Source organism: Gymnoscopelus braueri, assembly GCF_963280865.1.
Source record: "Gymnoscopelus braueri genome assembly, chromosome: 3".
Classification (NCBI taxonomy): Eukaryota; Metazoa; Chordata; class Actinopteri; order Myctophiformes; family Myctophidae; genus Gymnoscopelus; species Gymnoscopelus braueri.
In genome coordinates, this window is record NC_137612.1 from 24283458 (window position 1) to 24571815 (window position 288358).

The 288358-nt window shown below is 41.6% G+C and overlaps 10 protein-coding genes and 1 long non-coding RNA gene across 22 annotated transcripts; 4 read left to right on the forward strand and 7 right to left on the reverse strand.

Annotated features, from left to right (window-relative positions):
• The first annotated feature begins 2575 nt into the window (after nucleotides 1-2575).
• On the forward strand, nucleotides 2576-7470 carry yod1 (YOD1 deubiquitinase). Its single transcript, XM_080425121.1, has 3 exons — nucleotides 2576-2622; nucleotides 5122-5334; nucleotides 5693-7470. Exons 2-3 carry the CDS (start codon nucleotides 5127-5129, stop codon nucleotides 6391-6393), a joined length of 909 nt encoding a protein of 302 aa, XP_080281247.1. The 5' UTR covers nucleotides 2576-2622; nucleotides 5122-5126; the 3' UTR covers nucleotides 6394-7470.
• Nucleotides 7471-10514: 3044 nt separating this feature from the next.
• Nucleotides 10515-17496, forward strand: LOC308082364 (specifically androgen-regulated gene protein). Its single transcript, XM_080424089.1, has 4 exons — nucleotides 10515-10567; nucleotides 13807-13968; nucleotides 14460-14655; nucleotides 14838-17496. Exons 2-4 carry the CDS (start codon nucleotides 13864-13866, stop codon nucleotides 16052-16054), a joined length of 1518 nt encoding a protein of 505 aa, XP_080280215.1. The 5' UTR covers nucleotides 10515-10567; nucleotides 13807-13863; the 3' UTR covers nucleotides 16055-17496.
• Nucleotides 17497-19558: 2062 nt separating this feature from the next.
• Nucleotides 19559-29613, reverse strand: kif17 (kinesin family member 17). Its single transcript, XM_080424074.1, has 14 exons — nucleotides 29295-29613; nucleotides 28758-28904; nucleotides 28452-28553; nucleotides 27954-28143; nucleotides 26487-26939; nucleotides 25942-26024; nucleotides 25045-25210; nucleotides 23637-23725; nucleotides 22940-23064; nucleotides 22154-22382; nucleotides 21279-21537; nucleotides 20699-20769; nucleotides 20380-20500; nucleotides 19559-20039 (listed from the first exon to the last, which is right to left on the reverse strand). The coding sequence occupies exons 1-14, from the start codon at nucleotides 29523-29525 to the stop codon at nucleotides 19867-19869; spliced, it is 2439 nt and encodes an 812-aa protein (XP_080280200.1). The 5' UTR covers nucleotides 29526-29613; the 3' UTR covers nucleotides 19559-19866.
• A 709-nt stretch (nucleotides 29614-30322) lies between these two features.
• On the reverse strand, nucleotides 30323-37743 carry sh2d5 (SH2 domain containing 5). Of its 3 annotated transcripts, none has more exons than XM_080424436.1 (10): nucleotides 37522-37743; nucleotides 36372-36443; nucleotides 36184-36264; nucleotides 36016-36090; nucleotides 35726-35872; nucleotides 33957-34157; nucleotides 33543-33720; nucleotides 32917-33022; nucleotides 32216-32375; nucleotides 30323-31218 (listed from the first exon to the last, which is right to left on the reverse strand). In XM_080424436.1, the coding sequence occupies exons 2-10, from the start codon at nucleotides 36423-36425 to the stop codon at nucleotides 31006-31008; spliced, it is 1215 nt and encodes a 404-aa protein (XP_080280562.1). In that variant the 5' UTR covers nucleotides 36426-36443; nucleotides 37522-37743; the 3' UTR covers nucleotides 30323-31005. The 3 variants fall into 3 exon arrangements, with proteins under 3 accessions (XP_080280562.1, XP_080280561.1, XP_080280563.1); XM_080424435.1 differs by having other exon boundaries at nucleotides 37482-37743; XM_080424437.1 differs by lacking the exon at nucleotides 35726-35872 and having other exon boundaries at nucleotides 37482-37743.
• Nucleotides 37744-38341: 598 nt separating this feature from the next.
• hp1bp3 (heterochromatin protein 1, binding protein 3) lies at nucleotides 38342-53014 on the reverse strand. 3 transcript variants are annotated; one of them, XM_080424751.1, is made up of 13 exons: nucleotides 52953-53014; nucleotides 51808-51886; nucleotides 47365-47548; nucleotides 46210-46305; nucleotides 45953-46103; nucleotides 45512-45655; nucleotides 44493-44567; nucleotides 43983-44134; nucleotides 42993-43083; nucleotides 42265-42424; nucleotides 41036-41147; nucleotides 40150-40305; nucleotides 38342-39820 (listed from the first exon to the last, which is right to left on the reverse strand). In XM_080424751.1, exons 1-13 carry the CDS (start codon nucleotides 52965-52967, stop codon nucleotides 39274-39276), a joined length of 1962 nt encoding a protein of 653 aa, XP_080280877.1. In that variant the 5' UTR covers nucleotides 52968-53014; the 3' UTR covers nucleotides 38342-39273. The 3 variants fall into 3 exon arrangements, with proteins under 3 accessions (XP_080280877.1, XP_080280878.1, XP_080280879.1); XM_080424752.1 differs by lacking the exon at nucleotides 52953-53014 and adding an exon at nucleotides 52410-52560; XM_080424753.1 differs by lacking the exon at nucleotides 46210-46305.
• A 1446-nt stretch (nucleotides 53015-54460) lies between these two features.
• On the reverse strand, nucleotides 54461-143461 carry LOC308082604 (eukaryotic translation initiation factor 4 gamma 3-like). Of its 6 annotated transcripts, none has more exons than XM_080424456.1 (36): nucleotides 142790-143461; nucleotides 128166-128238; nucleotides 122980-123066; nucleotides 121177-121344; nucleotides 119958-120050; nucleotides 119212-119244; nucleotides 112446-112466; nucleotides 107329-107505; nucleotides 105627-105738; nucleotides 104822-104988; nucleotides 103662-103787; nucleotides 100799-100997; nucleotides 96575-97372; nucleotides 94572-94660; nucleotides 91331-91658; nucleotides 90083-90207; nucleotides 88101-88226; nucleotides 81812-81982; nucleotides 80372-80569; nucleotides 79349-79495; nucleotides 78565-78801; nucleotides 75338-75442; nucleotides 74759-74897; nucleotides 73398-73537; nucleotides 69057-69153; nucleotides 68264-68387; nucleotides 67536-67756; nucleotides 65658-65770; nucleotides 64307-64473; nucleotides 63006-63131; nucleotides 62698-62779; nucleotides 61871-61969; nucleotides 60623-60769; nucleotides 60003-60084; nucleotides 59706-59852; nucleotides 54461-56622 (listed from the first exon to the last, which is right to left on the reverse strand). In XM_080424456.1, the coding sequence occupies exons 1-36, from the start codon at nucleotides 142996-142998 to the stop codon at nucleotides 56441-56443; spliced, it is 5655 nt and encodes a 1884-aa protein (XP_080280582.1). In that variant the 5' UTR covers nucleotides 142999-143461; the 3' UTR covers nucleotides 54461-56440. The 6 variants fall into 6 exon arrangements, with proteins under 6 accessions (XP_080280582.1, XP_080280581.1, XP_080280580.1 ...); XM_080424451.1 differs by having other exon boundaries at nucleotides 54462-56622; nucleotides 81812-81970; XM_080424455.1 differs by lacking the exon at nucleotides 122980-123066 and having other exon boundaries at nucleotides 81812-81970; nucleotides 121237-121344.
• Nucleotides 143462-144948: 1487 nt separating this feature from the next.
• On the reverse strand, nucleotides 144949-184189 carry ece1 (endothelin converting enzyme 1). Of its 2 annotated transcripts, XM_080423959.1 has the most exons (19): nucleotides 184046-184189; nucleotides 174179-174265; nucleotides 168996-169134; nucleotides 164478-164690; nucleotides 164232-164356; nucleotides 163902-164048; nucleotides 161054-161119; nucleotides 160197-160385; nucleotides 158020-158162; nucleotides 156340-156454; nucleotides 151922-152032; nucleotides 151729-151827; nucleotides 151434-151511; nucleotides 151198-151301; nucleotides 150712-150822; nucleotides 149240-149307; nucleotides 148666-148856; nucleotides 147138-147233; nucleotides 144949-146593 (listed from the first exon to the last, which is right to left on the reverse strand). In XM_080423959.1, the coding sequence occupies exons 1-19, from the start codon at nucleotides 184046-184048 to the stop codon at nucleotides 146417-146419; spliced, it is 2262 nt and encodes a 753-aa protein (XP_080280085.1). In that variant the 5' UTR covers nucleotides 184049-184189; the 3' UTR covers nucleotides 144949-146416. The 2 variants fall into 2 exon arrangements, with proteins under 2 accessions (XP_080280085.1, XP_080280084.1); XM_080423958.1 differs by lacking the exon at nucleotides 184046-184189 and having other exon boundaries at nucleotides 174179-174808.
• A 3030-nt stretch (nucleotides 184190-187219) lies between these two features.
• Nucleotides 187220-209673, forward strand: alpl (alkaline phosphatase, biomineralization associated). Of its 2 annotated transcripts, none has more exons than XM_080421105.1 (12): nucleotides 187220-187326; nucleotides 191134-191312; nucleotides 192675-192794; nucleotides 194850-194965; nucleotides 195777-195951; nucleotides 197067-197242; nucleotides 198467-198607; nucleotides 198778-198847; nucleotides 199085-199219; nucleotides 200231-200422; nucleotides 201453-201572; nucleotides 206348-209673. In XM_080421105.1, the coding sequence occupies exons 2-12, from the start codon at nucleotides 191234-191236 to the stop codon at nucleotides 206617-206619; spliced, it is 1596 nt and encodes a 531-aa protein (XP_080277231.1). In that variant the 5' UTR covers nucleotides 187220-187326; nucleotides 191134-191233; the 3' UTR covers nucleotides 206620-209673. The 2 variants fall into 2 exon arrangements, with proteins under 2 accessions (XP_080277231.1, XP_080277232.1); XM_080421106.1 differs by having other exon boundaries at nucleotides 187230-187349; nucleotides 191158-191312.
• On the reverse strand, nucleotides 207121-210068 carry LOC308079576. Its single transcript, XR_013932617.1, has 2 exons — nucleotides 208624-210068; nucleotides 207121-207373 (listed from the first exon to the last, which is right to left on the reverse strand). It is a non-coding gene; the product is annotated as an uncharacterized lncRNA (long non-coding RNA).
• Nucleotides 210069-260461: 50393 nt separating this feature from the next.
• On the forward strand, nucleotides 260462-262264 carry nmur3 (neuromedin U receptor 3; the record flags this gene model as incomplete). The annotated part of the gene is made up of 2 exons (XM_080423484.1): nucleotides 260462-261251; nucleotides 261834-262264. The coding sequence occupies 2 exons, from the start codon at nucleotides 260462-260464 to the stop codon at nucleotides 262262-262264; spliced, it is 1221 nt and encodes a 406-aa protein (XP_080279610.1).
• Nucleotides 262265-266206: 3942 nt separating this feature from the next.
• lactbl1b (lactamase, beta-like 1b) lies at nucleotides 266207-283109 on the reverse strand (the record flags this gene model as incomplete). The annotated part of the gene is made up of 7 exons (XM_080424162.1): nucleotides 266207-267185; nucleotides 267822-267927; nucleotides 270112-270359; nucleotides 271823-271980; nucleotides 272776-272882; nucleotides 279532-279694; nucleotides 283050-283109. 7 exons carry the CDS (start codon nucleotides 283107-283109, stop codon nucleotides 266207-266209), a joined length of 1821 nt encoding a protein of 606 aa, XP_080280288.1.
• Between the last annotated feature and the right edge of the window lie 5249 nt (nucleotides 283110-288358).

Here is a 288358-nt window from a genome sequence, read left to right on the forward strand (position 1 = left end):
ACGCTAAAAGTCAAATTAGCACATGAATGGCCAGTCGGCTGACAGACTTAAATGGTAACTTTTGCCAACCGAATACCAGTCTGTTGCAGTCTGGAGTAGTCTGCAATAGTCTGGACGAGTCTGTTTGGTGCGGAGTTGCCTTAAAGGCAACTCCGCAGACGCTTTAGACGCTTGTGTACCACTGGATGTAATGCCATCAATTATGTTTGATGTTGATGTTATAATAAAGATATGTTTTGCTCTAAAGAATGTTAATACTGCTTTGGAGGTGTGCATGTTAGATTTAACGATATCTGATCTGATTGTGTTGCTGTCAGGGAGAAGGGGGTACGTAAGTTGAGCCAAGTGAGTAAGATGAGCCACCCCATGTTCAGATGTGATATTTGGTCGGTCCTGCTCTGTACCATTTATTTGTTCAGATTGTGTCTATGTAAAAATGATTGTACACCACATGGCTTCCTTATTTAACACATACAGCATATGAAGATAGAAATAGGTTGTGTTTTTCATTAATTATGTCTACATTTTATTCAATGAACATTATAGAATGGGAACATGAGCTCTTTCAGTGATCAATAGTTAACTACATTATCTACGCAAAAGCTTGTTTTAAGCGTGCACAAGAACCTGAAGTATGTATTGTTTCATTGTTGTAATGGAAATTGTATTTATCTGGGTGTGACCATAAAAAAGTGGATCATCTTACCTCATTCTCCCTCATACATTGTATACCAAAAATCAGGCAAAGAAACTCACAAGTTCACAACTTTTATGTTTATGTTTCATCTTCCCTTCTACCACAACCTGCTGTGCAGCTTGTGAGATAAACTGAGATACTGAATTCCTAGCCTGTAGCCCAATGTTTCCCAAACACTGGGTCGAGACCCATTTGTGGGTCCCAGACCCATTTTTATGGGTTGCGAGTATACAGCATGTCCCTTTGCTACATTTTGTTTTTAATTATTATTATTGCAAAAGATTTCAAAAACTCCCACGAAAAACATCCTTTTTTGTTTTTTATAATTGAAAAACAAATTCAAACATTTTCCAAAGAAATGTCATAAATAAATACAAACTCAAAGAAATTCCATAAATAAAAAAGTAGTAGTGAAAATAGCCGATCTACAAGGCCTCAATGCTTCACATTGCAATGTGTTGTGAGCTTGTAGATCGGCTATTTTCACCAAACTGCCGTGAAAAATCTAATTCCTCTTTTGGGTCTCGAGCTAAAAAGTTTGGGAACCACTGCTGTAGCCTATATTCATGTTAGAGATTTAACTGCAGCTAAAGCAGTATGATTTTGACATTGCAATCATGTTTGTATGGCCTACACATTTTAATATCTGGTCTTCTAGTCAGTATGAACGTAATGATGGTATGCAGTACGCACAATTTCACTGATTTATTTATATCAGCTTAAAGGTTTTTGTCAATTGTAAAGCCACTAATGCACAACATGTTTTGAATGAATGATATAAATTAAATGTAAATACAAATGAAGGCTGTTGAAGTTTGTCCTACTTCAGGCAGTTTACTTGTGCCTTTATAGCAGACATTGACATGATATAAGTTTGTATGTAACAAAGCAAAGATGGATTTGTTTCTTTTCCACAATGTGAATAAATTAGTATTTGATGTTGTCTATATGGATAGCTATGTTTTATCCAACTCTGTTATCAGTTAACTACAAACATTGTCAGTCATGTTAATTTAGCTGTCTCTTATTCCATTACAAACCATCTAAATGACTATAAAACAATAAAGTAACATTGAAATGGGGTAAAGGGGGGGAATAGATGAGTACTAGACCAACTGGATCAAGTAATTCCATTCCACTAGTGATACTGACCAGTCAGCCAACAGTTGTCAGCATCCTGGTGTCAGTATCATGGTCAGTGGCCATGATACTGACACCAGGATACTGACCAGGATACTGACACCATGACACTAACCATGATACTGACACCAGGATACTGACCATGATACTGACACCAGGATACTGACCATGACACTAACCATGATACTGACACCAGCATACTGACCATGATACTGACCATGACACTAACCATGATACTGACACCACTGCACACCAGGATACTGACCATGATACTGACACCAGGATACTGACAGCCTGATACTGACCATGATACTGATAGCCTAATACTGACCAGGATACTGACACCAGGATACTGACCATGATACTGATAGCCTGATACTGACCATGATACTGACCAGGATACTGACCATGATACTGACACCAGGATACTGACCATGATACTGACCATGATACTGACACCAGGATTTTAGTCAGTAACTCAGTATCATGTAGGCCTTTTTTTTCCTTCTTTTTTTGCATCACTGACAATAATGTAAAGCTTCAGTGTGATTCACTAGACAGGCAATATGTTTTATTGCAAGCTACATCATATAGTAACATTTCATGTTTGTTGAAATGTTCAGATATGTAGTATATTCAATTCAACCCATCAACCTCTTCTGCTATAAGCGTCGCATGCGTACGTGTGTACGTCACACAGGAACTTCATGACGCTTTGCGACGCTGTATACGTCACAGCCTGTCAGTGGATGTTTATTGTTTGAGGCTGGGGCTGCAGTTAACAGGTAATCAAATAACTTTCGTTAACTCGACACAATAGTTAGTTTAAGCACGAAATAGAACAGTGCCGAAACAAAGCTAGCATCGTGAACAAAGAACTCCTGAGCGGGTGGGCGAGCCGACCGGCTAACTAACTTTAGCTGCTGTAGTAGGCTAGCCTAGCAAGCTAACGTTTTAAAGGGTGATTTATACTTGGTCGCGCGCCGAAAATAGGAGATCAACAAGCTCACAACGCGTCGCGCTGTGACGCGTTGTGAGCTTATAGATCTCCTGTTTTCGGCGCGCGACCGAAGCACAGCTGTCTGTTGTGGCCATAGGAGGCTAACCGGCTACTCTGGTTTGTTGTGACATTTCACTTCACATTTTAACCCAACAAGTGTGTTTCTGCTGGTATTTGAGGTGATCTTGTGGAGGATGATTTGGTGCCAAGTTTAACAGGCGGAGGGTAGCATATATGAGATATTGGATGGCAATTGACGCTATGCTGATGGCTGGCCGACTGGCTAAGCTAACTGCCAGTGTTGCCAGATGTTGTGAAAGAAACAAGCAGCCAGGTCTATGAAAACAAGCCCAAAAGAAGCGAGCCCACTTCGCCCTTTAAACAATACATTGGCTATTTGAAAATAGCCGATCTACTGAGCTTGTTGATCTGCTCTTTAAAAAGATTCTTGAAGAAAATTTGAATAAATGTGGAATATTTTTAAACAACCTAACAACACAAATCTTGAGTCCCTGGTATAAAATATTTTCAGGTGGGGGTCCACAGACAAATACATATTATTTTGGGGTCCTTGACATGAACATGTTTGAGAACCACTGCTATAAACAACATTAGGAAACAAGCCCAAATAAGCAACTTTAGAAAAAAGCCCCCAAAACGCAACTACCAATATTTACAAGCAAATTTACAGAAAAACAAGGCAGAATACGCTTATAATAAGCGGACATGGCAACGCTGCTAACTGCTAAGCTCGTTCATGTTAAGTGACAGAACAAAGAAATGATCCCTGTCAGGTCTTTTCCACTGACTACTGCTGTGATCAGCGGTTTGATTGTTTTGCTTGAACAACAACGTGTTAAGCTCACATTTGAAACAACCAGTGGTGGAAAAAGTACTCAAATATTTAGTAATAATAATCAAAATCTACAAAGTAACTAGTAACTAAAGTTTTCAAATAATTGTAGTGGAGTAAAAGTACAATATTTGCATCCGAGGTGTAGTGGAGTAGAAGTAAAAGTACTGAAAATTGGAAATACTCCAGTAAAGTAAAACAAAATACCTCAAAATTGTACTTCAGTACAGTACTTGAGTAAATGATAACCAGTATGGGATATTCAGTATTACAAGTTCCCCCACTACCCAAAACCTTTACTCTGCTGCTCAAATGTCAATTTTTGGTCAAAGCTGTACTGTATCTTCTTTTTTCTGTCTTTTCCTGTATTTGTCTGTCCTCTTGTGTCTCCTTTACTGCTGTAACTGCCATTGATAAATGAATGCCCCCTGCAGTATCACTAGCCTCTGTCTGTCTGTCTGTCTGTCTGTCTGTCTGTCTGTCTATTCTATCTATCTTACTATTATAAGCTAACTAGCTGGTGTTTGTGGTGAGATTGGTAGCTGGTACTACAATTGGACGACACAAGAAATGGAACATACAGGGCTATCATCATCAGCCTTATGTTTAGTTATACCAATGGTGTTGGGCTGTGAAATTGAACATGAACATCTTTTCCTTGAAGCCTTGCTGCCTATCACATTGGGAGCAGCACACCCAAGTGTATTATGTAATATGGTGCTGGATAATGCAATCCTGAGAATAAGTCTGTAAGTTATGAGAAAATAACAGCATGACGGGGGTGAAGAAGTGGAACTGTTTCATGTTGTTGAACCTCATTTCGTTAATGTCAGAAGATTCCTCGGGTTATTCTCACTGTGTTATCACAAAGTTAACATCAGTGAGAATATACCTTGTCCACAAACAGTTTTTCTCTGTAAACCTCAATAAATATTTTTGCCTCAAGTCAGTCACCTCGGGCCAGGCCAAAGGAATGGGGTGGAGATGATCATTTCACCTCTGTTTGTCTGTCTGTCCCTCCGAGGCTACTCTAACAAACCACTTGGCTGATTAGCACCACACTTCCTGTGCACGCTGCCAGTAGGCGAAGGAAGTACCTCTGCACATTTTTCCCTTTTTTCAAATATATTTTAGATTTTAGTTTTTATATTTAACTTTAATGGAAGTCAATGGAAGCACCCGGCCTGGTGGAGATACAATATGCGCTCCAATATGTTCTAGGTTTTTTCGGAGGGTATACGATATTATTCCCTCCCACACGCACGACATGCGAGTGTATATACGCTCGTGCGTGGTCAACGAATGAAATGATTAGTAGAAAAAAAATCTTGGACGGCATACTACGTATATAGCGTAACACGGTAGAACACACCACTGCACTCCACTATGTTTGAATACATTTTAAAGCCCTTTGTCAAATATCCTTTCCAGGCAGGATGTTGCGGCTTCGTTGTAAGACCAAAAACGGGAGCCACATAATGCAGGGCCTGACCCACCAGTCCTGCGTTCAGGAGCTGAAGAGAAAGGTGGAGGAGCTCACTGGCATCCCCTGCGATGTTCAGAAAATCATGGTCGGTTACCCTCCTTCCAGCCTTGACCTCAGAAACGGTGACGCCCACCTCAAAGACTACCCCATCAAATCAGGTACGTCTCTAGTCCTGCTAGCAAAATGATTCCGTCGGGACGGGTTGAGTTAACCTTACATTTAGTAATAATGTAATAATGCTCCTATTCAGAGCATCTACAATAAGTAAGTTTAGTAAAAATAGAATAAAAGATGCAATTCCTATAACACGCCCATCGAATGTTCAGCAGTGTAATTCTCCACAAGTTCCACATTATAAAACACGTCCAATATGAAGTTGGAAAGGGTACACGATTTGACCTTTTTTTTCTTCTTAAATCACAAGTAACCATGCATATATTTTAGCTTACAAGAATTAAGCTTGGTAATCTTAAGCTTGGTAATCTCAAGGCACACAATCACCTTTTTTGTTTACAGGAGACACACTCATCGTTGAGGAAGAAAAGAACAAACCAAAGCCTCCTCAGGACAATTCTACAGTGACCAAGGCACCGCGACTAGAAGCTTTCCCGATACTGGCACGCCGTGTTGTTCCCGCCGACAACTCTTGCCTCTTCACCAGTGTCAGCTACGTGGTGGAGGGTGGCGTCTACGACCCGGCATGCGCCCCCGAGATGCGAGGTCTCATTGCCCAGATTGTCTCCAGTGACCCGGCAGCGTACTCGGAGGCGGTGCTCGGGAAGACCAACGAGGAGTACTGCACCTGGATACAACGCGATGACACGTGGGGCGGTGCCATCGAGGTGTCCATCCTCTCCAAGTTCTACCGTTGTGAGATCTGTGTGGTAGACACGCAGACGGTGCGTGTGGACCGCTTCGGCGAGGACGCTGGCTACCACAAGCGCGTGCTGCTCATCTATGACGGCATCCATTATGACCCCCTGCAGAAAGAGACGCCCGGTTCAGACGTCCCACCCCAGACGATCTTCACCACCGTGGACGACGTGATCCTGGCCCAGGCCCTGGAGCTGGCGGATGAGGCGCGGCGCAAGCGGCAGTTCACGGACGTCAACCGTTTTGCGCTGCGCTGCATGGTGTGCCAGACAGGCCTGGTGGGACAGAAAGAGGCACGGGAGCACGCCAAGGAAACGGGCCACACCAACTTTGGAGAGGTGTGAACTCTCTTTTAAATTGCCTTTTGTCTTCCCTCCCTCACAACTACAACCACCACTGAAGACCACAAGCCTCCCATGTATGGCTACTCTGTCCATCTCTCTCAGTTGGTCTCTGTCTGTCTGTCTGTCTGCTTGTGTGATTCTCTACCTCACATCCAGCGACTTCTAGGGAGAATCTGTGGACACCATGTTCAGCAATCTAACCTGTCCAGTATTACTCCTAATGGCTATCAGTTCTCAACTTAATGAAAGCTACTGCTACTGCCCCAGCCTCATTACACCATAATTTCAGATTGTTTGGAGAAGTTCTCAGATCTGTTGTCCAGACCTGTGTCAAATGATATTTTCTGAAAATGCTTGGGGTTCATTTTAAACAAGTTGGAATACTAGATGGATGAGGTTTTACCACATCAATTCAGAGTTTGCCAGATATATTGTGAAAACTACTAAATTGAGTGTAACATATTTTAGTCATTTATTTGTGCATTTGGGTCTTTGTATTATACTACGTGGCAAATCTGACCTTTCTGTATTCCAACTAGTTCCATTGAAAAGCAGAGATATTTTTTTGCTACTACTCGTTTGATTCAGGTCTATTGTTGTCTTAAGCTCAACTCACCAAGGTTGAGTACTACATTTTGTCATTCATGTAGCATGTATTTATTCTCCTTGTTGTCAGCAATATATGTTATTTTTACCAAAAGCAAAGCCAATTGCATTTGGTACTGAGCACGATTGGGCTACTTGGGCTTATTTTTATTTTTTGGTATTTTGTTTTCATTTACATTGTGGTTTGATATGTAGGCTAGTATTTCTTAAATAATCTGCAAGCTGCAAATTATTTAAGATACTTTTTCTCCATTTTTGTTATGGTATCATGGCACACCAAGAACATTAGCCTACTTAAAAGTCTTACAAGACTTACTTAAAACTTACAAGAATAATGGTGCTGTACTGAACACATTTACATAGTTAGGTTAATGCTTTTTTCACAGGTATGACTTTCCGAAGTGTGATTTTAAAGCTGGAGTGTGATATTGTCTTATCATGCTGCAATCATGTTTTTATATTGCAACATCATCAAGAAAATAGAAAAATCTGTTATTTTATCAATCTGATTTCAATGTCAGTTATGATAACAGACAGTTTGTGCTCAAAAAAAGATTCGCTGCCAACACAGATGAGAAAGGTCATTATCTCACAACGAAAGATTATCACATTAAAACAAGAACATTAGAAATCTCAATATGGAAAAGTTCACACTAGCCTTCCTTACATTTGTGCATACTGCATAGACATACAGTATCGACACTTTCACACTATTGCATGTGTGCACAGATGTACAAAAAGACACTTGCATAAACACTTGGACACAGCATGTATACACACATTTCTCCCACAGAAAAACAAAAGTGTCCACCCACACATTGCTCCACAAACTGAAACTGATCTCTGTTCTCACAGTAATCTGATGATGATGATAAAATATTATCTGTTGGCCGGTGTGTACTGTATGTAGTTGTCATACTGACTCAGTCGGTACACACAGTAAAATGTATGTTTATTTATTTTTCTGTGTAGAAAGCTGAATAGAATGAGTGGTGTGGATTCTATTCACAGGTATGTCCCACACTATGTACTTAGCTCCAAACCGTTTTTCCTTTATACAGCCAAGTACTAACTCCAAAAGTGTTGCTAAAGAGAACTGTGATCAAAGGGTAAAGCCCTTACACTTAGTTGCATGGTGAAAATAGCCTACAAGCAATGCATTGTAAGCTTGTAGATCTGCTATTTTCAGGTGGAGTTTAAATTAAGCATCAATGGCCTATGTTTGTTTGTAATGTGCTCATCAAGAGAAACTGCCACTCTGTTGTACTGCACAATGCTTCCCATGATGTCCTCATATATTTCACTGAATTCAGGTGTCACCACATTGCTTACTTCTTTTGATATACACAGTCTCTAGGAAACGAGCATGCACTTATTCAATTATGTCAGACTTAAGCTCAAAGATGCCTGGTGCCAGGAAACCATGGGGATCAGTGTGCAATTTTTATAAGCTGTTACAGTCGATACTGTTTTGCTTCCCACTTAAACCGTATATTCTATGTTGGATGTCAAATAGTGGAAATGGCAGCCCTGTGAGCGCTCAACACATTACGTGTTGTGAGCTTGTAGATGTGCTACAGTATGTATGCCGAATGTTAGCCTATTTTCATGAATTTCAGCCTGGAGGGCAAGCACTCATCATCCATCTTACACAAATTGAGAAGGCGTTTAACCTGTCTTTAAAATGTTACTCATTGGGACATTTTGGTACCGGTACTTTGTTTTTAATTTGGAAAATATCTATAGAATGTTGTACTTAGTTTGATAGTGAAGGAGGTGATCAGAGCCTTACAAGGTCACAGAAAAAGCGTGTGAGGAACTGAGGAAAAATAAATGTCCATTTATTTCTTTGACATTTTAAACAAATTGCTGTCACTGTTTTTCTCTTTTTTTGCCATGCGTTTAATAATATTTTTTTTAACTGATTATTAAATAAGCCTATATAAAAGTGAAACTATAGATATGGCTTTATTGTACTACAGTATGTATTGCCCTCTATATTTGCTGGGACAGTGGCTTCTCAAGCCCATTGTGGTATATACAGAATCCAATATGGGACTGCTGGCATGGCTCCTGTGGGTGGCGTGACTGTCACACAATCCATTTTTTCCCACATTCTCATGAATTTTCAAGGACACTTAACAATGAATGTTGCACACAAAGCACTACACCTACAGGATAACTGGATTTACTTGATTCCCTCCCCCCATGTGTCACAATAAAAAATATGTAATTAAAGGTCTCTTGTCTTTGTGCAGGTCTGTTCAACTATTTACAAGTTTTGCTGTTTTGTTTACAGTTTAGGCATTTAGCAGACACTCTTAATCCAGAGCGAATTACAGTAAGCAAGGACACAAGATAATACACAGAATTTCTGTTTCACAGTAATATTTATTTTCCAGTATTGTCTGATTTGTAGGCCACCTGTGGCCTAATGCATATCAAACTGGGGGTTCTTGAAATTAAAACGTTTGAGAATCGCTGGAATCTTTAATAACAATCAAATATCGGTCCAGTTAGTCCCAGTCTTCAAAGTATCCAATGCAATGCTCAGTAGGATTAGACTTCTATGTATGTTATTTTAAGAATGGCATTAGGTCTACCTGACGGTTGGGCTTCCTTCAATGTCTTAAGAATGAGCTTCTCTGATTGGCTGAAGAAGGATTAACACGCAAAGTCCTTTGCAGGTGAGCCTGGCTGCTACTATGGAGTTATGATACCATAGCCCCGAGGGACGGTCTGTCGGTCAGCATTGCCATTGGCTAATTGGTTGTCTGGCAACAGCTGATTTTTACACCATAGTTAGTTCACACCCTATGGTTCACACAGTAGCGTCCACTGTTGCATAGCTACTATAAATGTGCCTGAATTTAGAATGTATTTTATGTGTAGCTAAGCTTTCAGACATAATAAAAAGTAATTTAGCATACCAAATAGTATGTTACAGACTGGTAGCTGGGGGCACTGGCCCAAAAAAGGTTGAGAAACATTGAACTAGATGAAGTACTGGAAATAGTACTTTTCCCAATGTTTGCTATGTGTGTACAAAACTGTATATCATGTAATGCCTTTCATTTGTTTCATTGTTAACTATTCACTAAAGTAGTAACTATTGCCTAATTATTACCCCTCGACCGTCGTACAACGGTGTTGTGTGTGCCGCCCGAACCTCATCTAAAAGCTTGGCTAAAAGGGAAGAGTGGGCAGTGGCACCAGGAAAAGTGGGCACGATATGAACCCTAAGACTTAAAATTATTCCCGTTTTGGTGCCCAGATTTCCCTAGTGCGAACACTTCTCACCCCAAAGTGCCCACTCTTCCGGGTCACAGGGTGCCCACTCTTCCTAGGTGCCCAGTTTTCCCTAGTGCCCAGAATGTTTTTGTGTCCACCTTTCCTGTTACCTCCCTGCGAACCAGCTAGCGGCTAGCCAATCGCAGGGAACCCATCCGTCCGGGCTATGGGATGTACACTCAACCGCTTAAACCGTGTCGACTGTGCTTTAAATTCAGACAGGCGCCCAATGCGTTTGAGAATGGGATCATAGAGACGGTTCATTGCCAGTTCACAGGTATGTACCAACTATAACACTGTGATTAAGTTAAGATTAGATTAGTCTATGTTATTTATATATTATACGAGTAAAAGTAGATGTAAAAAGTTGCTATCGACATTTAGTCTATGTTTAGGGGAAGGGAATCCCTAAAAGTAAACTAGAGATGATCAATTGACTATCATTGTATTTTATGTAGACATGACAGACTACATTTACCTCAAGAGTGTCCTGAAAGATAAAAGCACGAGGCAGACAGCTTTCATTGACAATATGGATTAATGTGGATGAACGGTGAAAGTAAACGCACAGTTTATAATCCTGATTCCTGCTTAATATGACAAGCGCACCCAATTGTCGCATAATCCAACCTGTTTTATGTTCAGCAGAGACTGGACTAACATAATACAACTGTATAATAATGATTTAAAAAAATAATAATAATACTGGATAGTAAAAATAATGAAACAAGAAAAATATAGAAAAGAGAAAGTTGTAGAATGGTAGGTATAGGCTATGGCAAATCTAGGAATGTATGATATCTTTAGCTGCAGTGTCAAATGTGCAAGAAGCAGAATACATAGGCTACATAATATACATAAAATGTACATTCTGTTTCACACATCTATTGGCCAGATGAGATGGTCAGTTGAGTAAACAATCATTATTAACCATTATTGTTGATAGTCAGAAATTATCTTACCTTTATCTGACCGTCATATAAAATTACTGACTCATTCCTTGTTTTTATGATGAAATGATTGACTTATTCTATGCATATATTATTATTTTTCGAATAATATGGCAAATCGGCAATGATGGTTTTCACTGTCTGGCATTGGGAAAATGCCTTGGAAAACGGCTATAGTGATCAGGCCCAAAAAGGTTGCTCACCCCTGTTATTGTCTAACAACTTAATTATGACATTTACTGCAATTCTAATGATTCTGTGGAACAGATGTTCCAGTTCCACCATATAGTTAATCAACAACTAGCCTGCATTGTGTGATGTCTGACGTATTATACTGGAAGGAACTGGTCACTAGGTCTATACCATAAAACCATGCATCAAAGCAGGTAATATAGATAACATATATAGGCTAGACTAGACAACAATACTCCTCTGTCTCAAGTCTATCAAATAACCAATATTTGTGTAACTCCAGGTGTAGGACCACCATACAGCAGGCCTTCTCAACAGATGTTGAAGTTTAGTTCATTATTGTCACTATAGGCCACTGCAGCTGCTCTTCTATTTGCATGAGATCAGTGCAGATTGTCTCAGGTTAGAGAACAGTAAACCTTATCATGAACTTTACACTATTCAAATTCACATCTGAAATCATTCTCATGCATGAGGGATGGCTGTCGACTTTTTACATATTTGCCCGCCTGGGGATAGTGGCTTTTACTACAGGTGTGTGTGTGTGTGTGTGTGTGTGTGTGTGTGTGTGTGTGTGTGTGTGTGTGTGTGTGTGTGTGTGTGTGTGTGTGTGTGTGTGTGTGTGTGTGTGTGTGTGTGTGTGTGTGTGTGTGTGTGTGTGTGTGTGTGTGTGTGTGTGTGTGTGTGTGTGTGTGTGTGTGCGCGCGCGCGCGCGCGTGTGTGTGTGGATTGACCAAGCATCAACAATGAACAAGAGTGCTATTGTGTATTCCCTGACCTACTTCAGAACCCCTCTCAGGTGTGCAGTTCTTTTCACTGGCCCCAGACAGGGATTTCTTTATGCCGTATTCCCAACTCTTATTTCTGCATTTCCAGAAAACGCCTGGCCCATCCCTCCAGGGCTCTGAGTTCATAAAAGACTCATACATTTGTTTGCACTTCTAGTCATAAAGCAATTGTAAACCTGATGATGCACACAATAAAGTACACACAAAGTGTACGGAGTGTTCTCACAGTTAAATGGAACATTCTGGATTTTGCGTAGGCGGTTCTATTATTGTCATTATGCGTATGTGTTGTGTTGTTATCTGAAGCACCATACAGTACAGTGAGTTTTTTTATTTGTTTTTTATTTTTTAACTTCATGACCATGGGTCCTTAGAGAGGATATGAGAGAGCGATTCTCAACCTGTGGGTCGGGGCCCACTGGTGGGCCGTGAGGATATTGCAAGTGGGTCCCTGAATAATTGGCAAAATGATGATATAATTCATATTAAAACCAATAATGTAAAAGTTTCTTTCAAACCTTGAAAAATGTGTTTTCATTGTGATACCGATAAATAGGAAATTAACCTACGTTAGTTCCATTTATCCAAGCCAGAACACAATCGGGTGATTCATTAAAATAAACATGCTCTGAAAATGCATGCGGCCGCCAACTCTTTTCAAGATGTTCAAGTGAGCCCTGATCCAGAAAAGGTTGAGAACCACTGATGTAAGGCACCAACGGTTTCAACTGTTACAGTAAGACGGCAGGTTTTAAATTGGATATCATGTAGCCTCAGGTAGATCATTTGTGCTGTCCTCCGCCTCCACACATGTGGAAATTGATCCCATGGAAGGAGCTTAGGAGTGGCATGAGCAGTAATCTGAGAGTCACATGTAGTAAGAGGGACCAGATATCTCTCTGAAATACACTGGGTATAGCCTGCCACCACCATAGCCTGTCAGTCTGCACTGGGCAGTAAAATCCTCAGTGTTAAATTACGAGTCCATTTGGTTCCCTTTGTACTAGGGGTGCAAGAGTTAAAAAATAATACATTTGAATAAAATAATAGATAGAAATACAGAAAATAGCTGATCTACAGTACAAGCTCACAACGCGTTGCGACGCGACGCTTGAGCTTGTAGATTGGCTATGCTTTGCATGATACATTTGTACAAAATAGAGCTTAAGTGGTTAATCAGATTAATCAATGAAATCTTTCACAATCATATATAAACATAAAAAAGGTATCCCCAAAAAAGTGCTTCTCAATTGTAAGATTAATCAAAAAAAGTAATCGATAGAATAGTCGCTAAGAAGATAATCGATAGGCCCAGACTGCTGGCCTAGCGGTCCAGGGACCTAGGCTCTAATGTAGCCTGAGTTCGAGTCCCGTTCCCGACGATCTTTACTGCATGTCTCTCCCCATCTCTCTCTCCCTGTTTCCTGTCCATCTCCATTTTCCACTATAAATAAAGGCAGAAAAGCCCCCAAAATATATATTTAAAAAAAAAGAGAATAATCGATAGTTGTAGCTCTAATTTGTACATCCTCAGAGCTAAATTAACACTTGGGATTTACAGTGTCTTCTTTTTTAACCCTTGACAGAAGAGCGTCAGAAGACTGGTTCCACTCATCTTGGCTCCGCTGGGCACCTTTCCTAACATGCCTAAAAGTGACACATGGCCAGGTGGCACTGGCTTGGAGATGATGACTGGCATGGACAGTGCGGGCAGCTGTGACAGTGTTGTCAGTGTAAATTCAGGATTCGTAAGTAGCTCTAAAATCCCCACACATCCAATAGAAAACAAGAAAAACATTTGTGAATAATTCCGTTATAGGTGAACACTGATTATCACATATCGTTGTCGGCAGAAACCTTGTATCTCCATATTTAAACTCTTTATCTTTTTTTAATGAATTTATGCCCTACGTTGTCGTACAAGAGTGTCACACAAAAGTAGCGAGAAAAAAAGCTGATCTACAAGCTCACAACCCGAGTATAGAGGGTTTAAGTGGTTAACAGTGTGTTCAAGTGTCCATGTGCTATATTGAGTGTTTAAATAGCATGTTAGCGTTCATTGTGGGGCATTGACCATGTTGTCCATTGACCTCAGTCAGTCACTGCAGGAGGCATTGTAGGTGCTTGTACAAAGAAACACACTGTGAATCATTTTGTAATAGTAAGTGGTGCTTTTTGAAGATGCCACATCTGTCATTTTGGAATGAAACAAATGTTTATCACATGCAATATCTTGCAGAGTGATGATAGCCTGGACCACCTGTCTGCTGAAGAGAAGGCATGCCTCATGTTTCTGGAGGAGACCATAGAGTCTTTGGACACCGAGGAAGATAGCGGAATGTCCAATGACGAACCTGACCAACTGCCTGCCCATGGCAACCTGGCCACCAAAATGGCTAACCTCTCAGCCTCAATGGAGAACAGCAAGCGCAACAGTGAGTTCAAATCTAGCTTAGGACACCAAAGATGGTGGTCCACTAGTCATTCAACCAGCTATATACTATGGTGTATCTATTAACACATACAGTGTGTGTGTGTGTGTGTGTGTGTGTGTGTGTGTGTGTGTGTGTGTGTGTGTGTGTGTGTGTGTGTGTGTGTGTGTGTGTGTGTTTTTCAGGTCCATCAAAACATCACTATGAGGAATCTCCCACGGAAACTTCTAAAACTTCCAAACACCACAGCCCCAAGCATAAGTACATGGTTCCAACACCTTTTGCCGTAGCTAACGGCTCTCAGTGTTTCCTACCGAAGCCTAAGCCAAGCCTCCCTCCAGACAAAAAGACCACCCACACAAAGCCACAGGCTGCTACTTCAAACGACAAACCTGGCCCTCAGCACGACCGACAACACAATGCTCCCCGTGTACCAACAGAAGTCAACGTCGTGGTGATACCACCTCCCAAGGAACATGGAGGTCGGACTCCCGAAGGTCCGTCACCAAGAGGGCCTCTTTCCTACGAGGCCCTCGTTCATCTACGGAGGAGCGCCTCTGAGAAGAAGTCCCCCTTATGTCCCACTCTAGACCACACTATAGAGTTGGACAAACCTCCTGTCATAAGGGTGGCCAGGTATCCAAACCATGGTGACCTCCGCAGAGCCCCGTCAGGGGCTGCACAAGAGTCCCACAGGCCCAAAACCAGACCTCCAGCTGTGGCCCCCAAACCCAAAAGTATTCCTGCCCATGTAGTCATTAAGACACAAACTGAAACAGCCGTCCCAAACCCAGACTCTTCACATAATGGCGGACACAATCCAGATGCTCAGAGGGTGAGACTAGAGGCCTTGCAGAAGCTTGGGCTCCTGCAAGACAGAGAATCACAAGATGAGAACATCGCTCCACGTTCCCCATCAAAAAACCCCTCTTGGGACCTGAATTCGTATAGATTTATTAGAGATCCAATCTATTCTAACCCATCGAGAAGCCCTTCTTTTTCTTGCTCTCAAACACCCACAGAGCCCAGGGCCAGGCCGGTGCAGAGCAGTGCCAGTTTCCACCACTACTCCAGGGTGGAGCCACGCTCTGTGTCCCCTTCGCGCCCCATCCGGCCCAGTGGAGGAAGGGTGCCCACCCGGGAGCGCTCGGGGGCAGGAAACCAGGTACCTTTTCACCCAAACCCACAACTACATTCGGCTACCATGGGTGGCCAGCAAAGTAGTGAGTACTGTCCTAAAAGTTTGATTCCCGAGGAACCAGAGCTGGCAAAAACTGCCATGGTGCCCCAGACTGCGCCCCTCAAGCCCCCAACACCCCAGGGGTACAGTGTGAAGATGGTGTCAGGCATGGGGGCTGACCGCAAAGAAGCACTGAGAAAACTGGGGCTGCTCAAAGAATGAAGCACTCTTAAGAATGTACGTTTAGCTGCTTTGTGTGTGTAGAGAGGAGTTCCATCAGATTAAAGAGGATTAAACCATTCAGTGAGAGGTTGGCACTTGGCACTTTTAGCGCTGTCCTGTAAAGAAGACTAATTTCAAGGGGTGTGGTGTCCGTCTTTATCATTATCACCGCCTTCCTATGTAACTGAAAATGGGCTTAAACACCTCAACATTCCATGAACACAGTTTGCAGCGCTGCAGTAGGCGGTGTGCAGGAGACACAGAGCACAACACAATCGTTGGGTGTTCAGGAAGAACCTGCCTATGAACGTACAAAAAGGAACAGAAAGAATATAAACTGCTGTCAGACAACGTAGAGGGCAGCACATATGCATTCATTTACTGAGCTGGTTGAATATTAAAGAATGCTCTCTCTTTCTGAGAACAATCTCAAGGTATTTGAAGTGTTCAAAACACATTTAAAGACACTGGTAGGTAGTCTATACCTGTGAGAAATAAGAACAAAACACCTAACATATACATCAGCAATCGGAAACGATGCTGGAAGGCGATATTTATTCTGATCGAGGAAAAGATAAAAGAGATCCCATATAAGTAGCAAATGGTGATGTTGACACACTGACACTGACATTCTATTTTATTAATGATGAACATGCTCTGTGATTCATTATTTTCTGTACATAATATGTACATCCAGGAAAAGATTAACCCCAAAATCAACTTTGGACTGTACACTCCTGGCTATTTTATGATTGACAGATGTGCCTCATGGATTGTAGAGTGCATAACATACAGCGCTTTATCTGTGCTATCATGGTTTAAATGGAGTTAATTGCTGTTTTTTGGGGACTTGAGATTAGTGAATAATATTCCAAAGCCGAAATAGAATGTACCAAAATTTTCCTAATTCTTTTGTAAAATTCTGTTTTGGAGTCTGCACGCTGCTTTATACTCTGGGCCCTATTTTGCATAGAGTCTTATGCCTTATGACTAATCTTATTAGGCAATTTTTTATTATTTTGAAAAACATTTTAAAAGAGTGAAAATCTACAGCGACACATGAGTTTGTAGATTGGCTATTTTCAAATGTTTTTCAAAATAATAAAAAATACCTAATAAGATTAGTCATAAGGTATACAATAGGACCCTCTGTCTCTATTCTGTTTTGTCTTGTTTAGTCTATTTTTGTCTGTGTCATTTGTCTAATATCACAATTTCTGGATTTATGCAATGTTTTATAACAATGCAATATAATTGATCAAGGCCGATGCAATAATAGATGATCTGCTGTTTTATTAGCTGTTTAGATGGGTACATACAGTAGAACATTTCTCTGCCTTTACTGTCTTAACACTGAAGATGTTCACCTACAGTAGGAATGTAAAATGCAATAATGTGATGATTTTTACAGTATTTGTGTAAGTCCATAAATATCAGAAAAAGGTTTATAAGTTGTCTATTGCTCATTTGTCATGTTCCAGTTCTATGCTTAGGAAATGGGCTCATGTTCAGTGTCTAAAGACGTAGACGTTTTGCCTTTTAGCAATTAACATGAGCTCTTGAGTGGGTTGCTTTTGCAGACTGGGTGTTCTAAGCTTATTGCCAGATTAAATCTCTCACAAGGCAATTAATTAATTAGTCGGTAACAAAGCTAACAAGGTCTTAACTCAGACAAACATTTATTCCTGCAACCCTGGACACCGGCTTTACCCCTTCCCTACATCATACACGCCCACTTCACTTAGAAAATGACTATCAGGCATAGGCCTACTACTCATCTTACATGCCTGCTCGGTCCACCAGCAAGTCTACTCAGCTATCCTCTGTATTATCCGATTATCTACAGCCTCACCTCCTTGTGAACCTGTCCAACTAATGGTGCTTCCATTTACTCTCAGTCATTCTTGATGCCCAAGACATGCAAGAACTCATTTCTTTCCATTGAATACTTGGGGTTAGCTGACGTAATAACCTTAGACCTCTTCAATTAGCCTGTGCAGCCGAGTACTGCATTAGCTACAGATAGGCTACTACTCTATGCAGTTCTTAAGCAATGGGTACTAATGACTGTATTAGGCGTCGCCTGTGCTTTCCCACTGAAGTAATGTGCCTGTATAATGAGACGGTATCCATGTCTGAGCAGAGCTGTGTGCAAATAAAGGGTGTCACATTTTGAAACCGACACGGCTCTCAAGCTTGGTCAAGTAATATTGGACAATGGATGGACCGTAGCCCACATTAGAAACAAGATACAGGGAGAAAATAGTGAATGGGCAAAAGCGGAAAGATTGGATTGATCAGGAAAGAGGGAGATGCAAGATAGCTTTGTGATTTCTTGCTGTGTGAAAGAAAGAGGCGTTATTCTTCCGATTAGCAGATTGAATGTCATATCTGATCTCTTCCAATACTTCATGATGTATCCGATAACTGTGCAGCTATTGTATTCATCCATTGCCTCATTCAAAGAAAAGAAAAAACGTCAAATTAATCCTCAAATTCTAAGAACACTTTAAATAGCGTAGGTAGGTAATGAATAATGATACAGAGCATTACATAAGCACTGACGAGGAGGATCATGCATATCCATATCCAAATTAGGCAGGTACTGAGCAGAAAACACAATGACTTATAAAAGAAAACAGCTCAGACACAGTTGGGCCACAGTTTAACGCAGTTGTAGATGTAGTCTTTTTGCATGCGTGACGTTTTGAGCTGTTTTCTGTCTTTTGTAAATGCTCTGTTTCTGTCCAGATTGCTAGAGAGGCTATGTAAGGTAAGGTCATGTCTATTCTCACCTTAGGCTCCCAATTAAATGGTTCACACACATTTGTATCAGATAAGGCACTAAGGTCACGCGTGACAAGTGAGTGATTGTTAACTGTCAACACCATGCTGCCATGACAGCAGTCTCACTGTCCCCCCGTGTGACAGAGGAGTCATCTCTGATACGGCACTAAAAGCTGGTCTGTTGGCTATGTTTGCTGCTCAGATCTTATTTCATTCCATGCTGACGAGGCACTACTCATGAGCCTAACGAAAAACGAAAGGTTTGACAAATAAAATATTTATTCTTCTCCAAAAAGTGATACCTGCGGAATCTGAAAAACTGCAACACTCTCTTACAAAATAATTGATAAAGTGAAACTACAATAAGTTGGTAAGGGATAATACTTTTTTTCCCTCCTCTTACTAGATCTTTTTATGGTATGGTACATTTAAGTGTTTTCAGATCATATTTTACAGACAGGCCTAATACAATTCAGGTTATGGCATTTTCCTCCAAATTAATAAGAGAAATAATTTGGGAACATATATGTTTATTTAACCATTAGTATGTCAGTAACATACAAATACCTGCAGTACCTTAGCAGCAGACATGTTTTAGACTCAGTTATACATTACATGAAAACTTAACAGCTTAACGTAAAAACTAACAGATTTTCAACAACAACTAAAAGCATGGGTCATGCTTTTAGTCAAAAATCTGTTATTTTTGGATGCAGTACGATAAAGTATAAATTAGCCATTATTAGTAACATAGGTAGCATCATATTAAAAAAGTAACATTCAAAGTTTACCACACACATAACACATACAGACTCAAAATGTCCCTGTAAAGTGCCTATACAGTATTATACTGCTGGTGTGTAGTGGTTATAAAAAACAAATTTAACAGTATCAGTCACAGCATGTAGGCTGAATATACAATATACATACATCTGATGGTCAGAAAATAAGATAAAGTGTCAGGTAGGAGGGCAGGTAGGAGGGCAGGTAGGAGGATAGGTAGAACATCAGAAGAGCCTCAGACCTCAGGGCCATTTGCTTTTCTTCCGCTTCACCTTACCATTGGATGTGGGGACATCCAGCGACTCCAGCCGGAAGGGGCGTGGCAGGACAGACTCTGTGCTGACGGAGGGGTTGATGTTGGAGCTACTGGTGGTCGGGTGGGCCGTTCCGTTCACCGGGGGAGGAGAGTGGACCCCTGCAAAAGAAGAGCTCTGTCAGTGGGGACAGCACCAACACCAGAATGTGAAAATGTGGAAATGTGGAAATGTCAACCATCTCATCACGGTTGTGATTGTTGTCACAGCTTAATTACAGTAGTTTATTAGGCCACGTACCCCCATAACTAATAAGAGTTACTGAGTCCATTTGGTTCACAACATAATTTTGCTAGGGACCCCCTGGAACCCCCTTAAGGACCCCTGAAAAATGTGATTACTTTCAAAATGTGATTTCTTTTTTATTTATTATAATTTTTAATTTGTGTGGTTATTTTTGGTTAAGTGGTTCAATCAACAGTCAGTTGAAAGTGGTCCTACCGAGGCCCTTGGATATTTCACCACCCAGAAGTTGACTGGCTCTCTTTGACTTGAAGTAGTTGCTAGCGATATTTTCACTGTTGCTTCGGTCCAACATTTCCTTGTATCTGTCCTCCTCCACCTGACAAATAGAGATATGAAGGATCCATTGACCATACTCACACAGCGTCCATTTTTCTCAATGTCATCCTCGTGAGTAGGAAACCCCACTGAGAATGAATTAAGAGAAAAATAGCCGCCCAAATCATTTGTATTTAAGTACTTTGAGTGTGAGTGTTCTGGATTGGTGCATGGATAAGGTATACACACACACACACACCATGTTAAACTCTCCAGTTTCAACACCTGACCCTCCACGTGCTGGAAGTCTAGGAGTGATGGAGGCCACGGCTAAGACAGAAACAGACAGAAAGTGAAAGTGTAAACGACGAAAACAGCATCTGAAATCCACACATTGTTGAAGCCGGGCAGATTCTTCGTAACTCTTTGTAAATCTATGCCCTACTTTGTCATACTACAGTGTACACAAAAGTAGCAAAAACAGCTAAACTACAAGCTCACAACGCAATCAGCAAAAAAAAAATGGGGGGGGGGGGGTTAAAGTGGTTAAGTGTGTTAAGTATTGAACCAATGAAAATGATTTAAAAGAGCTTGTGACCAAATAAAAACTGTACTGGATCTTTTGTTACACAGGTACTGTTTTCAATTTCCTTAAAGCGGGCTGCAAACCAAACTTTGTTGTCCAAACTATTACAGACTGTAAAAGTAACGTTTTATGGAATTTCTGCCCGACAGCGATGACATGACATTTACATTCAGATTTATTTTGCATCACAACAGACCTTGGGGCAAGGTAGCCTCCCATTCAGAATAATTCATCTCCTTCTGAAATGCCACACCTGAGGGGAGTGAGGTTTTCTGCACCACCACGTCAGGCAGCCTCCAGGTGGCACCGTCCTCGTCCCAGGTGGCCTCTTTCCTCAGCCGGTCCAGGTTGCTGTAGTTGCAGTCGCGGCGCACCAGGGGCACCATGCGTTCCAGCAGGCCCTGCAGGAGCTGGCCTTCCTTCTCCAGCCGGCGAATGGTCGCGAGGTAGTCGTTCCTCTCTTCCTCGAACTCAGCCTGCAGGTCACGGATCTCCAGCTCGGCCCCTTTCAGCTGTCATTTGAGATTGAGTTTGTTGCTGGTTTCATATGGTGTCAAAATCAAAGTCACATAGTAAAAGACCTTTGTGTTGACAACAAGGGCAAAACGCAAAGAGATTCGGCACTGTCCATTCCAAGACTTCCTATGTCAGTTCATGATATTTCGACTGTATATGAAGAACACAGCTGGAGAGCAAATGAACATCATTGTGAAAGACTTGAAGACATTAAAGCCTTGAAGTTAAAAGAGTTTAAAGCTACAAGCTGGGACTTATTTTAATGAATACAATGTTATTGTAACCTATCTGTATGGTAGAATACAAAATAACTAGCACTGCGGTGGTTGGAGGTGGTCTCCCTACTCCCTACTCCGCACCAAATTTCGACCCAGCTGTCAGGAAGGACACCTGGGTGACAATGTCAATAAAGCAGACTGGACTGGACAATAGATGCTCTGCAATCTTATTTGTAGTTTAGACCCTTTTTTAGACCCCTAAGCTGTAATATATTACCACGGCTACCAGTGTTATAATATACGACATATAAAACTAATTGTAGGGAAACAATACTGCTCTTGCGCTAAGAGCCCTTGATAACACAGCTATTAATGTACTTTACCGTTCACTCACCTTTCCTTGGATCTTGCCAAGCATCTGGTTTTTGGCGTGGACCTCCTCCTGGATGGAGTCATAGACATTGAGGAGCACGTTGTCGCTCTCCTCGCTGTCCTCTGTCAAGGCCTGGATGAGGTGCATCTTCCTCTGGTCGGCCAGGGTCTTCCTCTGTTGATTTCTCAGCTGAAGCTCCTTGTTCCTGGCCTGCTCGCCTCCGACCACCTCCTTCTCCAGCTGCTGCAGCCTGGGGAGAAGATGGAGAGAAAAACAAAACTCTTGCAGAATAAACTTGTGGGAAAAAAGTCTCACGAGGAAACTTTAGGCTGGAATGGAATGCAGGTCAAATAAACAAGAACTCCAAACTATTAGGCTGATGGGTTTCAAAATGGTGGCCACAGCAACCAGGGGGTACCAGGAGGGGAATTTCAAGGAATATGAAAACAATATAAAAATCATTATACAAATATTATATATTTCAAATTCAAATAATTCAAATAATTCAGAATATTATTGTGTTTTTGAAAAAAGCAAAAATAATCCATCGACAAGCTCACAACGTGTTACATTGTGACGCATTGTGAGCTTGTAGATCAGCACATTTCTTTGAAGCGGTTTTGCAATAGGGGGCCCACAGCCAGAGGCCATGGCTATTTGGCAGTCCTTGGCATGGGAAAGTATGGTAATCCCTGTATTAGGCAATTTGGGAAATTGTCTCACCTTGCATATTTCATTTCACAAAGTTTTCATTAAAGATTGATTGTGGATATCTGTGTGCATGTAAATGTTGGTCATCATAAATACCTCTGTAGGACATGTTTTTGGTCCAGCGGTGCTGGTGTGGTGATGAAAGATGAGTCCCTGTGTCCCTCTCCCTCTGGCTGTCTCTGGACACTGACCGTTGGGCATGTTGCAAGGGTCTCACTGGCCTACAGGAGGAGGACATTTGAACCAACTAGACCAGTAGCTCTAAAACGGTTTAATTTCAAGGACCCCCATAACTCTGAGAGTGTACAAATGGTCCATTTGCTTCCATCTGTACCCCCTCTCAACCCCACTTCAAGAACCACTGAACTAGACTAACATGTTTATTCCTCCTCCAGTTTCAGCTCATGACATTGCTTCCAACCTGCATATTAGAGTGTCTGCGAAATTGACACTTGTGGTTTCCTTAAAATGGCTTGTTAGCATTCTGCTACGTGTCTTGGTTTTGATACGGAATGTTAATGATGCCAACAAACAACTTGAAGGAAATTGAAGGACAAATATAAATCAATAAAATGTCTTACAATGAAAGTGTCTGGTGGGGCCAAATAAAATGCATTACAATTACAGTTTTTTTTTAAAGCACTACAGTGGTGGGGGTTAGCAGGTCATTCTTAGGCAGTTAATAATAACAGCTTTTTACATCACATTTTCCACTTGAAAATCTGTTATTTTTGGCAATGGCAAGTGACATGGTGGTGATGATGATGTATGTATCAGGCTTCAGGTGTATTACCTTGGCCTGGAGCAGCTCTTCAGCAGGGCTTTGGCACGTAGCATCAGTGCTGTGGGAAGGGTCTTCCTCATGGATATGACTGGAGCCCCCTGACATCAGGAAGCAAGAATCACATAAATCATGGGTCTTCCACAGGGGGTCCACGGCTCCAAAGAGTTAAAACAGGAGGATGCCACATTTTTATGTGATGGGAATGTTTTTGCTTTGTTTAGATTTTTTCCAGAAATGTAAATGTCTATAAAAAACTAATTAAAATGAATCCAAAATTGTATTATCAAAGATAATTGGTAAACAAACAAAAAAACAAAAAACATGTAGGCCTAATTTACATAACACTGATGATAGTGCTATCAAACAAATCTATGAAGCCATCAAAGCTGCAGCATCACTTGGAGGAAACCTGTAAAATACTTTAAAAAGACAAAAAACTAAAAGACAAAATAGTGCTGCTTTGTCTTTCTCAGCAAAGGGGTCCTAGGCCATAAATAAACGTTGAAGACCCCTAAAATAAATAAAACACCTCATCAACACCTCCATGTAAGGTCATTGATAATGATGAAGAAGTAAGTGCGGTGTACCCTTTCCTGACGTTTTTATATCTCACTGTTATAAACTAATAAACTATGATCTCTTGCTCCAGATGCCTTCAAATGGCTTTATAAGTGCAAAATTGGCTGCTCAATTGAAAACAGACATGTGGTTCTTGATCTGAGTGTCTCAATAACATGATCAGTGGTCTGTTGTAGATCTATTAATAAAGCATGGAACTTATACTGCCAGGGATGAAGGTTACAGTTCAAACGCATTCATCATTTTAGTGTATCGCCGCTGTCAGGTGCCAAAATGGTACATTTTCAGGAACTGGAAAGAAGAAGCAGTATTCCAATGGATCCAATGTAGTTATTGTTGAGGCACAAGCTCTTGTTAATACATTTCATTGGTTCAACATTTATAAAATCCACAGACAGACTTAAAGGACAACTTCACCCACCCAACTCTTCACATAATTGGTCCTCACTAGGTCTCATAGGGCTCATGATAAAATGGTGATAAAAAAAAAAGAAATCAACTCTGTCTGTGTCTCATAGGAGGGCTGTGGACAGTTCAGAAACCTGCCTACGAGTGACTTTTTTTCCTTTTTTACATTAACACGAGAACAATAGCTTCCATATAGCATGCTTTCCAGGAATAGAAAACCTGCCGTTTCTATTAGCTTGGATTCCCCATCTATGATGACGACGCATTGCGGGCTTGTAGGTTGTTCTATTTTTCCTACTTTTGTGTGATACTCTTGTACGACCAAGTAGGGTTGAATTATGGAGATACAAGGTTTCTGCCTGACAGAGATAATATATGATGTTATGGTGTGTTATCCTGAGACAGGGCTTATGGCACGTGTGTCTAATACCATTAGTGGAGGCAGAGCTCCCTCTGCTGGCTGAGGCCTTCTCCAGATCAGACAGCTTGATCTCATAGGAACATCTGATGGCAGCGATGTCTTCCTGAAGCTTTGCCTTGGATTCCTGTTCTGCATTGTACTCTGCCTGCAGTTTGGCCAGCTTCTCCTCATACGCCTGGAAGAGGGAGTTCAATAAAGACATCAATAGCACAGGAAATTTACTTCTATGACCATAGGCCCAGTGGATAAATTCACCAGCCATTTCTATATGTTACCAGCCAACTACATTTTCCAAATAGATTAGGATAGGGTGACCATATTTTCAAAAACCCAAACTTGTAGATCGACTATTTTTGCTACTTTTGAAAAGGAAAATGGAATGTTTGTTTTTATTTTCACCTGGTGTTTGCATCAGGATAGGGGTAAATTATTTTAGCACACTGAACTCACTTTTCAACAGAACAGAACAGAACAGAACAGAACAGAACAGAACAGAACAGAACAGAACAGAACAGAACAGAACAGAACAGAACAGAACAGAACAGAACAGAACATGATAAACATACGTAAGCAGCACTCAAAACAAGTATTATCATTTTAATTGTGATGAAAACCGGGACAATGCGGTAGTGAATGTTGACAACCGGGACATTCGAGCGTTTTAGAGATATTTGTCAGGACTCGGGACACCCCAGCTTGAAACCGGGACAGTCCCCAGATAATGGCCATCCACAAAATTAGTTGCTGTAGCAGACCAACTTGCTGGTCGTAAGAAAAGAAATGCCATCACCTGGATGGTGATTGGGATTCATTTCAACACCGTTATAAATAATGAGGTTCCTAAATGTGTATGCTGTATGTCATAAAATTAGGCAAGTTACTGGTTTAGGAAAGGCCAGTGAATACCTCTTTAATCGTCTCCTTCTCTTCCTCTGTGTAGCTCGCCCGAGGCACTGAGGAAACTTCAGACATCTGACGGGCCAGCAGAGCTACATACAGAATACATGGTAGAAAAAGATGAGTTGGTTTGACAAAGACTACATGATCTAAAACAAATCCCAATAACCATTCCACCATTTCTTATAACTTCTTTAGTTAACACTTATACTATAGTGTTAACCTTAAATAGTGTTAACCTTCTTTAGTTAACACTATTTTTAGTCATGAGTGTCTGACGCTCGCACCAAAATGGCTCAGGCCTTGGAATGTACAGGTAAAGTATTTATTTTATATGTATGTATGCATTTCAAAGTTAATACACACGGTTTCTGAAAACGTAACTGTTTCCAAAATAACCTTGACGCTAGGACGCTGAATTCTGGGAATCGCAGATCTAATACCAACAAGACTACTAACACAGTTTGACTTTAAAAACAACATTGGGGGTCCCCGAGTATGAAATATGAGCAAAATGACCACGGTGTGAACATGGTGAATGACACGACACTCACCCGACAGGTCAGTGGTGCCTAGCTGGCCAGAGACGAGGGCGCGCAACTGCTTGATCTCCTCCTGGTACTCTCGGAGCAGGGCGTCCTTGGGGTCCTCATTGATGCGGGGTCTGTTCTGGATGCTCTTGGCCCGGTTGGCGTAGCGCAGCGTGCTCAGGCTCTCCTCGTAGTTGTTGTCGGCCGGCGACAGACAGGCCACCATCAGTGTGCGCGTGTTCCCCCCGAGGGAGTCCTGCAGCAGCCTGGTGAGCTTGGAGTCGCGGTAGGGGATGTACTTGGAGCGTCCGTCCACCAGGGCCGAGATGACGTTGCCAAGGGCCGAGAGGGACAAGTTGATCTTGGTGGCCTCGCGGAGACGCTCTCCTGTAGCACCGGTTTTGGACTGGCGTTCGCTGCCCGCCAGGTCCACCAGGTTGAGTTTACCAGCTCGGAGGTGGTTCTCGCCTTCAGCATCTAAGGGTGGATAGAATTGGGTTTTTTAACCACCCCAGCATCCATATTCTGGGGGGAACGTTAGCCAAAAAAGCCGATCTACAAGCTCACAACGTGGTGTATTGCGCCGCGTTGTGAGCTTGTAGCTCGGCTATATTTGACGAAGATATTTTGTGTAGACGGAAGATAGGAATTCTAGGGTTCTTGTGGTTAAGCTTACCAGCACCATTCTTCCTGTATTTTAGCTACCACTCTAAATGTCTGTCAATTGAGGATAAACATACACCCACTGTCTTAAAAAAAAGGCAACTGAAGATAACACATACCTTACAAGCACACACACAAGTTTGTGCTTGCAGGTTGTCAACTCGCTACATGATAGTTGAATGCAATTGCCATTTATGTTTCCTCCCAAAGGGGATTTGGGAACATAGGTCAATGTAGCCAGTCTATTATGTCAGTCATTCATCTATGATGCATGTATAACCTATGACTCCATATTTGGGCAAGAGTCTCGTCGGTTTGTGACATTAGCCCAGGACAAACACACAGACTCACTGACAGGACCTTTTCTAGAAGGCTCTACCTTTCCTACAGAACCATCCCGTAAGAATTATGTTGTAGTTAACAGGCCATCAGTGGCAGATTGTGAGAGACCGCGTGTCCATTCATTGAAATGCATTTGAAACTAAAACAAGCGTAAAAGAAAAATACACAGATAAAAGAGTGAGAGACAGTCTGGCAAACAGACGCAAAAACACTGACATTTTCCCTCTGATGTATTGTGTGACAATTTCAGATGATAAGACAGGTTCCATGCAACTGCCAAAGAAGCTGACTCAGAGAATGTGGGCGTGTGTGAGACTGACTGTGTTTGTGAGGTTATGGAATGTGTGTATAAACAAGATGCATGAGGTACTTAGAGTAGTTAGTTATATTAGAGAGAGAGGAGGGGGGGATGTACAGTACATGTTGCAGATACAGAATAGTTATGCAGATATGTGGGGGACAGATAGAGAGAGAGAGAGTGTGTACCAGTGTTGCAGATCTCTAGGTGGATGGTGAAGATGGAGTGAGAACGAGAGGAGTCCTTGTTCATCAGGGTGTAGCCCACCGACCGGTTCTTCGAGCCTTGCTCCATGATTCTCTCACACTCCCCCACACTGTGTACTGTGTGCATGGAGAGGTCTCGCACATACACACCGTGCTCTGGGTGCTCCTTGAGCTGTCATTCATCGCGCGCGCGCACACACACACACACACACACACACACACACACACACACACACACACACACACACACACACACACACACACACACACACACACACACACACACACACACACACACACACACACACAAATCTTCACCTTGAAGGACTCACAATACTAGTTTGCTCTTTAAGTCACCTAGGTAATAACTATTGTGCAGGAAGCACATTATGTTTACATGGTAACATGGTCTGAGAAGTAACAGGTTTCATAATCCCAGTGTTTTATCAAGAGACAACTGATTGTGCAATGGATTCTTACCTCCAATCTTTGTTTGGTGTCACTTCCTAAAAGATCTCTGATCTCTTCATTGTAAATCTCTAAGTAGGAGGCCCTCACCAGGAATTTTGTATTCTCTGCACACTATCTTGCAAAAAACAAACAAAAAAACACACACACTTGAATGTTAGATCTTAGATCAACTAAAACTGAACTACTAAACATAGTTTTACAAGTAGCAATAGTTGGAAGACTGCTTCACACCAGAATATTATTACTCACATGGGGTCATAAACTGAAAACAGAATTCCAGGTGTCCCATTTCATGTCTACCTTCCTTTTACCTACCTGGATACTTTCAAAGATGTGCTCAAAGCCCCTTGGTATGATCCCTCTCTGGGCCACAGGGTCAGACACCCCTTGCATGGTAAAAGACTTACCACTCCCCGTCTGTCCATAGGCAAATATTGTTCCATTGTACCCCTCGGTCACACCCTGTGGACAAAGAAAATAGTGTCTTAAGACATTTTTATTATGAGACTTTACAGATATTTCACCCACTGTATTGCAGTCCACCCTGCTGACCTGGGGCCTGCTGACCTTTGCTAAAGAATAACAGGGCCATTGGTAAATAATTAAGTCTGGATAATTTGCAATGGGATAGTCTCTAGGTTACATGTGGCATAGACCTAGATGGTTTAGCCTATAGTGTCTTGCAACATGCCACTGTATTGTGTTTCAGATTGTGAACTAAAGGTGTCCAATGACCTGTGAGCCAATTGTTATACTGCCAGGCTCTCTATATCAAGACAGATATGAAAATAAAAATGTATCAAGATATATTACGGACAATCAAAAGCTAAAAACAATGGTCAACGATCCTACCTCAACCAGAGGATATGCAATCTCATTGTACATCTGCTCTGTGGTTTGCTCAATGAAGTAGGTCCCATCAAAGGTGAACTGTTTGGGGGGCTCATCCGTGACCCCAGGTTTCTCAATGAAACACTGACAGTGGCTCACATCCACAGTCACCACCATCTTACAGTTGAGAGCTTTCTCCCGATCATTCATTGGCCTGCATCTGACCACCACCTTCACTGACTCTGAGCCCATCCTTCAAAGTCCAGTTATGTCCAGTTGTTCACTCCACCAGGGGTTTTGTACCAAAACAGATGGATTAAGATAAAACTGCTGAATAGGCTTACCAGCTACATCTCTACATATAGCCTAAAATGCAAACTAATTTTTTTTAACACATGATCCACACTTTGGCCAAACATTTGTCTGTATAATAAAATGAGATGACGCTTTAATAGGCTACAAATATTTCTAACGTAAAGTAGTAATACAACCAAATGGAAATTTAATTGTCAATTAAATTAAAATATCGGTCATTATAACCTGTTCTCCCGTTACGGTCTGAAGGCGTCTTCTCAGCTTCAGTTGATTAACCGACGCTATGATTAATAGGTCAGTCACATTAGTGACAATTCATTAGATTCACAACTCCGTAGGATTCCAATTAGAAAAGCTAATGATCACTGAATGACACATCGCGGATAAATGGACAGGCTACTAGCAACTATGTGACACCATGACCGAAGCGGGCAGAGGGAAACAAACAAGCCCACACTCGTCCGATCCCTGCAGCCATTACTCGCTTTCCCACAGCGTCTGAGGTTGCTCGGCAACGGTAAACATTCATTAACGATTCGCATCTAGAAAAATCAAAAATGACAGCTCGAAGACGACAACACATTAAGGGCCAAGTAAACAAGGCACAAGTCAAATTAAACACGGGCTGCAATTAGAGGCTGCAGTTATTATAGGCTGTTCATATCATTCGCTGTCACGCGCGCGCGCGCACACACACACACACACACACACACACAATTTTGTAGGTGCAATGAACCTTTTCACAAAGCAGATGGGCCTTTATTTAAAAACACTGGCATAGCCAACACCACCAGAACAACTGGGCAGATGGGAAATAAAGGCCAATACAGAATACATTTTCATGGCAATGCAATTCTCTGCAATACAAGTATGTTTACCACAACTGATTTACATTTAGAAATATAAAAACAAGTTTGTATTTAAAAAGAGGGAAAAAAAGTGGTACAAAAAAATGTAGTAGGCTAAGACAGGCATACTTTTGGACGCAAACAACCCTGGTATGTTAAGAGTCAACATGTACAAGTATTAGAATATGTATCGTGTTTCATAAAGTTTGGAAAGACAACAAATCCAAAGACAACAAATCCAAACCAAATAACATGGGATTTAACCACAAACCCTAGCATCCCTAACATTTGACGAAAATAGCAGATCTACAAGCTCACAATGCACTGTGTTGTGATGCATTGTTTGCTTGTAGATCAGCTATTTTTGGCTAAGATATTAGGTGTAAAGGCGAAAAAGATTGGACAGAGTACATAGCCAATTTATGTCCAGTTTACAAAAAAAGTATAGAGGGTTTGAGTGGTTAAAAGAAAGTGAAAACATTTGTGCAAAATAATAAGTATAATTATAGGCAGTCACTTATGTTGCATTTTCCAGGGGTATACACACACTGATTCCAATGTTGAGGGTTTTAAACCCATTGTTTTCTCTGGTTGGGTTTGGTGTTGCCTCTTCTCATGCTCTTGCGTAACCCTGGGGCCAGTGGCCTGGCAGAGGCAGGGCTCTCCTCCCACTCATAGCAATGGTTGACACGGGCACAGCTCAGTGGAGATGCCAGCTCATCCTGCGATTCCGTGTAGTGTTCTATTAAGGCAGCTATTGAACCGAATTCTGTCTTGAATTTCTGGCACAGGAATAAAGTGAATGACAATTAGAGACAGTACTGTGAGGACTCTTGTTGAAATAAGTACTTGTGTGTAATGTGCTTAAACAATGAAACGTTACTCCAAAGTTACCGTATCCCTGAATAAAAATACAGTATTAACAATTCAGAATAGCCTGCAATATATTTCACCATTGGTACTTTTGACTCGATGGAACTTTTTGCTTTCCTTACCTTCAACAATCCTCTTTAAATATGACCTGTGTTCAGCTGCAGCTACCCAAAAGCTATTCTTATTCTAATGCATTTCAGAGTAGGAAAAACTGTTTGACACAAACTTCAATCATCTCTAAATGGTGGTTGGTCTGTTACTCACAGAGGCAGGGCATTTAAATAGAGTGCCGAAACACAGTCAAACACAAATTGTAATCCGAGTAGTCGGCATTGTGACGGAAAGCTCAACAGTAAAATCACCCTGCTGATATTCTTTCATGTGACTGAGTAAACTGAACCGACTGAAATATTAGCGAACCAAATGACTGGCTCATGCATTTAAGCAGTAACTTACTGCAGGATACAGATAAACATAAAATACAAATATTTAGTTGAAAGATAAAAACCTGTATGAACAAGCAAAGAGTCATATTTGGCCTGTAAGCCTTCTTAGAAAGAGCAATGGGCCAGATTTTGAAAGCATGCTTTAGAAAGGAGGCAAATAAACCATAAATGTACAGGTCGGTATGTCTCAATGAAACTATATTATTTAAAGGCCTTGTGACGATCAAATCAAATAATATAGTAAAATGCAGCTTTACGGTAAAAAAGGCATGGATGAATAAATTGAACTTTAGATTTCTGTTATGGGGAAAACAGTCCAGTCTGTATAAAATATTTTGCCTCGAGTACAAAAGGCAACATTTTATGGACTTGCATTACAAATGTTCATCTGATAATCCTAGTCTAGATGAAGTTTGGTAAATTAATAATTTACAACATTCACTCAGCTGTAACAAGTTACCTCTAGCAGGAACTTTCCCTTGCGGGTGTTTTCTACAAGGTGGGTGACGACGCCTGAGGGGAGGCGAATGGTGAGAGAGCCACAACTTTTTTTTTTGGGATGTGGACACAGCAGATAGGATCCCAAGACGTCATCCACAAGCAGGGATGAGCTGCTATCACTGTAATAGAGGACATAAGATTTATAGACACACATGGAGCATGAGCAAAACTAAATTTTAAAATATGGATGGATTAAACATGTTTAATTGCAACGCTGATCGACGCCGGGACCCTACTGCAGTTATGAGTATCCTTGAAATCTCTCTGCAAACACTCTGCAACGTTATATTTGTTAAAGACCAGAGAGTGGTACCAAGCGCTGAATGGGAGAATGGATTGTTGAGTTTCAAGGGACCCAGTTTACCTCATCCCTTATTCACCTGTTTCCTAGGCTGTGTGTTTTCCACTTCCTGTCGATTTGATCCAATGAAATCCAATGAAACTGGTCGATGACAGGAAGTGGAAAACACGCAGCCTAGGAAACAGGTGATATTCACTGGGTTCCGAAAAGGGGCAGGCACATTGAATGACATACATCTATTTGGGGTATTTGGCGTTGCCAAGAAAATGCTTGCGAACCACTGACATAAATCGTCCTGGAAGTAATATGGACTATGGAGTGCCACTAAGATGGGCACAACAAAAAGGTGCACCACTCACGTTGCGATACCAGTCCAACACCAGACCGCCTCTGCAAGTGCTTCTTCTGTCTCTGCCAAGCTGGGAGTGTGGGCCTGCCGGACTGGTGTCCCCGCCCCCTCCTTTCCTGTTTACACACACAAACACACAAAGTTCATGAGATACAGTGATTTCTTGGGAATTCAGATGATCATATTCCAAGAAGTGCCCCAGGGGAAATATTCTGGCAAGTTTGTTTGCTTTGGATTATATATCCAATGTAATTCCACCTTTAAGTGGAGTGAGTGAATGGAATGCTCAGTTAAAACATAGGGATGAGATACTACACAAAGGCAAACGTTGGTGAAACAGCCCATAAAAATGAAACTCAAGCTCAAACGTGTCAAAGATTAACAGATGAGGTGCAACAGTGAGAATATCCGAAGCAAGTTGCTTTTATTAGCTATCAATTCTTTCAGAACCGTGTGAGACAAGAACCTTATTACCTTCACCTTGTGAGGACAATGCACAAATCCACTTAACATTACTATTACAAACCAACACCACAACAGGCAGTGAGAGTGAGAGCCCATCACATAACATTGAGGTTTTGCATTACCTAATCAACTCTTTCACTCTTGAAAGCGCTCTTTGAACAGTTGGCCCACCTTGTGGCGAGTTCAGTCGCTCCTGAACATTGCGCTGTTTGAGGGGGGTGAAAGTGAAAGAGCGATAGGCCCCTGAGCGTATGTCTTTATTGCGGATGGCTTTCTTGCGCACTAGGGAGGGAGAGGAAGTGAAGGATTCTTCTTCTCTTCCTTCATCAGAGGACTTATTTGATTTTTTCTATGGAGAAGAAACATGAAATAACAATAAATGCTACGCAGTTTTGGATTTGCATTGGTCACAATTTACAAACTCACGACGTGTCACAATGCATTGTGAACTTGTAGATTATCTATTTTCACTAATTGACATACAAAGACGTATACAGGGTTTGAGTGGTTAACAGCAGTAGTGCCACCCCAGATCCTCAAAGCAGACAACAGAGCTAGATGACAGATGGGCTTTCAGGTCCCAACCTTGATCCCTGGTAGTAACCCTCTAAATGGGGCTCTTCTGAAGGACACCAGAGCGCTGACACTGAGAGGAAAGCCGTGGTTGAGGAGCGAGGGGGTACGACTGGGCAGGGAGCCAACAGACTCCTGCATGGCCTCTTCTGGGTGTTTCTCCAGGTAGGAGAGTTGAAAACAGCGGCAAAGCAGCAGGTTCAGGAACTGGGCCTGAAGGAGGAAGGAAAAAACTAAAGCATAAAAGACTATTCAAGAATTGTATTCCCAAAACACTATGAATCTGCCTAAATAAACAATCAACTATGAATCTGCTCACATAAACATTCAGGCAACACTTCTATTGGTGTTGCAGTGCATTGGCGATCATTTTATTGATTTCTTGAGGAAGCCACTGGATTAGATTTGTTTCTGCATGCTATGAATATCAAATTACAGAGACAGGGAACTTGCTTGAGATAGGTAATCAAACACTTAATCATTGTGTGTTCATTATTTGGGTCACATTTTGTGTTATAGTTGTGTTTCCAAGTTTAGTCAAAAATAGTCCCTGGAGCGAAGATTGATTTACTACCTAAATTAAAATGACTGACTTATTAACCATACACCGATATTCAGTGAACATTGACTCAATTACTCAGGTAACTTTGGTCATGTTTCAATGACTTCCTGTAAAATCTAATAATAAAGCCATTAATGGAAAACAGTTAATGGAATCAGATATGTATGATATTGGACAAAGAACTAGGAAAATAGAACATATTTCTCCCATATTAGCTTCTCTACACTAGCTCCCCATAAAACCCAGAATAATTTAAAAGCCCTTAAAAAGGTCACGCACCATCGTGTACCCCATCACCCCAATAGACCTCCACACTCCCAGAATGCAGGCCGACTTCTGGTTCACAAAATCGCCACAAGTCTGTGGGAGGTAGAGCTTTCAACTATCAGGCTCCTCTCTTGTGGCATCATCTTCTAGTTTCAGTCCGGGGAGGGGGACATTAAAGAGTAGACTTAAACGTCCCTTTTTGACAGTTTATAGTTCAGGCTTTTCTTGGCCTAGGCTTAGACTGCCGGGGAATTCACATGATTTCCCTTATTTTCCTTGCTGCTGTCACCAACTGCTTGCTCATGGGGGAATTGCTGGGTCTCTGTAAACAAATAGTATGGTCTTGATCTGAAGCACAGTAAAGATGGCGGCGCATTTAGTGTCCAATCTGTTGTCGGCTTCAAATAACTTTACTGAAAACCTCTGGGGTAGGACACTGACTGGTTGACTGTGGGTCATGACCCATAAGTGGGGAATAAAATGCATGCATAGCTATTGACAGAGTAGGCCTATTGTTTTATGCTTTACACAAGTAAGGCAGGTTATGCTTTATTTATTTTAAATACAAATTCCATGCACTATTTGTGATATTATCAGTACTTTATTTTTAATGTAAAATAATTTATATGCAAGATCACATATCTGTAAACTGCATGGGGGGGGGGGGGGGGCTCACACACAAAAATCTTGACATGCCTTGTCTGTGTAATTGGATGATTTTTATGTTTGAAGGCAATACTGACTGAAAGGGGCAATACTGTATAAAGAAAGTTAAGTGTCATGTGTCATCATAAACATTCAAATGGTGAATCCTTCATGTTGTAACAAAACTTAAGTTGAAGACTAAAACGCAAACAGTGGGGGACATAAGGCTTATACCCATGAATGATTATAATTACAGCTAACCAAGGACACAGCAGAGACAAAGGTGAGTGTGTTGTGGAGTTCTTACTGCTCTGGCATGCCTGGCCTTGAAGAGGTGGCAGTATAGCTGGGCATCAGGGCTGCCTGGGTTGTGGGAGACGAAGGCAAACTGGGCAGCGCAGGGACGGGCAGTGGTCAGAGACACTCTACGCAGAGCGTGGGCCATGAGAAGGGTCTGAGTGAAAACAGATGGAGGAATGTGAAAACGGAGTCGGAGATGCATAAAAGGTTCAGATTGTTGTTGACTAAAGCCTACAAATAATTTAGATTTTGTTGTAGGAATAACACATAGGCTACATAAATATATCAGTAACTTACCATCTCATCTTCATCATACATTTTCACTCCTTTGATTGAGAATTTCAGGGATACAGGCCTCCGTCTCTTGCATGTCTGATTACAACCAAATTGTTATCATACAACTTATTATGACAAGTGTCATCATCACATAATAGCCTGTTAAAGTTGGCTAGGTTTACATCTTACTCTGAGGGCCTTCAGGTGAGTGTGCAGGTGATCCATTTGCTCATCCAGACAGCAGTCATCCACAGGGAAGGAGCCCACATACTGTGCAACAAAGCAAGAAACAGAAAATATCAAACCCCACCAAAGTAAAATAAAAAAATATATAAAAAGCTTATAGGAGTAAATAATCGTAGCGATGAAAAACATACCTCTGCTGATCGTGTGACGGTACCATGTTCGCTGATGGGTGCCTCCTCACCCATGGTGCTTATTTAGGCTGCCTGTAAGAAGGTATGTTTATTAAGACTACACCTGTGCATAAATAAAGATCCAACAAAGCTGCCCCTGTGCCCCGTGGCTTTTTCTGACGTAGTTCTTCAGCTGCCAGCCCCTAGTCGTAAGCCTTCATATTTGACATTATTGTAACAAACGAGTGTTTCCAATGTAGGCCTACAGTACAGTGCATGCGTAGCCTTGAAAAAAATAAAAATAATAATAGATTTTTACATTTGCATATCTACGATAGTCTTGGACTGCACCCCCCAGAGCGTACTGGACTTCACCAGTAAATCCCATATGTATCTGAATATGTACAAATGCAAAATATAAGGTGCTTACCCGGTTGCCCCAAATGTTAACTCGGCATTGGGAATCTTTGTACAGTGTATTAGTCTGTATTTTTCAATAGATATGCGTTTTAATCCCGTCTGTGCCTGAACGCCATTTCCCCCCTAGTTTAATTCCTGTTTACATTGAGTGCAATACCGGCTTTCACCGGATACGCCCCGTCACTACCGCCCATTGAGGAATATAGAGATCTTCCGACAGAATCCAACATAGACGGGATTAAAACACATATCTATTGAAATACGGGCTAATACAGTGCACACTGGTTCCGAATGTAGAGTTAACATCCGGGGCTACACGGTCAGCACTTAATGATTTTATTTGTACATGTAAGGAGAAGTACGGACTTTCCGCGCGGATGTCCAGTGACAATTGGGGGATGAAGCCCAAGACTATCATAGATACGAACGTAAAACTCAAGACTCGATCGAATACATCTATGATTGTCTTGATCCAAGGCCAAGTGCATGCGTAGAATCACAGGCAGCATACGTAGGTTTCTCATGACAACATCGGCCTGGTAAATGTCCCGACTTGAGTCGACTAATAAACTAGATTACCGCTTAGTAAAACAGCTGCTTAGTGCTTAGTAATAGATCCCGAACAGAGGAAGGACAAAAACACACACACACACACGTCGCCACACGCGGGTTACACCAGTAAACCAGCCAAACAGTTTGATTTTAACTTACTCAACCAATGACAGAAAACTTTGTTAGCGAATCTCCTTACCACCGCCGCACGTTCCCTTACAATCTGACACCACAACCAGTCAACCACACTCTGATTTCTGCAAATAACTCCAAGCTGACGCGCCCAGAGAAGCGACGCCCACACGGTGAGACCTGATCTATAATGTGTATGGTCCAGGTGTGCAGGGGCGGGTCTTGCTGTGCGTAAAAGGAAAACGCAGAACGTGATTGCGAGTGATGAGATTGATTTCAAGTTCCCCACACACCAGTCGCCAGTCTAACAGTACGTTTTAACAGCGGGCGACTCTCGGGCGATCACCGGCGACATCGTCCAAAAGATAAAGAAAATCCATCTTTTCATCGCCCATCGCCCTATCGCCAGTAGTCGCCGGCTCTCATAGACTTTCTTTATCTTTTGGACGATGTCGCCGGTGATCGCCCGAGAGTCGCCCGCTGTTAAAACGTACCGTCACTAACAAATGAAGCCAGTCAAGGATACATCATACATTGAGTCACCCATCCCGTCTGCGCTCCCCCAGCTCTACATTCCTGGACATTGCGCAACTCAAAGACAACCGCTCTGACGTGCATCATATCCCAATCCCACACAAATTGTCATTTTGAAATAGGCCTACTCATAGCCTGAAGTAAAACACCTTTAACATAGCTTATCCCATCAAGGTGTCAGCTTTTTGACTTTTGTCTGCCTCACAATTAGTTTTTCCTTTTTTGGGTTTTATTGTGATTTATGTAAATGTATAGCGTATAGCCTAAACCAAACATGATCATGCACCATGTTTGTGCACAAGGCTCTGTAGGCATCACAAAACTAGTCCCAACACAATAAAAAGTGACCCGAGTACAAATTGTCATTTTATTAACGACTTCAAAAAATCCGAACACAAAAGAGTACAATGCATGCAGGGTATGAATTATCCTTTAAAACAATATTTCTCATTCACAATACAGACCATTCTTACAGCTACTCCTGTAATTGCCTGTTTACACAAGTCCGGATAGACATTTCCCTGAATGCAACCTAACTGTTGTTTTGAACTTTGTACTGCACTGTATGTGCTCTTATTCTTGATCCCATTAGGTCTCCAAACTGTCAGCAACAGGTCCAAGATTCCATATGACATTGTATTTGAAATTCCATAGATTCCACATTTTATCTGATGCCGACATATCGCCAAATAAAACTGTATTGTTCACTCCAAAATGCAGGAATTGGGATTCAAAGTTTTTGTTTTTACAGACATTTATATCTATATCATATTTTACAGTATAATTTTTTTGGGACAGTAGCCTATTATAAATTTAAAGGAGTGTTTATGACGTCTTACTGAATTTGACATTAGGAATGTGTTGCCACCATCTAAAACAGCAGATTAAAAAAATAATTAAAAAATAATAATAAGTTGCAACATCACTGGCTCTAGTTAGGATATGCTGCTATGCTTTACCAGGAGGAAGAAAGGAAATAAAGAGTTGTAATAAAATAAAAACATTTCTTAATCCAGGCAATTTTTGAAAAACATTTTCTTCTTAACCACAATAACTGAGCTTTTTCTACACATGTTTTTTTTTAGTTAAAATGAAGTACAGATATTTGCAATGTACAGTAAACTGAATTCATAGGAAACACATCTATCCTACAAAAAAGGGGGAAATAAAATAGTACAGACCCTCTCAAAAAGGGGGAGAAAACGGATACAAAAGAAAGCACTGACAAACAAGTGGCAGAACGCCGGTTCATCCTGTGACAGAGATGGCCCGGTTCATGGTGGTCTCACTTTTTCCCCCTTCCGGACTTGCGGACAGACTTGGTCTTTGCCCCCCTTTTGGCTGCGGGTTTCTTGACTTCTTCCTCTTCCTCCTCTTCTTCCTCCTCCTCTTCTGATTCTGCCTCCTTTACTGGAGCAGAGCGTTTTCCGCCCCTGCGGGGCAGCATTTTGACCGCGGGTGTTTTGTTCTTTTTGGCAGGAGCTGCCTTTTTGACGGGTGTGGCCTTCTTAGCGGGTGGTGGAGCTACCTCCTTAGGAGCGGCGGCTTTCTTTGCCGGCACGGCGGATTTCTTTACCGGGGACGCGGCAGCTTTCTTTGCTGGGGATGCAGCGGTTTTCTTTGCTGGGGATGCAGCGGTTTTCTTTGCTGCAGCGGCTTTCTTTGCTGGGGATGCAGTGGGTTTCTTCTTGGATACTGCTGCGGTTTTCTTGGCTGCTGGCTTAGGTTTCTTGGCAGGAGTGGCTATCTTGCCCTTAGCTTTTGACTTACTGGCGGAATTCTTGGCTGGTAGAGGTTTGCGTACCTTGGGTGGACCCCTTTTCACCGCTCTCCTAAGAATCAGAGTTAAATGGTTAATGGTCTATACATTTATAATGTTTGCATTACAGCTGCCCTGCCCATTTTAACAGTACCGTGTCAAACAGACTTAGTCTAAGACTGAATGCAAAAAAAACCTGCCCTGAAGAATGGTTATTGGTAACGAGTGCTAGGGATCCATCTCAGTATGGATAAGATAAACAAGACAGAGCATTAGGTAGACGTACCATCTGCAAATGATCAATTATTATAAACGGTAAGAAACACCCATAGGCTTGTTAATAAAGATTTGGGTATTTATGAGAATATCCAGTGCAGATTCAACTGGTACTCTGGAACCCACCTCTTTGCGGGAGGTTCATCATCTGACTCGTCAGCCTCCTCTTCACTCTCTTCCTCTTCACTCTCCTCCTCATCAGAAGAATCAGCGGTTCGCCTCCGCGTGGGCACTTTCTTCTTCGGTGGTGCTATGACCATGTCAGGGTACAAGATGGCCGGGCTATGGGAAAATAACAGCAAGGAAAGATATGAGTAAGCATACTGTACATTATCAGCCCATCAGGCATCAACAGATTAAGCATACTGTACATTACCAGTCCATTAGGCATTAGGCAGAAATGCTTTTGTGGTCATTTTGTTTGGAAAAGTTTTACTCAAAATGGTGGCAGGCCACCTGCTTGTCTTTTGGCTAAACAACCTGCACATTTTTGGTGTACTGCATTCTTGTAAGTGCTGTTAATATTGTGCTATAGTTAATGACAGATCTTTCCGGTGAATTACAGTCGGGAATTACAGTGAAATTACAGAAAGAGAGGCAGTTCAGAAGGGAAATTTAAACCTTTAAAACAACTCAGACATGGATTGTGCATAGAAAGGATATTCTTAAATGTTTAAGTATTTTGTGCTTTACATGAGGGATAACTAATGACAAGCCATGCGGCGATTTTCCTCTGTACTGTCCACACTTGTAGATCGGCAATTTCCACTATTTGTAAACAAAATTAGTTTATTTTGATTATTATATCATCATCATTGTAAGTCAAGTTGTTTGTCATATCTGCCCGTGCAATTTACAAAGCCTAAAAGCCAAACAGAAATATAAGTTTTACCGTATGTTCCAATGTTCAATGGAAAAACACAATTAAGTCGTTAATCGCAATTATTTGTATGACAATTAATCGTCAAGTAAAATGTCATGATCGTGACAGCCCTAGTTAATGTAGGCCTACCTGGGGTAGAAGGGGAATGAGAGTTGGTAGGTTCCACTGAACCCTTTCCCCGTGATCTGATCCATCCAACCCTTCACTTTACACTTGGTCAAAGTCTTCCTCAGAGTGGTGACTGAAAAGGGAAAAAAACAAAACAAAAGATTTGAAGCCGCTGGGTTGTGGTTAAGGTGTCAAGCTTGAGGCAGACAGCCAGGGGTGGTTTTTCCATAGAAATTAGTTTAAGACTGAATACAGAAAACAACCCTGCTCTAAAGAATGAAAAGCTTATTGGCAACAGGTGCCAGGGATCCATCTCAGTGTGCTTAAGATAAACACAACGGAGCACTAAGTACACATAAACCCCACAAATTACCCGTTATTATAAAGAGTGAGAAACACTCAAAGGTTTGTTAATAAAGATGTGGGTATTGATGAGAATATTAAATGCAGATTAAGATGAAGTTAGCAAATAACACGCAGCACAAACAAACAAAGTTAACACGAAAGTTAAAATATAAACAGAGGCAAGAGACGGACTGCTCTGGTTAAATCGCATCCGCCCTCGCATTGACAGTGACGGATCAGGTAGGCATGTGATTGGTGGATGGGACCTGTGATGAATACAGGGAGGAGACGGGAGAAAACTGGTACACAGGTCCAGGTGGGCGGTCCGGAAACGTTAACCTAAAGGAATTCTCTTTAATGTAGCAGATGACGTCTTGCTAATTGACACTGAAATGGATTACACCATATAACAGTGTTTCTCACCATCTGGTCCAGGGCCCACCAGGGGTCCAAATGGACCTTTAAGGGTCTGTAAATCTGAGAGGTCTGTAAATCTGAGAGGTTACAAATGGAATCTAAAAAAAAAATCTAAGGGAACCTCAATCTACACAGTACTTAAACTTACACAAACAAATGTGTACAAATGGACCAGTATTTGGACCCTCTGGTAGTCCCTGGTCCTGATGTTGAGAGAACCAGTGTCATAACACAGAGATAACGTAACAATCCACAAGGTTGGTGTCGACCAATAAAACCTCAGCGGAAGACCACCTGGTTGAGGTCAACCTCAGAAGAAGACCAGCGTGGAATCTTTTATGTTTTAATGCGAATTATTTTAATATGCAATTAATTGTTGATGTGGCTTCCATACCCTCTTTCTATTGTTATGTTTACATTTTGACTGACAATTCTCTCTGCGACCATTTTGGTCTTGCCTTGGAAAAGGAGTAGGATTGGGGTCTTACCCAGGCGGGAGCCGTTGGCTTCCTTGTTGCTGTCAATGAGGAATCTGCGGAGTATGGTGGTGCTGCAGGTTTTGGGTTCATTCATAGCTGTGATGGCTGCGGTGATGGCGTCCTCCAAGCTTCCACCTTTCGGCAGTACCTTGTCACCAGTACGCTTCAGCTGTAACAGAGATAAAGAACCCAAACTTCATCAAGGGATGCAGAAACATTTCACATGTCTATATTGTTCAGCTGCAGGTTGGCTGTGACCCTTGCATTATACACTGTTGGATGCTAATAATGTTGAAAACCTAAAAAACATTTAACCCATTAACAGTTTTCTGAAAAACATAAGTTGCTATATCAGTGGTGCTCAAACCTTTTCATATCAAGGAGCCTAAACATTATGTATTTGGCCGCGGACCCCCATCTCAAAATATGTTGTTCCAAGGACCCAGGAAGAAAAGATTTGAGTTAAAAATGTTGTTTAAAAAAAACAACACAGGCCTCTAACCAGAATTGAACCTTGAGATGTTGGAATTATTCTATGCAGCATGTGACCAGTGCAGCCCTATGCTTAATCGTCACTGATTGTACTTACTTTAATTTGGCCTGCATACAAAAAGTACTGTAACAGACAGAAATCTGTTGCTATCTATCACCGTTTCAAGATTATGTGTCCCTAACGCCATCCAAATAGAGCTTATCTAATTTAGTACAATAGTTCTGTTTACAGGAGGGTACTTTACCTGGAAGGTACCACCGGCTCCTTTCCCTGTGAGGCGCTCTATCTGGCCTTTCTCCACAGCCTTCACCAAGGCGGACTTGAGCAGATCTGGTCTGAGGATAAATCAGAGACAGGGTCAATAACCTTGGCTAATAAATAAACTCACTTCTTTTCAACCCAACTTTCTCCAAGAGAACAATTACGACATGGCACTGTAGGGGCTGAGCCATCTTGTAGAGGGTCTGTGTGTCTGTGATCCAGGTCTAATAAACTGGACTGATCAGGGCCAAATTTCCTTTGCATGCCGCAAGTAGGCCAAGGAAGTGGCTGACCAGCATTTTTCACATATTGTGAATATCTTTTAGCACTAATGTTATAGTGGAAGTCAGCGGAGGTTGGATTAGGCTGAAACATTGCTCAAATATGGGCAATGACTGAGTAATGACATAGACATAAAGGGGTTGACACTAACTGTTATTTTAGCAATAATTCAACTGCCAAGTCAATGTTTGGGACATATTGCCTTTTATGTGTTGACTACGGCGTATTAAATCGGCTAATTATTATTCTTTAGCTTGTTAATAGTGTTTGACTTGACAGTCCTTGAGCGGCCTCTAGAGGCCATTTTGGGGTTTATCATCGTTTCCACAATGCTGTTCAGAATAGTCACTTTTATTGCTAAACAATAAATAGTAAATAAATACTTGTATAACCACACGAGCGTGATCGTGCCGGTCCGCACCGAAAATCCTGTTCAGAGCATTGGTGAGACTACAAGTGGGCGGTCCGGTCAGAATTCTAAATGAGCTTGAGCTATTGGGTGTGTTCACCGAAACATCATTTTCATTTATTTTTTTTACATGAAAAGACAACGGAAATTAAATCAAGATAAACAGGATATATGACAATAATACCCAATGATCATTATCTAGGGGACAAAAGGCCTGTAGCACTGCATCACACAATGTTGATGGTATTTATAGGGTGCCTCTGCACCAGTGTAGCCACATACTTATTTTCAATCTTGAGATGAGGGAAATGCTGCACCACATATTTTTTTATCAATATGTAGGAGGCCTCTTTGGGCTCGCAGAGCCTGGTGATGATCAGGGGAAGAGCATCTCCCAAGGTCTCACTCCTCACGCTAGACGATACCACACCTTTCTGCAACACAACAAGACGGGGAGCATTTCATTTCAACTGGTTACAACTGTTCCAGTCTAGGGAATACACAAACTGCCAAACATAATTATGACCGTATTGAATGCAACAGTGGACAACAATCATTCTAAATTGAAAGTGGCTCCATTTCCCCCCTCAGAGAAATAGCTACTAATTGAAGCTGTTCAACGCAATTGACCCAAAGTAAACGTTAATCAGCTCAGCCTACTGATCATTCCCACCACGTTTTGTGAAAATAAGGCCCTCTGTTAAGGTTATTTTGATAACAGACAGATGTAGTGGGGTGAAAACATAATACCATCAATACAGTAAAATCATAAAAGATATTTCAGTAATGTACCTTAGTTGAAGTTGAAGGTTTGTCAGCTATCTGCTTCCCAATGACAAAACTGCCTGAAAGGCCTTTTCCCTTGAGCTATGTGACAATGAGCAGAGAGGAAGCAGACTGGTGATTAGCGGCAAACAAAAAGTGACATGCTGTACAGGTTTCCATTGTTCCTCCATTTGTAAACTGATCCCAAGAATAATTTCAATGAGTTGTCAACACCTTTATTCTACTTGTGCAAAATAAATGAGTAATGCAATCTGACAGCAGTTGTCAGTGAATACAAAAATGCCTATATGTATTTTTTTGTGTGGAAAATATTTTTATACTTGACAAGTCTAGTTTTGTTTTAAAAAGCTTATGTTGGGAACCACCTAATGTTTGTCATTACAAAACAAGCCTGGTAGTTCCATCACTGACGTAAAGTAGAATGTGGTTAAGTCAATCAAAACTCACCACAGAATTCAGAGTAACTTTATTACCAGTATATTGGACATACTGGAATCGATTCTGATTCATAAAATTACATCAGAAATCCTAAGTCTGGGGTGCCTGGTGGCTCAGCAACTGGCTGTACAGACCATATGATCACTGTGGGCGCAACGATCCGGGTTTGAATATGACCCCCGTCTTGTCTCGCATGTCTCCCCTTGGTTTCTTTTCTCTCTAAACTAAATAAAGCATTGGTTGTATCTTTGTGTTGCAATCAGCTGCAGCTGTTTATGAAGTGCTCATATATACATACAGACAGACAAACACGCATGGTCAAATGTAGAACGGCTGGCACCGCTAAAAACTAAGCGTTTCTATAGCTTTGCAACCTCCCCGGATATCCTCTATTTATTTTGTACGCCCATGAGAGCCAATCTCAGGCATATTCGTACGGTTTTATCTGTAATGTCTGTAGCATAATGAATCTGGGTAGAAGATTGATTACGGTCATATTATTATTGTTTGTCTCTGAAAACAAGACTTTTATAAATGACCTTTCCTCTCGGTCAGTCATGTGTATATTGTCCCGTCCCTCCCTTTACCTGTTTAATGGTGCCTTTCTCCAGCTGTTTTTTCAGGGATTTCTTGAGGAGGAATTTTCTCTTGTCCAAATCCAGACCTGGGTAGTTCTTCACAATGTACTTCATGAGAGACTGCATAGAAATCCCGGACTTGTCTTCAGAGGACTGTGAAACGACAGACTGGGAATTAACTACAAGTGCTACAGACATGTTACATCACTCTACCTGGAAGCAGTGATTCGGATAGAATGATATTAGATGGTGACTCTTACATGTAGGCTTACATTGTGACCTAACCTTCATATATTGTCCATTGTAGTAGGTTGACTATATTCACAAGACGGCTATGTTGCTCTTACTTATCCCGGAGTATCAAGTAAGAGAAAACTTGTGCAAATATGGTGAATGGGACTGTAAACAGGCCAGGACAAATGCAGTAATCCACTGCAAGTTTATGCATACCTTAACAGCCTCTACAAGGATGGTATCCACCTTCGGCTGAGAGCCGGCAAAATTTGAAACGGGGAACTTTTTGCTTGCAGTAACAGAGGCCCATGCGGGAATGGTCTTCTTCTTCTTGATTTTGGCTTTCTGCAGCTTTCCGTCCTTCAACCTGTCACCAAAATGAAGCAAGAGGGGGAAGTAAATAACCGGGGTTGCTCTGTTTGAGGCGATATTTCACTGTGATTATCACACCTTTATCTACGTCATATCCTCACCTTATCAAGAGGACATAGCAGTGTGTTGTACACTGTCCGGCTTCGCAGTCCTTGCATTTTTCAATAGGTCCCTTTGTCACCGCAGGCAAAGCCAAACTGAAATTTCAAAACATCTGTCTTTACGCAACCATAGCAGTTTGGTCTCACTCCCACCCCTAAGCTACTGATTGTTTTGATAGACTGTGCGGGCTGTTATCAGTGCTTGGCTGCTTGCTCATATTTAGTCTTGGTCAAGTCAGATTTTAGTAAATCGAGCTCTGCGTTATGGTTTTGGAGGAGAAGAGAAAAACAAAATTATTGGTGGATATCGCCGGTGTCATTTCATGTTTGTTTCCACCGTTAGTACATGTTACATGAAATATACAAAACAATATCAAGTGACTTCTTTAATGCAGTAAACTATTAGAGGCATACGTATTTTAGCCATTAAAAAGTATTGTTTTGTGTATGTTTTCTGTGACCACATTTGGACTATGATGGATTGCATTGGTGGAACCAAAAGTGTAAACACACTGGTGGTATCCTCTACAACAATTTGGAGCTTGTCTACAGACCCTATACTCATCCTTAGTTAAGTTTCTTTTGAACAGAACGTGTTCTACCAAATCACAATTTATTTTATTTTATCATACACAATTTTCCTGAACATCAGAATACCTGAAATATAATAACATGATGCTTATTTCCACATGTGAATGTGGAATATTGTGACGTTTAAAATGGAAACCAATTTGATCTGAAATTGTATGCTGAATGTCGTCTTTAGCCCATAAGTAAGTGGTACTATATTCGACACAGCAAGTCTTAAAAGTATTATTTCCAGGGCAAGCAAAAAAACACAATGTCTGCCAATGAGTTGTCCTTCTCTAGATCCTACAACAGTGTGGATACAGAGAAGGGTACATTTACTTGATAAATGGAGAAGACAAAATAGGATATATGCGTGTGACAGGTCTCCGGGAACTGCAGCACTGGCCATTTTGGTCTTACCTCAATCCCGCACCCCACCCACCCCAAGTATGAAACCAAAATGGTCGCCGCGTGAATAAATTGTTATCCACTGGAGGCAAGGATAATAAAACAGATAAAAGTGCTTTCCCAAGTGAAATATCGCAATTTTCATTTGTAGAGCTTATGTGGCTTCATCAAACTCACTCTTCCCCCTCAGCCTCATCTCCTTTCTTTCCTGCAGCTGCTTCGTCAGCTTCCTCTCCATTCTCTTTTGGTTCTGGGTCACTGGCCTCTTCACCATCTCCTGTGTCCTTGGCTGCTGGAGATGAGGGAGCAGCGTCCTCCTCCTCCTCAGCTGAAGGTGGCTCCTCAGATACTGCATCAGGCTCTGTGTATTAGGAGAGAAGCACAACATATGAGGTTTATGGCAAATTCTGTTTAAATTTCACTTTTATTTTCAATTCTGTATCTTGCGTTTTGTGTTTTGTCTATGTGAGCTACGGTCTAGATTAAGGTCATACAACTGCAACAAAGAAAAGTCTAGCTTTGTTTACTCAATTCTGTGAGTGTACTGCACTCTAAAAAGGTTAAAACATGCCAGGCTGACCTTAGTCTACTGTGCTGCAAGCAACACTTAGGCATTTAGGCTAGGTGTGCCTAAATTTTCCATGCTTAAATATTGGCATTAGGCCTAGCTGTTTCATAAGATTTGGGAGTCCCGTCTTCTAAGGCTGCACAATATATTAAAAAAATGTACCTTCATCGAGGTATCATCATGCGCGATATACCTATCGCAGTAAGTTAATGATGGCTCGTTTAGTGCCTTTTTAGAGCATTTTCACTTCACAGACAATCTGCTGAAATGAACGGCAGCTGTAAAGGTGTAGCGTGTTTGTTTGTGTGTGTGCGCGTCCAGCTGAACGCTTTCTGTTGACTTTCCAGTAGCCCCTCATGAAACAGACTTCTACTTCACTCCAAAAGCAAAAGGACAATTTTATTTTCCATCTTGAATGGAAGCAGTCCTAATATTGTTATTGCATTTATGTGCAATAATGCAGCTGAAAGTCAAAGTTTAGAGGCATTATATTGCCTTTTGTTGGGCCAGATATTTGTTTAAATTTCTTGAATTAATACGTCTTTAGTTTGCAAAACTTAACCTAAGCAAAAAGCCATTAAAACCATGTACTGCATTTTTTTTTACATATCGTTATCGAGGTTTTCAACAACGTTATCGAATATCGCATGCTTTCCTAATATCGTGCAGGCTTACCGTCTTAACTTTTCATAAGTGGTTGTTGCAGTTCTCTGCATTGTCTACAATACTGAATGGTTTTGCACTAGGACAGCTACATTTAACAACTAGGACAGAATAAAGCAGCTAAATTTAACGGTTGTATATGTTCCGTCTTGCAATCCCAAAGATGGTAGTTAGGGTTGTCCCGATCACATGATTTTCAAAAGATCGGGAGAAAAAGATTGGGGGTCGGGATTTAATGTTTTTTTTTCTTTTAATAAAATCTTTTATTATTTTATAAAAACGTTGTCTTTAACACATTGACTGCCAATCACGTAGATCTACGCGAACCGATTTAAAGCCGCCACGTGCCAATCGCGTAGATCTACGTGAAGTGAAAAAAAAGACCAAGGAGATATGATTAGTTGAAGATCTAGACTCCTATCCACTTCCTTGTTAACTTAAAACTTAAAAAGTCTGTATTTCGGCTCCTGAGTACTTTTTTTTTCCAATGAAAAACTCTGGCACTGGCTAAAAAAATATGAAAATACCTCTAGCAGTTAATGGGTTAAGTCACCCTGGGGCCTTAGTTTTGGTTTTAAATTACACAACATCATGTATGTGTTGCTTCTTTTGGGCTTGTTTTCTCAGACCTGGTTGCTAATTTCTCTCACAAAATCTGCAACACTGGTAGACGATGAGAACAAGCAACGAAGCAAAGACGCATGTAGGGAGCATGTTGTCAAACACAACAGCAGCATGTGTGAATAACGTGTAGAATAAGATAATATATTTTAGGAAGGCTGGAAGAGACGTTAAAGGGCCACACCATGAATTTCATTTTTTTTTGGGGGGGGGGTATTTTTTGGGCTCCCCAGTGTCTCTTGTACCCCAAAAAATATTTTTTTTTAACATTCAGTCATTCATTCTCATTTCAGAGATTTTCAGAATGGGCGTGTCTGAACAGGCCATTTCAGAATGGCAATGCAAGTGACATCACTTGCATTGCCATTGCATTGATGCTGGCCAGACAGAATTGCTCAGTAGCCCCCCCCCTGCCCAAGAGGACGTTTTGGTATTGCAGCTGAAAGTGCCGTATAAGCCAGAGACAATTGACTTGGGATGAGTATATCTGAGTGATGATTTAGGCTCAAACCTTTTGAAAAAGGTTTGAGGGACATACACCATATGATATTAAATATCAAATATATTTTTTTAATTCATGGTGTAGATCCTTTAAGGTAACTTTAATAGAAGAGTGGGCAGGGCACGGTAGCTAATAAATTAAGCTTTATTTTTATTTTGTTTTGATCCAATGCTGTACTAACTTGTGTTAAAAGTGCCCATATATGGAGATCTCTACCTGTGTCCCTTTTATGCCCATATGAGATCTCTTTATCTGTCAGTCATTGTCTCTTTTATGCATATATGGAGATCTCTGATGTCATCAGTATATGCCCATATAAGCATATCGGTTGGATCGGTGGTTCTGGACAACTGGATACCCATATATGGACATATCGGTCGGTTTGGCGGTTTTAGACAACCACATATCCTAGCGCCTTTGAGTCCTTTCCGATGCATGCGCCGAGTTTGAAGTCGGTTCAGTCCCATAAATGCACATGACAATATATGGGCATAGCGGTAGGATCTGTGGCTCTGAACAACCGGATCTACACCATATGCCTATATATGGGTATCGGGCTTGTTTATGGTTATGTCTGAGTCATAGTGACGTGGCCGTGATCCTGCCTATATATGGGCGTATCGGGTTTGTTTATCGTTGTCTGAATCATAGTGACATGGCCGTGGTCCACCCGAACTCCCATTAGCCAATTTTAACTCTTTGACTGCCAATGACGAGATTGCTCGTCATATTTTGCAATGGCTCACACCGCCAATGACAATGACTGAATGATCCCAGGATCACCCAAGAAGAGTACACCCAGAAATCATGTGATCACAATAAAAAATTAAGCTGGTTTCGTGTTATAGGATTTATAAAAGTATTTTTTTCTCTGCTTTCTGTTTTTGGCAAAAACAAGCCACATTCAACTGCCCATAACTATGGAATGGATTATCCCGACTGTACGCTTCCCCCCCCCGATTCTCCGAGACCCCCGTACGTGTAATCAGACTATGAAAAATAATATTCTATGATTTTTGGCTTGACACTTGGCAGGCAATGTGTTTAAGAGTTAATATATAGGATATGTCCATAATTCATACATTTCACACCCGATTCTTACTTCGTCACACGACTGTGTTGCGCACTACAACAAGCACACAACGCTTCACGAATGCGATGCAGGCTTGTGGGTCACTATTTTCAACAGACTGACAACACCGTTGTGTGAGTGTAATTTAGGCTTTACCGTGCTTCTAGCGCCCCTGGCAAATCTACAGTTGTAACACCCTTCAAAATGGCTGACACCCCTCAAGTGCCCCAGTAACAATTGGCGACGCCCCCTTCTGTGACACACGCGGAACTGCCTCTCACACGGGCGGACCGCTTTAAGTAACTCCCAAAACCCCCGAAATACCAAACGGCACCGTGGCGTCAACATTAAGCGTAAGTCTATTAATCCCTGCGCCTCGGGATCGAATCCTTCTCATTGCACTGTTTATTTATCATACAATAATTATTTTATTAGGATTAAGGTTAGGTTTAGGTAACGTTTTTGTCGCCCCCAGCAAGGCTGACCACTCAGCCCCAGCGACTCGTTTGGTGAAAACAGACTACAGCCCCTAATATTAAATTAGGAAGTAGTTGGCCAAACCCCCCCCCCCCCCCCCCCAAAAAGACAGCGCGCCGTTTCTGGCGGACTTGAGCAACGAGAGGCAGCGAGTCGCCGTGCCGAACGTTGCGAAGTCCGCCAGAACCGACTTAGCGCTGTTTGAGTTACTGTATGTACAGAATCGTAAATTATCCCCCCCCTTGGCAATGCCAGTGCCGAGCAGTGCCGTCCTCTGGAATTTCAAGCATGACTAGGGGCGAAGCAGTTCCGCGTGCGTCACAGAAGGGGGCGTAACACAGAAGTTACGGAGACCGGGTGGGATAACGCTGATCGCCTACAGGAGTCAGCAATTTGGAACACTTGCATACAGCACTATTGAGTATTGTTGGCTAATAGGTCAGTCATAGTGTATAGCTGGTTGGGAGGGGGGTGGGGTAATGTGGATGCATTGTGTGCAGAGGTTAATCACTTAAACCCCAGTATCAGTGTTGTGGGGAAAGCTTTTGCTGGAAATACCTGATCGACAAGCTCACAACGCATCTTGTTGATCTGCTATTTTCTAATAATAATTAAAATAATAATAATTATTATTTTAGTATTGAGCCCTGAGGGACCCTGGTTACCCATATGGGGTTTAAGTGGTTAACATGGATGATGCACAACAGTGATGCTCACCTTGCTCTGCTGCAGTAGAGGGGGCCGACTCCTTGGGTGGAGTTCCTGCTGCACGACGGATAGGCATCACACTAGTGACCTAAACGGATGTGTGTGTGTGAACATACATTTAAACGTTAGGGTTTGCTGCTCAGTGTCCAAAGGGCATTGCTAAGAGATATGGCTGACAACACCTCTCTCTCAACTTGAGGGATACGGATATCTTTCGCCAACCAAATAATATCGTGTTATTCATCATGGAGGCCTTTACATTGCATTTTCCCCAAATGGGTGCATGAAAATGTCCAGTGCCAGCCGAATAAACGTATAGTAACGTCGCTGTGCAACTGCAGCGCACTATTACAATGCACTGCGGGCTCATACGTAACAGAAAAGAACAGTTGTTTATATTTAGAATCAATGAAATAGTCTCCACGAATTACAATTTCGCCATTTTGTAACGTTAGATCCGTTCATACATACAGTAATGGCGTCGCACGGAGCTCATCAAATTCATTGTTGCATTGATTTTAAGGGGGAAAAATACACTTTGCAGACGATTATTTTTCCTTAAGCGAATGCAAAAAAAAAACACCAAGTTTATAAAGTTATGCACAACTTACCGTCTCAATGTCGTAGGATAACTAATAGATATAATTCTGCAGGGTCCTTTATTTAGAATTGTCTCTATTTACGTGCCCCTCCCCCTGTGTTGAGTGTGTGCACGTAGCGGCGTGGCGGCGGCCAATAGAGAGTTCGGCCGAATTTAGGCTTCGTCGGCGCGGCGGTGTCGCTCGGCAAAAATAGCAGACCTGCAAGCTCACAGCGCGTCGCGTCCGCCAAGTTTTGTGGGCTTGCAGATCTGCTATATTCACGGCACAACCATCCTATAGGCCGGAGGTGCGACCCCATAGGCCGGAGGGACGACCGCGCAGCCATTGGCCAGTGGTCGCGAGACCGATATGATGAACATTGACCGCAGTTCGAGTGCGATCAAACTTTTAGTTAAAGTTAATTTAACCCTCTATTATAGATAAAAGCTACAAGTACAATGGCAGAGATTGTTTAGGCAGATGTTATAGCTCAGAAACATGCATGCTATGGCTAATTATTTAGCAGTTATCCGTAGTAGTTAGAGTTTAAAGTATATCTGTTACATTGCATACCTGTTCGGAGCTCATGGTGGAGTTGTGTCAGTGTTGCCAGGTTTTGAGAGACAGAGCGCACCGCGAGCCCTTCGCCCTTTATACATGGGCCATATGGAAATAGCCGTTCTACAAGTGCACAACGCTTGTAGATCTATTTCAAACGAACAATCTAGAAGACATTTAAAAACTAATTGGAGTATTTTTGAAACATTTTAACAACACAAATCTAGTATGGGGGTCCCTGGCATAACATTCTCAGATGGGGGTCCCTGGCATAACATATTTTCAGATGGGGGTCCCCGACTCCCTGGCATAACATATTTTCAAATGGGGGTCCGCAGACAAACACATATGAATTTGGGGGTCCTGGACTTGAAAATGTTTGAGAAGCACTGGTTTAAACAACATTAGGAAGCAAGCCCAAAATAAGCAACTTCCCCTTGGAAACAAGCCCAAGCAACTTTACAGAAAAACAAGCCCAAAGTTGCTTATAATAAAAGACATGGCAACCCTTGACTAGAGCCTCTTTGTCCCGGCCCTAGAGGATGATTCATCACACTGCATGCGATTTTGAATTTCAAACAAATCCTGAAACCAATGAAATGCGTTGCATTCAAGCCTCGTCATCATGAAACCAAAACCCCGACAGCCTATACAAGATAACCCAGTAATTTGATTAAAATAACAAAGGTCTAGCAGGCAGTTGTACCAGTTAACCAACATTACCATAAAGTGGTGGTGGGCTCATTTGCAAACCTTTTCATCGATGTGACAAGATTACCTTTGAGCAACATATCTCTCCAGGGCGTTGCATTACAGTTGGAGTGCAAAAAAAAACAAGTGATTTAAAATGAATCTAAAATGCTAACACTTTTTTTTTTTAACATATTTTGTAAACATAGAGCCTACATCAAGCTGGGATAGTATTTCACAGTTTTCTGGTAGATTTCTGTCTTTTCCTTTGATCTCCATCAAAATTGTCCTTATTGGTAACATTCTATATTTTGGTTTGTAGGCCTACATTCTAATATATTTTCAACACTATTAACGCTGCCTTGTGCAATATGGGACCTCTCCTAACAAACAAGGGGAATAATAGTAACCATTTATAAAACAAGGAAGGTTACAAGTGCTGTACATAGTTTCATTTCTTCAGTTTACATATAGCCTAAAACTGAATAAAATAAATGATGAAACAGAATAAAACAAAACCGAAAAAAATATTAAGTGCAGTGAGAACTTAACTATTTATAGAATCAAATAATGTTAAGAAAAAATATGGAAAGGTTTTTCGATAATATAAACCACTGATTTAGCAAGCCTGAGACCCTTGGGCAGGTCATTCCAGAGACAAAGAGCACTGACAGCAAAGGGACGGTAGAGAGATTCACCACAGGTTACCGCACAAGGACCTCAGGCACAGGCTCATAAGGGGTTATTAACACAATTTTTTAGGGGCCAGGCCATGATGAAGAGCCTTAAATGTAATCAGTAAAATCGTAAACAATACATCCATAAACAGGGAGGTAACCAGAGTAGGGATGTGAAATAGAAGTAAACCTTTCTCCTGGTTTGTTAAAAGCCTAGTCAACAGCGGTGGGTCATCATGGTGGCAAATGTTGGCAGCGACACCTTCAAAATTATTTCTCAACCGAGTGTCACCTGTGGCTGTGACAATGAATGACAACAAGTTGCCTCATTTGCACCATAACCAGATGGTCTTTCTTGTGGAAAATAACACTACCCCACATACCTTCTCCTACTTTGACTGACAACAGGCGACAGCCAATTCACCATTTTAATCAGGCTCCAATCTCTTCTATGAGGTCCGACAACAGCAAAAAATATGCACACACCAAGCAGACTGCCCTCAATGCTCAGAACCACACGTTTTTGGTAACCCCGGCTTGGTGTTGGAAGAGCTTGACATCAGGCTGGATTTGAATGCTTTAAAAAGGAGGGGGAAACGACATCGGAAGGCAAGGTGCAGATACAGGCCGGTAGTGTTATGTCTCAATGATATTTTCAGGCCATGTGACTCTTAGGTGTTGCATGAAAAAAATATTATCATCACGGTCATTCCAGCAGTCACGTGTTCCCAGTAAAATATTTGGTTGGTGGTGACAATATAAATTGCTATATTCAAGAATACATCATGTATGTTACAATTAGGATTCAATATTACCTGCCATTTTGTACAACAGAGCAGAGTCACAGAATTCATTAGATCACCAATTATTGTGAGACAGCACAAGTCAATAGCAAAGCCAGTTTCCGGCTAAGCCTGATGATTGTTAAAGTTTGGTTTGTATTTTTGTTGCCAAAGAACAGAAACACTCTGCATCATTACCCCCAATTTTAACAGTGATGAACAGTAGCAGATCTTCATTCCATTTTGAATGTGGACCCCATCTGCCCGAAAAAGAAACCTTTAAACCCAATTTATTTGATCTACATGAACTCTCCATGAGGGAATCCCTAAACCCATGAGTTAAAAACTACAAGAAATATTTCATGTGATCAACCATCATGTCCTTGAAATAATCATGGAGATTTATTTTTTTAAATACCTTTTTTGTCTTTAATGTATTTACAAGCATTTAATCTGCTCTGTAGGTTTGAAGTATTACAAGCACTTCCATGTTCAGCAACTCATTTTGCTTTTTAAACTTGCATTTTGCTCATCTCGATTGAACGTTACCTATTTTTGTTCATTGGTGTCATTTTATATCAAGTTCATGATCTGAGAGTTCTCTGGTGTGGATCATTTGCATTGCTAGTCGAATGCATACGTCTAACCTCTCGCGAGGCTGTATGTACATATAACATGGAGCAAGCCAAAGCAGAGGGAACACTTCTTGGTTATTTGGTGATAACCTGTAACTTCAAACGTCATACAAGGACAACGTTAATAAAGTTCTTGTGCGCCCAGTCTCTGCTTCCCCTTCATCCCAAAATAGCTTTGTTTTTTTTTCTTACCCTGTTTTCAACCAAACATTTTGGAATTCAGGGTGGCTATTTTATTTCACAATTATTATTTTGTTATTATAATTAATAATATTGTTATTTCTATTGTTGTCAACGTTCTTCTCATTGTGAGCATCTGCAAATGTTAAATAAACTTCCATATTTGCAGTCCTTTAAAAAAATAATAAATTAAAGAGTCCGGAACCTATGTATCTTTTAAGTCTCTTCTTAAAAAGTAACAAAAGAAAAAGTAAGTTAAAATTTAAAACAAAAATATTTTCTATGTATAATACAGGTATATCTTTTTTTGTTTAGTGCTTCCGCCGTTGGAATCCAAACTCAAAATGGCGGCGTGTTTTCAGAACCGTACCGCAGAAAAAAAAAGATTTCCAGCCGTAAACGTGTCGTTCCTGCCCGCTCGCATTTTGAAAGTTTGTTTTGTTCTGCTCTGCTGCGATAATGCAGTTCTTTCATGTAGCAACAGCTGGCCTTGTGTCCCGTAATTGGGGGGTGGGTCACCGTCGCCACTATCTCCCTCGTCAATTATCCTCTGACTCCTCCTCAGCCTCCCTCAGCCAGGTGAAGAACGCTGTGACAGACTTGAGAGCCACACCCTTGCCCTGCTGCTCGGCAGGGTCTTTGCTCGTCTCCCACTTGTAGAACGCGTCCTCCGAGATGACATCCTCGTCATACAGACAGTCAAAGAACATCCGCAGGAGGTCTGGGCAGAGAGAGAAAGCGGTAGAATGCGTGTGAAAAGAGGCTTCGCATGTAGCTTGTAATGGCATCATTTAATAACATATAACATGTCTGCCCCAAAGCCACATGTTAATGGGAAGAGTTCAAATGTGTGTAGCATGGTATTGAGAGCATGGTATTGAGAGGTACTGAGAGAGACTTGGGACAAATAAATAAAATATCTAAATGGTGCCAATTGAGTGCGGTTTGCCACATGGATAAAAAGGTTTACACAAAGTTATACAAACAGTTTGTTCCATTCAAGGAATTTGATCATTTAAATTGACCAACATTAGCTAATTATTATCTAAATTCAGTTAATGCTATATTCTTTCCTATGACCTCGGTGTAGGTAGCACAATCCAAGGAAAACATGACATGCAGTGCGGACTATTGACTGTGGAGGGCAGCAATACACCTTGCAGTTTCTATTTGCTGCTATTATACACTGGCTGCAACTGTATTATAAATGTTGCTTGTTTTTTTAACTCCATATTATTATTGCTTATCACCGTTACTATTCAGCGATGTTTGAGGAGCCAATTTTCTTTGTTACTTTTTATGTTCCTGTAGTCCTGTACACAAGCCGTAACAATAAACAATGACCATAATCCATTGCACGCACACAATCCTCCCCCTCAACGTTTAAAGATCAAAGGAAAAACAGCCAACAGCATGAAGGTAAGCACTCTTCTCTTATCTACAACATATAAAGCCAACAGCAATGAATCAGCATATTTGCTCAATAGAGCTTTTTTTTCTCAAGAAAATGTTGGTTTACAGCCCACCGTTAACTGCTGCAGCAGGTACTTCAAGTGCAACAAGTCACAAATGTAACTTTGTACATAACACTAAAACAGTTAACATGGTACATATAGACATAATTCCTTGAATAAGTTTGGTTTATTGAGAAAATAAGCCGATTTCTTCATGTTTTGCTGCTGCATTGCTGCTGGCTTTATACATAGTGTGCTTTTAGAAAACGTGTAGGGCAGCGATTATTAACCTATGGGCCGGGGCCCACTGGTGGGCTGCGAGGGAATTACAAGTGGTTTTACAAGAGGTCTCTCTTGTAAAAGCGATTTCTGATCTCCTGATATAACATTAATATAAAATAAATATGTAAAAAAAAAAGAGACATACGTTTTCTTTAAAACCTTGAAAAATGAGTTTTCATTGTGATACCGATAAATATCATCTTAACACATTGGGTGCCAAAACCGTATATATACGGTTTTGCGCATACTAACGTTGAGTGCCAAAACCGTATATACGGCTTCACAGCAACAGGAAATATCACTCCTACAAGATTTAGACTCCAATCCACCTCCTGGTTAACTTATGACTTCAAAAACCTGTATCTCGGCTCCTGTGCACTTTTTTTTTTTACAATGTTAATTTAACTATTTTGAACTGGCTGCAACTATGGAATGGATTTCCGAATGTTTTAAATTTTTTCCCCCCGATTGTACGAGACCTGTATGTGTGTAATGAGGGGATCACCGTGAGGACGGTGATCACTGAAAATATTTTGTGACTACTTGAAAAAGGTTCAAAATGTTTAAAAAGTCCTGGCACTCAAAGTATAATATTTTAATAAACCTCTGGCACCCAATGTGTTAACGTATACTGTGTTAGTTCCATTGATCCAAGCCAGAACACAATCGATTGAATGATCGTTAAAATAAACATGCTCTGAAAATGCACAGCTGCCATGTTAAGTGGTCAGATGGGTGGGCCGCTAACGCTTCGACATTTTTAAGTGGGCCCTGATCCAGAAAACATTGGGAATCACTGCTGTGGGAAAACCTGTGTTGCCTGCCTCCTGACTTACAGTAAGTATCATGCCAGATTATAGACACTAAAGTCTGCCTGGACTATGTCTCCCTGTGTCTATTCTGGTCTGTCTCTCTCCATTTCCTCAGTTCTCTGTGTCTCCCTTTATATTCTCTAGAAACAACAGGAACAAAACTATACATTCACATGAATGACCACACAGCCATGATTAAAAAAAAAAAAAAAATTAAATTTTTATCCCACGATTTTGTAACCCTATTTTTTACACCCAGTACCAATTGTCTATGTAATCCTGGGCACTACCTTCCCTCTGCCAACCTAGGGAGGCCAGGGCCGAGCTCATGCCTCCTTCAATGCATGAGAGCCAACTGACCTTCTTGTCACCTGACAGGGGGGAGTTTCCCTGGTTGGACGTAGCGCGTGGAAGGAACACGTTATTCCAACCAGTTCCCTTCCCCTCCATCAGACGCCCCGGCTGACCAGGTGGACGCAGTATAGTGACCAGGATTACTACATGTTTTTGTGAGAGTCCCTATGAGACACAGGGAGAACATGCAAACTCCACACAGAAAGGCCCTTTCGCCAACCCCACCTAGGGTATGGGCACTGATGACGCGGAGGAGAGAACACACCCCCAGCGCCCACAGCGTCCCCTGCGGGAATCGAACCCAGGACCTTCTAGCTGTGAGGCGACAGCACTACCGACTGTGCCACCGTGCCCCCACACAGCCATGATGATATACAATATAACATCACTCCCTCTTGTGTGATATTACTTAACCCATTCAATCCGGGGACGCATCTGTCATTTTAGATTTCTTTGACTATTCAAAAATAGCAGATATACTATGAGCTTGTAGATCTGCTATTTTGAAAAATCTTGAAAGTTTGTGCAAATCTGGGGGGTCCCTGAAACAAAATATTTTACAAATGTATATAATAAATATTCAAATATTTGGATGCATTTTTAAGATTTTTCAAAAATAGCTGATCTACAAGCTCATAGTGCGGCACTTGATGCTATGAGCTTGTATATCTGCTATTACTGAATAACCTAAATAAATCTAAAATGACAGAGATGCGTTCCCGGATTGAATGGGTTAATTATTTGAAAGTCGATTCTCTTCTGGTGTCCCAGAGAAGATTAAAACAAGAGCTCAGAATTACTTTGCACTTCTATTTGACACAAAACCCTGACTGCCGGAAATGCATCTTGCACATTGCAGGGTGGGGCGGCTGAACATTTAAACACTGTGGCGAGGCACTCACTTGGAGGCTGATCCAAGGTGACGATCAGAGCCTGAAGTGCATAAAGTGCTTGCAGCTGTCGCTCAGTGTCTGAGTTAAGGTACTTGAGTAAAACGGGCAATCTTCTCTGGATGATGGCCGTGTCGACTCGACAGGTGCTGTTCTCATCTGCAAGTGGAAACGAAAAGATGGGGGTGGGGGGTTAGAATATGCCTGGTGAGCTGCTTTGAGTCTGACAGGGTTTGAAATGATGCAATCAACACAGTGATTCTGGTATAATAGTCTCTCTTTCCCCTCCTCGGCGGGTGGAGTCTTCACCTTTCACTGCTGCCTTACAGACGGCCGTCATCAAAGCCCTCAGGAATGGAGATGAGCTCATCTGAGATTCATCTAGAGTGGCCTGTGGGAGTGGAAGAGAACATGGAAGAGGACGAAACATTATGTCAATTTCACAGGCAAGGGAGGAGCTGTCACCACTCTTAACTACTTAAACTCGATATAATTCATTGTCCGGGGTCTCTCAGGGGTCTACATACTTTTTTCTCTCTATACCAAATCTCTTCGCCGTTGTGAGCATGTAGATCTGCATTGTTTTGCCAAATGTTCATCTATTTTCGCGCGATGTTTGCCTATTATGACATGCCCAGAATGAGGATGCTGGGGTTCATGTTAGGGATGTGAGATTAACGATTAGTGTTCTAATTATGGATTTTTAAAATACCAATACAAGAAAACCCCTTTTTAAATAATCAGTGTCCATTAGGATTACTTTTGTCCCAAAGCCCTAGCCCAAATACTTGATAACACAACTAACCCAAGCAAGTGAGACATGGAGATGATTTTTCTTTGCAAACTATTTTCCCTGTACACACACGGATATCATGAAAAACAACTACCATTTCAATGTATTGATATGAATTACTTTCCATTATCCGTACCTCTACCCAGTCAAAGATCTGCTCGTCGGTGGCCATGTCCTCAAGCAGGAGTCTCTCCAGCTGTTTGCTCATCTCCTCAGGAGACAGGATCTGTTTAGACAGATCTTTCTCAGGACTGGAGCACTCTGACAGAGTGAACTGAAGCTCCTGTCAGGACAAACAAGAGAGGATGGGAGGGGGTGGACATCATTATTCAATTTAAAAGTTATTTAATCATAATTACTGTTGATGATCTCACTTGTTACAGTGTCTCTGAGGGGTTAAATTCAAGTAGTACTAGGAGGATAACATGAAGAGAGAGAGAGAGACACAGAGAGAGAGACCAAACTTCAAACTAGAGAGAAAGGGGTCCAAGAAATGTAGGTATATGTAAAAAAAAATCACACCCAGTGTGAAGTGGGCGGTGTGGTCATCACAGTGGTCATCATAGTGATGGAAGCTCACTTAAAAAAAAAAAAGATTTTTGGAAGTGCATAATCCTATTTATAGGTTATTAACACATTCCATGCCAGAGGTTAATCTCATAATGTACTCACCAGTGCCAACGTTTTATTGTTGTTTTTTTCACGTCGCCATAGACCTTGTTAAAATCCTTAAGATTGAGCTCTGCACTGTTTGTAAACATCGCGGAGATCTCCCTGCTTCTACCACGTGTCAAACGGAGCTCCATTGTTGTAGTTAGAACGGTTTATGTTAAACAGTGATCAGCGAGGAGAAAAACTACAAACGAGAAAATGGCGTTTTAGTGTGCGCTTTAGAATGGAGGCCGACGGGATCGGCAAAACGGGATCCCGAATAATTCCGCTTCCGGTGGTGTTACAATGAGATGTGCCAATAGAGTCAGCCAATCACAGTACAGGAAAGTGGGCCAAGTGGGCCAATCACAGTGCAGGAAACTAATACTAATGAGGTGTCCCAACCCCAAAAAGAAAGGGAAAAAAAGAGCACCTAAGGCTGCATTTATATCATAGGATGTGAATTTACACTTAAGACACCATAGGCTACTAATTTGGTTGTTCCACGAGCAGCAGCAGAATGACGATGCACAACTCAGAAAAGTTGGGCACTTCAAATCAATAATTCTAAGATCTTTCCAGTAACAAATCCTGTAAACAGAAAATGCTTTGCGCTATTTACTCTGTGGACAGTTAACTTGATAGACCTTTCTCGAGACAAAGTTTAAGGCAATTATTAAACGGTATAAGCATGGTGAAGTGCATGCCGAACAGAGGCCTCTGATCACGGTACCTGTTGTGAGATGAATGCCTGGACGTCTTCTCCCTCTGGTAGGAAGTCACTCCAGCTGAGGCCAGATTCCCTCCACAAAACACCTACTTTCCTATGGCTCTGTGGAGCGGAGAACAAGGGCCACGTCAGAAACGGTAGGGCTAAAAAAAGCTTAGCGGACAGCAGTCAAGCTAAATTTATAAAAGGGCTTATGACAATGACGTTTAATACACCCCGTTTGTCAGAAAGTCGTCACAAAGCGAAGCATTGTGAGCCTGTAGATTTGGCTAGCTTTACTATTTTTGAATTTTGTTTTACGTTTTTTGAAACATTCCGCCTATAATGACATGCTCAAAATAGGGATAGATTCATCATTGATTATTCTGTATTAGAATTGGCTAATGGGAGGACCGGCGGGCCGGCGGGTGGGCGGACCACGTCATCACGCTCATGTCACTATGACTCAGCCATAGTGTTGAGTGTCAGAGTGTTGTCTAACCTCAATGTTTCATAATGGCATCAGGCGCAAACAAATCAGTCAGCTCCAAATATGGGCACAAGAGGGGGCCTGGGCATATACTGATGATTTATCGATTTTTTTCTAATTGTTTATAATCGATTAAATCAATTACAGTAACTCGATTAACTGTTGCACGCACGTACGACCACACAAATAACAATGCTTACATGAATATGAGAGTAACAGGACTCTTTTATTCAATGTTAATACAGTATATTCTTTTCAAGTACTCTCTATAAGTACTCTCCACTGCTTCATAATGAGCACATGCAAATGGCTGAACACCGTGAAAATCTGTGGGATTCTTCAAAAGAAAAGTTTTCCTTACCATTTGTTTGCATAGTATGTGCAGTATTTCAGAAAATAAGATCCCAGCTCTTCCCACAGGAAGCAAAGGTTTGCTTAATTCACTGTGAACAAACAACAGAGGTGTAGATGAGAATCTGGGGGGGTTGCCAAAACAAACGGCTTGTTAAGAAGGGGTCACAATGAGATTGAGGCTCCTGGCTATTTTGTTCAAAACTGTCAGGAAAATACTGGAAGTAACCTTGTGTTCCATCCAAGTAAGATGCACCAAGTAACCTCAACCCCTACTGCTGTACAGAAAGATAATCCTTTCCAAAAACATTCCAGTACCTAAAGAGCTCTCTCATAGAGAAGCCCCCCTCCCTCAGCACAGGGCTGAGCAGCTCAGCCAGGTACAGCCAGATATGGGGAATGTCGATGGCCATGTCGTCTGCTAGCTCCAGGGTGTCTGCAAACCTGGAGGAAAACACCAACGCACACACACACACACACACACACACACACACAGTTCTTACATATCTTTTTGTTATAACCAAATTGTACTACCAATTATTGAGTACCATTCTAAAAAATATTTAATTACTATTGCGATGCCCATGTATTTAAGTATTTGATCAACTGCCTTGTGAGTATTAATAAACAAATAGTATATACATATGTATGTAAAGACAAAATCTCTGTTTATAATTATTTATTATTATAGTGACAACTGATGCCTGGTACACATACAATTTGAAGTGACTTTTAGTCAGAGCAAGTAAACTTCACAGACCTGCTTTTTTTCTGTCATAAAGGTTGTCCAACCAGGCAACTACGCATTGAATAGGAATCTCAGGCAGTGACTTATTTCAGGATTGACTTTTCGCCCGATTCCATCATTTCGTATTGAGCCACGAGACCCTTGAGGTCGTCTCATTTTGGCAGCCAGTCGATATGAAGCACACTGGAATAGCACCGCTAAAGTAAACAACGAAAAGCTACTTTTCACCGTCGTTTCATGTGCCCTCCTTAAAATAGGCACATGTTTGTGGACAATATGGGCTGACTGTTGTGGGATAACTCATTAGATGTCGGCTATCCTTAAGACTTGCTTGAAAATCAAGCCGGTTTGTAATTTATTTTACAAGTTATATTTACATACTGTACATAATGTATGAGTTTGAGTTAATAAAAAAATATAGGTTTGTTTTACTCAAACATTACAGATGTAAACAAATATGTTACAGCATGGAAAAAAAACAAAATGTAGTTGTTTTATCATGTTAGTCCTTGTGTTAAGAGACTTTTTTGGGAGTGATAGCAGGTTCCAATAATGTGTTTTGACTTTTGGAAGTGGGGTTAACCTTTTATTTACATTTGGATTACATATTGTGCCTTTAAGAGATTTAGGGGCTGTTAACAGCGTTATGACTCTCCAAGTTGTTGGGGATGTCACTTTAAATGACTGATGGTCAAGGTGCTCTCTATGATGTGCCTGTACATGCAGACTTTCTTTTAGTACGTATGTAGTAAGAGGCCTTCTTACACTCGCTGTAAATGTTTCCCAACATGATCTACTTTGGAGCACCTCCAGGTTTCAAACAATTCACTGACATGACATTTCTCAACCGCATGCATTAGGGGGGACTGACCCTTGATAGAACAGGGGTTTAGGCAGAACGTCAAGCTGCACCAACTGGAAGAGCAGCTGGCCCATGTGTTCCCGTGTGATCTGACTGCGCTCCAGAGTGGACTCCACTCCCACGCGCACAAACACATGGAGCGGAGACGCCAGGTCGTCTACACACTGCACAGCCTCCTGTAGACAGAGAGAGAAGACCATGTCCATGCCCAGTGTCAGCGAGTTACATTCAAGACACAAGACCCATTTCGCCACTGAAATGAACATGAATGGAAAAAGAGATATATAAAATACAAGTCTGTATTATCTGGTGGATATCCTCATTAGGAATTCAGTGCATTACAAAAGCAAGACGTCTGAGGCTTAACCACATGAATGGAGAAGGGAAGTCTGCACGCTGTTCTGTAGCTTCCAGTAGAAAACGTTTTTAAAGAGCCACACGGGTCGAAATGTTGTCGCTTTAAATAAATAAAATACAGTTTCTACTTTGAGCTACAGAAGTGTACAGTGTGCAGACCCTTCCTACCCTTCTTCTCCATTGTACACATTTTTGTTCAGCACCTGTGGAAGTTTTTTTGAGATGTGCGCGTTTCCCTTTTGGACTCACATGAACCCTAGCATCCTTATTCTGGGGGCAAACACTCCGCGAAAACAGCAGAACTACAAGCTATTTGTGGTGAAGAGATTTGGTGTGGACTAAAGGAGCGCATGTCTGACGGGACCAAACAAGCGAGTCACCACAACACGTCCATTAACGACAGAGAGAGATACATTCAATACTCCACAATGGAAACAAGTCCTCAGGACTTTTTTTGTGTTATCCTTTTAGACCAAGTGTTCTACTGTACCTGCATGTTGTTTAAATTTTTGACTAATAAAGTAATCAATCAATCAATCAAAACGTCTTACATCATAATTATAAGATGTTAAATGTTAGGCAATTCTCCCAAACCCGCACATTTCCTGTCTGTGTGTGTCGATCATAGAATGATAATATGATAGTAGCTACAATGACCAAATGTAACAGATGTAAAGTGAGATTCCATATTCATTTCCAAGTTTGGGGGAGATTAGCTGGCTATGGATTTGAGTTACGTGAACCGCTTGGCAGCACATTTCAATGACGAGGAATGGGTTGCAAACCTAGACTGGTGGTTTATAGTAATGAAATATAAAAGAATAAGGCATGTGAACATGACCTTTGGGCAAGTAGAACATGACCTGTACTTTCCCCAGGTTCAACTGATTTTGAGACCTTAGCACCAACCCCTGCATTGACAACTAGGTGCCTAAGAACACTGAAAGGACATCACAGTGTGGTGAGTTTCATCACATTAGCAGATTAATTGGGGTCCCTGTACCTTGATATCATTGATGTGCAGGAACTCGTCAATAATAGACTTGCACTTCCTCTCCATCTCCTCCTCTGACAAGGCTGGTCCGTCAGGGGTCTGGGCCACTGGCTCAGCTTTCACTGTCAGGGACGAATCAGAGTCACAACACAACGCGGAAAGAATGCTTATAGGGCAGTGGTTTCCAAACAATGGGCACATTCTTGGGTCACAGAACAATTTTATGGGTTGTGAGTAAATATCCTATCCTAATGTCATATCTGTTCAAACATTTTTCAAAAAGGAGTTTTCAAAAAATTCATACATTTCAAACGAAATAGTGAAAATTGCAGATCTACAAGCGACGAATTGTGAGCTTCTAGATCGGCAATTTTCAATGTTTTTTTACATGTCATCTTTTGGAAATGCATCTTTTGGGCCTAGAACTGAAGGTTTGGGAACCTCTGTTGTAAGGTGTGTGACCTGGCCTGCAGATAGATGATAGATCTATTTGACTGTGACATTCTCTTACTGAGAACTGATCTCTGTGTCGATTCCAAGACTGCACAATATTGGCAAAAGATGGACCGGACCGCTGGCCTAGCGGTCTGGGCTCATAAGTAGCCTGACAGCGCACCGCGGGTTCAAGTCCCGTTCCTGACATTCTTTGCTGCATGTTTCTCCCCATCTCTTTCCCCCCGTTTCCTGTCCGTCTCTACTAGAAACTATAAATAAAGGCAGAAAAATGTATATACTGGCAAAAGATTTCTGGGATATGAGAAACAAATACTCAAAACCAATACCAAAGCTTAAAATTTACTCAGTTTACATGACATGTAATGCAACTGAATTTCCAAACCAGAGATTATGTTCCAGAACACATTCTTATCTCTATAACACTACAGCTTACAGTATATGCCTTTGCCAACATTGTGATTTCAACATTCAACATGTTGTGTTGTGAGCCTGCAAGCTAATGATTGTCAATTTGTAATAAAAAAGAAGATATTTATTACTCATTACTCTTATCAAGAGTTAGAGGTATATTATTAATTGACTTAATACTCCCTATGCACCAGTAGCAGTTTTGTTTTTCTTCAGTAGCCTTCACTGTGAACAAAAGAAGGCAGCAAACCGCACACTCGAAACACTGTGCAAGTACCCAATTAATTGCGAGCTTTCGGTCGTTTGACCTTATTCAGGTCCTTTCCTTTTGTTCACTCTACTTTTATTCAGCTCCAGCTCTTCACTTAAGTAGTTTTTTTTGTTGTTAAATGGATGAGCGGTGATTTAGTTCTTTTCTCAGCAGCCTGCACTGTAAAATCCTCAGTGCCGATTTAAATCTGAAGAGTATCAATCTACAAATGGAACAAATCCATTTTGGTTCCAATTGTACACTCATCTGAGAAAAACCAAAAAAATAAATAGCATTCAATTTATGAAAGAGCACAAAAAGGTTTCTGCCTACACCTTCAGGAATGTAATTACTTTACTTAACCCATTAAGACCGGGGACGCGTCTGTGTCATTTTTTCTTTGGCGATTCAAAAATAGCAGATATACAAGCTCATAGCGCGGCACCGAGTGCCGCGCTATGAGCTTGTAGATCTGCTATTTTTGAAAAATCGTGAAAAAATATTTTTTATATATTTTTTCAAAAAACGTTTTGGATTTAGAAATCGGAATTGGCCTCAGGTCTTAATGGATTAAAGCACCCAATGATCACTTTGTGATTGTGTGTTTGGTTGTCAGGGGTCCCACAGCAGACCAGTAGTCCAACTGCCTCCGAACTTGGCACAAATACTGTATCATGGGCCAGGATATTGGGTAGTAGTAAATCATTATTAATTTCGTGTGGTCTTTGCATATATTCTGTTTGCGTGTTTGTACACGGTATAGTGTCCCTCACCTGGGTCTCTGGCTCTGTTACGCTCCGGTTCCGTCTTGTCCTCAGTGACACTGGGTCTCCTAGGCTCGGGTGTGTCTCTGTCTCGGTCTCTGCGGGGCTCCTCTGGGGAAGGGCTCTCCAGCAGCTCTTTGGAGCTGCCTCCCCTGACAAAAGGCCCGGGACGCGACGATGGGGACGAGCTCAGTGGCTTCTCACTGCGTTCTCTCCCTACACTGCCGCGACTTGGGTGAAGAAAGCGAGAAAGACATTAAGTCAGATCGTATATCAGAGAGAGAGCGAAAGAAAAAACAGAATATGTATACTATAATGAGCAAAATATCCTGTCCCCTTTTTCTCCCAATTTAGTCATTATGCCAATTAATTCCTCCCACTGCTGTTGCATCCTACTAGGTCACCTGCCAGCGAGGAGCCCTCACCACGAGGACAGAGCCTACGTCCTGCTCCTCCTACTCAACATTCCTCGCTGACAGGCACTGCCCCAGTCCGTAGAAGTACGCGCATGAACAAATATCACACTTCCCGTCCGCCGTCCTTCCCCCTGAACACTGGCCAATTGTGTTTGTATAGACGCTTGGCCAAGCCAGATGCGCCACAGTGGATTTGAACCCCTAGACTCAGCGGTGGTGGGCAGGTACTTTTCTCCTGCGCCACCCGAGCACAAAAGCTCAGTTCAAGCTCTTGCTTCTATTTTTTTTCCTAAGAAATGGCATGATAAAAATGTCCCTTACCTTCCCAGAGTTCTCCTGGAGTCGTAGTCTGGGGTGTGTGTGTTTGGGGTGGAAGTCTGGGGTGGAGGGGTGGACTGAAGTGCAGAATAGCGATTCAGACTGCTGCCGGCAGACCTTGATAGTTCTGATAGGGGCGGGAAAGAATTATGGCCATTATGAAACACACAAAATACTCATTGTAATATAGTCATTAAAAACTTTCAGAGGCAACTCCTGGGAGGAGAAAAACACACAGTCTACCGCATACTACATTTTGTGAACACCATGGAGACTTGATTTCATGGATATTTTTTTGTTTTGATGAGCAATAATTTGATGACCAGCGGAACCGCTGCCGGTCATCAAAGTATTGGCTTAAGAATGCGACAAAAACTAAAAAATATCCATGAATTCAAGTCTCCATGGTGTGACTAATCAATAGAAAAAAAGTCATTTTGGGGGTGAACTATCTCTTTAATGTTGAGCCAATATTAAGTTAGCAGCAAGAGGTGAGCTGTGATTGGTGTAGCAGTGGCAGTTGAGCTGAGTGGTTCACTGTGATTGATTGGTATACTTTTGTGGGGACTGTGATTGGTATAGCAGGGTCAGCTGAGCTATAGAGTTTACTGTGATTGGTCTACTTTAGAGGGGACATACATACAGACCAACGCTGTTCCAGAGCAGACGGCTGGCCCATTCGGGACTAAAATGATGTTGTGACTGGAAACGTAGCAACTGGGAATACTGTTAATGGCAACAAGATGTTCCTCATCTATGAGTCTATGTCAGGTAAATATTCATACTGCTGGCTGACCTGAATCACTGGCCTTGGCTCCGCCACTGCTTCCCTTCATCCAGTTGAGTGTTGATCCAGCACGTGGGCCGAGCTGGATCTTCTCGTCCATCTGAGGCTGAAAGTTTACATGTTTATTTATATCATTGAATTTCTGTTTTATTTAGACAGTAAACAGGAGCCCGTCTATGAGCCAAAGACAAATAAAAAGGTATGTAAACAAAAATGGTCAGCGCAGCTTTTTGAATTGTTCATGGCAGAGGCTCAGGAGGTATAAGCTCCTAACTGCTGGTTGGTGCCATGCCTCTGCCGTCGGTGTGTGAATGAATGAATGAACGAACGTAATGCACAATGCAAAGCCCCTCGGATTAAGGTGCTATAGAAATGTAAACCACATACTACAGTGTGTGTGTGTGTGTGTGTGTGTGTGTGTGTGTGTGTGTGTGTGTGTGTGTGTGTGTGTGTGTGTGTGTGTGTGTGTGTGTATATATAGTAAGGACATACCACGTTTCACTGTACTACAAAATATGCATACGCAAGTACTAAGCACTGAGCGTAAGATGTGCTGACAAAGGGCTGCTTATATCCTGCCCTCAATTGCTCTTTAACCAAGTCCATTATCTTTTCTCTCAGGCTATCCAAAAAGGTAATTGAGAGTAAGTATTAGGTAAGATAAAGTTTCTAGATAAACGCTGTATTACATGAGGCTGGGCTAATGAACAATGCTGAACTCTTGATGCCCTCTCCCATCTCCCACTTAAATACTGGAAACGGAGTATATACCAGCCGCACAGATCAACCAATCAAAATGCCTCCTCAACTGCCAAACCACCCTCCGTGTTGAGATCTGCACAGATGATAGCTGGAGCTTTGTCCTATGAATTAAATGTGTTTGCATTTGTTTTGGACTTCATTGGCCCCAGATAAGGTAGCAAAAGTACCTTTTGTATTTTAAAGATCAATTGATGTGACTAGAATTTAGATCTTATATGAATGCCAAAAGTACCTCCAAAAGTACAAACACGCAATTACTTCCACTTCCAAACAATACCGTACGCAGGTCAGGAGATGAACAGCAGTTTCACCTCTTAGACCTGTACATCTCTTTGGCACATTGCCGTCAGAAAAACACAGGAACAAAGAGCAAAGGTGTCCCCTGTTTGTGCATTTCCATAGTATAGAACCGGCTCAACTCGACTCTAGCAATGCAGACTACTGACTGGTAAAAGAGAATTGTCACTTGCATCAGTGCATAACTACACCTGGACAGACTCCCCTGTAATATATCGAAGCTCCAGAATACTGTTAACACATTCTTAAATTAACTATTTTAAAAACGTTTTAGTTTAACTGTACAGGTTAAATAATAGAGATCATCACTTCCATTACAGCATTCATTTTAACTTTAGAATTGTTTAGCATTCTCCTACACAGAGGGATGGGCAATGCTATGATGACCAGCTTTATTGAAGGGAACCTATCAAAAGTGTTCCTATGACATTTACTAGGTTATTGTGTCATGAAACTACACTAAGGAAAAGCCCATTTATTCACTTACATATTTATAGAAAGTGCCTCTCAAATTATATAAAATGCTTCTCTATATAAAATGCCCATCTAAAATGCTACAGTCCTATAGTGCGGTCCATGCTGAGAACGTGGCCAGCTCCCTCCAGCAGGGGGAGCCAGGAGGAAACACTGCAGTGCTTTATGTGACAGAGCCTCATCTGTCCAGCAGGCGGACCATGTTCTACTGAACTAGAAAACCAGGAACCCAGAGCAGATGAGGACAGGGGGATGGCTGTCATGAACATATCCCAGTTACAGGGATACGTACCAAGGGATTCATCTAAGGACTCACGCAAAGCTCAAATTTGTCAACAGCCAACTTTCTGCGTGCAACAAAAACATCACAGCTAATAGGGGGTACAAGTAGTTGACGGAGGGAATGAAAACTGAAAGAACAAAGAACACCCCCAGAATGATCCTGAGAGGAAGGAGCATTCTAACACGTCAAGACTTGTCATCTCCGCAGGGTGAACAAACGTCCCTATTTACAGTACATGACAACAAAGAATTGTTATTGTAATTATTCAACCTCAACTGCATGAGACAAGAAACCTGCATACAGAGTCTACAGACAAATCCAAGCTTTCCAGACCCAGAATACAGAGTGACGCAAGTCAAGCTTTTTGACTCTTTGTTGAATTAGAGGCCCGCATTAAGGTCTGAGAAGCCCTGACAGATCTCTCTCTCCTGACAGATAGAGGTAATGGCAATGATGTCCGAACTACAATAAAAATGTCCACTAGGTACAGGGTCCCCACACATTTTTAGCAATGAATTTCCAAAACTTTTCCAAAACTTTTCCAGAATATTTAGCCCAATTTCCAGGCCTATATAACAACCATTCAGCGCAATAATGTGTCTCTTACTCCTATGTACAATGCCCAAAAATAGGCAGTGTAGCAAAAATAAAGCATAGAATGGTACAATTCCATAAAAAATTTCGTGCAAAATTAGGGCATAGCTCACTGGAATACAAGACTCATTATGGCATCCTTATGACTTATTTTTTTTAAATAATATTGCCTTGCATTTGCCCCATTTATGAATTTAAAAGTAATGAAGGATGCAAGGATGTTTTAAATTACACTTTTGTTGTAGGTTTTCCTATGTTTTTCCTATTAAGTTTTCAACAAGAGGATACTGTCAGACACGAGGAGGGATGAACATAATTATGTAAAACAAATCAAGAGTGGTAAACTTAAAGTGCCATTTATTTTAGGATCAGTACAGTATCCGGCTAAGATTTGTGGCATAACTTGCAGCCAGCTCTATTCGGGTCCTCTTCTCGCTTTACCCAGTCTTTAAACTTTTCATTTGTAAGCCACAAATTATTAAACAAACATTTCCCTGGCATTGTGGATCATACTACTAGTTCATCCGATATATTTTAACTGCGTTCGTTTACGCTTCACCGACTATTCACATGTTGCTCGCAATTGTTTGTTGGGACAGCAAACACACAACCTGCACAAGTTGCCAGGTTGGTGTCACGTGACAAACAAACAGCTCTACAAGCTAACTACTCATCACGCTGCAGCACGTTGTGAGCTTGTAGCTCTGTTATTTTTATCACGTGACCAACCTGGCACCCTATGCAGTGCAACCTAACAATTGAGACATACATTAGGCTGCAATCACACAGCCCGTTCGGCGAAAAACTACTTATGTTACATATTTTATGTAATGTTATATATGTTTATGAAAATGTTTTGTGTTAACAAAATCAATAGCCAAAAACAATGCATAGCCAAATATTTTTCCAGGACCCTTGATAAATTCCAGGACCTTTGATCAATTCCAAACCTTTTCCAGTACTGGATTTTTTAAATTTTTATTTCAAAATATTTCCAGGAATTTCATGACCGTGGGGACCCTGTAGGTACCACCAGGTAGGGAGAACACCTCCAACCACTGCAGATGTGCTGGTTATATTGTATTAACACACCCTACCATAAAGATTGGTAAGAACAACATTTTACCCATTAAAGTAAGTCCCAGATTATAGGTTTAAAATATAGGACAAAAATGTAACGGTGAATGGTATATGCAGTTTACAAACATATGAGATTATCAGCAGCACATGGTCAGAATATGCCTCACTTAGTGGAAACTACTTCATGATTGTACCTCTTTGGCAGGCTGGTGTAATAATGTGTAGTAATGTTCACTACATTTTCAGGGCCAAGTCTTGATAAAAAACAAAAAAAGTATATACTTTTCAGGGAAAGGCACTTCAGGGAGGTGTATATAGTATCTGCAGGGTCCCCACACATTTTTAGCAATGAATTTCCAAAACTTTTCCAAAACTTTTCCAGAATATTTAGCCCAATTTCCAGGGCTATATAACAATCATTCAGCGCAATAATGTGTCTCTTACTCCTATGTAGAATGCCCAAAGATAGGCAGTGTAGCAAAAATAAAGCATAGAATATAGAATAGTACAATTTCATTCAAAATTTCGTGCAAAATCAGGGCATAGCTCACTGGAAGACTCATTATGGCATCCGTATGACTTATTTTATTTAAATAATATATGCCATCACACAGCCCGTTCGGCGAAAAACTACTTATGTTACATATTTCGTGTAATGTTATACATGTTTATGAAAATGTTTTGTATTAACAAAATCAATAGCCAAAAACAATGCATAGCCAAATATTTTTCCAGGACCCTTGATAAATTCCAGGACCTTTGATCAATTCCCAAACTTTTCCAGTACTGGATTATTTTTTTTTCAATTTCAAAATATTTCCAGGAATTTCATGACCGTGGGGACCCTGTATCTGACTGACCTTGGAGATCTTGGGGATCTTGGAGGGGTCGATGGTCCTGCTGTTCTTGGTCACAGGCACAGTGTTCCAGGTCTCATCTCTCTGTACGCGTTGCTCTACGCGCTGCTCTCTCTGCTGCTCTGCTCTGTCTGCTCTAGGGTCTGAAACAAACAAACAAAACACAAACAATGAAAACATGCATTAGAGCAAGGGTTCCCAAACTTTTCAGGCCATGACCCCCCCCCAAATAATCATATTTGAACTGGGGACCCCCCCCCCCACCCTGACAAGCACTTGTGAAATGTAGGAGTTAAGGCATTCCACAGATAAATATTGTGGAAGTAGCCAAACTACAAGCTCAGAGCTTGTAGATCGGCTATTTTCACAATGTTTTCCTCTTTAAGGTCATAAAAGTCCTTAAAATGTTACTTTAGAAATGTGCAGATAACCTACACACTTACTTATATGTTGGTTTGTTTACTGTTGAGAGAGAAAACAATGTTGCACATTAAGCTAATCTGGGGATCCCCCAAAATAAGACCCCCAGTTTGGGAACCACTTCATTAGAGACAACCACTGCTGGCAATTGACCCTTCCGATTGGTCCCAGTCCGTCCGACTAACCAGCATGCTCCTTCCATAACCATGGTAGTTTATGCAGAGTTTGATAAATATGAGAAAAACATCCAGTTTTGGGAGAAAAAAAAACATTATGCCCGGTCACTATACTGCAACCGAGATGTTCCTTTTTTACTAAGACCAAGTTTTAAATAATAATTGAATACATTAAATATCAATACGAGGCAACTGAAAAAAAAAACTGCAAATGAAGCCAGTATTAGTAGTAGACAGTAATGAAAACGCTGCAGTTGAAGCTTAAGTAAAAAAAGTACTTTTTCCACCACTGCTTTCTGGCCACTACAGGGATCTACAGTAGAGGGTAGGACGGGTCCGCCCGGAACCGAAGATCCAAGCCCTGAACCGGGGACAAAATATTGACTTGTCCCTCGGGCACAGGTCTGATCAGTTCCAATTGCCACGGGTCTCGGTTGGATCCATTTGAAATGGATGGACCCATATGGACCCGACGACCAGCTCGTTTCGGACCGGGTCCAGTTTGCCTCGGTCTCATTTCGGGCCGGGTCCACTTATCCACGGGTCCGCCTCGGACCGGGTCCAGTCATTTAGAATGTTTTCTCGGGTCCGTTCGGACCGGTCCAATTATCCACGGGTCCGTTTCGGTTCCCATTGTTTGGACCCGGTGCTACCCCTCTAATCTACAGCCTTGATCTCTGCAGGCTGTGGGAAGAGCATGCTCTCTGACTGGGTTACCATTGCTGTGCCTATGGTGCTAAGCCTTAAAGAGGATTTGTGGGGTCTGACCTGGCCTTCTCTTGCTGTCCTTGGAGAGCATCTGCTGGTGCACCTTCCTCTGTTCCTCCTCCGCCTCGATCTTGGCCTCCTTATGGATCTGCTCAATGGTTTTAGGGCCCTGGTCGGCTCTCCTCGACACCCAGTTGTGCTGCAGGGAAAGAAGGGCAAAAGTCTTGGTTGAGAACACAGGCCTGGACTAAATTGGTTGTTTCACGGTTCCTAAAGTTTAATGTTTTTCTCCCTCCCCCTCTGCCACTCAGGTAGAAGAGCGCATTGCTGACATCTTACAGTGGATGTCGTCCCACTACCTCAAGCTCACCGCAGATATCTCACTATTTCAACATTCATTCACCTGATATCTTTGATAAGTTTCTTCAAGGCATTACTTTGTTCTCTATACATTCAATGTGACTATGTACCTTGTTTACTGACTAGAGTTCATGCTACTCTGCTTATTCTAATTTTGCACTTGTAAGTCGCAAGATTTTAGAAAAAAGTTAAGAAAACAAAGATATATATATATATTTATATATTATCCAATAAACTAAAAGCACACTTACACACAAACCAACAAACACGTTCACTTACCAATCGTAAGTCTACGATGTCTTGTAACATAAACCGTATACGAGACGATGTCTTCCGCTCTTTGACGATTTTTTCCATTTGATTGAAATACTGATCCATGCGAGGCTGCAGAGAGAGAGAGAGAGAGGGGAGGTTTTTTATAAAGCATGGAGGTACTTTAATGTCCTCTATGTCTCCCTATTCACTCTAGTGGACAACACGTTGCTTTGATTTCACATTATCTCACTCAATTTAGCAATTTTTCATTTTATGACTCTCTTACTGACACACCAGCCTAACTGAAAGTAAATGAGGTTAGAACAAAAAAAGTAATTGCCCGCAAAAACAGAACCCAAATAGAACGGAATGGGCCGGCGCTGTAACTGCCAAAAAATTACCACACTGCTGGGGAAGAGAAGCATGGGTGAAGAAAGCCAGAGCACCCATAACCATGGTCAAATCAGCACGCTCCTAAAACATTTGCTTTCATTGAAGCAGTGTTTTAATGTTTGAAACAAACCTGGATAATATATTAGTAGCACTTCCCAGGTACTGCCAGGAGTTGTCACTGCACTTGATTACTAGTGGGTTAGATTAGAGACAGACAACACCTGACATTACAGTGCACACACACAGCACAGGGGGTGAGGGGGTAGCAGAAGCACCACACAGACTTTCATATAGAAATCCCTGTTTTGAATAACACACCACTGCAACACTTGTCTTGAATAGAGCTCTGGAGCCACAACTGACACACTGGACGAGAGCTAGCTTGAATCAGAATGTGAAACCTGTTTCCAATCTGATCACTGCAGAAAGAGGTCTGGTCAGTTTTGTTCCTTTTACTTAATTAACCTCGTGACATTCTGGCCAATGATCAGTAAAATGTTACATAACACAAGAAAAATAGCAAAGATAGCTAATGCTCACGATGTGGCGCGTTGTGAGCTTGTGGATTGGCTATTTTCGCAATTGATCGTACAGCAAAGTATATAGGGCTTAATTGGTTAAATAACGCGTTCTCTTGCTGCGAGGTCTGGAAGCAGACACCAGCAGCATGGTTGAAGTTATTTTCTGTACTGGTAGCAGACAAGCCATAGTATATCATCTCCTCCTGTGTGTGCATGTGAGTGTTCCTGCTGCTATTAGGATGGATCCCCAATAGGCGGCCCAACTGTGTGGCCCGTACCTACCCGTCATAACATAAATTGTGCAAAGCCCGCCCCCCCCCCCCCCCCCCTAAAAAATAACATACGTCAATGTCAAGTGCGCGCTGTGCTATTTTGAACACATACCACACTGTACCTCCACTTATCAGATCCTGAAGAAGAATGGGTTAGTCTGTGAAACTACAGTCACATCTTCCTTTGCACGTGTTTAGCTGCACGGCAGTGCTTTAAACAGCTAAAATATGGAGATTAAAAGGATGTAAAAGCATGTTCATGTTTCAAGTTCAAGAGCTCAGTGCCAGGGTCAGAGTGTATGCAGAACGGAGAGAGAGACGGTGGTATGTATAAATGTACTCAACAGTTCCAGCATGCGTACGTGTGCGCTTGCGTCGGGTCAGTTCAAATATTAGCCGTGTAATAGTAATTAATTACTAAGATGTACACTTTGAATTGTTAGCTTCAGTGCCATTTGGTTTTGTGTCTGCTGTATGTCTGTTGCCAGCTGCAGCGATTTAAGTAGCGTTCACATTATAAGCCAGGACAGGGATACAACAAATCAAGGGTTTATTTGTCACTCACTCATACAGGTACAGTATAAGCAGCGAAATGTTAACTTCCAGCAAGTCTCACAGGGCAGTGTGGGTGCTTATCAAGTTCCGGTTTCATGAAAGTAATAAAAATAATAATAACATAGTCTGCACACCGTTGCGACATTTGTCACTGAATTTTTGCATATACACATTTCACAGTATATTTGCATATACAGTGAAATGTGTCATCTGCATTTAACCCATCCTAAGTATCAGGAGCAGCGGGTTAAGTGTCTTGCTCGGGACACTTCGACACATAGAACAAGGGACCTTCTGACTCCCAGGCGGCCTCTCTACCCACTCAGCTACAGCCACCTCTCATGTAGCACTACTTTTGCTGTACTTTTGAAATACAGACAAACCCTGTCCTATATGAGTTGGCCGTGGTCCAAAAATAATGAAATGTAGGTAACGGTCCAACTCTACTCTGTAAAGTACTACTGGGACTCATCTCACAACTTAGTTCCTGACACCAGCTCAGTAATGACTAATTTCTCTTCTTTTTCTAACTTGAAAAATGTGTTGGAGAAACAAGATTTTTTTTGTTTAGATTTTACATTCTACACAGCCTCAAAACACCTTTATTTAGAAGGCCATTTGCACCGCCACTCCTGCTAAGAAATAACTAGCCTGGTGCTATTCAGAATATTGGGGTTTCCATTACTCCCAAAACACTTGATCCAGGATCTGGAAACTAAAGCCACTCAAAGAGAATTCAATTGACTACTGAGAGAAGGGATCAGTCCAATGACCCAGAGCCTGTCTACAAACACAAATCTCTACAAACTAAGAAATGGGAGGACACTCACACAAGTGAGTCACACAAAAAGGCACCAGATGTTCTTCTTCCCAAGAGCATATACAAGCCTTACCAGAAGTAATAGAATCGTTTTACTGTCTGATGTGTTTTGATGATTTGTTTTTTTTAATGTTATCTTAGAGCGGTCCTCTTGAATCTGTAAGAAACATCATAATTCATACTGTTATGCAATGATGTTTGAAATTGCAAATCCAGTACTCTGTGATTAGGTATAATTGTATGATCATACCGCCTGCTGTCACTCAAATTAGCCTGGCGTGTGTTGCCTGTTTTCTCAGGCAACATTAATGCCGCGTTCACACTAGCAACGACAAAAGTGACAGGCTACAAGTCAATGTAAGCCAGCAACACACAAAGTGGCGGCCGACACTTGTCGCTGCATCATGTGTGTGTGACAAGCTACAAATCTCTAAAAACAATCATGTTGCTGTTTCACCATTTCCACTCCCCCTCTTTCTCCCTACAATTCCTGCTCCATTCTGTAAATGAAAGAAAAACTCATAACTGCCATTAACCAGTACCCTGTGCTGTACCTACCCTATTCATTTATGCAGTGTGGCTTGAGCAACACTTCAATGGTGACTCCGCAACACTGTAGCTGGCCACACTTGGCCTTTTTGCAGCTTTGTCGCCGCTAGTGTGAACAGAGCATGTGTCACCGGTTCTCACCTTGGCTTTCTCAAAGTCCAAGTCCTTGCCAATGGTTGTGAGCAGCCTGCAGAGGCACTCCAGTGACTCTTCGTCGTGGTTCTTGAGCAGCTTCACCACACAATCGTGCATGATGGCCTCCGTCAGCATCTTGAGCTTGAAGAGCTCACCAATGAACCTGATGTTGCCGATGGAGCGCTTCCTGGCCTGGACCTTGCCGTCCTCCAGCTCCTCCCGTAGTTTCTCGCGCTCCGTCGCCTGTGGGAGGGTGTGATGGGGGTGTGGGGACAAGCAGAATACCGTTAGGCCTATTCACGCTGTGAACATATGGAAGTGACCCGCCTAGGCCTGTCACAATTATTACATAATCGCCTAATCCCAATTACTTTAGATAGTCGCTATTATTTTGCAAGTACTTTTTTTTTATTTCAAGTTCATCCCATTGAACTCCTTGTTCTTGTAATTTCCATGGTTTAGAGACAGGTTATCAGTATCAATGGGTCCATTTCATGACACTTTCAAGATTTCCTGCGATTGTGAAGAATGGTATAAATTAGGAAGTACAAAGTTATGATTTTTGTCTTCAACCCCAGCATCCATATTCTGGGGGGAACTTTAGCCATAAATAGCAGAACTACAAGCTCAATACGCACCGCGTTGCAAAGCGCTTTGAGCTTGTAGATTGGCTATTTTTGGTGAGATTTGGAGTAGATGGAAAAAAAGAGGTCAGAGTAGTTGTAACTCTCTTGGTTGTTTCTCTAAGACTAGACGGTTTAAGTCTTTAACAACTGATAATTGTACAAACCGTAGCAGCAGAGTCCAGCTCTTTCTGCTTCCTCTCAAACACCACATCGTCCACCTTGTCCCTCTCAAACTCCTTCTGGCAGCGGTTGAGCAGCAGCTTGCGGAAGTTCACTGTGGTGGCCGGCTTGTCAGTCATGGGCACTTTGAGCTGGACGACAAGCAAAGTGTAGAGAGTCTAGTTTAGCATAGCGTCTCTGTCGTTATCTCCATATTCCAACTTTTAATGTTTTCTTGTCAATGCCCTATTTCCTTGTACAAGAATGACGTGTAAAAGTAGCAAAAATAGCCGATCTATAAGCTCACAACGAGTCGCATCGTGACACATTGTGAGCTTGTATTTCTGTTATTTTTGCTATTTTTGAAAAGTTTGGAAAGAGCTTGTGCCATTAACCTCTTTCAACCTGGCATCCCTAGTTCGGTCATATCATTATAGGCAAAAATGTGCAAACATTTGAAAAAGAACAATTCAAAAATATATAATTATTGACAGATGACAGTACACATAGGCCATAAGTATTTCTGAAGTGATTAATCCTAATAATCATCCCAGAATGCAACGGTTATCTAAGCCTTATCTAACAAGGCAAGCTGACTAAGATGCCTTGGGGAGACCAAGCAGGTGGGAGGGAAGATTACAAACATTGCACTCTTACACCTGGAAGCTGCCTAGAATTGCTATTCTTGTACATCTACCCATTGAACAGCAGGCACAATGTGAAGGATTTGGGGTCCAGTGCCTTGACTCATGGGTACTTTAAAAGTAGCTGCTGTTGGAGGGGAAAACGTTACTTGGGTTATCCTTTTAGCCTTCATGTCTGACTGTACACCTTGTGCTGCTTACATTTCTGACTAATACGGTATTCAACCAATAACTTCATTTACCACCCTTGACCAGATGTTCCCACTCAGTCTGTAGGTATAGTTTCCATGGTTGCAAGTCACAAGCCTACTTCTTGGACCTTCAGGCTACCAGCGCCCACCCTTCAGAATGAACATTCATCCGAGAATGAAATGTGTTACTTACTGTGGCGAGGCAGCGGCACATGTTCCCGTAGGCCACAGAGAAGCTGGGCTCGTCGATGGCCTTCTCGAAGACGAGGTCGATGACTCCCTTCAACCTCTCCTCTGTGTCGATGGTCAGGTCGGTCACCTGCTTCATCAGCTGGTTGAACATCTGAGGCGTCAGCTTGTTCAGGATGCTGCGCACCTTCCGGAACAACTCCTGCAGGGGTGGTGGTAGCGGTTGTGAAACAATCATAGAGTGAAGCCGATCACCGTGGGAGGCATTCATGCAACAGCCCATTAAACACTTAGCCACTCGGTTGCAGGCTATTTCTCGGCAACATACTGTGATTACTTTTGCATGGGAATTGATGGAAATCCTTACCATGACGATACTTCATATTTGACATTTCTTTGCCAAGTATGCAAGGCCATTTCATTTCACTGATAGCATGAGTAATTGTAATCTGTAAAACATTTATAGATGCCATGATATAGAATTGATCTTTGAACTGTTACGGTAACTTTGGGTAATTGATGCATTGATATTAATACCATCAACAAAAAGTGGTGCAACAGCGACCTGCCCTACTGCTTTGTGAGTGTTATGCATTTCATGTGTCATGTGGTTAAACTGGCTCTACTGGAATTACGTTTTTGTGTTCCGTTGTATTTGCCACAACATTTTCCTAAAATATAGTTTTACACTATTTTATGCATTATCTTATTTAGGTACAAGGAAAAGTAATAGGCAGAGAGTTGGGATGACTCAGGTCCCAAGTCATTAGTATTGTGAGATTTTCATGCGATTCGTTCGAAGTGATTCGTTCAAAGTGATTTGTTATTTTTGGTGAACGAACTCTGGGAACGAACTCTGTCACTTGCTAAAAAGCGCCTGGTGACACGAGGTTCAGTCATTCAGTTGCAAAATTCAACATTTTGACTGGCTGAAGAGAGACGTTTCCTCTTTCGGCATTGGACTAAACTACGCGAGGAGGGCGGAACCGGAGGTGCTGAACGAATCATTGGAACAAATCTTTTTAGTGAACAGAAACAAATGCCTCGGGTCACTAGAAACAAACGATAATTCCCACCACTACAAGTCATAATCGAAGCAGGGATGCAGCAGCGATGTTGCTCACAGACTAATGTGATATGGATCTGTTTTCAACGTGACCACAGGGCAAGGATGAGTTATAGAGTACCTTTCATGTACTTTCACTGCTTCGCAACATCGGGTCACGGAACCAACAGGGGTCTAAATACTAAAGTGAAGGACTAAAGCCCCAAGCTAAGCATGTTCAACTGCCAGAAGTTTAAAGGAATGACGAGTGCAGACTCATAGCTTAGGACATGCAGATTGTGGAAAATGGGGGGTACATGGCTTTAATGCAAATATATAAAGGTGGGGGTCCTTGAAATGGAAAAATGGTCGAGAATCATTGACCTATTTTAAGTTTACCTGTGTACTCAGGGTCTCTGGATCCTCTGCGACTGCAGGGCCTTCCCTCTTCAAGCCAGGCTTCCAGGCATTCTCAGCTTTTTTCAGCTGGACGTCGTCCACAGACACGTTCATGATGATCTTCCTGGGTGGCGGCCTCCGCTGGCCCATGTTGGCATGCTGGCCCATCAGCTGGCAGAGAGGAGAGACAATGAGAACACAAAGCCATCACACAAGGGAAAAGGCGTTAATCCATTAACTGATTCACTGCCAATCACGTAGATCTACGCGAACCGATTTAAAGCCGCCACGTGCCAATCGCGTAGATCTACGTGAAGTGAAAAAAACCCAAAGACCAAGGAGATATGATTGTTCAAAGATCTAGACTCCTATCCACTTCCTTGTTAACACATCGGGTGCCGAACACGGTCTGGACCGTGTTTTCACAGAGTAGCGCATTGGTGCCGAACACGGTCCAGACCGTGAAATATGTATTTTTGTTTTTTTCGTTTTTCTCCACACGGGCGGGGCTAGAGCAGCTCTGGGAGTACCCATTGTGATCTTGAGAAGGATAGGCCAGATAGATCACCGGAAACAAAAACATGGCTCCCATCCACTTCCTGTCTATTTCCTTCTTTAAAACACCTATATCTCCGAATCTGTTTCCGGTGGGGAAAACCGGTCATGCGCGATGCGCGATCCCCCCCCATTGTAACTCGCGAGTGAAATGTTATCGTTCCAGGCTGTAGCCAGGGTCATCGCGCAACATGAATGGATGTTTTTTTTTACATGGATTTGCTCCTCGTGGAGTCTAGAGCTTTAAACAGCAAAGCGCAGTCAATGGGGAGAATGCTGGCACCCAACGTAAGTTGTTATGAAAAAATGCTGGCACCCAATGTGTTAACTTAAAACTTTAAAATTATTTATCTCGGCTCCTGAGTACTTTTTTTTTTTCAATGAAAAATCTCTGGCACTGGCTAAAAAAATATGAAAATACCTCTGGCAGTTAATGGGTTAAGACCGGGAAAGCATCTGTATCATTTTAAGATGTTTTTCTGCTATTTTTTAAAAATCGTGCAATTTTTAACATTTTTAACTCCAATCTTTGCTTCTGGGGGGTCCCTGGAACAAATGTTTTGAGATGGGGGTCTGCAGCCAAATACATGTCATTCTGGGGGTTCCTTGACATGAAAAAGTTGGAGCACCACTGATATAGCAACATACTGTTAGGATTTAGAAAACATGTTTAGACATGCATTTGGCAGCGGACCCCCATCTCAAAATGTTTTGTTCCAGGGACCCCCAGAAGCAAAGATTTGAGTTCGCTTAAAAATATGTATGTTCAAAGATTCGCACAAACATTTTTGAATAGCCAAATAAATCTAAAATGTCACAGATGCGTTCCCGGATTGAATGGGTTAAAGGAGTACTTCACCCCAAAATTACTTTTTTTCCCCCTCGGAGCTACTCACCCCTAGCCTGACACTCAGCCTGAATTTTCATTTCGTTTCACTCCATTATTCAGTCTGAAAGCCCTCTCAATGCAGCAGAGTTCTGAGATGGGGGCGTGGCCAAAGTGGGACTCCACTATGAACCAACGCGATTGGTTCATACTGGATTGTCCCGATCCCGATTCGTCGTACAGATTTTCAACCGAGAAACACCCGCCTTCGAAAGCGTCACCAGACCCTGAATGCTAGGCAAAGGATTCAGGGGGTGGAGCCAGGCTAACTCACCCCATGAAGCCTTGAATACATAGATTTTTTTTGTATTCATTTTTTGTCGCATTCCTTTACGGCAGTGGTGTCCAAACTTTTTTCAAAGGGGGCCAAATTAGAAAATATGAAAACACCCAAGGGCCAGGCGCGATTTTTTTTGGTTATAGGCGGATTTTGGGCGAAAATGTGCGGTTTTCAGGCGAATTTTGGGCGTTTTTGGGCGTTTTATTGTTACTTTATTTCTGTTTTAGGGTTACATTTTTTTGAAGGTGCAGGCGGGCCGTTCATAACACAATTTAGGAATGAAGCCAAGGGCCGTATAAAATTTGACCTCAGGCCGCAAATGGCCCGCGGGCCGGACTTTGGACACCACTGCTTTGCGGTGAATGAAGACTCCCAAAACTAATAAAGTACTTGATGAATTGAAGTTATTATGCGGGGAAGCTTACCCAACAGACAAACTATATAAAAAATCTATTTATAAACTCCAACACAGCTCTCCGAGTATAATCAAAGTGTCTTGTATACGGTCGTATCCTCATGAGTTAAAAAAAGCGGCATAATTATGTGTTTTTTGAGCAAGGTGTGAAAGCAAGAACAGAAATGTTAAAATATTGGTTCAGCTTGTAACAGAAAAATACTGTAAATAAATGTGTTTGCAGCCCTTGCTGCCATGCTCCACCACAGCTTGTGTGAACAGGTCATTAAACTACTGATGTTTAAGCTGTTTGTTTAGGTAGATTCATACAATATTGGTGCAGGTTCAATACATTAATTGTCTATATGATTTGACTGGCTGGCATAATTGTTCCCCCCTATTTTACCCCTCACCTGGTTCATCTCTCCCTGAAATCTAGATTCAATGAAAAAAAATCCCACATCGTTGGGTTTTTTCTTTTTTTCCCCAAACAAGTACAATTCTTGACCAGGACAGGATTTCCATATTAAAATCCCCACAATGACGCTTAGCTGAGATAGTCCTCTATTGCCCTGCTCTACAGCTTAGAAACGATCTCGCTTCTCGGCTAAATACTTAACAATATTCATAATCTGAAAAGCCTTTATCACTATACAATGCACGACAGTTCACACTTTGCACTCAGTTAAGAAAAGCCCATCAAGTATTAAGTAGCAAACGCAAATAACGAGATCTTGCCAGCAACGCCAGTGGCTATATCAAATTATGGGATCTAAGGCACCATTTCATGGCAAAACAAGTTTGAACTAAACCCAAGTGATGAGTGCTTGTGGGCAGCCAGAGACTTAAATTCCTGGATTTGGATGGAACCATCTGAATGCTGTAATTTGTCATTGATTTGCTCCTAATAGATAGACATGTTATGGATTTAAATTATTGACAATGGATTGACGCAAGCACTTAAAACAATATTAAGACATCATTTATTTAGTTAGTGGGTTTAACTTGACATTCCAAACCTTAGATACTTGCTCCCCTGTCTTTTGTTTAATGGAGATGCAAAGCAGACTGTCACTGAACACTACGGGTCAGATCAGATGCTTGCCGTCCGTACCGTAACATGTGGGTAATGTGTCGAAGCACCATTTCACTGTGTGCATGTCTGCGACCTACTGAGTGTGAGACTGGGAGCAAGGGGCTGCTGTTTCTTTTGCGAGGCAAAGGTGTGTGTCGGGTCGGTCGCAAGCAGAGAGCAGTGAGATGAGCCTGTTCTAAACACCTAACCACGCACACAACCGTTGTAACTGTCATCACGCAGTAACGCAGTAGGGTTTTTGAGATGTTCTGGACACTCTTTGTACAGATGTGCCTTATCACCACGCTAAAATCAGCCTTTAAACAAGCGCTGAACAGTGGCCGCGTTTACAAACAACGCCTGAATGTTTATGACCCGAGTTCACCACTACCTGTGTGTGTGTGTGAGTGAGTGTGAGTGTGAGTGTGAGTGTGACTGTGACTGTGAGTGTGAGTGTGAGTGTGAGTGTGTGTGTGTGTGTGTGTGTGTGTGCGTGCGTGCGTGCGTGCGTGCGTGCGTGCGTGCGTGCGTGCGTGCATTACCTAAAAATAAAAATTGAATAGTTGGCTAATTGAGGAAAAGGAAGCACTCTTTACAGGCGTACAAACTATTACATTCTTATTACATTCTAAGAGCCACTTAGAGGTGCACCTATAGAAGAACAGCAGCAGTAACTAATACGTTCTCTACAGCAGGGGTTCTCAACCTGTGGGTTGGGACCCCCCAGGGGTCCCCACATGATTTTTTTGGGGGGGGGGGGTGACAGTGAAGTGACAATATATATTTTTTTTTTAAAGAAAGAAAGAAAAAATACCATTACTGCATCAAAACTAAGTAATCGACAAACTATAGTAAAGAAATTGGTCAAACATTGGCCAAATTGTCAGTATAATAATTGTCAAATAATATAAGAAAGTTATATAAGAACATTTTGAAAATAGCCAATCTAAGACTTGTAGATCCACTATTTTCACAATATTTATCTGTGGAACCGAGTCAAACTGAACTCCTACATTCCAAGTGCTTGTCAGGGTGGGGTGGTCCCGGGTGGGGGGTCCCCAGTTCAAACATGATTATTTTGGGGGGTCCCCAGTTCAAATATGATTATTTTGGGGGGTCCCCAGTTCAAATATGATTATTTTGGGGGGGTCACGGCCTGAAAAGGTTGAGAACCACTGCTCTACAGTGTAAGGTGGGGGAACATGGGATTGCTGATGTAGGATCACTGATCTGGTCACATGGTCAAGTTCTCAATTACCTCCGAGTGCCTCTAGTACGAGAGGCTTAAAAGTGCTTCGTCACAGACCTTCTACAATAATATAAAACAAGGCTCTTGGATTGTGCAGTGATGGCTGATTTGTCTAGATAAGGTATAAAGTACACATTTGGGATGGTAGTTAGTCAAAAATAGCTGCCGGCATAAATGTTTTAGTGGGACACGTCAAGCCTACAGAGTAGTTTAGAAGAATTGCTGAGTCGGCACAATTATTTTGACAAGAAAGTGAGCTGTATTTCTAATAACTTGCTGGCTAGTCAATATTCAATGAGGGTTAAGTAGAACCAAAACAAATAACAGAGCCACGGAATGTAATTTGGTACCAAATTTAATTTGGTACTACTAACTTGGTTGTAAAAATGTGCTGGTTTAAAGGACAATTTAAGGTGCTGTAAGTGATATTCCTTGGTTAAAACAAGTGTTAAAGGAGTAGTGCACCCTTTAAAGAAAGAAAATGTTCTATCAATTACACACCCCATGAAACCTTGAATTCATGGAGATTCTTTAGTTTTTGTCTCATTCCTTAGCCAATAATTTGATGACCGGTGGAGTGTCCGGTAGGAGCCTCAAAGAGTCTCCTACTGACCAAATAATTGTCATCAAATTATTGGCTAAGGAATGAGACAAAAACAATAAAAACTCCATGAATTCAAGGCGTCATGGGGTTTGTAATTGATAGAAAATAAGTACACTATTTGGGTGAACTATTCCTTTAAATAGCAAACAAACAAACAAATCAGATTCTGCGCAATGTAGTTTAATTGTGCTTCAAACAGATAATGGCTAAATGAGAGAAACCTAACATTAGTTAGTTTTAATGGTGCTTCTTGGCATCAGCAAAAGAAAATAAGGTCCACACACTGGTGAAATAAGCTCTACTGTTTTATTGCGTGTCAACGTTTCAACCAAGAGATCTTCGTCAGGAATTTGACAAAATTCCTGACAAAACCTTGACACGCAATAAAACTGTGGACTTTATTTTCTTTTATGTGAACTGCTGTTTGTGCTGCACCTGGACACTTGGATGTGCGTGCACTACCCTTTTCACGCTTCTTGGCATCAGCCCTCATTTTCTCTCTTCAAACTAATATGATTTTACACATTACTCACAAATGAAATAAATCTAAAGAAACAATGAGGAAATGTCAAAATTTCGGTCATATATTTGTCAGGCTATGTGAGACACATCTGTTAACTTCTTGTCGCATTTTTTTTTCATATTCTCTTGAATTTTATGGTTCTTTAAAGCAGCTTGAGTTTATGAAAGGACTGAAAACCACGAGGCTTTACAACTACTCTACCTACACCTAAAATTATACTACAACAACACCACTTCACAAATTACAAGGACAAGTTTGGATGATGTGCTTTGACCGGGCGCCCCACCCCCCCATACGACAAACAAGGGCTATAAATGATCATGTTTGAGTCATCCACCTTGCTTTAGCCACAAAGCTTTTCATTATCCCTTTAACAGGGCGAAATATATAGGATGCTGAGACATGGCAGAGTGTGTGGGTGTGCGTCAGTGTGCGTGACTGACTTGAGTGCAAGTCCAACCAAGATTGTGCCATGACGTGCCAGTAAACCAGCTGAGAAGGTGTGTGTGCGTGGAATCAACATCACAATTATTTCAATCACAATTATTTCAAACGAATCAACGCACTCGAGTTGATTCGTTGATATATAAGAAGAAAAAAAAGAAGTGTTCTCAATTATTTGATTAACCTAGGCTACGTGAGCAAGATTAAGTCGGTCAATGGTTGTAAATGTTGGTTTCGCTATATTTTGTACTATAGGTGTTTTACGTGTGTGAGACTCACCACAGCACCTCGTCCACCGGCCATCATCATCTGCCTGCCAAAGTCAGCGAAGGCGGGTGTAAAATCTGGCCCTCTGGATATTACCCGGGGTTCTGAGCTTCGCGACGGCAGTTTGTTCTGGTTGACCTGCAAAACGCACCAGACAACAGGTTGTTGTTAAGCCACACACACACACACACACACACACACACACACACACACACACACACACACACACACACACACACACACACACACACACACACACACACACACACACACACACACACACACACACACACACACACACACACACACACACACACACACACACACACACACACAACGAACAGCAGGGGGAGCAGTGATCTTGTAACAACACTGGAATGGGGCAATAGGAGGCTAATCCAATACTGACATTCTGATACTGTGTTATGTGTGAGTGTGTGCCTTTGACTTGAGTGTGTGCAAGCGTGAATGCATCCTTGAGTACACTTCAAGCCCAGCGGTCCTGTAAAGGTGGCCCACAGTAAATCACCGTGCTACAGCCGTACATGACCACTCCGATGTTCCATGTGTTTTGACTGTACCAGTGATAAATTATACTGAGCTGATTCAGTGAGGGGGGAATCAGGGTGGGGGGAGGGGGAGAGAAGTCAGAACCAGATGTGGAGGGAGAGGAAGGGAGAAATAGAGAGAGGAGAGAGAGACAGAGAGAGAGAGAGACAGAGAGAGAGAGAGAGAAAGAGAGAGAAAGTGCTGTGGGGGAGGAGAAGAGAACAAATCCAGCTCTTTTGTCTTTCAAGCTGTCCTTGACTTCCTCTCTGCTCTCTTCCAGCAGGAGTTTTCTCTCTAGGAAAAAAAATAAAAGGCTCTGGGATTTGTTCTTCAACCGTTCACAGGCCGGGTTCTCTTTTTTCTTGGGGTGGTGGGGTGGGGAGTGTACCATCAACACTGCCAAGTGTGACATAATAGAGATGCGATTTTAATCAAAGCAGCATTTCTGCAAACTATAGACGCTCCACCCGTACGTATGTGTGCATCTGAGGAGCGAACGAAACTCTCCTCAGTACATTTCTGCATGCAACCTGCCAGAGCTAAGTAGGGCAAAGTCAAGAAAACCAGACTTTATTTGCCCTGAGCAAATAAATAATTCCCCCATTTCATAGAAAGGCCCTATTCAAAATCTTCAACGTGTATTTCCGTTCATAGAAAGCAATATTTATGGGAACTTTGTGGAGTTCACTCTAGTAGACTTTTATGTCTACTGGTCAGATAACTGATGCTGATAGATTCCCTGAATCACCTGCCTTTTCAGCAAAATAGGACGCCAGAATTACGTCTCTGAAATGACTGAAATGTAATGGCCCAAAATGTACCTAATTGGTGGTGCGGAAGTTAAGGTCAAGAATGAAAATCCTTTATGCTGAATTCACACCAGCAATGGTATCCCGCTTCTACATTTGGAGAAAGCGGCCACAACCTCCAGTTTCACCGCTGAGGCAGGAGGCAGAGCCAGCAAAAAGCAGAGCGGCAAAGTTGAAAAACTTTGAACTTTGCCATCTTTGGCAAGACAACAGCATGCTGTGGTCTGAATAGGCGTAGACAAGGTATACACACCAAACGGACTACTGTATTGACAATAACGTTTTAAACTAGCAGTTGTAGATGTGAAATTAACCAATACTGAGCAACTGCATGGCCTCTTCCTAAAATGTATAGAATGTTTACAAACAAGCTGCCAGACAGTGTTTGTACTTCTCCTCGCCTGTGAGCTCTCCTGCTGGGCGCAACTGCTGGCTTGACCCGCCCGGAGCAGCGGCGCTCTCACTGGACCACAACCTGTTTATTTTTACGAGGGTGTCACTCAGAGCTGGGACACGCTCATTTAGCGGAATCCTGCACTGTGGAAATTCACTATCTGCTATTTTTGAATGTGGTTAATATTATTCAGTGGCGGATGCCTTCCAAAGAAGTCACATGGGTCGGCGAAACACACTCACCTTGTCCAGCACTACGTCACTGATGGGAGGGAGGCCCTCCGGCTTCTGTACACAAGCGGGCATGAACTGGAAGCCCAGGAGGAAGTCCCTGTTATACTGGCGCTTCCCGTTGGACTCGGCCAGGTCTGGACCATCCAGCGAGGGGGGTAGAGATAGAGGGAGGGAGGCAGAGGGCACAGGGAGTCATTTTGTAGAAGGTTATTAGGCGTAGTTCAGATCAAAGATTTGCAACAAGACAAAATCGTTTTAAGCCTGATTTGATTTATACTTTGTCGTACGACAGTGTTGCCCGCGCTGATCTACAGGGTCACAACTAGCCCTTGGAATGAGAAATCTGCAGAGAGAACAATCCAGCCATTCCACCACAGGGTGTTCCTTAAGTGTATACAATGTGACCAGCTGGGAGGAAATAGTAGAAAGCCGGAATCCAACGAGGTCACAGGGGCAATATAAAAGGTGGTTTATTACACACTTTAGGACTGTAATGAAATTTGCAGGCAATGAGTTACGGAGTGAATTTCTAGTGTGATTAACTAACAGTGTGTTGTTATTAAGATAGGTTGCATGTTGCACCTGCTCACACTGATACATATTTGACACTGGGGCAAAGCACACACGAAGAAGAAGTGAGTACAGTTGATCTTTCATTTTTGAGAAGTAGGCTCTGCTCTGTTGGATGCAATGCTCATAAAGCCCGATTCATACTTTGTTGCGCAGCGGTATCACGCATCGAAAATAGCCGAATACAAGCTTGAATACAAGCTCACAACGCATCGTGAGCTTGTAGGTTGGCATTTGTGACGCGCAACACTGTTAGAATGAACATAAATTAGGCTTCAGGATGATCAGGTGGCGCAGCACACAAAAACGGCAGTTAAAAAGTAGCCAGCTGGCACCTTTGGAACTACATCTGTTCATTGTTGTATGCATTATAATGTGTCCAAAGTCTGCATTTTAAGCGTCTATGTTTGTAGCAGGGCCAATCCATTCAATTATGCCATACGGAAAGCAATTGCCTCAGTTTCTGTAGAAACAATTATTCTAATTCATCTCACCATTAACTTTTCCTCCTCCAGAAGTCAAACCATACAGTTTATTTTTCTTTATTTATTTTCTACCCTGCTCTGACTCTACCTCTATCCTCTCACGGAAACTACCAAATGATGGAGCGCACACACCAAAAAAGATTCACCCACTTCCTTACGCCTGTAATGTGACAATAGAGCTGATTCTGGTGTGTCCCTCTACCTTCTATATCCTGGCTTGGCCCAGTGGAATTCTCCTTGTCCCCAGGGGTGACCCCGCTGTCGCTGCTCTCCGTCTCAGAGGTGTGGCCGGCTCCGTTCCTCATGGGCTCCAGCTCAGTCTCGCCATTCTCCTCTGGGGTGGCAGGTTTCTCCTCAGCCTCCGGTCCAGGAGCTGGAGCTGGAGCTGGAGATGGAGCAGCAGGTACGGCTACCGGGACCGGGGCCGGGGCCGGACTGGAAGCTGAAGTTAGAGGTGTGGGACTGCTACTCAGGGGAGCAGAGTGCAAGATCTGGTCTCGAACAGCCGGCTCCACTGGCCTGGGCTCCTCCTGTTGGAGGCCAAGCTGCATGTTTAGATTATAATCATTCACTGTGAATGTACAAAACACACTTAACCCATTAAGACCTGAGGCGGCTTCTAAACATTTTCAAAATCCTAAAAAAAATAATCGGAAAAAAATATTTTTAAAATAATTTTCACGATTTTTCAAAAATAGCAGATATACAAGCTCGTAGCGCGGCACTCGGTGCCGCGCTATGAGCTTGTATATCTGCTATTTTTGAATAGCCTAAAGAAATCTAAAAGTGACACAGATGCGTCCCAGGTATCAATGGGTTAACATGAAATCCTATATGCAATACAAAAAGTAAGTAAATATATCCAAATGTAACACGACAGAGTCGCTGCGTTTATGATTTGAGGCATTTTGTTCAAAGCGAACCACCCCTGCAAACTTTAGAAGGCAATCTTGGCCAATCAGGATGGAACATGAAAAATCGGACAGATCCGTATTGCTCACATGACTATAGAGATAATGTGTAACGATTTGCACGATGTTTGGTCAAAATCTGTAGGAGCAATATATAAATACATTGTTTTGCAAAAATCTGCCTCCTGGTGGCGCTATAACAGGCCGATGTGAACAAATTGGGGCAGAGGTTCTGCTCTGGCATCCAGGGAGTGTGTGTGCACAGTTTCACGTCGATCGGTGCCGGAGATTAGCTGCTAACGGACGGACACACGGACGAACAGACAGTGTGCAAAACATAGTCTACTCTCGGCCACGCCTTCGGCCTGGCAGAGACAATTAGTGTCTGTGGCAAATGCTCAATGTTTCATCATAATGTCAATTCAACTAAAGCAGCGCATGCAGACAGTCGGACAAAAGAGGCCGGGGATGAAGTGGTTAAGGGCTCCACGAGTCTGGAACACTTCTGCATGACGTGACATCACTGACCTCTGTATTTTTATTCCAGCTTTTTGCCAACCAGCCCGGAGGCACGTCAATGTTCAAGCGAACTGTATGTTTGATGCTCATGCTGCTGAAACACTAGCACGATTAATATACTGGTCAGGTAGACTACATGAGTCATTATTTCTTGTTTGACTACATTCAAGTAGAACTATCAGAAGGTGTAACCCAGGTAAATAATGGGTCACTCTACAATAGGTCGCCGACCTGTCCAAAATCAGTTAAACCTATTATGACTTGCCCAGCACAGGGATGGTTCATTTGGTTATATACAAGAGTGCTTCACACTTTTTTACATTTTAGAACGATCAAATACGACCCAACTTGACATTCTTCATGAGTTTCACTTTCACATTCGACCACAGCATGAAAGTTCAACCCAAGCACCAGCATAGTCATGACATCATCTAGAGACCACACTATAAACAAATGTTAAAGTGGTATGTCTATAGTATATATTTAGAGCAGAGACATTCTAAGAGGAGGATGGGATTGGGATGGGGTTTGGGGGGAAGAATAGGTGCGGAGTGAGTGAAAGAAGATGACAGAAGGGACCAAGCTGAAGTGGGGAACAGTAAACACGGGCACGGATGAAACAGAGGGCGGAGAAAGTGCAGGAGATGGGATGTAAAAGAGTAGTAAAAGTACACAGTAAGATCCTCAGTGTTCATTTATCCAGTGCACAAATGTAAACAAATGGACCCATAAAGGGAAACGTAGCTGATTTTCAACCAAATCTTATTGTTCGGATGCGAGATCAATAATATAGTGCGGCAAAATTGCCTTCTGTATATTTCTGTGAAATATTGACGTAGTGAAGCGTGTACATCAAACAAGCCGTTTCACATCATCGACATAATATGTACGCCCGTTGACATGAAAACGATCTCAAATCAGAACAATGGGACGCAGGTTGAAAATCAGTTTTCCTTTAACACCAAGTATTTTACCGTGTAAGGAGGACAAGAGAGTGAGATATATGGATTCCCTTTCAAAAGTGGCCTCTGTAAAGTTAGAGTGAAAATGATGGATAACTCTAATGTAGATGAGGCTGAATGCGTCGGGGAGAGGCAGTCAACAACAAGTAGGATTAAGGACAGATGATGAAAAAAGCAGGAAAGAGGGTGAAAAGGGAGAGTGAGATAGACGGAAGAAAAAAAGCAGGAGGGTGAAAGAGAGAGCAAAGAGTGAGATAGGGGGACGGAGGTGCTTTCACACGGAGTGGGGCTTCAACAAGATGGATGGGCTAACTCCTGCTTGACGTCCGCAGACCATAACAAAAGCCTGCAGTCATATGCCTGCGCTCCACTCACTGCCACACATGTGGAAACATTTTCCATTTGAACTGTTGCCCACATAGTGCCTTTCACAGTTCCTCGCCGTTCTCAGCGTCTCACTCCCGCCCTCTCTTTTCCGGGCGTCTCACTTTTTGAATGTTTTGCCTTCCAAAATAAGATATTCACCATCTGAGAAGTATGCTTACAAAACGCTGTTGTCAAAGCAAATCTAATGTATTATATCTAAGTTCTTGTTATTTTTAAGATATTTGCAGACAATATTTTTTGCATTTTAGAGGATGCAATTATTTATACTTTACTGAGCAACGGCTCTTGTTACTAGGCCCTAATTGTCTCTTATTCTACAATGCATGAATAACACAGGATTACTGTAAAAAAAAAAAAGAAGAAGGAACAGACAGTGTGCAAAACATAGTCTACTCTCGGCCACGCCTTCGGCCTGGCAGAGACAGTTAGGAGGGAGAACGAATGAAAGTGAGCATTAGAGGTGAATCTACAATGGCCTCATCATTCGATTATGATTGACCTATTAACGTTGATTCTACGAGGCATCAGGATGCATCTCAATCTTCTATTACTGCACATGGTGATTTTTGTGTAAAAATCAATACAAACAAATGGAACCATGAATCCTTGTCGTACGACAGTGTCGCTCACGGGACATCGTGACGCATCACCCCCCTGCACTTACCTCATTCTCCTTCTGAAGAGCGTCATCGGCAGGGCCCACTTCATTTGGTTTCTTCCAGGTCTTTGGTGAAGCAGGAGCAGCTTGACATACTGTGGGGGGTGGATTATGGTGAATCACACATAATTATGACAGCCATTTTTGACCACTTGAAGCCCTATTCTGGGGCTTAAAATAATGAGTGAGCCAAGTAGTTTGGCTATTTTTGGCCAAGATATTTAGTGTAGAGCCCTGGGGAGTACCTTACCTACCTTCCTACGTCAATCGCCAAGATTCTTTCCCATTAAAAATCCAATAGAATATTTTTGTAATCACGTAATATATAATACCAAAAAAGAGTCTGGTGATTCTGTCTGGGAGGTGGTTCTGTATGGTTTGATATTTAGTTATATTTTGTAACATCCATGTTTAGAGAAAAATACATGAATTCCCGGAAGTAGAAAATCACGTGATTCACTGTCCCCACTGTAGCACGTCATGCTCTGTCAAAACATTCTTGAGATTCTTTGACATTTGTTATCAGTGCCTTATTATATAGTTTGTTTGATGAAACAACCTAGAACTGACAACGCTGCTCTCCTTCATAAAGAAAAAAATCCAATGCAACACCATGTGCCAGTGATTATGTGCGCCGTGGTGCCGGGCAGTGAACGCATGTGTAATGGGAGATGTAGTCGTTAGTTTCTAAGCCTGAAATGTGTAGTTGATTTGTAGGCACCGTTTATTTGTTTACTCTTTGGATACATTTGTACTTTTTCACCGTCAGTTGATGCTTCAATATCATATCATATGAGTAAAACCGCCTGACTGTATGCATGTTCTTATTATTACATGATTTTTTAAATGTCTATGGGATTTTGAATGGGGTCCAGGGACCCTCAGGGTTCCTTGAGGGTGTCCCAAATGGACCCTAGCAGGTCTGTAACTGAGTGTGTACAAATGGAAACAAAAAGACCCGTAAGGGTCCATTTGGTTCCATTCGTACACTCTCCGTGTTACAGGGGTCTTTGAAATTAAAACGTTTTGAGAACCACTGGGTTACACAATGAGCACTCAAATTAAAATAAATAAACAATAATAATAATATTTTTGGGGTGATAAGAAGTTACCCGTCATCGTAAATTCTATTTGACACCGTTCTGACAGTGAGCACTATGCTGAGATCAGCATTGAGTTCCATCTGGGTGTGCCGGTATGGAAAAGACCTGCTGAGTCACAATGCTCTTTACTGAAGAGCTTGGTTGCCATACATTCACTCAGGAAACAGCCTGGATCATGAGTGAGTGAGGTCACTTGATTAAGCTACATACAGTAGGCAGAATACTGTAAAAGTAAGACTGGTCACAAAATAATGGTCCATCTGTCATAGTAGACTGGAAGATCTTCCTAGTATAACAAATAAGGGCCTGTTTCTAATAATCACCTATTAAAAAACATAAATATATATATATAATATATATATAATTATTATATGAAATAAAAGTCATGCTGATGATAAAAAGTCATCAAAACATGTACAACAGCACCATTGTAATTCTAGCAGATATGCATTTAGTGAAGGTCTTAACCACTTAAACCCCATACATTGTGGAGCGGAGTCTCTCAGGGCTCTATACTAGTGTATTTTATTTTTTAGCTTTACATTAAATATCTTCGCTGAAAATACCCGATCTACAAGCTTCTGCTATTTTCAGCGAAGGTTTTCCCCAGAAAGGATTGCTAGGGTTTAAATGGTTAATGGTTTATATATGCAACTTTGCATTTTGATACACCATTTCTGAAACAATATAGAATGAAAACCTTACCAATTGTACCTAATACCTAATATTTGTGTTTGTTTTTCTAGCACTGCTTGCAGATGGAAAACAAATGACAAATAAAGCAATCTTGAATCTTAATAGTCTCTAATAAATATCTATTAAAAATGTACAGGTTACATTTTCTTTCTCATTACTATTACAGTCAAAGCATTTGTGTTCCTATGTGTGACAGTGAGTAGTGGATACCTGTAGTGGGACTCTTCCTGGCGAGTGCTTGATGCTGGGGCTCGGTCTTGCACTCAGTCTCTACCCCTGCTGTGAGGGGGAGCTCTTTAGTGTCTAAGGGCTTGCTGGGCTCACTGGCCTCCGCTGTGGCCTCCGCTGTGGCCTGCACTAGGGGCGGAAGGCCGGGAGGAGGCGCCGGCATGGCCGGGGCAGGGCCAGGCGTCAGGGCGACTGGCACCACAGCCACAGGCGCTACGGGGGCGAGGGGGGTAGCAGCAATGGGCACCTCCGGCCTCACGTCCGAGGGCAAAGTCTCAGGGAGGGCCTCTCTAGGAGCGGGAGCAGCCGAGGCCTGGGATTGGTGGAGCACAGCTGGGACCAGAGGAGGAGACGGTTCCTTCGCTGGGGTGTCCGGCTCAGACGCCACCGCGTCCGCCAGGCCGTTCAAGGCCTTGGGTGGAGGCGGGGCTGGAGGAGACGCGGTCGGTGTGCACGGGGCTTCTGGAAGAGGCTTGTCCATGTTGAGGGTCTGAGGCGGCACCGGAGGTGGCGTGGCCTCCCCGGCTGAAGAAGACAAGGGGGCAGCCGCCGACGTGGCGGGCTCCCCCGCTGACGGCCGCCGCTCGCTGGCGTTGGCTGCGGGAAGCGGGTGGGCAACAGGGGCTGCCACTGGGTCCGGACAGGGAAGCTCTGGTTCGACAGGAGGAGAGGGGTCAACTACGGGGACGCTGGCCTCTCGTCTCTCCACTGGGGGTTCTGGCTGTACGAGCCCAGGTGAGGAAGACTTGGGGGCAGCTGGCTCAGATTTTGGTGTAGTGTCTACAAGAACAAAGCATACGGATATGCAAATACCTTTAGAATTCAATTAGAACCAATAGATCATTCAATAGAAGGCATATCATTTTTCTGCAAATACAATCTCTATCTTAATATATGAAACGCAACATAACAATTGAATTAAGAAGTTCAGTTTGACGATTGGGCAACAATTATTTTGTTCAAATGCAAGTGTATTGTAGTGTGTCTGGCTGCCTGACCATTGTTGGCAAAACAGACAGGCGCAGACCATGTTGTCAGAGGTCCAACACTGATATATCCGGTGTTGATCTGCAGTCTGCAGTCTACATATCCGCAACTCCAGAAAAGTGTAAATCTTCCAAAAACTCCTGAACAAGGATGACTAAATATACGGCTTAATTATGGGAAAGGCAGACTGCTTGACGTCGCATCATGATTTATAGTTTAAATTAAAGTTGAAGCTTTTATTTCAGCAATGCACTTATCAGACTTATCACAGCAGTACAGCATGTACAGTACTAGAGAGCAGATGTGAAAGCAGATTTCTTGAGAAATACTGGATTAATCAGTTGGCATCACAAAAATAGAATTGCAACTAGAAAAGAGCACTCAGTGGAGCCCAAATCTCTGCCAGGAGGCACGCCCCTACTTCCCTCCATCGTTGTGGTGTACATTATGACATCGTTTTGTGGTTGGGCTTGCTTATTAAAAAGGCACAGAACAATGTAGGTAGGCTATGACAAAGGATGCTGATCATTATTGACTTGTTTGTACAGGGCCAGACTGGGAATTCAAGTCGCGTAATGCAAATGAAAGCGTGTTTGTGTGAGTGTTTGTGTACTGCAGGGTAAATAAGACTACAAATAGTAGTAGCTAATAAATAGACAAACAAAAAAGAAAAAAGAAAAGAGGGGAAAAGGTCATTTTCAGTCTACGTCCTATGGTTTTAGACTTAAGGGCCAAAACGTGAAGTCAGCTGTTATAGCATCACCATTAGGCCGAATCGCTTAACCTATGAGCAGCATGCACAAGAAATGTGACACTTATCGTGTAGTTGATTGTATTAGGCATGACAGTCAGACAGACACACATGGGGGCAAAGCATAATCTCCAGCCCTGCCTGAAGCATGGCTGAAGTGTCAACAACTAAAAGATCAGGGTGAATTTGAGCAGGGGCTTAATTTATCGACATCTGTTTTTTATATAAATCTTGTGCCTTGATGATACAAGTTTTGAAAATCAATAATGTTGTTAAATTCAGTGATTTACATCGACTTGAGCAACATGGTATATTACCTAAGCCTTAACACATTGAATGCCAATCGCGTAGATCTACGCGAACCTATTTAAAGCCGCAGCGTGCCAGTCGCGTAGATCTACGCGAACCGCCGATTCCCATGTTAATCGCCCAAGGTGCACTTTCCGATTTTTTTTGATCCATTTCCGTTTCCGGTTTTCGGTCGGAAACGGAATTATTCGGGTTCCGGTTTTTTCGATCGTATCCGCTTCCTGTCTGGGATCCTGTTTAAAACTCGATTTTCTCTGGTTGTTGTTTTTCTCCTCGCTGATCACTGTTTAGCGTGTATCGGCTGTAGCTTCAAGATGGCGGCTCGCATTTGGAAACTGTTTTCGCTGGACGTTTCTCACGGATCCGCTGTGTGTTTAGAACCAAATGAACGCGCACTTTTAACTTATTTAGCGAGGTCTGTGGCGACATGATAAAAACAAAAAAACAACAATAAAACGCTGGCACTGGTGAGTACATTATGAGATTAAACTCTGGCATGGAATGTGTTAAGGCATAAATTATAGACATTTTCATGTGTTCTTATTCTTTGAAACGTTCAAAGAATAAAATATAAGAGGCTGTCAAAGAGCATTCTCAGAAGCTGGGCTGCTGTTGCGCAAGTGATTTCAAGACAGTGCCAATGATGGGAGGACAGAAAAATGTAAAATATTGAATTCTCTTCAAAAACAAACTTCTGTTCTGTGGGAGACTTCTGTGATGACCAAACCCACATCATTTCACAAGGGCTTTTGCCAGCTGAGGGTGTTTTCTGATTATTTGAGGGAAAACTGAGGATCGGAAATAGCAAGGACCAAACTGATTATCTGCTTGTTTTTACTTGATGTTGTCACATACAGCAGCCTCTTATTCTAAAATGATGTGTGTTTGTCTTTTTTACAAGCAAAGATGACAAAGTATGTTACTTGGACAAAAATCTAAGACCTTAAACAACAGTCTTCTTTTTCCTCCAAACTAGGCTGTGTATTCTTGTTGCCGCAATCATTTTTCAGACATTCCAAATTCCTGAATGCTCTATATCTTGATCTAGTTGAAGTGTTCTGCTGCATTCAGGCCTTGTCAACTTGGAAAATTAACGTGCCCAAGTTGTTATATAGGTGTTGGCATTCAGACCCGTAAGAAAGGATCCATTGGGTCCCCAGACCACACATTGAGAGTCAGTGATTTATCACATGAACAATCCACTGTTACAACCCTTTACACACATAATGATAGACGAATGGAAGTTATATGGAAATATTGACCATTAACTTACGGTTGGCACTTGTTTACCAGTTTTCCACCTAGTGATGAATTGATACCTTACAACTAAACTTGGGTATCGTGGACCTTGCCCGAGTTTACCACTGGTATTTAAAACGATGTCGCTCGTTCATGTTAAACCCTCTGGGAGTAAATTTAAATACAACTCTACAATTCGACGAGGACCCAGAGAGAGAGTTATGACATTCCCATAGACTTCCATTGCAAAGAAAGAATATTCATATATTATTCAATATTCAATCGGTTATTGCTAAAACCAACTTACAGTTCATTTCGAATTTGTTTAGGTGTGCCCAGATATGTGTTATTGTGTTAAAAAGGACTTGTTTAGGACGTGCTCCCACTTGACTCTATTTCGTCAAATAAATGTAATGCAAAGTGGATTAAAGGTTATCGGCGGATTTGACTCAAGGACTAATTAAGTTAAAAACATGAAGTGTATTTTCATGATAAATATGTTGATAAATATGAAAATAAATATATTTTTATGTATATCCCATAAAGTTGATTGTTCTTTTTTTTACATATAAGGTTTTGCATGACAACATGCAAAACAAGAGATTAACAGACATTTCGCGACTAGGTTTTCACCACCTTACTTTTTCTTTTGCATCACATGACCAATGCAAGGTGCACACGTCCAGAGACTAGGCCCCAGTCTAGGCACACTAGACTAGGCGAAGTTCCATCATATCGGGGGGAAACTATGGTAAATTCTATCCCTTCTGAATGGTAACATGAAACGACAACCATCCTATGTTAGTAATTTGGTCTCAGATGTTTCTCGACAAACTAATCCCATCCAAATAGGGCTTATGTCATGAGTGGTAGAAGGGGGGAGGGGGGGATGGGGGTAGGGGTGGGGGATGTGGGCAGACCTGGCCCAGGCTTGCTGTCTGCAGCCACAGCTGTGTTGGGGGGCTGCTGGGACTGTAGCGGTGGCTGGGGCTGTGGCTGCGGAGGCTCCAGGGCGTAGGATCCAGAATGGAACTGCTGAGGCTGAGACTGAGGCTGTGACTGAGGCCGAGACGGAGGTTGGGGTTGCTGCTCTGGAGTCTGGCTGCGGCCCGGCTGCTGCTGCGATTTGAGGTAGAAAATGTGAGGATAATGAGGGTGCGGCCATAAAAACTAGCAACACAGAAAGACACGGACAAACAGTCGCAGAGATGCAGGCAAGAAAAATGCACACACGCACACAAGCAAAAAAACAAGCCCAACGCAGAGGAAAGCAGGAAAACAAGAGCAGATCGGTGGGGTATGGGGGTTGATTTTTGGCAGGAGCAAAACGTAAGGACAAGATGATAAAAATGAGAGAAAGTGCGAAGATCAATTTGCAGTAAAGATTGGTGGGGAAGAAAAAGGAGAAAGGAGGAAGAGGAAAGAGTTGGAGGATGCACAATGAGGGACAGAGGAAAGGAAATAAAAGATTTGTAAAAAAAAAGGACAAAAAAGAGAGAAAGAGAGGAAAGACACCGTTAACATCCAAGGAGGACACAGGGAGAAGAGATCACAACAACAACATCCCTCTTCAGAATCCACAGTTGCCAGCTCATTTTTTCCAGATGACATTTATTACATATTAGGAGAAAAAAAAGTGTTTCTGCCAATCCAAGCAGAGACAATTACACTTGTACTTTCTGGGACATATGGTACCACAGAGAACAAATTATGATCCATCATATATTTTTGTGTAGTACTTATAATATTTTTTAGTCATCAGCATTTCTGAATAGGCAGATTAGGAGAGGATTTGGCGTGGATTCCGTAGAAGGAGAATGGGAGTATTCAGCGGACAATAACGTACACAATCTACCGTACAAGATAGTGGGAGGATAGACACAGTGGTAGAAGCGGGCGAGATAAGAGAGATACAAGTGGAAGATATATAAAAAATAAAAATAAAAAGCTGCACGGCAAGTTCATCATGTAAGATAAATACAACAGAAGAGTTGTGACAGGGCAGTGCCTCATTTAAATATCTTAATATGCATCTTCTCTCTTCCCTGATGTGACCTAACACGATGAGACAAGTGACAACACAACACAGCTCTGTGCAGATGCTCCCCGATTAGGAAACCCTGCTCTATGCAGTGTGTTTGTCTGAGAATTAGCAACAACGCTTTACCCCCGACTGACCCTGGCTCAGAGAACAAAATGTTGGCTGCTTGTGCGTGCATGCATATACTGTGTGTGTGTGTGTGTGTGTGTGTGTGTGTGTGTGTGTGTGTGTGTGTGTGTGTGTGTGTGTGTGTGTGTGTGCACACACACACACGTTTGCATGCGTGCATGCATTAGGGATGTCATATACATGCATTTATATTGTGCCACAAAATATTGCAATATTAAAATGACAATAGGTATCGTTGAGATGAAAGACTGTATATGTAAATCTTTGGGGCTGTGGAAGTTACAGGAGTGCATATGGTGTGTGATATCAAATGGAAGCTTAGGAGAGTAATCGTGAAGTTATCATCACTTGGCTGTCTTGTCTGTCCATCTTATTCAAAGGCTTTTGTGGAGAAAGGTAACTAACCAGTCACAGCTGATGCTTGTTCAATGAGCCTTGCTGACCTACTTTAATGTTATGTGGCATCAAGGCAATAATGCATTTCTGCATGATCAACTAGGCCTACGAAATAAGTCTAATGTAAGATTGCATCACATGTTTACAAGTGACCCTCTCTGGTATCATGGATTTTCTAGCAGTTGTGTACTCGTACACTTTTGGTTGGTAAAGTTGAGATGACATCAGCAAGACTAAGAGGTTATTTATTATTACAGTGTCTATATTATAGACAGATTAGATTATACAGTGTACTGTATTCTATTAACCATGGATGTGTATCTGTTCCTCTGTTTGGCTGTCCTTTTTGTAAGTAAAGCACTTTGTAACTTTGTTTTTGAAAAGTGCTATGCAGCACTTGACACAGTTGAGTTGTGTGCATCCATTGCCATTATATCATATTGTGAGCCCAATATCGTGTATTCCCTTGACTACCATATATACAGTATATATATTTCCATTTTTCAGGTAGCATTTCCTTTCCAAAAGAGAAATTCTGGATAAAGGCAACGCTGCATTGTGTACTTGAAACCCTTCTTATATATTCATCTGTATACATGTGTCAGGAAGGGCAGAGGAGGGGTAGACAGAGTGGAGATAGTGACTAGAAGGTGACCTGTCCTGTCTGTCTGTCTGTCTGTCTGTCTGTCTGTCTGTCTGTCTGTCTGGCTGTCACATGCATGGCAGAGGGCAGAAGGGATTAAAGCAACAAAGACCTCTGCACTGCTGGCCTGTTCTCCTCTTCTCTTTCCTCCCTACAGCTATACATCCACTCTAATTAGCTGCTACTAAAACTAAATAAGCTGCATGTAAGCATATGAAAGAAAGCGTGTGTGTACTGTATGTGAGTGAGTGAGTGAGTGAGTGAGTACGTGCATGCATGCGTGACTATATACTGTATGTATGAGTGAGTGAGTGAGTGAGTTGAGTGACCGGGAGAGTGCATGTATGTGTGAATGAAGCAGTGTGTGTGTTTCAGTTTCCTGTGTGTGTCTGTGTGTGTGTGTGTGTGTGCACGCAGCTAGCTAGCTGGACTATGACAGTATATTTAATATTTGCAAGTGTTGTGAATGAGTGTGTGACTGTACACAGGCAGCCTGCCCAAATATTTGACATTCATGTAATTATAGGATTTTAATAAAACACGCAGTGTGAAACACAGCGGGCTGCAGGTGTACCTGTGGTGGAGTTGGGGTGGAGGAGGGGCGTTGGGCGGGGGGCGTTGGATTCCGGCTCCCCGTGCCCCCCGACATGATCTCCTCTGTGATGTCCCTGCCGCCCTGGTTGGGGTCACGGATACGGATCTGGGAGGACAATGTCGCGAAAGAGAAACACACCTCACTAAAGCGCCACAGTGCCGGTGCGACCCTGTCCCAAGCATCTATACACATAGCGAGTGTTGTGTGTGGTGTGTGTTGAGTAGGTTTTGTACAAGGTGGTGTAGAGGCTGTGCAACAGATTCAGAATCCATGAAAAATATGTATCGTCAGTGTCAGGAGGAAAACTGTGTTCCAATGGATCCAATATAGTTATCTTTAGTCACAAGCTCTTGTTAATACTTTTCATTTGTTCTATATTTATGAAACCCAAATACAAACTTTTATAATGACTTTTTGTTTTTATCAGTTCCGGGCCTACTGGCAGCGTGCACAGGAATTGGTGTAGCAGTTTGCAAGATTGGCCGTGGACAGATAGAAACACAACACACACAGACAGGGGCAAATGCAAGATCTACGGCCCCGGCCTGGCTGAGATAATAAAGCATAAATGCCAATAAGAAATGGTCTGACATGGGAGAATTAAAAAGGTAGATTAACACCTGTCTCTCTATTGTGAGTAATTATTAATCACAGAACAGTATTCATCATTCAGAGAAAGGGATAAAAAAACAAAACAATTTCTAATCCCTAAAACTGTAATTAATTCATCCAAAACAACAAATGAAGACCTGGTGAAATTTGTTACCAATTCAAGTTGCAACTGGTTGGTTATAGGATAATTATTCTTAAGGTCCACACATAGAGGGTGATAGAATTTCTTAGAGGGTGAATTTCTTCGGAACAAGGTTGTTTTTCTGAGCTTCTGCACGGGGAATAAAGGTTTTCGTATCGCTAACCTAACCTTTGTCTAATTAGGATTGTGTAATGTGTGATGTAAAATAGTATAGAATAAATCAACTGAAAATTGAGGGCAGGGACATTTGCTGGATATTTTGAGATTTGAGGGGGAATATTTTTTTCTCAGGGACATTTCTATGAACTTTATGATGGCCTTGTGGTATTCTAGTCGCATCATGCCTTCCACACGGAGTGACAAACGAAACTACTAAGGTACTCACTGTCTTCTTCTCGCGCTTCATGGCCGGCGGAGGTTGCTGTGGTGTAGGCACTATGATGGGAGGTGAAGGTGGGTACACAGTCTGTGTTGGCTGGTAGTATTGGGGACCAGCTTGCTGAACGGGAGCAGGGACAGAGGGTGACACAGGTGCGTGGTACCTGAGGGGATCTGGGGTAAGAAAATACAGGGAGGAGGAGAGAGAAGGGAAAAACAAACAAACCACATTTTAGCATTGTCAAGCTCCCCTTTCAGGAGCCAGACAAGGTCACATGCAAATTGGTTGTGTTTATATATGCCGTTGTGTATGGAATTAATATTTCAATGTGTCATGGGTGTAGGGATACTATGTGAGCCAGGCCCGGAGGCAACCCACAGTGCCTAGAGCCTCCTAGTGTCACCAAAACATGCTGCAACATCTCACCTAACCTGGCCTGGCATTGGCCAGACTGATAGCGTGGATTCACTCACATACGTTCCAACTTCCAAGTGTGAGTGGATCCGCGTTGTCGGTCAGGCTAGTGTCAGGCTAACCCTAACCCCTAATTAGCCCTGTCTCTAACCCCCAAGAGACAGTGGGGGCAGTAGTAGCATGCCACTTGGACACAGGCCGGGGTCTGATCAACCTCGGTCGGGTCGCCTGGAGGAGGGTGTCTGTTGCAAGACCCGAAACACCCAGTGACTCCAAGAAAAAACATTGATGATGTGTCCAAGTTTGTGTGTGTGTGTGTGTGTGTGTGTGTGTGTGTGTGTGTGTGTGTGTGTGTGTGTGTGTGTGTGTGTGTGTGTGTGGGGGACAGATAACTCACGATATGGGGCAGGGTACTCCCCTGGCCCTGGTCCAGGGTAGAATGCTTGGGACCCAGGGGGCTGTACTGAATACTGCTGTGGAGGGCCCACATAGGGAGTGCTGTGCCGATACTGTAAGGAGAGAGGACAAATATTTCACTAAGTACATATGACTGGTGAGCACTACAGTTGCCAGATATTTCACATTTGAAATTCCGCTCATGCCCTGGTGGGAATCCTATGCGTAGTATTTTTCATCTTAGATTCCATCATAGTGATTTGTAGATTCTGACACTCTTTTGTCTCTTTTTAAACTTTCACCTTAATTTGTGGCATTCTACAAATTGATATTTGTCCTGCTCATATCACCGGATACTCCAAATGTTATCTCATATAGAACATTTTTGGACTATAATGCAAAGTACCGTGGTGTAACACCCAACACAAACCTTAACCAATTTGTTGGAGGAGGCCTCCTCTTTCTAAGAAAGACTGGCTCAGTGTATGTCTAGTAAATCGGCTGAATCTGAGCCCTGCCAGCTGTAACCAAACCCCAGTGTTTCTTCTGTATTCATTCCACAATGGGGTGGAACCACAGCAAGCTAATTACCACAGCTAAAGAAAGATAATGGATTAAAGTGTAATTTAGACTAATTTCCCACTACAACACAAAGAAGTACAGTTTTAATGTTGGAAATGGATGTGTAAGCAATGCTTAAGTAACCAAATAAAGATGCTTGTAGAAATGCAACGTGTGTGCAGAACCACAACTGGGAATTAAATAAAATTAAATAGAATTACCCCTCGGGCACTTGCACATTAAATTACAGAGGAAAAACTAGAAAGTGAGTCTTAAAGCTGCAATGCATGATTTTTAAGTCTCTCCCAAAGGAGAGAGGTGTTTGCAATGATGTCCGAACTACAATGAAGATGGCAACACTTCTAGTGTCCAAACAACCAAACAATTTATAATAAAAGATGGTAAAATATGGTAATAAAGTACAATACGCTGCACATTATTATACACAAGCTATCTGAACCCAAACATGTTGAAATTACTTAACACATTGGGTGCCAAAACCGTATATATACGGTTTTGCGCATACTAACGTTGAGTGCCAAAACCGTATATATACGTTTTTTGAAAAAAAAAAAAAAAATTACTTTTTTTTTTTTCTTCTTTTTTTTCCCTTCACAGCAACAGGAAATATCACTCCTACAAGATTTAGACTCCAATCCACCTCCTGGTTAACTTATGACTTCAAAAACCTGTATCTCGGCTCCTGTGCACTTTTTTTTTTTACAATGTTAATTTAACTATTTTCAACTGGCTGCAACTATGGAATGGATTTCCGAATGTTTTAAATTTTTTCCCCCCGATTGTACGAGACCTGTATGTGTGTAATGAGGGGATCACCGTGAGGACGGTGATCACTGAAAATATTTTGTGACTACTTGAAAAAGGTTCAAAATGTTTAAAAAGTCCTGGCACTCAAAGTATAATATTTTAATAAACCTCTGGCACCCAATGTGTTAATAAGTTTACACAGCAATCAAAACCGTACTTTTTCATTTTATGGAATCTTGCAAAGTTGTAAACATTTTTAAAGACGCATCGTTAAACCAATTGTTTTACTGGTAAAACGTAAATCTGATTTTGTTGATCAATTTATTGATCATTCAATTAATCGTTTCGTTTCATACGCAACACCTTGGTCTCACCTGTTGGATGTAGTACTGTGGAGCCTGTGGGGAAGGGAAAGGCATGGGGGCCATGGTCATCATAATGGGTTGATTAGGGGGATAGACAGCCGTGGGGGTCTGTGAACCAGGCCGTAAGGATTGCGTGTTGGTCTGGAGAGTAGGCCGTGCAGTCTGCATCTGGGCCCTCTGGAAAAACTGAGAATGTGAGAGGGAGAGAGAAAGACAGAGCGAAAAAATTTGACAATTGTGAAAAACGCTCAGCACAGAGGTTAGAGAACAGACAAAAAAATAATACTATTACACTTAGAACAGTCTTCTCTCAGCATGCATGTCTTAAACCCTCTATACTTAGCAAACTGGACCCGAGTTGGCTCTGTACTTGGTCCACTTTGCAGTCCACACCGAGTGACAAAAGGCACTAAGGCACTCACTTTCTTCTACGCAGTGGGCCCTATCTTGTGTACTGCCTTGCCCCTTATGCCCTAAACCTTTTTGGCATTTTTTACTATTTTGAAAAACATTTTTAAATAGTGCAAATAGACTATCTACAAGCTCACAACGTGTTGATGTAGATTGGCTATTTGAACTATTTTATTTTATTTTTCCAAAATAATAAAACATGCCTAAAAGGTTTAGGCATAAGGGGTAAGGCAGCGCGCAAGACAGGGCCATCATCTCTTCGCCAAAAATAGCCGATCTACAAGCTCACAATGCATTGTGCTACGTTGTGAGCTTATAGATCGGCCATTTTAGCAAATATTCCCCCCAGAATAAGGATGCCAGGGTTGAAGTGGTTAAGGAGTCTGTCTGTGTACAATGACGTGTTATCTTAACCACTTACACCCTATATACACTTGGTTGACCGGGGTCCCCCAGGAGTCTCATCCTTTTTTCCCCCTCTACAACAATTCACTTCTCAAAAAAATTGCCAATCTACAAACTCACAACATGTCACAGCTTGCAGATCTGCAATTCTCCCGGAAAAGCGATGCTAAAGTTAATGTGGTTAAAAGTGTGCGATGCCTACGCTGTATTGTGAAAATTCAATGAATGCTACACCAACAAACCCCCAACGCATGAGAGGTTCAAAAGTTAGGTGACTTCACTATGGGGCCTAATACACTTTGTCAGCGGCTCAGGATTCAAACCTAGACAATCGTTTTAGCTGTGGTGGTCAGTCTGCTCACAGTTCCAGGGAAGTATTTGAAGGCTCACCCATGTCACCCAAATGCATGTTGCTTCATCATGCAAACAATGCAGACGCAGTAATACATGTTAAGGCCAAAACGTATTGCATCCAAACTCACAAATGTACACTTTCTCCAAATGTCCTCTTGTGTGCAGTGCAAAGCACTTATTAAGATACTATGGTAATGTCTGATGACTCTGATCGTAATGGCTCTCATTAACACATTAGCTTAAGGTCCAACACCCTCCCACTGGTCTCCTGTTTGACCCTGTACCATCAGGTCAGAGGAAGGGGACAATTAGCACTGTGAAATACAAGCGCATACAGAAAGATTCCATTGCCAAAATTAATGCTGTGTAATGATTGATTCAACCGGGTGGATGAGTTCAATTCAGGTTTGGGCTTTTATGTTATTCTGAGCCACCGATCTTATCTGAAACTCGCTACAGATCCAGAGACAAAACCAGGAAAAACCACACCGACTACTGAAACACTAGGCTATTCTCTCTTGAAAGGAATTCATGGGAAGTGGGCAACTGCAAACTCCCGACCTTTAAACTTTTAGTCAGAGGGTTTGTTCCTGTAGCTTTTGTGTTAATAGAGCTACAGGCTCCAGGAGGGCACAGGCGGTGTGTCTAACCAGTCTACCGTGTCCGAACAGAGGAGGTGCCACAGTACCCGTACATCAACGTATCCTGATTCCTCCCCCATTACATGCCACACTACTGTAACTCACCACATGGCTGGTAAAAAATACAGCATCTTCACAACTGCCAGCTAAAACAGACATAGGCTCACCAATATGAATGGAAGCCAGGCTCCACTTTATTTTACGGTGCCATTTACATTTAGGCATGTAGCTCTTCAGACAGACTGTCAATGGGTGAGCAGGTGGGGCTTTTACATCTCGCTCAAAGACACTTTGGCAGATCTCATTCCGGCAGCAGTACTTAATCCATTCAGACCGGGAACGCATCTGTGTGTGTCATTTTAAGATTTATTTGGCTATTCAATAGCAGATATACAAGCTCATAGCGCGGCACCGAGTGCTATGAGCTTGTAGATCTGCTATTTTTTGGAAAAATCGTGGGTCTTTGAAAATATATATTTTTCAAAGCGAACGTTTGTAACTCAAATCTTTACTTCTGGGGATTCTACAAATGTCTTCTAAATCGTAACAGTTTGGGAAAAAAAACGTATGTTGCTGTAATATCAGTGGTTCTCAAATTGTATGTATTTGGCCGTGGACCCCCATCTCAATTTTTTTTTTCAAGGGACCCCCCCAGAAGTTGTAACAGAGTGAAAAATGTTCGCTTGAAATATATATATATATTCAAAGATTTGCACAAAAAAAACATGACGATTTTTCAAAAATAGCAGATCTACAAGCTCACATCTACGGCACTCAGTGCCGCGCTATGAGCTTGTAGATCTGCTATTTTTTAATAGCCATAGAAATCTAAAAATGACACAGATTCTTTCCCGGTCTTAATGGGTTAAGCAGGCAGAGCCTGAACTAAAAGACGATTCTGTTATACGATGGTCACTAATTAACATTAGGCTATTGGAAGGCTCAAGACTGTGACCTTTTGGTTACAAGACAGCCCACCTGCATCCTGCTGCTAGCAGTAATCAGAAAATGCAGCTGCCACCGCTGTGGGTTTCTGAAGGGGTGGAATTGTAATGGAACGGAATTGAAGAACATGACTCTGTTCTGTGTTGAATGTGTGTTCTATGTCAAACAAGGTGAGGCCGGTGTTTATCAGGTGGTAACAACACATTTTTTCACGCATCGTAGAGTACGGGGTCATGGAAAATATCCCCATGATGATGTGACTACATTGGCTGCTGGAAACTAAACGTTTTTTTTTGCTCGCCTCTGCGTGGGGAAGAAGCATACATTTCAGTTTGTCATTTATTTCTGTCAAAGAGAACACATCCCAAAACAAGAAAGGTGCTTTAAGTAGAGCGCCAATCTCCGGGTAAATGTCTACCTAGAGCCATGAAAGTAGTAGTCTTGCGAGTAGTCTTACATAGTCTCTCTCATGCACATCATTGTAAACCACTCTCCATCATTTTCTCTGACTTGCGACTCGGACGGAGTCGCACCGGTGTGGACATTAAGAGACTTGTAATTTGGGGGTTTTGGGGTATGTTGTCACATTTATAATGTATATTTTGGTTTTAATCTAATGTCGGCTTGGACCGGCACACTTGCACGTCTGATTGGCTAGTTCCGGTACATCCCATAAGCCAGAGGGACGCTGTAATTGGCTAGTTAGTAGTGGGATGCTTAACCCATAGCCTGGAGGAATGATTGCTCCGAGATTATTGATAATAAAGTAAAGACATAGTTGTCATTGATCAATGTGAAGAAAAAAAAAAGAGAAATTAGGTTGTGTGTGCCTGCTGGCAGTGTGCACAAGAAATATGATGCTGATCAACCCAATGGAACCTAATTAGCTGCGGACAGACACACACACACACACGGGCGAATGCATGATATCCTGGCAGATAGAAAAAGCAAAACAAAAATGTTTATCCATTATGACCATAGCTGAATGGGTCGAGACTAGAGAGGCCATCTGGGAAACACAAGGTTTCCCAGAGGTTACCCCTGTTCCCTGGGCGCTGTCCCTCGTAGCCCAATGCTCCTAATAGCTAGAAAGGGTAATTGCAGAGGACAAATTTGACGACACACATGTGCAAATGTACAGTGACAAAAAAAATAACCCCACAGGAGTGGTGTCCAAATTATTAATATTAAGCCATGTGAGTATAGTGCATTCTATATCATTTCTTTGTCGGTACTTTAATCCATTAAGAACGGGAAAGCATCTGTGTGTCATTTTTAGATTTCTTTGGCAACATTTTTGAAATGTTTTGCTTCTGGGAATTCTACAAATGTCTTCTAAATCCTAACATTTTTTTTTTTTTTTACGTATGTTGTTATATATCAGTGGTGCTCAAACTTTTTCATGGCAAGGACCCCCAAAATGATATGCATTTGTTCACGGAGACTTGATGGGGAGACTTGCAAAGATTTGAGTTAAAAATGTAGATATATTCAAAGATTTGCACAAATTCTCACTATTTTTCAAAAATAGCAGATCTACAAGCTCATAGCCAAAGAAATCTTAAAATGACACTGATGCGTTTCCGGATTGAATGGGTGAATCAATGTGTGCACTACGGAGATGAATGACCATGTCCGACAGCTGTGACTGAGATCCAAACAGTGAGGGCTTGAGCTGGAGACACCCAGCCACGGTCACAGTATACTGAAGTATAGTCAAGGAGGACAGAACAAACAATGCTGTAAAACAGCCTGTAATAGAGCCCTGTGGAACCCGGGAAATAGCCAGGAAGCAGTTCATTACCATCAATCCACAAAAAAAACATGTGGTGTGAGGAAGTCTCAGTAATAATAACAAACAAATAAAAACAGAAATATGAGGCACGAGACGGAGAATTTTGGTGACCAGTAAGTTAGGCTTACATAATCTAGACAAGGTAATACTGACCTCTTCAACAAAGAAAGCACATCTAATAAAGGACTTCTCAATCAAGAAAAGAGGTGTTCTAGGAACAGAAATGTCATCTACCCCCCAAAAATAACAAAAAGAAATAGGTACAGTAATTATCCGTCATTCTGCATGCTGTTCATTCAAATTAAACAAATACATTCACATTGAATCGGGGAAAGAATGGATGAAAGGAAATTAAGCGGTACAGGTACAGGTTGAAAAGAGGGTTAGACTGATGACAAAGTGCGTCCTTTCTACTGGACATACGCAGTAGTAGTGCATGGGTAATCCCAGGTAGGGTCTTTAGAGGGTAAAGGGTTAAAAGCAGGGGGGTTAGGACCAGTGTCGGGGTGGTGGGGGTGGGTCTTCATCATGCCATGCAGATCTGCAGAGATTTCTGATGTAGAGTCAAATATTACCTGAATGGGCCTGAATCCTCCCTTGAGTGTTGAAAGCAGGAAAAAGAGAAAAGCCATTGGGAAACTGCACCCATTACATCACAACAGGCAATCATTCACAAACACATCAGGGTGGGAAACTACCATGGGTTATTAGCTACATCACACAGTGGCTGGTTGTTTCCGACATTCGCAAGGCACTTTATCTCTCGAGCCAAATACTGTATGATCACTGGCTGCATAGGAGAGGAGAATCTCACACAATAGTTGGTTACCTTCCAGTGGCAGGGAGAGATGAAAAAAAGCTTACCAGCGCCAGTCACATTTTACTAGCATTTGGCTGCACGCTGGTGGTTATTTCCCACCCTAACATATGAGCTTACTATTTCACTCATTCACTTACGTCCACACGCGCACACACACACATTTTTCTCATGCACACTATGTCCCAAGGGGTAACGCCTTGTGCTGCTATTTGTGCAGGCTGAGCCTGCATGCCTGTCTGCCCCTGGCTTTGACAACGTGTTGTTTTCCAGGCCCAGTGTGGACCGGCCTGTCTCCCACAACGATGACTTAGCAACACAGAGAGGGTGTAGAGAAGGACTGGACCCCACCATCCATGACCTGGGACTTGCCGGGTGTCGTTACATTGCTCTGGTAGCGATTGACAAGACTACATTCAGGGAATAATAGAATTGCTGCTATCGATGAAAACCTTAAATCGCCAAAAGAATCACATTTTCAGGTTTTAGGAAAAACAAACTCTGTGTTCAGTGTCAGCCATGCATTTCTTAAGATTCGATTCACTGCCTCTGCCCACGCATACTGTACTCTCCCCAAGGTCATAGAAGGTTACCCTGCTAATCAACAACCGTTTAAATGTTCTATTCAAAGAGAGAGGGAGACATTTTACCCGACAGCAATGAAATAATCAGGTGGTACCTTGAGATTTGTCCCGACATGAACCATTTCCTACTTTCTGAATTGGCCCATGTTTGTTTTACCCTGGCATCATGCAGAAGCACAGCAAACACATTAAGCAGAGCTATACTGTAGACCGCTGACTCTGCCAGCTGTATAAGCTAGGCACCGGGAATAAGTAGTTATCATTTTCTATGCCAGGGTGACTTGAGCACGCCAGCTCTACTGATCTCGAAAAAGGCCAGCATGACGTCGTCATCCTAACCCATATTCTGTGCAAGTGATACAGTTAACACAGCAAAAAGAATTATGCTGATATATTGCTGTGACCTTTCTGCTTTTGAGCCCAGCAAATTACCACAGATTTGGGGAAAAAAGGGGCCTAGTAGAGAGTAAACGTGTGTGTGTGTGGTGGGGATTTACACTCTGAGGAGGCATTCGTCTCTCTAGAGCATACAACAAATTGTTCAAGCGGTGAGTGGTGACTGTGATTTCCGTTGGTTTTGACCTTTTGGACAACAGACACACAAACACTCAAACACTAAATCTGACTCCAGAGATGGTAGTTTAAGTTACAGTGGCGAGTGGATAGTAAAGTGTGAAAGAGCAGTTTAGTTTCATTCAGGGAAAGACGGCGACGCAGATGAATGAATTTCCAGATCTCTGTATGCAACTGCTCATTGTACATTTGAGTGTCTTTCTGTGTGCGTGTTGGTGGGTGGGTGGGGGGGACAAGGCCAGTTTTCTCTAACAGCATAATAGGCCATTGTTTGGCTTCATCTGCTTTCCGACTCCACTTCCGTGGCGGCACAAGAGAGCCCAGCGCCAGTTTGTGACAGCCAGGGCATGCACTGTGTGTGTGTGTGTGTGTGTGTGTGTGTGTGTGTGTGTGTGTGTGTGTGTGTGTGTGTGTGTGTGTGTGTGTGTGTGTGTGTGTGTGTGTGTGTGTGTGTGTGTGTGTGTGTGTGTGTGTGTGTGTGCGCGCACACACACACACACACACACACACACACACTGGTGCCAGCAAAGGGACTGGACATACTGAGGCACCACACTATTTATAGTCTGTCCAAAAGATGAAGAGAAAAAAGGACCAACTCTGACCCATCCAGAAGGTGAAAATGGTGGGACATATCAAGGGCCACCCACACCGAGAATGATAACTATAAAGATAACTATTATAACGATAATGATGTGAGCATCCACACTGATGAATGATAATAGGGTACCGAAGTTCTGACTTCACTCCCACTACCCCTGGGGTCACAGTTATTTTTTGTTTTGGAAATCCCATACGCAAAATCTCAGATAACGTGACGTCATATAAGAACTGTGTTCCAAAAAATAAACATATCAGCCCGGGATTTTGTCAGGTATGTGACTCTGTGTCGTTTATGATATTGAATTACATTTGTCAACGTAAGAAGAGTAACAGTTCCTACGATTCTTTTAAATCTTCCCCAAAGGGATGTTTAAGGCGAAGAGTCTGGGTCTAGTCATGGTCTAAATGTATTGAAATGCATGGTTTCTTTGACTTGTGATTTGTTTATTTATGGAACACAGTAGAGCTCTTTACGGGTCCAGAGAAATTTGGTCTGATTCCGAGCCGTTCCGACTCTTTTGTTTTCTTCCAGAACCTGAACCTAATTGGCCCCGTGAAATGTGTTCAGAGATCCGATTAGTTCAGAGATTCCGAGACAGACCCGACCCCAGACACCCCTTCAAAAAAGCGCATATGAAACTAAATGAATAAATATGCACAGAGGTATTAATTTAATATGCGTGACAAAAGGGTTTCTTTGTAAATAAATGTGGACTTTATGAAATAATAGCAGACCTATTGACCAATGACCATTTTATGATCAAAGCTTTGCACACCAGTGTTTTGAAATCAGCCTGGCTCAACTTTTTTTTGTTGCGCTGCAGTAATCTGAACCTAAACCAGCATAATCATCACACAAGATGCACAGCCATTCATGTCGCCGCTTCACTAACCTGATCCTGGGTCAGTCTAACTTAACTCATTGAGTGCCCAAATTATTATTATCTATTTCTGGCCATTACCATTTATATATTTTTTTTTTTCAAAGTAAAAAAAAAGTGCTTAGGAAGCGAGATACAGCCTTTTTCAGTTATAAGTTAAACAAGGAGTGGATGGAGCTGCAAATCTTCAGATAATGATATCTTGGGTTCTTTTTTTTTTTTTTTTAAACACGTGAAACACGTTAATGGCACGTTGCACCATATCGCTAAAACACATGAAACACGTTAATGGCACTCAATGAGTTAACTTGTTAAACAGCACTTCATTGCAGTCAGCCGCGCACACACACAGTAGGCATACTACGGGTCTTCTCGGATCCACTCAGGTATTACACATAATGATAGACAGACCAGAGTTCCGAGGTAATAGCGTCGATTCCGACCCGGCCCGAGTGATTATGATAAAACACGGATCCGTCTCGGGTCCTGTCAGGTATTTTCGGAATCGGGGGACCCGTGAAGAGCTCTAGAACACAGTTCTTATTTGACGCCATCTAAGATTTGCCTATGGGATTTTCAATACAGAAAATAACTCTAGTGTGTCCGTGTGTGTGTAGCCGATGTTCACTACAAACACACCAAAAAGCACCACCAGCACGTAGCATACCACCTGTCATGAACTCCCTCACATGCTCTTTATAGCTTAATATTGTTAGTTGACAAAGTGTCAACTGTTCTAGAGAAAGTGTGAATGCCCAAATCGCATCAACGTAAGCCTTGGAGAAATTTGGATAGGCACTAGAGTTCTAGTGACAGTCTCTAGAGAAATAGGACGGATAGCCTATCTGCCCCAAGGCAACTAATAGGCTTTACGGTCTTTCCCACAGGAAATATTATGGTTAACCAAATCCTATAACTACCCACTCCCTTAAGTAATAAAACTGGATTTAAAAGAAAAGCTCGTCTCCACCTACCCCCAAAAATGAAACAGCTCACACCTTGATTATATTACGTACAGTAAAGCAAAGCAAAATTGAGTTAGAAAGAACTGAAACTGTTTAGTTGTGCTTTCTGTCTGAAAAGAAAAGGCTTTTTTAGCCAGAAAGTATGGCCAAGTCAAACTCTTGTGTTTGAGCAATGAGCACCACTTTTGAACTGAAATCAATGGAAACTGCAAAGCGTAAAAGCTGAAACAAATCTTTAAATCAAAGCAATAAAACTCGACCATACACCTGAGACGCGTGGTAAATGACAGCAAGTTCAACTGTTAAAGACTACACTCCCTTTCAGCAATATAATCGTACATAAACACTAGATTTTTGCACTCTTACATTTTCTCCATAGTCGTTAAAACATTACTTTTATTATATTATTTGAATACCATTGGCTAAAATTGTGTTGTTTATGAATCATTTGAATCTCATATTTTCGGCTAGACTTTGAAACCAATCTGCGCTTCATAAAATGCATTAAAACGCAATGATACATACTTTGACAAAAGAAATAACAAAGCAATGTAACTGAATGCATTACCTATGTCAAACAAGTTTCAAGTCTCTGCAAGTTGATTTTCATACCATGCTGATTTCAACTGAATCCAATTCTTGTCAAACTTCAATTTGTAGTCAATTGGCTAGTAAACATGCCCGACCACCGGTATGGTCCTCTAACATTCCATGCAATGTTGTACTCCCTGATACAACGACAGGAGAGATCAGCATATACTATAAGAGAAAGATACGTTCTCCGCTACAAAGACGTAAGGAGAGAGACGCATACACTAATAGAGAAAGATACACTTTCTGACAAAGACAGGAGAGAGCAGCATAAAATACACTACAGGAGAAACATACACTCTCTGATTCAAAGACAGGAGAGAGCAGCATAAAATACACTACAGGAGAAACACACACTCTCTGATTCAAAGACAGGAGAGAGCAGCATAAAATACACTACAGGAGAAACACACACTCTCTGATTCAAAGACAGGAGAGACCAGCATACACTATAAGAGAAAAGCACACTCTCAAATAGAAAGACAGGAGAGAGGAGCATACCCTGCACTTTAAATGTGCTTGTACAGGCCATAGCATTCGCATGCCCAACCCAATGGCAGGTCTCCTATAGCTGCTGCTGCAATATGCTATATGTAAATAGGCTACAGCATTACGTGAAAGTAATAAAGAATACAGATTAGCTCTGGGGGTATAGTACTAATCAGATACTGGTAGCAACACTGGTAATACCATTATTGGTGTATCGTGAAATAGTACAGTACAGCCTCACTCACTCTCCTTATCTCACCCACGTTCCCTTTCCTACTTCAAATGCAATGAATGAGAGGACTACAGGGTAAAAAAGAAATCCTAACTAACAGCGTATCTCAGAAACATACAGTCCGCTCTGAGAGGGAGACTGGGGGGAGAGTATGCCAAGGATAGATAGATAGGCTAGAAATTCAATCCATCTATCGTCATAGTGGGACACATCCTGTGTGAACCTAACAACTTGTTACACTGAGGCCACTGACTGCAGGTTTTACCAAGTTAAACGTTTAGAATGTTTTAAGTCTATTAATGCTATTAAGAATAACCCTTATAACAGCACAGACACTAAAGTAAAATGTGCGTGGGCAGCACAGCGAGGTTTGCATCAACAGGCAGCGATAAGACACAAGCAATTTAAGACGCCTGCAGTAGTATTAAAGACATAAAGGATATATTCAACTACACATAAAACCTTACAAAGGCCTTAAAGGTTTAATGACATTCACTTTTACACCACATTCAAAGTCTTTGTCCTGGTCCTTCAAAAGTGTACAAACAGTTTGAAGTGAAAATTCCATTCCAGTGATCCATGGCAGGTGTTTTTCTCTCACATTTCTAAAGCCTTTTCAACTGCAATGAAAAAAGAAATCTTTGCCTGCGGGTGTCGCTGGTGAGGGATTTTGCCTGTCAATCATCGCCTCTGCTCCGCCCCCCCCAAAGGAAAGGATAGGGGAGGGGAGGGGCGAGGAGGAGAGTGGGCGGGATTAATCGACTGTGACCTCACTGTCGAAGGGCCAAGCTCAGATTACTTTTCAGCCTAATTATTCAGAAAACCCCAGACCACAGAAAATCCACTGAATGTTCTAAGTTCAGGTTTTTTGGGTGTAATTGAGGTCATAAAACCCCAAATAAAACATTGAAAATAAAAAAAGTGAAAATGAATGTCATGATACCTTTAAACATCACCAACTCAATCTATGGCAGTCTAACCACTTAAAGGAGTAGTTCAACCAAATAAATCACTTATTTTCTATCAATTACGCACTTCATGAAGCCTTGAATTCATGGAGATTTTTTTGTTTTTGTCACATTCCTAAGCCAATAATTTGCTGACTGGCGGGAGACTCAAATCCAGGTCAATTGAGTCTCCGCCAGACATCAAATTATTGGCTTAGGAATGCGACAAAAACAAAAAAATCTCCATGAATTCAAGGCTTCATGGGGTGTGTAATTGATAGATAATAAGTCTTTTTTTTGGGTGAACTACTCCTTTAAACCCTGTATACTTAGTTGACCGGAGTCCCCCAAAGGTATATGCTAGACAACCTCTTTTTTCCCCTCTACACAAAATATTTTCACCGAAAATGGCAAATCTTAATCTACAAACTCAAAACATGTCGCAACGTGACGCGTTGTGAGCTTGTGAATCTGCTGTTTTTGCACAATGTTCGTCCCAGAGTACGGACGCTAGGGTTCAAGTGGTAAAGGGCCAGCAGACACCATCTTCCAGCAGGTGTTTGCGAACCGCTGCCAGTCAAATAGCTTTGATGATTGATGGAGATGGTGATGTAAGAGAAAGGAGCAGGAGGGAGGTGTTCAGTAGGGGGGTAAATTACCTGATGGTGGGTTGGTCGAGGGCCCGTGGCAAACTGGTGAAGGGAGGAAGGTTGGGTCCAGTGAGAAGATTGCACAGGAATGGGTGAAGCAGAGAGAGAGAGGAAGAGGAGAAGACAGAGCACGAGAGGGGAGACACAAATACAAAGATGAGACAATGATGGGCAGAAGTTTGGCAATATAAAACATGAACAGCACAGAGCCACAAAGCGTTGTGTTGACGTAAAGACAACATGGCCCTCAAAGTCTACATTCAAGCAAAAATTCTAATAACTATGCTATACTTAAAAGAATCCTTTGATTGTTGTCCAGACCATGCCAATGTGGTGATGGTTGAGTGGTTACAATTATGGAATCATTTTGGAATTATTTCCAAAATGCTATTTGACCTACAAGTAGGTCTGACAGCCCTTAAGAGGTCTGGAGAAAGAACCAAGCAAACCAAACAGAAAATGCTTACTGGTCCTTACATGTAGAGACATGTCTGCTAACTAAAGCGTACAGTCAATATCATTAGCATCTTTCTTGGAGAGGGAATGAGGGCAAAACCACATGAAACAGATGAGATGCATCTCTGCTAAAGCCACATTGAAGTCGGTCCACTGTCCGATGGGCTCTAGGGTGCTTATTCGAAAACATGAGCCGTCCTCCATCGCGAAACCCAATGCCGTTTGGGTTCTCTGACCTCGACAATGTAACGAAGTCGATGCTAGCGGGACAGACACAGAGGAAGAGGAGGGGTACTTACCGGGCGACTCTGTGGCTGTGCATTCATTGGCTGCGCTTGGGGGGAATACACTAGAGGGGCAGAGACAGCATTCTGTCCAGGGTTGTACGGAGACTGTCAAAAAGGAAGGAAGGACAAAGACGCAAGTACAGGAGAGAGAAAAAAATATAAAGACAGAAGGAGAGAGACAAAAAGAGAGAGACAGACAAAGTGCAGAGAGTCAGATGATGTACAGCCCAAAGACTGTAGTTATTTCAAAAGACATTTCACACATTCACAGTACCACTTTAAGCACTCAACACAACGGGTCATGTCGGATGTCATAAAAAAATAAATAAACATAAGCAGATACAAGTTATGTGGCGAGTGAGGGCAAATCGTTGTACTTGAGGACTACAACAGACAAAAGCCTTTGTGACTCCATGTGTGAGAACTACACCATCCAAGAGCCTGTGTGGCTCCATGTGTGTGCAACAGAAAAGAACAAGAGGGGTGGGGAACATCTCTGCTTGCTGTTCTGTGAACCATTGCTGGCATGGCTGAGAGAATTTAAGTTTGTGCATGCTGATAGTACTATTTATAGGAAGCTGGGGAGAGAGTAGTGCTGGCTTAGAGTGCTGTGGGGTGGGAGAGGTGAGGCAGAACATGATACAGAGAAGAGGAACGACCGAGTTATCCGCCGCAGCACCAGCTCACACTTCCAAAAAGGCTGAGTCACAGAGGCTCTAGCTTGCGAGGCAGCCAGGGGGAAATGCAGCTGGCATAACAGCGGCAATGTAATTGACTTGCTGTCTTTGTGACTAATTGATTAACCCTTTATATGGAGGATTTCCTCAAGAGAGGGGACGGGCGAGTGGAGGCACAGCGGCTGATTGTACGCTGCTGATGTCTTTGCAGACTATCCATCATCAAGAGCAATGGGTTTTTAACTTCAACTAAGGCCAGTGGCACACAGGATGTAGGTTTATTACAGTGCAGTCCAGAGTTGACCATCAGCTATTCTTTCAAATACCATTAACATAATGTCAGTAATGCACACGTGGTTTGCCGTTATATTTCAAAACGGTAAAAAAATACATGAAATGGAGAATGAACATATCCAAAAAACAGGGTGTGAAGAAAAAGACAAAACGATACAGGTCAATGCTAAAAAAGGCAGGCAGGTGGACAGATCGATTGATCTGAGAGACAGAGACAGATGCTAGAGAGGATGACGGCAGACACAAGGTTACGAACTCACCACTCCGCCTGTCTCCCAGCCCTTAGGGTAGCGATATGGGGAAGCCGTGGGTATTGATACCTGAGAGAGCGCCGGGGAGTGGGCATGGCCGGGCGGGGTGCCCGCCAAATTAGGGTGTCCCTTTGTGATGTCGTGAGCAGTGTAAGGCGGGCCAGCGTGCCTGGGTACCTGTGCAGGAGAGGTCACACAAGATGGTCAGTTAGAGACATGTTGAAACTCTGTAGCCACGAGAAGGTACCAGCCACATTTCTCCACTTTGGCTACCACGGCACATCCAGGGCAATGCAATACAAACAATGTCTAGATAATATATACACAAATCTCTTGATCAAAATGCACAGTCATGCAGAGAGTGCAAAGCAGATGGACACTGTGAAACACCACAACACGTGCACGCACACATACAATACAAGACACACACGAGCAGGAAGGATGGAGCGGTGGCTGGATTCCACAGGTCATTAGCCCTCGCTTCCTACTGAGGAATGTAAATTAAGCGCTCAGGCTGTGGGGGATTATCTCCAGTATGTGTGCAGAGGTGAGGACCTGCACTGTGCTGTGTGCTGTAGCCTGCTGGGCAGTCGCTCACTCAGATTGGGGGCCCTGGCCCTTCTCCTGCAGCCTGCTGTTCTCTGAGCCATACTGCTGTGAGATGTGGCATGTCTGCAGGGACTACATGGGCCTCAAACTAAATCTGGGTCAGAGAAAAACCCATATTAAAATCACCACCCATCTGCGGTAGATTGAGTATGCCTGTCACAATGGAATCGACCGGGCCTGAAAAAGCCTCGGCGATTGATGCCGATGGGAGGACTTGGGGGTGATGGAGAAGCCATGCCACCGCAAACGGACTTGGGTCTGTATGATCATGGTTAAAGAAAAGAGATCTACTGTAGTCCCAGGTATTAGGGCTAGGCAATATATTATAGCGATATTGTGATATGAGACTAGGTATTGCCTGGGATTTTAACGTCTGCGTTCTCACTTGGATCAACAGGGTCGCATTGTGCTTCTCATGTGAATACACCCACAGACAATCACTCCGTAAGTAAACGGCAGGCGATTTACACCTGCTTCAGCTGTGTCAAACCACAGAGCGTCGCATGGAAAAAGGTTGACCACAATCCAGCTCTTGTCACGGGCGTGCATGTCCGTGAAACGAGCACGGAACGCGACAGATTCACGCCCGCTTGTCGCTCCGACTGTCAAGATTGCCCGTGCCTCCCCATCTGCCCGCTCGCCTCTCATTGAAAATGCATTACTATGCACATCAGTCACTTCCGTCTGAAAAGCCCTTTAAAGTAAAGTGATGACATTTTCTTAACATGCGTGTCTTTTCTATGTGTCTTTTTGACCTTTACCCAATTACGGTAGTTATTATATTGACAGTAGCCTACTGATGATTGCTTATCAAAAAGATCAAAAAAAGCACACAAGCATATTGGGACATTTGACTCAATACTTTGATCACGTTTTCTTTTTTCCATGGTAGCTTTTTTACAACTTTGTCTTATCATACATGTCGGACTATGTTGAAAATAAATGTTTTAATGTGTTTTCACATGTGGAGTGGACTACATCTTGTAGGGGTAGACATTAAGAGGGAGGGGGGGGGGGATTTCACTGGCCCCACCATTATAAACACTCAAACACCCCGTATTAATCATATATATTAAAACAACATCACATTCGGTCCTGATCCATATCATTTGAAAATAAGTGAATGTACAGTATAATTAGCTACCATACATTTAAATATGGCAATTATTCATTATAATGGTGTAAAATAAAGAAAACAAATACCCCATTCTGATTGCAAGAGGTTACAATAGAGTACCGAAGTCCTGGCGTCACTCGTTCATCCCCTCCTGGGTCACGGAAGTAATTTCTCTATGGAAAATAACATTGGGTCATCTTAGAATCGTCTCATATAAGAATTGTGGTGCAAAAATAAACACATTGTCCCAGCACCATTGTCAGGGCTCTGTATCGCTTATGATAGTCAGTCACTCATATTTGATACAGTCCGTTTCTGGCGAAATTTTTATTAATTTGGCAGTGGCAACGTTAGCGTTTTCTCGCCGTTAGTTTTTCTCGCCGTGCTCATTTGTTCTTTTTTGGAACACAGTTCTTATACGACACGATATTAAACACATCTACGGGAATTCAGAATGGGGGGAACAAAAACGTGACCCAGGTAGGATGCGTAAACTACGGTGCTCTATGGTTAGGTATTGGCTACCGTTAGCCCTGCATTGGGATTATGCTGTCATATTCAATACACAGCATTCATGCTGCAGCTAATCAGTTATACTGTACGATGATTTAGCGGAACTCATGACTTATGTACATATCAGAATATATTAAAGCCTGAGTTATACTTTGACGTACGCTGGTGTTGCTCTAAAACTGCCGATGTACAAATTCACAGTGCGTTGCATCGTGATGTGTTGTGAGCTTGTAGACCTGTGTGACAGGCACCTGAGCATGGGTCCTGCAACTTTGTTGAGTTTGTGTACCAGGGCCGACACCAAATAATGCTGCCACTCTGCGTAATGGCACACTAGCTTCCACTTGCCCCATTATCCTGAAGGGACAAACGTGGCATCTTTCCATGGGGCAGTGTTGTTGCTTGGAGCATACAAACTCAACAAAGTTGCAGGACCCATGGAAGAAAGGGAGTCTACTGCGCGCCTCAGCCAAACGAGGAAGGCCCGGTGCGTCACAGGAGTAGGACAACAGCAATTGTAGAAGAGAACACACTGGAGCAGTGCGGACAATTAAATTACCTTTAATTATAGTAATTAAAGGTGCTAATACAAATAGATAATGACTGACGTTTCGATGATACTGCATCTTCCTCAGAGTCGGAACATGACTCTGAAGAAGATGCAGTAGCATCGAAACGTCAGTCATTATCTATTTGTATTAGCACTTTAATGAAAGAGGCTTTAATTGTCCGAGCTGCTGCTCCAGCGTGTTGTCTTCTACAATTGCAGGATCCATGCTCATGGTGCCAGTCACACACCTGGTGACAGGTTGCTCAAAACGAGAGCAATTACCAACAGAAGGATATTGGGGGATTTTGGCAATTGTTTGGGGGTGGCGCTACCTACACGTTCAGCTGTTTTGCTCATTCTGATTGCACGATCCTTACAAGTTATACCTTGTTGTAAAGGTGACTAATCAACGATAAAAAATGTATAAAATACAATACCAATTGGTATTATTGAAGGGGAGAAATAATCAACCTTGTTTTTTGTGAGGAACTTCCAGGCCAGCAAGCCATTTATCATGTCGATCCCCGTATTGCAATGACATGCTATTGATTGGCCTAATAAAACCCACACCATATCATTTAAATACAGTCATTTCTGGCATTTGGGGAGAACATAATATCAACATATTTATTATTAGACTGCATAAAATGTCTATTGACATTACCACCCACACACACCCCCCCCCACACACACACACACCCCCCCACACACACCCCCCCACACACACACACACACACACACACACACACACACACACACACACACACACACACACACACACACACACACACACACACACACACACACACACACACACACACACACACACACACACACACACACACACACACACACACACACACACACACACACACACACACACACACACCTACAGTGTGGACTGCTTTAACTGCTGTATTTCCCATTCGTTCTCTCGCTCTCCCTCTCCCTCTAGTCTGTGTGGCCTACTTCCCTCAGCTGACCTGGGATAAAGCAGCTAATCTAGCTGCTGTTGCCAGGGGAGGAGTGAGTGACTGATGCCGAGGATGTACAGAGAGCTGCATTGGGGGAGGGGTGGCGAGCGGCCATATAGGGGCCATACATGACAGGATATAGGGATGGTGCATAAAGCCCGGCCAGCTATCTTTTTCTTTACACAGCAGACTCAAGCCTTCTACTGGCACTGTTGGTTTCCACTGATGTCATCATTATTTCACCGAAAGTCCCCCACTAATAAACCAAACTGTAGATGAGAAAGGCTCATCTACAGAAAGCTGACATTTTTTAAAGGCAAGATCGCTGCAGTCTATGCCAGCCAAACCGGGTGCTCCCGCATTTAAGATGCATGTCATCTACCATCTATCGACTGTCAACCCATTGGGAAGTGGTTGCTTTGCTTTTCAAAGGCTTAGATAACAGGGCAAAAGGTGTCTCTCAGCAGCTGATTTGCTGGCTAACAGAAAGCTGACTAAATAGCCTATTTAAGCTACAAAGCAGCTAAGTTGATAGTAGACTGCTGATGATCCTCTACTTGACGGGTGCCTTGTCGTGTTCATTTTGTATGAGAAAAATCAATACAAATTGGAGAGAATAAAAGATAAATGTTATTACTGAGCTAATATCTGAACCATTATGCATACCAGTTAATAGGAAGTGCTGTGCAGAACAAAAGGGAATGTTTTCTCTCCCTGGCTCAGCGGCCTGCTTACTATCAAGCAGTCTCTCCAGTCTCCCCTCCCCCGCTCCCGCCTACAGACCCTCACATCCACATATCCTTGCCCTCCAGGTAAATGTTCTGCGTGGAATGGAGGCCACGCGCTGCAAAGCTAAACACAGCTTGCTGTGTATCGTATGAGGGGAAACGGGTGTGGGTCATCGCAGTCCAAGACATTCACAGCGTGTGACGAGCATGTGCGAGTGAAACCGTGCACGCTAGCACATACACACTTCCTCACACATACACTCTCACACTCACCTTCTCTCTCTCAAGCATGCGCACACGCGTGCAAGCTAAGAAGTTTGTTTTAACTCGCTTGACTGCCAAATGGGTAAAATACGGATACTATTGGAAAGAATTCAGAAGAAAAAAAAACTGGTGTGCTCTGTCGGGGGTGTTTTTTTGTTTGTAAGAATGTTTTTGTCCGGAAAATAAGTATTTCGCAACCGTTTCTCCAACGGTTGTAAAATACATATTTTCTGGACAAATATTTGTCGAGCATAGCTTTTTGTGTCGTGCTTTATCTGAATTGTCCTGATGTGGTTACAAAAGGTAGGGACACTTAATTACAACCAAATACCATTTGACCCGTCTAGAGGTTTTTGACGACAAGTGTGACATGATTCAGGACCTAAAACCTTCCCTAGCAGGGTCTCCCTGTGGCCAGCTTATCTCTCGCTTTTCTGAGGTCAAAGAACACAAATGTACATGTGTGCACATGTGAACAGAGATGCACACTAGACCTGCATTTGCAGCCTGAGAAGTGTGTGTGAAATCAAAACAGTGTCAGACGACAAAAAAATTGGACAGGTCCGTGTTGATGACATGACTATAGAGATAATGTGTACCGATTTACATAGAACAGGCCAATGTGAAGTTTCACAGCAATTGGACTGCATTCATGATTTGAGGCATTTTGTTCAAAACGGAGCACTGCTGCAAACTTTAGATGCCAATCTTAGCCAATCAGGATGGAATATGGAAAATCTGACCGATCCGTCTTGATCACATGACTATAGAGATAATGTGTACCGATTTGCGTAAAGCTTGGACAAAATCTGTCCGCTGGTGGCGCTAGAATAGGCAGAACATTTTGGGGCAGAGGTTGGTTCTGCTCTGGCATCCAGGGACTGTGTGTGCACAGTTTTAGCTGTCCACAGACGGACGGACGGAGACACACACACACACACACACATACGGACAGACGGACAGGGCGCAAAACAGTCTCGGCCACGCCTTTGACCTGGTGAAGACAACCAATCTTACTTAAATGACAGACTAGACATAGGATTTTGAAATTCTGTGTAGGAAATCTAGGATATCTTCTGAAATGAAGGATGTTTGACATTGTATTTACATATATCTTGCTAATTTGTATTTTTTTTTATTCTTCTCTTTTTACCAGGAGATGCATCTGAGTTTAATGGTACTTTTTTTTTCATGACGTATTTGACGTCTTGTGGCACACGGGGCGTCATCTGGGGACCCCGACCCCGACCCCGACCCCGACCCACAGGTTGAAAACCACTGCACTAGTCCACCATTAAACGGTGCTGCCCCATTAACACATCCACTGCCAAGGGCTAATCTCATAATGTACTCACCAGTGCCAAGGTGTTTTTGTTGTTTTTTTGTTTTTTTCATGTCGCCATAGATCTTGTTAAAATCCTTAAGATTGAGCCGTGAACGGTCTGTTTACATCCGCGAGATCTCCCTGTATCTCCCAGTGAAGACCGCATGTCAAACGGACTTCCATGACTGTAGTTAGAGCGGATTACGTTAAACAGTGAAATGCGAGGAGAAAAAACTACAGGAAGAGAATTGAGTTTCAGTTTCGTCTGTAGAATGGGAGCGGGCGTGCTCGTCAAAACCGGATCCCAAATAATTCTATTTCCTGTCATCAAACCGGAAACGGAAGTGGATAAAAAAAAATCCGAAAGTGCACCCGGACCGCGCATGCGCGAAAAGACCGCAGCCCGTAGGGCTACGGTCTCGGCGCTTAACAGTTGGATTTAACGGCCCGTAGGACTACGGTCTTGGCAGTTAATGTGTTAAACGTTTAATAATTATTAATTAAAATATATATTAATTTTTCTTTATCGATACATTTACTTATTTTTGCATACAAATTACGGTCTTAATAAAATGTTGCTTTTAACAAGCACAAATAGTACCAATTAAGTATTGTTAACAAGTTCACAACAGCGATTGACCAATTTGTGCCTTATAGGTCGAAATGTGTTCAGATTTGGCTGTTTTCTGTGCTTTCCTCATTTAAGACTAGTCGTTTAGTTGGTTACAAAAACACTGTTTAATAGTCAGTGAGGTTAGTCACTGCACACATCCCAAGTACACATAGGCTGTTGCCGGTTTTGAAACGGCAATTTTAATTCAGGCAAGAATGCAGTTTGTCTGTGTGCTTGCATATTAGTGGGTACTGCATGCAACAGTATTAGTGTGTATGCAACTCATGCATGTGTGCTGTAACTCACGCTGTAGACTGCAGTGACTCCAGGCTGTGTATTGAAGATTCGGTCGTCAAGCGATGGTGGAACCCGAGGGATTCTGGAACGTAGCCCATTAAGGAAAATTCAACAGAGAGAATTCTAAGAGGTGACTGAACTGAAGCCCATAAACAGCTTCCATGGTAGGTAGGTAGAGGGCAATCTGAGACTACCGATACATAACATAAAAAGAACAAGAGGACCCTCAGGCCTATGTGTAGCTGCTACACTGACAGGCAGTCAAGGTGCGGTCACGTTTGTTTGTATATCTGACAAAGACCTGGAGTTGAATTCACGACGCTCCTGACCAAACTATTAAAAGGAGCCTTAAGCCCAGCGGACAAACAACTTTTCCCATTTTATCTTTCTTGCATACCCAATAAAATGAATCCAACTTTTCCAAGACTAATTAATCCCAGAACTCTTTCGGCAATTTATAACTTATATCAATTTATTAGGCTGATTCAAATCCAAAGGGCTTTCCCCAACCCTGATAAGTTGGCTATAGTGATGTTAAGGAATTTTCTCTCATCTCCTTGAGCAGTGGTTCCCAAACCTTTTAGCCCACGACCCAAAAGAGACATTTTATGTCTGCCCAGGACCCAAACTAGTGAAAATAGCAGATCTACAAGCTCACATTGTGTCGCGATGCGATGCCTTGTGAGCTTGTAGATCTGCCATTTTCACTACTTTTTTTTTCCTTCTTCTAATTTATGGAATTTCTTACATTTGTTATTCATTCATGAATTTGTGTTTTGTTTGTAAATTGGGAGGGTGATTTTTTTTTGGGGGGGGTTTAAATAATTAAAAACAAAATGTAGGAAACAAAAAAATAAGGGGATATTTACTCGCGACCCATAAAAATTGGGCCATGACCCACAAATGGGTCCTGACCCACTGTTTGGGAAACAGTGTCCTAGAGCACCCCATCCCACCGCACCCACCAAAAATGCCCCAACACAGAGTACACCATGTACATTCGCCACCCTGCACATGGAATAAGGAGAAATCCCGACATGGATCTCCGGACTTCACTGGACCTCCCACAATGGGGAACAGATGAATGCAGGACCTTTTGTGAGGCCCTTTCTGTGGAATCGGCCTTCAGTTAAAAAGGTACCAGAGGAGACGTTCTGCCAGAAACACTTGTGAAAATATGACCATGGCCTGAATATCCTTCATAATAACGTTGTACTTCCTAATGGCTCTTGGCACCTTTGATAATGAGACTCTTGGGGAAGAGTAATTTAAGTGCTGTGTTGAAGAGGAGATTCATAAGAGTATAGAGAATACAGAAGACATGAGGGGGAGAAAGGAGAAGAGGAACAGGAGAAATGATAGGAGTAAATGTGTAGTAGGCACACAGAGGGGGGACAGCAGTGGTTAGTAACCTGCTCAGGCAGTTCTGTGCCTGAAACGTAGACACACACACACACACACACACACACACACACACACACACACTCACTCGGCTGGTCACATGGTTTCAGGGAAACCGAATGTCTGGCTGTCTTCCTTTTACCTAAAACACGCCTCTATTTCCCCCCAAACCCTCTCCCTCTCTCTCATACTGCCCTGCAGGAGCAGTCATCTCTGTTGGCAGGCTGCCAGAGGGACCGACAGACACAACGTAGAGAGAAAATATACCTTCCAGAAAAAAGCCGGGGGGGGGGGGGGGGTCGTGAAGAAGCAGAAGTACGACAAAGGAAACACCAAAGGTGTAGTGGGGGGGAATAGCAAAGACTAAACCACAAATCAAGTACAATCTTAACTCACGCCCGAAATGAAATCAAGTATCAAAACAAGAGTGTGGGAAGAGAGGTTTTGACGCTTCGCACTGTGGGTGACAAGTCTGGGTGACGAATGCAACGAAACAGAACAAAGAAGTCGTGGGGGTGAAAAACAAGACGTGAAAGATATGTTAGTGATCACAGTTTTTAACCCTGCCTGGAGCATGAAAACAACTGTGGTTTGCCACACAAGTCAATATAACAACCAAAGCCAACATTTTGAAAGTCAATATAGTGTCCTCTTCTGTGGCTGACAGCTAACTCTCCCAATGCAGGAAAACACCACTGATATTAGCATACTATTTTCCCACGATTTGGCGAAGAAGATGATTGAGAGAGAGAGAAAGAGAGGAAATTAGAGAGCCAAGCGATAGCACAACAAGAAAAAAAAGGGAGAGACCCAAAGGCAGACAGAGTGAGGGGGGCTATCGACACCAAGGCAACCTGATCTGTCTGGTCTGACTGACCACTGCTTGGCAGAGGCCTATGTGTTCTGCAGAATGTAAACAGACTGGGAAGGAGAGAGAGAGAGAGAGAGCAAGGGGCAACGGACAGTTCCAACCAGGGGTCAAGGGTTACTGTCTGTCAACAGTGGCGGGCACAGGAGGGGCAGGAGCCAAGGAACTAAGGGGGAAAATGATCAAGTGAAACGAGACATCCGACACTCTTGGGGCAACAGGCAGGCCACACCGTGTGACTCTTGACTGGAATTACAATCCGATCTGGTAGTGTGGCTATTGCCTTTTAGCAACCAATTGCATTTAGGCAATCCGATGTGCAAAGGACTTGCTAACAAGTTGTATTATGCAACCTAGATTCTACAGTTTCTTGTACAGTCATGTGTCCACCAGCGTTCTACTTGAACCCTGGTGGACACATGACTTTATAAGAAACAGATTTCTGCAGGTAGGGAAGTAACCAGACTTTTCCATTCACTGGCTGCTGGTAGAGGATAATTTTCTCTCCAACAGATACAGTATATCGTTGCTGTCAGGTGGAAACCGTGCATGTCCAAAACAGTTACTTTTCAGGAAATGGAAGAACCTGTATTCCACTGGATCCAAAGTAGTTATGTAGTCACAAGCTCTTAATACTTTTCATTGGTTCCGTGCTTATAAAACCCACGACTATGAGCTTTTTTTCTTTCTCCCTAGAAGCCCTTGAACATGTATAATCAATTAAATTGATTTGTTCCATTAACTGTTGTAGCCCTATTGTGCTTATTGATAGCAATACTCCTCTCTCCATAATGTGGCGAGAATGTTTTTTTTTAAAGAATTAACATTACTTTGCCGAGGGAACCAAAACACATGTCTGTAGTGTGCCTTGTTGTTGCTTCATTAATACAAATAAATATATAATATAACAATGAACTAATCGTTATTGAGCTATTCAGAAGCAAACTATTGTGATTAATATTTTCCTTGTGAAATAATCATTTATATGCATCGATAATGTAACTTTGACAAAAATATATATATATATCTTTTTGTTATTGGATTAACTATCTCAGCAAGTTTCTAGTCTCAAGCTGATTTTCATACTGGACTGAAATGAATGACATCTGCATCGGAAAAACAAAAGGTATGTTTTGGGAGATGATCGGCACTGGCAGTAAAGTCAATTAAACTGTGACTCGTAGTCAATGGGCTAAACATGCTAAACATAAGACCATTGGTATCCTTTAACCTCAAGTGAAAATTAAATAACATTAAATCCAACTTCAGTCCTTAAAAGTGCTCTTCTGGCAAGTACAGCAGAATTTGTTTTCCCATGTTGCGCCTTTCAGTTATAAATGAGAAATGTATCCAATACAGTAATTTGCTATATAAGTATACTTAAGTTTAAAACATATATTTTACTTCTAGAATAGAATGGAGCATATCAGACAAGGGCCACAAAAGCACAAGTAATGTATGCACAGTTTTGGTGTAGCAATTAGCAAACCCTATTTTTGAGCCCACACCTGACCTGAACTACAGTATATCCTGTCAGAGCAATGTCTCCGGTCTCCCTTTCCAATGAAAGAAGAATGCACATTGTTTTGCTGTCTCTAGTTCTCACATCAATGTGCCGTGCAGCTCACTTCTTGATTCCCTATAAACAATCCATTACTGCCTCAGCGGGACGTGCTGTGCCTAGCCTTTCTTCTCCCCACAGTGATTGCTGGCAAACTGTGAAAACAATTGAGCATTCTCGGTAAGCCCTCAGATTTCTGTCTCATCAAGTGACAGTCCTCCTCTTTTCTGCCAGTAGCTCAGGCTTTTTGAGGTGAACAAAGTGTCTTGACCTTAGCATGGAGCAGGTTTCTGTCTCATATTATGAACCGCAGAGTAGTAACGAACAGAGGGCCAACTCACCCGGATATGTGGCACCACCCATACAGTATACGTTTTTGGAGCTTGTTTGTGGTCCTGAGCCACAAACGTTTTGTGACCTGGTCTCCTGTCTCAGTGGTGATTTCACACTAGTTTGTCACACTAAGTGGTTGATCATACCATCATGAAACAAATGCATATTATTAAGTTGAAAGGGTTTGGTTTTAAGGTTGATAAGGTATTTTAATTATGTATGACCATTAAACACATTCAATATGGCCCAGCATTATGCAGGTGAGAAATTTAAGTTGGTTCTATGTTATTTTCTACTCTAAAAACTCCTCTCCCCCCCCCCCCCTCTTATGTTTAGATTTTTAAGAGTTAGGGCACATGAAAATGGACAAGTGATAAAGATGTTTCCACATGAAACAACAAGTCAAAAAATAAATAAAAGGGTTAGGGTTAGTCAGTCAGTGTTCCACTTTGGAGTAACATAAACAAACAGTTTTGGTTTCACATATTCCTGTGGCCTCATTAACAGTCATCACAACAGTGCCTGTCCCAGTTACCCAGAGAGATGTCACACACTTATTTTGCTTACATAAAAAAAAAGGAGAAAAAAGGAATACAAATAAATCATAATTTGTGTATCTCCATATCAGGATCAATAATGGTATCTATCTATCCATCTTTCTTGTCCCCATGTCCACTTCTTATAAGAATTGTGGCTGACAGAAACATCTATCATTGTACATGTACAAACTCATTGCCGATACCTGGGCTGACTCAACCACGCCTCCAAATACACGTATGCGTCTCTCAAAGAATCAAATTGCTTTTTTTCTGCTGGCAATGACCAAAAACTGTGATGAATTCCTGAATGCTGGCAGTGACCACACATTCCAGGGGGTTTATTGCCAGAGGTCCTTTGCTCATAGAGTCATGTTGAGGTTAGCCTGCCAGAAAACAAAACCGTACCAAAGTGAAACCTCACTGTGTTATAGCACCATGTGAACAACCAGAGAAGCAGATTGATGCAGTCACACACACAAACTGCAAGAAACCAGAAATCGGCAGGTAGATGGGGAAAAAAGCAGACTAAGTGCAGAGTGAAAAGTTAAGTATTGATGGTTTAAGTGATTAAATGTCTGAAAATAGGCTACACATTAACATGAATCCAACATGCACTGATCATAGTTAATGTCAAACAAGTCTATGAATCTATCTATGAACTCTATGAAAAGGTTTAATCTGCAACACAATTTTATACAATATGTAGTGGGAGTCCCTGCTTCATCTCTCTCTCAGCAAGGGGTCCTTTGGCTGAAAAACGTTGAAGACCCGTGCTCTAGTCATTAGTTTGATCTTAATTAATTTTCTGCTTGAAGAGAGGTGGTGGGGGCACAATGTTAGCTTATAGATTTACGCGATTTTGTTTCAGAAAATGGGATTGTCTGTGCATAATAAATGTTAAGGTATACCGTTTTAGGTTATCCTCGGAATCAAGCAAACTCAGTATTGATAGCATAAGCTTATATAATATGCACACTCCTGACACTGACTACTCCTTGACCCTCCCTCAACACAACTGATGTGCCCTTGAGCAAGGCACTGAACCCCCAACTGCTGAAGTGGAGCCGCAACATATTGGCTTGCTCCCAGAAGGTCAAGTGTGCGTGAAACTTTCACGCCGATCGGCCTATGCAGGCCTATGCCCAACAGTGTCCAAGATGAGCTATTCACAGACAGACAGACAGACTGACAGGAGCGAAAACATAGTCCTTCGCCTTCGGCCGTTCCGGCCTGGCGGGGATAATAATGTTCGTCAGGCAACAGAAGAAAACAACATTAATAATACACGTCCTTGGGGGATTTCGCCATCCGTGCGGAGCGGATACTGCTCTCAAAACGTGTGTGCAGGAAAAGCAGTGTGTAAAATGCACCTGCGCAAACGAGACAAAGGTTTCTAACTACTAATATCTGCATTCTAAGAAAACCTCTTCAGATCTCCATGATCCACAAAAAAGAAATAAAATAAAGAGAGTTGTTTGCATCCCTGGTGTAAAACTAAGAAGTTGTGTTTGCCAAGTAATCATGTAGACAAAGCCAACTCTTTGACACTGAATAAAAGGAGGCCACTGGTGACGGCTTCACATTTGACCCTGGCTGAGTGACTGATACAATAGACATGACAAAGAATCAAGTGAAAACAATTGGGGGTGGGCGAGGGCTGGGGATCCCTGGCCCGACCAAAATATTCCAGAAAGATGCCAAATATCTGAGCTAGATGGATGCGTAGGGACAGTGGACAATCATCTCATGTTCATAAGGATATACTGTAAGATTGTTCAGCAAGCGTCCACTAGGATAATTAAAATGTTTTGTTTTGTTTAGGAGACACTGACACTGGTCTGATTTCCAACAGCATCTGTTTGCAGGTGCTTGGGATCAACCTGATATTTCATGTAGACATTTTTGCACTCAAAATCATACTAGTCCTTTGTGTATCATTATTACCACTATGGAAATATTTGGAATGGCTTGCATTAAAGTTTGAGAGCAATGGTTTAATGCAACATTTACCCTCAGCAGCCACTAAAATACCAGGATTTCTGGTAACCCTACCAATCACTAATCACATTATACCTGTGTCAAGGGCTGTCCACACCAAGAACAATCCTTAGTCGACTGCCAGTCAACTATTGGCGATTAGTCGCCATTCAGATTCGACTATACAAAATCCTTAGTCGGGGACAGGCCTAGAAAGCAGTCTCTGAACTTGGGTAAGATGTGGGGAATCCCTATTGAGCAATGGTCCAACTGCCAAGCAGACAGTGATGGAAAAGTGGGCCACGCCCACAAGTTACTCTCAAAAGGGTCACAGTCAATTTAGATTTGCACTTTGCATAACCTAACCTACCAAATATGCTATATATTGAATTCAATATATATTTTAATCAATAATTTTAACATTTCAATACAATCATATATCATATCGGAAATGTTCTTATTTTTCTTTCAATGGGTAAAGGAAATATTTAACATTACTACACAATAAAATTAAATCAGACCCCGGGGTGAAACCACCAGAGAACCAATGCCTTATTTCGAGCATACAAGTCAACCCTGATTCTATGGGGTGACCATAGAGTAGCCATGTCTGGCCCGGACCGCCGGCGTAGCGGTCCGGGCACCTAGGCTACAATGTATCCTGACAGACAACACGACACAGGTTCGAGTCTTGATCCCGACGGCCGTTGCTGCGTGTCACTCCCCATTTCCTGTCAGCCTACTGTCCTAATAAAGGCATTAAAAAAATGACCAAAAATATATATAATAAAAAAAAAAGATAGCCCCTGTCCCTTGACCTACAGGTGATCTGTAAGCCTCCCTTATGGCCACAAGGGGAGGGAAAGCTTTGCGCTGCTCCAGCCTCATCATAGCTTACTGTAAAGCCACTTAAGTGCTGAGTGTGTAAGTAAGAGAGAAAGCAAGGGACAGGGAGTAACAGGAAAGGGGATACCAGAGGCAAGAATAGCAAAACAGAGAGGGGGCAAGGAAGTGCATATCACCCACTATAAATGAATGGGAGGGGTTAAATAAAAAGTATACATTTCTGTTAAAGGAGCACTTGATATAGAGCTATTTAACACTAATTTTAACAAACAATATCACAATTCAGAGAAATGTAACCAATACGTTTTACCGTGAGGTATAATTCCCAAAAGGGTTTTTAGATTGCTCTGTGTAATCCCGCTCTCTACGGTCGATTTTGGTTGTGAACTTGTCTGCCATCATTACCACATAGATCGCCCATTTCACCTTGATCTACACTTTCTACAAATTCATTTTGAATCTGTTAAAGTGAGGTGTGACTCCTGTGTTGCATGCAGTCAGTGCAGCAATTCTAACGAGTCAGGGTTGTCTGCGGACCGCAAGAGACGGGGGCGATCACACTGAGACGCGTCACTAGAAACGCGTCGCCAGCAAAACCATTGTTTTCCTAAGGTACGGTGTGTCTACCTTGCACTTCCCTCTTGCACATCATCAGTGATTTCCACAGGCTTTTTTGAGACTATGGCGAGGGGAATTTTGCACATTCCAAGTTAAATGCAAGTTAAATGCATCACTGTGGTGCACTTTGATTGATGAATTTGATAATTCAAAATATGCTCCTCATTGACTTACATTGTACGGTGAAACAGCTCTCAAAGTCACTCTTTTAGCACATAAACGAACACAAACAAAGCTGATACAGACAATATAGAACATCACCAATAATTTATTTAATACAAATGTCAACTTCCTGCTGATTTTACTATTTGAAGATCCAGATCCGCGGATCCAGTCCGTTTTTTCTTCATAATAAAAATAGCAAAATCAACAGGAAGTTAACATTTGTATTTAAAAAACTAACAATACTGGGTTTTGTGATGTTCTATATTTTCTGAATCAACTTTGTTTGCGTTCGTTTATGTGCTAAAAGAGTGACCTTGAGAGCTTTTTACAGTACAATGTAAGTCAATGAGGAGCATATTTTGAAAGATCAATTTCTAATCAATGGAGCAATTATTTTTGATTTCTTGTCGACCTTTGGAGTTACATCATGGCAAGGTAACTACACAACCCAAACCTCTACCAAAGTGGTCTTGCCCTTTAAGTTAACATCTTGAAAAGTTCATATTTCATGCTATTATTTCATGCTGCACGAGATGGACAAAATGTCACCTCGATATTTATGCCAAATATCTAAATAGTGATACAATAGCCTATTATAATATAATATAATATAATATAATATGGGTTCACACTTGTTTAATATTTGTGTGTAGCAACAGTGAAAACTAAGCATTTTAGACAAAACAGCATACAAATCAATGTTGCTCTAAAATTGAATTCTAATAGAAATGAATTTTGACTTGACTTGATGTCAGAGTAGATGATAGGGTGCCAGGACAATGGAAAATGCTTAAGAAAGTTTGAGATTAGACTCAAGAATCTCAACATCGAGAACTCACGAGGCAGATTATTTATTTTTAATTAAAAACATTTTTTTTTAAAGGTAGGGGAAGTGATATTTTTTGGTTCAAACAAAAAGGTTTTTGTTAAAAGCTTAAAGCACCATATTCTGATAGTAATCATTGCTATAGAGCGTTTGTTCAGTAGCAGAAGTCTCCCTGTCTCTCCAGCTCTTTGATAAACAGAAAATGCATTTTCAGGTAGGTGACAAAATGTCAGCCAATCAGGAGAGAGTACTCATTTATCAGCTTCACGTTCCAGTTCCAATTTTGTCTGCTCATTTCTTTGTCATCACTTCCAATTTCACTTTTTTAATCTGTATCCTGTCCGAGTTCTCTATCATGACATATTCCAATAAAATGTTACCACAGTCTTCACATATGACACCACTCGCCCCCCCTCCCTTTACTGCTATCCATTTTATGGGCCTATAGAGGACCTCCCATCTGGCCTTTGCCTGTGGCCCAGTTTCTGCCCTCAATGTGTAGGATACCTGGGATTATCAGCGTGCCGGGTTCAGAGTGGAGGCACAGGAAGTGAGTGGAGACAGCCCAGATGGTGTACTGTAGACTGACACAAACCCTCCTGCTTCTCTACTGGCCCACCAGTCACTGACTCGTATACATACTACACACGACATGCAGTCACACAACCAGGCAGGCACGCACACACACATACAGCTCTTCAGTTCAGACTTGTGCACACACATCCAGGCGCACACACCAATGGATGAACAGAGGGCTCACAAAGCTCTGACTGCCTGCTGGTGCTGAGACTGCTCTTTCACCTCAGTCCAGACAATAGGTGGTAGGCCAGGGGATTCAACCCTCTTATTAACCAGATCTTTGAGCCCACTGAGAATGGAGGTATTTTACAGCCCCATAAGCCTCTTCTTTTTTTTAAGATTACCCTTTTTTCAGTGAGGCATCATTCTCCATCAACACTCAATATAGAATGTTCCCCTAAATCTGCATTAAATTAAAAGTGAATTTCGCAACAACAAAAACAAGACAGAATCTTGATAGCTCCCTGAAATCATATAACAACACAATACTTAAACAACACAATGTTGCTCTTTTTTATATTCATTAAGTTCTTGTCACAACATCTGTTGACCCAAATCGGGTCCCCGGCACAACTGGCTGAGAACACTGGTTTAGAGTGCTGCTGGTGCTGGTGACGCCCCCCCCAAAAAAAACACACACACACACACGGTGTAGACCAGGGCTGGTCTGAATGCTGGCTCAGAACAACTCAGCAGTTTATTTATAACGTGCCACAGTATGCGGTGCTCCTGGGAACATCTCAACATGTTGGCTGCACGCACCTGTCCCAGAATATGGGATGCCGTTTCTGTGTGACCCACCAGCTGGGTACATACGTTACCTAATCGCGAGTCACAACAAAGTCAATACTGGCTGCATAATGAAAGCGATGGATTGCCCGGTTCATAGGATATACTCGACTCAACCTCACTTTTCATTATTAAACTGCATCGTCATCTTTAAAAATGTTTACAGGAAGCCAAATGAGGACAAAGAATTAAGTAAATAAACTGAGCCATGTAGACAGAAGGAATTGGACTATCCCCGATGAAATGAAAAGGATACTTGTACTGTGCCACAAAGCACTGTACCATTGAGACTAAGTTATTAGTCAATGGGGTTAAGATAAGTGTATGTGGGGGGGGGGGCTTTAGTTCTCTCGCTAGCAGAAGGGTGAGTAGGGAGGGAGAGTTGGGTGAAGGGAGGGAGAGAACGCACTGAGGCAAGGCTGGCTGACCTGGGCCCTTTGTTGGCAGATGGTGGGAAGCACCGCCTTGGCCCCTCGCTCTGAATGCTAAGCAGCGCTGCCATTGTCTGGGGAGGGCAGCGGCAGCCGCATGCGCTGGTTGTTTCTCTGGCAACCAGGAGCAGAAACAAACTGCCCCCCCCCACCTCCTCCTTCTATCCCACCCTCTCCTCATGATCATCTCTCAGCCCTGGCTTGCACATCTCAATCTCAACACGCATACACCCTGCACAAAAATTCACACACAGTACAGGGACATACCAAGTGGGAAATACCGTCCTTTGGGACCACAGGCCAGACAGAGCATAACATGCTCCCCATGCTCCCACACTCCTGACATCAGAGGGCAGACGTGCTGCGATATGTGATGTGGTCGATTTGATACAGACTGGACAGGAACATCACACGAAAACATGTCATGGTGCATTGGGATTACTGCTGAGTGATATGATTTTAAAGTTATATCATGATGACATCGACGGACCAGACTTCGATCTTGAAATTTGTATGTTTTCTTTAAGATTCCCTGATCATACCGTACAATATTGCATTTTTGCACTCTGATAGGCTATGTCTAATAAATGGGAACAGTGTGACTGGAGACAATGTCAGATGTCACTGGGGCATTGGCCTCTGCTGAAATCTGATTGGCCCCTGAAGTGCCCCTGTTAATAGAATCGTATTATTTTCCCCTGTAAGTAGTCACTTGGGGATGCACCCATTTATCAAATTAAACTGAGTTAAGTTGAATCGCCCCAATCACCAATTGATAATTCACTGTGCAACCCTCACTGTTAAAAGATGGTTGCGCCCGTGAGCAAAGCGATCCTATACGCTCACTACACAAGTTCTGCAGGGTAGGGCTCCGCCAATTACGCAAAGCCACCCCCACCCTCCCACCCCCACCCCCACCCCCACCCCCTCTCGTGTCAAAGCAGGTGTCCGTTTACACCTTGAGAGAATTAAGTGGAACTACCCTTATGGACATGATAGGAAAGATAGAAAACAAAACAAAACAAAACACCATCAGAGTCAATTGTGAGAAGAGCAGGTAAACTTGTATTGTGTCTGCTGTTAACCCAGCTGGGCAGTGAGTCTCCATCTCTGTTCTGTGACTTAGTGTCTGACCAAAGTTAGATTGAGTAATCACGTTTGGTAAATGCCAACGGTAAAAAATGTAATAAATAAAAAAATGCCAAACTGTGTTTATAAGCTGAAGCTCAGAAAAGATAACCGCGTTGCTCCAGGGCATGCGTTCAATGCGTGTGGACAAAATGAAATTGTCCAGCAGCAACCTCTGTTGGGGAGATGGCACTGCTCATATGTGACACAAAAGAGTGGAAGGTCCTATGGTTCCCAAAGGAGGCAAAATCCAAGATCTTCTCCAGGATATTGGTCAACAAAGTAGGCCAAACAATTTTACCAGTTGTTTTATATGCTCAGAGTCAAAACAGGACACAGATACAAGTAGAAAATCCTGAAAATATCTACCATTCAGCATTTCATGTGCTTATTGAAATTAACAAAAATATTTTTGCATGAATATAGAGTGAGAGAAATTATGATCCCTGCACCATCTACTCCCCATCTCTTACACATCAGTTTTACAAGGTGCCTCTTACTCTGGATGGCAGAACATTTTAGAATTAGACACACACCCAGTTAACCACAGAAGCTGCTGTATTTCTGAAACACACCTCTCTGCCACCAGCAGACACAGGAAGTCAACCTAATCCTCTCACACCAGTGCCACCATGCTGTAAATAAAACAGGGGGGGTGACATAACCATCCATGGTGACTTCACTACAGCATAAGTCAAATGATGTGTGGACTGTCTATGGCAATTCATCATGATCCACCTGCTATTTTGTATATTATGGGTAAATGTCCATGATTTAAGATGTATCAATGAGCCATATCAAAAGCCAAGACAAATATTTATCTTTGGAATAAAAGTTGCTGTCTTCAGGAATCTCCAAAAGAAAGACAGAAACGCTGAAATAGCCATGAGCCATGATAAATGCTATTCACTGTTTTAATTAATCTGCTCCCCATTAACAAGAAATACAAAAACATCCCCTGCTGTCAGGGTGATCATGAAAGCCAGCCAGTTGCCTCACAACCCGGCTGCAGTGATGGAAGAAGTACTCACATGTTTTACTTAAGTAAAAGTATCAATATTGCAATGTAGATATTAGCTGTTACTTGAGTACAAGTACAAAAGTATTGGCATCAAAATATACTTAAAGTACCAAAGGTAAAAGTACTCATTGTGCACAATGTCCCATTTCACAAGTTTAAAATGTATTAAAAAAAATCTTTAATAAATAGCCAATCTACAAGTTTTAGATCTGCTATTTTCAAATGGGCGAAATATACAGTATAGGGCTGAAGTGGTTAGTGTGTTTTGTAATAATAATAAAAATCTACAAAGTAACTAATAACTAAAGTTTTCATATAATTGTAGTGGAGTAAAAGCACAATATTTGCCTCTGATATGTAGTGGAGTAGAAGTAAAAGTATTGGAAATTGGAAAGACTCAAGTAAAGTACAAATACCTCAAAATTGTACTTTGAGTACAGTACTCAAGTAATTGTACTTAGTTACTTTTCCACCACTGCAACCCGGCTGTCATTTTCGAGAGCCGACATGGGCCTGTCAGTGACATGCCTGTCAAAGTACAGGGCAGTCCTGATAATAACAGGACCCTTTGGTGTGGTGGGTTGCCTTCTACCCCGTATCGGGTTAAGTACATCATCATCCCGTTAATTAGCAGCTAGGGGAAATCCAGTGTCCACAGCCTGGCCTTGTCCAGGCCAGCAGTAACATTATCCCCACTGTGTTAACCCACTATAGCTACTATCAAATGGATGCAACTTGCAGCCCAGCACCAGCAGCGACGTGTCTGTCTTCACACAGTCGTGCTGTACTGTATGCTAGCCGGGTGAAGCTAACTGGGCTGCTAACTCAACACAAGTGAACAAAGCCGGTTACCGGTGCGTGGAGCCCGGCAGTGGGAGCTTGCTTTCTTTGCTAGCAACGCATTTGTATTTTTATTAAATCACTGCATGGCACACAATTGTAAGAGTGAAATGTAATGTGGTCACGGGGCAATAAATCTTATGATATATAACATGTAAATCGTAGGATAATTGTCCTTTAGCAAAGCTGCAGCGGCACTACTGCAACTGCAGCCGGCTTGCTAAGCTAACATTAAACATGCTAGCTCGCTGTGGGCTAAGGTATACTTCGTCGCACAAGCCCTTTCCTCCACAATAATGACGTATTTCCAACGGGGAAAGTGTCGACACGACGCGCGTCGACACTTTTGACAGTTGAAAAACGCGTTATGTTTTGTTGTCGCGCGGCCCATGCGACAAAGTACCTACATTAAAGCCTAATACATTGTCCCCTCCTCTCTCTCCCCCACACACTCTGCTCGGTCCGCACCAAACAGCTCCGTTCCGCCCCACGTTCATCCACGATCCAGCCTCAATGATCCCCCAAAATAAGACAAACCCAAACCCGTTTAACGGGTTTGGCATTGTTTTATTTGGGGGGATCATTGAGGCTGGACGGATAATAATACAGGTTACATTCATTGGGGGTGGGGATCAACACGCCACAACCAACCCGCCACATACAATGTCACACTCGTGTCACTTCTAAATAGACTGCCATCATAAAGGATACTGAGGCGGTGGACCGGCGGTGATGATGGGCTGCAGCGGGGCGCCGGCGATGGGAGCTCCTCCCGGCGGCAGAGACACGGAGGTCAGGGTGGCCAGTGGCCGCAGTTGTTGTTGGCTCGATCCGGCTGAAGGAGGGCCACCACCGAGTCCGGGTCCGCTAACTGCGACGACAGCGGCGGATTTGGGGACCACTTTCGGTGGCAAACTCATCGCAAAAAAAATCAACAGAGGAAAACAATACACTAATAATAAATACTGATACAAACGATGTTGTCTAAGCTCGCATGCATTTAGACTTAAGAGCAGCAAAGCGTTGCGGATTTCTTTACAAGCAAGGCCCCAGATCAGATCCCCCTCTCGGCGAACACAAATGTCTTTTTCATTGGAAAGTCGCTGTTCGGATCAGCGGTGCTGCTGTTCAACATGGGGACGGTGGGAGGTTTCGCCTCCCCGTCGCCCCGGTATGGTCCGTGAACCTCCGTGGATCCGATCCACGGCTCGGTTCGGTTCTTTAAAAAAAAAAAGAGATATTGCCGGCGATTTGCTCGTCTCTCTTTCAGCGATTTTGCTTTTTTTGCTTCTTCTCGGCAAATGTGTTTCCTATCATTTTTTTCCTCACGGAGATGGGAGACTTCGTCAACATGGCGTTGCGGCCGCTTCCAGCAGGCAGCAGTCCGGGCAGGACAGATATGATTCGGCTCTTCTCGACCAGTTACGGACGCGCTCGGGATTTTTCAGAAACGAACAGTGGTGGACGAAGTACTCAGATATTTTGCTTCAGTATGAGAGTAGCAATACCACAAAATAAAAAATACCAAAAGTAAAAGTACTGATTTTTTTAAAGTTAAAACAGCAGATCTACAAGCTCACAACATGTGGCGATGCGACGCGTTGTGAGCTTGTAGATAGGCTACAAATAGCCTATGTATAAAATAGGGCTAAAGTGGTTAATGTATGTTTTATGATATAATAATTTATATCTGCAAAAAAAAAAAAGTTTTCAAATAATAGTGGAGTAAAAGTACAATATAAATATTTGCCGAGGCTCTGAGATGTAGTGGAGTAGAAGTAAAACTATAGAAAATTGGAAAAACTCCAGACAGTAAAGTAAAAAATACCTCAATTTTTAAACCACTGGAAAAGAAGGCTGCCGATTGTGCCGAATGTTTCGCGCTCGCCACAATGTGTCATGATGCGTGTGTTCGTCTCGATTATCATCTGGTTATTGTTGCAAGATTTCATTATTGATGGTGAACTTTATTCCTACGAGGCTGTGAAATTTGCAACGAACAATCATAAAAAAATTATAATTAATGTGAATGTATGTATTTAATCTTCTGACGCATTAAATGTTAAAATCAATAGAGCGTGTTCACAAGTTTAGAGCCTGCAGCGGCATAAAAAGGTCTGATTTGTGTGCGTTTAGTGACATCTATGGTCCATGCGGGTACAATGCAACACCATGACATTCTTCATGTAATGTAGAAGGTGAAAGTGTTCGGATTCCTTGGTCTCATTAACAACATGGCTTATCAGCAGTGGTGGAAAGTAACTAAGTACATGTACTCAAGTACTGGACTTAGGTAAAATGTTGAGGTATTTGTACTTTACTTGAGTATTTCCAATACATCTCAGAGGCAAATATTGTACTTTTACTCCACTACAATTATTTGAAAACTGTAGTTACTTTGTAGATTTTGATTATTACAAAACAACAAAAATAAATACATTAACCAATTCGGCCCTATATAGATTGCAAATAGCTACAAGCTCACAATGCGTCGCGATGCGATGCATTGTGAGCTTGTAGATCAACCATTTTCAATTTGAAAACTTGTGAAATGGGACATTCTGCTTTCAGTACATTTTGAAACCAATACTTTTGTACTTTTACTCAAGTAAAGTAAAGTAAAGTCCGGACTTGTACTTGTAACAGAGTACTTCCACATTGCAGTATTGATACTTTTACTTAAGTAAAACATGTGAGTACTCTCACCACTGATTCCTTGGTCTCATTGACAACATGGCTTATGGACCAGAGCCTAGATGTCTGTCTGTCTGAGAGAGCAGAGAGAAAGCATTTATGAATGCTGTATCCAAAAGATTAAACTTACTGCTATGTATAAGTTGAACACACTAGACACATGACAGGAGCATAGATAGTTTTAGGATAGGTTTTACTGTACAAAATAACATAAGAACCTCTTATTTGCAACTGCTTACATAACCACATATTGAACATTTAACAGAAGATTTTTGATACTTGATTTTGCAATGGAGTTAATACATCACCACATACTGAATGTGAAACGGAAGATTTGTGAGACTTGATTCTATTTAGCAATATAGTTAATACATCACCACATACTGAATGTGAAACGGAAGATTCGAGATACTTGATTCCATTTAGCAATATAGTTAATACATCACCACATATTGAATGTGAAACTGAAGATTTGTGGGACTTGATTCTATTTAGCAGTGAAGTTAATACATCCTTCATAAGTCCCTAACTTCCCTCAATCACCAAACAGGGAATTGAAAACAATGTAATACCGCTACAAAAAAAAGAATCCCAGTCAGTTAAAAACATTTTACACATTTGACACAAAATTAAATCAATATGTATTTACTTTATAAAATGTGAAGATTCAAGAGAGAGAACGCAAAGTTCGCTTGTATTATACACAAAATATGTCCCTTGTCACGATTTGAGTGTAAGTTGAATACAATTTTAAAAAGTTGCATTTACCTGATTAATCTCAAATAGCACATGGCTTTGACAATTCTCATATCTGGACCCTCATCTTTTCAAGCTACAAACCTTATAGGTCAGTGGTTCTCAAACTTCATGTCAAGGACCACCAAATGATTGTATTTGGCTGCGGACCCCCATCAGAAAATATTTTGTGCCAGGGACCCCCTTACAAGATTTGTGTTATTAAAATGTTTTTAAAATATTCCCACATCGCATTATTTCAAATGGCCAATGTATATTAAAGTGGTTAAACTGCTGGGGACCCCTTCAAGGACCACTGCCGGGCCCTGGACCACACTTTGAGAACCACTGTCCTAGGTTATCTGCTGAAGGAAGCGGAACAGCTAAAATACAAGGAAAAACTGAGAAAAATAACTAATGACAAATACCATTCTGTGACAGAAGACACATGGCAGTTCTAAACGGAACTGAATGAGTGGTCACCCCAGTTTCGTAAACCACACAGTAAAATCCTCAGGGTTAAATTAACACTGAGGACTTTACTGTGCATTCATTTTTGTAACCATTCATTTGGTTTCCAGTGTTACATTCGTCCCTCTTATTAAATGCGAGGGTGCATTTCAGAGCTTAACGACTTGAGGAAAGCTTCCTTTCTAAACCATCAGTCTTTAGTGGATGAAGTTGGGGAAAAGGACATCCTCCACGCATGGCAGGAACATTTTGTCCAGAAAAAGAAGACCTGAGAAGCATTAAGTGGCAAGGCAGTCGAATTGTCAGAGGTTAAAGAGACTTGCACTCTCCATCCAGGGGAGGCTTTGTCACCACCTTTGTTTTGTTCAGTTTCCCCAGAGTTCATTTACTTTCCTTTTTACCACCACCTGTCAGAAGGTTCTCTGCAGACTGACAATGTCACCACAACTCACACTTGTGTTTAGGGTTCATGGGGGCATCTGCTTTGCAGCCAAAGTGCTCTGAGAATTCATGTGAGTTGGAGATGGTGCCGATGACTCTAAACCTTGATGGACTGTGAGGATCTGTCATCACGCCCTCGTGTGAACTTTCAGGAGTCCTGACAGTGCACCATACCTGCAAAAAGACAAGAAAAATTATTTGAGGGCCTGAAAATATAATCCATCCCCATATTACCATTAGAAAGTATTTAATAGACAGATTCATACATGTAGATTTCTACTATTTTATAAGTGTTCCAGAGTGTTTTCAAATGTTTCCTTTTTATACGAATCCTTCCAATTGTATTACAATTTGTTGCTGTCGGGCAGAAACCTCTTATCTCCATATTTTAACTTTTTATGTTTTTTCGTAAATCAATGCCCTACTTCGTCATACTACAGTGTCACATAAAAGTAGCAAAAATAGCAGATCTACAGGCTCAAGTCGCATCACGACACGTTTTGAGCTTGTAGATCTGCTATTTTTTAATTTGATTTCTGAAAAGTAAAAGTTTTAGACATACTGTATGAGGTTTCCACCCGACAGCAACGAATTGTAACTCTGGTGACAGCCTTTGAATTTTCTTTTCAACTAGCAGCAATAACATTAACAACATGACATTTACCAATAGAGCCTATGTTGATACATTATGAAACCATATGCCATAACTGACACTAACCTGGGCAAATCCTACAAAAAACAGCTGATGATTGGTCATCCCCAGGGCAGGCAGTGCGGCCTCCTCGCCATTCTTTTCGATCCAGTTCACATAAGCCTTCAAAGAAACAAATGATCGAGTTACACATGGACTTCCCCATCCCATCCTCCCCACGGAAAAGTGTACAGGGGCAAGATTACAAGAAAAACAAGAGACTGTTTTAGCTCCTCCTCTAAGCTAATGCACACACGGCTCACACAGGCCACTTTTATCCCATATGATTCGCTCATCTGCTGTATAACCTATGACTTTTTATTAGTCGGAAAGAATGGGTGCATGCGGAGGAGTAACTGGAGGCTGACCAGGCCACTCAGAACCACCTGTTGAGTTTCGAGGGTACTGAGGTAGACAATCTCCTTTTTATCTACTTCACTGGTTCTCAAAGTGGGGTCCAGGGACCCCCAGAGGTCCTTGAAAGGGTTCCCAGCAGCCCAGCTAAATTATTGATAGGAACCAAATGGACCCTTACGAGTCTGTAACTCTGAGAGTTCATGTAACTCAGAGTGTTCAGTCGTAAATGCATACCAAATGGGGGTCCGTGGAATTAAAAAGTTTGAGAACCAGCATATCGGGCAGAAACCTTGTATCTCCATATTTCTACATGTTTTTTTGGCACTTAATGCCCTACTTGATTGTACAAAAGTTGTATAAATAGCAGATCTACAAGCCCTTTTCCCAAAAAGTAACGGTTTTGGACATATGAGGTTTCCATCTGACATTGACAATATCATGTATGTCACCCACAACAGTCTAAACTAAGTGAACTAACACAGCTGATCAGTGGCAGAGATTTTCTTGTTTTGAGGAACATAATAGTAAATATGTTTGACTATACACTAAATATAAATCATATATGTGGAAATGTGTGGTAACAAATAAAACTGTTTTTTTCTCTTCTCTTTCTTTTTTCTGTATATTCAGTAAAAGAAAATACTGTGCACAAGACCAGTTGTGTCATCTTGTAAAGTGCACTGTGAGAGAAATGCTGCCCATTATCTCCACACCACCGTTTCTAAATAGGGGTGTGCAGATATATCGTCCCGCGATATATCGCGATACGTTTTCGTGACGATATGTATCGTTTTGGGGGGAAAGAAATATCGTTTTGAAAAAAATAATAATAATAATTAGGCATGCAAACAGCCCCGAGGTGTTTTTTTTTTCGGGTCAGGTGTCACACTATTGCCCTATTTGGATTCAAAACGGCTATTGTAGCTGAAAAGCTACAAGTTTGCATGTCTGAATAACAGAATTATTTGTTTGCATTTGCTTTTTCTCTCCCCCATATATTTTCATAATAAAAAAGTGCGTATCGTATCGTATCGAAATCGTGAGCCCAATATCGTATCGTATCGTTTCGTGAAATTTGTGTATCGGCACACCCCTATTTCTAAACATAAAACAGTCTCTTTTGAATAGGCAGAAAAACAACAACTTCTACTACAAACAAATATAGTATTCAAAGTCCAGCATATTTCTTTATTCAGACCTTGTAGGCAGCCTTGAGACCGCCGTTATCTGCAATGTTCTCTCCAAGGGTGTGCTTCCCATTCACATGCTCCTGGTTGATGCTGTAGTTGCTGTACTGTTCCACCATGCACGTGGTCTGCTTCTTAAAGGCCTCCACTGAGGAGTTCTTCCACCAGGAACGAAGGTTACCATCCTTGTCATATTCTCTCCCTTTAATATAAGAATTTCACATATCAATGAACTCTGCCAAGTGACTTTTTTCATAATGACTTCAAAGTTCTCCATATATAGGCATATACTGTAAGTGGAGGCCAGTCTATGACATCATATTGACGTCATACCTGACTGACTACACACTGGGCATGGCACTCCCTCGGGTCCTCAGTGATACACATGGTGAGTTTGAAGTTGATCGGTCAGACGGTTCTCATGATACGCGAAGGACAGATACAAATGCACACAAGCACACATGCATGCAGAGATTTGAGTTATTTATAGTAAGATGGTTTGTATATAAATTATGGAATGTTTTTTATACATCTTTCTCTCTCTGTCCTTAAGTTTCATTGAATAGATAAAAGCCATCTACCAACCTTGGTCATCAAACGCATGGGTTAGCTCATGTCCCATGACAACACCGATTCCGCCAAAATTGAGAGCTCTGGAAAACAGATTTTTAAAAGACAGATTTTTTCACAGTTAGATATTATCCTTTGACTTGGCTTACATAATAGATTCATTGTTGAATGCATTTAATGAATTATTTAATTTGCCAAGTTGCACACACTCAGGATGTGTCCTCATTTAAGCTGTCTTAACTACAGTATGTCACTAACATGCACATCGTTTGGCAGGAAACAGAAGCACCTGGAGAAAACCCACATGATGTGTGGAGAACTTGCAAATGTCACACAGAAAGGCCCCATTTGGGTTCACAGCCGGGATCCTCTCGTCGTGACAGTGCTAACCAATGATTCAAAAAGGAATTGTTGAGGGCACGGTGGCGCAGTCGGTAGCGCTGTCGCCTCACAGCTAGAAGGTCCTGGGTTCAATTCCCGCCGGGGACGCTGTGGGCGCTGGGGGCGTGTCTTCTCCTCTGCGTCATCAGCGCCCATACCCTAGGTGGGGTTGGCGAAAGGGCCTACTCTGTGTGGAGTTTGCATGTTCTCCCCGTGTCTCTCAGGGTAGTTAATACCCTCACAAAAACATGTAGTAATCCTGGTAGCTATACCACCTCCCCCATAACAGCCGGGGCGCCTGATGGAGGAGAAGGGAACTGGTTGGAATAACGTGTTCCTTCCACACGCTACGTCCAACCAGGGAAACTCCCCCCTGTCAGGTGACAAGAAGGTCAGTTGGCTCTCATGCATTGAAGGAGGCATGAGCTCGGCCCTGGCCTCCCTAGGCTAATGAGGGAAGTGTAGCGCCCAGGATCACTTAGAAAATTGGCACCGGGTGAAAAATAAGGGTTACAAAATCGCGGGATAAAAATTATAAGTAAAAGAAATAAGGAATTGTTATGCACATCCAGATGGTCACTGGTGCAGGACTAATTGTTATGTATACAAAAAATAAGAAAAAGTCTTTACAGGCAGCTGTTTGTTCAAAATAATATTACTTGTGCAAACAACGTTTCAACCACGAAACGTGCCCTTCCTCCCGAGGAAGACCATTTGTGGTTAAAACGTTGTTGGCACAAGTAATAAATATTATTCAGAGCATACAGCTGTTTGTGCAGACCTTTTCTTTTCTTTTAAAGTGCTAACCACTGAGCCAATGTGCCACCATTCATGTTTTTGTACACTCACATTTGTACACATGTGCTGTGCAAGTAAAAATATAACATCCCGTCTAAAACCCATGACAAAATTCAGTTGCCTTGGTCAAATGCTATACACTACTGGAAATCTAAAAAATCAGGTTCTAAACAGGCTGGAAATGTTAATTTCATTACATTTTGCCCTCTACAAAATGCACAGAGCCAAATCCACTGAAGATGACCGACAGATTTAGTGTAGCGTAGTGCTAGGACAGTGATCACACTGCACTGACCACTTAGACATACTTAGGTGAAGAACGACTGTAGAACGGAGCCTGGAGGATCCCTGCTGGCAGAACCATCTCATTTTTGGTAGGGTTGTAATACGCATTCACAGTGGGAGGGGTCATACTCCACCTGTAAAAACAAGGGACACAAAACAACCATGTGAGGCTAAGATCAGGGTCATCACAAGTATTGATGACCCTCATGTCTAAAGCCAGACTGGCTACAAAATACAAATCAGTTTGGAGGATCTGGGAGCTCTGATTTGTCCCTCTAGAGTCTAGAGGGACAAATCAGAGCTCCCAGACTTGTCTAGAGTCTAGACGAGACAAATTCCACACAAAGGTCAGCTCGCGAAGACAAGTCGGTTGACGGGAATGATCGAGGACAGCAGCAGTATTCCATAGAGTCAGCAGAATAGGAATTTGTGCCTGCCGGAGCATATGACCTCCTCTCTGGCAAAGAGGGACAGTGGGGGGTAGGTGGGTGGGCCACAGGGCAACTCACTGGTTTCTATTGGGAGTTTTCCTCAACTGGTCCGCGGTCACTCTGGCAGAGAAGTTGTAGTACTGCATGACGTTTTGGAAATAAAGGTCCGACACCACCTCAAACTGAAGGAGAGAGGAGCCGAGTAAAGGAAGATTCAAGATGGAGTATCTGTGTGTATTTTACAGTAGACAGGTGACATGAACCGTATTGTGAGAAATGTCTAGCAGATACAGAACTATCGTAAATTCACCTACATCATTGAAACCTTTGTCCAGCTTTGTGGCATTCATGATAAACTGTGGATATCCAACCATGTTGTATATCGCATCTGCCTGGAAGTAAAAAGACAGGACATTTTACAACCAAATCACACTGACACCAGATGGCGCTGAAGAGTTACAGTAATCCCTTAGCCCAGACAGAGCAGCTCATGCAGTTACCACTGCATATAGCATTCAGTTAATGCTAATGTGTCACCAAGGCCACAGCAGGAGAACAGAAAAGAAACATCTTTGGTTTAGAAATTCAAGACAACATCATTCCCCCCACCTTTTCTTTTGCAGCTTTTTTAGTCTCAGAGTCCATCCAGCTTACGTGCTGCAAGCTCTCTTCAAATGCCTGTTTGATTTCTGAGACCATATCTTCAGCCTGGAGGACAGTGCGGGACAAAGGGGAAGTAAACACATAATCATCTCACAGGGGGGGAACAGTTAGTGAGTGGGTGATTCTTTGAAACACTTACAATGGTCTTGCTGTCCTCTGCAAATGTGGCCTTGACAAACATGGCCCCAAGAGCGAAGCCCAGGCCACTGTCCGTGTCACTGACGCAAAGCTTCCAGCGGGGTGTGCAGCTCTGGAACAGTAAACATACACACAAAAGATGTTAACTGCATTCAACCTGGTGTCTCTATTTTGGGCATGTCATATAGACGGAACTCTGCTGCTTAGGTTTCATGTCTTGACGTACATCTATTGTGTCGGTGATGCCTTCCTTAGTATTGGTTGACAATGTAGCCTGTGGGATGGGGGAAGGCTAATTTAACCATACGATCCTTAATGTCTCTTTTATGGGGCAAAAATAGATCTACAACCTCACAATGTTGTCAGCTTGTAGATCCGTTATTTTTCGGCAAATATATTTGGTGTAAAGGTAGCTCTCCACCATATTGACTTACCGCCACGTCGGTGGCGGTAAATGTTGGAAAGCGGCTGTTGCCGAAAATCTATTGTTGAATGGGCGGTGGGTACACTGTCGCTTCGGGTCGCAAGTTGTAGGGAAGCGTTGAAAAGCCGACCGAGCTTTCGACTGTCGGATAGCAGCGGGCTTGTTGTTGAAAAAGACATGAAGCCATAGGCTATTTTTAGCACCATAGTAGCCGTCTGTCGGTGTCGGCTCTCAGGTGCATTCAGCTACTTTTTTTCACACCTTCCAACAACTGACTGATCTCCCGACTTCATTCGACTGCCAGTCTGTACTCTGTAGTAATCTGTAGTAGTCTGTTTGGTGGAGAGCTACGTAAGTAAAGGGGGGGGAAATGGAGGAGACCAATAGACCCCAAGGGGGACTCATGTCAACATGAGGGTTTTAAGTGGTGAAGGAAGCAGTAACACCTGGCCTGAGTCAAACTAATTGGTCACAGAGCTAAGTGTGACTACTCACTTGATGTGAATCAGGTTAATTTAGTCATAACAGGTTGCAGTCACAGCTATTGCTTAGTCCAATAAATGTATTCATAACAGGTATGCAGTCACACCTGTTATGAATTGCCTAGTCCAATGAGTCTGAATCAGGCCAGGTGTGACTGCTTAACCCATTAGTATCATCGGTAACATACGATACGATAATACTTTATTGTGAGTTCACACTGAAATTTGTCTTGCGACCCAGCAGCCATGTATGCAACACATATACAGTACACACATTTGACATGACACAAAAACCAAAATACATACATAAAAACATATAAAGACAAGAGCAATGTCCACCACTCAGCCTACCCCTGGCCTAAACTCCTGATTAAGCCTCAATGTCGTCTGATGGACAAAGGACCTCTTCAGTTTGACCTTATTGTATGTTGGAACACCGTATCTCCTTCCTATTCTTCATACAAAACATGGCTAGTGTTTGAAGTGATATTCCTTGCCAACCTTAGCATACTGTTATTATACATAGATGGTTGTTGTTGGTTGTCCAACAATCTTTGAACAAATATTCAGTTGCTGCAGCAGTTGTGACTGTAAGGCTACAGACAGAATCTGACAAGAATCTGTCTACTAGCACCTGTGAAGGAAGTAAGGTAGAGGCCCAATTTCTTTCCAATATGGCTGCCACACATGGATAGAGCCTATTTTACTGTTGAACTTGTTACATTTGACTAACAGTAAAAGGTGAAGTGTCTAATATGTAACAAACTATATGTACACAGACACATAGACTGTAAGAGGTTTACAGAGGAACCAAAGTGTCATTCACTGTTAATAGTGAAAAGCACTATTGTTTTTAAGAAATACATGATCTTCTGGCTCTCTGCCTTGGAAGTAGACATGGGTCTTTCCCTCTCTGCAGGCGTGGAGGTGTTTCCCTCTAAAAGGGATGACTGTTGTTTTTGTGAGGCTGGCAGAATGGCTACAATAGGTCAGCCCAGCGCACCCGCTATTGCCACCGTGCTTGGGCGATTCAAACACACTGCCTTTACTACAGCAAACAACCTTTATAATTATTTTAGTTGCCTTAGGTTCAAGATTACATAACTTTTAACATGCTATTGGCTGTTTGTGTTCTTTTTGGAAATAATGCTTATATAGGAAAATATAATGTTTATGTTGTTTATAGTATAAACAATTTATTTAAACTCAAATATCTGGTCTGGCCCATGGTCTAGCCGTTTTACTCATGATACAAATTATCTTTCATAACAGATACATGCGCCACATAATTCCCACAAAAAAAAAACGTTTCAGTCATAAGTAGCCAAATAATAAATTACTTGTAAAAAAATCAGACTTCACTGTAGAAGCCTTTTCATGAATGATATTTGTACTTAGGCTGTCGTGAAAGTTTATATTTAGAGACTAGGGGCGTCGCCAAGTTGAAGTTACTACGATCCGGTGGGAAAGCAGGGGTCGCGTCAGCCCCACTTCCCTAACCCCTCCTCAACATCTAGGTCTATTTATGATAAACACTGAAACCAGCCCATAGTGATACAGTCTTTGCTATGGTCTTTGTTTTGATTTGAATTCCAAAAGGTTCACTGCACTACGTTCACAGACCAACTTGTCTATAGAAGCTGTATTTTTCCTTGCAGAAACTTTGGCTGGTGTTATTCTTTCATTTTGATATATTTGCTAAGCTTTGTTACAACACAAACTCTGCTCTCCGATGTTATAACTATGGTGGGGGTGTGGGGTAAAAAATGGATTCATTGTTCGTAGTTTAATAATTGTTTTGAGATACAGTACTGTATGTGTGAGGGGAGGGATATATCATTGCTGTTGGGCAGAAACGTACGTATGACAGTGTCGAGCTAACATGGCAAAAATAGCCGATCAACAATCTCACAACATGTCGCATTGCAGCTTGTAGATCTGATCAATTTTTTTTAATGAAAATTAAGTTAATTAGGTGTGTCTGTGGGTGTAGTAAATATCGAACCAATGAAAAGTATTTAAGAACTTGTGAATAAAGGATAACTACATTTGTATCCACTAGAACACAGGTTCTTTTTTCCTTTTGCTGAATAGTAACCGTTTTCGACAACGGTTTCCACCAACAGCGACGATCAACAAGTATAATGACCACAAATGATTAATCCTCATAATTATAGGTAAAGTTGAGGCTCCCTTGTTCTATATGAAAACACTGACCTCTCGTTAAAGGGAAAGAAAATAAGGGAGGTGGAGGGACATAGGCAGAGGTATGGAGGAAACAATGACACAAGGAAAAAGAAGATGATAAAGAAAGGAGAATTGCTCTGGGAAAGCGATGTTGTGAACAAGTGGACAGGCACAACTGGACAAACAGACAATGATAAACACACAAAGTACACACGCACACGCACACACACACAAGAAAGTACTTGGTTTGTTATTACAGCATGACCCTAGCGGAAAACAGGGCCGAGGGAACAGGATCTTGCTCAGATAAAGGCTAGGGGTTCACACTAGACCTCACAGTAAAGCAGCTTATAATATGTCAGCTATCTACAAGAGCACGGCAGCACAAATTAATGTCTAGTTGATTTAATGGCCGTGTAATGATGACAGCTATTAATATTTTAGACGACCTGCTACGTGTCTAATTAACCCCAAGTTTGAAGTTGCTGACAATTTGCACTTACTAAGGTAATCTGCTATGGGAGTTCAATTCACAGAGGGCCTCAATGTTGCAGTATAGCTGCTAATGTATTTCCATCTACATGCTCAATGCAAATGTGTTCTCCGGTGCGAAGCATGCACAAACACAGGGACAGTAGGTCAATTCTAACACCCTCTTCATGTGGCCGACTGGCATCCGGCCAATTTCTTTGCCAGCTTACGGTTCTGCCAAGTCATTAATGACGCACACAGCCCTCCTGGGGTCCTGGTGGTGAAGTACACCTAACTATCAAATGATGCTACCGGTCTTCTCTAGCCATGCAAAGTCATTCATCTTGAGGAGATGGCATACCAACACCAGTGCAGGCTAATATCTGATTTATACTTGGTTGTATGCCGTGTCGCACTGACCTATGTGCCACATGGCTCAGGAATTGTTGGATCCCTAGGTCTACTTTACTTGCTTATCAACCAGGTTTAATGTTTAATTTCTTAGATGTGGAATATCTACCAAGTTTTCGTTTTGTTTGTTTGTTTAATTGCTACTTCTCCCTGTATATCTATTAGCACCACTATGAAACTGGTTGTCAACGTGGGGTCCAACAGGGGTTCCCCAGTTAAATGATTGTTAGTTAGGAACCGGTAAAATCCTGTAACTCTGACAGTATACATTTGTATACTGTCAGAGTTACAGAGCATTTGGTTAAATTAACACTGAGGATTTTACCGTGTAGATTAGGGTCCTAGAGATAATCACTGTATCAAATGACTATCCGTGGTGAAAAAAAAAGAATGAGAATCACTACACTATGCCTATGGCATGTTTAGCTGATCTCCAGCTCTTACCTTCTTGGTTCCGTACATCACTTCAAGGAAGCGCTGCTCTGCATCCTGGAACCTTTGGTCCAAAATGGACACCATCTTTCTCACCACTTTCATAATCATGTAGTTGTTTAGGAGGCTGCAAAGACAAATACATATGGTTTATTTCTTCTGCGTTATCTGAGGAAGACTTGCCACTCTATATTGTCAAATCACAGATCTAAAGGTATCCCAAAAAAAAAAAAAAGGGGGAAAGTATTTTTCGTACAAGCTCCCATCATTTTCAGTTTTCAGGAAAGGTAAGAAGAATAGAGATACAAAGAAAGAAAGAACAAGGAAAACAGGTCAGGATGTTCAAATATTCATGATATGACTAGAGTGAAATGTATACTGTACAAGTAGGTCAGATATTCCAGATATAGCCGACATTCTGATAGAGTAAGATACATGCATGCATGCATGCATGCACACATACATTGTTATTGGGTGCATGGTTAGAATAAATGGCAATAGAATGAGGCAGTTAAAATAGCAACAGACATAGTAGCAGATAATGTATAGGTGCAGCAATAGAATAGTAACAGTTATAGACCATAGATCATTGTGCATATACTGTAGTCTCTCGTGCAGGTGAGACATCATTTAGCAACGTATATCAGGCACGGCTATGTAAACATAGGTGAGACATCATTTAGCAGCATACATCAGCTATGTCAATGTAAACATAGGTGGCCGTTCGAGTACAGCAGCAGCAGAGTCTTATACATACAGAAAAGTAATACTGTGTGTATGGCAGCCTGTGTTGTCAGGACAGCCTTGCATTGCATGCACTGTAAATAGTTCACTCAAGGACATTACATCTTTCTGTATGACTCCTCTCCTTTTTATTTGAACTCATACAAAACTAGAAAAAGTGGCCTCCTGGTGGCGCTATAGTAGGCCAATGTGAAAAGGGTGCCATTTATTCTTAGGCCTTTCACGGCAATCGGACACTGCATTCATGATTTGAGGCATTTTGTTCCAAAAATGTGTTTAGCTAAATTAGACCTGCTGGTGGCGCTATAACAGGTCAATGTGAAAAGGGTGGCATTTCTTCCTGGCCTAGTGGGAATGTGCGTGTGAAATTTCACGGAAATCGCAAGCTGCGTGCATAATTTGAGGCATTTTGTTCAAAACGGACCAATCCTGCAAACTTTGGAAGCCAACCTTAGGCAATGAGGATGGAATAAGGGAAATTGAACAGATCTGTGTTGATCACATGACTATAGAGATATTGTGTACCGATTTGCATGACGTTTGGATAAAATATGTAGGAGTAATATTAAAAAAATTGTTTTGCATAAATCGGCCTCCTGGTGGCGCTATAACAGGCCCATGTGAAAAAGTTGGGGCAGAGGTTCTGAATTGGCATCCAGGGAGTGTGTGTGCACAGTTTCGCAGTGACCGGGCCAACGGTGCCGGAGATTAGCTGCTCGCAGACGGACAGGACACACGGACGGACGGACGGACAGACAGGGGGTAAAACATATAGTCTCCGCCATGCCTTTCGGCGTGGCGGAGACAATAATAAGAAACACACAGGTGCAAATATCTATAAAAGAACACAGAAACCATGTAAGAAAATTGTTTAAATGACATGTACTGTAATGTGTATTAGACTGCTGATTGAGGTAGGTGAATAAATGACTATGACCAACATCTGACCTTTTGTTTGTGTTCAGGATGATGTCAGAGACCTTCTGGAGGTACTCCTTGGCATAAACAACCACTGGCTCAGTGTCGTTTAGGGTCACGGGAGCAAAAACCTCTGTCAGGAAAGGCATCCACTCCACTGCCGGGGCCAAAGTCTACAAAACAGAGATAAAATGCACATAAACACAAATATTTTGATTTAGACCTTTTTTTCTTATCAGCACATTTGTTGGCAAAGTAACTAGAGACTCTACAAAACACGTTAAAGGTTAAAGCTACAATCCAGGACTTATTTTAATCAATCTGTATGCATGTTAATACAATATAACTAGTACATCTGCAGTGGTTGCTTCTCTGCCCCAAATGGAACAAACTCAAATTCAACACACTGGTATCCTCTGGTTTAGATACTTGATCACCAATAATCCTTCCACAATACCACAATCTCTACATTTTAACATTTTTATGTTTTACCTCACAGCTGACTAACTAACTTAGGGAATTAAGGGAGGAAACATCGACTGACGTTTTAACCGGAGAACCGGGTTTTATTGCCCTTTTAATACAGGCTAGAACTGGGTTGGGAGGGTGCCGAAAAACAAATAAAGAGGCTGCTCTGTCTGTCTAGGCTGAGTCTCTCCACACAATAGTGTCTCTGCCACTTGTTTTCCTTTGCGGGTTTCTTTCCACCAACCACCTTTTCTCATTGTTTTAACCCCCTTTTCTCATTGTTTTAACCCCCTCTCAGCCTGACCTAAAACTGCATACCTGAACTAGGCACCTCCTCCCCCCATGAACATCCTCTGCACCAAGCTGAAAGAGTGGATCCAGGTGGATCCCCACATGATCCTCTGGATAATGGATTTCCTCCTCATAAGTGAGCAGTTTGTTAAGGTCAAGCACCTGCTCCCAGGTCCTGCCCTCCGGTAGGATATATGGTGCCTCTCTATTCAAGAAGGCAAAGGGCAGTGCCAGTTTCATCACCTCTGCCATTAGGCTCCTTAATAAACAAAACCCCTAATACCTGATCCAGCTCACCTGGTCGAACTGGACTTGCTTGCTAATTGCATGTGTGATGTACCTGTATATACTCAATGTCAATGTAAATGAAAACTGGCTCTCAATTGATTTTCGAGGTTAAACATAGATTGAATGAGTTAATGAATGAATGAATTAATTAATGCTTGGAGGTGGTCTCGATCACTCTTCCACTGAGAAATTTCGACCCGGTGTCAGGTAGGAAACCTCCTGGTTGACAATGTCAGTAAAGTAATTTAAAGCAGAGAGCTCACTGGATTGGACACTAGATGTAGGCTACCATCATCTTTATTGTAGTTCAGACATCGTTGCAATGTTTTCCAGAATTGTCAAGGTAGCCAAGGAAAAGACCAAAACCTCTAATGCAAGTACCTTCCACCTAGCCAAGATGTAGTTCATATCCAGAAGTCATATAACAAAAAATGAATCAAGTCACTAAGTAACTAAGTTAACTAAGTTAATTAGTTAAAATAAGTCACAGAGCTGTACAGTTTCTTTGGTCAGTATTTCATGGAACAGGAAGCGACCAGAATGCTTTTTCATTCTCTGTTTCAAGAAGACTTAAGTGTAAAGAAGGCAATGAGCATGCTCAAGGACCACGCTGATGCTGATGCCGAAAGAGTACAATATCTCAATTTAACAATGGACCTCTGGATATGAGTTATAGCTGGTATTGGATAGACGGACCATAACTTGTTAGTGGTGTTTCGCGCGTACAGTATGCTGTTTCAGTTTGTCCGTGGGCGCTTCGTCCCGTGCTTTGTCCATGAAACTGAATTTGACGGCTAGCTGGCCAGAGCCTCGGAGAACATTTAATTAATGTCAGCCTTATTATCCTTTAACCACCTGAACCCTAACGTCCCTATTCTAGTCATGTCATAATAGGTGAAAGGATTTAGTTCAAAAGGAAAAAAGAACAGGGCCAAGTTCATACCCCTGAGGGACACTGGTCAGCCTAACTTATGTTGGGTTTAAGTGTTTATGAACAAAATGCAGTTATGCGTCATCTTTTAATTACTGTCTGCAGGTTGATTTATTTTATTTTCATTAAAAACTCTTATAAAAACCCTCTTGTATGAACATATGGATCGGGATTACTAATGTATGCAGTTGTAATCATTTGATCATGTGATCACATGGTTGCCACTCACCGCCAGATCCTTGGCCTCCATCTTGTGGTAAATTAGCTCCTCGTCTCTTCTCTCTTCCTGTGGAACAGTGATGTTGGCTAGGTTGATTTCCAAGTCCACAATCTCCTGCATTAGCGTTCTAGACGTCTGCTCGGTGCCTCCCAAAAGGACTCCTAACTCCACCAGGAAGTCGAGGTATGCCGTCAGATACTGCAAAATACAAGTTGCCAGCGGCAGAAGGTGGGGTGTTAGCAGCGGATATTGATGAAATTCAATTAAGACAATAATCCTGCGCTATGTAAATACAGACTACTACAAACACAGAGTTATTCCCTTGGAGCCTGAGACATTTCTTATTAGTTCTTCATTTTCTGTTCAAGTGGGGTAAAGTCTACAATGACCCCTTGGGATATTTTCTTATTAATTCTAAATTAAATTTAATATGTTTTCCCCCTTTTCTTTTAATCAGTTTTACACTACATTGAAACTCGGCATCATGGTTTATATTGGCTTATTTTATCTAATACTTCCTACAACAAGACTTTTTGGGTTGCCTCAAACACTGTTCCTACAGTACAATAACATTTACAGTGTAGCAGATATAGCCACTTTTATACAGAGATCCCACAATAGTAGCCTAACGAAGATCCATCATTAATGCCGGCTTTGCGTTTTTAACCAGAACCAAACAATGCTGCACTTGTGTCTCCTATTACATGGCATGCAGGTGTTCCAGAATCAAACATGTGACGTGTAACACAAAAGCATGTAGAATAACGGCATTCCCGTTATTCCGTCTTGAAAATTCCCGTCTTGAACAGGCTGTGTAAAAGGGTCTTATTACAACAAAACAACACTGCAACCAAACAATACATTACCTTTTCATTAGCTGTTTTGTTGAGGTAGTAATCCCTTGAGGGTAATCCAAGGCTTGACTGGTCAACCTAAAATTAAGAGAAATATCTTATGACGTGCAGTTCAAAACCCATCACGAGCATTCACAAGCCCACTCCTGTGTTTTGATTCCCTGTTGCCAACAAGGAGCTGCTTGCCAAAGATCATATCAGTATCATTTAGATCTTATCTTTTCACCCCGTAGAGGAATAACCTGTGATATTCAAATGTTAAGTGTGAGTGCCAAACTGCTGCGAAGTAAGCAAAGATGTAAGTGGATTCTTCACACCATGTAATACAGAGATATAATTCATCCTGAGGCTTGCACCAACACCATGGGAGTCAATTTCATTTTCTGTTTTTGGCAGTGGGGGGGAAACAGAGGTTACACTTTTTGGATAGACTCTGTTTTTCTGCCTGTTTGGTTTGCTTTTTGATCGGGAGGGGATAAACAGAGACAGTGTCCAAGGTGGGATGGATCTTTTTTTAGTTTTTTATTTAGAGTAGCCAATAACTTTCCTCCCCTTTTTCTCCCACATTTCTGTGTTTTGCCACTGCTATTGTACCCCACTGGCTCACCTTCCAGTGAGGAGCCCACACCGGGAGGATATAGCACTTCCATCCTACTCCTCCCGTCCAAGTCCCACTGCTGACAGGCACCATACCAGTCCGGCTCTGAGTGTCTCCAGATTTAAATGTTTTATCCCGTGCCCTGAGCAGAGTCTGTACCTCGCAGATGAGTCATAGTTTAAAATCTGTATCCCTGAGCAGAGCGGAGTCTGTACCTCACTGTTCAATCATGGTTTCTGATTGGGAAACACCATTATTAAATTATGCAGGTCTTAATTACCATCTTATGTCTTAACTTAAGACGTGGAGGCGTGGCAAATGGCATTTTTCTATTATGAGTGCGGTAATCTGCGCACTGTGCCAAGGGGCTACTAACGGCCCAGAATTAGGTGTGGTTTGGGCGTTACTTTAATCAAACCAATCAGAGTATCGGCTGCCATTCCCTTTGAAATCAGCACACGACACAGCACTTTTTTTTCCTTTTTTTTTATCCCACTATTTTGTAACCCAATTTTTTACACCCAGTGCCAATTTTCTATGTAATCCTGGGCACTACCTTCCCTCTGCCAAACTAGGGAGGCCAGGGCCGAGCTCATGCCTCCTTCAATGCATGAGAGCCAACTGACCTTCTTGTCACCTGACAGGGGAGAGGTTCCCTGGTTGGACGTAGCGCGTGGAAGGAACACGTTATTCCAACCAGTTCCTTTCCCCTCCATCAGACGCCCCGGCTGGCCAGGGGGAGGCAGTATAGTGACCAGGATTACTGCATGTTTTTGTGAGGGTACCTACCCTAGGAGACTCGGGGAGAACATGCAAACTCCACACAGAAAGGCCCTTTCGCCAACCCCACCGACACTGCACTTTTGATCTCACCACTTAACACACAGCATTTTCCATGCTGTGTGTTAAGTGTTGAGATCAAAAGAGAAAGAAACATCACATGTCCAAGTGCATGCATGGCCGTCATAATCACTGTAGCCTCTATGTGACTGTCTCAGGTCCAAAACACATCTGTTCCATCTCTTGACAAACCAACAAATATTCACATTCTCAGTTGCCTATTATTAAAGCATCTCCCCCTTTCGATCTATCTCAGTGCAACAAGTGGACATACATAGGTAGGTTTCACAAATTTGTGCAGCTCAGTGCTGCTACTGCTGCCCAAAAATATCGGATCTCCAAGCAAAAAACGGTCGCTACGTGACACGTTTTATGCTTGCAGATCAGATATGTTTGTGCAGCATAAGTGAAAGTAAGAGGGAAGAATAGAACGCACTTCGTTTCACTTCTAATAATTGGATTAATGAAGGAATAAGCCTTTGAAATGCCACCTTGAGTGGAACACGAGTCTCTCAGATCGGATGGATTGATACGGGGTGAGTAGGGCTTTGGCTGTCTATCAGGCATGCGTGCATAATGTGCAATGAACTTTGAATTATAACAATCGCTTGAGAATTGGCAGAGTGCGGCCAAGTTAAACTGCTGGTGTCCTAAGATTTCTTTTTGTGCCACGTCTTCTCTTGGAGGTTGGAGGCTGAAGAGTAGGGGTGACCGCGCCTTTGCTCCTGCCGCTCCTAGGCTTTGGAACAGCCTGCCCTTCCATATTAGAAGTGCTAATTCTATCGAGACTTTTAAATCCCTTCTCAAGACACACTTTTTTCTTTAGCTTTTAATCACATTTAAAGGGATACTTCACTTTCACATAAAATAAACATTAAAAATATATATTAAAAAAAAATGAAAGAAGTTATGGCAAAATAAAGGCCCCCTCACACATTAGTAGGACACTCTAATGCGTGAGGGGGCCATGAATTTTCCATAACTTTTTTCATTTATTTTTAATATATTTTTTAAATGTTTCCCCGGCCCTAAAGTGAAGTATCCCTTTAAGTCTAAGTCTTGATCTGATTGTTGTATGTGACCAGCAGCGGTTCCGGTAGGAGACGCAAAACGTCTCCTTTGTTTCTCCTACCGGAACCGCTGCCTACCAGTCCGCTGGTCATCCAATTATTGGCTTAGGAATGCGACAAAAACAAAAAAAAATATATGAATTCAAGTCTCCATGGGGTGACTAATCGATAGAAAAAAAGTATTTTTTGGGGTGAACTATCCCTTTAAGGTCATGATTCAATCTATCTTCAACATTTAGAGTTTTGAGTAAAGACTATCATTTTAACTCAACCAAGAACCTAACTTACATTACAATCTTTAAAGAATGAAGCCAATAGAAGCTCCTTGCATTGACACTTCCAACTCCCTCACCTGGATTATGTTACTGTTGGAGTTCTTGGAGTCAGTGCTGATGAACACAGTGAAGAATGGCGAGGTGCGGTAGTTGGCCGACACAGTGCGCAGAACCTCTTGGAAGTTGTCCTTGTCCCAGGGTGAATTGAGGGCCCATCCTCCTGTCTGAAACAAGGAAGAATTTAGAGAGACGCTCGTAGAAGCTGCTCACAGATGTAGATGTACAGTATGTGGAGCCAATTTACAAGAAAATACATTTACTCTGGACAAATGCCAAAGCAATTGAAACCATTGTAAAATCAAGAGTTGTGACAGGATGAGGACCTCGCTTTTAGTAAATTAAAGCACCTGATTGATGAGCTCTTGCAGCGGCTGAGCCCCCAAAGCCTCGATTTTGGCCTCGTTCATGCAGGCCTGGTAATACCTCTGGGCCTTTTCTTCAGCTTCACTCAGACCTTTCATTGTAGTATTTTCTGTCAAAGAAAGGAGCCAGAAACAGAACAAAACAATGAAAATCAAGCAGGTGCACATAATACATCTTTACTGTAAGAAAGAGCGGCAGAGGACAGTGCACTGTGACAAGAAGACGATTACCTAATAAACCCTTCATTACAAGCATGTTGTGCTCCCAGAGGTTACTGAACGGACCCGAACGAGATTTGCCCTCAGCGAGGGGGTTGTTCTTCACCCATCCACCGCAAGCAAAGTTGTAGAAGTCATGGCAGGGGTCCACGGAGCGGTCCAGATTTCCCATCACCGAGCTGGCCACTATTATACATGGCTCTGTCAAGCATAGGCCAGGGTGAGCTGGAAACAAGGGAGAGGGATTAAAATGAATGGATGTTTTAATACATTTCAAATTTGTTGATGCAGGGAAAGCAGACTGATCGCAGATGCCGTTTTTCAGCACCATTCTGTTTCACATTCACATACCTTTGTAGTTGACATCTTGGCAACTGTTAATGCAACCGTCACCTTATGCAGTTGTGGGTACAGTATAGGGGCCTTAATCAAGGGCATCTCCACATTAGAGAGGAGGGCATTTCTAACTCATTTCCACACCCTCTATAGACACATTCCGCTCTTGCAAAGCCTGCACGTCATCAGCCTGCTTATATAGACAACACTCTGTTTAATCTTCAGACCTTTACACAATTTAGAGGGGCAGTGAGGACAATCCAAAGATTTTCATGGTGGGAGATCCAAACAGGCAGGGATCTTTTCACGCCATCTGGAACCCATAACTCTCTAAAGGTAAAAGCCAAGATATTGATGCCGGAGGGAATTAACTTCTCCTTTTCACAGTCCCACAGAAATAATTAGTTGGCTGTGGGTAAGGGGCTCTCTTGCTTTCCAGATTGTTACAATTCAATTATTATCAATCCTCTGTAATTGTTAACAGTAGATTAAGAAGCGGAAGGTCCTTGTGCCTCTAGATTCCCCATGGGACCTTTTCTCCTGTCACACCAACACGTGCAAGTGATCCATCTGAGTTCTGTTGAACAAGATTCTGAAGGGACAGTTTATCCCTTTGTATTAGATCTTCCCCTTCAACCTCATCTTAAGATGCAATGCACCTTCTTTCCATATCCCATAGTCTTGATATTTTGATGCCTTGATGTATTGATGTCTTGATGTGTCTTGATTTTATTCTTGATTGTATTCTTGATTGTATTCTTGATTTTACTCTTGATTTTATTCTTGATTTTATTCTTGATTTTATTCTTGATTTTACTCTTGATTTTATTCTTGATTTTATTCTTGATTTTATTCTTGATTTTATTCTTGATTTTATTCTTGATTTTATTCTTGATTTTATTCTTGATTTTATTCTTGATGTTCTGGTTGTGTTTTGTGTATGGTGTATTCATATTTGTATTGTAGATATTGTAGATATAATTGTTATGCATCTTTAAAACTGATTTAACTTTTGTTGTACAGCACATTAGTCAACATTTGTTGTTTTTAAATGTGCTTTATAAATTAAATTGACTTGCCTTGATAGGGATGGAACCCAATGTACAATTGCTGCTATCTTATGTAACCCCAGCGCAAGAGAAATATCTGAACATGATGATAAGTCACAGAAGCAACATAATTGAACTGGTGAAAAAAATAAATAACCTGGCACAGAACAGAATGCAGAAGCCAACCTTTGTGGCTTTCATAACCGCAAGCCAAATCAGTCCTTTGGGGCTTTAGCATTGCTTTTGTGCTTGGATTACCGCCTGAATGTTTTTCCTTACTGAGGATAGGATATAATAGGCCATGGCGTCTTTTGTATGATATGGTATCAAGAATATTCAAGAGATTTTTGGGAAGAAACTATTTGAGGGGCTATGTGAGTGACCAAAAGCCCCTGGGAACTGAGTAAGGACATTTTGGATATAATAATGTTTGGCCTGTAAGAACATTCAGCACATTCTGTCTAAATAGAAAACTAGCCTGTTTTGCATGTGAAGCTGTTTCAACTCCACATTTTTCTAAAATGTCTGGTGAAGTCAAAAGGCCCTGCAGATAAAGCGCCAGTGACGTTCGCACCAATGACGTGCGCGTCATGTGAGGCCACTTGCTCACCATAATTGCACAACAATTATTAATGATTTTAACCGCACTGACCCAAATGGAACAAGCGAGGTTCCGTAACAGCAGCGTCTCCAAGGATCCCCATTGCCCAATAATAGGCTTTTATTGGGCATACTTTTGACCCCCTTTTGATAAAAAATAAAGTCAGGAGGATAATAATAATAGTAAGATGGGCCATTACTATGGCATTAAAACAAATAAAAAAAATAAAAATTAAAAAAAACTATTTTGACTACTAGTCGAATAGTTTTTTTTTTTTCCAACAAAGTCGACTAGTGGTTATGTCACAGGACGATTGAATAACCAGGACGATTGAAGACAGAGCGCTCGTTTTTAGGCACGGGGCTTCGGGGCGAGGCGGGGCTTTGCTGCGACGCGGACCTGTCTGTTGTTGTTCCCCCCCACGTAGCAACCAGGAAGCTACGCTAGGGGAACGCTGAACACGCGTTCACACGCACGTGATAATAGTTATTGTCCATGACGGAGGCGCGCCGACTCAGCAGAGCTTGAGGCCGAGGAGGCGCGCCCTCACGCCTCCAGGCGCGAGTGCCCGCGCTGACCGGCCGATGCTCTGATAGTCGACACAGCGCCGTCCGAGTTGTAAACCGATAGGGACAGAATAGTTATTTTCATGGATCACTGTGTGTGTGTGTGTGTGTGTGTGTGTGTGTGTGTGTGTGTGTGTGTCTCAGGGAGAAACTAAAACAATGCGTGTGTGCGCGGTAGGACATTAACAGAAAAGTCGAATATTCGACTATCAAACCGACTATTCGACTATCAAACCACTATTCGATTATTCTATTTAAAAAAAAAAAAGTTTTTTTTTTTAGATTTTTTTTTTTAGTGGCTTTTCTACAGCAGACACGCAGCTGTGAGCTCTGGTGTGACGTCAACTCGCATTCCTTGAGCCGAGTCATCAATGCCATTGAAAAAAGGAGAAAAAAAAAACTTTAATCTTTTTTTATTATTTTAATTTTTGTAATCAAATCGATTAATCGAATATTCGAATACTTCTAGGTCGAATAATTCGAATGCTAAAAATCACTATTCGTGAATGCCCTAGTGCGCGGGCGCGTGCATGCGTGCGCGCATGTGTGTGCATGCGTGCGCATGTGTGTGCATGCGTGTGCGCGTGCGCACAAACGCGCACGCACACACACACACACACACACACACACACACCCTCCCTCTAGTCTGGCTTGCATTGCCCTCTAGCGTTGGTTTTACAGAATTGCCTGAAAACAAGCGCTCCTTCTTCAATCGTCCTGGTTATTCAATCGTACTGTAACAGTTATACTAGTCGACTAGTTGGTGAAAGCCCTAATGCACGCGCACACACACATGCTCAGACAGTACTCTTTCTGTTCTGTTTGCACTTTGAACGGCAAAGCTGAGCTCTTGAACTTGAACCTTGAACTTGACGTCATATAGAACAGGGTCATTTTCTTTGTTGTTCTTCTCATCCATATTTTAGCTTTTTATTAACGCGTTGACACCACCAGCTATTGTGATCAAAGGAAGATGGGACTACGGTAGTTTCACAGACAAATCTAATATTTATTATTATTATATTTAATAGACCTTTGTCTATTTCATAAAGAAAACAGACTTGTGTTTCTCAAAAGTGAATGTTGAACGGTCATACAAGTAAAAACACAAACATATATACACACTGCAATACACGTTTGAGGTCGTCGATGCCATATACACATTATATTTTGGTAGTCAGTAACCTGCGTCACCGTAGCATCAGGCGCTTTCAATGTGTCAGCCCCTTTAGAGACTTTTTTTTTTTTTTTGTAACTCTTGATAAAGAATGGAATACAATTGAGGACAACCAAGCTCTTATGGCAAGTGACCTATAGAGTCCAATGACGTGCTGAAACAATTTCCTGTGTCAGACCTTATAAGGCCTAAAATAGAGACAAAGGTCTGAGAGGAGATCAGGTTAGCGCCCTAAGGAGCGTACATTGTTGTTCCTTTCATTATGGCGAAGTGTGATTTGTCAAGGGTGGAATAATGGAAGGAAGTGGCATTTAGTTTCCCTTAGCAAATATGAGGAAACCAACGATGAGGAGAATTTGACTGGAGGTGACGTTATACCCACAAGTAATTTTTGCATGACGAATAAGCTCATTCAAAGGACAGCCTCTTGGTTGTGTTTAGTGTAGCCCATCAATAGATGGGCTACACTAAATGTGTGATCAGTACACACACTCAATACACAATCAAGTGTACGAACATGATGAACACCTTAATATTGAGTTTGATGCCTTTGCACAAGTCATGGCTCAGTTGTCTCAGCCCATTTCCTCCCCCCAATAGCTCGTTCAGTTGAAGTAGATTTAACAGCTGGAATGAAGGGTTCACAGATCTCAACGGCACAGTTGATATCATAGATTTCCTAATAGTTTGTGCAATAAGCATATTCTGCATTTAGCCTGAGTGTTAGATTAGAGCTGTCTCCTAATAATTCTGTCAGCATTATGTCAACAAGCATGTCATCTGGCGAGAATTTCAACTCACTCTGTTTGTAGAAAATCCCTGTGGTGATGAGAGATATGAACAAGGCAACCGACAGAAGGCACACTCCAACCAGAAGCCTCCTCTCAATCGGTGTCTTCTGTGTCCAGCATTTAGGACCATAGCCATCCCGGAGAGATACCTGCACAGACGCACACACACAGTCACAGTTTAATTATTTCAATGAAAGAGTGTAGTAGTAAACAATAAAGAAAGGTGTAACACACATACGCACACAAGCCAGTGTTTGCACGCATGCACGCACACACACACACATACACTTCTATAATGAAAGTGGTAGCATGTTCTGCTATTACAGTTCAATTCTAGTCATTGAGGTGCATCGAAATTACAACTTGCAACTTCCACGTTAGTGAATGAAAAAAATATATGTTTTTAGCTGCAATCGCAGTCAATTCAGTTTGCAAAATGTCTTTCAAGTTCAAATGTTTCAGAGGGTGTGGATCATAGGTTCGGGTTTCTAGGCACGAATCCTTATGCATCATAGAGTCTTTCAACCCTTTACATAAAAGGGCACACAGTCTTCCATTCTTCATGCTCTTCCAGTTCAGCTTTGTAGTATGAAGGTGATTGTGCGTGCCTCAGCCCCAGACTATGACATGACATAATGGAGGAGTTGTCACAAAATCTACTTGTACAGCTAACCTGTGACTAAAAGTGAATTCAATCATGGAGCAAGTCAACGAGCGGACAGGCATGGCAAGGACATTATACAGTACAACATTTGAACTCCTCCTGCTGCCTTGATAGGCTGCTGCTAAGATATACACTAGTATAGACGAATCCACAGACGCGCTGCCTGTAGCTGCCTGTAGGCGGCCATTGCTGCGGTGTCGCGTCCGCAGAGCGTTGACACCGCAGCAATGGCTGCGCCCAGGGCAGCGCTCCGTGGATTCGTGTATATACAGTATATACCGTATGTACAGTAGCATGTTGTTTAGAGAGATGCTAAATTTTATTTCTACTTTTGTAAAGAGCTGACATCAACTCGTGCCAGATTTTCTGTATATGGTAATCTGCTCTGTCCACACATGACACGGTTCTCATCCATCCAAACAAGATGGGGTCTAAAAACAGCTTGGCGTGGTTTCCCTGTACCGGAAGGTCCCTGTATCGATCCCGTCCGGGCTCCCCCTGCGTTAGCGTTACTGTCAAAGTGTCCTCCAGCAAGACACTGAACCCCTAACTGCTCCTAATGAGCAGTTGGTGCCTTGCATGGTTTGTTTCCTCCAACATTGGTTTGTGAATGTGTGTGTGACTGGGTGAAAGTAATGCACATTGTAAAGCGCTTTGGAAACCACCATTTAGTACTTAGAGGCCATGTGGAAAACCATATTTGGGCAAATATTTTATAATATTTGGGCAAAAACTCCATTATTGGGAAAATTGGGGGTATATACATACACGATACAGTACATTACAGACAGACAAACACAGCTCTATACAGCTCGCCTCCTCGGGTAAAAAGGAAGTGAGAAATGAGAATAAACTGGGCTTTTAGGGAGGTTAAAGAGACAGGAGCTAATGCAGCTTTTTCAGAGGCTGAAATTAAGTGCTTCACAAAGTTTTTCTTTTTTTTAAGTGTGAATCATGCAAAGCTACTCTAGTGGAGTCCCAGAATAAAAAATATAATGGCCGGAAATTAGCATAACAAGTCCTCTTTATTAAAAGTAGCTCGCTGACCAGGATCTATCCAATTCACACCTTTCAAAGGCAATAGATTCGCACTTGCAGTCTTGCATCTCTCAAACACAAGAACACAAACCCCCATTGCCTCTATTAGATACTCCCGGGGGGGAAATCTCAGTACTGGCATACTAGGTAACCGGGTCCCAGTTGGAATGAGATTTATAATTAGTGTTTAAGAGTTTCACGCAACTATTCTTAAATGAGTGTTTAGTGCAGTGTATCTCTACTAAATTACCCAGCTTTAGCCTCTGGCAAATATCTAACTACATGATGAAAGTATGCATTAAAGCCTGCCAGAGAATATTTACATACTGTATTTCATACTGGAATGTTTCCAAGAGACACTCAAAAGTATTTTGCAGGCTGTACAGGTGGCTCACAAATGTATGTGAGCCAATCGTATTGCTAAACGTCACAGAAGGAAAGAGGAGCCGACAAGGCCTCATTGTCATTGTAATTAAGACACAATAGTTGTGTTTTTCCAAAGCTCACCTGTCAGACCTGATATACTTAACTGAATAAGTCAGAAAATAAAGCAGACCAGAAACTGTATTGTACTGTATTTCCTGGAGCGGGCTGAATGAAGGCACCAAGTATCACTCATGCGATACTTGATGATGACACAGAGAAACATTTTTGGACAATTTCAAAAGGCTCTTGGGATATATTTAAATAGTCTGATTGGTTGAGACAGCCTTACACTAGACCTACTTTTACTTTTAGTAAACACTTTTTGAGCAGAATATGATAGTATTTAACCTCTTTCAAACTGGCATCCCTATGTTGGGCAATGCAGGAGTTTTGGGGTTTGTTTATGATTTAAAAAATAATAAAAATATTTCACAAACATTTCAGAAATGTTCAATAAATGACGGAAATATCAGAGGCTCACAATGCATATCGATGAGTTGGCCTTGTGTTGCGATGCTTTTGAAAGTTTGCCTATTTCATGCTGGAATCATTTCACGGGCCACGTCTTCCACAGATCACAGGTGGCTAACAGAATGCTCTATATCACTGGTGTAAATGAAATGTCAGACATGCTGCTGGAAAAGAGGGGGGAAAACAAGCTAGCCCTCATCTTGTATGCCACACAGAGCAGATGAAAATCAATTAACCCCTACTTTTGTGTCGGAATTAGATTTACCCTGATTAGCTAAACTGAGAGTTCAAAAGTCAAACTGAATGTGGGCAACTCAAATGACAAAGCCGCGGTGGGCTTCCTAATCCTGTGGAGCTCTCTACGTTCGGGGTGGCTTGGATTTAATCTGTATTTCTTAACATAATTGAGAGTAACTCTCTGCCAAGTCTCCTGCGGTTCACCCACACAATTTATCGCACACTGTGAAAACCACAGCAAAATGGGAAAGCAAAGGAGAGAAAATCTATTGAATTCTGGACTTAATTGTGCTTCAGCTCAAAGTTATTCCCGCCCAAATGATATAATAACGGTGTTCAGTACCTATAATAAAAAGCTAAAACTTGTTACAGTATATAAAAGACTTTAATCCATCTGTATGATATAATTTATATTATATTATTATGTCTATGAGATTATCACTTTGCAGTAGCAACTGCAACTCTTCAAACCATGAATTATTTCAATGAAGAAAGAGTGTAGTAGTAAACAATAAAACAAAGTGTAGGTTAACACACATACGCACACAAGAGCATACATACACACACACACACACACACACACACACGTAATCAGTTTGAGATCAGACAAACTTTGATTATGAAAACTATGATGAATAATTGCCACTAATACATAATCTCATGGGCCAGATGGTTGCCATGACAAGACAAACAATCACACTACTACCCCACAGCAGCACGCTGTGTACACTATGCTAACCGTGTCACTTTCCACTGGTGCGTTTCACAAGCAGCTCTGCTCAAATGACTGCCCGGGACACTCTGTTGAGAGTGGGGGAGGATCCTAGCCAGGCTAGACACAACATGAGCTTTATTCCATGGTCTAAATGCCTGCACATAAACCAAATGGATATTGAGCTTATACATTGACAACGACTGCGTTACAAGGATGTCTAGATAACCATCACCTAAACTGTAAGGACAAAAAGGCAGTCACCACTAATGTCAGTGTTATAACTATGGAAGGAAAAGGGTGCTACAGCTATGACCGAAAATGTAAATCTAAAAAGTATGGACAAAAGTTTTGGCTGACTAGTCAACACTGAATATCAGTTAACCTAGTGCTGCAGACATGTGCTGTATCAATGGAGAATTATGGCTGACATTTGACCCACATATGAGTGAACACATAACTGACTCATCAAATGTCATAAAACATAGTTGCTAACTAAAATATCATACAATTACTGCAAGCTCCTCCCAGCATGTCAAACATCATAGATAGAGCTGCTAGAAGCATCTGTTTTGCAGGTTGGCTTCGGCAATGTAGCTTGTCAAAACATGGGCCTCAAAAGTGCTGTTAATTTCAAGGAGAGTGAACAATAGCATAATTATCACATACAAAATATCACACCAAAGGAATTGGTTAACTGAACTACATGTACTGTTCAGATTTTAGAGTCAGTAGTTTTGCAACAGAAAACGAAGTTTGGTTGCAATAATAAACAGCAGATGTGAGTGTCATGGACAACACAAAAGAGTCAGTGTTATACAATATCACAATAGTGATTTTGTAATTATGACCTGGCAATAGCCTGACAGCTTATCGTGGTTTGTGTAAAAAGAAAACCTCTAGCTATAATTGCAACAGTTTAACATTCTAACTTTATGGGTAGACCCTAGGCCTGTGGAACATGTGCAAGAGCCTTGAGAACACCTTAAAAAGGCATGCGTCTCAGTCTGGAAAAGTTTGTTTAACCTACATTCCTGTACAGTTGACTTTTAAAGATACCTGAGACTACTGATATGGCACAAATAATACTACAGGGTACAAAATATCTATGAAAACATGTCTGTGTTATCCAATATTATAAGAGATTCCAAAACGGCCACATACACTGTAGCCAAAGACAGTCGGCAGTCACTGTATACATCTTTAATGCAGAGCGTGAGAAACAACAAATTGCATGTCCACTTGTGTGAGTGTCAACATAACAATAATGCAAGCAGAGCAGCATTGAGTTTACAACATGGAAGGAAGTCTTAAACTTTTTTAAGTCCAAGGACCCCTTAGCTGAGAGAGAGATGAAGCAGGGACCCTCACTATATATTATATGCTGCAGATTAAACTTTTTCATAGATTTCATAGATAACTTCGTAGACTTGTTTGACAGCACTATCATGTTGGATTCATGTTAATGTGTATTTTCAGACTAAGTTCTCCTCACAATAGGGATGCTAGGGTTCAAGTGGTTAATGTAAATAATAAAGTCCCTCTCACACAAAGATTTGGCAGCCCCCCTGGAGTAACTCTGAGGACCCCCTAGGGGTCCCAGACCCTCTGTTGAAGACCCCCGGTATAGTGTGTAGACATTTACCTGCATGGGTGATGATGGATAGATATCGTCACCAGTGGAGTCCACCAGGTCTTCTTCATCCAGGGTGGCTCTCTTGTACGTAGACATCTGAAAAGTCAAATGCAGAATAGAATCCCTCAGTGCTTCCATGCTCCGTCAAAACCCTCTCCTCTCCCACTGATGTGTGTGTGTGAGAGAGAGCCTGTGTGTGCCTGTTTGTGTGTGATATCTATTCGTCAGGAGCCTCTCCCAGTTCTGCAGGAACAGTAATCCTGAAATCCATCAGGATTCCTCAGTTCCTTAAGAGTAGTCGTCAAAAACCAGTCAAGCTCGCTGACCGGGATCTACAGTTTCCTCCTCACGCCTTTCAAATGCCTTGCAAGTCTTGCCTGCCTCAACCACAAAAACACCATCCACAAACCCCCATTGCCACTATCAGATACCCCCGGGGGCTAATCTCACGGTACGGTCAACCCCCCTGAACGTTGTACTTCAAATGGACTCTTCTTGACCCGTCTTTTTAAACCAGCCTCACAGCTCTGCTCTGGCAAACTCTTTCCCTGGACTTCCCATTCGGCCCGGTCTGTCCAACATGAAACGGCAGACAGAAAGACGGAAGACTGGTGAAAAACAGGAAGGAGCACTGACTTGCTCGACTTACGTGACTGAGATTGTGTGTGTATACGGGAGGAGTGTGTGTGTGCATTCCACAGGGTGGTTTCATTTAGATTCAGGGAGGCAACCTCCCCTGGTATAGGCCACTCCCACTGGTGCTCCCTATAGGACAAACTGCGCTAAGGAGGAGGAGTAAGTAGACTCCCCCCACCCATGCTTGTTTTTGTTGCCCATGGTAACTGTTACCTGATAGTCATGACAGTCGATTGTTCTTCACCCTGTTTAACCCATCACCCACAGGCTCATTGAAAAGCAGTCCATGCACTGCACTTAAGCAGGAGTTCTCTCCTCACTGGAGTGAGGACTTATTGGCTTTGTCCCAAATCACTCTCTTTCACTACTCCCTACTCCCTATAGTTCTATGTAGGAAACTAAATAGTGAACTAATTGGCAAAAAAACAAAAAAAAGCACTTCACAGGTCGCTGTGAGTGCCAGATCATTATCAGCATTTTTGTCTCCGCCAGGCCGAAGGCATGGCCGAGACTGTTTTCGCCCATGTCCGTCCGTGTGTGGGTGTACTGTATGTTTGTGTGTTCGTCCGTCCATCTGTTAACAGCTAGTCTACGGCACCGTTGGACCAATCGGCATGAAACTGTACATGCACACTCCCTGGAGGCCAGAGCAGAACCAGTTGTCCAATTTTTCACATCTGCCTATTATAGCGGCACCAGCAGGCCAAATTTTCCAAAACCCATTTTTGGCTATTACTCCTACAGATTTTGTCTAAACATCGTGCAAATCGGTACACATTATCTCTATAGTCATGTGAACAAGACCGATCGGTTTGTTTTTTCATATTCCATCCTGATTGGCTAAGATTGGCTTCCAAAGTTTGCAGGTCCATTTTGAACAAAATGCCTTAAATCATGAACGCAATATGCGATTGCCGTTAAACTTTGCACGCACGTTCCCACTAGGCCAAGGAAAAACCTCTGCCCTAAATTTCTCACATTGGCCCTTTTATAGTGCCACCAGGAGGCCGATTTTTGCAAAAATCGTTTTGATATTAGTCCTACAGATTTTGTCCAAACATCACGCGAATCGATACACATTCTCTGTGGTCAGGTGATCAAGTCCGATCTGTCCGATTGTTCAGATTACATCCCGATTGGCTAAGATTGGCATCTAAAATTAGCAGGAGTGGCTCCTTTGTAACAAAATGCCTCAAATCATGAACACAGTGTCCGATTGCAGTGAAACTTTGCACACACATTCCCACTAGGCCGAGAAAGAAATGCCACCCTTTTCAAATTGGCCTATTATAGCGCCACCAGCAAGTCGATTTTTGCAACAAATTGTTTTTGATATTACTCCAACAGATTTTGTCCAAACATCACGCAAATCAGTACACATTATCTCTACAGTCATGTGATCAAGACGGATCTGTCAGATTTTTTATATTCCATCCTGATTGAATAAGATTGGCATCTAAGGTTTGCATGTCTGTGCAATAACTTCATCAACATGAATCCCTCAACTTCTACAGATTCCACTCAACTCTATAATGACTGAATTCCGAACATTGCTGGCCCACAATAACCTACCTGACCTGGCGGAGACCTGTGCTCCGAGGAGCACTTTTTCTAGTTAATTTTTCTTTTACGGTACATTGTGGGATAAAATGTGTCCACTATATAGGGTACATTACATTCTGACACAAATGGACACAATTTACGCAAGGAGAAATCTGTGGATGCAAGCAAGAAGGTAAAATGCCCCAAAGCTAGGAACAAATTGTTAAATTGGGGGGAAATTAAACAGTGCTGACTTATGTCAAGCTATTTACTCATTGACTGCCAGAGTTAAAACATCGTCTAGAGCGTTTTCACAAACATTTGAAAAATTATAGAATATTATTCTTCGATCCACCCGAAAAATAAATTGTGCCGTCGCGATAATCCGTTCCACAGTTATTGGCAGTTGAAAGTAGCTTGTTTTCGCCAAAAAGCTACAGAAAGCAGAGAATTGTGATTTTGTTGTGATCACGTGATCTTTGGCTGTACTCTTCATCATCATCATCATCCAGGCGGTGTGAGCCTTGGATTGAAATGACGAGTACACTCGTCAATGGCAGTCAATGAGTTAACATAATATGCAGTATATATAGATCTTTTTTATTATCATTTTAATTATTATTACAACTATCAACATCTAACAAGCTACGTCTATTGAGCAGAATCCACTGCCACCACCACCCAACCAACTAATTATTCAGTTTTAAGAGTAAAAACTTTTTAAAGACAGAAATAGCACAACGTGTGGCATATTACTGCCTCTTTATGGTTCTAATTGACTCATATCAAAACCTCTTAAAAAGCCATCCCAGTGCCAAGTGGCCTGGCCTTGCCTAAGGCTCTGTTCTGGATGTATAGTAGGCCGGCCAGCAGCCAAAGCAGAGCCTCATGTGAAAACCTGTTTTTAGTCAGTGATAGCCGGCCCTAAGTAATATGAACAGTTACCACTAGTCGACCCCAAAGACAATATCAAGGGGGGTGGGGTGCAGAGGAGTAAACCACTGTTGGCTTTAGACTTAGCTTTAAAACAAAGCAAATCATGCAAACAACCACACCCTTAATGTATTTGGAACACTAAGATTAAGGCCCGCCTGAAACCTGCCAATTCACATTAACACCATGTGATGAGGCAGATCGGACAAAGGCTGGAGGATGAGGAGAGATGGAAAAAAAGACGCTCAGATAAAAATAAATAGAAGAGAGAGAGAGAGAGAGAGAGAGAGAGAACCATTTTCTATTTGGGACAGGAAATGTTTGTGGGACACTTTCCATTACATAAACACCTACAAGTGACCTACAGCTGTAAACATAGGCTAATGGCTATAACAATAACAGACTGACCTGGGTTATCTTTCAGACAGTAGTGATATCTGTGTCTTTTGTCACTTTTCCTCTCTCCCCCCCTTTCTGTCTTATTCACATAACCACACATGCAAGCATTTTGTCTTTATACTATAACCTAGATTCTTTCAAATCAGTCCGTGAAAAGATTGCAACCCCTCCTCTCAGACAAAGACACTATATGAAACCTGAAACAAGAACTTCTCGGTAGAACATTTATGGTTGACATAGCACATTGTCGTTGTGATATAGGCCTTGTTTAGATCTCTGAAGCAAGTTCACTCCATTTTCTTATTAGGTTAGTAGAACTGAGGCTTGAATAGAAGAGAAATGAAAGTTTAACTTCAACATACAGAGAAGTTACGTCATAAACTTCTGCCTTAGTTACAAAGTGATTATATGGAATAACGTAATAGATACATCTGATCCCAGAACACGACAAATAGAGTAATTTACTGGTACATGAAGTACTACTGGCACACAGACATTCCTGAGCACACACTCATGTTTAGGCACTTTCTTGGCACCGATGTTTGTGCAGATGTGCCTCCTAGCATTTACACACGTTGCCTTGTCTTCTTGGTGCAAACGGGTGACGGGTCGTAAAGTGACAGCAGCCCCTTCCTTTTTCCGGTAGGTGACGTGCCAGTGACTAACATCAGCCGTATGTTGGGAAATAACTTCAATGGGTTTATACGTTTTGTAGCTCGAACTGCGAGTCACAACTTCTGCCTTTGTAACCACAGAGGGCAGGATTCTGAAAGGTACAAATTATACATAATGTATGCATTACAGTGCTTTACTTGATGCTTTAGTAATAGTTAATAGTCATAGTAGTAGTGTAGTAGTAGTAGTGTTTGGTTTACTGTAGTTAGTTTGGTTTACCCTCCTTGGAGCACCAGATGGGTGGAGTTTAGAGTGAGCTTGTAGATAAGTTGTCAATCAAGGAACTAAACTAGCTTACTTTACTGTGGTTGAGTAAACTTTATGACCATAATAGTTTATATGGCCTGCATGTTAAACACCACCGATTTAGCAAATGCCTAAAACAAATGACAACTAGAACAGTACACAAAATGGCGGAAAATCTAGTCTGGCGCACTCTGGCGGGACCCATATGGGGAGTTGGATCCACACGCTCCGGAAGCCCAAAACCAGCATTACGCGACAAGCCCTTAGATGGAACCATCAAGGCACAAGAAAGAGAGGAAGAAAAAGAACACCTGGCACATGGACCTTGAGACTGACATCAAGCAGTGTGGACTGACATGGAAACCAACAAACTAACTAAAATACAGACACACAACGTACAGAGCCAAAAACATTATCTCCGGCCTTTAGCCCTCTGGCCTGGCGGAGATAAAAAAGTTTTTCTACATACTAAAGTTTTTCAAAGTACTTTTCTACTTATAGCAAATGGTTAAGAGCCTGCTTTGTGACACACTTTACTGGACCCTCCCCATCACCCCCCCCCCCCATCTCTCCCACAGCATGTGAAGATGTGCTTTCACACAGTTGATGGCTGAAGGGTCAGTATTCCACACTCCACAGTTCTTGGAACCCTGAAAGGCCTGTAGTTCCCTAGCGGGGCTGTAAACCACAAGCATGCGTCAGTAATTCGTCACTGATCCTGCAAAGCAGACGATTATTTGTGGACACAGGGGCTTTCTCCAAGAATAACTGGAGTACGTTTGCGTAAGGGATCGGCACCCAGTACATGTATACGTGAATGGAGACAGACATATGGAAGAGGAAGGAAGAAAAAGAGACTGAATCTCAAGGTCACAGAAAGAGCGGAAGGATGGCAGCTAGGGATGTGTAATGGGTGAACTGACATCGCTCGCAGTGATATCACAAGATCAGGCCGAAGGCAGGAAGCTCAGTAAGTTGCAGTGAAACCGGATTCACCGATGGTTTCATTTCAACATTTAAGTCTGTAGAAGCATGGCTTATACATATCTGGCCGTTGCTTGAGGAAAACTCTCACACACAAATGGGCTGAAAGCACCATGCAAGTTTGAGAGGTCTTGCTATACAATTTTGAAGAGATAACTCTAGTCTTTCAGTGACAGTTAACACATACAAAATAATTATTAGACCTTAATTGTCGAATGTTTAAGCATGTTCTAATGTATACTTTACTTACATTTTCCAAATATTTTATGTTTTAACATTATGGAAGAAATTGCCAATTTAACACCAAGGTGCCCACTCTTCCTTGGTGCCGACCTATCCAGTTACCCATTGAAGTCAATGGGACCTTGACATGACTTTACACATGGTTTTATTACCGTAGTAAACCCTTCATATAAAGACTTTGTTTTCAATCGCGATTCACTAGTTTCAAGTCTTCTTTACACGACAGCATGAAATGCGTTTTTGTTATGGTCTTATTCATTTTGAAATTGATGATAAAGTAGGGTTGATTGATTGATTGAATACTTTATTAACAGTTTGCAAAAGGTACAGAGGTACAGTTATACAATAATGCTAAAAGGATAACACAAGAAGCCCTGAGGGCTTGTTTCCATTGTGGTCCTGTGTATTCAATTAATCAAGCCATATAAAGACATACTACAATATTATACAAGAGATCATCAATACTAGGAGCAGTAAAAATATATTTAAAGAAAAACATTGGGGGGTAATTTGCAAATTGCAGACAGGTGCTCTTGTATGGCGGTTTTGAAGGAGGGTAAGGAGTCAGACTTTTTGATAGTTGATATGCTTTTGGGGCTTGTGATTGGTTTATACTAAGTAAAGTAAAGACCCACCCCTCCCCTACACACCAATAGCACACTGGTTGTGGTTGCACTTGCGGCCATTTTTCACTGAACTAGAGGCTTCAAAACGGGTCTGTAGAAACAAATAGTTGACGTAACGCTCCTTTAGTCCATATTTTTGCACTGTGGTCACACATTCCAGCGATACCACTAGTAGGCTACTAACATAAACATAGCCACGCTCCTACAGCTTTTACTAGACACACACACATCCGACGCACGTAACCCGACCAGTTTCATTTCAACTACTTGGTAAAGAGGGCCACTGCACTGCTAGAAACCCAGCAAGGCTCCTCTGTATCTGCTGTACCGAATTCTATGTCACTTGAAGGAGATGAATGGGGTCTGGGGTCATTGTCATGTCTATTGGGAAGTTTGTGTGCACCCAGACAGTTTTCAAGTTGCTTGATTTAATATTTAGATATTTCATATTAATTTGGTCAGACAAGCCCACTCCATATTAGACTCAATGAAAACACATGTCCATGCTTCTGATATTGTCCTTGTTTTTTTCTGGCTTTTAGCCTTGATTTTGATATGACAGTAGAGACAGGAAAGACGCACACAGCAAATCCGCTGCCGGGCCCAGATATCGAACCCGTGACACGGTGTCAAGCATCAAAGCCTATGTGGTACGCGCCTTAACCACTTGGCCATCTGTCTTACCATTCAATAGAAGGACAATATCATTATAGTCATATTAGCCTAACGTGGAGTTTGAAATTGAATGGGCTTACTGTATAGGAGGGGGCATATCTGATCAAATGAATATCAAATATCTAAATATTGAACAAAGCCACTTTAAAACTGTTTGGGGTACACAGAAAATGTCCCCATAAGTGTTTTAAAGTGAAATTCCCGTTTTAGTACTTAAACATTTATTTGTGAAGTAATGTGTGTTGTCAAATATTTTTGGAAAATAAACTGTTGAACTGCTGGGTTTTTTGTTTTTACATTTTACTGTACATAAGACCTCATGTTTTTTTCTGTCAGAGGCCGTCAAACTGCCTAGCTTGACTGTTTGAGGGCCACAGATAAAGAGAGAGCGGCCTGAGGCCACAGCTACTGACCATCGCATTGACGTCAACAGAGCCCTGGCAATGTCTTCTTCCAGAGTCAAAAGATATTTCCTTTAGAGAAAACTCCCTGATAACAAAGTGTTTGACAGAACAAAAGGGCAACTTTCCCAGGAAAACTGGTTGTGTGTATATATTGTATAATAATAATCATTTTACAATATCAATAATGTCATTTTGTCAGAGTGAGAGCACGTCTTTGAGTCACTTTTCAGTCATTTAATCAGTTCCACGAGCTTGTTTGATGTATTGAGCTGAGGCACAGGTACCAGCAGATGGCCTTCATGCTGTGGTTATGGCCCACTGCCATTCACAAGCTTACGCCTGGATAATGAGTAACCATAATGGAAAACAATGTATGACAGTCTAAACATGTCCACTTCCATGTAATGTTATTAAACGGACCAGTACATCACTCAAGCATGAACTGGAGCAACGAATCATCTGAGCCTGAGTTTCAAAGTGAAAAAAAGAAAAAGTGTCCGTCCAAGCAACTTATGTAGTAAATGACTTGTAATTACATTAGGTTAGGGGATTTGAACTATTTCATGAACACAATGACATTAAGCAAATTATTCCATAATCTTCTATTGAGGTGAAGTTACAATTAACATGATTTAGGCTTAACACTATTTCTACTACAGTAAGGTTATCATAAAAATGTTTGCTTATTCCTCATACACACAAGTTGAACGCAGGCAATAATATAAACTTTACTGTGTTAAAATTGTATTATTTAAACTTGATGCTCACAAAGCATCAAGATGCGACTTGGTGTGAGCTTGTAGATCTGCTATTTTCACATTTTTTTAAATGTTAATATACTTTGGTATTGTAAGAATATTTTGCTGTACTTTTATTCAAGACAAATTTTGTCAGGCCTCTTACTTGTAACAGTGTTTTTATATTGTGTTAGGCTATTGCTACTTTTATTTAAGTAAAACAAAAATCAGAGTAGGCTACTTCTCTTGATCACTGCTTCAGTGTACAAACCCTTACCACTTCCCCTTTCCTCTTAATTCAACAGATGAACATCAGTATCCAAGTAGGCTACTTCTCTTGATCACTGCTTCAGTGTACAAACCCTTATCATTTCCCCTTTCCTCTTAATTCAACAGATGAACATCAGTATCCAAGTAGGCTACTTCTCTTGATCACTGCTTCAGTGTACAAACCCTTACCACTTCCCCTTTCCTCTTAATTCAACAGACGAACATTAGCATCCAAGTCTTGAGTGCATGACATATTGGCGTGTAATTGGAAAACGCTCAAATTAATTCAAAATGTAGCCTAATTTATTTCTTCCTCAGACCACTCTTGTCTCAATGTCACCCCCTTTGTCAGTTGAACAATGTTAGATTAATTATTCACATTCCACCAATGAAACTCAATTTACATACGGTTTGGATTTCTCATAGCTTTGCAACACTTGATAATAGAGCAATAGTTCCACTAATTTAGCAGTTAGTGGCACCAGACGAGAAGTTAATGAATGGTCAGTGGTGTAAAGTAAGTACATTTACTCAAGTACTGTAGTACAATTTTGAGGTATTTTTTACAGTACTGGAGTATTTCCAATTTTCTGTACTTTTACTTCTACTCCAATACATCGCAGAGGCAAATATTGTACTTTTACTCCAATGCAATTATTTGAAAACTTTAGTTACTTTGTAGATTTTGATTATAATTACAAAACATACATTAACCACTTCAGCCACATTATGTCCATTTGAAAATAGCCAATCGATCTAAAGCTCACACGAGCTTGTAGATATTTTAAAAATATTTTGAACTTGTGAAATGGGACATTTTGCACAATGAGTACTTTTACTTTTGGTACTTTTAAGTATATTTTGATGCTGATACTTTTGTACTTTTACTCAAGTACATTTTGAATACGGGACTTCTACTTGTAACAGCGTATATCTATATTGCAGTATTGATACTTTTACTTAAGTAAAAACATGCGAGTACTTCTCCCATCACTGAGTGAATGCTAGCCCCTTTCAGAACCCTGAATACCTTTTTTGTATTTGGGATGTCGGTATGTGTCTGGATAGTATATACCGCTAGTGTGACTGCATGGTTACAATGTCGCCGCGGCAGTAAACACTGCATTATGAGCACGTTGAATCATGCTGCAGTGGGTGAACAAGTAATACTGTAGAAAGTAGCTTAAACTGTAGGCTACTTAACAGAAAATGAATTAAATGTTATCCCAAGTAGTAGAACGTAATTCTCACTCAAACCCTGGGCATGATGCGTGGCTATTAACGCGATAATAGCCGACCGTTATATTTGACGCTCAAGACTTTTCAGCTTTCTTGGGCAGGAACTGAAAATGTTGTGGAAAGGATCGAGGGTTTATAATTGATATATTAGCCAAAATGTATGTTATTAAGCCTAAAGAGCGAGCAACAACTCCTACTGCTCGCAATAGCAAAACAATCACATGTAAACGTTGCTAATATGATGAATATAACAGAGAGCATTCTTACCATTTTAGATGGTCCGCCACTGTCGTGGCTGTAACGCGTTCTCCTTGAACAGCTGACGTACTATACTGTCTGCCACCTTCTGTTCTCTGTAAATATTGATTTCCCAGAAAAGACCATTAAATGTGGTGTTGACCAATGGCCGACGAGACTCAGGCCTGGGCCGACCAATCAAATACAAGACGTGGGCGGATCACCGGATTCTAAAAAAGACCTTATCAGTCCTTTTCTGAACCCAGAAGATAATATGAGTGTGTGCGTGTGCGTGGTGGAAAAAGTACTTGCATATTTTTTTTTACTTAAGTAAAAGTATCAATACTGCAATGTAGAAATACTACTTTACTTGTAACAGTCTGTTACAAGTAAAAGTCCGGAATTCCTCATTTTACAACTTGAGTAAAAGTACAAAAGTATTGGCATCAAAATGGACTTAAAGTACCAAAAGTAGAAAGTACTCGTTATGCAGAATGTCCCGTTTCACAAGTTATCATCGTATGTCTAAAATGTACACAACTCTTATGAAAATAGCAGATCTGCAAGCTCACAATGCATCACCAGGCGGTGTGAGCTTGTAGATCTGCTATTTTCAAATAGCCAAAGTTTAAATAGGGCTGAAGTGGTTAATTATGTTTTCTAATAATAATCTAAATCTACGAAGTAACTATAGTAAGTAACTCAAGTTTTCAAACAACTGTAGTGGAGTAAAATAATAATATTTCCCTCTCGAGATGTAGTGGAGTAGAAGTAAAAGTACTGAAAATTGGAAATACTCCAGTAAAGTAAAAGTACCTCACAAGTGTACTCAAGTACAGTACTTGAGTATAGTGTACTTTGTTACTTGACACCACTGTGTGTGTGTGTGTGTGTGTGTGTGTGTGTGTGTGTGTGTGTGTGTGTGTGTGTGTGTGTGTGTGTGTGTGTGTCCTATTATTGTAGTTAACATATATTTCAGTCTATTTGTCAAAGCAGTAATCTCTCAAAAGGCAAAACTTGCGTTATTATTTTTTTTATCGTTCAGGTTGCCACCAGATTGATCAAATTACAATAAAGTCCTGTCGGTAGGATTTATACCATAAAACTAACAACTATTTCACTGCACATAACGAAGCCATACATACATTGGTCTGACAGTGACCTCTAGTGGATACAACAAGTAACAACAGAAATGCAATAAATCCGTAGCAGTTGACTAGGCTAGGGCAGGGGTTAACCTGTGCTGTGGGTCGGGACCCCTAGGGGCCTAGGGGGTCCCCACATGATTTTGGGGGGTCCCCAGAAGACAGTGAAATGACAATGTAAGGACTTTTAAGATAAAGACAAGAAAAAGACCACTACTGCATCATTCAAAAGTAATCGGCAAACATTGGCTAAATTGTCAGTCTAATGGCCAATCCGTCAAGTCCATGGTTAACTTCAATTAACTAAGCACTTTAATATATTGTTAGTTGACAGTTATACGTTGCTCTGATGAAGACCAAGAATGACTAGATTGTAAATGTACATCTGACAGTCTATTTTAGGGGAAATCAAGTTGAGTGAGTCTATAAAATAGAGCTTGAGAGAGAAGCTAACTTGTGCCGAGTTAAAGAGATGGAGATTTTGCACCTGTAAACAGAAAAGTCCTATCTGACTGTATTCAACAACGTTAAACTCACCAACATTGCAGCTGTAGGCCTACGGGAAGCTTGAATTATCCTCTTTCTATCGGCACAGTTGTTTCATAAAAAAACACCATAGACCTGTCATATGATATGAGCAAATTTCTGTCAATAAATTCCGTGCAGGTGATACTTTTTAGGTGTTGGAGTTTGGAAGCGCTCGTTGGAATTCACTCAATGGTCCTGCGTACCACCTGTTTCTAAATTTAACACAATGCAGGAGGCAGCAGGAATTGAAAACGAGCGCTTCCAAACTCCAACACTTAGAATAGCCGATCTACAAGCTCACACAAATAGCTGATCTGCAAAGCTCACAATGCCTTGCATCCGCTTGTAGATCTGCTATTTTCAAAGAAAAATCTTGGGGGAAAAGTCAAAATGTAGGAATATTTTCAAATCCACACAATCTTATATGGGTCTCTCTGGCACAAAATATTTTCAGAAGGTTGGGTCTACAAATGTATGTTGGTCTACACAGAGTAATTTAGAAAGAGAGTAATGACAGTAGCGTCGACTCCTATTGTAAGAATGGAATGCGGAAGTGCTCTGTCTACGTCAATGAGATAGTTCCAATGTTTGGAACTATAGCCCATAGAGGCCCGCTTTGCGGCGAGATCAAAGCGTGACGTTACTCTCTCTTCTACACTCTGGGTCTACACTTTAGAAACAAGCCCAAATAAGCAACAACACTTTAGAAACAAGCCCATATAAGCAACTACACTTTAGAAAAAAGCCCCCAAAAACGCAACCCGCAACTACCAATATTTACAAGCAATTTCACAGAAAAACAAGCCTAAAGTCGCTTATAATAAGCGGACATGGCTAGCCTACACACCAATTCAGCAGTTGATGGCTTTCACCTGGTGTTGCTGTAGGGCACAGATCTTAGGAGAACTCCTTCTATACTATGGACCAGAGCAGACAGAGAGACTGTGCTCAGAGAGGCCAATACACAGGCTATGTAGTAGGCTATATGTGCAGTGGTGGAAGAATTAGGCTACTCCGATATTTTACTAAACTAAACGTAACAATACCACCATAAAACATATTCTGTTAAAAGTAAAAGGCCTGTGTTCAAAATGTTACTTGACTAAAAGTACAACAGTATTGGCATCAAAATATACTTAAAGCTCTTCCAAACAAAATGTATATTAAAATATATTATTTATCGGGTCCTATTCAACAAAGGCAGAACCCCCACCTCTGGATGCAAAGCATTTGCTGCAAGCTATCTACCTAATGAGTTCATTAATTGTCTCATAAATGGTAAATGACATTTTACATTTTGAGATAGGCCACCTATTTCAAATAGGAGGTCATTATTTCGAGCAAGATTCTCACTATTTACTACAGGAAAAGGAGGTTATTAAGGGATCACCCCCCCCCCCCCCCCCCCATCACATTAGTGTAATGGCCGCAATCGACAGAAAGGGGGTGCTCATGATCCAGATATTGTCATCCCATTCCCAGCATGGCATCAGTATTTAAAGGGCGGGTTCTCATCATTGTGGGACACAGACCGCTATTCTCTCTCAACCCCCAGGAACCAGAGCCAGGCTGGACCCTTGTGTGAGTGAGCTACCGCTGAGAAAGTACGATACTTGTTGCTGCAGATTTCCACGTGAAGTAAGTAAAATAACCATAAACTTGTATACATATCTAATACACCGGTTGGGAGACGTATGGTATATCGACCAACGTTGGGTGACATATGGTATATCGACCAACGTTGGGTGAAACATTCACTGGTTGCACTCCGAATGTAGTGCACCCGACTTGCACAACACGCGTTTATCCTTGATCAAACACAAAGATCAAGTCATGACTTGTTTGCAATTACTTGTTTATTTCACAATCAAACAAGCAAAGACCAAGTCATGACTTGATCTTTGCTTGTTTGATTGTGAAATAAACAAGTAATTGCAAACTGGTTTATTTCACAATCTAATGGGTATGTCTGTTATTTCCACTGTTGTCATCACAGATATTAGAATTAAAGCTTACCACAGGAAAAGGAATCCAATTATCCAAGGTGGAAGATATATATTTTTTTAAATTAGAAACTAGAAAAAAATTGAAAAACCTGTGCTCCTCGGAGCACAGGTCTCCGCCAGGTCAGGTAGGTTATTGTGGGCCAACAATGTTCGGAATTCGCCAATAGGATAGAATATGAAAAATCGGACGGATCCGTCTTGATCACTTGACTATAGAGATAATGTGTACCAAAAAAAATTAGGGGTAATATATAAAAACATGTTTTACATAAGTCGGCCTCCTGGTGGCGCTATAAAAGGTAGATTTGAAAAATACATGGCAAAGGTTTTTCCTTGGCCTCTCTAGGGAGTGCGCAGGCCTACAAAGTTTTACACAGATTGGTGCAGATAGGTAAAACAGGCCTGTTATAGCACCACCATGGCCTAGTGGGAATGTGAGTGCAAAATGTCACGGATATTGCACGCTGTGTTCATGATTTGAGGCAATTTGTTCAAAACGGAGCACTCCTGCAAACCTAGCCAATCAGGATGGTATATGAAAAATCTGAAAGACCCGTTTTGTTTAATGACTATAGAGATACTGTGTACCGATTTGCGTGATGTTTGGAGAAAATCTGTAGGAGTACTGTCAAAAAATGTATTTTGCAAAACATCGGCCTCCTTTGCCCATTAGAGAGTATGCCAATATAACATTTGGAGCTTCTAAACTGAACAGAGACTAACACCTCTGGTGTTCTGAAAATGTTTAATGTCAAGGATGTCGACCCCCAAATTGATATGTGTTAAGCCGCAGAACCCCATTTGAGAATATTTTGTGCCAGGGAATCCTCAAGAGTAGATTTGTGTAGGGTTATGTTGTTAAACTCTTCCTTGATGGGGACCCACTGGAACCGTCTCAAGGACCCCTGGGTGTCCCTGGAACCCCACTTTGAGAACCAGTAGGCTGCAATGTCAGTGCTGGTCTCTACAGCCTGCAGCTACTGTACCATTATGGAGCAGTCCCTCAGCTGTCACAAATCCATTTTCAGCTTTATCCTACTTTGTGTAGGCTAAACAAAATGAAATGGATCTAATCTTCCATCTTGGGTCTGAGCTTTCTTAATCAGTCGGCTTTATGTGCCCTGCACTGCTTATAGTATTTTAAATACATAATCTGCTATTGTGCCACTGACACACAACTCCAGTGTGAGCTATCTTCACACACACTTGCCGCAGATTTCTTTCTGAGCTGTGGCAAAGCCACAGAGCAGCCTGGTGTGGCACTACCGTGGGCCCCCTGGAAAGCTCTCTCACTCATTTTAAGTTTGGCTTATATAAACCTGGACGTCATAGTTCTTATTGACACCATGAACATTGAACTTCATGTGATGGTGACCAACTTGTTTTCTGGCCTGGCACAACTAGTTGTGGTTGCACTGCTGTGCTTCTTCACCTTCAGCCTGGACGGTGCACTGCCTCTAGGGGTGGACCTACGCATTTATGAGACCGCATTCTATGCAGGCTCACTCTGTTGCAGGCTGAATGAAGAACACCTGCTACCGATCATCATAGTTTTCATTTTTACGACCATACTTGCTCAGGTTTTCCTCTGGCTTGGTGAGTGGTTGGTCTGTTTCTGAACTTATTGAAGACATTTGGCACAGTGATTTGTTTTTGTTTTTTGCTGATGAGGTGATTATTCCAGATTCTTTGATATTTTTTCTTTACCATAAACCAAGAAACCAAATATCCGCCTTGGCTAAAGGGAAATTTCCCTTTGCATGAGTGGTACCGGTAGATGTTTTGTTTTCCATGCATGAGACCTGGGTTAAAATCTAGGTGGTTGGTTACCTTGATGCCATAATTCAGTTTAGCCATGAGGGAGGTCAAATGAGGGGTGAATGTAGAAGAGCTTTGTCTGAAGACCGGAAGCCTAGCACTGCATCTTTCCTGTGGTTGTGATGTTTGGTTTTATTCCCATGAAGGAGAACAGGGTTTGAATTGATTTATTGGATAGTTTATTGACAGTTTAAAAGTGCAGCAGTATGGATAATCACAAACAAGCCAAAGGCTTGTTTCCATTGTGGTCCATGTAAACATTTAACATCTGTACAATAAAGAGTCAAGAATCATGGTGTTTGTTTATGCTTTTGTCAGCTCTAAACAAATTGGCCTGGTATGTCTTGGATTCACTACGGAACCTACAATGCTGCACAAATAAGATTTCACATTTTTTGTGAAAGTGAAAAGGTGTTCAGGTCAACAATCAGGTCACTGACCAGGTCAAGTTTATCAACAGATAACTTCAATCTAAGCATATTTTAAGCATAGCACCAATTCCCTATTTGCTATATTATTAACATAGCAAATTATAAAGCTACCTTTGCTTGTATCACGATTCATATCATAATATTCTGTGAAAAATAATTTTCATTTGAATTGTTGGTCAGAATTGTGCTATCCCACACAGTCCTGTTATGCAACTCCAGGGTAAAAACAGTGACCGTCAATTGACATGGTTGCAAAATGTAATTAAATCGCAGGATTTTGCTGTGTAAGTGGCGAGATTGCCATACAATTTTTTTTAGTATTCCTGAATTCAAGTTTGTAGTGAAAATAAACATTTAAATGATAGAGGTGTCCAGTCAATCAATCATGTGGCGTTAATCGGCTTTGTTATGGCCATTAAACCTCTCAGTGATATGGTGCTCAATCCCATTAAAGCGACCTTGACTATTACCACACACAGCAAAACCCGGAATGTTCATTCATCTAAGAAAGTGTAAAATTGCACCCTTATGGGTCCATTTTTACACTTTAAGAGTTGAATGATCACTGCCGATTTTGCTGTGTGCACAGGGAAAGGGAGGAGGAGGGTGTAGATAATTATAGATGAAGGCCGGACCGGCCAGGACCCGTAGGGGCCTCTGTTGTGACTGCTTATATTCACAGCGAGGTCTCCAGCTCAACTTGACCAACTTTCTCTTTTGTCCCCTCTAGTGCAAGCCCAGCAGACGTGCACAAGATTTTAACTTAAGGGAATGAGACAAGGTTGTCATGGCCCAGTGCGCCGGAATATCTCTTCTTTCACGACTTCAAAAACATTGTACATTATGTTCAATGTTTCTTTTGGCAAGGCAGTAAAAACCTCCAACGGTTCCTTTTTAAATCAATTCAGTAACTATCTTTGAGCAGTCCTCCTCAAAAACTGCAGAATGTTTGAAACTATACCCGTTGTGTTTGCAGATACAACTTGTATCTGCACATATGATTGCACTATCATGCAAAAATGATTAGACTGAGCACATTTGTTGCTTTTATCATAAAAGCAACAAGTGTGCTCAGTCAAATCATCCTCGAGTAAATAAAGGGTAAGGATACATGAGAGAGTGACTGAGCGTCACTCAGATGACACAGACTTGATTACTAGTGTGTCGTCCTCTGCTCTTTTCTTTTGCAGGTGTGAGAGGACAGTAGACAAGAGCCCCATTAGCTCTTCAAAGTGGCATGTTTCAGCCGTCTGGGATCACACCTCAGTCATAAAGAGAGACAACGACAACATGAAGACGACAGCCCTGCTCATCATTTGCTCCTCTCTCATGTCAGTTGTAGTAGCCCAAGGGAAGCCAAAGTTCCCTGGTAAGTCAAGTCTCATTCACACATTCACTAAAATCTTGAAGTTATCTAGACATTAGGGCTGACTTAATTTCTTCTTAGCGTGAGGTGGCTTGATCTACAAATACACCCCACAGCAATGATGTACAAGTACACCCCCTGGACATGACGCTAGTATGTTGCAGGGATTTACCCTCAATCCAACCCTTGATGCTGAGTGCCAAGCAGGGCGGAATTATATACATATATATCTTTTTGTATCTATTTTACACACACACACACACACACACACACACACACACACACACACACACACACACACACACACACACACACACACACACACATTCCTTATTTATTCATTTTTTTTATTTTAGCTCTGTTATCAAATTGATGGTGCCAGACAAGATTGCAGGATCTCAGTAAGTTGCTCTTATCCAGAGCAACTTACAAAATGCAAGGCCAGAGTAAGTGCCATGAACCCTAGTCAACCAATGGGAATTAGAATGCCAAGAAAACAATTACTGTATGTGCTACAAAGTATCTTGGATTACAAGTAGACTTCAAACCTGGCATCTCTATAAATAGCACACTTAACATACTTATCCTTAAAACTATCATCAAAATGTCATCAGCTTCCGTATCAGGAATCAGGCCAATGCCTTTGAAGAAACAACATAGGTTTTGTAACAACCAGTGGACTTGAACAAAGACTGACACTGTGGATTCTTAGTTTGTGATGGACTGGTTTCTCTCCATAAGAAGATTAAGGCCCCATCTTATCGTAACGTGATAAATGCAGTGCAGACTGGTGGAGGCTCATGTGATATTGCCAGTAAGAAGCTTATGTTGGTAGATGTCAGTAGATGTCAGAGTGACTTTGTTTCAAAGAGCTGTCATAGCGTGATGCCATCGATACTCAAAGTACTCCTAATGGTAAAGTTCTCCTGTGTTTGCATCACACATTGTTTGTTGACAAGAGAGCTCGACCAATATATCGGTTTGGCTGATATATCAGCCATTATTAGATTATTAGATTTTTTTTTTACCCCTTCGAATATAAAATTTGTAACATTTAAAAAGAATCTATAATATATAGAAGAAAATGTTGCACTTTTTGAAAAAAATCAATCATAACATCTGTAATTGGTGTACTACGACTCCAAAATCGGCATCAGACCCACAATTCTGGCATCGGTTGGGCTCTAGTTGATAAGTGTGGATCAAATAGTTAATGTATAGCACAAGGGTTGGATCGGGGTAGTTAATATTTAAACTCCAGGGTGAAATATTCCGGGTCAATATTTGACCCGGCCTCCACACACAGAATACCCTGGTTCAAATTCAATATTTGTATGTCCTCTTCTCCTGTGGTATGAAATGCAGAACAAGAGAAAGATCCCAAGTTCTGGAATAATTGGGCCCAGCGGACTCTGAAGAATGCTCTACAACTTCAGAACCTAAATAAGAACATAGCAAAGAACCTCATCCTCTTCCTCGGAGATGGTAAGCAATAACACCAACAGTCTTTCAGTACTGACCCTTGCAACACACAATGATAAAATTACCATCAGCATTTCTTAAATCCACTTAAATCAATTTTCAGCTGTATTTTGATGAAGTGGGCAAGAGCTCCTCACTGAAAGCCTGCATTGTTAATGCGGATTCCACATTTTACCCCTTTGTCAATTGTGACTGATGAGATTAAGTATGCACTATGCAGTCAGCCAAGAATCTCCATTCAGCCAAAGCTAGGTTATGGATCAATGTAATCCCGAGTGAGGGTGAATAGCATGTTTAAAATGTTTAAAAAACAAGAGCAGTGGGGGAAAAAATAACAGCTGTTCTGCCAATACATTACTGGGCTTCTGTTTGTGTCAGGTTACTCACAAATTATCACTCCTTCTACTCTTTCTGCATGTGTTTGTGTTATGTCTACAGGTTCAGTAATACATGACAGGGCTAATTGGCCATGGTACAGTAGTTAGAGAAAAGTTAGAAAATGCAAAATGTATGACGCTCATTTGTCAATGGTAAGTAATTACTAGGATCCCCTAGGGAATCATGCTTGTTTTAGCAAGTGTGTTCCCTATGATTGCCATTGTGATAATAGCATGCAAACACAAAAGTCACTGAGATCATGGAAAGTGGCTCTGTCACACAATGAGCAATAGTGCTTGCAGGTGCTATTTGACATCTATGTCATAGTACTGTGTTGGTAGTTAAAGAATAGGCTATGGACAATTTAATATAACACTGTTTGGAGTTCCACAGTCACAATTACCCTAATTACCATGAAGGACCTGTGTATCTGCTGTGTGAAGCATTAGTAAGGCTTGGCAAACGTCCATAGTATTGTAAGCTCCTACTTTGCACATGAGGTTTTTTTTTGTTTGTTGAATTTCCATTGTATTTATCTCTTGTTTTTGTTGATTACAATGTACATGCAGTATGTACATGAGATGCTTCACAACATGAGCTCAATATCAACAATGTATCTGTTTTATCTCTATATTCAACAGAGATGGGATTATACATCATAATATGATATAGCGCGACATAAAAGTGTGATGATGTGCGTCTGTACAGCAGAGGAAATTATTTATTCTACTATTTAGTACTATTATTATAAGTTTAGATGCGGCACAATCCTACTGTCTTTTCTTAAGTTTTATTTTTAATCATATCAAATAGTGGCTGAATTGTATCATATCACATTTTGAATCAAATCAACCCTAACCCCAACCCTAGATGAACTCATAATTCCATCCCTAGGCTAAGCAGGTGAATGAAGCGTGGAACCTGCAGTCCATGCTAGGTAGCCAGATTGAGCGTGTGCGCCAAACATTTGATATATGGCCCAAGACCACCTTGACACACTGCAATGTCCATGTTTCATGCAGTGATTTGGCCAATCCAACTTCCCTTCCACTACTGCCAGTTTTAACACGTGTTATACAAAAAATACATGGCTCTTAAATTAATTAGTAATAAAAAAACGAATCCGAAAAATGAATTGGAAATAATAATACAAAAACAGCTTGAGCACGCCTGATTCATATTGTATGATGTTAATTCTGAGAAGGTGAGCACCAAGTTCAAAGTGTTTTTTGACATAGAGTATAATTAAGCAATAACTCATGACATGCCATAGTTTAATGTGACTATATCACAGGTTAAGGGTCTTTATTCGTCCCAATGCGAACCCAATATCATCCACTTCGCATCAGACCAAACACGCCCCTTAGCTGTGATATAATCACAATATACCATGACATGTCATGAGTTCATGCTTAAAGTACTAGCTAGCACATTCCAAAGTGAGAGAGACGGGGTCGTCAAATTATGCAGTGAACGCAGCAACACACTGAAAATGAAAGCAAAAGACACACGCACGCACGCACACACACACGAACACACACACACACACTGTGTGTGTAACATACATAAGCTGTTAATGTACTGTAGGAGACGGGCTATGCTCTTTTTCTCTGCCCCCCTGAGGGGAAAATGGATGGATCCGCCGGTTCCTCTAATAGACGGTCTGCTTTTGTTACTCAGGAATGGGCGTTTCCACGGTGACTGCTGCACGAATACTGAAGGGGCAGCTGAGCGGACAGAGTGGGGAGGAGACCCAGCTAGAGATGGACAAGTTCCCCTTTGTGGCTCTGGCCAAGGTCTGACTCTCTATTATATCATAGAGGATAGCGCTTCATATTGATCTGCCACTGGTTGGTAATAGCTTCCATGGGTCCGGATGACCGTAAAACAAGGTCATACACTCTGTCATATAATATTGAAAGTGCATTATGTTACAGATTTTTTTACACGTATAAAAATATTAATGCCTCAGGCAATACTGCATAGATTGTGTATTCATGGCTCTCTATTAATAACTTGACTACAGTCATTCTTATTCAGCATGTTTTGACTTTGTCTTTTGAGCTATATTCTTAACATGATTGTTGACCTAGTGAGGGGAAGACGGGGCAGGAGATCAGCCAGAGAATCGCAGGAGCGGTATTGCAGTCGCTGCACCACACTGTTGTGACGAAAAGAGAGCTGAGCCACAAGGCAAAGCTCTCGATATAGCAACCAATCTTTGTTCCTACTCTCACCTATGGTCGCAAGCGGCCGAAATGAGTTTTCTCAGATGGGTGGCTAGCACCTGCCTTAGGGTGAGAAGTTCAGTCACCCGGGAGAGTCTCGGAGTAGAGCCACTGCTCCTTCATGTGTTAAGGAGCCAAAGGAGTGGTTCAGGCATCTAGTACAGATGCTTCCTCCCAGTACCACTGGGAGGAAGCCACAGGGCAGACCAAGAACCAGATGGGGGGATGCTGGCCTTGGAACGCCTGTGGATCCCCCAGGATGAAGTGGCTAATGTGTCCCAACTCTCTGCTGGAACAGCGCACAAGCAATAGATCAGACATGGAGATTATTGCCATTTCTAGCGCTACTTACTCATGTAACTGGCCTATTTCTCTGCAGACTTACAACACAGATGCACAAGTGGCAGACAGTGCGGGCACAGCAACAGCATATCTCTGTGGGGTCAAGGCCAACGAGGGCACAGTGGGCGTGAACGCAGCTGCCGTTCGCTCCCAGTGTAACACGACAGAAGGCAATGAGGTCACCTCCATACTCCGATGGGCCAAGGACGCAGGTAGAATCCACAGAAATGATGAATATGCCATTCAATGATATGCCATTCGATGGATGCTTTTAACATTTTTATTCAAAGAGCCTTACAGTGCCACGAGTGTATGTTTTGTGTACATTGGTCAGTGTGGGCGGAGTAGTAATCAAAGCTCTAAATCCTGCCACGCAAAAACAACTGGTATGGAATTTGGAAAACATTTGTTGAAACAAGACACTCCATTTCCGAAGTTCAAGGCTATATGCAGAGAACTACTCAGGACCACACAGGAGTACACAGAACCACATACCATGCTGTGTAGGAACACTCCAATCAAGTCCCTGTAAATCAAGTTAGATGAAAGCTACAGTAACCCAAGTCACAAAACCTCTCTAATTTGTCTTGGGACTTTAACCACATAAACCCTAACATCCCTATTTTGGGCATGTCATAATAAGCGAACATTTGGCAAAAAATAGGTGAACATTTGGCAAAAATGGCAGAGCTACAAGCTCACAACGCATCACGTGACATGTCGTGAGCTTGTAAGTAGCCTTGGGAACCAACGGGCAATACGACCCATAGATCATGAGCCTATTTCCTGTTTATGTAGTGTGATGCAGCTTGATATGTAGCTATATGTATAAGTACACCCCCTGGACATGATGCTAGTATGTCACAGGAACTCACCCCCAATCCAACCGTTGATTCTGAGTGCCAAGCAGGGAGGCATCGGTTACCATTTTTATAGTCCCTGGTATGACTCGGCCAATCTTGTATTGGGTTTTAAAATGTATTTTTCGTTAATTCAAGTGAAAAAAATTGCCTGTGTGGGAATAATTAACAATAATTGACAATAATATCGTAGTATTTATCATTTATTTACCATGTAAATCCCTACTATCAGTTGCTTGTATTTTGTCTTCCATGCTGTTTCACTTGTTTCAAGGCTGGGAAAAGCAAACAAATTGGTGCTCTTTTGTAGGGTTTCATGATACAGTTCAGTTCGGCTTAATGACCTGCGCATGTTTTTTCTGGCAATTGTACTGTAGATGCCTCGAAGACACGGGTATCTTTGTTACTGTATTTGTCTTTCTGTTCAACTCATTCAACTTATTCAGAAACTTGTTTGTTTTCTACAGGCAAGTCTGTGGGAATAGTGACGACAACCCGTGTGAACCATGCCACCCCTAGTGCTGCTTATGCCCACTGTGTGGACAGGGACTGGTTTTCTGATAATGAGATGCCATCAGAGGCAGTACAGGCAGGGTGCAAGGACATCGCCAGGCAACTCTTTGAAAACATTCCCAACATTGATGTGAGCTAGGACTTTAATGTTGTGCTCTTGTTTTGTCTTGTTTAATTATACAGTTAATTAAAGGCTGTGTTTGAGTTTTATTTATGTTTGTTACACACAGTCATCGCACTGAGGAAAGCTGTATAGGGCAAAAACAAACTGTGTTTTGGGTGTTTTTGTTCTACTATGAACAACTATCTCTTTAGTAAAGGTATAATAAGTTGGAATTATTGGTTGTAGTTTATAAACACAAGATTCAAAATTGGCCCCTCCTCCCCAGCTCCACAACACCTTCTTCTGACTGAAACTGAAGCTTACTCATTGCAGCTATTATAAAGGCTAATCTATATTTCATCACATGACTGTCATGTAAATTACATATTTTCAACTGAAGTGTTTTTAGCAGCTGCAAAGCTGCTCTATAAACAGACAGAGACATCGTCATCCGCGACACCTATTTGTCATTGGCTGTCCTGGCTGTCCTTCACTACTTTAAGCCAATGGGGACACTTCCCCGTTTAAGCCAATGGGGAGACGGCCCGTACTCAGCAGTACCACCCCTCCCCTCCCTGAGGAAATCAAGGCTCCTTAGTTTCTTCAACAACAGTATTCTGCAAGTGCAACGTAGCTCCAGACGGTGCGGACTACAGAGTTAGCTTAAATGCTAGCGTGCTTCCTCAGACCTACTTGGACTATTAAGTTAGTATTTGGCCATGTTCACCCTGACTTTAATCTTCGCTATTGTTGGGAAGACCTGTGTGTTGTCTAAGAAGGTTGCCAACACTTATATAAAAAACATAATTAGCGTTTAGCGGCGCACATTCAGTGTTGCCAGGTTTGGCGAGAAGTCAGGCTATAGAGTTAGCCTAAATGCTAGCGTGCTTCCTCAGACCTAGTTGGCCTATTAAGTTATTATTTGGCCATGTTCACCGTTACTTTAATCTTCGCTATTGTTAGGAAGACCTGTGTGTGTGTGGTGTCTAAAAATTTTGCCACCAATTATATAAAATACATAATTAGCATTTAGAGTCGCACAGTTGCCAGGTTTGGCGAGAAACAAGCAGGTCTATGATAACAATCACACACACACGCTGACAAGCCGCACACACACACACACACACACACACAATACAGCATGCAGCTGTTAATAATATGACTGTCAAGTCATATTTATTCTTGTTATTCAATGACCACAAAATGTGAATACAGTACGTTTTAGATCTGACTTGTTCTGTGGATTTCCAGGTGATTATGGGTGGAGGGAGGAAGTACATGTTTCCCAAAAACACATCGGATGTGGAATACCCTGGAGAACAGAAACACCGTGGGACCAGGAAGGATGGAAGAAACTTGGTGCAGGAGTGGATTGACAAGACGAAAGATAAGGTGAGATATCCTTCCATTCCCATCTTTACTCCTCTCCACCAAGTCCTGCTTCCCTCTTTTGAATCTTACCAATTATATTCACAAACAGTACTGTGGCAAGTTATATTAGACTCACTATACAATGTTTCCCCCTCGCCCCCACCCCTCTCCGTTTTTCTTTTACTTAACAGAACGGCCATTACGTTTGGAACAAGAGGGAGCTGTTCTCAGTGAATCCTAATAACGTGGATTACTTGTTGGGTGAGGTTCCAGTCTCCTAGCGTCCTTATGAACATCTCATCGAAGTTTAAGCCCTGTTTAAAAAATAAATAATAGAAAATAAAGGGGAAAATAATCTGGAAATAGCCGATCCATAAACGCAGCTTGTAGACGTGCTATTTTTGGAAACATTTTAATCAAGTGTTTAAAGGAAGTGCTGTATGAATTATTTCTCCTGTTATTGTATTCTATATGAACTGTGCTACTGTGTTATCTCAGGTCTCTTTGAACCTGGGGATATGCCGTATGACCAGGATAGGAATAGAGAGACAGATCCTTCCCTGACAGAGATGGTGGAAGTGGCCATTAAGATCCTCAGAAAAAACCCCAATGGATTCTACCTGCTTGTGGAGGGTGAGTTGGCTCATTTAAGGTGAAATTGGACAGCGCAACTTTCCTGTACTCTCCAAAACCAAGAAAGTCTTGATTATGCCCCCCTTTGACTTATCTCAGACCCCAAATACAGCACACCTTGCATTAAAATGTAGAATCTATCTAGGTAACTTATCTGGATAATTAACAATCCTATCTCACCCTTACCACCTCCAATTCTGATTAGACTCTGATTTCAACATGCATGTTGTTCACAGCTTAATGTATTAACGTGTATTTTTCCTTATCCAGATAAGGCATGCAGACACAGATCATAAGTATAATATACATGCTCACATCCCGTACCATCCCTCTCTCTTTTCTTTTACTTAACGGAACGGCTATTACGTTTAGAACAAAAAGGTTATTTAAAAAGCATAAGTTTCTGCCCAAAGCAGTACATTTGGCCTAGTATGATCGTAACAATGATAATGATATCTGATATATATGCAGATAAGGGTTTATGTTTGTGGTATTTCTTTTTTATTATTATTTAATAACATGAGTCATTGTGCCACAGTCCAATGTGTTTGGTGCTGATCTTATGGGTTGGTTGGTACAAATATCCATACTCATTTGTGGAATGCTGTAAATGTCTTTAGAGCATACTGGTGATATCAGCACATCGACAATATCGATATATGAAACTGGACCAGTAGGTGCAGGAAGTTACGTGTTTGGAACCATGGTTATAATGTTTGCATAGAAACAAACAAGGTAATGAGTTCCTTCATGTTACGTGGATGTAAAGCCTAATTTATAATATGTTGCGCACCAGTGTCTGCCTAAAACTGCTGATCTACAAGCTCACGTTGCATTGTGACTTGTTGTAAGCTTATAGATTGGCTATTTGTGACACAGGACACTATCATACGGCTAAGCACAAATCAGGGTTAAAGTTGGCATACCGGGGATGTTTTGCCGGGGTTGCTGTGACTTAACTGTCTCATCTGTTTATGGGAGGAAGGAAGCTAATCTGACATCTCTGTGCAGGAGGTCGTATTGACCATGGGCACCATGAGGGCAAGGCCAAGCAGGCGCTGCATGAGGCTGTGGAGATGGACCGGGCCATCGGACGAGCAGGATTCCTGACCAGTCAACATGATACCCTGACTGTCATAACTGCGGATCACTCCCATGTGTTCAGCTTTGGAGGCTACACAGCTAGAGGAAACAGTATATTTGGTATGTAATGCAGGGCCTGAAATTCAGATACTCTATAGCAGTGTTTATCAACCTTTTTTGTGCCAAGGCACACCTGGCATAGCCAAAAGATCCCAGGGCACACCTAGATATACGGTGTATATATATATATAATTATATATATATATATATATATATATATATATATATATATATATATATATATACGGTGTGTATATATATATACACACACACTAGGGGTGTGCCGATTTCAAACAAATATTTCTGTTTTTGCATTATTCAGACATGCAAACTTGTAGCTTTTCAGCTTCCACTAGCCGTTTTGAATCCAAATAGGGCAATAGTGTGACACCTGACCCCAAAAAAAACAGCATGTTGTCACCCTTTTCACCTCGGGGCTGTTTGCATGCCTGATTATTATTATTGTAAAAAAAAAAAAAAACTTTTCAAAATGATATTTTTTCAAACCTTCTTCAAACGGCGCGGCACACCTCAGCAGTAGCCCCCGCCCAAAATTGGGACGTTTGCCAGGGTTGATAAACACTGCTCTATAGTACCATATGGGAATTTTTATGTTAATTTTAAAGATCAGTTGAATTAATTTTAAAGTAGATTTTATGTATGAGTATAGGTAGCCTACAGTATACTAAGAGGTCAATGCACAATGTTTGTACAAGTATTGGTCTGGTGTTTATTACTGGGTTTTGGCAAATGCTCCAAGGGAGAGGGAGCACTGCTGAGTGCGTGATAGGCCAGCGGCCATCCACTCCTGCATTGACATTGGCTGATTATATTATTGAGACAACTGTAAATGTGTGCAGGAATTACTCGCACTATAAATACATATTTTTCAGAAATCAATTAAATGATGCGCAAATTCCCATTGATATGATGTAGTATTATGATGTGCACTGTGTTATGATGTGCACTTTTTATTAAAGAAAGATCAGAGGGAAATCTGCTTGAGTGTTTTAAATCACCCAATAACTATAATAATAACTAGAATTTGTTTAGGTGGAATACGTAATGGTTTCTCTGTATGGTTTCGCAGGTCTGGCCCCCATGATGAGTGATGTGGATAAGAAGCCCTTCACGGCCATCGTATATGGGAATGGACCAGGTTTCAAAATGGTCAACGGTGTCAGGGAGAATGTTTCCACTATTGACTACCGTAAGTGAAACCCTCTCAACACCACCCTCCCAATACAGTGTTACAAAACCAGACGAATCTGCCAGTGCAGAGATTTATTTTTGCTGTGATATTAGTCTGGCCTCGCCGGGCTAGATTAGATTAGATGTCTTCATTATCCACAAGGGAAAATAGTTTTGCTCAGGTCAATGCATACATTCAAGAAGACAATACATAAACAACCCCACAATTAAAACACCCAGCAAAGTACTTCAATTCTATAAAAGATAAAAATTCAAAAAATGTAAAAGAGACTTTAAAAGAAAGCAATGTCCTCTCCACACTTGTGGAGCACCCAGCATGCGTTTGTATATGTTTTGTGTGTGTGTGTGTGTGTAAGTAATACAGTGTAACATTGTAAGTGTATTCATTTGAATGAAGTCATTTTAAAGTAGAGAAACAACTTTATTAGGTAGAAAATAAGTTGTACATTAACGTAAATGTATACAAAAAGGCTCTGTTAGGACTTCTGAAAGTCTCCCTAAGTTTTCAAAGACACTTAATTAAATGGTTAGCTGTTGTTACACACTTTTATTTGCACTCAGAACTAATACAGTACTACTGTGTAATTTCAGTTTTCTTCAGTAGAGGAAATGTACATTTAATGAAATAATCCCAATGCAAAATATTTTTTATTCACTTACGTTACCCATACAACTCCACCATAAAACTACCGTGCCTACCACACGCGTATAAAAGACCAGCCAACAGGCCTGAAAAATAGCCAGCTAATGTAAATAATAGGCTACAATTTAACCCAGAGAAACGTGCAATAAAAGTCTGCATTAAGCGCAACAGATCACCTCATTTAGCAGCTTCATGATAAGCAATAAACAATTAGGCCTATAGATCGTAACAGCAAGACCAACCCTATAGATAGTAAGACCAACCCAATTGCTACAATAAACAATGTGAAAAGCCTTTTCACTTTTGCAACAGGGACATTTTGCCTGTCCCTGTTACATCAAACTCTTGCAGAAAGACCTCTGCATCAATTCCAGTATTATGATATTCATCAGTGCAAGTCATTTGTCAGTCATCACATTCCTGAGATTCAAGTGGCATAAGCAGCCGAAGGAGCGCCAACTTCTGGCAGTGCGTACAGTCATCATTAGGAGACTGTTCATGACGGTGTTTATGTTTGGTTAGTCATAACAATATCCAAATAACAGCAAGACCAACCCAAGCTGCTACAATAAACGATAAGTAAAGCCTTTAAAGTTGATTTTGCATCTCCCTGTTGCATCAAAATCTTGCAGGAAGAACTCCACATCAATTCCAATATTATGATGTTCATCAGTGCAAGTCAGTCATAGTCCTGAGATACGTCTTTAAGTGACATAAACAGCCGAAGGATTACCCAACACTGTTAGTAGATACAGGCATCATTAGGAGTATGTTCCTGACAGTTTGCGTGGAAGTCTGCAGTTAATCAGAAAACCCAGAGCAATTGTATGCCTATTGTGCTGCCTCCATAGTTTAAGCTTTATGGGCGGCCATAGGGTAGTATGGTAGAGAGGAATGGGAAACGGAAGGTCCCAGGGCCAAATCCATGCCCCGGCAAAGTGTTTAGGTGTCTCTGAGCAGGACACTTAACCCCTAACTGCTCCCCCACTGCGCTCATGTCTGAACACTTGAGCATTGAAAGGAAGGGAAGTTCGCACACTGTAGCTCCCAGTGGAAAATGTATTCAAGTTAAACAACGTTTCGACCACTGTGGGTCTTCATCAGGTCTGACCACTTGAGCAGCCATCAGCTGGGACAAGGTTAAAAAAAAACAATTTCCCCCCACGGGATCAAATAGGTCTTATTACTCCATATCTGCAGTCAACATTGGGCATCAAATCTCCACACTTAATCCTTTACTGTATCTCTTGCCATAAACTGTCGGCAATTTGTCGAGTAGAAGGTACTGGGATTTAAGACGTGGCATTGCCAGGCATACTCTGTCCCTCACCTCTTGTGGTCAGGTGGTGGATCTTTTCCAGTGCTGTTGTGGGTTTGCAGCAAGTGTGCTGGACCTTTGGGTTTGTGTATTGTATTGACAAGGCAATGCCAATACGTGGCTTCAACACTTGCAGCCAGAGACCATGCTTTCTCCCACATTTCACTGTATGTAGAATTATCTTGCTCTCAAGATAATTCTTGGTCTCAAGCGTTGTCACAAGATAATTCACAGTTCAGGTTCTGTAATCTATTGCTCAGTGTCGTTAGATGGTGAAGCGGCTCCAGAGTAATAATTAAACAAATTCAGTGTCTAGCTCAACCAAGGTCATTAACCTGTCATCATAGCCTTTGATAACAGTTGACAGGTACATACTGTATGCTGACACCAGCAGGTATCAGAGAAATGTTTGAGGCGTTTCTTGCTGCTTGTGTTAATAAGCATAACTATAACTGTAAGCGCTTTGGGGAGGCTGTAGTGAAGCTTACTATTTTCTTGTGTTCAGGGTGTAACTGCGAGGTTTAACCTTTCTACAGTGCACGTCGACTGCAGCAAAATACAGTACTCTGATGTGCGACCTGTCCGAACATCTTCCCTGTTCATCTTACACTGACTTTCCCAGCACCATCATACCCCCTATATCCAGCTATGAGCAGGATCTAAAACTAATTATGGGTGGCCGTAGCCAAAAATGCATCACAATTAAATTCTTAAGATGAATTCAGCTGTATAATTGCACAAAAAGCAATTAAATTAATTGCTCTTTGTTAGTTCAAATACAGTACTACAGAGATTAGATCACAAATAAGAGGGAAGTGGGCCGGCTGTATCCAGGGACTGGCTCAATGTTTTCCTTGTCTGTCTTCTAATATTTAGGTATTTAGGCTGTGGTATCTTTAACAACTGTGTCATACTTTTACTTAGCACAATTTAGACAGTATTATATTTTTCTAGAATACATTACGTCTGTTTTTGCTTCATGTTTGTGCTTCATGTGGCAATGCCTATTGCCAGAGAGCACAGAAAGGGGGAAGGAAATGCAACACATTTTTATTATTTGTATTATTAAATGATATTTTATTCAATTAAAAAAATCACACTCAACTTTTGAAAATAACCAAAACTATACAAAGAACAAATCAATCCCTCCCTCCTCCCCTCTCCCACACAAAGAGAAAACAACAAAACAAAATGCAAACAACCACAAGAAAACTACCAACAGAGAAGAATGCAACCACCATATAGGCTACACACCAGAGACAACACTGAAACAAAAAAGAAAGAAAGAAAGAAAGAAGCAGATAGGGGAATAAAGGATTAAATTAAAGCACAACAACACTTTGGTAGAGGTTTGGGTTGTGTAATTACCTTGTCATTCTGTAACTAGTCCAATTGGCAAAATATCCTGCTCCGTTGCATCGCTGATTAGAAATCATGATCATCCAAAAATAGCCTCCTCATTGACTTACACTGCACGGTGAAACAGCTCTCAAAGTCACTCTTTTAGGACATACATAAATGAACGCAAAAAAAAATGATTCTGCCAATAACCTCACAAAACAAATAAAAATGTTAACTTCTGGATGCCAGAGCAGAACCTCATTTTCAGATCGGCCTGTTTTAGCGCCACCAGGAGGCCGATTTGGAGGCCGATTTTTGCAAAATATTTTTTGTGTATTACTCCTACAGATTTTGTCCAAACATCACACAAATCGGTACACATTATCTCTATAGTCATGTGATCAATATATATTGACATATTCCATCCTGATTGGCCAAGATTGGATAAGATTTGCTGGAGTGGCTCGTTTCATAAATGCCAAATCATAAACGCAGCGTCCGTTTGCCGTGAAACTTTGCACGCACATTCCCACTATGCTGAGGAAGAAATGCCACTCTTTTCACATTGTCTTGTTATAGCGCCACCAGGAGGCAGATTTTTGTAAAACAAATGTTTTGATATTATGCCTACAAAATTTGTCCAAACATCATGCAAATTGGTACACATTATCTCTATAGTCAAGTGATCAAGACGGATCTGTCCGATTTTTCATATTCCATACCGATTCGCGAATTCTGAACATTGATGGCCCACAATAACCTACCTGACCTGGCGGAAACCTGTGCTCTGAGGAACACTTTTTCTAGTTATATTTGTATTGGACAGTTGAACAGTTGGAAAGTTGCGTTTTTTTGGGCTTGTTTCTAAAGTGTGGTTGCTTATTTGGGCCTGCTGTCTAATGTTGATTAAACTAGTCGTTCTCAAATATTTTCATGTCATTCTGAAAATATTTTGTGCCAGAGACCCCCATAACAGATTTTAGTTTTTAAAATGTTTCTAAAATATTCCAAAATTCTCACCTTTAAAAAGAAAAAAAATGCAGATCTACAACGCTTTGCATCACGACATGTTGTGAGCTTGTAGATCCGCTATTTTCAAATAGCCAATCTTGTATAGGTTCAGAGTACTCATTCTTTTGGGCTTGTTATCTTATTTCTCTCGCAAAATTTGGCAACACTGAATACCATGTGTGGAGGATTAGCTCCGAGCGCCATGAGAAGACACAAGTTTCATTGTAAGAGCAGTATTGACATTATTTCCCCTAAACAACCAAAAGAAACCAGAAGTAAAAAAACAAACGAGAAAAACATTTACAGGAAAAAAGAAGCATGATGACTTGACAAAAATAGCCAAGGTCTCTAACCGCTTGCAAAACAGTATATTATGTTGTTGTTGTTATTATATTGTATTATCTTTAACAATGCTGTCTTATCTTTACTTACAACTTTTCCTTTTCTACATGGTTGACAGAGGAAAACAACTACCAGGCCCAGGCAGCAGTACCTCTGAGTATGGAAACTCACGGAGGAGAGGACGTGGCCATTTTCTCCAAAGGACCCATGGCTCACCTGCTACACGGGGTCCACGAGCAAAACTATATCCCCCATGTCATGGCGTATGCAGGCTGCATCGGCCAGAACAGAGACCATTGTCTGGCAAGCGACGACAGTACCAGATTAAGCTCAGCGTTACCCAGCCTGGGCCTAGTACTTTTTATCAGACTGGCCCAACTTCTGTGCTGACCCCACCCCCTCCAAAACCCATGCTCCCACATTCAATCCCTCCCTATTTTAACCACGTTAAAACCACGTAAAACCACGTTTTACGTTTTGTGTGTGTGTGTGTGTGTGTGTACTGTATGCGCGTGTATGTGTTCGTTTTACTCAGCGGTTTTGACCACGGGACCACTGTCACTGTTAGGATAGTTGAATCTTTTAACTTTTTTAGCATTAATGGAACAAAAAAGACAAATGTACGTTTTGTATAACATTTTGTCTTTCTTTTTAAAGATTAACATTCATGAAATTCTAACTACAAAAAATGTGTAGCCGCTGATTTAAAGACATGATTTTGTGGTTTTATGGAGTTCGACAACTTGACAAAGTCTGAGAGCACAGTGTTTTTTCTGCTGGGTTCTTGGGAGGCATAGAAGTTCCTGACTACCACTGTGCTAGACTAGGGCAGTGATTCCCACAAATAATTGTCAAAACACTATGATTTTAATGATAATATATATAGTATAATTAGTACCACTGATCCAAGCCGGAACACAATCAATTGATTTGATCATTCAAATAAACATGCTCCGAAAATGCACGTGGCCCACACCCATCTGACCATGTTAAGTGGTCAGAAGGGTGGGCCACGAACGCTTTCGAGAGTTTCAAGTGGGCCCTGATACAGAAAAGGTGGGGAACCACTGGACTAGAGGTTTTGAATACTCCACAGTGCCTCTGACTTCACCGGGTGGCCATACGAGCGTATTGTATAAGGCGACTCTCCATCAAACAGACTGGTTCAGACTACTTCAGACTGCAACAGACTGGTATTTGGTTGGCAAAAGTTGGCATTTAGTCTGTCAGCCGACTTGCCCATTGAGATGCTAATCTGGGAACCAATCGCCCCCAAAAAAAGGAAAAACAGCGCCCTCTGCTGTTCTTGAGAGATTACTTTTAGCATAGCCTGCCAGCGTTGCCAGGTCTGCTTATTATAAGCGACTTTGGGCTTGTTTCCCTGATGTTCCCAACGTTTTTGTTTTTTTTCTTCACTGACGTGCAGTGGTGTAAAGTAACTAGTACATTTACTCAAGTACTGTACTTAAGTACATTTTTTTGTTACTTTTACTTTACTGGAGTATTTACAATTGTCTATACTTTTACTCCACAAAAATTCTTTGAAATGTTTAGTTACTAGTTACTTTGCAGATATAAATCATTATAAAACATACATTAACCACTTTAGCCCTATTTTATACCTATAAGCTATTTGAAAATAGCAGATCTACAAGCTCACAACGTGTTGCGATGCACGCGTTCTGAGCTTGTAGATCTGCTATTTTCAAACATTTTAGTACTTTTACTTTAAGTAAATTTTTATACCAATACTTTAGTACTTTTACTCAAGTAAATGTTGAATTCCGGACTTTTACTTGTAACATACTCGGAGTACATCTATTGCATTGATACTTTTACTTAAGTAAAACATTTGAGTACTTTTTCCACCACTGCTGACGTGTACACAACATTTTTGAAAACGGTTATTCGAATAATCAAAAATAAGTACATTAATTTATTTAAATTAACACCCAGAAAATAGCCAAAACTGAGCACATTTCGATCTATAAGTCCAAATCTCATTTGAAAAAAATATATTAAGAGTATATGAAAGCCAATTATAATGTTTATACAATTGGAATCTTACACACCTGCTCCCAATAAATTACATCACCACAGCGCAAAAGTAGGTCAACTCAATCTCTCTCTGGGAGCAACAACGAGAAACAGTGAATGTAGGTTTTCATAGACATGGTCGCGTGTTTCTCTCACAGAATCTGGCAACACCGAGCGCTGTTGTTGTCACACTACTTCTCTGCTGCATGGCTACTCCAGTTGGCCAAAGAACTGAACATGTTCGGTCGGCCGAAAAGGTCCCGACGGACCCCTAACCGACTGGACGACTATATCGAACGCTTCCCGACGCCAAGTTGGCCCAAAGTCGGTCTGGTGGAGAGTTAGCTTAAAGGGTACCCGGGCTGGGAGGGTAATCTACAGCTCAGGGTGCCTGTCAGCAGGGTTGTTGAACTGTGAGGAATAGGGTGTTCCTCCACACATGCTACATCCTCCCAGACAGTGAGGCTCCTCACTTTTAGGAGAAAAGAAGCGGCGGACAATTACATATGTAATTGGGGGAGGAGGCATGTGATTTCAATACCATCCCTGCTAGAGATGTGCGGATTGCAGTTATATCTGCGGACCCCGCGGTTATGTACAAATTCACATTATGATTAATAGCGGATCGGTTGCGACCGAGTGAAATAATGCCTAATGAGGAAAATATGAATTTGAGGAAAATATGAATTTGGGTGTATCTTCTTCCAATGCTGTGAATTCCAAGTCTACCAGCTTTTTTGCTCGTCCGCTGTCATGTCCATCTCCAACAGGAGAGGCTCATTAACGCACAGTGCGTACTGTGTAATGCACACAAGGCACAGCAGGGTAACGTCATTGATTCTTTAAATCTCCTTCCCTGCCGACAAGATCGGTCATGGTCTAATCATGTTATTTCCTCTAATAGTGTTGGCCTGTATACAATTAAAAGCCGGGCCTTTAATAATGGCTGGGTGGCTTGTCAACACAAACAAATGAAGGCCGGGGGGGGGAGACAGGTGGTTTTTAGTAACATACAAGTGTCACAAGGTATGATACCTTGTGACATACCTCTCAAAGTGGTCCAGGGGTCCTTGAGGGGGTTCCAGGGGGTCCCCAACTAAATTAGTTCATATAGCATCAAGATCAGTTTAACCACTTTAACTCTATACATCTGCTATTCTTTTCCAAAAGAATCTTGAACATTTTAACAACACAAATCTTGTATGGGGGTCCCTGGCACAAAATATTTTCCGAAGGGGGTCCTCAGCCAAATACATGCCATGTTGAACACGTGCAAGTGTCATTTTCCACAACAATAGAGAGCGAACATGGTTTCCAGGTGGTGGTTTGATGTAAAATTCAAAGCAAGAGCTTTGCAGTTTATGTAGAGGAAAACTCAGGAGAGGAAGCTGCAATGAGCTTTGACATTGACATAAAAAGAATCAGGTGCTATAATTTTTGTTGATATGAATGTTTAATAATGGTAGCGTGACAACTTTGTCAGCTATATTTGGTCAAATTGGTCTATTAATATTTACGGAATCCAATTATCCTGTTTTAGTTTATATTTTGTTTGCAGCTAAATGTAATATTGTTTTGTTTCAATAAATGTACCCGGTTTGTTTTACTGGGTTCAAACTGACAAAAAATCTTGATTAATTCATTCAGATCTGTTTGTAAAAATACAAATAAATACCTTTCTCTTATATACGCCTCCTTCCATTAAAGTCACCCTCTGCATTAGAGGCAAATAAAGGCCCCGGCCACTATCGGAAGTACGGTAAAATGTGTCTACACATCCAAAGGTTCTGCTGTTTCACATGCACAGGTTCATGAAGTTAAATTGTTTGGAGTATTAAGCAGCAGTCCTATTGATAAACGAGCTCCATCAGAGCCTTTCCGGCAGATGATTGATTGATTGAACACTTTATTAGTCAGAAATGTAAACAACAGGGAGGTAAAGGATGGGACTCGTTTCCATTGTTGTCCTATGTATTCAATTCATCAACTCAGCATAGAATATTAACACATTAATGCATGTCATCAACAAATGCAAACAACAACATGTACAAAGGACAAAAAGGGAAAACGGCGGCAGTGAATGACTGCTTTCAATGCGAATTAAAATCTACCTCCCCTTGCGGTCTTCTGATATTCTTTCAGGACAGTTTTGAAAGAAACCAGTGAAGCTCCCTCTGCATGGTGTTGTCACTTTGGAGAAGTAGTTAACTTATGAGGGCACTGTCCCTTCCTATCTTAAATACCAATCCTATTAATCAAAATGGCATTTGAATGAGGGCTCCAGCTAGAGTCTTTAGTGCACATTTGTTGTCCTAAGAGTAATCCTGACCAAATATATTGATAATTAAATAAATATTTATAATTAAAAAATGTATCATAATTTCCCCCTCTTTAACCCCCAACCAAGCATAAGACACGAGCAGCATTTGTCGCTGTGAGATTTGAGGGTGTTAAGTTACCAGGTGTGTCCACTGCGTTCGCTAATGGAGAGGGGGGAGAGCTTCATGTCTGCGGTCAGGAAAGCGGTAGCCTACTGCAGCTAAACAGATGTTGCTATTTAATTTGTCCTTCTCACAGTACTGATTCGATAGTTCTGTACATGTACATGCAGGTTCGGCTCTATACTGTATATCGGAGAAATTATCAATTTGGGTGGATGATTTATTTGTAGGCCTACATGCAGTTTTGTGTGTCGTCAGCCAATCTGCGCATCTCTAGTCCCTACAAAGGTCCAACCAGTCTGAACAGCGTGAGACTACTTACAAGTGTGAGTAATTTGGGGAGTGACATAACAACTAAATTGGGAGAAAAAGAGCAAAGATTGGCAAAAATTTATTAAATAATATGAAATAAGATAATTGTGTTTTACTTGTCTTTCCAAATTGGTTGAAAACCCCCTCTCATGTTACCAAAACCCTTTAGGATCAAATGCACACTAGTGTTTACTGTTGGCTCAGCAAATGTATGACTAGGTTTGACCCTTTTACTGTATGTTTATGTAGGACTAATACAAATCTACCTCATAAGCTTTCATCTGATTCACACAATCACAGTGTGTCCATCATCACCACAAATGAACAACAACTATAATGTAGTTGTCCTGTCCTGCAGTATGTATTCCCTTAACACATTGAATGAAGCAGGTGTGAACGCCCACCTGATGTTGACCAAAACCAGACATTGTGATATATCTTAACCAATAAAGGAAGTTGTTAATTGATATTCTGAGTTTCCTTATCTTAGTGATGATATTACACAACCAAATAATTTTTTTGTATCTTAATCAAATTATTTTTTGTGCTTTAATCAAAACATGTCACACATTTGAAGCCAGTTCACTACAATACTAAAACACTGCATCTATAAGCAGTTTGGAATGCGGTGTTCCACATCCATGAGCTTCAGTAAAGTTGACAAGTTCAGCTCCGCTTTCTCTCTGCCTAAACTACCAGTTCTATACTGTAGTAGTACTTTTCCAGCTGCACTGTTATGGTTTGAGTGAACTGAAGCCACAGTCCCTGGCATTGAGTGGTAGCTGGGAAAACAAGAGGAGGGCTCTTGTTGGATGAAGCATGAAAACTGAGGTTTAGTTTAAATGGAATGGGTATAAAATAAAGAGAGAACTCTCTGTTCTCAATATTAGCACACATACTTGCTGCTTGGCATGTACCAATTTAGGCCCTCCAGGCCATTTTCTGTCCGTACCATTTATAAGCATTTAGCTGATGATTTAATCCAGAGCGATTTACAAAGTGATTGGAGTAAGTGGCATGAATGCTAGTAAATAAAAAACAGGGCAAAGAAAATGACCTAGTGCTTCAAAGTAACTTGGATACCAACTCTCTAAACATACTAAACTAGAAAAAGTGCTCCTCGGAGCACAGGTCTTCGCCAGGTCAGGTAGGTTATTGTGGGCCATCAATTATGACTATAGAGATTGTGTGTACCGATTTGCGTGATGTTTGGACAAAATCTGTAGGAGTAATATCATTTTTTTTAGTGAAAAAATCGGCCTCCTGGTGGCGCTATAATAGGGCAATGTTAAAAGTGTGTAATTCTTTCCTCAACGTAGTGCGAATGTGCGTGCAAAGTTTCACCGCAATCGGACTGCGTTCATGATTTGAGGCATTTTGTTCAGAACGGGCCACTCCTGCAAACTTTGGATGTCAATCTTAGCCAATCGGGATGGAATATGATACATCAAACAGATCTGTCTTGATCACATGACTATAGAGATAAAGTGTATTTGGATAACATCTGAAGGAGTAATATCAAAACATTTGTTTTACATAAGTCAGCATCCTGCTGGCGCTATAAAAGGCAAATGTGAAAAATGCAGGGCAAAGGTTTTTCCTTGGCCTCTATAAGTGTGCATTCAAAGTTTTACACAGATTGGTGCAGTTATAGGTAAAAACACGAAACGGCCTGTTATAGCGCCACCATGAGGCTGATTAGAACATTTTCAAGTGGCATTTCGGCCTATAGTTTGATTGATTGATTGATTTTATTTGGTGACATAAAAAAAAGCACAGAGCACTTTCCGACATACAGTCAATGCACCACTGGGGATGAAAACACAAGAAAGCCAGAGGGCTTCATTCCATCACGGTCCTCTTCAACAAAAAACACTAAACAACATGACGAAAGACATCACAACAACAATACATAACTACACATAACAGATATCAAGACACTACATAACAACAGAAGCTATCATAAATGTGTAATCAATGCAGTTATTATGTTTTTACCCTAGATGTGCAGTATGCATACAACCCATTTCAACTAAAGTGCATTATGTACCTCAACTGCATATTATACAATAAAGTTCACAGTTTATCATATAAAGTGCTATACCAAACATTCTATTAAAGTGCATATTATGGCATCAGTTTGGGGTTGATCCTCATTAGGAAAGGTTTCTTTCATTTTCATTCTGACCACTGTGTTTGTAACGCATTGGCAGCTCCAAAGTTTTTTTTCTGCTTGGGTTTTGTAACTTAATAGCATCTGTGTTTCAGGCGTAGTCAGCTGTCCTCTGCAAATACATTTCCCATCAGTAGTTTCGTTTTGATACTCGCAATAAAAAGTCCCTTTCATTTTCTCTCCTTTGTCTGGAATGGATCATTGCATAATATCCATAAACATTTTCCATCAGTGCAGTTTTGTTTTGATATAAATTGATGTTCTAATTCTCCATAATGGGGCTGCATGGGCTCAGGAGGTCTTGTATGTATTAATTTATGCTGTAATAATTAATGTTGTAATGTATTAATTGTCATCCAGTGGCTGAGGAGGAAACACATCCTGGAAACCTGGAAAACACATCCAACAACACATCCAATAACAACAGCAACCGTAGCACGTCGTAGAGCAATCTGTGCTGCTACCGTTCCCAGGATAAAGTAATATTGGATATCCTGCTATGGCGGCTCCCCCAATCGTCCAGAGGAACCAGGCCTGATATATATATCCTGACACTATCTCCAAGGACAGGTCTTGCATTCCAAGAACTGGGAGCAGCAATGGCCGAAAGACGTGGCATCTAGGCTCTCGGTGACTGTCGAAAGATGATGATGAGGCCATTTAATATAGCTGTTAAGATGATTCACAGCGTCTTATGCCATACTATTGAACCTTTTCTGTGGAACGTCATTTGAAATCTGTATTTGAAGTTAGACGAGGAGGGTAATCCAGAGCTGAGGGAATTATTTACATAGAATCATGACCTCAGTATTTCAAAAATCCTGGGTATGGCCCTGGACTTGATGATGATGATGATGAAAGATGAAGAACATTACTGGGGCAGTCTGTAATTTTGTATTCCTCTTGCAACCGTGACCACATGCTGGTTATATATACCATACATACACATATGCAGTATATCGTATGGGAGCTTGTCCGACACTTACAATCACAGTCTTACCCAGACTGAATATACATTATGTCCATAACTACTGTACAGTGTCTGAAGTAGTGTCTGTTAAACATTATCATCACGATTGTTGTAAACTGACAAATCTACTTGCAGATCTTATAGAAAATAAATGTAAGATTTCTTTAAGGTTGGCCTGTGTTAGCCTGGCATGTCATATCACACCAAGCTCTCTTTATGTGCCTGAAATCATTTTTTAAAACATGGCAATGTTCAAAATCGTGTGACATCATCACTCTCACACACCGACTCCTTAGATTCCATTCAGTACTGCCACATACTAAGATGAATGTTTTGTAGTACATCAGCATGTATGCACCCTGTACACTGTAGCCTATATATCAAATATAGATGTGAAAGTCTCTTTTGAAAACCCTCCTTCTGAAACGAACTTTTACTCAGTCGGCACTTTTACAGAAATGGAAAAACTTCTGTGGGGTGGAGGTAGGTCATAATTGATCCTGAAATGTTCTGATTGTATCATCAAAGGATCACTCACCCTGACACGACTGCCATCAAATGTATCACCTCAATCATTCAGGGCAGCATGTGACAGCTCGATGCTTTCCATTTCATTCTATATCTCCTCTCTTTCTGCCTTGCATCCCTCGCTGCACCCTTTGATTCAACCACTTTTTCTTTAGACAGATGATGTTCTATATCAATCAAGCTCTCTTTCTTCGTCCGTACGTACGGTACTGTATATCAGAGACCATCTTTTTCCAGGCCGGGGTTGAGAAGTTCAGCCCTTTGATTTTGTGCATGCCTGCAGCAGAGCAGCTCAATAATTGAAGAAAAAATAAAACGTGAAATAATGTTGGAGCAGGGGGTTGGGGGTTGTTGTGCCCCCCTCACAATAACCCCTAATAATCCACCCCCAGCTCCAACATGATTTCATTTTCTTCAATTATTCAGCTGGGGGGGGGGGGCTACTTGGAGCCAACTTGTACTCTTCATGACTAAGAGAATCCTTCTCTGGCTAATGAAGAAAGAATAAGGACTGGACTGCACATTTTTCCATTTGGTTTCCGTAATGATCCTCTATACAGTCTCCCATGAGTCCTAAAATTCCCCTGTAATGCTTTGGAAGCTGCAGGCTGCAGACATTGCGCGAACTTGAGTGTGAGACCAACCATAGCGGTCAATCCTATAGACAGAACATTTGTAGTTAAGGCAGTGAAGCGCATACTCAGCAAAATGTACATTCTAATTACAAGCATACTGTGAAACCAGGCTCTTAACTTGGCACAATAGATCCCACATAAAAGAGCAGCTTTAGCAACACATACCTAAACAAGCCCCATTGTCATAAAAAAATAAGTAATGTAGCATCCTGGCATGCCTCGGGGCTCACGCCAATGCTTAGTTTTATTGTTGTTAATTGTGCTTGTTAATTTTGTTTGGGGAATGGTTTTGCATGTTTACATCATAATTAATGTTGTTTAATGTTTATCATTCCATTTGGTCCTCCTTGGTCCCTGGTTTCATGCATGCGTGTGAATTGGTCCTGAATGTGGTGCTTAGCCATACACTGACTGACATGGGAGCTTCTCTCTTCATGAACGGATCAGGGACACCCACGACTTCTGTGGTTTAGTCACCGACGATGAAACGTATTCAAACTGTGACGAGGGAGCGGGCCCCGTTAAAAAGAAAAGGGATACCTCCGGATAGCTGTGGCCAGGCAGTAAGAACCTGCACCACGAGCTCTGGTTGGCTGACATCCAAGATACACGCATCATTGGTTTGGACCTACGGGATCACCGGGGAGCTATTGTCGATATATTCAGCCTTTATTTTGGCTCGGTGACAATAGCCCTCAGCGTCACCAAGGGGGAAGAGCTAACTATGCCAGCATTCAGCCAACAGAAATAATCTGTGCTCCCAGCCAACCAGAGTGCCAGCATCTCAGAGCGCTATGCAAGCCAATGAGGTGACCACAACCCTGGTCCATACAGCCGGGCTCAACTCCACTAGGGTCCAACCATGGTCCAGACCACACACACCATGACGGCAGAACATTTGACACATTACTTGCTACAGTGCAGTAAACATTTCACACACAGTGAGTGACAGTGGAGGCAACCATACAGGACACCAACCTGCTCATTGGGAGAAGTTAGGAGTTCAGTGTCTTGCTCAATGACACTTCGGCATGCGGCTAGGAGGAGTCAGGGATCGAACCAGGAACCTTTACCTCCCGAACCCCTATACCGCTGACAGTCTTGTCTGGATTATTGTCGTCTGAACCTGATGATGGGCTCAACCTCATCACAGGCTCTGCAGCGAGTTCAAGACTGCCTTCTCTATCGGTCAAGGACTGTGGCAGTTGAACCCATTAAGACCGGGAACGCATCTGTGTACGTTTTTAGATTTCTTTGGCTATTCAAAAATAGCAGATATACAAGCTCATAGCGCTGCACCGAGTGCTACGCTATGAGCTTGTAAATCTGCACATTTTTTCAAAATCATGGAAAATGTGTGCAAATCTTTGAATATATATAGGCCTATATGTTTTAAAGCAAAACATTTTAACTCCGGTCTGTGCTTCTGAGGGTCCCTGAAACAACATATTTTGAGATGGGGGTCCGTGGCCAAATACATATCATTTTGGGGGTCCTTGACATGGAAAAGATTTTTTTAAAATATATGTATTTGGCCACGGACACTTCATGACCTCCTCGCCCTCACTGCGGCCAATCTACAGGAGGTGATCGAGGACACTCGCCAAGCAGGTGTCTGTCTCTCCACGCAGGGAAGTGCCACCTCCTTGAAAAAGAAGATTGCAGTCCTAGGTAACGTGGTCAGCGGTGAAGGGTTCGCGTCGACTCGAACAAGGACTGTTTTTTGCGTTTTCACTGGGTTTTTAATGCAAGACTTCATCTGACTGAACAAATGAATAAACACATTAAACCTTCAATCCTGTGTCCTCACAGCAGTTGGGTCTGAAGCAGTTGAACTCTATTCCACGTTGTGGTATTTGGTATTTTCCTTGGCTTTGAGTCTGTCATTGAAAACCTTGGCTTGCTGCCTGAGTCTACTCAACGATTTTTCCGTCAGAGATGATGCAGAGGGGTCAATGTGTCTAAAACATGTCTTGAATTAAATAGTCTGTAAATGATCATACTGTATCTTCTTTAATTTTTTCCCCCTGTATTGCCAGCTACTTAACTGCATTGTCATGGTGTCCAAAAAGTTAATTGCCCTTTCATTGTAAGTGGAGAAAGTGTCACTTGATGACAAGTCAGATTAACTGTCATTTCACTTCTCTTGGCGTGGCAGGTTGATCTTTTGTGTAAAAAGCCTTTTATGTAATTGAAAGACCATCAATTTACAATTTAGACATTTAGCAGATATGCTCTTATCCAGAGGGACTTGCAAGTGTGAGTAAGCAGAATAAGTAGAGTAAGCATTAACTTTAGTCAATAAACAACAAAGTAAATAGTCACATGTATATACTGTAGAGCAGGGGTCTTCAACGTTTTTCAGGCCAAGGAGCCCTTAGCTGAGAGAGAGATGAATTCTTAGAAAACTAGTACTTGGTCTGATCTTTTTTCACCCCAAACCAAACCTCTTTGCCGGGGTGAGCTTGTAGATCTGCTATTTTTGGCTGTTGTTCCCCTCAGAAAAGGGATTCTTGGGTTCAAGTGGTTAATGTAAATAAAGGTTCCTATCACACAAAGATTTGGCAGCCCCCCTGCTGTAACTCTGAGGACCCCCTAGGGGTCCCGGACCCCCTGTTGAAGAACCCCTGCTGTTATGTAGAGTGCAGAGAGAAGAATGTATTGCCTCAAAGAAACTAGATATCAGGTACACAATGAACCTAGCATCTGTCTTTAAGATTATAATTTTTTGGCTTTTTGCCTTTATTGATAGATTACAGTAGGCTGACAGGAAATGGGGAGGAAGATGGGGGGGGTGACACGCACCAAAGGTTGTCGGGTTCGGGAGTCGAACCCGCGACACGAGCTAGCATCTGTCTTGAAACAACATCTAAAACACATTCGTAACATTTGTGGTTGAGAAAAAACAAATCTAACACATAAAAACACAAGAACAAGTGACCAGGATTTAAATTGTCTGCATAGTAAACGACCATCAATCAAAATAAAGGTGGCAAGAATTAAGGGATATATAGAGTGAGTAAGTTCTTGAGAAAGACAACGCTCTATTTGCATGTGCAGTGTGAGGCAACTAACAGTGCAGTGTGTGGTGTAATCTGTGGTACATGTTTTGCGTATTTGTGTAAAATATACTTTATACATTACAGTATGTGATTAAAGTGTATAGTGCAGTGACGAACACAGGGAAGAGAGAGAGAGGAGAGAGAGAGAGAGAGAGAGAGAGAGAGAGAGAGAGAGAGAGAGAGAGAGAGAGAGAGCACATTTAAATAATTTCCCCTTGTATTTGTAATGGAACCTTCTGATAATCCTTTTTATTCTCATCACATTCTTCCAGACAGACAACTCAGAGGGAGGATGTAGATACTGCCATGAAACGAAGAAGAGAGAGAGAGAGAGAGAGAGAGAGAGAGAGAGAGAGAGAGAGAGAGAGAGAGAGAGAGAGAGAGAGAGAGAGAGAGAGAGAGACAGACAGACAGACAGACAGACAGACAGACAGACAGACAGATAGACAGACAGACAGACAGACAGACAGACAGACAGACAGACAGACAGACAGACAGACAGACAGATAGATAGATAGATAGATAGATAGATAGATAGATAGATAGATAGATAGATAGATAGATAGATAGATAGATAGATAGATAGATAGATAGATAGATAGATAGATAGATAGATAGATAGATAGATGGATAGATAGATGGATACATAGATATAGAGTCTGTGGAGGTTGCCGCGCTGTTTTCTTTGGGTCTTTTTTTCCTAAAGAAAACAAGAGGAAGGAAATATGATAGTGAGGGATTAGGCACCAGTCCAGTTCAATCCCCTCTGGTATATATGAAGCCCACACAGCTGAAACAGGACCACCAGATGCTGTGAACGGTTCCCCACCCATGGCTGATTGGAAACAAATGTTTGGGAGTGGACACTGAATGAGCATCCACAATGTCAGGCTCTCCTCCACCATACAGCTCTGACCAAAAAAAAACCTAACCCTTCAGTCTCAACATGTTCATCTGTTTTACAGTGGCCCTGGCACATTATAAAAACAACAACAACAATCAAACAAACAAACAAACAAACAAACAAACAAACAAACAATAAGAATTATACAAAAAAAGGATTGTTAGCAGTACAATACACCTGTGACAGGTGTCCATGTGGTATCATGTAAGTAAATCAATGATATGTGAGAAAACAGTCAAATGTGCTTTTATGTGGTAAATGTGAAGATATTAGATAAACAAAAAAAACAGCAACAACAGAAAAGCTATCAGCAAACATAAGCAATAGCAAGGCTGCAATGTGATATTCAGTGACCTTGGCATTCCTGTTCACACAATTTTCAATATTATTGAGAAGTTGTTCGTGGAGCTGATACATGATTACGTGGCCGTAACTTGACCTCAGACATCATGGGAGGTTTGTTGGAAGCCATTGACCACGGGAAGTCTGGAGTAATGGTGTCTGGCTGCTCATACTTTACTGCTTCCAGAGTAACACAAGCACTAGAGATGTGCAGGAAGCTGGCTAAAGTACACTTGAAAGCAGTCAACATTGCCAAAAGCTGTAGAATCACGTTTAAATTAATAGTTTTGTTCAATAATGGTGAAAACTATATAAGGACTACATATAATTTAATTATAAAGTGAAGAAGACGTGTGGAGGAGCCCTTCCTTATACATGATACATAGATCTGAAAAAAAAAGTTTACAAGGCAAGATTTAAGATTATTCGTATCCAATGATACATTCCTAAGGGTTCAATACTGCAGCATAATGATATACATTGTACAACATTATGCATCATATTATAATGTATGCTCAGTGTTGTTTTTTTGATTTCGGTTGACCAACATATGGTCCCTAAGAGTCTCCATCTACCTAAGGGTGGTGGTGAGTGAAGGTTTCTGTTGAGTCGCACGCGCGGAGAACCAGATGACACCAGGCAGCATCACACGACAAGCTCTGAAGTTTAATACACACATAGACAGAGGTGGACAAAGTACTCAACCCCAGTACTTGAGTAAGAGTACAGATACTCCTGGTCAAATTTACTCCACTACAAGTAAAAGTAGCTCAGTCAAAATGTTACTCAAGTAAGAGTAAAACAGTAATTGCTTTTAAATATACTTAAGTATTCAAAAGTACATGCTTTTAAAAATACTTAAAGTACAAGTAAAAGTAAAAGTCCTTTGAAGTCTGATAATCAGCCATCATGATGGGAGTTACTAGCTTATCAATCAATCAATCAAACTGTATGTATAGAACACAGTTTCACACAACCTTAGTTGACCAAAGTGCTGCACGGGTAAAAGCAAAGCAATACATTAAATCAAAGAACAAAAACACAAAAACAAAAACATGTATAAAACACATAACATGCATGCATATAGGAGACACAAACATAGAGCGAGATTGTTCATTTACACCTACAGTATGTACACAGAAGGTAGAAAACGTTAAAATAGGAATATTTAGGAGTGGATGTTGTTAAAAGCCAGAGAGAAGGTGAGTTTTTTGTAAGGACTTAAAAATCTCGATGGACTTCAGCGGTCAGCTTAGTCTTCCTCGGGACCAGTGTGAACCCCGGTGCCTCAAAAGAGAATTATTTTCTCATGAGGAAATAACAGGAGTCACACATGAGTGACACATCGCTGACAAAGCTGCACTCAGATCACATTCATTATATTCCAGTTCTTAATGTACTTTGGTGGTAAAGACAATCTATTTGGTACACATTCTCAGATCCAGGGCCATCAACTGTGACCTTTTTGTCAAGATACAATAATATTCAGCTTCAACGATTAGGACATGGAGCTAACTTTAAACTGCGGCCATCTGTTCTATAAAAAATAAATAAAAAAAATGCATAGAGTAACTGTCATGAAGGGCGTTTTGATTACCGTGATTACACATATTTTTTCATCAGATTATAAGTAACATCTGGTGATTACCTTACATGCTCATTCTGCATGCATACAGTTGACATAGAAAAGCACATTCTCTCTGTTCAGTGTATGTTTGTGCAGAGACCTGCAGACATTAGCGCCAATCCTGTGGGTGCCGGGGAGCCCGAGCACCCAATGAGAAAGCCAAGCACCCATAGGAAATGTGTCGGTCAGATGACTATTGTGTGATGCTTTGTAACGTGCACAGGATGTATGATGTACCCACTCTGATACCGTGTGTTATTGTGAACAGATTTCTGTCATTCAAACTCTCTCCCTGTAATCTGCAAAGTCCTTATACCAGTTATGGTTTCATCATAAGCCAATAATCAAATTGTATGACCTGAAATGTAGTTTAAAAAATCCTTTTGCACACCTACTGGGACAGGTGCGTAGGAGCAGGCATCCAGTGCATGAGACAGGAAAGAACAATACAATGTTTCCAAAAGACATTCATCAGGTATTTCTGATTAAGGGGTTAAAACTTGGTTGATGTGTGTGTGTGACTTGTTGTTGAGTACCCTACCCACCCAACATAAATCGGCATCCATGCCTGCAGAGATGGTGGTTGCAGAGAGGCAGGTGTTGTTTGCAAGGCATGTGGTTCTTTATGACCACATCCTCTGCTCTCATGAGAGCAGAGGATGTTCATATCTACCCACACGCACAACCGTTAACTTCACCTTGTCAAAACATGATGGCGCCGACATGCACAGCGATGAACTTCACCCTGTCAAAACAAGATGGCACAGAGACAAGTCGACTTGCTTGTCTCCACACAAACAACCTTTGATTTCCTATACTAACGCATCTGGTCAAAATTCATGTCAGATCCTGTGTCTAGATGAGACATGACCTTTGACAAAATCTAAATGTCTCAATAGAAGAGCAGGGAGACAAAATATAACCGCCCCAATTGGAGTTATATTGTATTAACATACTTTACCATACAGATTCGACAAAATTACATTTCATTCATTAAAAAAAAGTTACATAGTGCCTCTTTAACACATTGGGTGCCAGAGGTTTATTCAAATATTATACGTCGAGTGCTGGCTATTCTTCCATCCACTTACGTTGATACGTTTCGTGCTGTAGAAGCCCCGACGCGGAAGTGCATGTAAACAAAGCGTACGTGCGAGACGGCGGAGGGTCCCGACTAACGCCTGGAACAATAATATTTCTAACGCGATCCTCCATTGCAGAGTGATCGCCGATCGAAAACGACTCGCTTCCACCACGTTAAAAAGAAATGGAGATATTAAGCTTTTAGTCAAGGAGATAACATTGGATAGGCCGACCGGAAGGATTTTTGACATGGATACACATCCGGCCTCTCCTTCTCAGAAACTCCTTGGATGATCCCAAAGTTTCGTTAGAGCGCCCCACGTGGGCCCTACGTATAAAAATAAAATTGGGTCAAAAACGGTCCGGACCGTTTTCGGCACTTCTCGTTCGGATTCTCAAAAACGGTCCGGACCATTTTTGACACCCGATGTGTTAAGTAGATGTCATAACTCTTGTTTCAGAGAAGTAACTCTCTGAAACCACCTGCACTGCATGCACTGATGTGCTTGTAGAACAACTACGTTATACAAAGCCTGCAGAATCACCTATAAAAATGAAAATAGAAATGACTGAGGAACCAGAACTAAATACTTTTACTCCTACACACCCATACAAGATGTAACAAAGAGGCGAGCGGAGAGGGAAGCCATAAACATGCTAGTGTGAGAGCAGAAGTGTGGAAAAAAGAAACAGCCAACCTAAAAGTACTCAGTACTTTACAGCCTTCTTAGAAATGTACTCGAGTAAAAGTAAAATATTTGTCTCGGAAATGTACTCAAGTAAGAGTAATAAGTATTAAAAAAATCTAATACTCAAGTAAAGTACAGATCCTCAGAATCTGTACTTAAGTACAGTACTCAAGTACATTTACTCCGTTACTGTCCACCACTGCACATAGAGAATATATACAGTATTGTACAGTGGACACATAACGTGACCAGAAGATATGGAACAAGGACAAGGCATCTTGTATCATTGTGCACAGACGTCAGTCTCTCTGATAAAGTAGTTGATGATCATCGTACCACGGATATCAATATGCTTGCACATGTGTGTACTGGGTCAAGCAGATGAAGGTCATAAATCATGACACTCAGTCACGGGACACCGTCACACACCAAAACTAGCAGCAGACCTACAACCTCACAATGCATTGCATCTGCAACCTGTTTTTAACTTGTGTGTTGGCTATTTTATGAATCTGGCTTTATAGTGACCTTTTGAGCTACAACCTGAGGAGTGTTTCTGAATTAACGGGACCAGCTAATGCAGGTGCCAGGTAACATCTTCATGATCTGCCGTGAGCCATTTAAACATAATGCTTGTTGAAAACTAGCCTCATGACAGGAGTTTCATCTGTTTCATGGACTGACAAAGTGGAGGAATTCTCAGAGGTTTTGTTTCTCCGCAGAGGAAGCCTCAGTCACATCATCATATTTTGGGCTGATCTTTCAAGACTGGCATGTTCATGTAATTACCACTGTGGAACACGTCTTGCCAAGTGCAGTTAATATCCAATTAACCTGACTGGTGAACCGAAATCCTGTCACCCCCACCCCCACAGGCTGCTACTTCTGAAAATGCACCCAATTAAAGCACAATAAGAGAGGCCCATGCATCATTATATAGCAACCTTCAAAGAGGGGGCATTTTTTGTAATAAAAATGTCATTCATTCATTCATTCATGCATGCATTCATTCATTCATTCGCTCATTCAAGGTGGCTGTACTGTGAAAGGCTGTGTTAAATTCTCCAGAAGCAGAAAACACTTTGATGTATGTTACTCTGTAAGCAGAGTAAGCTCTTACAAACATCTGTTTGCATTCAAGCGTTTTTCCCAAGTAGGCTCATATAACAGTAGATTTCATTGTCAGGTTATACCAAGACTGAAAATTGTAATGGTTCCTTCCCAGGATCAGGGGTGAGAGAGAGAGATGGTCAGAGACTGAAAATACAGGAAACAGAAATACAGAGGCAGAAACAAAGACGGGGCATAAACAAGACTGAGAGAGATAAAGGTGGCCAAGGGAAGAGAAGGGAAAGTCAGTACATGTGATTATTGGTGGGGCGAGACACAACTTCATCAACAGATGGAAAACTCATGATTTGCTGACCCACTTTTTCTCCAAAATGACAGAGCGGATGCATGTGTTACTAGTTTTTCTGGGAAAGTGAAGAAAATGAATTAGTGTCTCTTTCTGGGAATGTTCCAGTGTACATGTTCCAGTGTTGTGTTTTCATTGGAAGTTAGAACAATGCTTGTGTTGTACTGTAGTTGCATGACCCTCTGTGATGGCACCTCTCAGCCAGCCAAGTGAAGCAGCCTTCATAAATAAACATGGAACACAACAATAAACATTTCCAGTAACATGGGAATGTTTGTTTATTCTGTCATGCCATTGTCTTTGTCTGGTTATTTGGATATGGGTTGTCCCGTTGTGGGTTTTTCACCCCCCTGAAACTGGGTGCCCAGGACTTAATTAAAGAGTACTGAGTACTGTTGTTTTGGGATAAAGGTCACATGAGGTTCATTACTTGATGTGTTACAGAAGGCCCAAAATAGACAGTAGTTGACCAATCTGGAGAAATGTGTGACTTTTCATAATATGTGTTCCTATTTTTTACTTGTATTTATTTATGTTGATGTGTGGCCCATGGCTGAATAGTAGGCCTATGTCCGTTTTAATGAGCCAAATTATAGTTTCTCCCATTGAAATGCGTCAGGGACAGCCAGCACATTTTGTGAACCTGAATCTATATTTAAAGGCTTTCGAACTATGAAGACAGCAGAATGTGGCCGTAAAAGGGTTCATTGACACTCCAATGCTCGTGGAGGACACAACTAATCTGGCAAAGGAGTCTGCGAAAGAGAAATGAAGGAAAGAGGAGAAAAAAGGGGGGAGGGGGGGTGCAGGGAGTAATGACATGTGTAATGTGGACCACCCAACCATGACCCTCACTGATGAGGCGAGAGATAATGGCTCACTCACAGAGCACCGTCCCCAGATTTTGTTATCATCCCCATTTAATGAGGGCTTCAGCGTAAACAGTAGTAAGACTGGGTCAATACCCAGTATATGCCTGGACCTTGAAGGCAATGTGGAATTGCTGGCAATTAGTTGTTAGAGGGATATGATGATCTGCCATTTTCTGTAGTGGTCCCAGTTGTTAATGTGTAGGCTTACAGAAGTAGCATATCACATAACATGGTTAAGCTGTTGATGTATGTTTTTTTAATTATGTAGTTGCAAGAGCAATACTTAGAGAAGTAATTTACGAATTGCAACAATTGTAATTATCGATGACTCTTCATGCTCTGTCATTTGTTTCTATTTGTGGATGTGTGTTGTTTTTCTAAAACTGTCTGTATTGTGCGCACTGAATCAGTCAACACACCTTGAATGTCAATATGACAACATTTCATTAGTTTTTATTGTCTCTCTTGCACAGCCCTTACGACTGGGTCCTTTGTGGTCCTGCCAAAAAGAGTCCAAACAGTTGGACTTGTTTTTGCTTTCCACTTCCCATGTAAAACAACTGTTGGGTTTTATGTGAAATAAGATGAATAACCTTGTTAATGTAACGCTGTATGATCTCAGTCCTGCAGTCTCTATCCCTCAGGGCTACTCCTCAGGAAATAAAGGTTACTGTGATCTTCAAAATAATGTCATTGCGCACTGTTGAGCGCACATGTGCTTTGTAAATTTGTCACTAACCTTTTTCTTTTCAAATATTACTACTATAATATTATTTTGAAATCAACATGGTAAAAAATGTTAAGATCTGAAACCATAACAACATTCCTTTGAAAATAGACACAGACCTGATCTGTTAAATGCTGTAGAATATAGAAGGTACCTTACATCCATTATTTAGATAGTGAGAAGTTAAAATAATTCGACTATAGAGTTATTATTTAGCAAATACTGCACTTCCATTGAGATATATTGTCATCAGTGCACAGAATTCCAAGTGGCTCACAGAGTGCCATATGATAGAGCAGAGTGTAATGAAACAATTGATCTATCTTGGTGAAGGCTGACCCCTGCTGGGTATGATGTACATTACAATGTGAACACTGAGTAAACAACCATCAGAGCAAAAAGGCTTCATGAAATACATACAAGATGTCATTTCGGTCTCTTATCCACTGCTCATCCTCCAGCTCCCCCCCGGCCCCCCCACACTCTCTCACAATGTTATATGGTCTCTGAGGGTGTGTGTGTGTGTGTGTGTGTGTGTGTGTGTGTGTGTGTGTGTGTGTGTGTGTGTGTGTGTGTGTGTGTGTGTGTGCGTGCGCGCGCGTGCGTGCGTGCGTGTACTGTACTGTACTGTACTGTACTGTACTGTACTGTACTGTACTGTACTGTACTGTACTGTACTGTACTGTACTGTACTGATCTAATCATTTTGGGAAGTTGGAATTCACCCTGTGACTCTAGGCAGTCAATGGCCACGCATGAATACTTGTTATCTCATCTTAATACCACTAGAGGGCAGCCACAATTCAGATACTGCTTGAAATTTGACACGGTTTTGATTAACAATCACACAGTGTTGAATCTCTGACTCTTTAATGAGTATAACATTACAATCTACTTTCAAAGAAGCAAAGATGCAGCTTAGATGCAGCTTATTTTATTATTAAGAAGTTGCTACAAAATAGAACATAGTCATTATCCAGATGAAAATCTTACATGATGATGAATTAATATTCAGAAACTAGTACAGTGCAGCACATGTCATTGATATTCATGGGACACCTTATACCAGTGGTTCTCAATGTGGGGTCTGGGGACCCCCAGGGTTCCTTGAGGGGGTTCCAGGGGGACCCCATAGAGCACCGAAGTCCTGACGTCACTCGTTCATCCCCAGGTTTGCGGAAGTAATTTCTCTATGGAGAATAACATTGGGTCATCTTAGAATCGTCTCATATAAGAATTGTGGTCCAAAAATAAACACCGCGTGTCGGCGTTATTGTCAGGGAGGAGGTTCTGTATCGTTTATGATAGTCAGTCACTTATATTTGATACAGTCTGTTTCTGGCGAAAATGTAACTAATTCGGCGGAAGTAACATTAGCGTTTTCTCACCGTCAGTTGATGCTTCATATCCATAAGAGTCAACCCGCCGGGGTCATGTGTTTATTTTTGGAACACAGTTCTTATTTGACGCGATATTCAATACGTCTATGGGATTCAGAACGGGGGTGGAAAACTGCAAACCAGGTAGACAAACAAAGGATGTGTAAATGACGTCAGACTTCGGCGGTCTATAGCCTAATGATTAGTAACTCTGAGAGGGTACAAATGGTTTGGTTCTATTTGTACACTCTCAGGGTCACTGTATGTGGGTCTGTGGCCTAATGCATATATAGTAAACTGGGGGGTCCTTGAAATTGAAACGTTTTGGATTCACAGCTTTTTACTTGTTAGCAGTAAATTCACCACACAGTTTAAATCCATTAATCCTTTTTGTAACAAAACAAAACAAAAATCTGAAGTAGCCTTGATTTTAGCACTGAGTTCTGATTCTCTAGATCACAGCACCAGTACTGACAACAAACCAACCACCAATACTATGGGAGGGAGGAGGAGCAATGAAGGGAAAAACATGGGCCCCCTGGAGATGACTCTCAGGTAATTTCATGGCATGTCTGACAGATGGCATTCTCATCATTACAGACACCCAGGGCAGGAGGGGTTGGCGCAGATTTCACAAGGATCCACAACCGCGATGACATCCACTGTATATGGCACAAATAAAACACAATGTCTTAGTCTAACATAAAACATAATTTTATATCATACCCTCTTATCAAGGCTGTCTTTGTCTAAATGCTTTATGGTCCCCTAGACACTATTTGCTGAGCGTTTCATAGGCCTCTTGTCTGGTGCTATTCCACAGTCATTCTGGAGGTTAGGCGGTAACAGGATGTACATAATAAGATGGTAAACACTTGAACTATCAAGTGTAAAAACCCATCAAATAGCACTTGACTTTCACTGTGTGTGGATTCTATTAAGTAGTTTCCACACACAACAGATGTTCAGGAAATCTCGAGGGATCATAAATTGTTAAATTATTGCAGTCCTTTAAGAGAAACAGTATGGATCGATCAATGTCATGTTAATTTATATAATAATAGATGTAGAGGGGAAAAAACTCCTGCACACCGTCTTCAAATGCTGTTTGTTTATTGGGAATCACAATGTTTTTTCATCAGGTTGTTTTAACCTGATGCAGGTCGCAGGACCGAATCGTGATTCCCTAAAAACAAATCTAGATTTTTTTTGCGCTTGAAGACGGTGTGCAGTATTTTTTCTTTACATCTATCGACACTAGCTTGGTCTCTTCTCTGACGCGTCTGTAATTTTTTTGTACTGTAGGTGTGCAAAAGTCTTGCTTTGATTAATTTCAATTTCTAATAAAACACAAACTCTTCCAACAGTATGAAGTAAATAATGCTCAAAACCTTCTTTCACTGTATGTGTTTTAATCCTATTCAGTATCTGCAGTGTAAATGGTAAATGGTGCATTTATATAGCGCTTTTATCCAACGCGCTTTACATGTGTGAATTACATTCACCCATTCACACACACATTCATACACCGATGGCGGAGGAAACCATGCAAGGCACCAACCTGCTCACCGGGAGCAATTAGGGGTTCAGCGTCTTGCTCAAGGACACTTTGACACTAACTGGCAGTGGCCACCCCCCAGTGTAGGACTGGGGTATGCAAATGTTTACAATAATAATAGCACCTTTTAAGAGCAAAGTCGCAAAGTGCTTAACATCACAACACATGACATACACCAATAGGCATGACAGACTGCTTAGCAGAAAAGAAAATACAACACAAGAAATAAATCAATAAACACAACAAAGATAATGTCCTCTTTGGAGCCAACATAACTCATGCGCACGCGCACGTGCATGAGTTATGTTGGCTCACACACGCGCACACACACACACACACACACACACACACACACACACACACACACACACACACACACACACACACATACTTACCAAGCTCGGAGAAGATCACAGCTGCCCCATTTTCTTGGCACACTGGCTGAAAAACCTCAGGCAATGCAGGGTTGGCACAGACGGCTGCCACACTGGTCTCGACCAGACTAGGGTTCTCATGGACGTCAGAGTCCATCAGCTCTTTCAACAGCTTCACCGCCTCGAGAGGGAAGCTCTTTTCTCCAGCCTGGTGAAAAAATGAAACATTTTGTGAGACTGCATTAACATCTCACAAATTAACTGATTTGTTCCTTTGCACAGGCCTGAATATTGTAGGATCTTTCCGTTTATGGAGTAGGTGTGAAATCATAAGAGGTGCAATCATGAAGATGAGGGAACAAGGCTGTGATTTCTATCTATCTCAATGAAGATTGAGTGTATTGTATTACCTTTCCTTAAAAGCAGTTATTAATTTCTACAGAAGGCTGCCGCTGCACATGAGACTCTTTAGTTTTTAACAAGCACCAATTATTCACTAAAAGGGCCGCAAAGGAAATAAGCTCTCAAGCTTATCCGTGTTTTATACTTTTGACAGATATGTACAAATATAATGGTTATGTATATTCCCTTTTTGTCAATAAAAACATCAATCAAGCAGTACTCTAATACTCACCTTAACCTCCACACCTAGAGATCCCCACAGGACACATGGCATCAACACAAGGACAACGATCAATGCTCTCATTTCTCAGGCTCAGTGTCGTCTTGGGATGCCACAGTATTCAGAGATGGCTCTTCTATGACCGATGGAACCCAGATCTGCCTTTTTATGTAAGGTAGTGTGTGTGTGTGTGTGTGTGTGTGTGTGTGTGTGTGTGTGTGTGTGTGTGTGTGTGTGTGTGTGTGTGTGTGTGTGTGTGTTGTGTGTGTGTGTGTGTGGGTGTGGGGGGGGTTATAGGCATCCCATGCCAAGATGTCCATGAGATCCTCTTTTTCTGTTTTATGACGTCAATCTCACTTACACACCTCACATTCCAACATCCCCCAGTAAATCTCATCACTCATCCATCTCCCACAGATATTAGCTATCGACCCGTCTGATATATTATGCAGTAAATAGCAATATGTATAGGTTAACAGCACTTGCTTAAATAGTCAGGATATTTACCAATGATGATATTTTCCAGGTGTCACACAAGTACGTTTTGAGTGAGAAGTTTAGATGACAATTTTATGTTCTTCCCTTTTTTTCAAAACACCCAAAATCAGTTTTCATCACACTCATATGAAATATACATAATACGCCAGAATATTTTGCCATGATGCTACCTCATGCCCTCCTCTCTAATGAATGAATAAAATATGTTATTTTCTGTGAGGCAACACTAATCCCAAATTCCACAGAGATTAAAATACAAAATATACTCTGTAGTCAAGTTAAGGATTAAAAGTTGTTGCTTTGCACATATTATAAAGACTATTTGGAAGTAAAAGCAGGTACAGGTGAATGTGCCTGAGGACTGAAGAGTCATTTAGAAAAAGAAAACATCCACTGCTTATAGCTATAAGGAAGGCCATTCTGACCCAAACCACACCCTGGTCTGTCCCTGTCTCTGAATCTGACCTGATTATTAATGACGCATTCAAATTCCATGGATAGAACAAAATTTTTCGTTCCTGTGGGCGCTGTTGTTTTGATCGCTGCAGGGTACCTCCTATTATTGACTTTGTGCAATGTTCCTGATATCGACCTTAGTGTGCTGTTTCACTTGAGTTATAATCTGATATCATATAAATGTCATGACATTTTAGAACCAAGTGATTAACTAATTGTGTAATTGAAGTTTGGTGTGCTGTTAACTGTATATGATATGATGCCATTTATTTTTTGGCTGTAGATTAATAATTTTATATAAACATAAAGAAAATAAAGAGAGAAATAGAAAAGAAAAAATAATGTGGCTTTTAAAAGATAAGAGGAAAAAGGCCCAAATACAAGCTGATTTATGGTAATTATTGATTTCATGCAGGTTATTGATATACTACGTTGATATACTACGTCTAACCAAATGCCTGGTGGTGATTTGTAACAGTGAACCAAATGTTTAATAAACAGGTTTAGTATGTAGAACGTGTATGACGGTGAAAATATGCGGAACAGTTGTTTTGTCCATTTGTATCATATAACAGTGGTGCTGTCATTGGTGTACAGGGAGTAGAGTATGGGCATGAGCACATAGCTTTGTGGTGCATGGTGCTCACTGAGAGGGGGCCAGACAGGTGAGAGCCCAGCCTAACATACTGCCTTCTATCGGTTAGGAAGTCATTGTGGGCTCGATGCCGAGCGAGCCCACTAATGTTCTTCCCGCTTTATATTTATTTATTTATTCCGCCACTTTTTCCGGCATCTAAAATCTATCCACATACTTTGTGCTAGAAATTTCGTTAAAACTTCAACATGTTCAGTTTTACACAGATTGATGTGCTTGCACTAATCTTTTTACACATTTTTGTACTTTTTGAAAAATATATTTTTTTTTTGTTCAGCAAAAATTGCTGAACATCAACAAAATGTTCAGCAATTACAGTCCCGGGGGGACTGTAATTGCTGAACATTTTGTTTAAACTTTTTGTACCTTCAAATGCACATTCTGTTTAAATACATTTTCTACTGTACATCATATACTTGCAGGTGATTTCAGCGAGCCCATGCAGTTTCTGCAGGAACTGCCTTTTCTAGTTATTCCAATGACGTACCCGTCCTGGTTGTCCAGGTGTTGTATTGGTGGAGGCCCATGTTGATGGCATCCTCCACTGAGTGATTAAGTTGGTTCAGCAACTGCAAGGTTGTCAAATTGTGAGGCAGTAGATTTGAGAGTAGATTTGAGTGGGAGAGCACTAGCTGATGACTGATGTCAGTGCAACGTAGTAGTTGTGGGGTTGTTGAGGTGATGCTAGGCTTCTTGGACACCAGGATGTTGAAGGATCACTTGATTTTGATTTTATTAGAAGTGGTAAAAGAAAAACACATGTTACATGTTTATCGGAGAAACGTCAAGGATATAAACACAACAAAGTCGTGAGACTTATTTCCATTGTGGTCCTTGGTCTGAGACAAACAATACATTACAACAAATACAGGCAGTACAACAATAAATGAAACACTCCAAAGCTACACTACTAACAGCATAAATAAAAAGGATCTCATTATAAATGTAAGTGACCATACTATTCTTCAACATTTTCAAAAAGCCATTCTTAGACCCTTTTCTGAAAAAGGAGATGGCTGCTGATGCTCTTTATTGTCGAGGGAGTGCAGTGAGTTCCAGTTTACTGCTCCTCCAAATCTAAATGAGCGTTTTCCCCTCTCTCCACTCAGTGACTGATTGAATCAGATACATGAATGAATAATGCTCCCACCTTCCTTGACAACTACAGTCAAAGTGCCCTTGGGAACAAGGCACTTGAATTTAGAAATAGTAAAAATGTACAAAATTCAGAATACATAGCTACTAACACATATGGGCAACAGGACTTCTGGCTGTAAGGTATAGTGCAAGATACAGATACTGACAGACTGCATACATTTCACTCAGTTATACAGAATTAAATCACAATGTGCCTTGGTATTGCATCATAGGTGGATATTGTAGGTGCCCAGTAGTGCATTAAGTGCAATAAATCAATGTGCCATGATGTAAATATACTTAATATTAGATGTATGAAGAAATTAGTTTAGAGAGCATAGATCCTTCCATTCCTGAAAAGTGATGTATTGTGCAGAGGAAAACAAAGGCAGGTGAAACTGTCTAAATAAATAATGCCTGGTGTGAAGACATTTTATGACATTATAGACCTCTCCATTTATTGCTAGACGTGGCATGATAATAAACTCTAACAACCTTATGTTTGCAAACGTTAATGTGAGGAGTACAGAGAGTGTGCAGATGTGAAAGTTAAAGCTACCATCCAGAACTTATTTTAATGAATAAATCATTATTTTAACCAATCTGTAAGATATAGCATGTTAATATAATACTGTATTAGTTACACATCTGCAGTATTTGGGAAATGTCTCTTCCATTGAGAAATTTAGGGTAGGTAACCTACTGGTTTACAATGTCAATAAAGTTATTTGAAGCAGACGGTGCACCGAATTTGACACTATAAGCCGTGCCATCTTTATGGTAGGTTAGACAATGTTGTGATTATCTCTTCAGTCGGAGACAATGGACATACAGTAAAACCTACGGATTATAGCTTTATTAAACCCCTGCTTGTAGTAGAACTGTAAACTCAGCAGCAGCTCCAGAATCTATTATATGTAGCAGGGCCTTCCCTGGGTAAATATTATAATGGTTGGAAAATAAATGTGACTGTCACTGTTGGTATGAACACACACACAAAACAACTTAGTTAAGACTTGCTTTTTTAATTCAAAAATACAAAAGAAAAAAAGTGTGAGAACTGTAACAAATTAAATTTCAAATATAAATTTACCACTGAAAAGGGGACCTGAAAATAAGTGCTCAGTATGCTACAAGTAACAGTGTGTAGAGAAAACCGTTGCCATAGATGTAATTTTCGGGACATTTTTCTTTTGGCCAGCGAATTTGCAGCCGGAACATGAACTCAGCATCTAATAGCTTAGCCTGGTAAACCCCCCCTCCGGAAATCTCATTTGTATTTGTTTTCAGGAGTGAGTCTGGCATGAGGGCCTGTTTGGATTTTTGGCTGTGGGCAGGAGCAGTACCGTTGACTGACAACCCCTTAAGCCAATCAGCAGTTCGTTCCACCACCACCACCACCACAGAGCAATGTGACTCAAGGGGACTTAAAGGGAAGTTAAACAACTAAATGCTATCCGAAAAATATCTTAAAAGTAAATTCCGTGCCACAAAAAATACGTTTGAGAGTGTTTTGAAGTTTTAAAACAGCGGACAAAACAGCGGAGAGAGTTTTAATGGCCGGCGTTTGTTTTTGCTCGGCTGCACTCGGCTCCATTCGGGTTCACTCGGGTTCCACCTGATTGGCCAACGTTCGCTGTCAATCACAGAACAATGAGCGAGGACGGGGATAGGCTAGTCCATTTTGTGGACGACAAAGAAACGCCCAGATAAGCCCTCAGGACAGACCCAATTCCTGAAAACAAATGAAATGAGATTTCCGGAAGGGGGGGTGTTTACCAGGCTACTAATAGTTAGGATAACAATAGAAAACAAAATATCTGAGTCTTGAGCATGGCAAAAATGGCTTTCCATTTCCTTCTGGGTTGGCAGTAGTGTTTAACAACCAGTGCAGGCAGCGAAGGCGCAGATCTCACAGACATCCATGGGCATCATTGCTGTAGGAACAGTAAAGACACCCAAATTAGACACAGTTCAAAACCATTTGATTACTGTCAGTTTGGACATGTTGGACATCAAAATAGAAAAAAAGGCTGATGCACAGTGCACACTAAAAAGCTGACGGCAGGTGTGTAGGACAAAAGGAAGATCCAAATGCAAACAACGAGAAAGATCTCGCACACTGTCTAGAACTTGCAAAAATCTTTTATTACAAAATGACGTTTCGGTCCTTAGACGTTCATCAGGACAAATATACATACACAATAACCACAAAAGGAGGGTGGTTACAAAGTACAGTATTTGCCTCTGAGATGTAGTCGAGTAGTTTGGCAATAGTATTGGCAAATTGACATACTCAAATAAAGTAAAAATACAGTACTTGACTACTTAGTAATTTCCACCACTGATAACTCACCTAGCCTGGATAGAGACATGGAAGCTCCTCTCTGCTGGCAGAGGGGCAGGAACTCTTCTGGAAGAGCAGGGTCAGCGCAGACAGAGACAGTGCTGGTTCGGAGCCGGGGGCTTTGTTGCTCTGCCGCCTTGCTGTCTATCAGCTCTTGGAGCTGTTTTACAGCTTCCAGTGAGAATGACAATTTGCCCTCCTAGACAAATAGACAGAGAGAGAGAGAGACCGGGTTGGAAGAGAGAACCCCATAACAATGGCTCATCCAGATGTATTATGTCTGTGACTGTTGCAATTCAGTGGTAAACAAAGACACATACCATTATTACAGTGCATGTACAGTGTGCAATTTAGCATCCCTGCCAATCCATGTTTCCAATGATATCTGAAGTATTGCCCATGGCCATCATGAATCTAGTTTCATTATTTTAGAAATATTAATTGAACCAAAGTTAGAAGACTGCACTTACTTGAACCTGGACTGCATCAGAAGTCAAGGTGAAGGCCAGGAGTAGGAAAGCAATAGCAGAGAGCATGTTGGTCTTCATGTTGTTTGGTTTGCTTTGAGCTTTTTGATAGCTGGTGTTGGTGTTGCTCAGCAGGTCAGCTCAGCTCAATCGTTGCTTTCTCTGACTTCCGAACAGCCTTTTAAACATTTCTGGCCCGCAGGTTCATTGGCTGTCAAGTTTTTCTCACAGGTTAATGAGTAGTCGTAGTATAGTTTTTTTTTACTGCGTCACTAAAGGGGATCCATAAATCCTGCTCTGACCTCATCACCAATCTGATTCTTTTATGGCTCCCTAGATATCACACCTCAGACGGGGATACTGTATACTGTAGGTTAAACAGTAACCCTGAGTCGAACAAGGTACCTTTATGCATGCGCCCAGAGGAGTTCATTGTTCATAGACATTATTACTCACCCTCTAAGACACAATTTCCCACTATTAACCATTTCCTGAAACCACAAACTCCCAAACACAGTGAACACTACCTTGATTTCTTCAGAACCAAGGTAGACAACATCCGCTCTCTCCTTTCCGGCCCCGTCACTCAACCTGTCCCAACTGTCATCCCACAGTCTGGGATTTCCCACCCTCTCTGTTGCTTCACTGACACAACACAGCAAGAGGTTGAGAACATTGTCAAAAGGATGAAGCCCTCTACCTGTGCCCTGGACCCCCTTCCCACCGCCCTAAAGTCAAATCCAACATCTGTGCAATAAGTCCCCTGATCACAAAAAACATCAACCGGTCCCTCCAGACCGGCCACGTTCCATCTACTCTAAAAACTGGCATTCTCACACCCCATCTCAAAAAATCCACCCTAGACCCAGACGCTCTTGTCAACTACAGGCCCATCTCAAACCTCCCATTACTCTCAAAGATACTGGAGAAAGTAGTGGCTACACAGCTCAACAAACTCTGTGAAAAATGTCAATGTGGTTTTTGTTCCGGCCACAGCACAGAAACCGCCCTGGTTAGGGTCACAAATGACCTCCTGATGGCGGCTGATGCTGGACAGAGTATGTCTCCCTGGGAGGTTCTAAATCTCCTACCCATCCTGTGTTCCCCAAGGATCTGTCCTCGGTCCCACTTTGTTCACACTGGACATACTACATGCTCCGGACAGGACCTTCCCCTCTCACCGGCTGTCACTAACCTGGGGGTAAAAATAGACCCTCACTTGAACTTTGAGGCCCACATCTGTGAAAAACTTCCTTCCGCCTCAGAAATATTGTAAAACCCTACCCCACACTCACTCTGGCAGATTCAGAAAAACTTGTCCATGTTAGTCCAATCTTCGTCTCCTCCAGGTTGGACTACTGCAACGCTCTTCTCATCAGGATCCCTAGGAGGAGCCTTCAAAAGCTCCAGTATATCCAGAGCAGTGCTTCTAGGAACCTGATGAGAGTGCACAAATGCGAACACATCACACCCATCCTCCGTTCACTCCACTGGCTTCCCATCTCTTCCTGGACCGAATACAAGATATGGCTGTTAACTCATCTGTGCATCCACCGCAACGTTCTTTCCTACCTCAAGGAATTAGTCTCCCCACAACCTAATAACCTCCATGACCAACCTACGTACCATGGGCGACCGGGTCTTCTGCTCAGCCGCCCCCTGACTATGGAATGCCCTATGGAATGCCCTCCCGGCCCAATTGAGTGTTAGCTCCACTGGTTTTACCTCTAAGCTTTATGCCCTCATGTTTGTAATGTTTTGTATCTGTTTAGATCATTTATAGTGGTGTTGTCACGGTCCTCTCCTCGGCCCGTGGACTTTGACTGTCCTTATTTAGATTTTGGACTTATTAGGCCTTGTTTCTGTTGTTCCGTTTGTTCTGTATTTAGTTTTGTATTTATGTTACTCTGTTGTTGCCTTGTTGTCTTATTTTGTAGTAATGTTCTCCTTTAGTTACTGTTTACCTGCCTTGTCTCACCTCCCTGTGATTATTAGTTATCTCCACCTGTGTCCTGTCAGTCCCTCTGTATAGTGTCTTAATTATATTTTGAGTTCACCTGTGTCTAGTTAGTCCATGTCTATATATATGGCCCTGTGTGCTCAGTTTTTAATCAGATCATCATAAAATGTTATTGACTTATGTACTGCGCTTTGACTACAAGCCATGCTGTATGTTGAGTCCTTGATTGTTTTGGTTGCCCCATTTTATGGGAAGTTTCAGTTGGAAAATAAACCTCCTGAACCTTGATTCTTGCTGTTTGTTGTACTGCCTTTGGGTCCTCTCAACTCACCCGGACAGGTGTGATGGTTTTATGCAAATGCTTATTGTAGCACTTTGTGATTTACCCAAATGCAAAGTGCATTATAAATAAAATCCATTATTATTATATCATCAATATCATCAAAATAACAGTCATCGCCAATTGACATTAGACAATTTAATCTAACTTAAGCAAAAGCAACTTTTCATATGAGTAATTTGATATGGTGTCCATGGCCTATAATGAAAGTCAATTGTTTTTTTTGTTTTTAAACGTGTCAACCATGTGCATCATCCAATACACATGGAGTCACCAGCTGTTGCTTTACCTCTGAAAGCAAGGGCATCGCTACCAGGAGGCAAACACAGATTTTGGTGGACGGATGTTTTACCTTTGTGCCACCCAGACGCCCATCACTGCAACAAGACTTCTTATTACAGTAGGTCAGGGAAAAGAGATCACATAACTTATATATTTGCATCCTTAACCCTGGAAGCCAGTTCACTTTAGAATTGGCAATAAGGTGTTTTAACCACTTTTAAGGTTTGTTTGGAACTGCTCCCCAACTACTTCATTGACTGTCTAACTCCTGAAGTGGTAAACCCTAGCTTGAGATTCTCTGGAATGATCTCCCATATATTAGATATTAATGCCTTCTTCTGGGCAAAGATAAAGATAAAAAAACATCCTGACTTCATAATGGATTAGTTCAAATCCTGTGATGCACTCAGCCACATGTGAGTGTAATATATGAGGCGGTTCCAACAATAAAGGTGTGGATTGTTATCATATCAAATATTGATATACTGTATGCATCACACAGGAAAGTTGACAAATCACTCTTGGCAGAATGACAGGCATTGCATTGTAAAGCGTTTGCATCAGACAGGCAATGCCTCATACAACTTGCAATCCAGGCACAATGGGAGAAGTTTTCTAGCGGAAATGTGTGGGCGAGAATAATGTCTCATGCATGTTAGTGAAACAATGTATCAATATTTGCTAATTGGAACTACATAATTGACAGGTTAAATATCATGTAATGCGTGGCAAAATTGTGTTTACTGACACAATAAAGACCAGTATTTATTCTATTACACAACCATATTCTGTTCCCTGTTGTAGTTTGACCCTCCTGATTAAAAAAATAATGAAACAATAGCATCCAGATAATCCAGATAAAGGAGTTGTGTGTAATGCTTTGTCTTAATTGGCTATGTAGGAAACCTAATCGGATTCATTGACTACCGATACGCAGAAAATGTGGTGAGTAATAAGACCATACTGGTAACACTTTATATGAAACTGATTTATAATCCATTATAAACATACTTGTAATGCATTATAGACATGGGCTTTATAGAAATGTGACCAAAATGCAACCCTCAGGGTCCCTGGACCCTACTTCGAGAATCACCAATATAGTGTGTTTGTTTAGTAACAGCGGTCTACCCGTCTCTCCAGCTCTTTAGTAAACAAATTTCATTTTCAGTTCAGGATACCAATTTTATCCAGGTGATCCTCTTGTACAGTATACTGTGCTTCCCGCACAACCTAAAAATGAAAGGTAACATTGCTTGGATTGCTGTAGAAGTTGTTTGTTCGACACAATGGTAATCAAAAACATCTAAAGGCAATAAAAGTAATTCAGTTCTGAATTACTACTCTATACTACTTGTAGGCTACACTGTCATCAACATTCTTAAAGTGCAGTCAATAGATGTAATCAAAACAGGTGCGCCGCCATGTCAAGAAGTGAGAAATAGCCTGCAAGTCATGGGAAAGGTCAGCGTTTCAGACAAGCAAGACTAATGGCAACCATTTGGACAAGAGTGGTGTAAATCATGAGCCAGTAATTGTTGACTGAAATAGCAGTCTGAGCTGGTGTACACTGATTACTAGAAAGAAAGTGTCATCTTTTATGTGTTTTTATTGAACTGGATCTCTTTACGTTGGCTGTGGTACAACAAAATGTACACTTTTGAACAAGGAAATAAATAAATGTTTATTTACAGCGATAGCTTGAGGGAATTGGCACTGACCACACTCTCATCCAAACTGTGATTGGACAGTCTGGATGGAAGTTGTTCGTGGAGTAGAGAGCATTAAGCCCACTGAAAGATTGCAATCAAAGTGCGTCACATAATTAAGATGAGGAGGCTGTTGCCACATCGTACGAGTTTGATCCCGCGTTTAGATTTGAAAGCATTTTTCGAGGTTTGAGGTTCCCTCAAAACTAATGGATTTTGTTTCTCAGACCAATCCGTCTCGTTGAAATAATATATTATTGGATGTGCAGTGCCCGCCTTATCTTGGAAGTAGATAATTTCAATTAAAATGTGGAAAAGATGGCAGAGGATTCATAATTTATCTCAGATTCTACCTCTCAATCTTCTTTTTGAATTAAAGTGCTTGGCTTTCATGAATCGTGTTATATCATTTCATATTCTGTGACTCATGTGCATTGTATTGCATGTTGGGAGGAAAAACAACCTTGACCTTGACCATGCTCTCTTCCATTCAAGCTAGAGTATTATCCAACTACACAATGAAATATAATTGTAGGTTTATCACGATTTATTAAGCAGTACATGTGCCTTCAGCATGTGCCTTCATACACATGGGGTGGAAATGACCATGGATACCTGCAGGTGTTGATGCCTCTCTTTCAAGTTCATACAATCATGAAATGCATAGTTTATCACAATTGTTGCTAATTGGGCATTATCAGAAAGAGTGAAAGCAGCTTATTCATTCTTAGCTAGACCATTAAATTGTAAATTGAAGCAGAATTCTATGTGATGCAAAGTTTTAATAGTTAGTTAGTTTGTTTAGATTTAAGTACATGCATAAGCTTTTGGGGTATGTAGACTGTCTGATATGTTTGATATTTATATTTGATAATATCACAATTTAATACAAAATGTATGTTAACATTAACCCTGGTGTCCCTACTGTGGGCAAATTCTCAAACATGTTCAACATTTTAAAAATAAATACTGTATTTATTTAAAAAAACGATAACACCTCGGATAGCAATGCATTGTGAGCTTGGCGATCGGCTGTATACATCAGCTCACTATTTGTTGTGCAACAGAATGTAGGGATTAACAGGTTATCAAAATGCCCCCCTGCCCCCCCCTTTTCTCGAACCCTGATGACACTTAATTGTCAGAGCAGACTCAGACCTAGCACAGTTATTATCCAAAACACCACATTGGCTGGGGGCGGATAGAGGGATCGTGACTCCAATCTGTTGAACAGCAGAGCTACATCCCATGTTGTCTCACATCATCAGGCTCTGGACGGACATCACAGAGTTATTGCTGCTGTTTTTGATGCATTGAGGGTTGTTTGCACACAAAATCCTTTTTTGGGGGGCTCAGACTTTGCATGTCATCCATGTTCTGTGCTTCTACAAGTCATAAAACATTAGACAGTAACTGGATTGTGGAACTTTTTTGTACACCATGCTTTGTAATAGAAGAGAATACACCTATTAGGATTTTGGCCTACAATGAAGTATTACATTTCAGTATACACAGTACTGCTCTTAAGTTAAAATGAACACAGGATGATCAGACATTGATTGCTCAGAAACATTTCCAACAGGCAGGGTTCCAGCAGGGTTTCTGTTAGCCTACTAGCTCTGGTCCATGTTAGAAGGAGAACTCCCTCTAACGCTATGGACCAGAGCTATTAAATAGCCTAGTGTAGTGGTCTACACATGCCTCTTGTCAATGTCTTCACCAGACAGCAAGAGGTCTTTACTGGGAAAGTGTATGCAGATAGGTTCAAGCCTTCAACCTCAGATCCCCTTCCCGCTGAACAAGCACCCCAACTCAGTGGAGGAAAGTAACATTAAGTACATTTACCAGTACTGTACCTAAGTATGTTGAGGTACTTTTACTTTACTTGAATGTGTCTATTTTTCAATACTTTAGACTTGCACTCAATCTCTCAGGCAAATATTGTACATTTTACTACACTACACTTATTATAACACTTTTGTTACTACTTACTTTCTAGATTGTAGATCTGCTTTTTTTTTAAAGGATTTTGAGTACTTTTATTTTTGGTAAATACATTTGAATGCCCATACTTTACACATTTACTCAAGTAACATTTGAATACAGGACTTTTACTTGTAACAGAGTATTTCTACCTTGTGGTACTGCCACTTTCACTACTGCCGCAACCAACCAGCAGGGGTAGCTATTGCATGGACAAGGACATGATCCATCTTTAGCTTAATGGCTTACCAACACTCACAAACACTGGCAATACCAGTGGTGTGTTCTACCCATAGTTATAATATATCGGTTCTACCGTGTTACGCTATATATTAGTAGTAATATATATATATAATAGTAGTATGATGTGCAGATTTTTTTTTTTTTAATGTTCATTTGCAGTGGTGGAAGAAGAACTCCGCTTGCTTTCACTTGACTCAAGTGAAAGCAATAGCTTTTACTTGCAATAGCAATACCACAATATAAAAATACTTATACAAGTATTGCCATCAAAATATACTTAAAATACCAAAGTAAAGTAGGCTACTCAACTTTAAAAAAAATAACTGACCTACAAGGTCACATCGCGACGTAGCTTGCAGATCTGCTATCTCCAAATAGCCGAAGTATAAAATAGTGCTTGAGTAGTACTGGTTAATGTATGTTTTGTATTAATAATAAAACAATCGCCAAAGTAACTTGTAACAAAAAAAATAAAATAATAACTGTAGTGGATTGCGGATTAGAAGTAGCCTATTAAGTACTGAAAAATGGAAATACCGAAGACAATTTTAAGTACTTTTAATAAGTTAAGGTCAGTACTTGAGCAAATGTACTAATTGCACAGTTTACCTTCAAACTAAAACTGTGAGTTGTACATACCAACCAGTATCTGTCATTGTCTCACAAAATAGGATACATGTATCCTATTTTGTGAGAGAATGACAGATACAGCATACAGTATGCTGTGTCAAATGTTCCAGATGTCATGATTTTTACATTCAATATGACCTTTCCTTATCTGAGCCTATATGGACCTGTTAAGCTGACTTTATTATTGTCAAACAAAGTAGTAAACTGAGCAAATCATCTATGTCAAACAGACTTATGTCATAAGATGACCAATAAAGGGAACTTCAACAGCTGATGAATAGCTCTTTTAACACTTGATGTGTCTCAACACCATCATAAACACTGTCCTGGTTCCGCAGGTTAACCACTTAAAGGACGACTTCACCCCAATTCTCTTCATATAATTGGTCTTTACTAATGCTGCTCATGATAAAATGGTAAAAAAAAAAAAATGTACTCGGTCTGTGTATCATTGGAGGGCTGTGAACACTTCAAACAAGATTACAATTTGTATTATTTTGTTTTTATTAACGTGAGAACAAAGGCTTCCATTATAGCAAACTTTGGAATAGAAAGCCTGCAGTTTCTATTAGCTTGGATCGATGATGTCACTGGTAGGTGGGCTTGTCCACAGCCCTCCTCTGAGACACAGACACAAATGGTACCATAATAATGAGTATTAGTGAGGAGTACCAATTATATGAAGATAGGTTGAAAATGGATGAAGTCGTTTATTTAAATACATACTTGGTTGACCCAGCAAAATCTGTTAGTATAACAATATATTGAAGTATAGCATCAAAATCTGTTTAACCACTTCAAACCCTATAACCCGATATTAGCCGATATATTAACCTTGAAAAACTTTGATACATTTTAACAACACAAATCTTGTCCCTGGCACAAAATATTTTCAAATGGGGGTCCACAGTCTAATACATACTGTATTCATTTGGGGGCCCTTGACATGAAAAAGTTTGAGAACCACCAATTTCACCATTTCAACAGCATTAAGCAATGTGACAGTGGAAAGGTTGACTGTGAACGCAGTGTGCACCAGGCCTTTGAATTCCATCATTTTAACATAAGGGTTAGGGAGGATTTTATTTTTAATACATAGTAACAATCAGTGAAACCAACACATATGACCAACATTGGTACAAACTCTGAGTCAAAAGTTCATTCACAATGAGTCACTGGAACCATTTGAAGTTAGGGAAGGGGAGAAAGGGGGATTCAAGAATTCAGAATCTCAACAAAATACTTTAAAAGCCACTGAGGTGGAACGGTGGACATAGTGGCAAGGATGGAAGATGGTTGTTCTCAGGTACACATTTCTTTTATTCCTCACTGACAATGTCATTTTTGAAGGGCATAAGGCCAAACTGAGGGGCCACAGCAGTCATGGCCTTCATGACCTCTGTGAAATTCCTGCGTTGGTGTGACTGCACACAACCTCAGCGGGAGTTTTTGATGGCTTTTTTCCGCCCTCTTTCTTTTCTTCTTTTTTTTCCGTTTGACTTCAAAGCCATAAAGAGAGATAGAAGATGGATGGGGTATAGTTATGACAAACAAGCTTAATCCTTATTAATAAATCAGTGAGTTTTATTTGGACTGAAGAATGGGTGTCATCATATCTCGTGATGGGTACCTGACCCCAAAAAAAAAAAAGGAAACCACTTTGCGAATGCAACACTCCATCTCCTGTACCACAACATAAATTAGCCACACTGTAAGCGTCCAAAAAGTACAACTGATGTGGAATCAGACAGCAACATATTTTTGATTATAGACTGCTGAGAGAACAGTAATGCATTGTTTACACTTCACCTCATGTCCCCTGTCTTATCACTTCAGTAATCAGAATATGAATTTAATTCCTTCCTTCCTCAATAGAGCTGTAATAGATTTCATGAATCATATTAACTCAAAAGTAATCATATTATCTGGTCTCCAACAAATGCCCAGGATGGTGTGACTGCTAGTGATTTCTTTGTCTGTGTTTTATTGCAGTGCGTCTGGAAACACAACAGTGGTACATGATCAGACTGTGGTAAATCCAGTTACTCTTGTGAAACTACAACTACACTGTATAAACATAAACTGTACAGTATCTTATCTAATCTCCTAATGTGGGAATTAAAAGTCTTGTTGTGCTGGTGTCTGCTTAGCACCAAATTATCACTGGAGTCTATCTCACCAGAGGTAGAGGTAACATATCATTATCAGATTGTTTAAAATTATGTAACCCACCGACAACCACACATTCAAAGAGATGAAACAGATAGGAAAATATGTTTGGGTTTGTTTTATTTGGAAACCCTACAGGTGCATGTGTCATGATGATCCGACCTACAATCTCACCTGATTTTACCTGTGCACAGTGAGCAGAAAAAGATAGGTCAATGAGCCAGTTATTTTACCATAGCGATCATAGATGATGGTATAAGGATACCATCATCTATGATCCCACCCACCCACCCACACAAATAAGTAGGCACGCACTCACAACAGTACGCAGCCATGCACCCACCTACGCATGCATGCAAAACTTTACCAATGATTATCAAATGATATGTCATTGGACACTGTTCCATCCATTGTTTTTGTAGCAGTACGTTTACAGTACTGTGCCTGCATGCCCCAAGACAGAATGACTCATAATGTTACACTATAACAAAGGCAGTTTCAAACCAGCAGTTTCAAACCATGAATATAAATGACTAGCTAAAAAGGATTTACAACATATCTCTGAATAGTGAATAGTGTCCTGTAAAAATGTATAATGATGTTTTTGACTCATCCCTTAAATAATACTGATCAGTCATACTGACTAGATAAAAAAGAAATATCAGAGATTCTTGCCCTCTAAACATGAAATAAAACTGGAGTGCCCCCCCCCTTCTTTTTTCCCTCTACACATCCCCTCTACACCAAATTATTATTCAGTATTACAATGTTGGCAGAAGTTGTGAGAAGTGTTGTGAGAAGGTTGTGGATTATCCCCATCACACACGGTGCTGGAAGTGATGAATTATGTAACATCAATTTAGCCTACTTAAAAAGTAGCACCAGTTTGTCAGTTCAGGTCTTAACTGTTCATCCAAAGAGGGGAGTTGTGCTTTCCTTGCAAAAATAATCAGTCTCAGTTTGATGTACCGCAACTCAGGTAGTGAATGTCACAGTTAATGCGATCAAGACATAAGAGGGGGAATGAGTTTGCATGCCTGGCTGCAAAATGCCCCTATACTTGATGGATGGGGCACTTAAAACAGGCATAATTAATGTTTGGAAGATGGTATTACCCTCACGGTAGACTCTCCTTGATCTGTTGAACAATCTGTCACATAGCCTAAAGTGACCAGCTCTTTACACAGGGGGTGGAGACTGAAGATATAGTGTAGCACTTAATCTGGACACAATCTGAATATACTCTGCCCTCTATTGGAAAACTATGGTTTCATTCTCTTTGTGAATAATACTTCTAGATATTTTATAGTTGTCTTTATTATTTAACCTTGATCTAACCAGGCAGATTATTTAAACAAAAATTGTATGTCCAATTTGGCCTGGTACTGTAGGTGTCTAGTATTAGTCATCTGCCTCTTGTGTTTGGTGATGGGTAGAATAAAACAAAACTACTAAAACAGAACTTGGAGCATGACAGCTGTAATGGGTTAGAATGGGTTAAGGTTCAAAACAAGTATAAACAAAGCACACACAACATCAATGGCCATATAATAGGAACACTTCCTCCATCACATAAGTAATATGGGGTGTTCGATCCCGGGCTCCCCCACAGTCAGTTCGACGTGTCCTTGAGCAAGACATTTACCATTTAATAGCTAGAGCGGCTGAATCCACGTGAATTGTTAGATTATTTATTTGATGTGATGTGGATTCCCACCCAGAATCCTTATTCTGGGTGGGAAGATTTGCCAAAAATAGTTGATATACAAGATCACAACGCGATGCAATGCGTTATGAGCTTCTATATCGGCTACTTTCGGCTAAGAGATAGAGAAAAAGAAAATGCAGAGCAAGTACAGAACGGACCTTGGTCAAGTTTACTAAGTAAAGAGGGTTAAAGTCGTTATTCGTTAACCTGTAAATATCCACTCACCAACCGAATTAAGTATTATTTATTTGACAAATGTCTGTCAACCAGTGGCGTAGCCAGAAAGCTAGCCGAGGCTGGGCCTAGGGAGTCGCGGGTGGGCACACATGCTGTTATCAAAATGGCTGAATATGACATAAAAAATATATTTTTTTAGTTATAATAAAAAAATTAAAAATTAAAATGGGGTGGGCAGAAAAAACAAATGGGTGGGCCCAGGCCTACCTATGCCCACCCGTGGCTACGCCCCTGAGTTCAACACATAATTTTACTGCTATTCGCTATTTGCAGGATTTGGTCATCCTTCAGCTGCATGAATGTATAAATATTCTATATGTCCTGTTTGGTAAATTATTCATCAATTTATATTGTGTATAATCTATATTCTGTATACTTTCTTTTTGGCTGCAACATACAATATATTCCACCTCAGTAACCTGTGTTATCCTACTATATATCCTACTATATAATTGGAGTAACCTCTGTCTGTCTTGGTGGGTCGTCGACCGGGTATGGGCTAGTGGGTGCTAATTTATCTAGATAAGTACTGGTGATGAGTGATCCCCTCAGATCCCCTCTAAATTGTATAGGGCTAAGGCTATCATGCTAGTCTATAGTCATTATCTATACCAGGGGTTGCCATACTTTTTCAGCGTGTGTCAGCTTGGTGTCTCCCCGGGACACAAATATACAAAAATAAAGTACATTATGAATTTCCTTTCAATCATTTCATATTCGTTTTTCACACATTACCACAAACTGATACATGACACACATAAAACAGACAACATGTAATCCTATATCACAAACAAACTAACATACATACATCATCATCCTCTCAATATAGCAAAATCATAAAACCTTTGTATATGTGGGGATTCTGCCCCTTGAGTTTCACTTGGCTTCCAAGTTTGCAAAACCCCTTAACAATATTTCAGCATAGTCTTCTCCAATATATTCCACAATAGGACCCCAGACCAAGAAAAACTCATTCATTGTCTCCTTGGAGAACATGTGTGAGCCGTTCTGATGGGAGTAGTTGCAGAACATTATGAAGCCAACTTGAAACAAATGATATGACATCATCGAGCCAACACTGTAATATTGATAACCTTGCAAAGTACCATAAAATACGGATTCCCTTATATCTATTTAATTCAGGTATAGCTGGGTACAAACTTACGATACACTGTAAAGGATTAAGTTCAGTCCTATCGCCTATGATAATTGATATTCGAATATTAATTTCAACCCAAACATTTTTATTTCCGGACAGAGCCACATTAGATGCACGTATGTGCCTATATTCTTTTTTTTTTTTACATCTTTAGACATTTACCGGAGCAATCTTTATCATATTTGCTCCTTTGATATGGTGTAGTTTGTAATTTATGTATGATATTAAATTGGATTTCCTGGGGCTTGTAATTGCTACATATTCTTTTACTATTGTCGTTCCCACGACTGCCTGCTGCTGATGGTACTAACATTACTTAGGGAAATCATTTTTTGATAATTATAACAATCTCTCTTTCTTCTTCAGCAGGTCGTGTGTCCGTGTGTCCGTGTGTCCGTCCGTCCGTCCGTCCGTCTGCGAGCAGCTAATCTTCGCCATCGTTGGCCCAGTTGCTGTGAAACTGTGCACACACACTCCTTGGATGCCACAGCAGAACCTCTGCCCCACATTTTTCAGATCAGCCTGTCATAGCGCCACCATGAGGCCGACTTTTGCAAAACACATTTTTGGATATAACTCCTACAGATTTTGTCCGAACAACACGCAAATCGGTACACAGTATCTCTACAGTCATGTGATTAACACGGATCTGTCCGATTTCCCATATTCCATCCTGATAGGCTAAGATTGGCTTCCAAAGTTTGCAGGATTGGTTCGTTTTGAACAAAATGCCTCAAATCATGAACGCAGCATGTGATTTCCGTGAAATTTTCCACGTAGATTCCCACTTGGCCCAGGAAGAAATGTCACTTGAAAACTTTCACATCAGCCTCATGGTGGCGCTATAACAGGCCCATTCACGTTTCTACCTATAACTGCACCGATCTTCGTGAAACTTTGCAAGCACACTCCCTAAAGCCCAAGGAAAAACCTTTGCCCTGCATTTTTCACATCTGCCTTTTAGAGCGCCACCAGGAGGCTGACTTTTGTAAAACAAATGTTTTGCTCTTACTCCTTCAGATTCTGTCCAAAAAACACGCAAATCGGTACACAGTATCTCTATAGTCATGTGATCAAGATGGATGTGTCCGATATTTCATATTCCATCCTACCCCAATGCCCCCCTTTTCACATTGGCCTGATATAGCGCCACCAGCAGGTCTACCGCAGGCAAACCACATGTTTGGAACAAAATGCCTCAAATCATGAATGCAGTGTCCGATTGCTGTGAAAGGCCTAAGAAGAAATGGCACCCTTTTCACATTGGCCTATTATAGTGCCACCAGGAGGCCATAATAACCTACCTGACCTGGCGGAGACTTGTGCTCCGAGGAGCACTTTTTCTAGTTTATAAATGGTATAGACTTTGTAGTGATATAGGGTCTTGTTCCACCCATTCTGATTATTCTGTTATTCACCACTATTGCCCAATGATAATACTGACAATTGGGTCAGTGGCGTAACGGAGGGGCAGCAAGCGATGCGGTGCGGGGGGGCCACCAGCAGGGGGGCCCTGCCTCCGCTGATACAAATATTTTTACAGCAAAAAAAAGAAAAAAGTTGATTTATATAGAACCGAATTAGACCCGAATTAGACCCGAAATTGCGCACGCGCGCAGGTTGTGCACGCACATGCACGCGCGCGCACGTGGGCCTCACGTGAAACTCCCGCGGGGAGGCCCCGCGATTCTGCGTTACGCCACTGAATTGGGTACTGCTAGGCCTCCATTTTCCACTGGGAGCTGGAGCTTTTCCAATTTCATTTTGGGGCGTCCATTTTTCCATCATGAATTTCCATGACATTTACAATTATTATATGACATTTACTATTGTTATAGTGGCAACATTGTTGTAGAGTCTACACAATATCGACCCTAGGCCTATTGATGCTGTTTCTTTGCACGCCATCATTTAAATGTTCTACACTTTGCACACTTAAGAGAAATTTGGACCACGTTTTCTTACCTTTTCTATGATGTTATGATATCCTAGGATGAATGGTACAGTAGAAAAAAAATTATAACTCCATCCCGGGTACACCACAGCTAAAAATGCGCGCCAATAGGCCTTGCGCTAGATCGTATATTTTGATAGCTTTTTTTTTGGTGAGATCTGACGTTCATAGTGACAGAACACTATGCAATGTGATTGTCTTGAATGCGCCCCATCGGAAGTATCGCTAGACGAGATTTCAATCTCGAGATTTCAATCTCGAGATTTCAATCTCATAGAAAAGGTAAGCAAACTGTGGTCCAAAATTCCCCTTTAACACTTAATAACGTATTACTGCTTGGTACCCTTGTATTAACCTTGATTACGTTACTTGTATTATACCTTGTTTTTTATTACAGGTGTATGTATACAGGTGTGCAGTGGAAAGCATCCTTACATCCTGCATCACAGTGTGGCATGGTAGCTGCTCTGCTGCAGACAAGAAGGCTCTGCAGCGAGTGATGAAGTCTGCACAGAAAATCACTGCCAGTAGCCTTCCTGCCATCACTGACATTCACACCAATAGGTGCAGGAAAAAGGCTACCAACATCATGAAGGACGCCACCCACCCTGCATGGTCAGTTTTCCCATCTCCCTTTGGGCAGGAGGCTGCGTAGTATCAGGATCAGAATCACCAGGTTAAAGACTAGCTTCTTCCCTGATGCTGTGAGACTCTTGAACTTATGATCATTGCACTTGGGATCTGTGAGATTCTCCTGAACTCTGCACTTATGAACTGAACGGTAATATCTGAAATCTTTTTTTTCTTCTTTTTTTTTACTTGCCCGTTTTTAACTTGCTATTGGATTGTTGTTACAACCACTTCAAAGTGTCAAGCCAATCGTATTTGAGCACAAGTGTATTGCCTGCGATGTATGCGAAATGAAGGCAAGAGGACAGTTACTGAAGGGCTGAACCATGTAGAATTGGTTGCCTTAAAGGTAGGGTAAGTGATTTGCTTTTGTTAAAATGAGTGTTAAATAGCTCTATATTCTGATAGTACTCATTGCTATAGAGTGTTTGTTCAGTAAAAGGTGTCTCCCATGTCTCTCCAGCTCTTAATTAAACAGAAAATGCATTTTCAGTGCTCTCTCCTGATTGGCTTAAACTTTGTCACCTACCTGAAAATGTACTATATTCTGTTTACTAAAGAGCTGGAGAGACCCCTGTGACCGAACAAACACTCTGTAGCAATGATTACTATCAGAATATAGTACTTTAAAATTTAAAAATACTCAAAAATATCACTCGGTCGGGTTGTCTACCCAGAGCCCGCAAACTTTGGAAGGCAGTCATACTGTAGCCACTTGGAATGGGAAAAAATCTTTTCAAATAATGTCAACTAATCTTCTCAAAGAAGAATCAGAAAATGTCAATGACAGTTGATAAAACCTTAAGTTTATATAATGAATATGTTAAACATTTTATTATTCTAGATTCTCATTTGTTATTGTCTCCGCCGTAGGTGGAGAATATGTTTTCGCTTCGTCCCGCCGTGTGTGAGCAAACATTGTTAGCCAAGCTAACATTGGTCAAGCTCCACGTGACACGTGTCAATATGTTGACACCAATGCCTTTGATTGGCTAGAGGGACCCATGACGAAATAAAATTCTATAAATAGGTGTGTCACTTCAAAAAGACTTTACTTTTTAAGGTAAGACAGGATCAATCAATGTCCCTCTGAGAACACTTAACATTGGTCAAGCAAAGGCGCAGAAGGCCAAAGCTAAGAAAGCATACTCATCTACAACAGGGACATCAGGCAGTCTCCTCCACAGTTGCCCCTGTCAGCCTCACAGCTGAAGAGCTGGAGGAGGAACAGCAGAAGGTTCAAGAAGAAGAATCGTATCCAGAAGGCTTTCCGTCGTACGTTCCTCTGGGCAGAGACAGAATCTACAAACAATACTGGTTTTTCCCTTCCACCTGTGCTCTGTTTGTGGAGGATGATTACTTTGGGCTGACGGAGGACATGCTGGAACCCCACCCTGCATCTCTACAGGATGAACAGATGGAGGATGAAGGACAGCAGGACACACAGATGGACACCATACATAGCCCCACCTGTATCCCTGCCAGTTGCCTGCCAGTCATACGCCCCAACCAATGGGCCTTCTACAGCTCGGTGGAGGAGGTGGAGCAAGTTCCTCCAAGTTCCTCCAAGTTCCTCTGGGCGGCGAGGAGTCCAAGAAAGACAAGAAGAACGGTAAAAACAGGAAGAAAAAATGACAACCCGTCCAGTGACAGTGACAATGGCAGTGCCAGTGGTAAGATGGTTTTGGAACGTTGGAGAGAATCTCTGCAGTCCTGCTCCAGTCTTTCCCAAGTGTTTGTCCATCTGTCCACTTTGGAAAAGAGCATCATTTGGGCAAAGTCTCTCTTCAACGCTCGCTGTAAACTGTGCAGACGGAAAGGAGACGCAGAGACTATGTAACTGTGTGACGGATGTGACCGAGGACATCATTTGCAGTGTTTGAGACCCAGACTGAAGTCTGTCCCGGAAGGAGACTGGTTCTGTCCAAGCTGTCGTCCCAAGCAGCGCTCTGTCCGTCCCGTGTCTGTTTTCGCTTCGTCCCGCCGTGTGTGAGCATGGCCCCTAGCCAAGCTAACACTGGTCAAGCTCCACGTGACACGTGTCAATATGTTGACACCAATGCCTTTGATTGGCTAGAGGGACGCATGACGAAATACAATTCTATAAATAGGTGTGTCACTTCAAAAAGCTGTTTACGTTTCTTGAAGTGAGGTAAGACAGGATCAATCAGTCTTGATTGGAACGGTACCTTCCAGTCCAAATCACCCGTCCGTGCGTGTGTGTGTCCCTCTGAGAACACCTAACATTGGTCAAGCAAAGGCGCAGAAGGCCAAAGCTAAGAAAGCATACTCATCTACAACAGGGACATCAGGCAGTCTCCTCCACAGTTTCCCCTGTCAGCCTCACAGCTGAAGAGCTGGAGGAGGAACAGCAGAAGGTTCAAGAGCTGCAGAATCGTATCCATAAGGCTTCCCGTCGTACGTCGCTCGTTCCTCTGGGCAGAGACAGAATCTACAAACAATACTGGCTTTTCCCTTCCACCTGTGCTCTGTTTGTGGAGGATGATTACTTTGGGCTGACGGAGGACATGCTGGAACCCCACCCTGCATCTCTACAGGATGAACAGATGGACCTAACATTACAATAAATATGAAAATTAGTATTATCGTCTGTTCACCTGCCGGAGGTTGTATCTCATTACTTATTGTATCTCATTACTTATTGTTATGATAATATAATTGCTATAATATAGTAACATGTTCTATTTTACGTAAATTAGAACATTCCTAAAGAACTATGGTTAGAGATAAGGTAGGTTTCATCTGATTAAAATAGCACGGGTCCGCTGGCGGAGACTTGTGCTCCGAGGAGCACATTTTCTAGTTATGATAATATAATTGCTATAATATAGTAACATGTTCTATTTTACGTAAATTAGAACATTCCTAAAGAACTATGGTTAGAGATAAGGTAGGTTTCATCTGATTAAAATAGCACGGGTCCGCTGGCGGAGACTTGTGCTCCGAGGAGCACATTTTCTAGTTTATAATTATTATTAAAATAAAAGTTACTACTAATAATAAAATAATCCTATATTAAAATTGGCTTAAGGGAGGACAGGCGGGCGGTTGGACCATGCCATCACACTCATGTCACCATGACTCAGCCATAACCATTAAGAGTTCCCAAAGCAGCTTCGCCCAAATATGGAGTGTGTTGTCTAACCTCAATGTGTCATCATGGCATCAGGCACAAACAAATCATTCAGCTCCATACATGGGCACAAAAATGTCCAGGTTCATATGTATATGGTCATATACAAATGACATCAGGGATCTCGATGCATGCCCATAAAAGGGACAAGGACTAACAGACACAGAGATCTCCATATATGGCCAGATCAGTCGGATCTGTGCAACATAAGTGTGAGGGCTGCATAGCGGCCAGAACCTCTAGTCCTATATTAGAATCGTCTAGTGGATGGACTTCCTGTTTATCCGTTTATTTCATGCTTTCAACTTTCATATTTACCATACACTGTGTATTTGTACATTATTGTGCAATAATAGCCCTACATGACTACATTATTTTGTAATACTTAATATGCGTCACATTCTCCCACTTACACAGTACATGCGTGGACACGAATAAGACGACAGCAGTTGCCTATATTCCATATATGCCCGTATCAGTCGGATCGGCAGTGCAACGTAGGTGTGAGGGCCGCGTAGCGACCCGAAACTCTAGAACCCCTAGTTTAATAAATACATTGTGTGGACTCTATTTCTATAAGAAATAGTTTTGATGCATCATGGGAACAACATTCAACCTTTTAGCTAAATTCAAAAATTTGCTAAAATCTTCAAAAATAGCTGATACAAGGCTACAAGCTCACAACACGTGACACGTTGTGAGCTTGTAGATCTGCTCTCTTTCACCATCTCTATGGCAAAGTATGAAATAGCGCTTAAGTGATTAAAGAAAAAAAACACCATACAATACCAACATTAAACTAGAAAAAGTGCTCCTCGGAGCACAGGTCTCCGCCAGGTCAGGTAGGCTATTGTGGCCTCCTGGTGGCGCTATAATAGGCCAACGTGAAAAGGGTGCCATTTCTTCTTAGGCCTTGCACGACAATCGGACACTGACTGCATTCATGATTTGAGGCATTTTGTTAAAAACATGTGTTTCGCCAAATTAGACCTATTGGTGGCGCTATAACAGGCCAATGTTAAAAGGGTGGCATTTGTTCCTCAACATAGTGTGAATGTGCGTGCAAAGTTTGAGCGCAATTGGACGGTGCGTTCATGATTTGCGGATTTTTTTTCAAAACAAGCCAATAATGCAAACTTTAGATGTCAATCTTAGCCAATCAGTATGGAATATGAAAAATTAAACACATCCGTCGTGATCACATGACTATAGAGATCATGTGTACCGATTTGCGTGAAATTTGGATAAAATTGGAAGGAGTAGTATAAAATAATGTGTTTTACATAAGTCGGCCTCCTGGTGGCGCTATAAAAGGCAGATGTGAAAAATGCAGGGCAAAGGTTTTTCCTTGACCTCTAGGGAGTGTGCATACAAAGTTTTACACAGATCGGTGCAATTATAGGTAAAAACACGGATCGGCCTGTTATAGCGCCACCATGAGGCTGATTTGAAAATTTTCAAATGGTAGTTCTTCCTCGGCCTAATGGGAATGTGCGTGCAAAATTTCACGGAAATTGCATGCTGTGTTCATGATTTGAAGACTCGTTTCGTTTAATGACTATAGAGATACTGTGTACCGATTTGCGTGATTTTTGAACAAAATCTGTAGGAGTACTGTCAAAAAATATGTTTTGCACAAATCGGCCTCCTGGTGGCGCTATAACAGGCCCATGTGAAAAATTTGGGTCAGAGGTTCTGAATTGGCATCCAGGGAGTGTGTGTGCACAGTTTCGCAGCGACCGGGCCAACGGTGCCTGAGATTAGCTGTTCACAGACAGATGGACGGACGGACACACGGACACACGGACACACGGACACACAAACGGACACACGGACAGGGGGTAAAACATACTCTCGCCATGCCTTTCGGCCTGGCGGAGACAATAATGTGAAACAATATACTCTTCATTTAAAGTAATTGCACTGGAGGAGTTAACAGCATTTTGTTTGGAAGCCATACGTTCTGCACACTATTTACAACTGGCCCACAACTGGCTTAAAGGCACAAAGTCAGAGTGGCTCCTTCAAAGCATTTTGTCCGAGAGGATTACAGAGCCAGACAGCTGGATTTCTAACACTTTCAAGTATGAAATGAAGTGCTTTTTCATTCTACTAGGATTTACGTTTCAAAACTGTTGTGGATGAAGAATGATCCCCAGTCCCTGGATATCAGTTCAAGTTTCATGCAACATCACTGCAGGGTCATTTCTTTACTTCATGTATAATTTACAGCTGATAACAAACATTTTACTTTCTCTTTAGTGATACAAACAGGAAAACCGTTGCAGTGTATTGTCAATTTGTCAGTGATATTATTCAAACGTATTTATTACCAAGTATATTTACTCATACGTACCTGGATTCCTCTGCATTTGAACACATAACCATTATCAGTGGAGCAGTGGGCACTGGGCAGCCATTATTTCAAGAAGTTGACAACCTGACTGAAAGAATGTCTCTGGGGGTATTGTTCAGGAGTGACTGACAGGGGTGAGCAGGTAATAGTCACTTGTCAGGCTGACCATATAGGAGAATGAGGAGGCAGAGGCAGAGAGCTTGATTGGTGGGGTATATTTACTGAAGTTTGAAGTTGTTGTGTGCTGTACAAAGGTAAACAGAAATACAATATTTGGTATTAATAATGATATCATATCATATTCAGTATTACAATAAGGAATAATGGGAGTGGATATTCATAATGAACTTGGTCAAATCTCCATAATCATCAAGTCATAATTTGTAATGTAATGAATTAAGGCATCAAACAATATCAATATAATAAACAGTTAAGCAGGGAAACAATTCATTATATATTCAATAAGTAACGAACTAAAAGGCAATAATAAAACCTAAATCAAATGCACTGCTTATAATCTCAGGTGAAAACAAATAAACGGGTGTGAATTACTCAAGTGGTGCATTCAACTCAAACATAATGACTAATGAGCAGTCCAGTCCATGTAATAACGGTCCGTGAAACGTTCTGGCTGTTCCACTTCTCTATTCAACACGGGAGACGAGAGGCGCTGGCTGACTGTTCAGCTGGCCTCTCTGTTCATTTTTTTTTATCCCACGATTTTGTAACCCTTATTTTTCACCCGGTGCCAATTTTCTAAGTGATCCTGGGCACACTCCCCTCACCAGCCTAGGGAGGCCAGGGCCGAGCTCATGCCTCCTTCAATGCATGAGAGAGCCAACTCACCTTCTTGTCACCTGACAGGGGAGAGTTTCCCTGGTAGGACGTAGCGCGTGGAAGGAACACGTTATTCCAACCAGTTCCCTTCCCCTCCATCAGACGCCCCGGCTGTCTGTGAGTCTTTTAACACTGACATAGACCGTGGGATTTCCTTTTCAAAACGTCGTTTCACACCATGTTTTGCAATAAAACTATCATCTGAATTCATATTTTTTCTTCAATAAAATACCTTGCAGTTTGATAACTGAGGCAACTATGCACTGTGCATGATAATGCAGTATATGGCAGATCTACAGTAGACAGTAGGAATACATTTCCTACCAGACATAGTGGAGGATCGTGCTCAAATATTATGTAATAGGCCTACAGCTGCTTCCAATAATTAAAGGTAGGGTAAGTGATTTGCTTTGGTTAAGATAAGTGTTAAATAGCTCTATATTCTGATAGTACTCATTGCTATAGAGTGTTTGTTCAGTATTAGGAGTCTCCTTATCTCTCCAGCTCTTCATAAAACAGAAAATGCATTTTCGTTTCATTTCCAATTTTATCCAATCAGGATAGAGAACTCAATCAGGATATAGATTAAACAAGTGAAATTGGAAGTGATGACACTAAGAAATGAGCAGGCAAAATTGGAACTGGAACACTATAAAAATGAAGCTTAAAAATGGGTTATTTCTCCTGATTGGCTGAGATTTTGACACCTACCAGAAAATGTATTTTCTGTTTATTAAAGAGCTGGAGAGACAGGGAGACTCCTGTTACTGAACAAACACTCTATGTTTACTATCAAAATATAGTGCTTTAACCTTTTAACAAAATACTTTTTGTTTTAACCAAAAAATATCACTTACCCTACCTTTAATTTGGCTACATTGCACAAAAGTAGGTCAAATCAGTTAAGCATGTGTAACTCCTTTTCAATTAAAAACAAAAATGTTTTACTGTGTCGGCCTCCTGGTGGCGCTATAAAAGGCAGATGTGAAAAAGGTTTTTTCTTGGCCTCTAGTGAGTGCATACAAAGTTTTACACAGATTAGTGCATTTATAGGTAAAACACAAATCGAACTGTTATAGCGCCACCATGAGGCTGATTCGAAAATGTTCAACTTCCTCGGCCTAGTGGGAATGTGTTTGCAAAACTTCACGGACATTGCACACTGTGTTCATGATTTGAGGCATTTTGCTCTGCAAACTTTGGAAGCCAATTTTACCCAATCAGGATGGAATATGAAAAATCTGAAAGATGTTTGGACAACTCTGTAGGATAGGCCTACTGTAAAACACTATAACAGGCGCTATAACAGGCCCATGTGAAAATTTGGGGCAGAGGTTCTGCCAAGGTTCTGCTGAAAATTGGCACGAATATTATGGCCAATATTTCACATCTTTATTTGTGAATATAAAAAAGATGGAAATAACTAACAAGATAGACATAATTAATACACTCAGTGCTTTCCCTGTTCAATTGAAGATACCTTTTCGGGAGCTGGTGGTAAAGTGCCTGTAACATCTGCTATTTTCAAATTTGTATACTTTTTATACATTTGAAAACGTGTGAAATGGGACATTCTGCATAACGAGTACTTTTACTTTTGATACTTTAAGTACATTTTGATACCAATACTTTTGTACTTTTACTCAAGTACATTTTGAATTCCGGACTGTAACAGAGTAGGCTACCTATTTTCTACATTGCAGTATTGATACTTTTACTTAAGTAAAACATTCGAGTACTTTTTCCACCACTGAAACAAAGGTGAAATATGCATAGGCTACTGAATGCCACCCCCATTTTCAATAACGTCTCAATTACGCAACCATCACCACACACTTGTGTCTGTCACACACACACCTGCATGTTCGCGCTTTATAGAGACCTGACAACGGTGCTGCTGCAGCAGGAGCAGCGTTGCCATGTGTGCTTATTGTAAGCGACTTTGTGCTTGTTTTTCTGCAAAGTTGCTTGTAAACTTGCGGGTTGCGGTTTTTTGTTTCTAAAGTAGGCTATAGTTGCTTATGTCAAGGACCCCTAAAGTAATTTGTATTTGTCCACAGACCCCTACATCTGAACAAATATTTTGTGGCCAAGCAGGGACCCCCATACTAAATTTGGGTTGTAAAAATATTTCAAAAATATTCCAAATTTTTCACATAAAAAAAGAAAATAATGTTTTGAAAATAGTTGCGAGCTTGTAGATCGGCTATTTTCAAATAGCCGATGTTTATACTAGGTTTAAAGTGCTGCAGTGCCCACTAGTTGCTTCTTTTGGACTTGTTTTCATAGACCTGGTTGCTTATTTCTCTCACAACATCTGGCAACACTGAGCAGAAGCGTGCAGCAGCCCCCTCCGCTATGGTCACATCGTTGGGTTGGGTCTGCAGTGCACCATAGAGTTATACATTAATATATCAAATATATATCAATATATAATATATAATATATTGGTCTGCTCTCATCAGCTTTTATTGACACGTCCTGGTCCACGTGCATTTTGTAAAACCTTATACGTAAAATTGCAACTTGTGGAGCCTCTCTGTTCTGTCAAAGAACAACCGAGGGACTTTTCAGTGTGAGAGTGAAAGACTGTCAAGTGTGCATCAAGGTGAGGACATTGATTATTATTATGTGCTGGTGTTGTTTAGAACAAATGTATTATTGTATTGTCTATCTCTGTTAAGTATATAGAAGCGGTTAGACAACCCTAGTGTCTTTTCTGTGTTCTGTTTTTTGAGCTTGTCGATCTGCTATTTTCAGCTAAAGCTCTTCCCACAATACAGATGCTGGGGTTTAAGTGGCTAAGAAGCTTCTCAACCATGAGTTTGATATTCAAAATCAATCATGTTCATTCATTATGATATTTAACTGAAAGCAATCGTCCATACTTTTTTCAAATGCTCAGGCTACTTCAGAATGTATGTGATGCCTATTGACTTTAGAGAAAGTTAACATTTTTTACCTTTGACTTGTGCTATAAGTTTAGGAAATGTTCTGATAGTTGCTGACATGTGTGAAGCAGCATGCCGTTTTAATTAGGCTTAAACCAATTAGCATTTTAATTAAACTAGCCATGCATGGTGTTAGTATTATAATGGTTTAATCATGTTGATGGAAACATGATTAAACCATTATATATATATATATATATATATATATATATATATATATATATATATATATATATATATATATATATTTATGGTTATATTTGTCGTGCATTAAATTAGGCTACGCACAGATATAAGAAATGTTATGTGCACACATGTGCATGCACAGTTTTGCACACCAGGGCACTTATAAAGAAGAATATTTTTTCTTCATTCACTATTGGAAAGTGAAAACCAAGCAATATGTTCTGCTATATGGGCCTTTTAATTTTCTCCCCCCCTCCTCTTCACAGGTCTTCAATATTGAATGAAAGCATTCAGAAATAGTTGCAAGATGTTTTGATATCTCCAGTCACTGTTGCACTCTCCCGGGAAAAAGTGTCTGCCCTTAACATGGATTCCCTCCTACAGAACTCCTTATCAAACATCTCAACCTCACATGAAACATTCCACAACACCATGGTGTCTCTAAACACCACAGGCAATTACACCAATGACCTATCGATTGAGGACCTCCTCTTTCAAGCACTGGGTCCCAAGCGGTCTCCCTTCTTCCTCCCTGTGACACTCATTTACCTGCTCATCTTCCTCACTGGCTTGTCTGGAAATGTGCTGACGTGTGCGGTGATAGCCAAGCACAAGAAGATGCGCACTCCCACCAACTTGTACCTGGTGAGCCTGGCCGTGTCTGACCTCTTAGTGCTGCTTTTCGGGATGCCGCTGGAGATCCATGAGCTGTGGCAGAACTACCCGTTCCCCTTCGGCGAGGGAGGCTGCTACTTCAAGACCTTCCTCTTCGAGACGGTCTGCTTCGCCTCCATCCTCAACGTCACGGCCCTGAGCGTGGAGCGATACATGGCCGTGGTGCACCCGCTGAAGACCCGCTACCTCTCCACCAACCAGCACGCCAAACGGGTCATCAGCACCGTGTGGGTGGCGTCCATGGTCTGTGCTGTCCCCAACACCTCGCTGCATGGCATCTTTTACCTGCCAGAGATGATGGACGAGTCAGCCGTGTGTTCCGTGGTGAAACCTGTGTGGGTGTACAACTTGGTCATTCAGATCACCACAGTCTTCTTCTATTTCATACCCATGACGGTGATCAGCGTACTGTACCTGGTGATGGGCGTGCACCTGAGAAGAGAGAGCCGGCAGCCAAGCGGGAGCTTGGGAAAGAACTGCAGCTCCAGCAACAGGTTTAAGATTCACGTGGAGCATGGGCGGAGGAGACAAGTCACCAAGATGCTCTGTGAGTCTTTCATACTATGTATGATCAACACGATTTGCCATTTAGTCAAGACCTTCCCACAAGGGATTTTTTAGCACTGCATGCATTCGTAATTAAATCTATTTGTAAGGTGTAAAGTGTTTTTTCAGGCGAAACATGTACTATACTTGCAGTGTTTTCTGATTTCTTTCTATCCAGAGACATTGCCTGGCATGTCAATTCCAATGAAATGAACCGTGATAAAAACACTGATAAGATAAAAGGAATATATTATTGATTATTTGGATAAGACATTGGCATTCTGAAGAGACTCTCTTTGCTGTAGTGTAAACCCTATAGGAATGAACAAGAAATCATTAACAAAAACTGCATCCAACTTGATTCCAACATCCAAGTAGGGAACTTGATAAATGAAAAAGTAGTGTGTGTATACACAGCATACAGCACATCCTCAAATTTGTCCTTCCTTCCTTCCTTCCTTCCTTCCTTCCTTCCTTCCTTCCTTCCTTCCTTCCTTCCTTCCTTCCTTCCTTCCTTCCTTCCTTCCTTCCTTCCTTCCTTCTTTCCTTCCTTCCTTCCTTCCTTTCCTCTCATTCTTCCCAGCCATTGTGGTGACTGTGTTCGGGGTCTGCTGGGCGCCCTTCCACATTTCCCGCCTCCTGTGGAGTTCCATCAGCCAGTGGACAGACCTGATGCACTCCATCTATCAGTGTGTCCACATCCTGTCCGGTGTGCTCTTCTACCTCAGCTCTGCCGTCAACCCCATCATCTACAGCTTGCTCTCCACACGTTTCCGGGAGTGCTTCCGTGAACTTGTGTGCTCCCACAGGGAACACAGCAACTCGGCTAAAAACAAGCCACCCTTCCCCAAGATTATGCTGGGCCACTCTGGCCAGAGTACCAGAGCCCAGGTCAGGGGTAAAGACTCCAACTCATTCATTCCTCTGCTCTCTCCTAGCATGTCTTTGAGCCTAGACGCTACAACCCTCGCGTGTACATGCGAAGAGCCTGCCTCCATAACCTCTTCGTTTTAAACCACAAATCACTAATTTAGTTGTTGCATTATAAATAAGCTAATAAGCAGATGAGGCCTATAGCACACATTATAATTGTCTCCGCCAGGCCGAAAGGCATGGCGAGAGAGTATGTTTTACCCCCTGTCCGTCCGTCCGTGTGTGTGTGTGTGTGTGTGTGTGTGTGTGTCATTCTGTCATTTTGTGGACAGCTAATCTCTGGCACCGTCGGCTTGATCGCAGCGAAACTGTGCACACACACTCCCTGGAGGCCAAAGCCGAACTTCTGCTCCAAATTTTTCACATGGGCCTTTTATAGCGCAACCAGGAGGCCGATTTGTGCAAAACACATTTTTGAACAGTACTCCTACAGATTTTGGCCAAAAATCCCCCAAATCGGTACACAGTATCTCTATAGTCATTAAAAGAAACGGCTCATTTCAGATTTTTCATATTCCATCCTGATTGGCAAAAATTGTCTTTCAAAGTTTGCAGGAGTACTCCGTTTCGAACAAAATGCCTCAAATCATGAACACAGCAATGCAAATTTTGCACACACATTCCCATTAGGCCGAGGAAGAAATGCCATTTGAAAATGTTCAAATCAGCCTCATGGTGGCGCTGTAACAGGCCGATTTGTGTTTTTACCTATAACTGCACCGATCAGTGTAAAACTTTGTATGCACACTCTCTAGAGGCCAAGGAAAAACCTTTGCCCTGCATTTTTCACATTTGCCTTTTATAGCGCCACCAGAAAGCAGACTTATGTAAAACTTTTTTTTGGATATTAAGCCTTCATATTTGGTCCAAATTTCACGCAAATCGGTACACATGATCTCTATAGTCATGTGATCAAGGCGGATCTGTTTGATTTTTCATATTCCATCCTGATTGGCTAACATTGACATGTAATGTTTGCAGGAGTGGCCCGTTTTGAACAAAATGTCGCAAATCATGAACGCAGCGTCCGATGCGGTGAAACTTTGAACGCACATTCACACTATGTTGAGGAACAAATGCCACCCTTTTAAAACCTGCCACCAGCAGGTCAAATTTAGCAAAACACATTTTTAGAACAAAATGCCTCAAATCATGAATGCAGTGTCCGATTGCCGTGCACGGCCTAGGAATAAATGGCACCCTTTTCACATTGGCCTATTATAGCGCCACCAGGAGGCCATAATAACCTACCTGACCTGGCGGAGACTTGTGCTCCGAGGAGCACTTTTTCTAGTTATTACATGTAATTATCATTGTATGAGGTGGTGGCAGTTGAACAACAAACTGAGTCATTTGGCGTATTATCCCTGTGTGATATTGTAGGCAGTGCTTGCTCATTCTATGTTCTGTATTGTACTATTACTACTTTATTCTTAATACTTATATTCTTAATACTTATAATACTTTATTATTAAAACTATTATGTAAGATGAGCATATCTGATCTACAGAAGGAATGTATCCCAGAATTGTATGTGTAGGCTAGAAGTGTACTTTGGTTCTTACAGTAATTGTCTGAATTCCTTGTTGGACAAGCAACATTTATATTAACATCTGTGTTTGTCTGATAAGCAGGGTTGCATTGGTCATGGGACGGCCTAACACGCCGTGCAACAACCTTTTTGAACAGGAGCACGCGCAGGCACATGCATAGATTTAAAACAACTTTAAATTCACACCTCAACAAAGTTAACAAAGGCTGCCGACCGCCGATTGTCACACCAGCATGAATTAACATAGGATTAACATATGAATGAGCCTAGATGCATATCAATTGTCCATTGTGTGACCTGTAGTGTAGGTGTTAAGCGACGAGCGCGACGTCATTAAAACAGAGTGCAACCACTTTCCAATTCACCAATGCAACACTGCTGATTAGCCTGAGTGACTTGACTTGAATGTATACTATTAATGTGAGCTTTGCAAGGCATTGCCTTTTGTTTGGGTTGTTGACAGACAAGCTCATTATTCCCCATGACTGCCATAATAAAGCCTGTGATTTTGCATAACATAAAAGCTAAATTTGCTATTATAAATGCTATTTATTTCAAATTTTGTTCAAATCTGAACTTTGTTTCTTGTTACTTTCATGTTTGAAAGATGGTACCCATCTTGTGCATTACATTACATGTACGGTATATACTTGTTATAACCAAGCTTCAGCATGAACTTAACTGTATCTGATATTAATACAATAAACTGGAACATATTCAGAGAGTTAACATACTTGCATGTCAGTGAAGTTCCATTCCAGTCATTATCATAACCTACAGTACTGCATAAGACTAATGTCTATATGACAATGAAAAGTGTTGCATATTTCGGCTTTCGGCTATCGGCTATCGTTAATCCCACATGATGTGTTGAATACAGGAATTTTATTTGACAGGAACTACAGTATAGGTTTTTTTATTTTATATTTTGCAGGAAACAAAGGAACTATGCTAAACTATGTCAGTTGCTCTTTTGAAGTAGATTTTTCTGGCGACAAGACACACAATTCTACACAGTGTACCTTTAAAATCGTATGTTAAAATTGGTTTAAGGGAGGATCAGGCGGGCGGGCGTGCGGACCACTTTGTCATGCTCATGTCACTATGACTTAGCCATAACCATATACTGTAAGGTGTTTCGAATGCAGCTACGCCTAAATATGGAGTGCTGTTGTCTAGCCTCAATGTGTCGTCAAAAGAGGGCATACCCATATATGGGCATATACTGATGACATCAGCGATCTCCATATATGGGCATAAAAGGGACAAAATGGATTCAGCGCGGAAAAAAATGCGTCTCGTTTCGCCATTTTAGCGCTCCTTCAGCAGCAGCTGCTTCAAAATTTGGGCGCTTTTCTGCGATAGTTCTGTCTTCTTTCAATTTCTCCACGCCGTTTGGTGCCCCCCCAAGGTTGGTGCCCTGTGCTTCAGCACCTAAAGCCCTTCCGTTAAGCTGGCACTGCCCCTGACACTATGACTTAGACATATTGGTTGGATCGGCGGTGTGACGTAGGTGTGAGGGCTGCATAGCGGCCTGAACCTCTAGTACTCCAAAATCACCAACATTTTGGACACAAGGAACTGGATGAAGGCATACATTCAATTAAAATCAGGCTTTTTACCATCGACGAAGTTCACTAATGCTAAATATGTTAGTCTGGTACTGTGAACAGTACTCTGTCTAATCCTCTCCTGTTGGACAACCCAAAGCACATACTGGTACATGCATCATTGCTGTCATTGGACTAGAACCATGTGACATCACTATTTAAAAAAACAGACTTTATTCATGTTTTGGCGTGAACACTTGGGGATATCTGGGGCCATCAGTCAGGGACACAAACACAACTAACCATTTTGTTTCTTTACCGTGTGTATAACAAATATCCCAGGCCAGATAAATAAGCTAAGGTGAAATCATAGTTTGACACTTGAAAATATATGAAAATGATCACCTACTTTACTGCAACATAGCAATAGAGAAGTAATTTTTTGTCTGTTCTCTCCCACCCTAAAGGACGAGCTCCAGGACAGGTCTGACAAGGTAACATACTGTAAGAGAGTTAATATATATAATATATAAGAGTTAGTAAATATAAAGGCTGGGGAAAGACGAGCACTTTGCCACAATATTGTGAATAACTTCAGTAAAGACAGGCATGACAAAGGTCAATGAAGATCAGTATGAAAATTATTATTATAAACAGCATATTATTTAACAATTAAATCAATCTATGTACTGTATTGATAGTACAAAAGATTACACAAATGAGCAAACAGAATGCATTTCCTGCCGGTGGTCTTCATTATGCAATACATTGCATCTCAACACAATTCTGCCAGGAACTGGCATGTCCTCCAATATTTTCTGTTTTATCCTTCTTATTCATTAAAGTCATTTTACTGTACATGTCCCAAAGAGACACACAGTGTATTTCTTGGCTGTTTAAAGGCAGGCTTTATACAGAAGTTCAGCTCGAGAAGGAGGGCCTTCGGGCTATTCTAACTACATTATATGTATTCAGTCCCGGTGCGTCAAACCCAGGGGACACACCCCGCTTGTCAAACACATAAAAGTTAAACAGTTGGCCATCCTGGGCCTCCAGGGAAACAGAGGCGGTGCTGACCCGTAACACACAAGGGTACTCCTTCTCAAACACCACCCTGAACACTCTCTCCACCAGGTAGTTGAGTTTAATTGTCCTATACTGCTCGGGGATCAGTTCCTCGATCTGTGGTCCGAACTGCTGCATGATCAGAACACCGTCTGATCCTGCTTTAATCTCATAGAAGGTGATGTTGCTGTAGGTGAAAAAGCCAATGTAAGGATCTGGGTTCGGGGGAGCAACAAGGACTTTCTTGGCCTCCCTGAAGGCCTTCTCCATGGCCGGGATGATGTGGCCATAGGCCTTGGCGATCACATCGTGGCTCTGCGACCTACTGCCCGCCATGAGAACCACCAGCCCCAGCTTCATCCGGGGCACCAGCGAGAAGGTGGCGGAGTAGCCGTCCAGATCGCCATCCTTGCGCACGACCTCGTACCCCAGCTGCTCGTTCACCTCCCACGGCGTCCCTGTGCGGTTGGCAAAGTAATCCTTGTCGCACCTGAAGAGCGGGGTCAGCATGATCTTGAGCGTGTCCGGCTCCAGGAGCTTGCGGTGGTAGGCGCCCAGGAGCATCATGGCCAGCTTGGCAAGGTCTGCCGCTGTTGAGAACATCTGACCAGAAGGCCGGTACCAGCCCAGGTCATAGAGAGGAGCAGGCTGCCCGCTAGAGTACACTCCCACCGCCATCTGGCTTTGGAGCCCTGGGGTAATGTCGAACCCACTATCCTCCATGCCCAGACGGTCCAGGATGTTGTCTGTGATCCAGCGCTGGTAATCAACCCTGATCACTCTCTCAGCCAACACATGAGCGAGCAGGGAAAAGGCCAGGTTGCTGTAGTGACACCTAGCATTGAAAGGGAGATGGAGTGACAGAGATTTAATGCGACACAATTTCACGGTAATTGATATAACAATGGATCAGAAATGGAAAGGTTGTCATATGATAATTTGGTGCTCAAACTGTAACTCCATAAACCAGATGGCTATACCTGACAAAGAGACAGTACTGACTGTTTTTAAAGCTTATGGAGTGGTCACATACGTATATTTTCCCATACATGTTCACACAATAAAAATTGTGTGGTAATTGTGATTACACTGAAATCATCAAAACGTATCGTCGCTTTTGGGTGAAAATCTTGTATGTCCAAAACTGTTACTTTTCAGGAAATGGGAAAAAATACCTGTGTTCCAATGGGTCCAATGTAATTATGTGGTCACAGTTGTTAATACTCGGGTAATATATGTAAAAATCCATAGACAGACTTAACCACTTTCACTTAGATGTTTTTTCAGTAATAGCAAAAATATCAGATCTTGTATATCTTATATATCATATTGTATATTTTTGCTGATTTTGTGTGACAGCCTTGGGTGACAATGTAGGGCATTAATTGTTGAAAAAAATGAAAATCATAAAAATGTTAATACATGGAGATACAAGGTTTCTGCCCGATAGTGACGATATCAGAAATCTTACTTTGTGCCCGGGTCTGCGACTAAGACATCATCTTGCAGTAGATTGATTGCAGATTGTGTTTTTCCTTTCCACAGCAGGTTTGTGGCCCTGAGTCTTCTGGGTAGACCTGGGATTGATTTTGAATACAGATTATTGCACCACTATTAAAAGCTCAGAAAATAAAATGAATGAAGCCTCGTGAACAAACGCTTTGATAAATCTTGACACGAAAAGTGTTTTGCCTCCCTAATTGTTCCTCATTTCAGTTCAGCATATTTGGGGGAAACTGGACCGACATGGCAGTGGCAACAGACTTTGTATTTTCCGGACTGGAGAAGTGGTGAGCTGGCTCGCAGTGGTGGAAGAAGTACTGTACTCAGATTTTTTACTTAAAGGTAAGTGATATTACTTTGTTAAAATGAGTGTTAAACAACTATATATTTTGATAGTAATCATTGCTATCTCAAACAGTGGTTCTCAAACGTTTTTATTTCAAGGGCCCCCATAATTCAGAGAGTATAGAAATGGAACGTGTCCATTTGGTTCCATTTGTACACTCTCAGAGTTACAGATCAGTAAGGGTCCATTTGGAACCCTGAAGGTCCCTGTGCCCCACTTTGAGAACCACTGCTATAGAGTGTTTGTTCAGTAACAGGAGTCTCTGAATGGGAATCAAGGCAGTGGAGAAAAACAGCATCAAACAGCATCAATCTCTTGCAACCCACCTGAAAATGTATTTTCTGTTTAAAGAGCTGGAGAGATGGGGGAGACCCCTGTTGAACGAACACTCTTTAGCAATTAATACTCAGAACATAGGACTTTAACCTTTTAACAAAAAAAGTTTTCGTTTTGACCAAAGAATATCACTTACCCTACATCGTAAATGTAGCCATACAACAATGTAGAAACACTAGTAGAGAATAAAGTAAAAGGCCTGTATTAGAAAGTTATTAAGTACAAGAGTACATTGTCATAAAAAATATATTAACAATTCCAAAGTAAAAGTATTCATCATGAATGGCCCATTGCACAAATGTTTGAACTTTGTTTCTAAATTTGTCAAACCTTTTCAAAAAAGCAGATCTAGTCACATTATACAGTATTCAATATATACAGCAAGCACATTAATAAGTAGTTTAATGATGTCCTGCCATGAGCCAAACATAACAGTAGGCCTATATATCTAATAAACTGTCCAATCAGTAAGCATTTTATGAAGGAGAAATCAATATGGAAATTATGCCTTTAATATTTGTTGGATACATGTAAAAGCATTTAACCTTTTTCAAGTGTGAGTTAGAATGAGTACAAAACATGTTAAAATGTCATTATCATTATCATCATTATCATTATCATTATCATTATCATTATCATTATCATTATCATTGTTATTATTATTATTATTATTATTATTTTACAGCTTGATGGATTCATGCAGTACCAAGGGGAAACAGACAAGCATAAAGCGTAGTTGTGTGCTGCTGATTTACAAACAGTTCACCCCCTACTGCACCTCTCCTCCCACACTGACGAAAGGCGAGTCCTCAAATTACCAAACACACGCAGGTGGTGAAAAACACTCAACTCCATGCCAGAAAGGGTCAATTCACCTGTTTGCTACACAGTCACTGACCTCATGCCAATCTGCCTGCTCCAAAATAGAGTCCTTAGTGCCTAGTAACAGAGAGGAGCTTCTTCAGATAAACAACTTGGACAAGGTGAGCCGACTGCCAGATCGTTTTTTGGTGGCAAATATGCTGTTTTTCTCCACTGCCTTGATTCCCATTCATAGATTCCTATTTGTGAGCTGCCAGATACGCCATGTACAACCAATGTAGTAGCTTCACTGCAGTAACTGCCATTGATTTCACGTCTAGTGTTAAGTAGGGGTTGAGTTGAGTGCATAGGGAGCAAGAATACCAAAAAAAGTTGCGTATTATTATAGTCTACTATAATGTTAATTTACTTTTATGCTAATGTTAACTTCAGTTGAACATGAACTCAATTATTTTTAAATTGCTGGATCCCTGTAGTCATAGTAGAAGTCTCCTTTCATACATTTATCCTGAATCTGTCTCTCAGCTAGTTACAATTGCTGACAGCTGACTGAGGACATTTTAATTATTCCAAACAGTTCCTCTTAATAATAGAGCCAAAGTGTGGCAGCAGTTGGAGCATGTAGTAACAAGTATGACTTCTGCAATGACTAGTAGCCCAGCACTTTCTAAGATCTGTAAGGTCGCCTACTAAGACGTTATTGGTGCATCTAAGAACGACTACTAGGCTTCTCATTGGCAACTGGTGAAGCTACCTGAGAGCTGGCTGGCCATCCTCCGCAGGGTGACAGAGGAAGAGCGGACTGGAGCCTCGCCACTGTCCAGAAAGATCAGTCCGTCCGTTACGTACTTTAGCTCTGCGTCTCGTGTCCTTCCCAGTGGGTTTTTAATAGTGAAGTTTTCAACATACTTCTCCAAAGGGTCGTCCAGGGACCCTATCTTACCATCCTCCCACAATCTGTACAGCATCAGTGTTGGGAAGATTTTTGAGAGGCTAGCAATTCTGAAAGACATAAGGAAATGAATGGGAAATGTTTCTAAAAGCAAGCAACCACCAACATTAACAGAAAATGTTAAAGAATTTGGTCACTTTCATGGGAAAACTGAAGAAAGAAGAAGAAAAGCAGGTGGTAAAATCTGCTTTTCTACCATGTAGTGAAATCCATCAGTAGTAAATTAATAACCTTGAAATTAATCGCACATGTGGTCCGTAACTAAGTACAAGTGTCACATGGCTTGGCTTTTGATTGATGCTATAATCATTATGCACCACTCCACATGAATAAGCTGAAAAGAGCAGTGATCAAGAAGATGATTTTAGACAGGGTCTGTTTACTCATCATGTGGAGTATGGAGAATATGCAATATAATAATGTGCAAACATTGTTTTACATGTTCTGTCTGTGGAGTGAACAGTGGAAACCTAAACAACAGCACTGGTAATCTGACTTGCTCGCTATGGGGTTAGTCCTATAGTGACGAATTGGGCAGGGAAAATGACAGAGCTGCTTGGCAAAGGTATAGGCAACCACCCAGGAACCCCAAAAGCCAAAAGTCCCATAAGAATTTGAAATCAACTTATGTCCCCAAAACATACACAAAAGTAACCTAAAGGGTGGCCATATTGTAGCTAAATGGGTAGAGAAACCACCTGGGAATCTATCTATCATAGTTACTATTTAGGATAGGTAAATGCAATGGATACATTTCATTTATGTGCAAATGTACAGTACAGTGACAAAAAATTGCCAAAAGGAGAGGGAACAAAATTATTATTATATTCGTGGACATGATAGTCAGCACAAGTGAACTAGAAAGGTCTGGTCAGTAGAGTGCAAATCTCAGCCAGAAGGCATGCACTACAGTATATATTATATGCCATCCTATTAATAATAATAAGGACATAATCAGCATGTTCAATGTCCTACCTTTATCCATATCATATTGTTGCCCCAAATTGTTGAGGTCTGAGATATGGAGATAAGGTTGAAAAAACGTTTTCCTTTAAGAGAAAAATAGCTAAGTCACCCTTTAATTTGCATTTATCATTGAAAAGGTGCCTTCATTTGTTTTTATCTGTATTTTTTATTTCATATTTTAAGAATACATATAGTGTGATTTTTTTTTAAGGGTGACTGTTTCATTTTGGAACTATAAATGTACTACACCTAGTTACTCAGTCACTTATAACAAACTATAGGCTTTCAATGGTCACACAATCAAAGAGCTGCTCTTTGATGAGAGCTGCTGATTGCTATCAACAAATCATATATCTGTGTAATGATAGTTGTCCTTTTATTGATCTAAGGTGTATTTTTATATTTATTTGTTTAAATTGTAGGAAAGCAGCAGCGCCAACAAATGAGGGAAGACACAGGGAAGCAGATTCTAGAAGGTTAAGAACTCTTCATAGTTGTAGAGAATAACATAAAGGTTATTCTGCTATTTAACTGTAATGTTACACACCTGTAAACTGTGTACTCATTCGGTGGGCCTGAGAGAGGGTCACTTGCGTTCCTCTTCCCAAAGTTACCAGTCCACAGAACTGTGTCATTAAAGATCACAATGGCCGACAGAGAGGGAAGACTGGTGGGGTTTACAATCTGACGCAGTAGTAAGTCCACCTGAAAGGTTTCAATGGATCACATAAAGAAAACTATATTAGGTAAAAATCTTAAAACATTTATATTTTAAATTTGGGTTGAACCCCTTAGAGATTACATGCTCTAAAGGGTTATCATTTGTAAGTAAAGGTCGTTTGAAAACTTAAAACTTGGAGCAGCTTAGTAAGTAGAGATTAACTTCATTCATTCATATCTCTGACAACAGAAGTATGGCAAAAGGGACAGGGGTTGTTTTCATAATAGTGGCTATATAATGAAACAAAATTGATAGATGATGTGAATTAGCCGTTTTATCCACTTTAGCCATATAGGATCCATTTGGTTCCATTTGTGCACTCTCGGAGTTGTAAAGGTTTGTGTGTTTCTGGTAATATCATTTTCCACAAATTTTCATGTCCATGGCAAAGATAGAATTTTGACAAAAATGTCCACCACAAGCCAGCATGTTATACTTCCATCATGCATATTCATCCACAAAATGTCTGATGCAACCCTATTCCTCCTATTGCTCCAGTGGGCACTTAGTTGTTGATGTCTCATGGTTCATGGCTGATGTACTGTGAACACTGTTGGGAGATCCCTCCAGACGGGAAACGGAGCTGTCGTTCAAACAGAAATGTACTTTCTCATCAACTGGCTCTCTAATCTCCTCCTGTCATCTGGAGCTGCATTTGGCGTGAAGGATTATCACAGCCAGCCAGGCCCATACATCACCACGTCTTCCCGCTTCCATTGTTGGATACATGAATGGGAAGAAAAAAGGAACAGATCTGCAGTCGGAGCGCTCTCTCTCACCTTCTCCAGGGCCTCTTTGAGAATGGGGATGGGATGCTCCAGGGGGAGAGGCTCAGGGAAGCGAGGGCACATTTTCTCTGATTTGGTGTTACGACCCATCTCTTCATCTGGATGGAGGAGAGAGAAAGAAAGAAAGAGACATGGAGGACATGAGGAGCATTGGAGCACTGTTTGAAATTCCAACTTTATATCTGAGATTGAAAGATGCATGACATGATGCATGTGCTGGGCAGGGGGTACATTAATTATTGATCCATGCTGCCACACAACACTGTAGGCCTATGTTTAGCCATTGTGCAACTAAGGTGAGATTCGTTCCAGACATGCTGTGAATGCTGCGACGAATGCATTTCAATTACCTATAGCTACTGTAGATGGACAGTGTGCATTAGTATTACCATCATCACATAATATGAAAAGAAGGATTAGTGCTTCATAGAAGATCTAATATGATTGCCATGGTGGGATGCAGAGGCTGAATATGAATGCTAATAATATTGGTCAGAATTGGTCAGAATGTATTGAAAGGATAGCCCCTTGAGATGCAGCATCTCATTTTAGAGGGGGTCCTAGAGAGGTAACAGATCTGAGAGAAAGAGGAAGATTGTTCCAGTCAAATGGAACTTTGTAATGGAATGACCTGCGTCCAACTTCAGAAAATATTCTTTTGGGAACAGTAAAATATGGATGTTGTCAGGGGCGTAGCACCAAATTCTGGACCCTGGGGACAAGGATTCACTCTGGGCTCCCCTATGATTTTTCTTTAAAAAAGAAATAAAAATAAAAATGTCAACTGGGGCCCTAGTAACTCTGTCCCACTTACCCCCCACCCCCCTGCAAAGCCCTGGATGTTGTCTATATTCAAGGTGCCTTTTCAGATTTGAACAATAGAATGAGACCTATAGGCCCACTTGTGCAATGTTTGAATTAAAGAAAGGATGTATCCATTATACAACAGCATTTGTCTTTTCATTGTATGTAAGATGATGTGACTGGCAACATAAAATGTCTACCACCATTTCGGGGTGGGGAAATACATTACATTACAGTCATTTAGCAGACGCTTTTATCCAAAGCGACTTACAATAAGTGTATTCAACATAGGTAGGGAACGAAAACTACTAATCACCAGAAGTCTTTTTAGTGCATTTTCTGCAAAAACAAGCAACCAAGAGTATACCGAGCGCTAAGGTAAAAGTGCAATATATCAGCTACCTATTTCCTTAAACAGATGAGACAAAATAGCTAAGTCAAATGAGCATGAGCTAAAACAATTCAGTGTATCGACTAAACAAGATCCAATAAACAATACAACAATAGAAAACAAGCGTTCGTACAACTAGTTAACAACAAGTAGGTCAGGCAGAGAGGAAGGGTAGTGTTTCCTGAAGAGGTGGGTTTTCAACCTGCGGCGAAATATGGGCAGTGACTCTGCTGTCCTAACATCAGTGGGAAGTTCATTCCACCACTGTGGGGCCAGAACAGAAAAGAGTCGTGACCGCGTGGATCGGCCAGAAGGACCCTTGAGTGACGAGGCAATCAGTCGCCCCGAGGTGGCAGACCGAAGTGGTCGGGCAGGGGTGTAGGCATCGACCATAGCCCGGAGGTAGGAAGGAGCTGTTCCTTTCACTGCCCTATAGGCTAGCACCAGGGTTTTGAACTGGATGCGAGCCGCTACGGGGAGCCAGTGTAGAGAACGGAGAAGGATGGTTGTGTGGGAGAACTTGGGGCGGTTGAACACCAGACGAGCCGCAGCTTTCTGAACAAGCTCCAGAGGTCTGATGGCAGATGCCGGAGCACCAGCGAGGAGGGAGTTGCAGTAGTCCAGGCGGGAGATGACGAGAGCCTGGATGAGCACCTGGGCTGCCTTCTCCGTGAGGAAGGGGCGATTCCTCCTGATGTTGTAGAGGAGGAATCTGCAGGACCTTGTCACTGATGCGATGTTTGCCGAGAACGTCAGTTGATCGTCCAGGGTCACACCCAGATTCTTCGCAGTCCGAGTTGAGGTCACCACAGCATTATCAATGGTGATGGCCATGTCTCGGTGTGGACAGCCCTTCCCCGGGAGGAACATCAGCTCGGTCTTGTCCAGGTTGAGCTTCAGGTGGTTTGTTGACATCCACTCCGAGATGTCAGCCAGACAAGCAGCAATGCGTGCCTCCACCTGGGTATCAGAGGGGGGGAATGAGAGGATCAGCTGGGTGTCATCGGCATAGCAGTGGTAGGAAAAGCCATGGGAGTGGATGACAGCACCCAGAGATGTAGTGTAGAGAGAGAAAAGAAGAGGACCCAGAACCGAGCCTTGGGGAACCCCAGTTGTGAGTCTGTGTGGTTCTGACACAGACCCTCTCAGCATCACCTGGTAGGAGCGACCCGTCAGGTAGGATGCAAACAGGGAGAGTGCAGAGCCTGAGACACCCATCCCCTCGAGGGTGGAGAGGAGGATCTGATGGTTCACCGTGTCGAACGCTGCAGACAGGTCCAGGAGTATCAGGACGGAGGAGAGAGAGTTCGCTCTAGCGGCATGGAGCGACTCCGTCACTGCCAGGAGGGCAGTCTCTGTCGAGTGACCCACTTTGAACCCAGACTGGTTGGAGTCCAGGAGGTTGTTCTGGTGGAGATAGGAGGACAGTTGTTTAAAGACAGCACGTTCGAGAGTTTTAGATAGGAAGGATAGAAGGGAAACCGGTCTGTAGTTCTTGATCTCAGAGGGGTCAAGTGTCGGTTTCTTCAGGAGGGGGGTGACTCTGGCAGTTTTGAAAGTAGAGGGAAAGTAGCCAGATGTCAGAGAGGTGTTAATAAGGTGGGTTAAGAAGGGAAGAAGTTCAGGTGCAATAGACTGCAGCAGAGTGGATGGGACCGAGTCCAGAGAGCATGAGGTGGGGCGACTAGAGGTAACAAGGAGAAGGACCTCGTTAGGGGAGAGGGGAGAGAAGTGGGATAGAGAGGGGATGGGGGGGGGAAGAGGAGTAGATGAAGGTAGAGAGGGGGGGGGGTGGCAGGCAGACGGGTGTGGGTAGTGCGCAGGGCACCAGCTGGGGGAGGAGGGAAGGAGGATCGGATATCGTTCACCTTCTTGTCAAAGTGTTTTCTGGTCTGATCCAGGTCTCAGTCAGAGCAAGGAAGTTAAGGGAGAGCAAGGATGCGTAGGCTGAGATGAAAGCAGATTTGCCTTCCACCACAGCCGAGTGGCAATTCCAAAGCCCTCCCGTTACCACTTGCTCGACGTGAGTTGAAAGAGTAGGATAGATGAGATTAGTTATGTCGCGACATCTGGGTGTAACCCAGTGTTTGTGCGACCACCAGGAAGAAGAGAGGACAGGAATAGGAAGAAAACACATTGTAGATCACTAAACATATACTACTATACACTACTATATCTATCACACTACTATATATGTCACAAATCAATGATACAGCGTATCGTTCATTGACTAAGTCGGACTTTGACAAAGTCGCCTGTCGCCTTTGTTCGCCTGGCCTTAGTTTGCTGGCCGCCGCTTACAAGCTGACGCTTTCAGCTGGTGGTATAAGGCCACTTCAACTGATTGCTAATCGGTCTGCCAGGAGTGCTGGCTAAACCACACACTTCACAAGGCAATCAAGTGGGCTATACAGGGTGAAACTACTTGTACTACTACAAAGTGCCAATAGCCTACTGCTTGAAGCACACAAACAATAAAACTATAAACTACAGACTACCACACAAGCTAATAATATAATACTAATAGAAAAGCACTTAAGGTACCACTACTAGCAGCTTGCTAAATAACAAAAGAATGCTGCTATACTCAACTACCAGAGGTCAGGAGCTCTGTTCACTTCAGATGTTGGTTACACACTGAAGACAATACTCTCAACCTGGCTACTTATCCCTTGAGCTGTGCTGGCTAAACCACACACTTCACAAGGCAATCAAGTGGCCTATACAGGGTGAAACTACTTGTACTACTACAAAGTGCCAATAGCCTACTGCTTGAAGCACACAAACAATAAAACTATAAACTACAGACTACCACACAAGCTAATAATATAATACTAATAGAAAAGCACTTAAGGTACCACTACTAGCAGCTTGCTAAATAACAAAAGAATGCTGCTATACTCAACTACCAGAGGTCAGGAGCTCTGTTCACTTCAGATGTTGGTTACACACTGAAGACAATACTCTCAACCTGGCTACTTATCCCTTGAGCTGTGCTGGCTAAACCACACACTTCACAAGGCAATCAAGTGGCCTATACAGGGTGAAACTACTTGTACTACTACAAAGTGCCAATAGCCTACTGCTTGAAGCACACAAACAATAAAACTATACACTACAGACTACCACACAAGCTAATAATATAATACTAATAGAAAAGCACTTAAGGTACCACTACTAGCAGCTTGCTAAATAACAAAAGAATGCTGCTATACTCAACTACCAGAGGTCAGGAGCTCTGTTCACTTCAGATGTTGGTTACACACTGAAGACAATACTCTCAACCTGGCTACTTATCCCTTGAGCTGTGCTGGCTAAACCACACACTTCACAAGGCAATCAAGTGGCCTATACAGGGTGAAACTACTTGTACTACTACAAAGTGCCAATAGCCTACTGCTTGAAGCACACAAACAATAAAACTATAAACTACAGACTACCACACAAGCTAATAATATAATACTAATAGAAAAGCACTTAAGGTACCACTACTAGCAGCTTGCTAAATAACAAAAGAATGCTGCTATACTCAACTACCAGAGGTCAGGAGCTCTGTTCACTTCAGATGTTGGTTACACACTGAAGACAATACTCTCAACCTGGCTACTTATCCCTTGAGCTGTGCTGGCTAAACCACACACTTCACAAGGCAATCAAGTGGCCTATACAGGGTGAAACTACTTGTACTACTACAAAGTGCCAATAGCCTACTGCTTGAAGCACACAAACAATAAAACTATAAACTACAGACTACCACACAAGCTAATAATATAATACTAATAGAAAAGCACTTAAGGTACCACTACTAGCAGCTTGCTAAATAACAAAAGAATGCTGCTATACTCAACTACCAGAGGTCAGGAGCTCTGTTCACTTCAGATGTTGGTTACACACTGAAGACAATACTCTCAACCTGGCTACTTATCCCTTGAGCTGTGCTGGCTAAACCACACACTTCACAAGGCAATCAAGTGGCCTATACAGGGTGAAACTACTTGTACTACTACAAAGTGCCAATAGCCTACTGCTTGAAGCACACAAACAATAAAACTATAAACTACAGACTACCACACAAGCTAATAATATAATACTAATAGAAAAGCACTTAAGGTACCACTACTAGCAGCTTGCTAAATAACAAAAGAATGCTGCTATACTCAACTACCAGAGGTCAGGAGCTCTGTTCACTTCAGATGTTGGTTACACACACCATACAATATAAAACTGCAAAGACTGCTGCTCCGTTTACCCTTGTGGCACGTTTTTAGCCTTATACACCAAAAATAGCAGATCTACAAACTCACAACGTGTCGCAATGCAACGTCTTGTGAGCTTGTAGAGTAGATCTGCTATTTTCGGCACGCGACACCAGTAAACACTGAGAACTAGTAATCCATTTCTTACTCGTGAGCAGAAAGAACCCCAGTAATTGGATTCCATTCTCACCTAAGACAGCCATCGTGAAATCTTGAGACTGAGATGCTAATTGGTTGTGAGGGTTGTAAGTGTATACGGTACATACATTTGTTTTTTTAAGTGTTTCTCTTGATGTAGTATATAGTGACCTTATTCCTGGCCACACCCACTGTTGGCCTGGCCATGCCCACTGTGGGCGTGGCCAGGTAGGGGAGGTGGGGAGCCCCATATCAATGAGTTTCCTGTTTACTGCTGCCATGTCTGCTTATAATAAGCAATTTGGGGCTTTTTTAAAGTGTAGTTGCTTAATTGGGCTTGCTTTCAAATGTTTTTTAAACCAGTGGTTCCCACATTTTTTCATGTCAAGGACCCCCAGATTCTGCTTCAATGTGCTGCCCCAAACATGCAAAATATTCTGGTGGGGTTTTCTCTCTCTCTGGGATGGCCCACTGTCTATTTAGGTGGGCCACATAGCTTGAAACTATATACAATATACAATGTACCTTTACTGTAGAGGCTATAGCATCGTAGGTGAATAAATATGTATATTAAATATTTGTTTTACAAACATATTTTACATAAACATGTTACTGATGAGGCATCAAACACATTGGTACAAACAAAATGGACCCTTCGCTAAGCCCCACCCACTCCACTCTGTGACTGGTGGTGCGAAGTTAGTCACACCCAGGCCTGGCAAGCTGTGCTTCTCACCCATTGACTTGCATGTTAAATGACGGCTTTTGCCCTTATAAATAATCGATCATTTCAGGAGCAAGAGTTTCAAAATCTCTAAGTCAACAAGGCCTGCAGTAGGCTATGCACTGGAAAAATGCGCATGACATTATTTCAATAAACTAAAAACATGGGAAACAAATTAAAATATTTTGAATATTTTTGAAACATTTTAACAACACAATTCTTGTATGGGGGTCCCTGGCAGCACATATTTTCAGATGGGGGTCTGCGACTCTGCGGACAAATACATATTAATAGAAACATTGTACTGTATTTACTAAAAATATAATGATAAGCTGAAATACTGCTGACTGCCCCAACCTCACGAGACACATTCCTTGTATGTGTAAACATACCGGGCAATACAAACAATTGTGCTTATTATAATATGTGCATACCTGCCAATAACTTGGGCAGCTGGTACTGCCAGAGGAAGCAGCCTGTCATGACCAGAGACAGCAACAGGAAAAACACCAGGCCCAGCTGGGTCCACTTCACCTTCATCTCCTTGGTTTTAGTGAGACCTTCAGTTTCAGCAGGTGCAACCACAGCAGGAGCTGGCTGGAATATAAAGAAGTCACACACCCACGCACGCAGGCATACAGGCATACACACAGACATGTAAACATTCAAAGATGCACACACACACACACACACACACAAACATACATACACACAGACACATGTGCTTACACATGTACACACAGATAGACAGACACAGGCATACAAATGCAAACAGAAACAAGGAAACACTCACACACACGTGCACGCACGCACACGCACGCACACACACACACACGTGGAATCTAGTCTACTTACCACCTGATGACAGCAGTTTGACAGATGAGAGGAGGGTGGACTGGACTGCCAATGAGCCAATGAACAATGCTTTTCCTATCACTGAATAAACATGATGACTACCCATTCCACATCAGGTGGAGGCAAATCCCATGTTTGCGCACTTGAAGGTCTATGATGATGGTTTCCCTGGCTAGGAGAACGGTGCAGACATGAACTCCCATCCCTGATTCCTCACTGACAGCCACCATAATCCCAGGCCCCATCAGCGCAAGTCTCTTACAATTCAATTTCCTCTCCTGCAGCCACGAGCCCGTGACATCATAATCCCCAGATTTACTCCACCAAAGCCCAAGCTGAGTGGGAGGGGAAAATCTTAATCTCTACTTAATCCCTGCAAATCAATTCACTTCAGTCCAGTTATGCCTGTTGATTCCCTGACACTCAGTCACCCAAGCTGACAAAGGTGGCGCACTCTCAGTCAACACAAGAAATGGCGGGATGTTGTTATTATTGAGCAGGCGGTGGGGTTTTTGGCCAATTTAGCCCCAACGTACAGTACAGTACAGTACAGTACAGTACAGTACAGTACAGTACAGTACAGTACAGTACACAGCAAAATCATCAGTGCTAATTGTGTGTTAATCCCCTCCTTATAAATGGACCCAAATGGACCTGTAAGGGTTCGTTTTAGAGGCTCAAGTGGATTTACATATTGACAGATGATAATATTATCTGTGCATATTATCGGCAGTGTTCATACACTGCAGTCTTCAAATTCTCTACTCCACAACCGGAAATACACAACCTCCCGATGTGTTTCTATGTATTTTTTCTGTCTTCAGTCACGTGTTTATGTCTAGGGATTTTCAATGCTGCTTGACAATGCTGACAGACTGTAACGTATGGGCCGCAATTTGTGTCCATCACTATTCACTGCTATAGCTATTGACAACCAAATTTATGTGAATACAGTCCATCATGCAGAGGTCAATCTGGATGCTTACTGCACAGAAAGATCCTCAGTTCATTTATCTCTGCAAGTGTAAAAATGGTGTGATTTTTAAATGTGGCAGAGGCTATGGCTCACACAAACTAATTCTCGCCTCCCATCTCTCAGTTCTATGGCGCTCTGACAACCTGCAAGCCCAACTGTAAAACAAGTGCTATAGGCATTTAGGTTTGCATTCATGGGGATGCGTTTTAGAGCTTTATTCACCATGTACAATAAATGTCCACCAATCAGACTTGATGATATTGATACAGATATATAACTTCAAAGTCAAGTAGGACCCATTAAAGGGATAGTTCACCCCCCCCCCCCCCAAAAAAACTATCGATTAGTCACCCCATGGAGACTTGAATTCATGGATATTTTCTTGTTTTTGTCGCATAAGCCAATAATTTGATGACCAGCGGACTGGTATGCAGCGGTTCTGGTAGGAGATACAAAGGAGACTCTTTGGGTCTCCTACCGGAAACGCTGCTGGTCAAATTATTGGCTTAGGAATGCGACCCAAAAAAAAACCTAACCCTAAAAAAAAGAAATCCATGAATTCAAGTCTCCATGGGGTGACTAATCGATAGAAAAAAAGTAATTTTGGGGTGAACTATCCCTTTAAGAAAAAAGGTTAATGCACATCACTTTGTACTGTGCTGTATACGCTGTGTATACAATGTATATATACACAGTGATTTATTTTATTTTATTCTATTCCCTTATGATTATTAGCCTGCTGTCTTTTTTATTACCATTAACAAAAATAAGTTGTACTCTTATGTACCTACACAAGATGTAATAATACAGACCATTTTGACCAGGTACGAACTACGTCTGATCACCGCCTATCACCAGGCTGGCCTGTCAACTGGAACATTTTACCTGCAATATGGATGTTTTTTTTTACTTCTAAAGATAGTTTGCACCTTATGTCTATTTATGCACATACATAGGCTACCTGCCGCTATGTGGACCTAACAATGTTTTACCAATTTCACACCATATGCTTAACCTATGTACATACTGTATCTGCTGGTCTTGCTATGTGTGTATGTTTATATTTGTAGATATCTTGCTCTTTTTATGTTCTCTTTGACATGCTTTTTAATTCACCCACTTCTTCACATATGTAAACCAGTGATGTGACAATAAGGTTGATTCTGATTTTGATTTGATTTTGACATCACATTCTGATATGGTTAGGTTCTTGCTTGTTGCAGTATTGACTGTCAATACAACCATGGCATTGGAAAACGTAGCAAATAGGTTTACTGTCAACGCTTTTATCAATGAGAGGTAGCAAGAGGAAAAAAGGATGTACTGCCAGAGCTTTGAAATGTTCTCGGTCTGCATTTTCAAGATTTAATGAAGGGCAACAACATTAACACTGTTAAAATTGTTGCCATTTATACAGGTTACCAGCTTGTTTTCCTAATTGTTTTCTGCTAATTTCAACCCCTTATTGAATCAGATGAAATTAGACCTCCAGAGATGGGATAGCTTGCCTCTATCTTTAGTGGGCAGAATCCAATCTGTTAAAATTGTTGCCATTTGTTCCAGCACTGTCACAAATGAACATTGAATTGTTGTTCACATGCCCGTAGCTCCTTCCCCAAAGAATCAAAGATATGAATAAAAAAACATGCTCATGACCTGGCGTACAGTACACTCCCCCATTAGCACCGTCATTTAGCTTACTCATAGGTCTAGGAATGGTGGCCATGATGTGAAGTGCCCAGGGCTAAGTAAGGTCATTGATGGATGGGTCTAATGATGTGACATGGGCAGAATAACGTGTGAAAGCAGCCTGGGGCTGATCCTGGTTGTGTAAGTCCATGATAGCCATGGAACACAGCAGCTGGCCCTTTTCAGTGGTGTCAGGACATGACATGGTAGAGCACTAAGGCAAACACCAACACACACCAGCACACTGACACTGGCTGTACACAAATAAACACTCTCTCACACGCACGCACGCATGCACACACGCACACACACACACACACACACACACACACACACACACACACACACACACACACACACACACACACACACACACACACACACACACACACACACACGTTGTTCATAAAGTGTTCATAAAGTGCATACTACCTGTGCTTGGACCCCATCGTCTGACGTTTCTCTGAAGACTTTACTTCCTGTCTTGCCCATGGCCTTACTGCACAGGCTACAAAAAACAAACAACAAAAAAAAAACATGTTACTAAAATCTATCATATCATACTGTATGCTATTTGTTGCATAACTAGCATTTATTCAACTTTTGTAAGAGAAGTGAAAAAAGGACCGAATGGGTGAAAAGCTAATAAGACATATTTAAATATAATAATCACTGGTATAATAACAGCATACTTCTCTTTATTACTATGACATGGGTTACTGTACGTTCACAATCATACAATGTTCTACCAATAACACTAAAGCTTGTAGCTCTTATACCTCTCATTAATATTTTGAATTAATTTGATGACAATGGTAACAGGGTTACATTGAGCTGACAGGAACAGAACAGGGGACACGTGAGAACAACATTCCCTTTACAAAAACACATCGTGTCTGGAAAAGATTTTTACAGCTTAAAGACCTATTACAGATCCACAACAGAATGTATGTGCTGGGGACAGTGCCCTTCTCAGACCTCAAAGCATATCGCAACACTACGCGCTGTTAGCTTGTAGATCTTTCATTTTCACTATTTGATGTACAACAAAGTATTGTGGGTGTTAAGTGGTTAAGGAGGAAATGGCTCTCCATATTTGGCTGCCATAATAAGTATTTGCAATTATTTTACTTCTTTATTTTGGTTCTTTATGTTTGCATAATTATTTATGCACATTTGGTTTAAGTTATTAGAAGTATGATTATGTTATACCGGAACCTGTTAGTAGACCTGGAAAGCCAATACATTCTTATACCCTTCAATCCGGGAAAGCAACTGTGACATTTTATGTTGCTATGTATATAGTAACATGACATTTTTTTATTATTATTAAATAAAAAAAATATGTTTTTCAGAAAACTTAGGTTAGGTTAGGCGTTTTTAAAATCGGCCTCGGGTCTAAATGGGTTAAATGCCCGGAGCTCCTTATTATATAAGGCATGGCTGGGACTCGAACACGTTAGTGGTTGCACTTCCTCCCTTTGAAGCAGTCGCGTAGCCACGAGTGGGCATACGTAGGCCTGGGCCCACCCATTCGTTATTTCTGCCCACCCCCCCAAAAAATGAAAAAAAAATGAAAAAAATTATATATATATATATATATATTTTTTTTAAATATAATATTCAGCCATTTTGATAACAGTGTATATATATAGGTATCCGAAATCCGTCACAAACCCGTGGGAAAAGTGTCTAAAACCGCTATTAACCGCACATTTTTGCGCGTCAGCAACTTCCGAGGCCCAGCCTCGGCTAGCGTTTTGGCTACGCCACTGCTTTGAAGTGGAGATGCGGGAGAAATGTGTGTTTGTCCTGAATCTTTAATGCCTAAAGTGAATATTAAACATTATATGTGTTTGAACGTTTGGTTGATGAAATTATTTCGTAGTGGTTGAACTTCCTCCCTTTGAAGTGGAGATGCGGGAGAAATGTATGTTCTCCTGGATCTTTAATGCCTAAAGCGAATATTAAACGTTATATGGGTTTGAGCGTTTGGTTGATGAAATTATTTTTATTGCCGTTTGTATTGCTGTGAGTCTGTTTGTGAGTACTTTACTTGGGGGCTCTATTTTTGGCCGAAGATCCTATACCCACTATTTGGGGATTTAGCATTGTGCATTTGATAGACATAAGTATCACCTACATGTTACTGATTATAGAGAATGTTATATTATTGTAATCCAGTGCATTAATAAACTCATCAGTATGCAGAACAAGCTGTGTCATTTTTGACTACTGGAGGGAGTGTTACAGTAGTTACAGTATACTGTCTATGAGCACGGTTTTGCTCTTGACTACGAGGGCAGCCTTACATCCCAAATTATATTTAGGCTATGTACTTTCAAGGGCCGGTCTTAGATCTCTTCTCTTCCTGTTTTTGTCCTTCAGGATCCATTCTGTCATTTGTTCATTATTAGACCATAGTATAGCTATGATCTTCAACCGAGATATCTACATAGTGTTCTCCTTCTAATCTTGCTACCTAATTGAAGCCCGGTCCGGCAAGCCTGTATTTCTGCGGACTACTAGATCAGAGCCAAGCAGTTCTCTCCCAACTTGCTACAAAGATTGCTCATGGCTTTGGCAAGGAAACCATCTACTTTTCCACCTTCACATGTATGTCTGTCCACTTCTAATAATCACAAAATGTTTGCCAATTTTCCCCATATTGTAGCCTGTAGGCGGCGCGCATTGGAATACCAAAACGCTCGCCCCAAAACACAGTCGCCCCGGGGAAAATCCGGCGGTATTCACCTAGTATTCCTAAAAGTAACCTCAGTAAACTATGCCTAACCTAACCTTATTACTAAACGTAACCAAAGTAAAATGGTGCCAAAACCTAACCATATTCCTAAACTTAACCTCAGTAAAACTATGGCTAACAGTAAACTAAAAAATAAATACAAGAATACAAGAACCGCTGGACCACGGAAAAAAATGGGGGCGAGTGTGTTTTGGGGCGAGCATTCCGGTTTCCAACACAAGCTGTCACCCTGGCCGGTAACCGGTCAGGTGGGCACCAAAACCATCTGGGCACTACGGAAAACTGGCCACCAAAACCATCTGGGCACTAGGGACAACTGGGCACTAAGGACACGTGGGCACTAGGGACATGTGGGCACCTGGTCAACTGGGCATTAGGGACAACTGGGCACCAAAACCATCTGGGCACTAGGGACATGTGGGCACCTGGACGAGTGGGCACTTAGGGGTGGAGACATCTGGGCACTAGGGACATGTGGGCACCTGGAGAGGTGGGCACTAAAAACCATCTGGGCACTAGGGACATAAGGGCACAGGGACATGTGGGCACATGGACAACTGGGCACTATAGGGATTGCCTTGGGGAGGATGGGCAGGCGGACAAACCACATCGTCAAGCTCATGTCACCATGATCAGACATAATATGGACTTTCCAATGCAGCTACGGCCAAATATGGACTGTGTTGTCTAACCTCAATGTGTCATCATGGCATCAGTGATGGCATGACTGATTTGTTTGCTGCTGATGCCATGACGACACATTGTTGTAAAGGTAACTCCAACAACAACAACACACGGCGTAGCTGCATTGGGAGCTCCTTGTATAGTTATGGCTGAGTCAGAGTGATGTCAGAGGTCCGCCCGCCCGCCCGCCGGCCCTCCCATTAGCCAATTTCACGTAGGATATTGAGGAGCTGTCTCCTTTTGTCTAATTTTCTCCAGCTTATAGGATCTGGCTGCAGAATGAGCACGTAACCTCATCTGCTAGAAGCCAGACGCTTCTCATCTTTTTTTCCACAGAACAAAGAATAAACAAATAATGATTGACAATACATCTTCTTCAGGTCTGGGCCACCCGGTATCCTTGGACAAGACTGACAGAGATTATTATTATTTTTTTTTCTTTCTTTCAGTTCTGAAATTTGTATTATCTCTGTCAGAATCGATAAAAACAATCTCTGTCAGCCTTGTCCAAGGGTTGGCCATCTGGGTAATAGCGACGTTATGAGCCAGAAAAAGAGTCCTCTTCCTCCAGCTGTCCCAATCCACCATGCAAGAGTGCAGTTCTCATGCGGTTGCGAAGCCGGTGTCCCGCTTGAGCTGGTCTAGGCTACAGCTCACAGTAGGCCTACTGTATATAGACGGGCAGGCAGCAAGTTCTAGTTGTCGGACAATGGCCTGCAAGCTTCAGATAACGTTCCTCCCAAAACAAACTGATTTGACTTCTACTCTGCCTACCTAAACCCCATGACCCACCTAAATTCAACACACTTTTCTAAAAAGACGCCCACAGCCACAACACCAGAGGGAGTAACCAACGATCTGGTTCTCCAAAAATTTAGAACAAACATGGGGAAATTCTCATTCTGCCACCACAATGTTGAATGGCCTGACACTATCCATTAAAGGATGTGTATCACTGGTTTCTCTCAAAATTGGCCTGAAAAAAGTCACAAGGGGAGCTAGTTTTATTTCCCTTTGAAAGGAGGTGTCTTACACCTGCCGTTTTTCCTTTCCCCTTTTTCTCCTTTGTATATATAGCTTTTTATATTTACGTGTATTAATGTGTACTATTTTGATGTTGATTAATTGAACGCATATGACAACAATGGAAACAAGCCTACATGTACCACCGTGCTGTTTACATTTCTGTGTAAAGTATTCAATCAATCAATCAATCCTCGATCTTGTCTGTCATTCCTCAGGGTAACCGGAACGCTCGCCCCAAAACCTACGTTCTTGTATTCATTCTCAGCATGCCGTCGTAACTTTTGATATTCCATAATGTGGACCTGCTACGATACAACAAGTGCAACATGCAGGTATAGAGCTCAATCGACCACGGCATTCACAACTTTTAAACCATGGCTAAATACCTTTTCTTTTTTTCCTTGTTTTATGTTTACTCCATATTATGGGTCAATACATTTTTTGTGTGAAATACAGGTAGCCTACTGTACCACGGCACTACAACCCAAGTTTCAACCAAAGTTCAAAATTGTATTCTCTACTGCACCTTGTTGCTTGTCTGGGGCCACACTTAATTAAAATGTATATTAAGCTGTCTACACATCACTGCTTGTGGTACTGAGCAAAGGTGAAAACATTGGTTATTGGGGTCAAATAATACAGCTCGCAGTCTGTAGATGCTCTCAAATATATTTGTGAGACAATGGCATGACTTTGTTGCATTGCCAGTGTCACATACTGATAGCCAATCTACAAGCTTGTAGATCTGCTATTTTGGTGGTGTGACAGCATTGTACGCCGACGTATAGATTAAACATAAACAATTGATCCCGATGCCCTCTGGGATGTTGTGATGGTCAGAAAGATCCAGTGGAGAATTAAACATAACAGAAAAAGAACATCAAAACAAGCTGTGAGGGTTCATAATTAAAGCACTGCAGCATATCTACTGTAGATATCACCATAAGTCGGCCCCAAAACCTGTAGTTTAAGAAATGTTATGTCTGTTATTATCAAGTTTATCAAATAAACTTCATTTAATTAACATTACATATTAGTTGTTCATCGCATTAACATTTACAGTATATTAACCACTAACAATACTGTACTAACCTCTACTGATATGTCTGTGGCACTGAGTGTTGACAGCTGCAATGGCTGCTATCATGCTCTGTAGCATATTATTTTGCTAAAGAGCCATATGGTCTTGCATATCTACAGATAGTGGTTGCATAACATGTTGAATACAGTGTGTTGTTTAAATCATTGCACATCAGGGAGGCAGGTG

What these genes read in the sequence shown, in the direction of transcription:
- ece1 (XM_080423958.1), bottom strand. Translation starts at nt 174,307, where the DNA reads ATGGAAGCACTGAGGGATTCTATTCTGCATTTGACTTTTCAGATGTCT. An exon ending in TGATGTACGGAACCAAGAAG is followed by an intron (nt 152,033 to 156,339) that starts GTAAGAGCTGGA and finishes TTACTGTTCCAG; the next exon opens with AGCTGCACACCCCGCTGGAA. An exon ending in TTTTTGTAGGATTTGCCCAG is followed by an intron (nt 146,594 to 147,137) that starts GTTAGTGTCAGT and finishes GTCTTTTTGCAG; the next exon opens with GTATGGTGCACTGTCAGGAC.
- LOC308082604 (XM_080424456.1), bottom strand. Translation starts at nt 142,998, where the DNA reads ATGAGTTTGCCACCGAAAGTGGTCCCCAAATCCGCCGCTGTCGTCGCA. An exon ending in GGAGTACCCTGCCCCATATC is followed by an intron (nt 104,989 to 105,626) that starts GTGAGTTATCTG and finishes TTCTTACCCCAG; the next exon opens with ATCCCCTCAGGTACCACGCA. An exon ending in AGATCCCCAAGATCTCCAAG is followed by an intron (nt 69,154 to 73,397) that starts GTCAGTCAGATA and finishes GTAAACTTTCAG; the next exon opens with CCTCAGATGGACGAGAAGAT.
- sh2d5 (XM_080424436.1), bottom strand. Translation starts at nt 36,425, where the DNA reads ATGGGTGAGGAGGCACCCATCAGCGAACATGGTACCGTCACACGATCA. An exon ending in CCGTCACACGATCAGCAGAG is followed by an intron (nt 36,265 to 36,371) that starts GTATGTTTTTCA and finishes TTTGTTGCACAG; the next exon opens with TATGTGGGCTCCTTCCCTGT. An exon ending in AGGCCAGGCATGCCAGAGCA is followed by an intron (nt 34,158 to 35,725) that starts GTAAGAACTCCA and finishes TTCCTCCTTCAG; the next exon opens with GCCCAGTTCCTGAACCTGCT.
- alpl (XM_080421105.1), top strand. Translation starts at nt 191,234, where the DNA reads ATGAAGACGACAGCCCTGCTCATCATTTGCTCCTCTCTCATGTCAGTT. An exon ending in CCGATGGGCCAAGGACGCAG is followed by an intron (nt 195,952 to 197,066) that starts GTAGAATCCACA and finishes TGTTTTCTACAG; the next exon opens with GCAAGTCTGTGGGAATAGTG. An exon ending in TTGACAAGACGAAAGATAAG is followed by an intron (nt 198,608 to 198,777) that starts GTGAGATATCCT and finishes TTTACTTAACAG; the next exon opens with AACGGCCATTACGTTTGGAA.
- kif17 (XM_080424074.1), bottom strand. Translation starts at nt 29,525, where the DNA reads ATGGGCTCAGAGTCAGTGAAGGTGGTGGTCAGATGCAGGCCAATGAAT. An exon ending in ACATCTTTGAAAGTATCCAG is followed by an intron (nt 28,554 to 28,757) that starts GTAGGTAAAAGG and finishes TTTGCAAGATAG; the next exon opens with TGTGCAGAGAATACAAAATT. An exon ending in GAAAACCTCACTCCCCTCAG is followed by an intron (nt 20,770 to 21,278) that starts GTGTGGCATTTC and finishes TTTCTGTCTTAG; the next exon opens with CCGTGGCCTCCATCACTCCT.
- LOC308082364 (XM_080424089.1), top strand. Translation starts at nt 13,864, where the DNA reads ATGCCTAAAAGTGACACATGGCCAGGTGGCACTGGCTTGGAGATGATG. An exon ending in TCAGTGTAAATTCAGGATTC is followed by an intron (nt 13,969 to 14,459) that starts GTAAGTAGCTCT and finishes AATATCTTGCAG; the next exon opens with AGTGATGATAGCCTGGACCA. An exon ending in GGAGAACAGCAAGCGCAACA is followed by an intron (nt 14,656 to 14,837) that starts GTGAGTTCAAAT and finishes TGTGTTTTTCAG; the next exon opens with GTCCATCAAAACATCACTAT.
- yod1 (XM_080425121.1), top strand. Translation starts at nt 5,127, where the DNA reads ATGTTGCGGCTTCGTTGTAAGACCAAAAACGGGAGCCACATAATGCAG. An exon ending in AGACTACCCCATCAAATCAG is followed by an intron (nt 5,335 to 5,692) that starts GTACGTCTCTAG and finishes TTTTGTTTACAG; the next exon opens with GAGACACACTCATCGTTGAG.
- hp1bp3 (XM_080424751.1), bottom strand. An exon ending in AACCTTCAACTTCAACTAAG is followed by an intron (nt 44,135 to 44,492) that starts GTACATTACTGA and finishes GTTGTGTTGCAG; the next exon opens with AAAGGTGTGGTATCGTCTAG. An exon ending in TCATTCCCCTTCTACCCCAG is followed by an intron (nt 40,306 to 41,035) that starts GTAGGCCTACAT and finishes ATTTTCCCATAG; the next exon opens with CCCGGCCATCTTGTACCCTG.